A 233,870-nucleotide genomic window follows, 5' to 3' on the forward strand; every position below is an offset into this window, starting at 1 on the left:
TGTTATTATTTTATTTTGTGCATAATGTCACATACCCCATGTTATCTTTCAATAAACAATGTAATTTTGTCAGATTTAATTTTTTTAGCACAGTCAAACCCTGTGAGTTAACATTTTCATGAGGAAGTATTACAACCTTTTTTCAAAAACGCGTTAATATTTCCAAACAAGAATTATAACATGTCCAGTTGGATTTTAGCACTCCATAAATCAAAAAATGTTATCAAAAAAATCTATTTTCCTAATGACTTTGGGAATGAAATGTTCTATAAATCAGACTATGGATGATATATCAACAAACCCTCTGTGCAAACCTTCAGAATATAGACAGGAAAAACTTGGACAGTTTGGGGAATGTAAACTCTGCTCAGGTGGAAATTTCTGGCTCAAAGTATTTGTTTTTTTATGTAAAATTCCATACATTTGATTTATTGGAAACCTCTATTTACTGGTAAAAACTTATAAGTAATTGCTTACATCTGTCTACTGTACAATGTGCACAATTATCCAAGCTTTAGTTTTTTACACTTCAGATTAGTTAGATAGATAGATAGATAGATAGATAGATAGATAGATAGATAGATAGATAGATAGATAGATAGATAGATAGATAGATAGATAGATAGATAGATAGATAGATAGATAGATAGATAGATAGATAGATAGATAGATAGATAGATAGATAGATAGATAGATAGATAGATAGATAGGCAGGCAGGCAGGCAGACAGACAGAGTAAACCTTTACTGATCCCACAGTGGGGAAATCTGTAGTGTCACAGCAGCACAGACAGAAAAAACGGTACAAAAAAGAGCAGCACACAAGGCATGCAGTGCACAGATATAAATAGATACTTTCTCCTTTAAGAGAAGAAATATAAATGTTTATAACATTAAATATAGAAAAAAATTTAAAAAATAAAATTTTATATCACAATATGAGCAAGAAAAGCACTCAGAGAGCGCAGTCCTCCTCCAAGACTGCTCAGTCGTATGAATTCCAATGCATAAGTTCCGATAGGTCCACAGCGGTCGATTTGGAGTAGGATCGCAATCATGTGATCGTCAGCAGGCAGCTGATGTAGTGTTCACTTGTAGTCATAGTTACAGTGATGCTGTGCCACTATGTCACAATGACATAGAAATCTTTAACAAATCTGTGGATCCAGACTATAAGCCACATCACTGTCAAAATCTAATCAGTTGGTCCTTGTGTCATTTCTGACCTTCCCTCAAAATTTAATCAAAATCCGTAAATCTGTTAGTCCATTTTTGAGTAATCTTGCGAACAGACAAACAGATGGACAAACGTACGCCGATCGTGACATAACTTCGCCATGTTCCTTGACAGAGTAAAAAGTGGCCTACATCTGAATGAAACAATGTTACCTTAACAGAACAACAAAGCTTTAGTGTTATGTAGCCTGAAAAGGCCTTGCTACGAGGAAAATATGGTGAAAAACAACCACACAAAATTGGTGATTTGGAAATGGGTTATATTTTAAAACAGCAAAGATATCTGCTGTAAAATATCCAATATCCATATGTTGTGCACAGACAGGTTGTAGTTAAAGTTTGGCTAACTCTCCACTGTAGTGGACGCCATACATGAATGGGTTCATTATGAATAATAATGGCTTACAGTTGCTGAAACTTGCAGCTCCTTTAAATCAATGGTAAAGACTTGTCTTTGTAGTTGCCTTTGATTAATGGCTGTCTTAATACCAGCACTGCACTGAAAATTTTAACGTGATTTTATTTTATGTCCCTTTTTATCTGAGTTTTAATTTGTTTGTTTTTATTTTAATAAAATTTCATGTTGATTTTATTGCTTAAATTATGCTTCATTTCTATGATTTTAATGCATGCTTTTAATGTCTACCTTTTAAATCAACTTTGTAATTAATTTCTTTGCCATTGTAAATCACTTTGAATAAACTTGCCTTGCCTAATAAGAACAGGGCTGGCACGAAATGAGGTCTACCGAGCGCCGTCCAAGGGACGATGGAATTTCCGAGGGGAGTGTGAAGGCGGCATTAATCCTAGTACCTTTTCATCACAGAGGTGCTGCATTTGAGAGCCGCCGCCGCTGGGCTGGCGCTGGCGTCCCTGAGCTCCGAGCGGAGGATAATTCCGGGTTTTTTAGTCTTTCACTTCGAGAAGAGAGTTTCTGTTCATCCCTACACATTTCCCTGCATGGAACACGGTCCAGCTCTAAACATGAGCAGTTTGAGTGAGTGTAAGGAGCCATTCGGTAAGTAAAATATCACTAAACAAGCTAATTGCTCATACGCTCGGATTTATTTAAAACGGTTTAAACAGGCTCGTTACTGTAAAATACGTTTTTGCCTTTTAAAATATTTGTATTATTTTTTCCCAATAAATAGATAAATTTAAGAAACTTGAATTAATTTAAATTGAGCATTGCGTCGTTAGACAGGGGAATAACGGCAAGTGTTTCTTGGTAAACCACAACCGAGGAAGTTTCCCAATTTAAAAACTCCCTCAGTTGAATAATGGAAACCCCGCTGTCCTCTGCTCAACCCGGTGAACTTTCTTATGACACCCCTAGAAGAAACGCTAAATGTTCCGGTCGGACCTTCTGAGCATACTAACCAGGAAATATAAGATCATATGATGTTGTGTTCTGTCATCATCACCTTTTTGTTTGCGCAAAAACTCCCAAACTGGATTTAATCAAACTTGATGGAGAGGTCGAGAGAACATTAAATCATGGCGAGGAGCTGGACCACTTCATTAAAACTGCAACACAAAGCATTTATCTTAGTGGAGGTTGGGCTCTTTAATGATTGATAGACAATTTATTTGTCTGAGACCTGAGACTGGTATTTATAGATCAGCTGGATCCACCACCTCCACCAAGACCAACGCCTTAGCTCACAGTTTTAACAAAAGGGCTTCAGATCCACACCTACACTAATGTTCAAAAGTTTGGGGTCACCCAGGCAATTTCATGTTTTCCATGACAACTCACACTTTTATTCATGTGCTAACATACTTTCACAAGGGTTTTCTAATCATCAATTAGCCTTTCAACACCATTAGCTAACACAATGTAACATTAGAACACAGGAGTGATGGTTGCTGGAAATGTTCCTCTGTACCTCTATGGAGATATTCCATTAAAAATCAGCTGTTTCCAGCTAGAATAGTCATTTACCACATTAACAATGTCTAGAGTGTGTTGCTGATTCATTTCCTGTTGTCTTGATTGAAAAACACTGCTTTTCTTTCAAAAATAAGGACACTTTTAAGTGACCCCAAACTTTTGAACGGTAGTGTAAATTTTATGGGCTGTTTCTTGTCTGTGCTCCACCACATTTCATGAAATTCAGTTTAGTAGTTTTTGCATGATCTTGTTGACAGACAGACAAATGGACAGACAGACAAAGAGGTTGTGTGTGTGTGTGTGTGTGTGTGTGTGTGTGTGTGTGTGTGTGTGTGTGTGTGTGTGTGTGTGTGTGTGTGTGTGTGTGTGTGTTTCCAGCTGCCTGCTTCCACTCCTTGCAGGCATGGTGAGCATGCCAACATATCAAAACTGAATGAAACTAGCAGAAGGAGGAGGAGCATTCAACAAATCTGTTGAAGCTTAAAGACCTACCAGGGTGTTTGCTGTTTCTTTTGGTGAATATGAATGGAACGTGTTTGTTTACATTGAAACCCTGTGGTGCAGCTTTAATTATGCTCACAGGTTATTTTCAGTTCAAGACTGAAACGAAGATACATTAAATAAAGTTATTGCATGGTTCAAACTATCATTTGTTTTTAGATAAACAGTTTGACTCTGCAGATGAAGACGTCAAGTATAAGCCTGCCATTTCCGCCGTGTTTTTCATGGAATTTGTCTCCTCCCCATCCTCTATCTGCATGTTAATCCTGTCTAAAGCTCCTTCACTATGGGAAACAACCACAATAACAACAGTATTTGAGCAGTAAGTGACATGCTGAAAATAGCTGGTTCTGATGAAGATTTGGATCATGCAATAGGGCAGGCCTGCTTGGTTTTTTATTGACACTATTCCACTGAAACAATTCCAATGCTGCAGCCTGAGCTGGAAAAAAGTTTACTTGGGTATTTTACAGAAGATATCTTTGCTGTTTTAAAATGTAACCCATTTCCAAATCACCAGTTTTGCGTGGTTGCTCTTCACCATATTTTCCTTGTAGCAAGGCATTTTCAGACACTGGCTACATAACACTACTCTTTCATTGTTCTGGTAAGGTAACAGCATTCTTTCATTCAGACATAGGCCACTTTTTACTCCGTCAAGGAACGCAGCAGAGTTATGTGACGATCAGCGTATGTTTGTCCGTCTGTTTGTCTGTTGGCAACATTACTCAAAAATAGATTTACGGATTTTGATTAAATTTTCAGGGAAGGTCAGAAATGACACAAGGACCAACTGATTAGATTTTGGCAGTGATGTGGCTTATAGTCTGGATCCACAGATTTGTTAAAGACTTCTGTGTTGTGAGATAGTAGCACGGTGTCACTGTAACTATGACAACAAGTGAACACTACATCGGCTGCCTGCTGACGATCACATGATTGCGATCCTAATACAAACCACCGCATTATCGGGACTTATCCGTCAGAAATGATGCAACGGCTGAGCAGCTGTGGAGGAGGACTGCGCCCTCAGAGTGCTTTTCTTGTTATGTTAATGTAGCTGACAGCTCTATTCAGACAGACCCACCACAGTGGCAGATACTTGGCATTCATGCAAGACTGTACCGTATATCAAATGATGTATAATTGAAATAATTCACTAATGTACAAATAGCTCCTGTTTCAACCTTGAACTTTCCAACACGGGGGTTGGAAACTGTTGAACTCAGCCTAGATATATTTCTAAGGTATTGACTAATATGACCTTTCACAGGCTGGTACTAATCAGTATTGGTCTGGTTCCTCTGCCCTCTGAAACTTGGAGGAGTATTTCAGGAGTATTTAGAGGTTTTTTCACCCAAATTACCCAGAATTCTATTGTCGAATTCTGTCTATTCATAGAGATAGTTTTTTATTCTTAGAGATTTTTTGAAATATGTGTGTGTGAACTTTACACAGCAACAGCAATAAACAGCATTTCATTGCTTCACTGCCATTTTTTTTTTGTTTTTCTAATTTCTGCATCAAGGCTAGCATTGTCTACATATGATTCACCTGAAACAGCACAGATTGGAGCATATCAATATCACTTTCTATTGCATTTATGTTTCAGCTGGTAGCAGCACAGATCCAGCTGTAATGGATAAAAACACTTGAAGATGATCATCTCCTGGACATTTTGATCCTCTTTCATATGCATCAAAGAGTTTTGGCTTTCCAACACCTGCCTTCTGATCTTAGAAACAAGCATGATTTCATGGCATGTGTATCTGTGTGTGCACTCAAACCGTTCACACCCGACTTTATAATTTCCTTTAGGTTCAAGTGTAACCAACTTTGTTTTTCCTGCCTGTAGTTTCCTAAACCACTCTCACACACACCCTGTGTTTGGCACAGGATAATGAACATGTGTTTAGTTACACTGTGGGCCAATGGCTGTTTGTCTGCAATCCTATATGATCCAAATATACACTGTAGTTCCCTTCACCATTACTAAACTGTAATTTACCACAGATCATGAGTAAATCTATAAGCTAAGCTAGGCTATGGAGCTTTAGTTCATTTAAAAGAGCAGCGTTTGAACTGGAGATTTGAGTTGGTTCAGTTGTAACTTCACTGAATGTTTTTTGTAAATGTATTGATTTTTTTTCTTCATTTAAATATCACCTGATTCTAAAGCTAAGCAAAACCACAGCTGCAAAGCTGAGTTTGGCAGCACAAAGTGACGCATTTACATTGAAGGCAGCTGTGGGTGTGCCGCCAGTCAGATGTCACCTCTGTAGGTTTAGATTGTGATCAGTAGAATAAGATCATTTCCCAAACATGGTATGCTTTACCACATCCTTGTCAGCAGGGGGGTCATACGATTGGTTGAAAACCAACACTTCACACTTGGCAAGTCCACCATAGTTGCTGGAAACTGTTGAGCATGACGTAATTACCTGTCTGGCATTTGATGCACTTCTTTTTCACGGCCCTGTACTCATAAAGATATGATTGGTTTAAAGTTGATCTGTCCATTGATACTTGCAAAAAATGTTTGCTGTAGACTTCGTAGGTGTGTTTTTTCAATCATATTTTCTCATTGAGTGTAGCCATGCAGATGCTAGTCTCACTTTACCAGTCTACCCTTTAGTACTGTCATAGGCTACAGGGGGAAAAACACTGACTTGTTTGTGTTTCTTTAAACCAATCACAGACGTGGCTTTGGTGTTCCCTCAGAATAGTGACAGGGGAAATTTGCATGCAGGGGGACGAACACTGTATTTAAAAGGATAATCCACTGAACAAATCGACCAGAGCTGATCGCAGTCCTCGGGAAAACTTTGTCTCAATTTTATGTTGAAGGTGGTAGGTTGCTGCCAGGAGGTTGCAGTTGCAGGCGATAACACACAGATAGTGGAAGAGGTGAGAGGATGCTGCCTAAAATGATCGGCCGATAGCAGGCTCATACCTGCAACCACCAGTGAGTCAGACTATGTAAATAGTTTGGCTGTTGTTTTAATAGTTTTTTAGATCGGTATTTTTGCCTCCACCCCAATACAATGAAGGTAAATAGATTTTCATTTGTGGTGCCAGGATTTGTTAAAATTACATTTTAAGTTGTAAGCAGCAATGTCTGTTTCTCCAGAGCAGAACGGCTGATTTCACCATCACTTCAGTAGAAAGTAGTTCCTGTGAAAGTGGCTGTGCACAGTCACTGCAAACCAGCTACTGTAAATCTGTAATTAATTTTTTTTTCTATTTCTCTTGAAGAAAACCATTTTTAAGCTTTGGGCCCAGTCAGGCTGGTTGATTTTCTTGGCATTTGGTCTTTATGTTAAGCTATGCTAATTCCTGCTTCAAAATGGATGGTGATGATTTGTCATCCAACTCCCAGAGAAGACAGCAAACAAGCATATTTTCCTTTATTACGAACAATTTACCCACTATACCTTTTCAATGAAGATATGAGCTACTACTTAACAAGCACACGTCATGGTTCTGCTGCAAGTTTCCATATGAATTTGCTATAGTGTGAGCATTAATGCACTAATAGTCTCATCCTGTGCAGCTGAGGAGTACATATAATCGGTGAAGAAGACACATTTACCACCCACCACCAGCTATGTTAAACATGTAGCAGAGAGTTTGTACAAGGTGTGTGTATAGCTGCACTCTGTCTAGACTTCGCTGTGGCCTGGGTCAGGTATTGGCATGCCATTTACCTTCATTCATGTGTGGAAAAAAGCTCATGACAAAGCAAAGGCCCACTACGCAGGCTGCTGAGAAGCTACTTTATCCTTTCATAGCAGACATGGGTGGTCAAAATAGAGAAAAGCTGGGTTCACCTGTGTGGAATTATGGCCCCTAAGCAATGTATTATGATGTGGTTTATATTTCATCTCTTGAACTTTATCCAGAGCGTGCAGGTACACGCTCCTGCATTCCCAGAGAGGGAGAAACAATGCTCAACTGATCTGGGGTTTGACTTACACTTGATGACTTGGAGACTGCCTGTAAGTCCTAATACTGAATGTACTATATTTAAAGGGGACTACCACCTAGGGGTGCAATGTTAAGTAAGAGCTACAAGTCAACATTTTACAAGAGACCATAACTTTCTAGGTAGATTGTTTTGTTTTTTTTACCTTCTAGGCAGCCATTACCTAACAATTATTTGACTAGTATGCTTCAAGAATCAGCCTTTTAACTTCAGCTACTGGATGTGCTGTTGTTGAGAGGAGTGTTGTTTGAAGATTTCATCTTAACCTACTATAGCAGGCATATTTTTACATATACTACCATTCAAAAGTTTGGGGTCACCGAGGCAATTTCATGTTTTCCATGAAAACTTACACTTTTATTCATGTGCTAACATAATTGCACAAGGGTTTTCTAATCATCAATTAGCCTTTCAATACCATTAGCTAACACAATGTACCATTAGAACACAGGAGTGATGGTTGCTGGAAATAGGCCTTCCAGCTAGAATAGTCATTTACCACATTAACAATGTCTAGACTGTATTTCTGATTCATTTAATGTTATTCTCATTGGAAAAAAAAAAAGATTTTCTTTCAAAAATAAGGACATTTCTAAGTGACCCCAAACTTTTGAACGGTAGTGTATTATATATCATTTTCAAGAAAGTATGGAAATGAATCCACATCAGACATTTTCAGGCCTCATAATTTAAAATCGTCAAATGCAGCATGCTCTGGTGTTACTATATTCTGACTCTGATATGATACCTGTCTAAATACAATGATACTGAACTGATACCACAGCAAAAGCCATAAATACAAGGTAAAGTATATCAGGTAAAGTAATGGATGGAATAATAGATGAAAGAACATAGCAGGGACATTTTCTTTTAGTCGCCTGTTGTTAATTTACAAAATGAAAATAATTTGATAGTGTCAATGTGCGGCAGTGGAGGATAGCCATTAAACATCAGCAAAGAATTCTTTGCCCAATTGTGTTTTAATTTCTCCTATCCTACTGAAGGACCTCTTAGTTAAGATCAGCTCATCGTGTCAAACTGCTGCTTGTAAAAGGTTCAGTCCTAGCAGAGATGAGTGCAGCAGGACTCCAGTGCACATTTTGATCTCCCACTTTCACTTTTTCTGTAGAATTCATCATTGTAAGTGCTGTTGTTGCATCTGCTTTGTGGACAGTCTGTGGTCAGTCCATAAGCACACTTGTTTTTGCAGTCACCATGGAAGAAGCACTCACACACACACACACACACACACGCACACTGACCTGCTGTCACACATCAACACAACTCACCAGAAATAGAGCTTCTGTTAAGACACTATCATTGTTAAAGCACTGATACTAATAATATATAGAATAGTACCAGTATCGTTTTTAACAGCAGGCCTTTGATGACGCATTAACTCACTGGTATTGGTATACCGTGTGCTCCAGCTGCAGTGGTTAGCATTGTCACCTCACAAGGTCTTAGGTTTGAATCATAGCCTGGGGTCTATCTGTGTGGAGTTTGCATGTTCTCCCTGTGCAGCATGGGTTCTCATCGGGTTCTCCAGCTTCCTCCCACAGTTTAAAAACACGCTGAGGTTAATTGGTGATTCTAAATTCTCCATAGCTGTGACTGCAAGTGTGCTTGTTTGTGTACCTCTCTGTGTAGCCTTGTGATAGACTGGTGACGTGTCTAGGTGAACCCTGCGTTAACCCTAAGTCAGCTGGGATAGACTCCAGCCTCCCATGACCCTACAGAGGATAAAGCAGTATATGGATGAATGAATGAATAAATGGATGGATGGATGGATGGATGGATGGATGGATGGATGGATGGATGGATAGTATATATTATATGTAAACATGTGCCCTCTGTGTAAGGCAGTAGAGGTTGGGATGATGGTGTGTGTAGTGGAGGCCTTTAGTACATGAATCAGTTCTACAATTCCATTTAGCAGACACTATCATCCAAAGGGACTTACATCTGGGAGCAGATACAACACAAGCAAGGATCTAGCCAGGAGAAAACAACCTGGATAAGTGCCATAAAACACTTATGTGTGATCATGAATGAATCTCTGATAATGAATTTTCTAAATGAACTAAAACGCTAAATCACTATTGTCACCAGCAGTCCAAAAAGAACTTAAAACTCAAGTTAAACGTGAAAAGATGTTTTAAAAGGCTTAAAAGAGATCACTGACTCTACCAATATGATTTCCTAGGGCCAATTGTTCCAGATCCTCAAGGTCTCGACTGCTAACTATCCGTCCACTTTAATTTTCAATCAGTCAAAACCTAAAATCTATCCAGAAGCACACTAGGAGCGAGTGTAAAGAGGCTGAAACAGGATTAACGTGATCGCATGGCTACATTACAACCTTGGATATCTGAGTGAAGAGACCATCTCTTCAGCTCTGTACATATGAAATGTTGAAACGATAGTGTTGACATGATGGAGGACACATCTGTTTGGTCTGGTCAAAAGCCTAGCAGCTGAGTTCTGTATACTAATGTGGAGTTTAGTGGCATTTGCACAGCAGTGAAAGCTAATTGATACAGTCCTTGGATGATGAGTAGTAACATGCAAAACCCAAACGTCTCTGGTTCAAATCGCAACTAGCTGACTATTTGCTGCATCTCACTCTTACTTACTCTCTCTTTTCATGGTTTCTGTCTTTCTCTACTACTCTCTATTACTAAAGGCACAAAAATACATGTTTAAAAAGAACCTGCACAATAGTTGACCCAGTAAAGAGTAAACCCATGAAACATTGCACATGGACTGCTCTTTTTTTTTTCTTATAGTTAACCTTTTTGAAGTGAGACAGAGAATCCCAAAGGTATTATTGAAAGTAGCTGAAGGCCTGAGAACCCTACCTATGTTTCCCAATCACTCAAAATACTGAGATGAACAGATTTAGAAGAGCTGAACATACGTTGCATTGCTCTGAAAATAGACCGAATAGTCAATAACAACATCAAGTAAAGGCATTTTGTTGTTGCAGCATGGCTTTGTTTCACATGAATTATTGATTCCATGCTCAAATATGCAACAGTTAGTTACTTTCTAGACATGGAGGAACTGAAAGCATCATGGAAGCACAATATGTCAACATTTCCTAGTAGTGTGGGCTGATCTGCAGAGTCTGTGGTCAGGGGGGTTTACCTGTCTTTCCCTCTAAAGACTATCCGTGGCTGTCACCTCCTGTGTTCTCTGCTGTTTTAAAAATTAAAATTCCAGAATGAGACCTCCACCGTCATAGCTACTCGAAATATGCGTAATAAATCCCATATGAAGGTGCCGTTCCTGGTAGCCTGGAAATGCAATGTCATACACCAAACTATACCACTTTGCCACTATATGTGTTGGACTGACCACGCTCTCCTCTCATTTAATAAATTATAATATGATAATGGAATGCACCAAAGACATTTTGATTACCCGATGACTTGAAGAGGTGCCTTTAGTAATGTACATATTCCTCCATACTGATGACAGAAAATGTAAGAATTCTAAAAGTAATGAGCATCATAGGTTTGTGATTTTTCATGTAATTACTCTGTTTATAGCACTTTGCTAACTGGCTTTTCAAAATAGTGCCCTTTGCGCAGAGGATTTGATCCGTCCTTTGAACTACTGACCTGTGAACATTTCCTCTCTGTGGATGGAATAGGCTGAGGTCAAAGTGGGTGTGGATGAGAATTAGCATTAGGAATTGTCCATCACATTAGATCAAAAATAGTATAACGTACCGGATTGCAGGTATAAGCCTGCCGTTTCCGCTGCTCAATTAATGTGGTTTTCTCTTTCCCTTCCACCATTTGCACATTATTTCCACCTCCTTCACTACAGGGAATAACAAGAACCTCTGAGCAGAAACCTACACGCTAGTAATTTCAGAGATGTGGGTCATGCAGTAAGGAGGCTCTGAATGTTATTTTAGTGAATTAGCCATTTTAATGGCACTGCTCAGTGTCCTTGTATGTCAATGTTCCTAGTATATAGCCAGACCATTCTGACATAGTGCTGTGGACATCCAAGTGTAGTGTTTAAACAAATGTTATTTGATAATATTTTTTTGCAATATATAATTATTCATGTTTAAAACATTGAAATTGCTTTTCCTCTCTTGATAATTCAAAAGGCGTGGCAATGCAGTGCCCTACATTAACCAGCGACACTCAACAATTTAGATTTTTAGTGTCACATATTTACCAAAAAGCATTATTTAGGTCCCCGTATATGTTGTTCATTAGAAGAGATAAAAACACATTAGTATATCCTTGTTTGAAAGAGTCCTTGAGGTGTTCTTAAGAGTTTAAATGAGATAGAATATATATAACTGAATAAATAGCGTTATATATTATTTTTTGCCACATTTCTTATTTCATAGTTGAAGGTACTTTGGTGTCATATTTCCACAAATGTTCTTCTACTCAGTCCACCTTGGCTTTTGTTGTCTCAGAAACATCAGCAGTGTGAATCCAAGTTAAAGGACAAGTGTGTTGTTATTGTTCTCTTTTTTTCAGAGATCCTTGAACAGATGGGTGCCCCTGTAGCTCAACAGGTTGAACGGGCGACCCATAAACAAGGGCTATAGTCCCGACACAGCAGTCATTTGTCTTCTCCCCACATTTCCTATCTCTCTTGACTGTACACTATAATAAAATCCAAAAAAATAGCTTAAACAGCACTATACGTTAGCCTGAGCTAATATTGGGAATACCTGTGCTATCTGATGCAATCCAGCAAACAGCTCTGCCATAAGTTATACTTTCATGAACCTTCTATATTTTCAGTTTTTATTGATGTTGTCAGAAAGGAGATCGTTCTGCTTTAACTATGTTAATTATTGTCTGTAAGTGCACTGGACTGCATTACATAAAAATGTGTTCCTAATAGCTGGCCCACCGCATGTATGCTAATGGGGTGTGCAATACGTTATGTTGTAATGCTCAGTGAGTGTGAATCCTCAGTAACATGTCATAAATTTATACTCTGATTGAACTATTTGAACTATTTCCACTGATGGTTTGGTGTTTTAGTGAGTATTTGGGGCAGCATGTAGGACTGAGTCCAAATACACTATAGTGCGTGTGATCGTAGTAATGAAGGAACATGTCATACTGTGTGTGTCACTGATGTGTTATTTATTAGTTTTTATGTGGGTAAGATGTTTCCGACCTCTCAGATGTAATGCTTTTCCTTTTCACATGTGATAGTAAATGGAGTAAGATTGGACTTTGGACTGTTAATCAGGCAAAACAAGGCATGTGAAGACATTCTGTAGCTCTGCTGGAAATTACAGCAATTTCTGGTATTGGCAGTTTTCAGAATCAGTTTGTACGAAAAAAAAATGCACTACCGATCAAAAGTTTGGGGTCACTTAGAAACGTCCTTATTTTTGAAAGAAAAGTACTTTTTTCAATGAAGATAACATTAAGCTGGAAACTGAAGCTGATTTATAATGGAATATCTCCATAGGGGTACAGAGGAACATTTCCAGAAACCATCACTCCTGTGTTCTAATGCTACATTGTGTTAGCTAATGGTGTTGAAAGGCTAATTGATGATTAGAAAACCTTGTGCAATTATGTTAGCACATGAATTAAAGTGTGAGTTTTCATGGAAAACATGAAATTGTCTGGGTGACCCCAAACTTTTGAACAGTAGTGTATAATCACCAAATTATTAACATGGTTAGTTGCAGCCTTAGTTTGAGTATATGAATGAATGTGATTTAGCAATGCAGTACTCAGTATTTGACTTTACAGTAGGATAATGTTATTATAATATCCAAACTGTAATAATAATAAGATTAATAATAAACTTTATTTTTATAGCACTTTTCTGGGCACTCAAAGACACTTTACAGGTAAATAAAAAAAAAAAAAAAAAAAAAACACAGTAATGTAGTGTCCAATAATAACAATAATAATAATAGACAAATTAGAGGAATAAACTGTAATTGAACTGGTCATAGTATGAAACATAATGTGACAGTATCAACACTGTACAATTTAGATTTAGGCTAAAAAGAGCATTTTACTGAATGTGAAGACACACAGGCTGCTTTTACTCTGACTTACATACAATAGCTGTTCTCTTTATCTCTCTGCACCTTGAAGGCTGCATGTAGGAAACACCTGATCACTTAATCCTAATTCTAGTTTCCCATGCAAATGAAGGTTTCATCGTCATAGAGTGTAACACTAGAAAGGCCAGAGCAGTTCTTTATTTGGAGCCCTTTGGATACAATGGCTTTACAGTGACGTGGAGTGATGAAGGCCCACATAACCCCGTCCAGGTATTTTGTGGAGCTGAAAAGCTGCCTTTGTGCTGCTTCTCAACTCATCCATGAATGTGCTTGTTAAAAATATACCTTTTCAGTGCTGAGGGCATTTGATTTGAGAGTTTTCCATGATGGTGCCGAACAGTATTTTCATTGTTTCTGAGGAGATATCATGCACTGTGATGGATGGGTTTCTTTCTGTTTTTTCTTTTTCCAGTGTAAACACATCTAAAACTCACACTTTACACTTTTTGTCATGAAAAGTCATCCTGTCCTACATCTTACCTAATTTAAACGATCATTATTAAGTTTTACTGCCTACGTTATCAGTCCAGATTACAGGGTAAGCTTATCAGCTGCAGGATGTGGTGTTTCTGTGCATCTCTGCATTTGTTACTATAGTTTTATGTAGGAACTGAATGATATTGAGTAAACATGATAACATCACCATTCATGACATTGAAGCCTCGCTCCTTTTCTGGAACAGACAGAATCTGCTCTGAACCCGTGGAGGACACAGACACCACCAGCTTTGTGGCCGAATTTGTGAGCAACATTTTCTGTATTATTTCCTCCAGTCATGTGTTTTGTTTAACTGCCTCCTGTTTGTTTTGTGCTGATTTCTCATTGTCCTTTCTTAGAAAGCAGACTTACAGTAATCTGCTAAGAAATGTAACATAACTGAACACACTGTACTGTGATTGCTAGCACCCAGGGGCTCATCTAAGAACAAGTTGCAGCAGGCTTTTCCCGGTCTTTGCACACAAGAGAGTAATTTTCTTCCACAGTTACAAACGCAGTCTCATGAACAGACAGAATATCAAGCTACAAAGAGAGTTAACAAAGCAGGCACACTTGTCTTTCTTAGGTTTCTCTCTTCAGCTCTGTTCTCCCTTAATAGTGTTGTCTCTGTTCTTTTCTGTCCCACAGTCTTTGGAGGCCAATTATCCAGTGCAAGTGACAGATCCTCATGGTAACTAAAGAGTCCACTATGGTTCATTTCACAAGAATATGTTATATTTCTGTCAGTGTTCATACATACTGTAAATTATCCAGTGTAAGCTAGTGTATTCATGGCAAAGTGACCAGCACAAGCAAAAAAAAAAGGTGAAAGTATCACACTGGCTCATGTAGCAAATCTGGCATACTGTATTTCTGCAGCACTAATTCCATCAATACATCTCTCTGTCTACTGTTTATAAGTTCAATTATTCATATATATATATAATAACAAATCAGAACGTTGCACTCAGTTTTCTTAAAATTTGTTTGTCAAACTGATGTATCGTTAACATTTGGTATTTAAATCTAAAATGCCTTGGGTTGCTTTAGAGTGCAGCATCAGACAAGAAGTCAGGGCTGTGACTGGAAACATCAGCTGCACCAGGTTATGACAGTGTTCACAAAAACATGTCACATTGACTGTCTATGATCAGCTAATTTGCGTAATTTTCCGGCTAAACTGATGTAAAACATTCAATGGAGCGTCTTCCATCTGTGATTTATCTTGCTCCGCCTGTTCCCATCTGTTTTCATGGGTTACATCTACTGTCCTTAGAGCTGTGGCCACAGTTCCTGCAGATGTTTTTGAAATAAAAAGAATTGTATGCCCCTTGAGTTCTGTTGCTGTGAGAAATCTTCAACCTTATCAGTCATGAATGTATTCTTGCAGTGTTTTTCATCAGAATGTGTCTCCAGCAGATGCTGTGACACTCCACCTGAGCTCCATGCCCTCCAGATACCTGAGCCCCTCCTCAGACAGAATCAGACAGGTCAGTACTACCACCTTTGAAGCATGTGCTCACACGCTACCTGTCACAGAGACGTGGGGCAGAGTTATGAAGAATACAGTGTTGCACAAATGAAACGTGTTCTGAGATTAACACGCTGAGTTTTGACTTTAGAGCCACAGTCTGCATATTCATCATTTACATCAACATAAACATGTGCCTGACAGACAGAAATGACATGATGAGATGATGTAAGAGACAAATCCAAGACCAACCAAATAGAACCGGTGGGACAGAGAGAGCGATAATAAATGGATATGAAGTGGATTTTAATACTGGGGTAAATGCAGGCAAATGTTCACTTACATACAGACAAACAGTGTGATTGTCCTGATTTAAGTTACTGCATTGTTTTTAAGTTTTTTACTGTGAAGCACTTTGGTCACCCTTTGGGCTGCTGTAAAGGGCTATACAAATAAACTTTGAGTGATTGATTAAATATCTTTACAATGTGAAGAAAACTTTAGTTTAACTGCTGTAGTCTTTTACAACACTCACATTAGTCTTTTGCCATAAATGACCCTGCAGCAACATCATTCATTTAAATAGTCACAATTCAGTGTGTCTGGACAACACTGCACAATCCTACAAAACCAATCTAACCAAGCAGCAATCACCGTCATAATATAGGTACCTAGCTGCAGATGCAGTCTGTGAATACTTTCTAATTTAAGCTGTGAACACAGGTTGTGGTTTTGCCCATCTGAACTAGAAGGCGCAGCTGCGAGCATTGCTAATAACAGAGCAGGAACACACAGGGTAGGAAGATGCTTTATCATTCCGTGTTACGCACTGTCTGAAAGGCAACATTGTTGAAAAAGAGCTCAGAGTGTAAGAAAAAAGGAGCAGCTGGAAGTGATGAAGAGAAGAATTTGTCATTTCCAGTCCTGTCCGATCATCAGTGGTGAAAGTACACATCCCTTCAAGGGACGGGCTCTTGATTCTTGCCTTGCCTTGATGTACTGTAGTGCTCGACGTGGCTGATGTTGAGACATGTTTTACCGCAGAAGCCAAGAAAAAGCATCACATCCAAACTCCAAGGTGCATAATTTTGAGACACAAAGTTGAGACGTACACCTGCCACAACCAAACTACCACAGCCAGATACTATGAGTAGTAAAATTAGCACATTGTCAACAAGGAACAAACTGCTAAGTTGTCAAGATGACTGACATGGAATGTTCCTAAAGTGTTTACAGTGTGTCCAATAAACCCCACTGTTTCGTGACATTGTCTAGTGATGTCATCTGGTTTAAACTCTACAGTAGGACATTTTTAGTAGCTGGGTAAATGACACTAACAGACATTACCTCTTCCTTTTCCACCATTCACAGTTCCATTTGGCTGGAAAGCTGCTGTATTGCTGTTGATAAATGTATAGTAGCAGATAGTGAGTGAAAGGTGAAGAGAAAAATTGCATGTATTAATTTGTCATTAAACTCAACAATGTATCTGAATTTGGAGACATCTGAGCTCCAATAATGCTATTTCAGGGATTATTACTACTAGGGCTGGGTGATAATGATACAAGTTTGCCACAGATTTTACTTAATATCTCAATAAAGCGCCGTGAGCCATGTGGTAAATCAGTGAACAATGAGCTCCTGTATGATAATACTGGGCTGTAGTATGATTTTTACATCAATGCGATGAAGTGGAGGATGTCTGTTGGTAAGTAACCCTGCTGCCATAAATCATAATAATCCAACCCATTAAAACTGAACCTAGACACTTTATCAGTTAGTTCTTCTGAACATTAAAAGTTTTAAACTTCTGTTAGTCAGGCCTCACTGACCCGAGGTCATACTACTCATTACTAGGCTGTCAAAATTAACACGTTAATGCGGATTAATCCATCATCATGATTAGTCTGATGAAACACTTTAATGCAATTAACCCATCTGCAGCGCAGAATGACTCAAAGTCCCTGAAACGTCTCTGACAACACATTTAGGGCAGTTTGTCCAAGTAGACTTACTGTTGCGCATGCCGCCGCACATGTACAAATGGGCCAACCAACTCAGAATGGAAGACGCTAAATAGCATGTTGGCTGTCTCAGTAGGAAATGTGATATATATATATATATATATATATATAAATGAAACGCGTTTAATATACATTCAAAATGAATGATATTTATATTTAATCCACAGCAACCCAGTGATTAATCTGATTACAGAAGACATAGGAGTTCTATCTACTACTATCCATGTTTCTGTTGTTTCCATAGAGGTGGAGGAGTTTAAGTTGCAGTGAAAATAAGCTGACAGGGAGGAAAAATATGACAGGACTGAGAAATACCCAGAAAGTGCTTGAAGCTCAATGGGTTAAGTGCAGCTATACAGGGTCACTATTGCTGTATTATCGTAGACTTTTAGTCATGTTAGCTGTTTATTTCACCCAATTAACCAAATAATTATACCATATATTTATGCACATTTTGTGATCTAAACTGAAATGATTTATTGAAACTACTTCTTTTGGTGTACAGTGTGGATTGTAAAAGGTGAATAGTCACTGTCTTCAGTCTTTCTGTTTCAGGATTGTTTACAGTTGTTTGAATTCAGCCAGCTGTGAGGAAATTGCCAGCAGGCTGCACTGGAAGCAGTTGAACAGTAATAACTTGTGTTTCTGTGTTTGTAGCCAGTTGAAGATGTGGAAGAATGCACCTGCCCAACATCTACTTCACCAGGTAAATCAGTTCTTGAATTGACAGTAAAATTGTGAGAGAATCACTCCGCATGAAGACTGCAAACATTTGTGTCTGATTGTTAACGTGAAATGACACATGGGGGAGTTGGTTTGCACATTTGCTCCCAATCTGGCCATACACTCTGACAGCCACCAGGAGGCAGAGGTCTTAGTTAAAAGAATTCTTAAATAATACATCCATCCATTATCTATACACCGCTTAATATTCATAAGGGTCATGGGGGGCTGGAGTCTATCCCAGCTGACTTAGGGTGAAGGCAGGAGACACTCTGAACAGGTCACCAGTCTATCACAGGGCTACACATGAAAACAAACAATCATACTCACATTCACACCTATGGACAACTTAGAGTTACCAATTAACCTCTGCATGTTTTTGGACTATGGGAGGAAGCTGGAGAACCCGGAGAAAACCCACACATGCACAGGGAGAACATGCAAGCTCCATACAGAAAGAGCCCAGGCCAGGCCCATGAACTGGGGATCTTCTAGCTGCAAGGCGGCAGTGCTAACCACCGAGCCACTGTGCAGCTCATCTTAAATAATAATACTAACATTCTGTCATATGTTGTGCACATTCTCTTGAGCTAATGCCATCTTTCTCATCCACCTCTGAGCTCAGACTACCCGAAAGAACTGCAGTTGCTGAACAGCCCCTGTGAAAAGTGCTGCTGTCCAGCGCCTCCTCCGAAGATCAGCGACCTCATGAACGACAAAGACCTGCTGGACTTACTGCGGCTCAAACTGGATCCAAACCACTGCACCATCAAAAACTGGAAGAACTTTGCGAGCCGCTGGGGGATGAGCTATGATGAACTGACCCTGCTGGAGCATCGAACCCAGGGCTCCTTATCCCACAGTCCCACCCAGGAGTTCTTGCTGCGCTACAATCAGAAGACGGTCACTGAGCTCACTGAACTTTGCCGCATCTATCAGCGCATTGATGTGCTGCGACTGCTGCAGAGCTGGATAGAGAAGGACTGGCCGTCACGCTGGCAACAGACTCATTAGCCAGTATGACTGTCTATTTAAACTTTCTCTCTTTTTCTGTCAGGGTGGTTTAGGGTTTCTTCTTCCTAAGTTTGGATACATGCTACCACATTAATAGTAATTTTGGTAAATAGTCTTGTGAAAAAGGTAAATGATAAACTGGAAACTCACACAGCACAGACCTTGCACTGAATGCTGTTTTGTCTTTTACCTTTCTCTTGCTGTCGCTGGCTGTAGTTAAAACAAAGTAAAGTCACATTCCTGACCAGTTCACACAGCCATTGATACAATTCTCAGTTGGGAATTCACAATTTTTTGAGGTGCTTGGTTGACTTGACTAGGGCTGGCCCTAATATCAATTTCTGGGCTCCGAATATTCGGCCCCGATTAATGACGGATATCCAGATATTTGGATTGGTTCATAATGTCTGACGGGTGGGGGTGGTGGGGGGGTTGGAATCTGAATATTCGGATCTCAAAATTCACCTAAAAAAAAGTAAATATTTGGATACTACCGGAACGACCAAATATTCGGATATTCGGGTCCAGCCCTAGACCTGATAGCACCACAGATATTAGTTAGCTTAGTGCGTGTTTCAGCAGCTACACTGAATAAAAATAAAAACGTAGCATGCAAATGATATTCTTTTCTGATTCAGAGAAAAAGTTCACATCTCATTCCCGTGGTTCTGATTAGAAAAGAGTTACATTTAGCCAACCTTTTTGAGCTGTTCAACTGGTGACAAACTGTCAACCACTGAGTTACTCCAGGTGATCAGATAGTGTGACCAGTACAGACTCTCCTTTTACCGCTGACTTTAAAACCCCTGCACAGAATGCAGCTTTATTCAGTGTTCAGGTGGCGAGAGAAAGACGGGAACGGGCTGTTGGCTGCTGTAGACTAATGGTCACACAACTCCACTATTTTCATCTAAGAAATGGTTTCAGACAGCTCTGGATGGATGTGTCTGACAATCCTGTCCTCCAAAATGACTAACAACTCCACCAGGCCCTTCAGGAAGACTGGGACAGCATTTCACAAACAGCATCAACAGCCTCATTAACTCTGTGCAACAGATGTGTGGCTCATTACTGATTGTGACTTCTGGTCTGAGGTATCTCATCCGTCTGATGTCATTTCCTATGTGGGGCACACTGGGTTGTTTCTAACGCCCATCCTGTTGAAGCAATGTCATGTGTTGAAAGAACAAGTAATTATTCTCTTGTGGTAAAAAGAAAGAACAGAATTTAATCAAATATTACATGCTGTATTTATATTTATAGCTGAAGTAGTAGTTTCTATGGGGGGGATGAATATACATTTTTTTCCTCATATATTATTTTTGTTTTTCTTTGCTTTCTTGACAATTACTAAACCAGCTGATTTTCACTCTGTTGGTCTAGACTCAGATTAATCAACGTGGGTTAAAACGTGTTTTTTTTATTTCACCCAAATGTCTAACACTGAATGATACAAAATATATTGATAGTGTGATTAAAAATAATTAGTTTGGTCTCTGTGAAAAGTGTGTAACGGTGTAACTGACCAAATGTGTTCTGGATGAAGAAATGTTGCTTTCTGTTAAGGTATAATATTGTTGTGAACACATCATTAAAAACACAGACAGAAACACACTGACCTGTGCAAGACAACTGATCGAATTGGTGGTCCTGACCAAATAGCAGTCGATGTGTGTTAGACTGCTTTGCCAAAAAATCTCTCATGTTCTTTAAACTCTTCACATTGTTGTAGGTGCAGCCGTGTTAACAGATATTAGAATTTCTATAAATCACTCTGGTTGAAAATCAGGGCACCATCTTCACTGTTCATTATATTCCAAAGCTGGTTACACATTTGCTAAAATACAGCCGCAAAGTGACAAAATTCTCACCACACTGTGCCAATCATTCCCACGCTTGGGAATTTTATACACATTTGTACATGGTGATTGACTCCACTGACTTTTTGATCCTTTGATTTTTCGTCCACCGATTAGTGTAAATTTTCACATTCATGCTTCTCAGACAGTGTATCCAAATGAATGTGATGATCCCCTGCCTTTTCCTCTTGCGTCACCACGAAGTTTTGAGTGAACTATCTTTACAAGAGTTTGGATAGATATTGATGTCCCCCCTCAAGGTGAATTGTATTAAATTTGATGGTCCTAATGTCGGCATCTAATTTGTATTTTGCAAAATACCTTGGTTTATGACTATTATATGCAAAAGACTTGAGATTTCCAGCCGTTCTATGTGTTCAGTGGAAATTAGCAAATATACTGCCCGTCAAAAAAAAAACTGCACACTAATATTTTGATGTACTGCCTTTAGCTTTGAATATGACACATATTCACTGTGGCATTGTTTTGATAAGCTTTTGCAATGTCACAACATTTATTTCTGTCTAGAGCTGCATTAATTTTCTACCAAGATCTTACATGATGGGAGAGTTGGACCACTGCGCAAAGTCTTCTCCAGCACATCCCAAAGATTCTCAATTGGGCTGAGGTCTAGACTCTGTGGAAGCCAATCCATGTATGAAAATGATGTCTCATGCTCCCTGATCCACTCATTCACAATGTGAGCCCCATGAATCCTGGCATCGTCATCTTGGAACATGCCCATGCCATCAGGGAAGAAAAACTCCACTGATGGAAAGATCTGGTCATTCAGTATATTCAGGTAGTCAGCTGACCTCCTCTGGTAACATAACGTTGCTGAACCTGGACTTGACCAACTGTAGCAACCCCAGATCATAACACTGCCCCCTGAGGCTTGTATGGTAGGCACTGTAGATTAGAATAGAATAGAACATCCTTTAATAGTCCCACAAGGGGAAATTTGCAACGTCACAGCAGCAAAGTGACAGAAAAATCAAGAGAACACATCTATTAATTAAAACATAAGATATATACACTATATATACAATTTAAATAAGAAAAACTGAAGAACACAAAGATACTAAGAACACAAATTTAATAATATTTACACAAATGAATTGCTAGCCATGATGAGTGCATCACTTCATCCGCCTCTCTTCTCACCATGATACACCTGTCACTTTAGAACAGAGTAAATCTGGACTCATCAGACCACATGACCTTCTTCCATTGCTCCAGAGTCCAATCTTTATGCTACCTAGCAAATTCAAGCTTTTTTCTGATTAGCCTCACCGATCAGTGGTTTTCTTACAGCTACACAGTTGTTTAGTCCCAGTCGCTGTAGTTTCTTTTTCATTGTGCATGTGTAAATGCTCTTACTTAAACTATTGAACATAGCCTTGAATTCTGCTGTTGATTTCTTATATGATTTCACCAAACGTTTAAGTGATGTTTGATCCCAATTATCCAAGAATTTGTTCCAACCACATTTGTACCTCAAAGATGATGGTTCACTACTATCCTTTCAGGTTTTAATGATGCATTGGATGGTTCATAACCAGATTTTAGTTTCAGAAATCTCCTTAGTTGTTTTCTTTGCTTGATGCAGGCCAATAATTTGACCCTTCTGAGACAGATTAACATCCTTTCTATGACCGCAGGATATGTCTTGCAACATCAGCTAGGGTAAAATAAGTTGTTGCCAGCTGGAACATATTCATGACAGCAGTAATTATGCAATGGAAAGCTCTTATCTATTTGCTAAGTTAAATCCAGATGGAGACTTCTTTTTGGACAGGCTGTGTATTAGCATGCTGGTGACCACTGATGATGTAGTCTCCCAGATCCATCAACATGGCTGTTACTTGATTCTTAGTTTAGTATTAGGCAGGTTGTATGTTGTTTATGAAATGTTTTAACTTTCGAAATACCACTCATACAACCTGTACAAGTAATTAAAACAGGATCTGATACAGCCTTGAGGAATGTAGCTGGAAGCAGCTATGTGTGAAATATCAGAACAAGTTAAAAAACTGATTTGTATTTTTTTATTTCATACATATCTTCTTAAGTTGGATAAACCCAGAAGATGTTTTGCAAAAAGAAATCTCAGTTTTGAAAACCATGGTCATTGTGTCATTCTTTATATTTTAAAAAAACAACTTTTTTGTTGTACTTGTTTTCTTAGTATAAAATAAACATGTCAAACTCCGTTATAGTTTTAAAAGAAATATTTCATAGCAACATTAAAAGCAAAGCATGTGTTCATTTCATAGACAGTTAACGTAGCCGTCTTTATTTTTCTTTATCTTCTCATTTTCACAGCTCTGTAATTTCTGTCTAATTTCCTAAACATTTTTAAGAAGGATTAGATGTAAACAGAAGAACATGATGTTTGGGAAATAATCAAGCATACAATATGGAGCAAAATTTTCCACTAATAAATAAATCTATGTGGGTTTACAATTAGTTGTTAATCAAGGAAATTCCTGCTCTTCTTGAATAAGTATCACATTACATTTTTTTCCCATCGAGCTTGCTAAGAATGTGTCAGAAAACTGCAGATGGGTAAAAAAAAAATTACAATTTTATTTATTTTAACACATCCTTTTATTTTGGATACAAACCAACTTGCCGTCTGTTTTATTATTTGCAATTTTTCATATTAGTAAAGAATCACACAAGCATAATATAGCTGAGCGATTTATTGAACAAAAATAAACAAATACAACTCACTTATCCTTTAAAATATTTAAGGTATAGTAATTCACTTCTCAGAAACTTTAACAGCTCACTGTGATCACATGCAATACTGAGGCAGTCATTTAATAAGAAACATATTTCCAAATCATCAGTGTTTAAGAAAAAACATATAAATAACAGGAATATACACATAGTATATAAAAACAGCTTTCGTCTATAGGCTACGTTATTATAGAAGAAGAATACCGTAGCTAGCATTATCTGCAGTTAAATTCTCTTTTATGGTGACAAACTAAAGAGTGGAACTGGTTTAGTTACATGTATTTACAATGTTTCTGGACTGACAGTTTATCATGTTACCTTAGCAAGAATCAGTCAGCATCTCAATTCTTGATATTAAGGCCAAGCATATTAGAGAGGCTCAAGGACATTTTGTCATTTTCATCTGATGTAGAAATTTCAGGGGCTCCCAGGCCCAACTCAGACTCTGGCTTTTCTACTTTGAAAGTATCTACTCTCACTAAAGAGGGATCTCCTGTTTCTGTAGAGCCCCCAACATCAAGACTGGGGGTGTTGAACTTCAGACCAATATCAGTTTTCTCTTCAGTTGGAGGGACATTAGCTGAGGGAGCTTTTTCCCTTGCCATTTTCAATCTCTCCATAATATCAATCTTTTCTCCTGCTTTTGATGTTGCATTTACTATTGGCAGGCGGATCCCTTTGCTGATGACATAGTCCTTTTCATCTGTGTCAGATTTTGTTAAGCCAAAAGCATCAGCAATTTCTCCAATGCCATCAACACTGTTCCTAGGCAGTCTGTGGAATTTGAATGCCGGAACCTCCATCTCAGTGTCAGTTTCAGAGTCAGCTCCACTTCCCTCTTCAAGATTTACATCAGTTTCATCGTCTGAAGATCTCATCTTAGACCCCAAGTTAAACTTTGGAAACTTGAAATGTGGAAATTTGGGCTTTTCAAGGTTGGTATCTACATTTGGAACTTTCACATCTGCTTTTGGTCCTTCGATGTCCCCTTTTAACTTTGATCCACTCAAATCTACTGGAGCAACAGAGATGTTGGCATCTGCTGTAGGAGTGCCTATGTTGACCCTGGGTGTCTCAATTCCAGCCTCAACTGAAGGAAGAGCAGTGGGAACCTCTACTTCAGGACTTGAAAGATCAAGTTTTGGAAGTTTGAAATGGGGCATTTTAAAGTCACCAAGGTGTGGCTCAAGATCTAGATCAGGTGTTTTTAACTGTGCATTAGGTCCTTTTAAGTCAGCCACATCTGTAGATTTTCCTGTGATATTAGGTACTTCCAGTTCAGCTTTTGGTAACTTAGTGTCTATGTTTGGTACAGAAACATTTCCATCAATTTTGGGTGAAGACAGGCTGAGGTCTGATGCATTCATGTTGAGATTAGGTAGCTGGAGGTCTGCTTTTGGTAGATCAGGGCCTTTGATATCAGCATTTGGTAAATTAATGTCAAGATCTGTTGCATCAAGTCCGCCTTTAATTTTTGGTGCAGACAAGGACAGATCTGGCGCTTCAAGGGCAACATTTTGTCGACCCAGATCAACTTCAGGTAAGTCAAGGCTGGTATCAATGTCTGGTGCTGTAAAATTAGCATCTAATTCAGGACCCTTGGCATTTGGTAATTTGAATTTTGGTAATTTGAATTTTGGTAACTTTATCTTGCCATCAGGTGGATCAAGGTTGAGGTCTGGACTTTTAAGATCCACATCTGGACCTTTGAGATCAGCATTTGGTAAATTAATGTCAAGATCTGTTGCATCAAGTCCGCCTTTAATTTTTGGTGCAGACAAGGACAGATCTGGCGCTTCAAGGGCAACATTTTGTCGATCCAGATCAACTTCAGGTAAGTCAAGGCTGGTATCAATGTCTGGTGCTGTAAAATTAGCATCTAATTCAGGACCCTTGGCGTTTGGCCCTCTGAACTTTGGTAATTTGAATTTTGGTAACTTTATCTTGCCATCAGGTGGATCAAGGTTGAGATCTGGACTTTTAAGATCCACATCTGGACCTTTGACATCAGCATTGGGCATGCTGATATTGAGATCCGGAGAATCAATCCCACCAGCAATTTCTGGTGCAGAAAGATTAACATCTGCTGCTCTCACATCCACATCAGGCCCTTTGAGGTCAAGACCTGGCGCCTTCACATCAGCATCAATGTCAGCTTTTGGACCTTTTAGTGTACCAATTTTGGGTTTTTTAAAGTTGAGCCATTTGAATTTTCCAGTGTGGCCTTCAATGTCAACATCTGGAGAATCGATAGCTCTTCCCAGTTCAGCTTGTGGTAAGTTTATTTCACCATCAATCTTTGGAGCTGAGAGATTCATGTCAGGACCTGAAACATCAGCATCTAAATCAATATCTGTCTCACCAACCTTAGGACCTGAGACTGACCACTTTGGCCTTTTAGCAGAAAACCATTTAAACTTTCCAGATGGAGCTTCAGTGTCCACATTTGGTGTTGTCAGATGAATGCCGGGTGCATCAGGTGATGACACTTTGAGGTCAGGTGCTGCTACATCAGCATCAACATCAACATCTGGGGCTTTTACCTTTGTCCCAGAAAGCAGGAACTTGTTCTTTTTCAGTGTTGGGAATTTGATCTTGCTAGAATGGAGTTCAACGTCAGCATCTGGTGCTTTAACATCAGCACTGGCTTTGGGTAAATTCACATCAATATCAGGTGTCTTAATCCCACCATCAATTTTTGAGGCTGAAAGATCAACATCTGGTGCGCTCAGATCTGCATTCCAGTCTACATCAGCTTTTGGGGTGTGAAGTTTGCTTTTTCTCCACTTCAGATGCGGCCAGTTAAATCTTCCTGAAGGTGCATCAATGTTAACATCTGTAGTATTTACATCAGGACCTCTCAGGTCAGCATTAAGGAGATTCAGCTCAGCGTTTGGTACGTTAATGTCACCCTCAATCTTTGAGGCTGAGAAATCAGGTGTGTCTAAATCTGCATCTACATCTAAGTCTGCCTTAGGCCCCTGAAATTTGGGCTTCTTCCATTTCTTGTGAGGCCAGTTGATTTTGCCAGAACGGGCATCAATGTCAAGATCTGGAGTTTGAACATCTAGATCAGGGCTTGTGATTTCAGTTGTGGGCAAGTTTACATCAAAATCTGGTGTGCTTAGATTCCCATCAATCTTTGGTGTGGAAATGCTGGCATCAGCTGTTGACAGGTCAGCATTCATATCGGCATGAGGTGCTTTAACTTTGGGACCTTTCCATTTTAGATGGGGCCAGTTGATTTTGTGTGAGGTTGTCTCAATCTCAGCGTTTGGTGTGTCTAATTTTACACCAGAACCATTTAGGTCTAATTTTGGCCCATTTAGCTCCAAATCTGGACATTCGAGATCTGCTTTTGGAGCTGACAGGTTAAGATTTGGCGTCTCTATATTTCCACTGACGGAGGGGAGATCTACGTCACCAGACACATCCATATCTGCTTTTGGTGTTTGAAACTGAGGTAAATTAAAATGTGGCATTTTAAACTTGGGGGGCTTGTATTTCAAGTTACCTGTCTTGATTTCTGGTTTGTCAATGTCAAGTGAGGCACTGGGAGTGTTGAGCTGGGGAGCTGAGACATTGACATTAGGTGCTGTGAGGGTTCCACCTAGACCTGTTTTGATATCTGGTCCTGCAGGGGACACTGCAAAGTTGGCCCCAGTATCAGCAGAGTAATTATCTAGACTGAGACTGGGAAGGTCTCCATTGAGAGTGGGACCCTTTATTTTACCTCCCATCCCCTTGGCAGCATTTAAATTTCCACTCAGGCCGTCAAGGGAAACATCTGGTGTCTCAGCTGAAGCATTCAGTGACAGGTCCTTCTCTAGGAGCATCTGATGGTAATAAAGAACATTTTAAAAAGTAAGTCAGCAGAAAACTACTTTTGACATGTAAGTGAAGAATGACTTTGAATGAATTATTATTAGTCTATAGGCATATATTAAACTGTTTTCATTAACAATATGAAAGTGTCGCTTCACTGAAAAAACTAAAGCATATTTTCTAGCTTACCTTCTTTGGCATATAGTCATACACATAATTTTGACTTTATACACTCAGATAATTTTCATTTTTATTCTAACTACTTTTAAAGACATTTTCTTTCAAAAAAATTGAAAGCCATTTTTTAACTAAATTGTGTTCTGTTTGCTCATAAGCACCAACTATTATGCTCCTATCTGGCTGAACTGAGTAGATCCAAGTTGGCTTTGTATGTACGTAACGCTTTCATGGTCTATTTTGTCTAAAAATGCTGAAGAAGGTTGAATCAAATGTGTGGGGATAAAAACTAAACTTAATTCTTTTCCCATTAATTCATTTGCAGTGGAGGGGAGGCAGAACTTTCAAAACTTTTCCCAACACAACTAAAACAGTTTTTATTTCTTATTGTTGTTAACCCCTGCCTTCAATATCAGTTCTCCTATGTCTGAGACTGTGATGTTTACCTCTGGAGAGTCTCTGAGGCCTAGGCCCAAGGAGCCAAGGCCAGCATTGGTAGTCAAGTCCTTCTTCGTCAGAACCTTCACATTGTCTTCATACGGCTCGAGGACCTTCAGAATGTTCAGCACTTCGTTTTTCTTGAGGTGGTCGAGATGTATCGTGGCTGCAACAATCTCATCCCCTGGAACAAGCAGAAAACCTTCTTTAATCCTGTATCAGTAGATACTGGTGATTTTTTTTAAACTGCAGCAAGAATAGCATATTAACTTTAGTATATTAACTTTAGTGACACTTTTTTTTCTTACCAGCTTGCAGTCCACTTTTTGCAGCAATTGTGTCATCTGTGATTCCTGTGATGACAACTCCTTCCCCAGAGTCATCTAAGACGAGACTTTCTGAAAAGCTCGCACTACTGCTGTCCCCAGTCTTTACTTGAAACTGTTTATAATATACAGGAAATTAGACAGGTTTGCACCATTTTCACACATTTGCACCATGTCATTTGTTCTTGTCTACCTTTTAGTCTGGGTTAAGAATGGTTACATTGTTGTATATAATTGTTGTTTTGTGTGCAGGTTTGTCATACTTACCATTATTTCTTAGGTGTATACTTAGACCATAATACAAGAAGTCATTAAACTCCAAACCACAGCAAAGTTCTCTGTAAAACAGCAAAGAAAGGCAACTTTAGTTGTTAACTTACATCAGTGACATACACAAACAGGCACTGCAGAAATTTTACATCTTTGCAATATTTTTTTAAATGCAAAGTGACATTTCTATGTCCTGATCAGATTAGACATTGCTATTGGTTGTGAAAAGCCTCTTCTATTTTGGCATATGTAAATCATCACCAAGCATACAGACAGAAAGTAGCTTTCTAGCTATTAACAGAGGACGAGTTAAGGTTTTTGGTTTGATGTGATTCAGTGCAATTTGATTTTAAGTGTAATTACTGCCAAGAAACAGGTGCCATATATACATACATACATACATGCATACATACATACATGCATACATGTACAGAGTACCTCAAATCTTCAGAACAATTTGAACCCACATTTACATGTTACAGTGCAACATGAAAGTTGGCAGACAGTTTAGCCTCAGCTGGAAAGATGACAACAAAACAAACAGCACTACTGAATATCCTATTAACTCTAATGACCACAGGGCTAACTGATCTTCATCATTCTAGGAATCCTTCCAGGCAGCAGTCTGCACCCTTCACTGGGGGGTAAGTTTACTGCGCCTGTGCTCAGTGCTCTTCACCTGCCTTGAACACTTTAACACCTGTTTGATTTTCTGACCTAGGAAACGACGCCCACACACTGTATCGCATCACACCTCAGGAATCCGAAGCCTCTGCCAGGTTTGTTCAGGGGAATGTGTGCACCTAAACCAGCTGGTTTGGATGCATTCTGACTGACTGCCATTCACACACACACACACACACACGCACGCACGCACGCACGCACGCACGCACGCACGCACGCACGCACGCACGCACGCACGCACGCACGCACGCACGCACGCACGCACGCACACACACACACACACACACACACACACACACACACACACACACACACACCTTGGACCACACCCTAACATCTTCCTATATAGACTTTAAAGTAATACACTTGTAACATAGTCGTACAGATAAAGATGGAGCGGGCTTTGTGTTTATTCATGCTGGGTTGTGAAACAAATCCTCAAAAAGGAAGATGAAAGTTGTCATCTACAAACCTCATGTTAACTGATCAACACCTATCACAGTGTTAATGCAACATTCTTCTCTAAAAGATAATTAGGTCACTAAATACACCAAAAACACAGCCCTCATAATAACTTTCCAACACAATAAGATACCATATGTAACTTCATTGGTAAATGCTGACAGCAGATACACTTCAGGTATTTTTTCAAGGCATATAAACAGTCAGAGCTAAAGATACACATGAGAGCACTTTGATTCTTATAATAACTGCTTTTCAGAAAGGCTGCTGTCACTGTTTTGCACAAGCATCTGGGATATACAAAGAAATATGTGTATTTCCCCAGATCAGAAATTGACAGCAATTCAAAGAAACAGGGCGGGTAAGAAAGTCACAAGAGGTTCTCAAAAATAACAACAGTGTGGTTTATAGGTGTATCCTCTAAAACCGGGTGGCAACATTGACAAAAACAACACATTGCAAAACAGTGGGTGTGTGAATCAGGTGACAACAGTTGGGACAACCGCAAGTAACACTGACAGTAATAAAAGTTAACAATGCTGAATATGAAATCTAATGTACTGTATGTGTTTTATGTACAGTTACGGTATTCTTTTAGTTTCAATCCTACCTTACTGTTACAGGCAAAGGCATGTCTGAAAATCTTGACTCTGCAGTTGCATCAAAAAATATTTTTGATAAACTTGGAGAAACTACAGGTAAAATGTGGCTCAGTAAACAAAGACTATAGCTTTAGCTTTATACAGCTGTAGTATTCATTTAAATGCTTAACAACAATCTGTGAGACAACTGAGGTCAGAAAAAAGCATTGCAAAGAGTGCAAAGAGGTCAACTTCTTCTTGTTCTGTATGACACATTTTACACAACTGGAAATGTTTGATTTCTATTCTTAAACTTAAAAATCACAAACTTTTTATGCAATAAAAAATTTCTTGTATCCAATCATGGAGTCTCATTTTAACTAACAGAAGGCCACACACCAAATACTACATATGTGATGGACTCACCATGTATTGCTGCCAGAGACTCCTCCACTAAGTAAAGCCCAGTGACAGATGTCTCCTCCTCAGTGTATCACTTCTGGTCTGTCATCCAGGATGGGATGGATCAGCCAGTTAAATGCACATCAGCTTCAAGCCAGCCAGGAGAACAGGTTAGGCTGCATCAGGACCGCCTCCCCTAGTGCCCACTTTAACCCTTACAATACACAGATACACACACCTACACACGCCTACACACACACCTTTGCTCAGTGGTTTTTGGAAGCCGAAACCTGACTAGAAAGCGCAAGACAGAAAGACGTAACAGAGAGAAACACACCACTCCTTGTTAACAGGACTAACCAGGTTTGCAAAGGAACAAACACACACAAAACTATCTCACACACAGATATTTCCCTCAAACTCTTCATTTTGCTTTCATTTGGATGGTTCACTTTTTGACAGTCCATTTGTTGGCAATTTTGCTTTACCGAACAGGCCACAAAACTTTGACTGTCTTTTCTTAATTTGAACGTTTTAATAGCAGTACTAGTTTAGTAGTTAGAGAATAATTTGAATGGTGTGATCGTGTACATTCCTAGAAACTGTTTACTAAATTTGAGGCCTCACTGATTTCTATTAATTTTAGTCGCTCACTGACACTCAAATTGCAGAGCTTCAGGTCTACTTTTATTGCTCTTATTGTTGTCTTGTGTGCAGTCATTTGACACACATTACCACACTGAAATTTAACAACAATAAAGGCAGACATGATTGTCATGCTTCATGTATCTAGCTCCTGATTTTCATACCTCAATGATCTGAATGTAAACAATGGCCGCCAGGAAGGCAGGATTTAAGAAAAATACACAGTTGGACGTATTTTGGAACTGTGAATTAAAGATGCTGCATCATTTTAGAAATGAAAGGTTGATGGGGGTCTGCTTCATACATTGTTACTTTTCCAGTGAAAATAAACAAAGCATGAGTTAAGTAAAATGTAGTTTAGCAGAGTCCCCCTGCTTTTAGCTCATATGCTAAACTAAGTTAAGTGACTGCATGTTGTAGCTCTAAGATTCAATCAGTCCTATGGATCATCACCTCCTTCTTGGAAATAAAATAAAACTAACAAGACAGAACAACCTTATGAGGTCCATTCAGTAGCTCTTCTTGTTTAAGAAGTCACCAAAATGAGTACATTTATGCAAATACTTTACTGAGTTTAGTTGAGAGAATGAGAGTGGATAATTTCCATTACTTTATGCCTCACTATATTTTAGAAAGCAACATTGTACTTTTTATTACATCTACATGCATATTATAACTGGGGATATTTTATTTTGCACATTAAAAACATATAATTATCATGCTCATTGTCTATGATGACCTCATGATAATGTACACTATGGTATTGCTGCTTTTAAAAAGAAAGAAGTTTGATCAAATTTCAACAGTGAAAAGGGCAGGGCAAAAAAATCCATACTTAATCTAATGTAAACAATATGATACAGTGGAATTAACACTACTATGATGCAAGTAAGGTTCCATCGATCAACTGCTGGTTTAACCCTGTCGTTAATTTTCAGACCAATTCATCCTGCTGATAAACTGGACTGGCATTCAGTTGGAAGGCATTTCAGTTATGTTGAAGATATTGTTGCTTCAACATCGTACTTACCAAGATGGATACCAAGCTGGTAAGTGAGTCACTACCCAACCCATCAATTCAATCAATACAATGTGATGACTGTGTACAGACTGAGAAGGGTGTTGTCAGTACAGATAGCTTAACAATGAGCAATACAAATCAGAATTCTTAATCGAGAAAAGGAGTGAGGTGTTAAAGTTGTGGTATTATTTCACTTAAATATTAGTGATTCTTAGTGATTTGGAGTTTAAATTTGTAACTTTATAGGGTTGCTATGTTGGCTAAGTCTGTGTTGCAAAAAAGGTTTTAGTCTGTGGAGCTAAAACAGGGACAGTTGTCATTGAAAAAAAAAGAGTTTGTCATTGAAACTATCTGTGCTTTCAGAGACCAATTTTTTTTTTTAAGACAAAGTTTTTTTTCAGAGATGAAGTTTGTTTTTTCGAAGACAACTTTCTGTCTCTCTTTTGGCATGGAGGGGAGGAGTCTGAGGGGAGGGGCAAGGAGCACCTCTTTTACATATCATTTGCGTATCAACAAGTGCCGTCCAGAACCGGCTGGTCAGTGACTGACTTGAAGGCAAGTTCAGGCAACACAGCCCTACCTTGTATTCATATGCAAATAATTCATATATATGTGTTTTGAGGATGTGTTACAAATTCTAATTAGTTTGTAACACATTGTGTTTCTTTCAAAATAGCATCATACTGTTGGACTTGTGTGTGCATGCGTCCTCCAGGGGTAATCTTTAGAAAAGGGTTTTTCATTCTGAAAGGATATCTTTTTCCTTGTATTCCTACAAATTTGGGTTGGGAACTGTGTCTGATGTCTGGTCCAAAAGGCCAACAAGAGACTGTATGTGACTTGAACTCAATAAAATAGGTTTGACCTGAAATGATGGCCAGGTAAATGAGACATTTCTTGGTCTCACTTATTTAGTCTTGGCTTCAGTGCTTCCCATGAACTTTCATGTATATTTTTATCACCTCTCCTCCTTTGTGACAGTTTGCTGTTTTTACACACACACACATATATACATATATATATACATACATATATATATACATATATATATATATATATATATATATATATATATATATATATATATATGGATGTTACTTTGATACGTACCACCTATCCAAGAACTGATGCAGACCATGTACATCCTTTCATGGAAATGGTATTCCCTGATGGCTGTGGCCTCTTTCAGCAGGATAATGCACTGTGCCAGAAAGTAAAAATGGTTCAGGAATGGCTCGAGGAGCACAACAACCAGTCTGAGGTGTTGACTTGGCCTCCAAAGTCCCCAGATCTCAATCCAATCCAGCATCTGTGGGATGTGCTGAAAAAACAAATCTGCTCAATGGAGACCCCAACTCGCAGCTTCCAGGACTTAAAGGATCTGCTAATATCCTGGTGCCAGATACCACAGCACACCTTCAGGGGTCTAGTGGAGTCCATGCCTTGACGGGTCAGTGCTGTTTTGGCAGCAATAAGGGGACCAACACAATATCAGGCAGGCATAATGCTATGTCTGATCGGTGTACACAGAGTTCCTTCTTTGTCATTCAGCTTACAGTTTAAATAGGTAGTGAGAGTCTGGCAGTGGGTCTATCCACTGAACAAAGACAAAGTCATTCTTAAGCAAAATAATCTGTTTTAAGCCTACAAAGATCATCCGCATCCTTGCCCATCCCCAGGCTGTAGCTATGTGGGTATGTAAATACAGTCCTATTCACATTTGTATGAACACAAAACCTTTAAATGGGAAATGAATTTAATCAGTTTGTGGGCTCGGTTTCTGTCCTCCCAGTCCCCCAGGCACATGACTTCAGGTCAGGTGGGAGTAATCTACCATTCCAACCCAACCACTGCTCAGCATGTAGGTTGCTGGGACTGAAAAAAAAATCATAAATTTGTAAGACAAATGACTGATTATGTTACATTCCATTTTAAACCAAGGCAGGTCCCTGTAAGTACAGCCAAACTCTGTAGAAACAACAGCATCAATTACTGGAAGAGGGTCATTTCACCTCAACTCATCACATTTTTGGAGCAATTTCTGCTTAACCTTCTGTGATTTACCTCGAAAATTTCATATCATAAAGCATAGACATTTTTAAGGCTATTTGTGATCATTTAGTTTGATATATAAAATACCTTCTGAGATGACTTTCAGCATGTTTTTCTGCAAATTGAAATTTGAGGATATGTTTGAACGACAATGTCTCAGGAACTTTTCAAGATAAAAATCTCAAAATGTTCATTGTTATTTGTCATAATGTCATTATTCAGAACATTGGACAAGTAGATCAAATAATCAATCAGTTATGGGTGAAATGGCTTGAAATCTGAAAAACAAAAAAATAAAGCTGTCATGAAAAGTCCCAACACTGAGCTCACATTAACAAAATTATTGATAATGCAGACATCAACCGGTGATATTTTCTGAACCACATGTAGTTGGATTCCACAATACTGCAAAATGAAACATTTAGAATAGTGTTTAATATGATATACTTGGTTTACAACATAAGTTATTCTGGTTGGATTTTTACAACAGATTGAGCAGGTATGACAATCTGTACCAAACAAAACAAAAATATTGCTAAGATAGCCTGATTCAAGTAGCATTTTTATTTTATTTTTCAAATAAATATGTCATTATTACTATATACTGAGTAACAGTGAAAATTCCAGGCATTAATTTTGAATAGTTTGTGAGATACTGTCATCCAAACATAGCTTCAAAAAAACATGCTAAAAGTGGGTCCATGGGAATTTTTAAAAATGAATATCTCAGAAAGTATTTGATGCATATTGATCTAAACTTCTATGGACATTAATTGAAATCTCTATAGTTTAAGATAGTAAAAAACTTTCAAGCAAATCTGATGTGGTCAAGCAGAAGGTCCCTGATGATTTGTGATGAAATGACACACATGTAGTCCTCCCAAACTGACAACTATAAATGTCTTCAAGTAACCAAAGCTTTGACTTTGGCTTGGAGGCAGGAAGGAGAGTTCCCTTCACTGACCTGCTGACCAACACCAGGCACTGATGGAATGTAACCAACTCCATTTACTACTCTACTGCATTTCATAGGGAAATCTGGCACCCCTGACTCCACTACATATTTAGCTGATGCATGTCATTACTAACTCCTTTGCAAATGAAAGGCTGTGCACACCCATGGGTGATGTCTGTTCCAGTGACTAATCAGATCTCTACTCAGGTCTGAGGTGTGTGGAGGTTTGGAACACAAAGTGTATGATCTAAATAGATATAATTAGACAATATAAGTGAAAACACCTGTGTGGGTGGAGCGTCATGTAGGAGGGACTTTTCAATTTGCTTGACTCCATTCCACTGATAAAACCAGCCAGCAGTATAATAACTAAAATAAAAGTTGTGTAATGCACATTACATTATTCAGGTAATTATAACAATTTTGAATGCAAGTTGTTACACACTAAATACAACTGTCTGGAGAATAATATAGCAGGGACATTGTTCACCTTTGTTTGGTTAGGTTAAGAAACATTCGGGTTTGGGATAAAATACATGACTGTCTTAGTCATTGCTACAAAAATGTATACATGGTTACAGTTATGGAGCAGTTGATAAGTAAAATGTGCGAATTAAAAACAGGAAAAGCACTCAGAGAGCGCAGTATCATTTTCGACAGCTGAAATCTTGAAAAAAACTGTGGCAGAAATCACGACAACATAGAATGTGGCCATTTAATATAGATGTACCCACAAACAAAATGACCTTGTGTGGATGGATACCAGATCACGTGACCTGAATATGTAGCTGGTGGCGGGAATTGATGGGACTTGGAAACACCCCGACAATTTAATCATTTGTTCCTTGTATCATTTCCAACGGATAAGTCCCGATAAGTCTGCAGCAGTGGATTTATAGTGGGATGGCAATCATGTGATTGTCAGCAGGTAGTTGGCGTAGAGTTCACTTGTTGTCATAGTTACAATGACGCCGTTCTGCTGTCTCGCAATGATACAGAAATATTGAACAAATCCATGGATTCAGACTATAAGCCACATTACTGCCAAAATCTAATCACTTGGTCCTTGTGTCATCTCTGACCTTCCCTGAAAATTTCATCCAAATCCGCTGGTTCGTTTTTGAGTAATGTCTGCAACAGACAGATGAACAAACAGACAAACGTATGCCTATCGTCACATAACTCCACCATTCCTTGGTGGAGTAATGAAAAAAGCAGCACCCTGTGTTTAAGTCCTATGTTTTACTGACCCATCCATCCATCCTGGCCTGCTCCTTGCTCCTGCATTGTTTTTCTATAGCCATGTCACCTGACTTCATCTAATATCTTCATTGAAAACTAATTACTGCTTGTAAGATGGCAATTTTGAACAGAAGGACCATCTCATTTTAGGACTGCAGAATTACTTCTTTTACTTAAGGAAAGCATCTAAACACTTCTGGATATGAGCTGAAACAGAACTGTAGGCAGTGAACATAAAGGTGGTGAGGGAGATCCAGGTGAGGTTGAAAACCAGAGGGGCAGCAATATTGTGGACCAGCTGAGAGGTCTGGTAGCAGATGCAGTGGCTCTTTGGAATTTTGGATGTTCTGATCGTTGTGATGTCCAGGAAGGGTTGTCTACAGGCTGCTGACAAGACACAGGCATCCTTTTACTGAAGTCTGTGTCCATGTAGACAGTGGGTTAAAAAGGTCTGTAGAAATAAAAAAAACAGTGATATGGTCTTCCTGTGTTTACTGTCTAAAGGGTACAGTGTTCTTTTTTATTTAGCTTCTTCATCAGATTTAAAAACGTCAATGACTTTGACTTTCAACTCAGACAATTATTCCACTCATGAAGGAAAACTAACTTTGATTTTGAACAGGCATTATTACCAAACCAAACTTTGATCCATACATTTTTAAAAGGCATTTTCATTTCATTTAATCACAAAGGTGTGCCAAGAAATACACAGGTTCAAATTGGTTCAAAATTAAGATGGAAAATGCATCCATAGCTCCTTATAACTGCTTCACTCGACAGTGTTCTTTAAAATCTTCTTGACTTTACATAGTAAGTCTGTGATTGTTGCCATAAATTTTAGTGCACTGAGATGGATCTGTAAGCCTGAATACAGTTTTACCAAGCTCTGAATGAAGGACCGATACAGACACTGAGATTGCAGCTTGTTTTCCGATATATGGCGAATGTGTAGAGGTAGATAAAGGTGTGATGAAAGCTGCTGAAGTAGTAGGGGCTGTGACTCTTCTTTGTTAAAGACATTAAAGAGATGCAGCGGTTTTGAGAAATGGCAGAAATTCATTTGAGACAGCCTTGAATTTGGCGAAATACAAGACTAGATTTGTTTGGATTTCCAGTCAAACAACCCAAAAAGTGACAGTACATAGAAGCCAAGCAAATGTTCACATTGGGAGTGGGGGGTGGAGGGTGATTCTGTTCATACATGTCTGTTAGCCGAGGGCTGCTTTTTCTAGAAACACAGAGAAAGAGGGGAAAAAATATGGTTCCTTGATTCATGTTTTGTTCATTGACTCCACGTCAGGTCTAAACTTGTGCCTTTTAATGAATACCTGTGGAAGAGAGTCAAGTAGGCTGAGGTCTGTAAAACAAAGCGTCACACATAAACACACACAGACGCACACACCTCCTCTACTGTTACAACAGCATAAATGTTATGTTTGCATCAGTCTTCTTAACTTGTCTATTGTAGGCTTTGCAGCAGAGTATTTTGTTGTCCAGCCGGTTAGCAGCATTCCCCTCATAGCTCGTCCTTCTTTTCACTTCAAAGCAGAATTCTTCATTTATCAGTACTGACCTACAGCCTTGCATGAGGAGGGCTGAGGTGTCGTATACGTGTCTCTGTTATGATAGCTGAGCGTGTAGACATTGTCATTCCGGTTATTGCATAGTTGTGTTATCTGGTAAGTGGTACCCATAGTGAGAAAAGGCATGCAGGGCATTTGGAGGAAAGTGAGCCTTATACAACCTGCTCCACGCTAGCACTGAAACTAACAGTGACACAGCCTCATTCATTCAAGCCCCGAAGTGTGCCAAGAGTTACATTCCTCATGTTTGGTTCATTAGCAGTTAATTCAGAAACAACGTAGAGTCACCCCATTCATCACCTGCAGAATCTGTCCTGTTGTACTTGTCTGGCAGATTGTTCACTTTGTCTGCTTCACTGCAAAGATACAGGAATGTGAGTTTTGTGTCATGTATAAGAAAACCTCAAAGAAAATCTGGCTTAATTTACTAAAAACCAGTACTCTGTTCAACAGTGTGTGTGACTCAGATCTGATGTTTTGAGCGTAACCACACCTAGTCAGGTTTTTAATATTGAATCTGGGCCACCTGTATATATGGTCCTAGCAGAGCCACAAGTGGATGCAGAAAAGACTTCATCAAGGACATGGTGAGGATGCACAGGTGGAGTTTGTGATTAAAAACACACATTTTTGGCAGCAATTGCAAAATCAAGGCTTAATTTTCTAACAATATCAAGCTTATTTTTGAGTTATCAGGAGCAAATATTCTCATCAAATGTACAAATATGCATAAAATTAAGCTTAAAATGATTCATAGTGATGAAAACCTTGATTTATAGTAATTTTTTATTTAACCAATGTGCTTTTTTCTGGTTGGAAATGATATAAATCAGTGACAAAAGTGGTACGATGTAGTTATCCCCATACTGATGCTGATTGTTGGTAATGAAGAGGGAACGATGGCCGATGTTTGGAGCTGATGTGCATTGGATATGACATTTTGACAGCATGTGATAGCAGAGAGCCTGCCATTCGGGACTGGACTTCTTCATTGGTGAACGTGACTGTGGCTGAGTGTGTGGAGTGGAAGCAGGAGTGATTCAATCAGGTCACTCTCCTCCGTTTATGGAAGATTGATCAGTTTGTCTCCAGCAAATTCATCTCCTGTTCTTCTCTGTTTTCTTGATGTTTCACTGTTTTGTCACTTTTGTTTTCGACTAAGGTCCATGTCTTGAAGCATTGACTGTTGATTGTTGTTGCCGGTACATTGAGAAACTATGATTGTCACTTATCGTTTCTCAATATGCTTTTTAGGAACTGACACCTCCTTTGTTATGATGCACCAAGATTGATTTCCAGGTCCCAGAGCAGAGGACCGAGGATTAGAAGATGCCCGGTTTGCATCTTGGTTTGGGCCTGGGATCTTCCTGCATGGAGTTTACATGTTCTCACTATGCATGCGTGGGTTTCCACTGAGTACTCCAGCTTCCTCCCAAAAACATACCGAGGTTAACTGGTAATTCTAAATTGTCCGTAGGTGTGAATGTGAGTGTGATTGTTTGTCGTATATGCAGCCCTGTGATAGACTGGTACCTGTCCAAGGTGTCCCCTGCTCTCACCCTAAGTCAGCTGGGATAGACTTCAGGCCCCTGCGACCCACATGAGGATTAAGTGGTGTATAGATAATGGATGGATGGATGGACGACTACAACAGTCAAAGTGATAGGCATAATATTATGACAAAGTAGTATGTTCCACTTGTATGTATACTGCATGAAACAGTATATACTTATAAAAGAAAAGTTGTGTGATTTGTGACAAAGCCTGTGTTCCTTGTTTAGCTGTTGACTCCCATACTGATGGTGGTCATGCAATGTACTCACTTGCCATCAGGAGCAGCTGATATTCAGTGTGTTGCCCACTGACGTGGAGAAGTTAGGGACTGAGCCACCTGAAGACGACACAGACACAGGAGGGAAAAGTCAGGCACAACCATCACACATACACTACCTCAAAAATGTTCATCAAAAATGTTCTTATTAATGCAATAATTTTGAGTTCTTCTTTTCAGACATAAGGTACATAGATAGATGTTGATTACCTTGGCAGTTTCTGCCAGGTGACATGTCCCATACTGTCAGTGAGACGCTTCTGAAGAAGGCGAGAGCTTTCACTGAAACTGTTAAGGTAATCAACATCTATCTATGTATCGTATGTCTGAAAAGAAGAATTCAAAATTATTGCACATACACTACCATTCAGACATTTGGGGTCACTTAGAAATGTCCTTATTTTTGAATGAAAAGCTTTTTTTCAATGAAAATAACATAAAATTTATCAGGAATACAGTCTAGATATTGTTAATGTGGTAAATGACTATTCTAGCTGGATTTTTAATGGAATATCTACATAGAGGTACAGAGGAACATTTCCAGCAACCATCACTCCTGTTCTAATGCTACATTGTGTTAGCTAATGGTGTTGAAAGGCTAACTGATGATTAGAAAACCCTTGTGCAATTATATTAGTACATGAATAAAAGTGTGACTTTTCATGGAAAACATGAAATTGGCTGGGTGACCCCAAAGTTTTGAACGGTAGTGCATAAGAACAAACATACAGAAGAAGACAGGCAAGAGGAGAGCAGTGGTTTTTGCAGAAATGACATAAAGAAAATATTGTCATTTGTGTGCTTAAAGTTTTTTTTTTTTTTATCTAACATTAATAGATTCACAGGTCAGAGTCAATGCAAACACCCCAGTGAAAATGTCACACCTTGTGAGCTTATTATTATTGCAATACCACATTGTGAGGATGTGGTAAATAGGTGGTAGGAAGGCTTGCTTCCAAACAAGGTGTCATTAGAAGATGGAAAGAATGTTAAATATTTTTCTGTAATGGTAGAAGCATCTGATTCATTCCAAAAGATTTTTTTTTTTTTTTTTTAAATAATGTTTTAATAATGGCCTATGGCCAGTTGTAGCAACTGGAGTAAATCTGTGTGAGATATTGCTCAATCTAAATACAGTAGGTGTGTATTTGCCCCATACAGAAAACTATACAACAATATGATATTTAAGCACATCTTGGATATACAGTATATGTTGCATGTTGGAAAATATGATAGAAACGTGACATTAGTGAGGTGTAGAGCTGCACGTAGCATTATTGGAGGCTTCACCTGTGGGACTCCCACTAGCATGATAGTGATCAAAGTGTAGGTGGGTAGAGCAGCAGGTGTGAAAGGTTCCATGAAGCTAACATGGTATTACATTATATCAGTCCTTGATACAGGAAGAAAGCCTGCAATATGTGGAAGAGGTGTGAATTTAGACATATACTGTTTCGAAATGTCTCTTTTGTACCTTCACTTCTCACATTATGTGATGGCTGGAAATAAACTGTTCAGATTCCATTAACTCTGAGCTTCCTGATTGTCAGTTTTCAGTAAATAATTCCATGATGGTATGGTTAAATGTCACCATATCAACTACTATGCACTGTGTATACAGCCTGTAGTCTAGTTTAGCGAGTAAATGTTATGCAATGATGTACTTAATGCTTGCTGTGTGATTGATTTTAGATTGTTTGCTTGGATATTGTAACCAAAAAAGGCAAAGAGACAAGCCCTGATACAGTCTGTGCTCACGTCATGTGTTTAAAAGGCAATGTGGAGAAACAGCATTCTTATCATACTGTTGTGCACAGGAGAGACACATTAAGCCCACAATTCAGTTGTTGTTGCAAACATACACAAATAGGAGAGGCCGAAAACAGATCATGTCTGCTGTGAAAACGGCTATATTGGATCATTTTAGGGTGAGGGAGCCAATTACATCTGCTCTGCTCAATGTAACTCAGTCGAAAAGACATACCAAACATTTTGCAGGGCACTTACTTCTGTGAGCGTTCCACAAAGTATCTGACAAATACACTACCGTTCAAAAGTCTTGGGTCATGCAGGCAATTTCACGTTTTCCATGAAAACTCACACTTTTATTCATGTGCTAACATAATTGCTCAAGGGTTTTCTAATCATCAATTAGCCTTTCAACACCATTAGCTAACACAATGTAGCATTAGAACACAGGAGTGATGGTTGCTGGAAATGTTCCTCTGTACTCCTATATAGAGCTAGAATAGTCATTTACCAATATCAATATCTTCATTGAAAAACACTGCTTTTCTATCAAAGATAAGGACATTTCTAAGTGACCCCAAACTTTTGAACAGTAGTGTATTCCTGTCAAGTACAGTAGCTGAGTAAATGTTCTTACATGTTGTTTGTTCTTCCATTTTTTATGGGGCCAGATTGCTTTTTTTGGTACAGTTGCTCGATTAAAACCTTCCACATGGTGATGTACAGGAAATGTAAGTAACATAACCCTCACATTAAAACTTCATTTCTGGCTGATTTCTGTTGGGAATAAATGTAAGTTCACTTTTAAATGTTAAATGTCAGCCTATTAGCCACCACACAATTGTGGGTGGACTTCCATCATGCCAAAATAGCCGGACAGTTGTGTCATTAAGTAACAGTTTTTTTCTTTCAACTGGTGCAGGAGGTATCAGTTGTTTTACCAAATCTTCAGAGATTTTCAGAGATACCCTCATAACCAAGAACTGTATGTTTGAGACAGTGGCAACTAATAAAATAATGCTTGAAAGAAAATGACAAAGTAGATAACTGAGATTAACAGAAAACTCATTGCATTTCCTGCCTGTCTTCATCAAGGCTGAAGCAGTCAGAGGCCACTGGTCCTTGAGCAATAAGCCAGGCTGGTTAAGAAGCACCTGAAGCATGTTTGGTATCTGGATCAGCTCAGGCATTCTGCCCTGCAGCAACGCAGTAGAATGACTAATGTAATAAAATTTACTTTGTGCCCATCCATCTTCTTTGACAAACCTGTCACAATTATCACTGACATTAAAGATAAAGCTTGTTTAAGGAGGAAGGTCAACCATCTCTACTCTTCATGGTGGAAGTACTCTAGTCCTTTACGTACTGCACCAATACAACAATATGTCAAAAGTTCTGCATTACTAATTGAAGTTTAATACAGTGGTTCCCAAACTAGAGGTCAGCCTGTTCCAAGAGGTCAGAGGATACAACGAAGGGGTCATGAGAGGACGGATGAGGTGGGGGTATTTTCAGTTATGTTTGTTTTTCATATGAAATACTGAATAGTTTAGCTTCTTTATAGCCTCTTTCAGCTCATTATATTAATAAAACCAGCTGAAAGCTTCGAGTTTAAATGTCCCTTTGGTGGAACTGCAAAGAAATCAGACATCTGAATGCTCCATTTATAAGGTTGGAAAAGAAAATCTCCTTTTTGGGAAACTTGGGGAAGAAGTGATAAAAAAGGCAGATGCCTGGTTGTCTGAGTGGTGAGGGGTGCATTATTAAGCCCTCAGCCTTCCTACAGTACTAGCTACAGCCCTGCTTTGCAAAGATTTCATGTTATTCATGGAATTATGTGTCAGATTTTGATGTTTTTAAACTTTATTTAAACACAAATTTTGGGAAAATCTGCTCCTAACTCACCACTACTTGCAATACACCGAGGAATCGTGAGCCCCTGCTTTATTTTAGGGGTCATGAAGTAAAAAGTTTAGGATGCAGCATCTTGTATCTGCTCATCAGAGTAAACAGTTTGATCTGATATGAAGCTTACATTGCTACTTACTGCTCAGAGGCAGATGCAGGCCGACATAAATCAACACTGTAAACAGCATCACAAAAACACAGCTGAGGACGGATTTACTCTCTCCTTAAGATGTACATAAGAGCACAGTCTTGAGCTGATGTTTAATGTGAAGTAAGAGGATTAATTCTGTTCTAAACGCTTAAAGCCTGTACACAAACCAGCAGGTGAAGTTACTCAACATTGCTAGGGAGACAGAAGAAGCCAGCAGTTTTGCCACTAAATTCTTCAGCTTGCATGCAGGTAACTCATTTTCACTGCGCACTCAAGTATGCTTTGTGCATTTTTACACCACCTTGCTGGGTGAAACATGTTTTGCTCTGTTGAAGTACAATAACAAAATGTGATGCAAGTAAAGTCACACCATTTGTGCACAACTAGAAACTCCAGAGCACATACACAGAATATACTCATGACTTCACTTCACTTCAGAAGATAGTTGCTTTATTTAAAACTACAGTAACAAATAACAGGTCGATGACAGTCAGTGGTGAGATCATTAACATACACGGTATGTTTAAAAGTTGTGCTCCAATAGCAGAGCATTCAGTCTGTCAATTCAGAGCATTTTTGCTGGTTAAGTTCACGTCGGACAAGGTCAGCTGGCCAGGAGGTTGTCTTTGACTGGAGACATTGCCTCTCCTTTCGTACTGGGAGTCATCTTCTGGGTGTTTCTGAAAACACAAAAGTGGAGGTTTCACAGCTGCTATAATGGAAACTGCTTTACCGCTCAGAGTTACACTTATCATAGCCATAACATTCCGTGTGTAGGTTGGAGTGAGTGTGTGACCTAAAATGCTTCCTCTTTCTTTTTGACAGCATCCTCTAACTATGTGAAAAATGTGGTTTCAGTCTGAGTTGGGCTCAGAAATCTTCTACAGTGATCACTGCGTTATCATCTCGCAGGCTTAAATGTGAAAAAACATTCTGTGAGATTCTGGATTATTCCAAGAGAAATGTGACCGGAGTTTTTGAACAAGCAGAAAGCCCACATGTTGCTCAGATCACAGTAGGGTGTACATGCTGCAACTAATGGCTCTATAAAGACCTTAGAAGAACCTGGCTGTATAAATGTGTTCTTTTGTGTGCGGTTTGATTCCCAGCTCACCTAGCCCTTTACTGCCTGTCATTTTCTGCCCATTTTACTCATATTTCCTGTCTCTACACTGTCACTATTCATTAAAGGCAAAATGCCAAAAAACATTAAAAAAATAAATTATTATAAGATATGAATAATCTCATGAATACTCCTCAAACTTTTCAAGAATCATGGATCATATTTTTTGCACTTAAAAAAGTACTGAATTCCTTTGTTGCTGAGTTCAGTTCATAAGCTGACCTCACTTAATTACAATCCAGCAGCATTAAAAAATTAATAATTAATAAAAACGGATTTTGTAAAATCATGTTGCTCCCGGGGCTGCACAGTGGATCGGTGGTAGCACTGTTGCCTTGCATCTACAAGATCGCTGGTTTGTGTCCCGGCCTTCCTAGGATCTTTCTGCATGGAGTTTGCATGTTCTCCCTGTGCAGCGTGGGTTTTCTCTGGGTTCTCCAGCTTCCTCCCACAGTCCAAAAACATGCTGAGGTTAACTGGTAATTCTAAATTGTCCCTAGGTGTGAATGTGAGTGTGATTGTGTCTATCTGTATCCCCTGCCTTCGCCCTAAGTCAGCTGGGACAGACTCCAGCCAGACCCTAAAGAGGATTAAGCGGTGTATATATAGATAATGGATGGATGGATGTTGCTCCCAAGTGTCAATAAATGTTCATTCCACCTGCTCCATATGGCAGCTGATGTCACTGTTTCAGTCCACTTTGTACAACAACTATACTGAAAGCAGCACTGACTTTGACAAATAAGAGAAATTAATTAAACACATTTGCGTACATCAGAGCAGTAAAACCAAAATGTAATAAACTTAGTGAGTATGACTTGATGACAGGTTGAAACACATATATCACTGACGTGTGTAACAAATGTGTTATTCTGTAACATAGTAATGGATGTATTTAAGCAAAACTAGTAAAATTTTTGTTTTTCCACTTTCATGATATTCCATATAGTGACTGAATGAAATAAAAATGACACATTTGATCTGCAAAGTAAGAGTCTTTCTCTCTTACTTTTTAAAGCTGAAGTTCTTCCAAAGGCTACTGATTGTGGCCTGGACACCAGGGTTGTTCTCGTTATTGGGGGCAGAGAGTTTCTTCACAGAACCACCAGACTTCTTCCTCAGTCCGCTGGCCCTGGCTGGGCCCAACGTTTGTACCTTTGCTGCTTGAGCTTGGCTGCTGGTCTTCAGTTTTGACAGACCAGAAACCTTGACAGAGAAAGACAGCATACAGGAGACTAGAATGAATACAGAACAGTATGCACACAATGTTTACAGTTGTGAAAAACATTGCTTACATTCTAATTTTCTTTTATTTTTAATAAACTCTAAGATCAGTGTTAATCTACAGCTGTGAGATGAAATGCCAACTTGATAAACAGAAGCTCATAGAAAGATTGGAAGTCAAAAGAAACAAGTGGCTCTGTCATATTTGTAAAATTAAATCCTCCTAGTAACACTTCTAAAGCCAACTGATAAAAAAATGTTTGCTTAATACACAAACATTACTTTAAAACAAGCATTTGTAGTTTTAGGGAGTTTTGTGCTATGTGTTTTTTTAAACTGCCCATCTAGCCACGCTAGGCATGTTTCTTTGACGCATTGAAATTTGAAGCTATGTTTGAATTGCTACAGCTCAGGAGCTATTAAAGATAAAAGCCTAAAATGTTCTGTTATTTTTCACCAGTGAAGAACCACTTGATTTCAGGACTTCTACTCGATTGTCGAGCAATATTTTTGATTTGGTGATACAACTTGTCATACCTATTGTGGATCAACAGCTTATCAGCCCAACTGATTATTGAGGCCGACCTTTTGGCATTTTTACTGTGATTGGCATTGTTATTTTTATTGACTAATTTTGGCCAAATAAACGAAGCTAGAAGAGTATTCAGAGAGTGCAGTACTCCGCCAAGCTGTTCATTCCCTCATATGTCATTGTGAGAAATTAGGCTTTTTTTGTTTGTTTGTTTATTAGTTATTGATGATCAGAAATCACAGCGACATATAATGGGGCCGTTTACACTACTGCTTTTCTATCATTGTGACATGGAACTACATATGGTCCAGAAAATGTCACTACACATTATCTCATTTATTAATTCTGAAGGTAATGTCTGCTTAAAGATGGGACATTTCATGATTGCTTTGCCATTGTTTTCATAGTTCAGCTCACCCATACTCAGAGAGAGTAGGCTATTTGATCTACTTGTCCTATATTTCAGATTCTGAATCCAACGCATGAGAAAAAACTGACATTTTCAGGCTTTACATATATAATAAATACTATATATTTTGGTTCAAATATAGCCTTGAATTTCACAGTTTGAAAAAACGTGCTGAAAGTGGGTCGACAACAAGTTAAAAATGATCTTGGAAAGTATTTGATGTACCAATATAAAATTTCACAAATATTTTTAGAATCCATCCAAAGTTGTTGGGCTTTTTTCCAAATCGGCAAATCAGAAATGGTCTTCATATAAGTCGTTTATACCTGGTTCTGAACCAGCTGGGTCAATCAAAAAGACTTTACCTCCTCATCCTCAAGGGTATTTTTTATTATCTATTTATGCTTCTAAGCTGCTACCACTAGGTTTGTACTACATACTACAGACAGAATGGATGTATTATTGAGTCACGTACCATCACTCCTCATGAGAATGTGCCGATGCGAGTGTCATCTGCTAAGATTTTGAAATGCAACAGATGCAGAAAAGGACAGAAACATAACAGAAAACTGTTGGGTATATCTATTTTAAGAGTTTACTTTTAAGCGAGTGTGTGAGCATTCTGCTCAACAACACTTCAAAGATTTTGCGCATTTTCAGAGAGCAGGAACCACTTTTGAACTTTTCAGTGGAAAGTTCAGGCAACGGCTGATAACCGCTCTCCCTTTTGAAGCTTTGCTGGTAAAGAAAATAACATTAAGAGTGTATGACTGTGATGTTAATATTTTATAGTTTACTTGTCTATTATGGAGGAAATTCACATTACAAACTCAATCATATGCTGTTAATACTCATGCTAATGAAATTTGCTACTTTTTTCAGCTGCACCAACTCTCCTCCACTATTTAAATGGAAATAAATTTGAGGAATACTTGCTATGCCTGTACTGTAGCTTCAAAAGAAGAATTAAAACATGATTAAACCAAAAATTGCACAACGGTTTTCTAATCATTAATTAGTCTTTCAACATCATTAGCTAAAACAATGTAGCATTAGAACACAGGAGTGATGGTTGCTGGAAATGTTCCTCTGTACCCCTATGGAGATATTCCATTACAAATCAGTGGTTTCCAGATAGAATAGTCATTTACCACATTAACAAGGTTTAAACTGCATTTATGATTCATTTCATGTTATCTCCATTGGAAAAAAATGATTTTCTTTCAAACATAAGGACATTTCTAAGTGACCTCAAACTTTTGAACGGTAGTATATATATATATATATATATATATATATATATATATATATACATATGTAAAATCCCACCTTTGATCTCAGCATGCCAGGTTTCCTGTCTGCTTCTGTTGCGTGAGTGGGACTCTGCTGTGGCTCTGAATCTTTGCTTGAATTAATTTCCTGAGGAAACACATGAAAGATAGACGTCAGAACACAAAGTTATGTTAATAAGATAGGTTTCTGCACACCCACTCATGGGGCATTAAACTCTGATGACGATGTATTTGCAACGGCTGACCCAACCACAATGGATTTATAAATATCTGTAAAGGTGGTGGAGACGTACAGCTAAAACATCTTCCTGGCAGGAGGAAGAGAGGCTGTAGGTGGGGGGTTCCTCTTGGTGGAAGGAAGTGTGGTAAGGCTGGGATTGTGAGAAGTAAGCACTGTCCTGAGAGGGTGGGGAGTCTGAAAGGTCGTCCTTGTCCGTTGATTTTCTGTCGGGGGAGGACCGCTGATCGGGAGACGAGTCTGTAGAGGGTCTGTAAGACTTTGGAGAAGAGGAAAATCCTTCCTTTTTATACTGAAACTGATGCAGTGCAGCCAGGCCTGAGGATGACTTTGGTGTTCCTGATTGCTTGGTTACAGAGGAGCTGCCTGACCAGCTGAACAGCTTGAGGCCCTGGCTGGCTGAAGTGGGGGATGTAGTGCTAAGCGACAGAGGTGGGCTAGGTGTTTCCACAGATGGGACGTCGGGGCCATCGCTGCTTTGGGTCTCATCCAGAGTGGTATCCATAGCTGTGGGCTCCATAGCCTGAGGTAATTTCTCCTGGAGTGGCTCCCTTGTGCTCAGATTGACTGCTGAGTTGGAGCTGCTGAAGAACCTACATGTGGGAATAAACACAGTCATCACAGGATAATACACACACTCCTCTTTCCACATACTAAAGCTGCATGATCATGGAAAAAATTATTATGATAGTCAATAACTGGACTATTGTTTTGGCTTTAGTATCTGTCTTGCCACTATGTCTCTAGATTAATGAGTCTCATAGTGTGATATGACAGAATGAGTGTAATGTGATAGAATCATGGTTACAGGGTCACCTGCTTCGGGTAGGCTGACTGTCCCCCTGAGTTTTCTCATTCCTCTTCTGCAACACCGTGGCGAAGCGATTGCGTGGCCAGGGCTGGACAGTCAATGTCTTCTCATCTGCTTGCTGGTTAGACTTGGATCGCTTCTGACTTGAACAGGAATATTGGTGCAGCACATCCTGGTCTGATAGACTAGAGTCTACAGGAAGGCCAAAATGATGAGCTCAGATAAAAATGTTTCTTGTAAAGTTGTCTTATTTTATTATATCTTTATTTTCATATTCTATTTTAGTACTTTTAACAGTTATATCTGGACTCATTTTATGCTTTCATAAGACAGAGGTCGACGCAACAAAGTTCTCTAGCCGGACTTGGACCAGGAACATTGCAGTTCTTGGTTGATACTACATTAACTTATTTACTTTTCCATTTGTTTTACTTTATTGTTTCCTACTTTTCCCTGTCCGAATCTAAATATTTAGTTTTCTCACCATGTCGACAAATTTGGAAAAATTTTGTTTATTAGAATTCCTAAAGAAGCAAAAATGCTACTTAATTATAGACAATTAGCAATTATCCATAGCCCAAAGTACTACGATCCCAATGTCTGTTTTGTCCGACAAATAGTGCCAAAATTCAATAGTTTCAAATGGAAAGCAGAAATGTCACATTTGAAAAGCTATAAACATGAATATTCTTAACATTTTCCCATTAAACTTTTAGCTAACAGTGTTACCTCTGTAAACTTACTGTTCAAGTAAGTTTAATTTATAACAAAACATATTTTAGAAATATGTAAAGTAACTAATAACTAAAGCTGTAAAATTACTGTACTAATTAATATAATGTAGTATTCAGCATAGTAAAATACATATTGCAATGCAGTACAATAGAAGTATGAATACACCTAAAATCAAAATGCCTAAATAAAGAACAAGTATTTCAAGTGGTCAGAGGAAATGTACATAGTTACATTGGACCAGCGATCAACGTAAGGACAGTAGGATCAGCTCACCCTCTCTGGGCCTCTTCACCTGCAGCTCTCTACAGGACAGCCTCAGTCCATCCAAGCTGACAACTCTCTCCTTCCCCCTGGTGGAGGGAGGTCTGTCTGTGAGAGCAGCAGGCTGGGAAGGGCCAGCAGACGTTGGGGTGAAGCCTTTGCTCCAAATACTGGACCCTGTGGAGACCCGTGAGTCATTCCAGCTGTGACTGCGGGGTTTACGTTGCTGAAAAGACATTTGCAAATCTATAGATTAAATACAAGACTTAATTTTGAGCATCACGACACCTTTAGTTGACTGTGATCTGGCACCTGTTGAATGGGTTGGTCAGGGTTGAAGTCATCTATCCTCTCCATAGTGTTGATGTCAAGGTTTCCCAGGGCCATCTGCAAACCTTTGTCATCCCCTAGATTACTGAATTCAGCACCATCAAGGATAGAATACAGGCAAGTTATGAAAGGAATTTAAAATTGCACACTCCTAAATCAAACATAACCAGAGGTGACACTACATCTGATGTGATTCAAGACAGGAGGATACAGTCCAGCGTAACTGAGGGTGGCAGGGTCAATGTGCTCCGGGTAAGGGTTCAGAGGTACAACCTTCCTCCTGACAGGATCAAACGCCAGCTGGTAAAGGAAGGTGTTATTGGCTCTGATGAATCCCTCGATGTACTGTTCAGGGACGACAATGCTCATCTTCAGGTACTGGCCCATCTTTCTGATCACCTAACAGGAAGATGAGCATTGTTGTAAATAGTGGAGTTCAATAAAAAGACTACTACTGACTTTCTGTGTGCATTTGGTGAGTATTTGAACAAAAATACCAACAGTTTTATATTATAGTTAGTACTAACCGCAGTCATTTGGAACTGGTGTTGTTCATGGCATTAGAAGCATTGGTAAAAACATATTTAATGTGAGTCTGGGGGCGCATCAATAGTCAAATGGCTAAGGAGCAGTGCATCCCCAGTTCGATTCACAGCTAACTGCACCTTTACTGAATACTGCATATAAAGTCAGCAAACTGACTCAGTAATGACAGTCACATAGCATTATCAGACTATATATAAAAACAGACAACCTCACAGCTCCCCAGAAGTGACATCAAAATATCTTGATCAGCGAGCTGGGCTAGGTGCTCATATTTGGGCGGGGCACCTTGTGTCAGCACCTTTGAATAACTGCTACAGTGCAAATGGCATCACTATCACAAGATGGCAGTGCCCATTTCTGCAAAATTTTGGCTTTACTTCTGCACAGGCAGTGGTGAGATGCTGCCCATCACTATATACAATCTACATAAGGACTGCTAACCTTAGGAACAATAGGAACTGGTTACATCAGACTAAAAAAGGTTTTACCTGAATGTAATAAACTGAGCATGGGTGCTAATTGCATGTTTTTAGTTGTTTTAAAAATGACGTTGTCTACCTTTAAATGTGTTGGACTTCTAAGAATGGTGATGGCATGACCTGACCCAAGGATTTCAACATCAAACAACAAAGAACTTTTATGTCCACATTTGGAGCACAGAAGTAGAAATTCATCTTGTTGCACAACCATTATCATCAGGCATATATGAAAAACAATGAGTAGAAACATTCAATGGATGATTTACAAAAATCATAATTAAAAAAAAAAAATAATTAAGGCCAAATTAGGCAGCTAAGTAGCATTACAAAGCAATACTGCTACACCAATTAATTACCAAATAAATAGTTTTATGGCAAAAGGGATGAATATAATATTTTTCTTCAGGAGCAGTTTTAGCATTCACAATAAGTTCCTATCTTAGGCTGTCCTTTAAACTGAGGCTCCTCTAGAGCTCAGTTAGCTGTTACCCTGCTAAATTCATAGTCACACTTCACGGCCTTGCCCTCTGCTCTCACCTTGAGTATATCAGGCTCTTTTGCGAGACGCAACAGTTTGCAAGCCTTCCCTAGACCGATGCCATGCAGGGAGGCCAGATAGTCACAACCAGAGAGGATGCACATGTAGCGGAACTTCTCTTCTGTGAAAATGTTGCCCAGGCTGTGACAGCGGCCCAGGTTACTCTGGTCTATCTCCAGACCATTGCCTTGCTTGTCCATTTTGAGGATTACCTGCAGGATTGCAAAATACAGATCTATGTTAATATAATAAAGCGCTATTGAATGGCAAGCTGGTACTTCAAGTCTACATCCAGTGAGTCAGACCAATGTTCAAACAGTCTATGTTACCCCAGCGTGCAAAAAAATAACCATTGCTTTAAAATGAGTTAATTTTCCAGTTCTTTAAAGGTTTGATTTTTGACTGTCTAAATATGTTTAGCTAAAAATGCAACAAATGCAGATGTGTTTGATGCAATGATTTTTAGCAGTGTGCCATTTGTTGTGTGATTTTACTGTTCTTCAACAATGGCCTTGCAGATTCCTTCCTGAAATTCCATCTTCTAACCACAAATAGCCTTTGTAAACGCTGAAGCTGCATGAGCAACGTGAGACTGATCTTAATGTTCACATCATTCCATACACAAAGGAGTGACAGCTTCCAGGTGGAATTGAGCCTCCTGGGTCTAGTGCTAGATACCTTTTTACAGCCAAATGCCAGCAGGTCAGAGTCCTCAGTGATGACAGCCTGAGCCAAACCACACTTGGTGAGGTAAGCTAACTGAGCATCAGCTTCATATGGGGCAACTACACAGTCCACCCCTCTCGCCCTGGCCGCCTGGTTCAAGAAAGCACACACAAAATTCATTTATATTATCATTTTAACAATCAATTTCCAATAAAATACGTTAATTTAAAAATGTACTACAATGTCTATAGTCACCACCACCAGCATGGTTTTATCCACAGCACTATGTGATTAGTTACACACCACGAGTAATAGCCTGTCAACACTGAAGGATAAATGTTGACAGGTTCTTTTTTTTTTCTTTTTTTAATTAAACATATGGAAAACACACATAAACAAAATCACTTCAATTAAGTCTAGTGTTGGAGTTTGTGTGTCACTACATTTTAACACAAAAATTTTCATTTTTCTGCAAACTGATATTGGTTCAGTTATCAGTCTTCCTTGACTGCTAATAACTAGTATCAACATTGACTTTGGAAAAGCCATGTCAGTTTACCCTCAATGTTGAACTGAATCTTGCTTCTTCTTTTTGTTAAAATTGTTTAAATCTTCCATGATGTTCTCAATAAAAGAATAAACATGCAGAAACCGTGGCATCTGACCAAAGGAGTTGAAAAACGGTATTGTTTAGTCGAGTCTAGCAGGAGCAAACAAGTCCTCACCTTAATAAGGTTATGAGCCATAGCTGGAGTGATGTTAACACAGCGGTTAAAACAGTCTCTGGCCTCAGACAGTTTGCCTTCACGTAGCAGCTGTCTACCTTTTTGAAGGTTAGCTTCTCTGCGCCTGAAAGTTACACAAAATAATGAATAATGGAATTCTCTATACTGAGAGAACATATATATAATGGCGGTTTGAATAAAATCTTAGTCACAATTCTAGACAAAATGAAGACAATGAGGGAAAGAAAATCCCAGTAGAAGTGACGCTCTCTCTATGCTGCTGTATCGAAAATTAAGACAATCCCCGGTATAGCAGATATAACAATGCTTTGGATATCTTTTGCTCCTCGATGGTAAAGTATTTGCTTGTAAAGGGGATGTTGACAGGTCTGTACATTCTTTTCTGTACGTTCATGCAAATAATGTTGCTCTGTTGCTGTTTTGGAATGCAGTTCTTCAAATAAACCAGGCATTGTCTGAGCATATTTGTAACCACACTTAAAAACACTGCATTATTGTGTTTGGCACAGGCCATCGAGTCTTCTCTGAAACTCTGGGTGATAGTAGAGTTCCATTTTCTGTGACTGCTATAATTGTTAATAGCTGCGATATTCTCTAAGGAGTGTGGTTCTGCGGGAATGATGTCATTTTTGATTATTTATTTGTCTGGTCAATATTTGATGCATTACTTTTTAATGAAGTCCAAAACTTGTAAGGTTTGCTCATTAGGATTCCTAGGTTAGGTCTGAAGAGTTTGTTTTTCATCAGTTCAAAAGTTGCAGATATTCAGCTAAAGAAAAGAAATAGAGAAAAGAAGATAATTCTGAGAATGTCTGAATGAATTGCTTAAATGACAAATTGTTTATTAAAGGTTGTCTATTTATCAGCTATTTGATCTCAGGTTTCAGCAACACTGATCCAGTTGCTTGGTTTCCTCTCAGTTTCCTCTGTCCCTGAACACAAAGTCACACTGCAGGCTGAGTTGAGCTCTGTTCTCTTCCTAAGTGTTCCTGCCTTCTTGTGGCAGACACTGTATGACACTATGCAAACTTTACTTCCTTGACTTTGTTGACAAAATAGCAGTATTCCCAGTGTGGTGACACGGTACAGCCATGGTCTGTTGTGTGTGACTAAACTAATACTGCTCCTCATTGGGTGTTATTTCTTTGGGTGAATCTTGGAGACACAGAACAATGCATTCTGGGTAGAGGACATGAATTATCATCTTGTGTAGCTGATAATACAAACCTGTATTGACACAAGCTTTCTGATTCTTTACCCTGCACTGATCCTATATCAGTTTGGTATATTTTAAAGAAAGAGCACTGTGTTCATACATGACAATTCTACAGGGTGTCCGTAGAGTCTAGGCACTTAGGAAATCTCACTAACTATATATTTTTTGCCTCCATATATTAAATATGGCTATTAAATTGAATATATATTTGATTAATTATCAAATATATATACACATATATATATATATATATACATATATATATATATATACATATATATATATATATATATATATATATATATATATATATATATATATATATATGTTGTTAAAAATGTCATTTCTTGAAAATATGTATTTTTGCCTATATGTCCAGACTTTAGGGATACCGTGTATTACAAAAATATTCACAGTAACTATGTCACTGCCCTTGCTATGTGCAGTAGAAATGTAATATACAGTAGGGTCTTAGACTAACTAATCAGAAAGATAGAGGATTTAGAAACATTTAAACAATATAAGAATCTCAAGGCGATCTTAGGAAAAGTATGCATAAATTGTGCATTATCGTGGTACTTTTGCCCAGGTGGAGCAATTTTCAATTACCTATACACACATTAGCAAACACTGAAAGTCCTTCTCGGTCAATGATTTAACCCCTAACATGCCATCTGTTTATCATATATAAATATTTAGAATTTTTTTTCCATGAAAATAATCCCTTTCTGCCTTCTTCCTGGTTCATATGCAATTCTGCAGAGTTACTCTCCTATCTTTAATCAAGAGTGTGGTCTTTCAGTTTATTTCTGCAATTTTTTGTTCAGATTTTGTAATACTTTTTCTCAAAACCCTGTCTTTCCTCGAAAATAGTCTTTGCTCAAGTGTTCTGCTCCTGCTCAAAACGGTTCTCTGCACTCAAAATTACTGTTGCCACACAAAGTTCCTGTTCTTCAGTTTTAGTGTCTCTTTGCACTCAGGTAACAAACACAGTTTCATTGCTGTTGTAATAGGCATTAGGTCTTCCTATCTAGATGTAGCCAAAATGCCCCAAAATATAATTATATATTATTCAGGCTGCCAGTGTCCCAAAGGTGCTCCTCTTACTCAGCAGCTCAGATCATATCACTACAGTCTTCTCTGTTTTCTGGCTTCAAGTCAAATTTTCTCAAATTTAAACACTGACACTAAAACAGAAAACTGACAAACCTGTCAAAACTACAATATGCATTCTGCATTTGTATGGATTTTCCAGGACATACAGGCGTGTGTGTGTGTGAGTGAGAGCGTGCGTGCGTGTCCTGCTTCTTTACACTGCTACACAATTAAGGTAAATACTCACATCCTGCGAGTGTTTTCCACTTCTTGTTTTGAAGGCAGATTGCGGCCATCAAACACCAGAATTGGCTTGACACTGAAGGTAAACAGCATGTCCACTAACTTCATGCAGTACCACACATACCTAGGATGGGACAAAGCAAAGAGGTTACAAAACAAACAATGACATACTCCTGTACATCTCTTTTTCATTCATTGAAAATACTCAAACATCTTACTGATCAGTTGGTTCTCCTTTAGCAAGCTTCTCAGCACATGAAAAGGCTCCTTTATGTAGCCAACAGTAGGTGTCCACAGCAACAGTCTGGCCTTTGTATTTTTTCACATTGATGGGCTCTGCTGCATCTTTGATGAACTGAAGCAGCCCAGAGATTCCCATTTTCAGGTGCTGATTGGCACCACGTTGATTCTGAACCTGAGAAACAAACAGCCACAAAATCCCTAATATGTATAACTGAGGGCTGCACAGTGGTGTAGTGGTTAGCACTTTCGCCTTGCAGCGAGAAGATCCCTGGTTCGCGTCTCGGCTTTCCCGGGATCTTTCTGCATGGAGTTTGCATGTTCTCCCTGTGCATGCGTGGGTTTTCTCCGGGTACTCCGGCTTCCTCCCACAGTCCAAAAATATGCTGAGGTTAATTGATCATTCTAAATTGCCCGTAGGTGTGAATGTGTGAGTGCTTGTTTGTCTCTGTATGTAGCCCTGCGACAGACTGGTGACCTGTCTAGGGTGTCCCCTGCCTTCGCCTGAGTCAGCTGGGATAGGCTCCAGCCCCCCGCCCTCCAGCACTTCCATGCTGCCAATCTCCTGTCCTACCACATACCAAAGGTGCTCTACTACATTCACACCCGCTGACTGCAGAGGCCACTGAAGGAACACACTGCCATGGTAATGAAATCAGTGTATGATGATTTTTGCTCTGTGAAATTATCCTATGGAAATAAGCTACTGAAAGTCAGTCGACTGTGGCTATTAAGAGATACACACGGTCAGAAACAACACTGAGATAGACTGTGGCATTCAAACATTGACTAATTGATACTAAGAGGCTAAAGTGCACAAAGAAAACATTCAACACATCAGCCTGGACTGTTGACACAAATCAGGTTGAGTTATCGCAGGACAGTGTGATGTAGTATGTTGGTTTGTTAAGAGACAAAGTTGTCCTAAGAAGAAAGGGACTTCTATCTCTCTAAGATTCTACTAACAGTGCATGGTCAGAACATGAACAAGCAGCACCCTCTCATGTCTTTCCCTACACTGACTGTAATTTGTTTCAACTGTTTGTATCCAAATGCAACTGAAACCTCACATCACTTTGTCCAATATATTGACATAGTAATAGATGGAACAGCCCAGCAACTACATGCATATTTAGGTTAACAGCTGGTTTATCTGGATGATACAAATTTTTTTTCATGAAATGAACGTTATTAGCTACACTGTACTCAATGCCTGGGACATGTGCACCTCAGTAGCCACAGCTGTTGTATAACCAATAGATTTCATGTCAGAAATCAGGCTTCATAAATAACATTTGATCTCCTGTGTCAGCTGAATAACAGTGACTCATTAGGGCCACTGAAGCAATGAGTTAAATACAGAAATTTGGGCATTTTCATTTGTTATTCATCAGACTATAGCCCTACTCTACTTTATGTGAAATATTTAGATATTAGTTAACAAAGTAGGTAAACTTCATGGAGAATGAATCCAACACATGAAATGACTATTTTCAGGTTTAGTTCTCACTCGTCCACTGACTGTAACTCTGACGTGAATTGTTAACGCTAGCTAACAGCAGATAATCATCATTTCAAGTTTAGATTTCAGTGAATAACCTTCTGGATAACATCTTGTAGACCGTATCACGACATGTTGTCATGTTTGTTTAGATTTGTTAGTACGAAAACAGGACTACATTACAGGCATTTTATACAGTGAGCCATTTTCTCTACATACGGTACACTGAGGACGTCTTGCTCGAGTTTAACACTATTAAGTTTGCCACTATTTCACCATGGTGCACTGCCACGTTGCTCGGTTTTATAACTGAAGACAGCAGTTAAAACAGAACTAGAAAGACGTTTGTCTTACCTGGACGAAAACAGAGTTGGTCACTAATACAACAAAGTGGACAGTTTTTCTGATCAGGACAACCCCTAAAACCAACGAAATGAAAAAGTGAAGTGATGACTAAACCGCAAACTGACCTTTTTAGGTAGTTTTTATAACACAGACAACGATACGACAGTGCAGAACTGGAGCAGGTTTGGTTTTAGCGGCAAAAGAAGTGATTCAGGAAGAACTGCTGCTATTGGTCAGACGGACCGCGAGGGCGGGAGAAAGGGATTCACGGAAGAAGAAAGGGTGTGCTTCAAAATGTCACCGCTGCAGCACTTCAATGTTCATAACGTCATTGTAACCACTGGTTGTAACGACCCATTCTCGTTTATATGGGTACAACTATGGGTACAACCCAGTCTCAGCAAAATGACCGGATCTAAAACAGTAGCTGCGGCCGCCAAAGATTCAGCGATACCCCACTGCACCGTGTGTCACATTCACAGCTCGTGTACCCGCCCCCGCCTCTGTTGCGATTGCGGTCCGCCGGTGTAATTGTGGAGTTGCACCAATCTGCTTGCTGTGGTGGAGTGAGCACAGCCAAGGAAACAACATTTAAGGATTCCTCAGGTGATCGCCACCATAGAATGCATTAGTAATGGTTGATGAGAAACATGACACTCATTAGTCTGATCTTTGTAAGGTTCAACACTCCAACATAGAACATAGTTTAGTAAAATTTCTATTTTTCAATAATGTTTGCTAAATTCAATTGCACAAAGATGTATTAAATATACAGCATAAAGCAAACCAATGCAGCCTAAAGTTTGTCCTGTAACAAGAAGAGACATTAAAAAAATAGAGTTAGAAGGTGGTCACAGTTTAATTTTTATGCATTTACAGTCTCATTCTGCCACATTAAATGTAACATCTAATACCTGTATTTGTAATGGTAGTAATAATATTGATACTGTGACGAGCGTTGATGTGACTGTATGGATGATAGCAGAGTATTCAAGCTATTCAAGTCCAATGAATAGCTTGAAATAGTACAAAAGTAAATAGTGAACTGCCAAAACTGAAAAATAATGTACATTTCAGAATTATACAAAAAGGCTTTTTTCAGGGAACAAGAAATGGGTTAAAATTTAATGCTGTTCTGCAGCAATGGAGGTTGATCAAGCCTTGAAAGTTGGTGTTACCAAATCCTACAGGTGTCCCAACCTTTCTTGATTACAACTAAGGATGTCCAATAATATTATCAGCACGATATTGGCATAACAATGGAATTTCAGGTGCCCGTGTAGCTCAATGGGTTAAGCGGGCAACCCATGTACAGGGGCTGGTCACCGACGGGTTCAATTCCCACTCGTGGCCCTTTGCTGCAGAGAAATAAGTTAGAGTGGTGCAGGTATGCTGTAGGTGTGACAGAGGAGCTCAAGGTGGAGGTGGGACTGCATCAAGGCTCAGCTCTGAGCCCATTCTTGTTTGCTAGGGTGATGGACAGGCTGGCAGATGAGGTTAGACAGGAACCTCTATAGACTATGATGTTTGCAGATGACATTGTAATATGTAGTGAGAGCAGGTGAAGGTATGCCCTGGAAAGAAGAGGAATGACGGTTAGCCACAGAATACATGTGTGTGAATGAGAGGGACCCAATTGGAAGGGTGAGGTTACAGGATGTAGAGGTAATGATGGTGGAGGATTTTAGGCACTAATGGTCAACAGTCCAGAGCAATGGAGAGCGTGGAAAAGAGGTGAAGAAGTGTGTGAAGCAGGTTGGAACAGGTGGAGAAAAGTGTCCCCTGTGATAAAAGAGTATCAGCAAGAATGAAAAGAAATGCGCACAAAACAGTGGTGTCTAGGTTATGTTGAGTAAACTTCTTGTAACTGGTAAACTTCTTGTAATTGTAAAATATTTTTGTTTTATATTTTATGTACTTGAAGGTTGCAAATAATAAACTTAAGAGTTATTTTTTGGATTTGAACAGATAGTGAAAGATAATATAACGACAGTGTCCTATTTGTAATTCAAGCAAAATGACTGTAGATTTTCTCTCTGAAGTAGAATCGAGACTAAATGCAGCATGCCCATGACAGTGTCACCTCATATGACCTCTGCATTTTGATCCCATAAGGTGATTCTTGCTATACTATGTGATTATATGTGACTATATTTACAACTTATCATAGTGTCAAACTTCTATCAGTGTATTGCAGGTGACAGAGAGCTGTGGCACTGTTATGGTGCTCCTGGAGAATATCAGAGCTTCGCTCTGAGATGACATGATGCCCAAGGTGTTTTTTATGATCCTTTGGGCCCGGAGTGTTTGTAGTTTGACACTTGCTGTTCCATTATGAGGGTGGAACCTGTGGGATAAAATGACAGATAGGGGTGGTTGAAATATTCAGATCTTTTACCTTAGTAAAAGAGCAATAACACAGAAACCTCCATTGTGGAAGTTACTGTAACTCAGACAATCATTACTGGTCTTTGGATTAACATTAATAATTTAATGACTAAATTGAATCGAATTATATTGAACGTCCGAGCATCATGAGAGGACCCGAACGCATCATAAGACGTGTCTGATTTCCCAGCTTCCTCTGCACTTCCTGCTTGTTTCCACCGCTGCGGTGACAGACGAAAACAAAATGCGATAGTCTAACTTCACCGATGAGCTGCGATAAATGACAGCCTCATTACCGAGCCCCGGTTCATTTCACTGGCCGATTATTTAAATGCCATTTCTCTGGACGTGAGGCGTGTAACAGAAAACCAAACATGCAGTTCTCTCCAACCAACGGAGATTTCACGTTCGTCTCTTCGACAGAGGCTGAAGGTAGGCTAACGCTAGCATAGCTCTCAGCTAGCAGGCCTTAAAAGAGCACATCACTTGTTTACATTCGGAATTTTAGCTGCTATAAAGAAGATTATGAATACCTTCATATTCAATAAATAATATGCTTGTCCCAATTACGTGTACTTTTAAATACCTACTATACAATAATACGTGTGTAAGCTGTCGATTAGCTTTGCTAAGTAACTTCAGTACTGATACGTGGCTGGAACACAACGAAACGAACAAACACCACAGATTAAACGGAGCCTTTTTTGATGTTGTTTAATGTCCATGTTACAAGAACATTAAACTAGGAATTTAAAGAGAAGCGTTCAAGTCGTTTTAACTTGACCAAAATCCAGCTTAGACTTTTGTTTGCACTGGTCACTCATACTTTCCAGGACCTCCTAACACAGACTGTGGGAATAATGTCAATATGCAGATGTAGCTGTTTAACACAAGAGATGGAGAGTGTTAGTATTCTCCAAGGGGAAATGGGAGTCTAACACCTACCGACCTTAAATCACAAGAGTGTATGTGGTAAGTGAGAAATAAGAAACATTAAACATTAACACAGCAACCATAAGCCACTAAATACAATACATATTGAATGCTTTGAAAAGCCAGACTAAAATAGGACTTCTGTGTGAGAACTGTAACATTTACTTGAACACATACTCAATGTGTGCTGCACACTGATAATAATATACTTTGCAAGATATATACCAGATATTGTACGTCAGTGCAAGTGAAATAGTCACAGGTTAAAATCTGTACAATAAGACAGCATTGAATGCAACTTTATGTTAGGGCTGAGCAATTCATTTCAAATTGAAATTGCAGTTTTAAGCAATGTAATTAACATGTCGTAAAGGCTGCACTTTTGGACATATGTGATGCAGCATATCTGTCTCAGGGTTTAAACTGTTGTTTCTACAAATTCATGCTATCCTACTTGTGTGACAGTCTTGTGTATTCATTCTCCATCACATTTTATTCTATTTCCCAGTGAAAATCTTTTAAAAACTGCATCCAAACAAATCCTGTTAACTGTGACAAAAGTGAAAATTTGATATCGTCGCTAAATTGTTCAGCACAACTTTATATTGTACTAGATGATTATCTTGAGGGTTAAGTGAAAAAGCAGATTGGATTGGAAAGATTTACCAGAGACAGAGGAAACCTATTGGACACGGTGATGGCAGCTGACAGGAATGTCTTCCTGAAGCAATTAAGTTATTATCTTTGTTCGCAAGGACTGTAATAGTGCATATGAACAATTAAGAATAACATGACAAAAAATGTAATTTGATTCAAAAAGGCAAACTTTCCTTCAATCTATATTCATTACACATAAAGTAAATTATTTCCAGTCTTTTTGTTTTAATTTAGATGATTATGGCTTAAAACTCATGAAATTTTAAAATCCAGTATTGCAAATTATTTACCGGTAAATATTTCCCACAGCTGTTGCAGGTAGTTTCGGAGTATGGTCAGCAAACCATACTCCCAAATGCTTTGCTGCCCATGATATTACTAAGCTTGTTTGGCCAGCAGACTCGTCTTCCCCTCCCGGCTGGCTCCATAGAACCCCATATGGTTTATTGTCAGGAGGAAGATGAGAAACATGCAACTCAAAACTACAGATAAGCTGGAGGCTGCTATCAAAGGAACCTGGCCTTCAATAACACATCTGTAGTGCCACAGGCTGATCATCTCCATGCCACACTGCGTTGCTGCAGTAATTTGTGGTAAAGGAGCAAATATTGAGTGTAAAAATTAACATACTTTTCAGGAGTTGGACATTTCTGTCATGTAGATACTTTTTTGATTCAGTGGGCAGGTGCTAAGTCCTGCTGGAAAAGGAAATTTGCATCTCCATAAAACTTGTCAGCAGATAGAAGCATGAAGTTGTCAAAAATCTCCTGGTTAGATGGCTGTATTGACTTTAGACTTGATAAAACACAGTGAGTGAGTGGACCAATGCCAGCAGATGACATGGTAGCCCAAATCATCACAGACATCACGCTGTATACATCAAACTGGACTTCAGACAACTTGGAGTCTGATCCTGTGTTTCACTTTCTTAAATAACTGATAAATATTAAACTTTTTCACAGTATTCTAATTTGTTGAGATGCACGTATACTTGAGAGCGAAACTGAAATTAACTTTCACTTTTGTTGTTGATTAAGAGGAGCATTAGTGAGCTTCCTCATGCTACATTAAGAGTAAGAACTGATTTTTGGATGGTAATATAGAATTACAATTTTTAAGTATTCATGTTGTGTATGTGCAGAATTTTGTCAAACATTCTGCTACTGTGTCTATTTCCTATCCCACACCAGAATATGACCTAATGCTACTCTCTGTAAACAAACATGTCTTCCACAGAGCTCAGCGGCACCATCAGCGCCCCAGATATTAAACTGAGCATGGGCAGTGACAGCGGTAAAGACCCGTACGCCACCACCTTCCTGAGGCAACGAGGCTACGGCTGGCTGCTGGAGGTGGAAGAGGAGGACAGTGAAGAGAGCAAACCTCTTCTGTGAGCGCATGTTATCTTTTCTAAAGCTCTGATTATATCTTTCTCTTTTTCTAATAGTAATGACTGTTGTCAGATGTCGCTGAGGTAATTAAAGCATACCTGGAGAAACAGAAAAATCTGCATCTTGTTTTTCAGTATAAGTGAAACTGCAATGGCTCAGGGGAAGCTCAGCAATCACAGAGATTGATATTTATGTGCTATTTTAACTACAAAAATGAGTGCCATTAGAGCCACCCATTATCGCTGCCTGAGATAAACTTCCCAAACTGGTAATAAACTACATAATTTATCAGACATATTAACCAGAAAGGTAATTTTACTTTGATTATTATTTTGACTAAAGCTGATAACAATCAAGTCTTTCTATGTTAGATTAGTTTCTATTCAAGGCAGCTTAACCACCAAATCACATGATTCACTGGTAAAAAAAAAAAAAAATGAAATGGGAGCCACTTATTCTTTTTAGTCCATCTGTTGCATGTTTCTGTAAAGCCCAATTCATGGTGTCCACATCCCTGTGTGTTCCTCATTGTAGACTTTGAAAGTGGACTACAGTAGGAGTGTGTCAGTCTGTATGCTGGTGGTCAAATTGCCCCTCACATTAAATACAGACCACAGTTTCTGAAAGGCTGGCTGTGACTTTGCAATCATTTTTTTTCTACAGGATATAGCAGCTAGTTGCAGATTGGGACTGAGACTGTCCCGGTGATTATTCCTGAGGTGTGCCATGTGTAGTGAATGTAACACAGGATTTTCAGAAAATTTTGAAATCCTGCTACGCTCGAGCAGCATTGACAGAAAGCATGTTAGTCTAAATAATACTACTTTACCAGGTCCTGCAGCAACTGCTTCAATTTACAGCTCTTGTTATGATGAATCATAAAGGTGTGTGCGATTCTTCCAGGTTGCACGTGGATGTCTGCAGAGGGATCTGCAGGGACCCTCAAGTACTTAGGTGGACGACGAAGTTTCCGTCACCTTATATCCTTGTTAACATGCTGACATGGAAAGCATGAATTCCCTGTTAACTCCATGATAATGTGTTGAAGCACAGTGAACAAAAGTAAACTGCAGATATTTCACAATGGTGCCTGAAATACAATGCTTCAACTACTAGACCAATCAGAAATGTTCAGCACTGCACAGCCCAAGGTTCCCTGGTCGGGGGTAATATGGAGTTCCTCTTAAGGTTCCTCGTCCCTGGAAGAAGTCCCTATAATGTTGTCTTTTCTGTGTGAGCAGGGAGGAGCTGGACATTGACCTGAAGGACATCTATTACAAGATTCGATGTGTGCTGATGCCAATGCCATCGCTGGGTTACAATCGGCAGGTGGTCAGAGACAACCCGGACTTCTGGGGCCCTCTGGCCGTGGTGCTGCTCTTCTCCATGATCTCCATCTACGGACAGTTTAGGGTAAGCAGGACATAATCAACACTACTGGCTCATCTGCACTTCCTGTACACTCACCCTTGTTTTGCCGACCTTGCTGGTATGCTTGGAGATATATATATATATATATATATATATATATATATATATATATATATATATATATATATATATATATATATATATATATATATATATATATATTATATATAAAAATAAAAATAATGAAAAACTACAATACGGGCCAACTAAAACAGGTCAGTTCAACATGCTGCTTGGTAAGTAATAGAAGAACATGGTTGCAGGGCAGACAACAATTAAGGAAGTGATGGTATTGTCATTGATTTGTTCCTTTTCATTTCACACTGAGTCCAGAGCACCACTGGGGCCCATTAAAGGCCTGGAACAGCATCTGACATATCAAACATCAGTACGCTCCACTGCACCCACAAGTGATCAGGTCATAGTGTTTTGTCCAGCAAGTGAAGTCAATTCCTGTTTTTCAGTATTTATTGTCCTGGTCCATTAATATACAGTTCTGAAATGGTTTTTTTTGTGTAATGCAACATAACATCTGCTTGCCCAATTACAACAGACAGCACTACTGCAACTCCATAAAAGTATCCGAAACTTGCATTTCCAGTAGTTTTGCATCCTGAGTGGTAGCTCAAATATAATTTAAGGAGGTCATCCCAAAATCTTGTGGTGAACACTGGAAACAAATCAGAGCCTGTAAAAGTACTATGTAGTGTAAGTATTATGTTGCATTTGTCTTTCATTTATTAATGAACTTGCAAATGACAAAACTGAAAAGTTAAAAAATAAAATTGTGCAAAAATGTACTTGGATTAAAGCATAAAGTATAGTGAGCGTTACATTTCAGAAATGGGATAAAAATATCAACTGGCCTGTGGTATATCATCACACGGATGTTCTAGGGTTAGAACCACACCAAACCCTTCTGCCCAAACCAGCAATATATCTCTTCTCTATAGACATTTTGTTGCCTGTATATACAATTAATTATCAGTAATGAAAGTATACACTGGATAACAGTGTTTGTCAGTGTTGGGATCCTTTTCATCTATGATCACAGGGAGATTTAACCAGTCTGCCATCAACAGGTCCCACTCTGTGCAGCAGCAGTTTTCCTCCCCGGTCAGTAGCAAAGCAGTGAGCGGGTGAACACCTGCAAAACTTGCAGGACCCACACAGCCACAGTAGCTATACTAATGGGAAATACACCAGCGTGACATAAAGTAGCATTTTCTTTTTAAGTCGGTGATTAATTAAAGCTGTAAATTAAGCTGAAGTAATGCTAATCCTAACCATGCCATCCTTACTTGAACTGAGTTGTTGAGAACAGTTATTGTAGTGTTCACAAACCTAAATGTCATGTGTTCCATCTACTTCAGCACTTCTTTCAGTTTTCAGTCTTAACACGAAACCGTGCTGTCCATTCACAGGTTGTGTCTTGGATCGTCACCATCTGGATATTCGGATCTCTAACTATATTCCTGCTGGCTCGTGTTCTCGGTGGTGAGGTATGTGCAGCTCGCACACTGTCAGCCCCTACTGCCTGTTAAAATGCACTGCAAATGGACTCTGACATGTCCAGCACAAGAAACCTTTTCTTCTCTTCTTTTGAGCAGGTTTCTTATGGCCAGGTTCTTGGAGTGATTGGATATTCCCTGCTTCCTCTCATCGTCATAGCTCCTCTGCTCTTAGTGATTGGAGGGTTCGAGGTGGTTTCTACACTAATCAAAGTGAGTCACCGACTACCCAGTAATGAAAGTTTTCAGATGTCATAAACACTATCTATTTTCATGTTGTTTAAAAAAGGCAGAAGTGGATCAGTAATGTGTATGACATTGCTAGGATGGGGACAATATAATAATTTCAAGTTGCTGGGTTTTTTGGGCTCTGATGCAGCGTTTCTCTATTTGCAGTCACGAGCATCTGGTTGGGTACATGTCACAAGTAACTACGTTAAAGCTAATGGATAACAGTTTAAAAAGTTGTTTTAATTAAGCGGATCTGAAACCTAAAGACATTTCGGCCAAGTTTTGTGTTGTGAATTTATGTTATTGTGTTATTAAATTCTGACACTAAGATTATATCTATATTTATTCCAAATACTATACGTATATAATCGGTAACAGACCTGAAAAAAATGTATCATTACGAATTATTGCAACGATGATTATGAGAAATTTTTTCATAATATCCTGTAATGATCTGAATATGTCGGGTGTTTTACCCGTGGATTATATTATATTATATTATGTTATATTTTGATATTTATTTGAATAACATGCAGCTAAATACTTAACTGGAATGAAAAGGATTAGGCTGGTGCAATTCAAGAAAGATTAAGCCTCTTATGTTTATAAGTTTTATTATGGAAACAACATGGAAGCAATTTGTACCTATGCACATGTAATGACAATATATAGACCCTATGCACAGCAGTTTTTTTGGTCCTACAAATACAGCGGTGGAAAAAAGTTTTCAGACACCTTTAAAATTTTACACAATCTCAAATATTATCATGAAATATTTGTGGAAAAATCTTTTTGTGTTTCAGAAGGTGTGGCTGCATTAGACAGACAAACAAATACAAATGATATTTTTTTGTTTATTGTTTACAAGAAAAACTAACAAAACTAAATTCTATCAAAATGACCCAATACTCAAAATTTCTTACTTTTATGGAACCATTCAATTTAAAATTTTTAATGGCTTTGTTTAGTATTATGTCTGTGATTGTACTAATGGAAATTGCACTTGAAAAGTGCACCTAAGAGTGATTCTTAATGCAATATACATGCAAATGTATGGGGTGTCCGAAAACTTTTTTCCACCACTGTGAGTAGACATCGCCATTTTCACGTCTTGGATTGCCATACTGTCACACGTTGAATACTGCCGATAAAGGCCTCAGTTTTGCACCAATGATAAAGAATATTGGCCTCTGTGGAACTTCCAAATCATTTGGATCTGATGGAAGCTATTTTGTCGGCGTCCTAACCAAATTTTGTGGCTATTGGAGTTCTATTTCTAGAGATATGGAACCTTTAAAATGGCTTGCTAGATAAAGTTTTTTGATAAATAAAATTCAAAGATTCCCAGCACTGATAACATATGAGATTCCTAAAATATATATGTTAGTTAGTAAATGTGTTGAATAAAAATTCTCTGCTTTGTTTTCATAAACACAACAACCTCCTTTTTCTCTGATTATAATCTCAGTTGCATGCTGTTTCTAATGAATGAATGTAGTGATAATTTGTTTTTTTCTCATCTTTCAGCTGTTCGGCGTGTTCTGGGCTGCATACAGTGCTGCTTCGCTGCTTGTCGGAGATGAATTTAAAACAAAGAAGCCCCTTCTCATATATCCCATTTTCCTTTTGTATATCTACTTCCTATCACTATATACTGGTGTGTGACTGAAAAAATTGAAACTGTGGACCTTTTCAAGGACCGTGGAGCATGGGGGGAGAATCAAACTACAAAACCAGGATTTTTTTTTTTTTAAAAAGGTGTTTATTTCTTTTTCAGGCTGTGGGAGTGTTGGGAATATATATCAATGTATATAGTTTTGTCCCTTCTGTCTTTGGTCAATAAAATGCATATGCTTTTGCAGCTTAAACTTCAGTATGCAGACTTCTCGTTCACCAGCGCAATACAGTCCCCGTAGCCCTGCATTAGTTGTAGTTCCTGAAGTTGGAAATGGATTGGTTATTTGTGTCATGATTTTAAAAGTCTTACTAATACTGAAGAATGTGGTGCCAAATATGTGTGTATATGTTCATGCTGAAGAGAGAATTTGAGAAAAGAGACAGCACCACAACACAGTAATGTTCCTTGTTATGCACTGTAATGTACTATGAGAAATGTCCATTTATGCTTTTCAGTTTTTACAGACAGTTAACTGGGGCAGTTAGAGTGATATAAAGCATTGTCTACTAAATGTGGTGCCTTGTTCTCCCACCACTGAGTCCTGTTTGTCAGCTTTATAATACAGGAATATAATAATTTGAACAATACTTACAGTAAATTAATAGAGTAATTTGTCACTTAATCATCTGGTGTTTCCTGATTGATCACTGTGTTAAAAACAACAAACACAAGTAGTCACACCAGTCTGTTAGATGGTACTGCATATTAGCACACTGGATTGACCCACAGATCTAATTCAAAATGTGTTAATGTAGAGTTAAGATTAGATAATGATGGTAAAGACAGCATGAAAACAGCTTGTAACTTTGCACTAATAATAACAATATATAGACCCCTATGAAAGAGTCCATACCACCATTCTGGGATGCAAAAAACAGCGGAGCCTTGTCTTGCCGTACTTGCCACATCAAATTCTGCTGATACTAGAAGCCTCAAATGTTGTTCAATTGTCAACCAAAGACTACTTTTAGAAGGAATTATGAATACATCCACAGATATACACAGACAGGACACTATTTTCCATGACAAGGAGTATTGAGTCTTATCAGAAAAAAAGTTGGCATAGGCAGTACTGAAATAATGAAAGTTTTATAATTCTGAAATGGGAAGTGTATTTTGTTGCATTGAGTTAATGTTGTGAGGCCTGTGTTTTTAATATAGTAAATCTAAGCCGTTAAACTTTTTGATTTTGCATAAAAACACAGAACTTTCAACCTGGAAATAATCCAATTACTGTAAAGTGACACAATATTTTATTATTTGAAATTTGACAATGATATTGCACTGGGGTGTACTCACCTCTACTGCAATGCTAATGTTTATCAGGAGCAATATTTACCATTTCAACTGTGTCCAAAACCAATATTACATGATTATTATGCAGTATATCCATCACTATATACAATCCAAAACTAATATGGTTTATTTGATCCTTTTAGTGGCACATCTTATCACCTAAAAACACTGAGTACATTTTAAAGCTGCAAGACTATCTAAAATATTTTCTAAATTAAATGCAACTAAAAAATTAAGTATATCTAAATACCTGTATTTAGTACCATGACATTAGAATTGGGACGGCACATTGTTGTGGTTATCACTGTCACCTCACAGCTAGAGGTCCTGGGATCAAATCTAAGTCAGCTGACTCCAACCCACTGAACAGATCAGAGATTTATTGAATTCAAAAATAGATTGCACAAAAGTTTCATCCAAAGTAAGTCTCTGGGAACAGCTCGAAACTATTTGGAACTCAATAACAAAAGAGACTGTTGAAAAGTACATAAAAACAATGCCAGCAAGGATGCAAGCTGGTATCAGGACCAAAGGAGGTCATAGAAAATATTAAGATTTTTGGTTAACGTGGATAAGGACTATTTATTTGTTCCAGTTTGTTATTTGCCCGATAAATAATAATACAGTTTTTAGTTTGAAACAAATTTCTGACAGATTTCTAAAATATTTGCATTTTCTCCTTATTATGACAGGTGTTTTAGTAAATTTAAACACTGTATGTAACTATGTCCATGCTGTAGAAAGAATGGAGTGAATTGAATCCTATATATTAGCACAAAAGTCTTTCAAACATAGGTCGAACAATGGGTCCTTCAATCGCTTTAACCCAGAGCCACCTACAAAAGATAGCGATATTTAGTCAGTCATCTCCACTACTGTGAATAAGCTACATTGAGATCCATGGACAAGAGATACTTGAAAATGTTTTGCAATACAATCTTTATCCATATCACCAGGCCTGAGTAAGAAAAACTTCCAGCAAAACTTACATTTCACTTGAGCCTGAATTAAGTATCAGCCATCTAACAATAACTGAACGCCGATGTTATTGATCCTATTCCATCACCTGTCAATTGCAACTCAACCAGTAATGCAAGAAAAGCACAAATCTGCGCAGATTGTATTCACGATTGCAGCCGACGGCCTCTTTACTCAAGATGTGACACTTTGCAACCTTTGAAACTTCAAAGCCTGTTGTGTTTTAGTAACAGATACAGCCTGGTTTCTCCAAGGTGAAAAGGGTTTAGTCACCACATAACAGCAAAGACTGTCAACAGTTGCTGTTGACCACTAATGGCTAGCTCATCCTAGGCTGAATAATATTAAAAACTTTAGGCATTTTATCTAGTCTACCTTTAATCCAGATTTATTCTTTCCAATGAGTGTGTACAAGTGTCCATGTTATGAGTGCAACAGGCTGATCTAAACTTTGCATATGGGTAAAATGCAACAAGAGCAGTGACAATTTACATACTAGCCCAAAGCCATTGTTATTATCAAGGAAAATATCAACTCTCATGGAAGCATTGAAACAGCAGGGTCAGTCTGTGTCATTTATTATGTAGCTCCACCATCTGAGATTTCTGACCCTTTGTTTAGTTGGGACCTTAGACTAAGTTCTGGAAAATATGTGGACTGAATTTGGACAATGTCATCACAATTTTGAACTTTGCACATATAATGACAGTATATAGAATCTTAAGCCAACATTTTTTGTGGACCTATGATTGACTCCACATCACCCTACATCGTCATTTTGGCATGTCAAAACAGCAAAAAAGTGGAACCTTGGCTTGCCATGCTTGCCACACATCAAATTCTGCTGATAGGCTTCAAAAGTTAGTGAATTGTCAAAGACTCTACTTTAAGTAGGAATTATAAATATATCCATATAAATACACTTATAGTAACTGTCTGTGACCCCAATACCACCTTGTTTTAAAAATATTGTATTTTTTTCATCTTCAGGGGATAATAATTTAGACCTTGGCCTCTGCTGGGGCCATTCGATCATTTGAATCTACTGGAAACAGTTCTGTCTTTGTACTTTCTAATTGTCATGGCTGTGGAAGTTCTATTTCTGGAGATATTGAACCTTCGTAATGGCTTCCCAGACAAGATGTTTTTTGAGGGTAAAGAAAGATTATTTTTCCCAGGTCTGAAAACATGAAATTCTCAAAATTCAGCCAAAGTACAAACTGGAGAAGCACTCAGAGAGCACAGTACTCCATCAAGGCTGCTCAGTTGTATCGTTTCAGACAGCTGAAATCTTTAAAAAGTTTGTAGATCCAGACTATAAGCCACATCACTGCTGAAATCTAATCAATTCGTCCTTCTGTCATTTCTGACCTTCCCTGAAAATTAAATCCAAATCTGTTAATCCGTTTTGGAGTAATGTTGCTCACAGACAAACCAATGTCGATCATCACATAACTCAGCCGAGGCTCCACCTCTTTGGTGGGGTAATGAGCAAACTCTGTAATAATAACTACAATTTGAGTCAGTGGAGTGACACTACTATCTAAAATGACTAGGGCTGACCTAATACAGATGCTAAATGTTCAAGTAGGTATAACTTGCCAATAAAAAATGTCCATGTTACAGGAACATCTTGTTGAACTCTAGGAGGGAATTACATTCGCGAGTAACTTTTGTGCTCCAAACCTTTGTTGAAAGCTTTCCAGCTTCTAGTTCCAACAATACTTTTTTGGAAAACCTCAAAACTAGATTTGACTTGGAGAGCATTTCAGAGAATTATTAGCATTTCCAACGAATAGATTTGTCCTAACAGATAGCATCAGACTCTGAGGACGGTGATGCTTGCACTCACAATACCAACATCAGTGGGTTCATCAGTTTTGTTCTGTAGCAGGTAAATCTTCATCACCTCTTCTGCCAAATGCTCTTGTACACTGACAGATGCATCAGCAGCATCCTGCAAACATTGTAAATAGAACTGGTTGCATCTAATTTTCTGCCAGTATGTCACTATGCTATGCTTTTCTTTTGCATGTTTGTGATCTTGTCTCACAATCATCTGTGATTACATTAGTTGAAAACTATCACTGTTAAAAATCACGAAAACTATTGTGCTAACCTCAAAGTCCTTGATTAAGGTGCTTCCATCTTCTCCGTGGTGGTCACTCAGACATCAGAGGATGACTTCAAATTCGTTGAATGGCGATTTGATTCTGCAGAATTGAAAGTCTTATCACAACTAATGACTATTTTGATTTTCACTGTGCACATTCAAGCTGAGTTTTGTTTTTGAACTTTAATTTTAGAACTACTCCAATTAACAGTACAGAAATTAAATACTAGCAATGTAGAATAGAATGCGACATTTGTGCAGAGAGGCAAAATTATAATAAAACATGAAAAAAAGTGACATAGAAGAGCAGAAGAAAGCCAATGCAGATGGATATGGTGGTTGGTAGTCTAGAAGATGTGAGAGACTGAAGGACAGAAAACTATGGAAGACAAAGTAATAACTGTTAATGAAGGCAAGAGGACCAGATGGACAATATATGAGAGGTTTGTAAGTGAGCAAGAAATAAACATTATTGAGAGTCAGAAAGATTAAGGAGTCAGTAATTAGAGGTGACAATTAACTTATAGAAGAGTTCCATAGGAGAGTTATGTGAATGAGACAGATGGAATCCTGATTAATGTAAATGAGAAATTAATCAAATGGGTGAGAGTTATAATTTTAATGCTTCAAGCTACAGACTCATTTGTACCCAGCGTTGCTCTCCGGCAGCACCTTTCCTCACCTGGAGCAGCGACAGTGGTGTTGGACAACAGATGTTTCAAATGATATGGATTTGAAAAAGAAAGAAATTGATCGAGAGCAAAAGAGAGAGAGAGAGAAAAGAAACGGCTGGCCATTTGTCCTCGATGTTTGTGATGCTCATCTGTAGGCTGATGACATCACATCTCCTATGTGCAAAAGTTCTGCACATAAAGTCTTTGATGGCTGTACTGTATTTCTTCTTTGATTTGGCAACTTTGGTTACTGTTTCCTGCAGGACAAAGAGGGAGAAACACCACTTCCTCTTAACATGCTTTCTTTGTAGTATTCTGTTATTAGGGTGCTTGTTTGTAAGTGAGTTGCAGGTAATCTCATCAAATCTAGGACTTTTGGCTTTCGACCTGTTATTTTGATTGTCCCCTTGTGCTGAAACAAATTTCAACACAGCCATGTCTTTATTACACTGAAAAGGCAGAGGCATAAGGCAAACCCATTCTGTGAGGGCTCTGGTGTCAACTAGTGGCAGCAGCTTAAGGAAGATCCAGATATAACAAAGGTAATGATTAAATTACAGTGGTAAAGATTCAGAGGAGATTTGCTGTCATGAACTATTTCCCACCATTTTTTTTTTTTACTAATTTTGAACATATTTCTGCCCCTTACAGCCATCTGAGGAGCGGAATCAATAAATAACTAAAAATAACAGGTGTTTATGTTTAATTCTTTGCATACGTGTGTCTCCTGAATTTATTTTGAAGTAAAATGAAAAAATTAAAGTGGAATAGAATGAGTGATCTTGTAACTTATCTTTTAAGTCGTTAAAAGTGATATTTAAAAGACAAGGCGGTAGTACATCATATGTAAGCTTGCATATGTTACAGTCGAATATTGTAGTTGAGTTTCTTTCCCAGTCCAAATCTGATACCTTTTTTCTATTTTATGTAAAAATCGGGAGCTGGAGATCAGATGGCACAGCGGCTCCTCCATTCATGTCTTGGTTGTTTCTATTTTTATCCTCAACATGAAGCCCACTGAGACTCAGGCTAGCACGGCAAAAGAAGAAGCCAGATGAGGTCTGTCAGTTAGATACCTCAGCTGTGTTCTATTGACAGAAAGGAGCAGAAAAGGGTTTCAGTCCTAAATGCAGGCCTGGGAGGACAATTCTATTGCCTGTATTAAATATTCGGTAAATGTCATGACACAGGTAATGATGGAGGAAGGATTTCTTCTCGTGTGTAAGAAAACTAACTTTAAGCCTTGTCTTTTGGTCTGTTTTGGGTGTTTTAAGAGGTGAGGTTAACTTTGGTTAATGCTGATTGTTAACTTAATGTTATCTGACCTCCCCCACCCTGATTTAACATACATAGTACATTAGAGAGGGACAGCAATCCAGTTAGTCAATTTGTCTGATAGTTTTTTCTACCATAATACAATATACAACAAAAGTGAGTCCACCACTGTGAAATATAACTGAGATGTCAAATGACATAGATTTGTATCATCCCTCAATAACTGCATTATTTCTAAGTTGACAAAGCAACATATTTCTTTTTCTGAACAATAATAAAAATATACTTTTGAAACACCATGCTGAAAATAAAGGCCTCAAAAATAGGAACTCAGTGCAACAAAAGTAACTACATCTGTGATCATTGAAACACCAGTTAGTCAAAACCTGTCATCAATAAGCCTAATTGCATGAACACAATTATAAAATGTCCTGTGAACACCAGAACCTTCTCTGGTTTGAACCTATGAGCTGATTCTGTCTTCATGTTGCATCATGATACGTTGGCCAGAGGAACTGAAAAATCTGATTGTGATACAGTAAGATAATAATCTTCTAAAAAGCAGTGATGACACTGTTACAGCGGTTATTACAAAATATAGAATGAGTCATAGTAACACTTGTTACAGCTGCAATGGTTGTCGTCCAAAAATGATGCACAGTACTCTATTTGCACAATCTAGCTCTGAAAAACAGACATGCAGTTGCTTCAAACTTGGCACAGAGGGGGAAGTCAATGAAAATCAGGATTTTTGTGACAGTTCAAAAAGTGTGAAGGACAATGTCAATCTTAATAGATGATGTGTAAAAGAAACACACACACATGCACTAAAAAAACTTGCTTGCTCTTTGACAAAAAAACCTTTTGAAAGCCTTTTGAATACTGGGATCACATTCTTTGGTCGGATGAGGCCAAGGTAAATTTGTCCAGATCAGATGAGATTCAGCCTGCTTGGCCTGAAACTTGGAATATATTTTGAACACAGGCGTTAATTATCCTAATTCTTTGATAATGTCTATATTCTTAAGAGGGCTGTATGGTTCTCTTTTACCATCTTGTTGCAACGGGATAGCTCCGTGACTAACATCCTTGACTCTGACACAGGAAATTGGTGGTTCAAATCCCAGTGAGGACCCTTAGTGCTACCCTGCCTCTCTGTCTTGTATCTACTTTCAGATGACAGACCTTTAAAATGGTGGACATTAGGCTTCATGGCAACACAAGACATCCACTTTGCTGCTGTTTTGTGGCCATAGATGGAATTACACGAGGCTTGGCACCTTCCCTCATCCCACTTTGCATTTTGATCATGATATCATGTAAATGTGAATATTGCTCAAGCATGCCACAAACTTTGTCACAAGCAGTAATTCAAGGTTAACATAAGGTGTTTGGTGACAACACTGCAGCTTTTTTTTTTTTTAAACTTGAGCTTTCTGTTATTATTGATAATACATTTCTTTTCTATACTGTTCTAACTATTCTACTCGAATTACATTTGCTTAAGTTGTTTAATTATGCAATTATTGATATATTCTTTGTTTTCTTTTTCTAACAAAACACTGTGGGTTGTTGAAATGCTACTTTGACAGCTAAATGTCATCTTCTGCTGTCATCTACTTTGGGTGTAAACATTCGAAATAAAAAAGTGACAGAAATCAATGCTGAAAAATCTTGTTAGTTGCAGTCAGATATACTAAACCTAACAATGGACCTATAAAATTTAATTTAAAAATTAAAGTCAGATTCAGTTGTGTGGGAATGCTTGAGGCTGCAATTTGTATTACAACGGCTTAACACACAGCTGTAACCTTTATAGTGGTCTGTTTTTTGCAGAGCTATTATTTTGATGTTTCCATTATTTTGTTCATCCGTTGTTCTCGTTTTCGCTCGTGTTATCGCGAGATTTGGCGGAGAGATACGCTAGCTCCGTTTCTCTATCGTGTAGTGACAGGGAGCCCAGCCTGGAGTTCCTCAGCGCTGATGGTGAATAGCCACTGCTGCGGTAACGGGCGGAGGAAAAGAAGCCGCAGAAGGAGTCAGCAGTGGCAGAGGAGTGGTAGTACGGAGTTTGTCTCTTAGATTTAGCAGTGTTACGTGTATCATCGGATCTTTACAAACCCATAGAGGAAGGGAAAAATAAGGAAGATGGCGGCCGCGGCCTCGCCGGGCTCCGGCTCGTCCACCTCCTCAGACTGGATTGTACTGAGAGACGGTTGCCTGCGTTGCGACGAGGAGGGCCTGCGAAGCCTTTCCTACCACCCGGCCCTCAATGCTATCTTGGCCGTTACCAGCCGCGGCAGCATCAAAGTAATTGACGGCACTTCGGGGGCCATTCTCCAGGCTTCGGCGTTGCACGGTAAGTTCTGTCAATCCCTGACACCAACAGTTTCAGTTTGACAACCAGCCGCTGAGTGTCAACAGACTCTAAACACGACACAGGCTGAGCTGTAACCTCAGCTCGCTAACGTTAGCTCTTCCTAGTAGTTATCTTTGGGCCTAGTAGGGTTATTTGGGAAACATGATGTGCCTAGCTTCTTCTGTATGTGCAAAATCACCCTTACCATCTTCGGAGATTGATGTATGTGTGGTCAAACAGGCAAGTACTTCTTGAAAGCCGGTGTTTACCATAGTCACTACATGACATGTCTACCATGCAAGCTAATTGCTAGCGAGTGGACTAGCACGGTACTAGCTAACCGGGCAACCTTCCGTGCAGGTTTCTTTAATTCTGATGGTCAGTCACAATATGTCGGTAGAAGTCCAGTTCAGATATTGTACCGCAGAAGTAGCTCAATTACTACTGCCTGAAAACTATCGCCTGCCTTAAGCTATTACACTTTTCTAATGCGAATAGCTGTGATAGCCACTAAGCTAGTTAGCTCCCCCTTCCCTGCTTAACTTTCCATATCACCGGGCGCACTGTCAGTCATTTGATGTGATGCTGAAGGTAAAATGACTTGATGCTTTAGAGTTAGTGTAACATAAGGGGCCTGTTTTTGCTTCTTGGGCTAACTTGGTTAATTCTGTCATTTAACCTCATATCACTCATCACTGCATGACTGCATACAATATCGTTTCTCAAAGTATTGACAGGACATTGCATACAAAGTTTCTGCAAGAGTTAGAAATTAATTCTTAAGCTCTTCTCCCCTCTCTTCAGATAACTGAAGAACTGCATAAACATAGTTGGTTTGGGTACCCTATTATTATATGATCATTTTAAAAGGTAGTGTTCTTGTTACCTTTTGTTTACAACTTTAATTTCGTCACTTTGCTCATAAATGTCAGTCTTTCTAAAAGAGCTTTGATTGTGACTGAGCTTAAATAGTCTATGTATCAGCATAGTGCAAAATAGAGGAAACATTTATCATAATAAAAGTTATATTTTGGTTGAAATCATATTATTAACTATTCTTAGTTACTTATTTTTAATATCAAGTAGACAAAACATTTCATTTGAATTTAATTACCTTACTTTGATTGTAACCACTTGAACCTATTTGACAAGGTACACTGGTAATAAAATTAATAGGAACACAACAATGGAAAACACACACAAACAAATTTACACATAAATAAACGCATATAGGGATACAGGAATGATTTCACCTTGATACACATTAAGAACAGAAAGCAAGTAAAACTTAAAGGCACAATCTGACTCGCCAAGGTGAGGTTAAGGGTGCTGGTTTGGCTTGTCAGGACTAATTATCACCGGATGGAAATTCTTCAAGCCTGAAAGCCCTTAGTTGGAGGTGGTGAGGTGTATATGGTTTTGAGCAAGTGCTCCTCAAAGCACGTCTGGCAAGGATAGCCATAGTTCCCTACTGACAGCATCCCTGATTAGGGGTGATCTAAAATTCTATTCTATAAATTGATTGCTATAACTGGTGTTGTTGATCTGCACGCTGCAAATGCATGGCTTTTAACAGCTTGCTAGCTATGACAAAGTTAATGCTACCACTGAGAAGTCTGCATTTGCATATAGAGGTGTTTTCCACATGGTCAGCTAAAAAAGTAAAGATGAGTTTAACAAATATCATTGCCCAAGTCGTTAGGTCTGTTGGAGAGATACTTCAATTATTTGGATGAGTTGGCTACCTCAGTCCACTTAACTTTAAAGCATGTTTTGCCTGTTTGGCTTGGTGGCTTTGTGTTGTCTTTCTCTTCCTGTCTCTTACTAAAGTGAAATATTTCCATGTTTTACTTCATGTATCACTTCATGTATCAATCTTATCCAGAAGCTGTGGATGCTCAGCATTGGCTTTTGGATTTGGAGTCGTGTTTTGGGGCTCAGAAAGCTGCTGGAGGAAAAAAGCAGTTGTCACGCCCACTTTGCCTGCAGGAAAGCAGAGTTCCAAACACTCACTGCTTCACTTTAACATATCGACATTGATGATCTGAAATTCTGGTCATTTAAAGTATCAATAGTAACAAAACAGGATTTGGAATTACTTTTAATGGTGAGGTATCGTGGTACTTTTCTAGTATAGGTGTATATGCAACACTACTTTCACGACATAGATATCTCTTTGTTTGATGAAAGTCACATAGATCTTGCAAACTGTCCTCACCAGCCATGTAGGATGTTGTGTTTTTAGAGGAAACTTTGCTGTAAATAGCCTTTATTCATAACATTGCTCCCATGATGGTTGAGTGTGGTCATAGTGTACAAAAGTGACAATGGAATTTTTGTTGTGTATGTCATAACATAAGTAAATGGGTGATTCAGTCCAGTCAAATCCAGGCATTCCACAATAATTACATTTTTAGTTGATTAAGTGTCATACAAATAATTGCACCGAACATTTACTTTGTTTATTTTTTAATGTTCATTTAATGCCTCTATTAGTTTTAGATTAGTGGTAATAGTGCCTTTAAGTGTCACTTTTTTCTCAGATTTATTGGGCTCTCTTTTTCATTTTGCATACAATCAAAGCATCATGCCTTCAAAGATACTGTGGTATTTGACTTTTTAAATACATTTATGACGGTAAAGTCTATAGCTGCTCACTGAACTACAGTCGGTCAGTTATTAGAAGTTAAGTGCCTCGAGGTTAAAAGTTAGTGCCAGTACACCATAACAGAAGAAGTGAATGCAAGCAATAGAAAACAACGGAGAAATAGTGATAAAAACATGATATACAGTACCAGTCATATTTTGGACACGCCTTCTCATTCAATGGCTTTTATTCATTTTAATAATATTTTTTTACATTGTAGGTTAATACTGAAGACATCAAAACTATGAAAGAACACACATGGAATTATGTTGTAAACAAAAATGTGTTAAACAAACCAGAAAATGTTTTGTATTTTAGATCCTTTAAAGTATGCCCCCTTTTGCTTTGATGGCAGCTTTGCATACTCTTTGCATTCTCTCAAACAACTTCATGAAGTAGTCTCCTGGAATAGTTTTCAACAGTTTTGAAGGACTTCCCAGAGGCATGGAGCACCTAGAGGTGTGTTTGGGGTCATTGTCTTGTTGAAAAACATATGATGGTCTCAGTTAGCGCAACCCAGATGGGATAGCATGTTGCTGCAGGATGCTGTGGTAGCCCTGCTGATTCAGTGTGCCTTCAGTTTGGAATAAATCCCCAACAGTGTCACCAGCAAAGCACCATCACACCTCCTCCTCCATGCTTCACGGTGGGAACCACACATGCAGAAACAATCCACTCATATTCTCTGGTCTCACAATGACAGAGCGGTTGGAACCAAAAATCTCAAATTTGGACTCATCAGACCAAAGCACAGATTTCCACTGGTCTAATGTCCATTCCTTGTGTTTCTTGGCCCAAACAATTCTCTTCTTCTTGTTCAACCTCAGTAGAGGCTTCTTTGGCAGCAATTCCACCAAGGTCTGATTCACGCAGTCTCCTCTGAACAATTGATGTTGAGACGCATCTGCTACTAGAACGCTGTGAAGAATTTATGTGTGCTGTAGTCTGAGGTGCTGTTAATGTACGGTTTCTGAGGCTGGTAGCTCTAATGAACTTGTTTCTCTTTCCTCAGTTAAGTGGTTCTTGTCATACTGTGGATTACAACAGTAGTCAAATAGGTCTATCCACTGTGTACTAACCCTGCCTCTACACAGCACAACTGATAGTCTCAAACACATGGAAAAGGCAAGTATTTCCACATTGACTCTTGACAAGGCACACCTGTTAATTGAAAACTATACCAGGAGACGACCTCATGAAGCTGATTGAGAGAATGCCAAGAGTGTGCAAAGCTGTCATCAAAGCAAAAGGGGGCTATGTTAATCTAAATTATTAAACATATTCTGGTTTGTTTAACACTTTTTTTTTGTTTACAACATAATTCCACACTTGTTCTTTCACAGTTTTGATGTCTTCAGTATTAATCTACAATGTAGAAAATAATTAAAATAAATAAAAATTGTTGAATGAGAAGGTGTGTCCAAACTTTTGACTGGTACTGTATCTCTTAGTTTTATCCAGCTGTTTCTATCCAGATGATTGGAAAGGATTCTAACTATCATGCAAAATAATCGCAGTCTGCTCAATTAACTGCGATCAGACAGGCCTACTTGAACCTTCTCTTATGGACTGTTGCATCATCCACACTTATTTCAGTACTTGTTTCGGGAAAATAGTTGCAAACAGTTGCACATTGCTGTCTATACCGTGCAGTGTTGTGAGCTTCATAAATAGCGGATGAAAGAACAGAAATTGAAAATGTCCTCATTATGTTTGGCAGACTAAATGGTTTCCTTTTTGTTATGTTGAATTTACATTATATACTTTGTTATGTTGAATTTACATTATATACTTTTCTTGCACCCGTGAATAAGCAACATTTTGATCAGAGCCCTCAGGACATGTTTACTTTTCACTGTGTTTCTTTTACATCTACCATGTTCATGTCCATTTCAGAATAACCCAACATATGGAAATCTTTGAAACAGTAAAATTTGGCTGTCTTAAAGGTGTCACTGCTCAAGCTTTTCCCAAGTAATACTAACCATGCCCACAAAGCAGACCAACTATTACAGTGGGAAAAGTAATTAAGATGTAATACATGAGAGAAAATAAACCCTTTTGTATTATGTAAGGGACAGTTTGCCTACGTATTTATATTATAAGCTGCTGTGCATGAGTATTTTTGTATTGTAAGAAACAGAGCGTTGTTTTGCTGTAATTTTGCTTTAGTTTGTGGTCCTGTAAATTTGACCAATAGCTAAATATGGATCTTAAGCTGCTGATTGATTTGACTCCTTTATACGTAATAGTAGAAAAGAATAGAATAGAATAGAAATACTGTATTGATCCCCTCGGGCAAATTCTGTAATCTCACAATGGAAACCTTAAATATTCAGTGTATGTCCTGTAACTCAGACCTTAGTCTACAGATTTCGCATGTGCACTTCAGGACTAGACCCATTTTAGATTTTGGACGATTTTTTTTTTTTTACATATGTTTTATAATGATAGTCTTCACAGCATGTGAATCCATGATGGAGATATCTTTTTTTTTCCCTGACAAACTCCCTGTTTGCTGAAAATTACTTTATAGTCATTCTCATGGTCGTAGAAACCACTCAGTATCCTGAGGTCATACCTGCAGTATTTTTTTTCTGATCATGTGAGGTTTTGATTCCCTTGAAGGACATTTTACCTTCTGTTACTGATGGCTGCATATTATGGCTTTTAAAAAGTTCTGTGAGTTGTTTAATTAGAGTGTTTTGGGTTCAGTAACTTTTAGTTAACTTTCCAAACCCTAACAAAATTATGTATTCAACACATTGACAGATTACTGTAACAACAGAAAAAACAAAGTACAGAACTAAGTATGTTTCGGCTAAAAATATAAACGTACGAAACTCCATGATAACAAAACTAAATTTAACTCTGGCACTGTGGTAGGGGTGTTGGGCATCATCAAGATGTAGTTGGACTCATTACCCCACTATATCTGTCGTCCTTGTTGTTGCCCTGATGCTTACTTGTGAAAGGACAGCTTTCCCTTTATATGAAAAAATTATGCACTTATGCCTTGTTACTGGAAAACCAATAATTTCTTAACACGCTTTACCGTTTCCAAATGTCTCGGAATCATGCGTGAAATTTTGCTCAAAATATTTCAAGTCTAATGTAGAAAACATGCCACATTTATTTTGGCAAAGCAGTGTAAAACAACTGTAGTTGCAAATTTTGGATGACACAATGCTTAAACCATTAAGTGAAGAAAGTCCAAGTCAACGCCGCTATTAATTTTATACTTGAGTTTATACAAAGTGCTTACATCTGGCACATTTGTCTTTCTAAGTCTCTAGTGGGATCTGTCGGATGGAGTTCAGTTTTGACCAGTTGTGTACATGCTTGTTTTATAATCTGCATGTGGCAGTGACAGAAGCTGTAGTCACCTTTATCTGTAGACTAGGTTGGAAAGAGATTTCAAAACATAATTGCCATCTGTGGATGCACAAAAAAGGGAGAATTGTTATACACCAGTGATGCTTTAATTACTGCAAGTAACAAGCTTCTTACAGCATTTTAATAGAACATTGATAAGAGATGATTAACTTTTACATTCTGAAACATGCTTCATTCATTGTTTAAGATTAGTGACAGCTTGTAGTACCACCACAAGAATACAGAGGAGGCATTAGTGGGGGTTTTAAATTAATTTTCTGCTTACATGATTTCTGCTTTCAAACAGTAGCTTATTGTTTCTGTGTTTACATTACGACCCGCCTTTCGTCAATCAAACCCTGTTTAGGTCAACAGACAAACCAAAGAGAGCTGACTTACTGAGTTGTAATCCGAGCAATTAAATGGCTAAACTCAATGTGTACCAACATGTCATTGTTTGAATTAAGGTACTACGTAGACATATTTGGTACTGTATCAAAAAGAAGCCTCTTGTAATCTTATGGGAATGCATAAAAATGGATCAAAAAATGACAGTACATTTTTCTGCATGTGTATTTAATTTTAATATGTTTGTATTCGGCATAGGGTTAGATTTTATGGCCTGTCCAGTTTTCCACACCCTGGAGTAGGTGATGCTATCCCTATTTAAGGTGGCCATTCAGGCTTGTTTGTCAGAACAGATGTTTGGCTTTGATTTGTTTGGCACAAGAGAGCAGACCAAACATGGTGAATAACTGTAATATTATCTGAAATGACGGTCCACGAAATACACAGATACCTGACACAGAGACACCACGTACTGAAACTGAATTGAATTGAGAAGAAGTAATTTTTTATGTTTTCTCCTTCAAACCTCCTCACACTGTGTGCTCTGTTGTTATCTGTTCATGTTCCAGCTAAACCTGGCGGTCGTGTCAGGTGTCAGTACTTTCCTGCAGTGGACAAGGTGCTTTTTGTGGACGACTATGCAGTGGGATGCAGGAAGGACCTGAATGGCATCCTGCTTCTGGACACAGCCCTCCAGCCTCCAGTGGCCAAGCCTGAGGATATGGTTCAGCTGGAGCTGCCGGTCACAGAGGTGAGAGAGGCCCACATTCTTTACTCTTCAGGGACCCCAGGAAGAACCTTACATCATTGTTACCTGTTCTTTTACACCATCTGCTGTGTTTGGGCCAGATGGATTAGTTTGGATCCACAATCATTTACCATGTAAATACACCATTAGATTTGTTTAGAATCAGGCGCATTTTTTAATACTCACCCACACCAATTTGACAACTGCAGGAGTCATAGAAACCTGTGTATGTTTAACCATATACTTTAATGTTTGGTTCCTTAGTATTCAGCTTACAATATGTACTCTCGTACGTCTCATCAGTAAAATGCATTCAGTCTGTTCTATTCAAATTTTAAATGCATTTTCTGTTTTACTTAAATTTGATAGAAATATGATCTAAAATGTAATGCATCAAAGAATAACAAATTAGGAGATTAGAGGAGAAAATAAATAGCCATGTTTAAATCAAACATACTGTTGTAAAGTAGACTATAGAGTTATGATAATAAAAACTGAGTAATATGTTTTATTTTGAGTCGTGTGAAATGCTCCAACTCCGTGTTACATTATGCAGGTTGACATTAGCTGTTTGTGATCACATTTACCTGCAATATATCATTGGAGTGGTTTGATGAAGAACATAGAGGATTAGGACTAGAGGAGATAGCCTCGTGGCTGGGAAGATTACCACAGATGCTCATATAGACTGAGCAGCGAGTACCCAAGTGATTCTGGCTGGGAACTATTTGCTGCATGTCATTCCTTTACTCTCGCTTCCCATATTTCCTGTATCTTTCCTTTGGCAGTGTTCAATAAAGGGAAAAAAAAAAACTAATTCATATCACTCTTTTCAAACATAGAAGAACGCACAGGGCTTGCAGGATATAGCAGCTACTTACAAATTGGGCTGTAGTGTCTGTTATTCCTGGGTGGACATTACACAGGATTTCTAGAGAATTTAAAAGGTCCCACTGTGTTCTGTTGATGGAAAGCATGTATCTAAAAAAAAAAAAAAAAAAAAAAATCGGAAACACCTTTAAAATTTGGCAGCACTACTTCAGTTAGAAGTCTTTTAGTGATGAATTATAAAGGTGTTGATGGCTGACAATCTCCTCGCAAAATCTCCCCTCATAACAAGCATTTGTTCTGAGTTGTTTCTCTGACACATGTAGTCCGCATACTTGCTGTTTGGACATTAAACGTGGTCACCGAGGTGTCTGTCTGGACCATCAGGTTCTTTAACGCTATCACACTGTCATTCCCCGGTGCTACAGCTGCAGACATCGCTGTTAAAATTCCTTCCGTTCTCCGCTCACTCCCCTCCTCTGTACACCGCATTATCCTTCACGTCGGCTGCAACGACACAGCGCGCCCCCAGTCTGAGCAGACAAAACGTGATTTTCTAAATCTGACGGACTTACTGAAAGACTGCGGAAAGTCTATTTTTATTAGCGGGCCCCTACCAACGGTAAACAACAACTCTGAGCGCCTCAGCAGACTGCTCAGCCTGAACACCTGGATTAGCTCGTTCTGCCGTGCCAGCAGAATTAACTTTATTGACAATTTTAACTGTTTCTGGAACAGGCCAGAATATTTTAACAGTGATGGCATCCATCCAAACAGGTCCGGCAGATCACTTTTAATCTCAAATATCCAATACACCGTCCACACTTCAGACTGACTAGTGCCAGTGTTTACATCCATCTCTTCTTCACGCTCCACTGAACCGCCTCCCAGCTACAGCGCCCCCCTCTGTCCCCACCTGGAACTCCCCCCATTTTCCCCTCCAGCACACCCACTGCCTCCCCCCTCTGGCTCCCCTTGCCCGTCACCCCCGCAGTACCAGAATTCAACAAGCTGCCAAATCCCCACCATCATCAGCTTCAGACAACCTCGGCAGCCCTCCCTCAGAAACTGCCATTTTGCTAACCTTCGCCCACTTCCACGGACCTCACAGCCTTGTCCCCAGAAGCCCTCCCCTAATCACACATCCACACTTCACCTGAACTTTGCCCTCTTCAACACCCGCTCCGTCACCAGCAAAGGCCCCATTCTACAATTATTCATCCTGGACAATAAACTGGACTTCCTCTGTCTAACCGAAACATGGCACAAACCACTGGACTTCTACCCACTCAACCAAGCCACCCCCTCCGGATACACGTACCTCAACTCACCCCGCCCAGAAGGTCGAGGAGGCGGCATCGCAGTCATCCACAAACAGGTCTTCACAACCATCCCACTTTCCATCCCTGCCTCCCCCTCCTTTGAACACCTTGTTTTTAAATCACCCGGTCCCACCCCAATGGTCACTGCTATCATTTACCGCCCACCTAAACCAAACCCCTCATTTCTCCCTGACTTTTCCCACTTTGCCACCCAGCTATTAGCTACATCTCCGTCAGTCCTCATCCTTGGTGACTTCAACTTTCACATGGACAACCTTCACAGTAAATCTGCCTCTGACTTCCTAGATCTCCTACAATCACTCAACCTCACCCAGCATGTCAATTTCCCCACCCACAACCATGGACACATCCTCGATCTGGTTTGCTCCTCTGGTCTTACAGTCCTAAATATCTCCAGCTGTCATCTCTCCATCTCTGACCACCTAGCAATAACTATGGACATCAGCCTCCCCACCCCCCTGCCCAAGGAAAAACGGACAATCTTTTTTAGAAACACCAGATCACTCTCCCCCTCTGTATTCTCCGCCTCACTGACCACTGCATTGTCCGTCTCCCCTCCCCCGTCAATCAATAACCCCACTGACCTCATCAACCACTACAATCATACTCTCTCTTCCTGTCTTGATCAGCTTGCTCCCCTCAAATCCAAATTAGTTACTTTCTCCCACTCTGCTCCATGGTACACCCCTGAACTCCACCTCATGAAAGCCCATAAACGACAGCTAGAACGTCTTGTCAAGAAAACAAACCTGACAGTTCACCGCCAAGCCTACTCCGACTTCCTCCAACAATACAAAGACGCCCTGAAATCTGCACGGTCCACTTTCTACTCTGACCTGATCAATACCAGCTCCAACAACCCCAAATCCCTCTTCTCAACTGTCAATAAACTCCTTGCCCCCCCGGACACAGTCTCAAACTCGTTCACCACTGACAAATGCAACCTATTCCTCTCTTTTTTTCATAACAAAATCATCTCCATCCACAGCAGCCTTGTCACCTCTCCCACTTCACTTGATCCCCCCTCTCCTCCACCAAACCCTCTGAACTTTCCCCCCCTGGCCCACTTCTCGCCCGTTTCCCCCCTGGACCTGCCCAAATTCATCACTGGAACTAAAAACTCCACATCCTGCCTGGACCCCATCCCCACTGCCCTCCTCAAAAACTGCCTCCCTGTTATCGCCCCCCTCATCTCTAACATCATCAACACTTCCCTCAGTACTGGCTGTGTCCCCTCACCCCTCAAGCTCGCCTCTGTCTCCCCCATCCTCAAAAAACCTGGTTTGGATCCAACCTCCCCTCACAACTTCCGGCCCATCTCCAATCTCCCCTTCATATCCAAAACATTAGAACGTGTCGTCGCTGCCCAGTTGAAAACTCACCTCACCTCCAACAACCTGTATGAAACCTTTCAATCCGGATTCCGCTCTCATCACAGCACTGAAACTGCTCTCCTCAAGGTCACCAATGATCTCCTCCTCTCCTCAGACTCTGGACAAGTCACCATCCTCATTCTTCTCGACCTCTCTGCAGCATTTGACACAATCAATCACTCCATCCTCCTGTCCCGCCTTCAATCCTCCATTAACATCACCGGCACCGCCCTCACCTGGTTCACATCATATCTCACTAATCGACAACAATTCATCAAGGTCAACAACTGCACATCACCCACCGCCCCCCTGTCCCATGGTGTCCCTCAAGGATCAGTACTTGGCCCCCTCCTCTTTATCCTGTACCTCCTCCCCCTCGGCAACATCATCCGCCGCCACAACCTACACTTCCATTGCTACGCCGACGATATCCAACTCTACATCTCCACCAACACCACCGCCACCACCACCCTCCCCTCTCTCTCCAGCTGCCTGGCCGACATTAAATCCTGGATGAGGAAAAATTTTCTCCTGCTAAACTGTGACAAGACTGATCTCATCCTTATCGGACCTAAATCACTCACACCATTTCCCCACCCCCCCATTACCATTGATAACACCACCCTATCTCCTTCTGCTCACATCCGCAACCTCGGTGTGATATTTGACAGCAACCTCACTTTTGAACCCCACATTAATCAGATCACCAAAACTGCCTATTTCCATCTCCGCAACGTCGCCCGTCTCCGCCCCTTCCTCTCCTTCTCAGCCGCTGAAACCCTCATTCATGCCTTCGTCACTTCCCGCCTTGACTACTGCAATAGCGTTCTCTTCGGCTCCACCTCCAAAGTTCTCAATAAACTTCAACTCATTCAAAACTCTGCTGCCCGACTCCTCACCCGAACCTGTTCTCACGACCATATCACACCCGTCCTGCGGAACCTCCATTGGCTCCCCATTTCACACCGCATCCAGTTCAAACTGCTTCTCCTCACCTTCAAGTCCATCCATAATCTAGCCCCCTCTTACCTTACCGATTTGCTCCTCCCCTACACCCCCCCCAGGAATCTCCGTTCCTCCCACACAAACCTCCTTTCCATCCCGCACAGGACCAGCCGGCGACATTGGGGGGACAGAGCCTTCGCCATTGCCGCCCCCACACTCTGGAACTCACTCCCCCATGCCCTCCGTGACTGCACCAACCTCACCACATTTAAATCCCTTTTAAAGACTCACCTTTTTAGATCTGCTTTCCTTAAGTGATTCTGTATTTTATCTTGAACTTGTTTACTATCTACTGATTTTAATTATCTGTTTTGTTCTATCTTATTGTATTTTATGTACAGCGTCTTTGAGCTTTTGGAAAAGCGCTTTATAAATAAAATTTATTATTATTATTATTATTATTGTGGACTTTAATGGATGACAGAATTAATGTCACACATAGTCTTGCAAACATACAAACATACAGAAGCGTGAATTCACTTTGAGCAGCCAATGTGAGAACTTGTTCAAGGCGGATGGAAAAGCTCCACTTGAGGACATCACAGAGTTTTGTTTACTGCGTTATTTAATAGTTTTTATGTCTTCAGTGTTTTTCTACACTAGACAATAGTGAAAATATCAGAAAAGTACCTAATGCAGAGTGTAGCTTTGCAGCAAACATGAAAAAGCTCAGAGTTTTTATTTCCAATTTACATCTTCATTTGTTTAATTAAATGACATGTACAAGAAATATGAACGAAAAAATCACAACTCCATTCATTTCATAAAACAACAGGCTTCTTGAACTTGTGTGAGGAACGCTGTTAATATTTAGAATTTCTGCAGACAGAAAACAGGAGCCTTTGTTGAAAAGCCATCAAGTTGGGCTTAACATTTTGTCAATGAGTAGTTGTATGCAAAAATTTTGGAGGATTCCAATTTTGTAAGTGAAAACAATTGATTCCAGGTCTTGTAAATTTTCTGACGCCCTGAAACTTTGGGTGGTTACAACCTTCTGCATGTACGAGGTGGTGAAGTGGTTTGGGGAGCGCACTGTTGGAGAGAAGTTGCAGCAGTTATTGTTCAGGGTTGATCGTATATTCATCCTAAAAGTGCTTATGTACTTTCGACAAAGCAACAGCAAAGTCAGGGTCACGAAGAGGACACATTAATCATCCTGCCAGTTGTTCACTATATAAAGGAACTCAACCTTGGTTGTCGCTAATAATCAGTTTGAAGCAATACGTCTGCTTGACTGTTTCACCTTACTGAATTTTAGCATAGTTCAATTTTATGAGATCAATAATAAACAACATATTTTCTTTTAAATGCACTATTACTGGTCTCTTTGGTGCAGTTCTAGTGTGTGCCCTTACATTCTCACAGACATTAACACATGCTCCTGATAAGTCCAGAATGGATCAGGAAATGTCCAACTGTGAAATCTGCAAATGTCTGAAAGCTGTCTGGTTGACTTTTTATGCAATCTTTACATTAATATGCTCTTCTGTGAACTTTGCTCAAGGGGCGAGGACAGTTTTCTTGTTAAAAGAACTTTAAAAATGCTTGTCGGTAGTGTGTGTGTTTGGTTTCTCATGGTGTAAAGATGACTTCTAGACATGTTGATTTCCAACAGTAGGGTTGAACAGTAAGGCTGAGCCTGAATATCCGAATATTCGGTCATGACGGTGGTATCCGAATATTTATTTTGAGAGCCGAATATTCGGCTCGTTCCTCCGTTTGCCCACCGCGTCGGACATTACGGACCGAACCGAATATTCGGATATTCGTCATTAATCGGGCCAAATATCCGGAGCCCAGAAACTGCTATTCGGGCCAGCCCTATTGAACAGTAGTCTTCTTTAATATATATAAAATCAGGGGTCGACCAATTATCTGCCTTGCGTAGGGATAGGTATAGTGTGGATTTTATCAATACCAATACTGCTTGTTGATACTGATCCTTATCGATACTCTTATTGACACTACTCTGTATACTTCAGTGAATAAAATAAATACATGACAAAAGAAAGCTATAAAAGAATTCATTTTATTTTTGCCGCAAACTAGGCAACTCAACATCTTGTATGAGTTTTCAGTGACACTGGCAATTCAGATTTTCTTTGACAAACTATTTCCACACACTGAAAGAACATGCAAGGTTTTTCTCCTTCTGTGTGACTTGTCATGTCGCTACTCCTTAGACTGACCTGGCTTTCATAAATAGTGAATTGTATAGTTGGGTTACAAAAGTCCTTGTCCTTGAGCTTCTTTGAAGCTAACGGAAATGTTTAACAAAGAAAATGTAACCACAACAATAAAGAGGAGAACTTCACACTTTCTCTCCTGTATTAATATTTATTTAACCCACCCATCAACAATTTTTGTTCAAGAAGTGTTCCTTTGCTGTAGAAATCAGTCTTTCTGATGGTTTTGAGAAGGCTTAAACACAACTTCTTAATTCACTTAGCATTACCTAAAGATTATGCAGTTATGTGGCATACCTAAACCATTTTAACAAACAAACAAACTACTTAAACATTAAGTAGTCTTGTTATCTGAACTTTCAGTTTTATTACTCCCTGTAGCATCTCCATCAGAGCCAGTGGGGCTCAGACGCTCCACTACTGTGCTAGCATCACCTGCTCTGCTAAAGCTATCAAATACACGGTGCTGTTTAATATTTATGGAGTGTTGCACCTGTGAGGGTTTCATGAGGTTGTTGGTGTTACCTGTAGCTGCATTGCTGATAAATCTAGAAAAATGAGCCCAAACTTTTGATCGCTTTGCCCTGTTCGTCATTAGGCTACTGCAGAGGACAGTCAGCAGCGGCACAACGGTGCAATGTCATATTGTCGTCAGACCTCAGCAGCTAGGCTATGGTCACAGTCTATATTAGCTTAAAATGATGTTGCATGATTTATGTCATACATACCGATAATAACACAGTTTATCAAGGAGCTTAACGATACTGAATTGCTGACCAAATCGCGTACCAATACCAATCAATACCGGTGCTTGGTACCCATCTCTAGCCTTGCTGATATTCAGCATTTAATATTATCGGTTTCACAATTTTTTCAACCAGTCACTGATGGAATACAATTACTTAATATTGTAATATGTGACTCTGATGCAGCCACCTCTCTCATTTGTTGTAAGGATTCACTGATTATCGGCCCAACTGATTATTGAGGCCAAGTTTTGGCATTGTTGGATGATTTGTGTAATTTTTCTCACAAAATACATTAAATGCGTTACTTTCGCTCTGATATAGCCGTCTCTCTGTCTCTTCCGTCACTCTGGTCTGAAGCACTGTCCTACCACAGCTCTATTGGTTTATCTGTTCAATGTCATGACTAACAGCCAATCAATACTGAAAGCTGTTGTTTACACAGAGAGCGCATTTGCAGAGTGGCTACGGCGAGTTAGTGGGGCTGTGTTTGAAAGGTGAGGTAGCAGATACTGCTGAAGGTTTAATAAACGTTGCACTCTTCCACAAGCATTCATATTGTTACACAGAAAAAAAACAGTAATTTGTCAGTGTTAACAAGTAGTGTAGCTGGAAACTACTTTGTTGTAAATGGTAGGCTAATGGTAGTAAGAAATCATGCTTTAATATCTGGACCTTAGTGGGCAAGAAATGTGACAGAACAGAGAAGAATTAGGAAAACAGAAGAAAAGCATATGGAACTGCAGGAGACAAACTGAAGAGCACTGTAGCGTAACGTGACACTCAAACCTCATCAATCCTATTTCTATTGTAAACATTCAGTTAGAGTAGTCACTTTTGGTTACAGAACAATAAAATAATAAATACAATATAAATATAAAATAGTGTTCATAAGTATTGTTGCAACTAGGGTCAAAGGCTGCAACAAATGAATGAGACAACACTGGTTTAATGCAAACAAAAATGACATTTAATGCCTAAGCACAAAACAGTATGTAGGAACAAAAAAAAAAGTGAGGTGCATGTGCACAAGCCACAACCCTCATGAGTTGAAGTAATGTCAGCCACTAACATTGAAGCATTCAGTCATATAACAACCTTTATAGCCAGCTGTACAAATGGTAACAGTGATTCATTTTAGTTTTGCAAAACAAAGCACAGGCACAGATTCAGACTTATTAAACTGCACAAAATACCGTACAACTGTGTCACAGCTTTCTATGTATATGTCTTTGTGTTAAAACTAATTTATAATGCTGTGTATTTAGGCCCAGCAGATGCTATCAGCCTGTCAGGAAAAGATCGACGTGTCCAACACAGAGGGCTATGAACTCTTCATTACCCAGCTCAAAGAAGGCCTGAAGAATACCTCACACGAGACAGCAGCCAATCACAAAGTGGCCAAGGTGAGTCACACAGCCTTTTATAAAAAAAGAAGGGCTTTTGTTTTTATTGTTATATCCTGAACAAAGAAAGCACCACTGTGTGTGGTCATAGGCGTTGTGCAATAGTGGCATGTTAAGGATTTTTAATTTGGCTTTCAGTGACACCTCAAAGTCAGCAACAGTGCTTCAGCAAGTGTCCTGTCATGTATGAAGAACATGTAAGAGAAAATCAAAATATGCTTTGCCAAGCCGGTGTTATTCAGAATAAGTCATTGTACTTGTTTCTGTGCACATCCGGGGCGAAAATAAAAGATTGTTTGATCATAATCAACATTATTACCTTGATCATTGATTATCACTATGATGATCAGAAATGTGAACAGCGTGTCACAAATCTGAAAAGAAACCTTCAGCATGGTATGAGCTGCAGTTGAACTGGGAAGATGAACTAATGAGCAAGACCAGAGAGGCAGCCTGACTCATTGTACATGTGGCTTCTGTGACTTTGGATTAAATTGAAGGTTGCATATCGTCTGTGCATTCCTGAACACATTATTAGGAATAAAATTGTACACCTGCTTAGAATGCAATCATCCAATCAACAGTCCAGGCTGCTACTGGTACTGTAATGGCTTGTGGAATATTTTTATGGCACACTTTGGGCCCCTTAACTTCAAACATTTACAGTTTGAATACCACAAGCCTGTCTGAGTTTTTTTCTGACTCCGTGCATCCCTTTATTCCTTTATGGTCACAGTTTATAATCTTCTGATGGCTCCTTCCAACAGGATAATGCACCATGTCACAAAGCAGAAGTCATCTCAAACTGGTTTAATGAACATGACATGAATCTGGTAGACTTCAGTGGCCTCAGCTGTCAGCAGAACTGCTTTGGGATGTGGTAAAACTGCAGAAGTTATGTCATGTCATGTCAAGTCAACATGAAGCAGAATCTCAGATGAAGGTTTTCAACATTTTGTAGAACTGAGGTTGATTTAGAGTAAAGGGAAGCCTAACCTGGCATATAGTAGATTTTTTTTCAAAAAAGCATTTGTATGTATTCTGTGTTGTATATGTATATTTTAGTTCAGTCCAGAGGTACATGACAAAATCTGTGTTGATTTCACTGGAAGCGTAATAAAATGTTTAGCCTAGCTAAGCACAAACAGTGGAATTAGTAGAGACGTTGGGGGGGAGGGAGTGGTACACCTATCAGAAACTCATATTTTTTGAATAGAGAACATCTGAAAACTGTGATTTTAAGGAGTAGTTGGTGTATATTTTGAAACTGTCTGCCGACCAGCAGCTGACTCAGGGAGCACTCTTGTCCCTGCCTTCCTGCTAGTATTGTTAGCTACAACCATTACTGCAACAGATCGTCTTCTTTACCACTCAGCTTGCCAAACTGCCAGTCTTACTGTCTGCAGGGGTCAATATTGAGTTGCGAGCCAAACACAGGCTTCATTTGATGTGCAAAACAACCTTGCTGACCTCCCTGTGAGCACAGTACCCTGTAATTACCAACTTAACATCCTTGTCATAAAAACTCAACATCTTTCCCTTGGCAAGTTTAAAAAGTCTTTTTTGCTCTTTTTTTTTGTTCCAAAACCCGAGTTTCATTACCAAGCAATCATCTCCTTTCTGATAGACACACATCTAGTTTTCCTTTTGTAAACTTGCAGTGATTCCAAATAGTCTGACATGAAGTGTAATGAATTAATGAAGCTAGTACAAAATAGGTAAATTGAAAATATTTGGTTTAATGTTCTTCTTATTAAGTGTTATTTATATCTGAACCAATTCAGTCGAAGAAGATACCTTAAATAGTCATGTTTACACCATGTAGTGCATAGTCAACTCCCACTATGTTGACGTGTATACACAATGTACCACTGTAGTCCTGGGATTCTGAGCCAGTGCAGCTAATGTAAGTGCTCCGCTGGCTGATGGGAAAGGCCAGTCAATCAGCTAGGGAGGACACTCACACACTTTATTTAGCCTGTTCCTTTATGCGTTCAATTTTAGACCAATAAGACGTACTGAAAGGCAGTATCAGCTGTTCATTTTAACCGCCCTCCATGTAATTTGTGCTAAAATGCTAGTAGCAGTTCACTGCAGAGGATAGCTAGTGCGACTGTCCCACTGAGCAGGCCTGCGTCCTCTAATACTACTTTCACAGCAGTGTGTGTATAATGTGCGTTGAGCCTGTGCTGGACTCTTTAATGAAGTAGGGCTGGACCCGAATATTTGGTCGTTATGGTGGTATCCGAATATTATTTTTGAGGTCCTAATAGTTGGGTGTCTCTCCCCCCCCCCCCGTTTGTTTGTCTTCCCCGATGGACAATGTCGGACAATCCAAATATTCAGCTTGTCCCTTCACCAGAGTAGGTGCGTTAATACCACAGTTGAGATTGTTGACAGGCTAAAATGCAACAAGTGTTTGTCATTTGATCAGTTCTGGTGTGTCAGCACAGTAGATGTTTCAGCATTGTTTTTTAGATGTCTGTGAGCATCCAGTTGACCAGCTATACTTCTATTTTAAACAGTCTGACTTTCTAAACTGGCCACATGAGAAGTTGTATTTTGCTACATACATATCAATAAAACCAATATGCATTTACACTCCAAGCAATTTTTCTGCCAGCATGCTTGCACTCCTTATCTCTCGTGTCAATTTTGATTTTTCTCCATCACACAATTCTCACCATCAGTGAGGAATCTGATCATCCCAAATTCATCCTTCATCATAAAAACAACCCGAACCATACAGTCATAAAAAAATACCTTAAGGCACAAGACAAACAAGGAGGGCTGCAATGGATAATCTGACCCCCACAGACTCTGATGTACACAACGTGGAGTCTGTCTGGGTTTACATGAAGAAACACTGATCCTGACTGAATCCATGGAAGAACCTTGCCTGTAGTGTAACTTGATTTAGTACTGATGGAATGGCTCACTCCGAAATTGATTTGAGATATTTCTGTCCTTACTGCATTTTGTATGAAGTTTATTGATCAGTAAAAATGTTTCCCTGCATGATTTTTGGAGATGTTTTCACTTCAGCTTCAGTGTGTAAAACTCTTACACAGTACTAAGACCTTACTTCCTACTTAGGTCATTGTCTGCTTTGTTTTTGTTTTAGAACAATTATTGTTTTTCTTTACTTAAAAATATTTATTAACTGCAAATCATTGATTGTTTCAAAATATATGGAGCAAATTATCACCCATGATTAGCAATTTATTTTTTTGTCCAAGAAATCCAAGGACATTACAATTTACCAGGCTTCCAAGGATAATAATAATAGTTGATTTTTTGGTTGTTAATTGAGGCTATTTACAAAAAGGGATTCTTCATTACAGGCACAGTAAAGGACAGTAAAGGAGAATGTGACTTTTTGATATCTTCATAAACATTTTACAGTGAAAAATTGCCAAATGTATGTTGTTAATTCTTTTCATTTTGTCTTGACTGCACTATCTATCAATGCAAGACTGCAGTCGTCTAATGTGTGACTGCCACCACGGAAACTTTTGATCATGGTTTCTTTTCCATTCTTTTCCCTTTTCTCAGTGGGCAACTGTGACCTTCCATCTTCCTCACCATGTGCTGAAGCTGGTGGCCGGTGCCATTGTAAACGAGCTGAAAAAGATCAACCAGAATGTAGCTGCCTTGTCTGTAGCCTCATCCATTATGGACAGGCTCTCCTACCTCTTGTCAAGCGCCAGGCCTGAGCTCGGGGTGGGCCCTGGGCGCTCTGTAGATAGGTCAGAACAAGCACTTTTTTCGCTATGCAACTCTTTCTTATTACAGTGCAAAATAAAAATAAGCATTTTCACCGTCTTGTACAGTTTAACCATCTGTGATTAAGATTTAATAAACATGTTGTTCCCTGCAGATCCCTGATGTACAGCGAGGCCAACAGGAGGGAGACATTTACATCGTGGCCACATGCTGGGTACAGGTGGGCTCAACCTGATCCAATGGCTCAAGCAGGATTTTACCACCAGGTGGGTTCTGAGAACAGTCTGGGTCTAATATTTGCATTGTATTCCATAGTCGAGGATATTGGTGTTACAGGTCACTGCTACACTATTCAGTTCCAGGTACAAACATGGCACCATGGACAGAGCTATTGTTAAAACCCGTTGGCTCTGGTGTCATGCCAACAACTTTAAAGTTCTAGTAAGCTTTGCATGTAGACAGAAACGGCTCTTATTGCTGAATATTAATGTTGCCATGTGCAATTCCTATTGTTGTCAGCAATGTTTTAATATTAGTGCTGGTATGTTTTTCTGTGTTTTTACACCTGCTGTACAAACTTAAGATACTCTTGGTATCTTAAGTTTGTATGGCTAGACAAGGAGAATAACCTTAATGTTTATGAGCTCCGCTGACCCCATCCTCTCTCCGACTGTCTCCTTACAGCCTGCCTCCACAGGGGATGACAGAGCCATGTGTTTCACATGCAGCGTGTGTCTGGTCTGTTGGGAACCTACAGATGAACCCTGGTGAGTGGAGATCATTAGTTTAACATTGAAGTAGCTTCAAAGCTTCAGCTTGGTATTTAAATGTGTCTTATTCACAACATCCGGCATGTATAATGGCCTACATTTCCCTATTACTACCCAGGTCGGAACACGAGCGGCATTCTCCCAATTGTCCATTTGTAAAGGGTGAGCACACACAGAATGTCCCACTGTCAGTGACGCTGGCAACCAGCCCCGCCCAGTTTCCCAACAGCCCTGATAGTTTGGACAAGATTGCCTGCTATGGCTTTGGAAGCTGCCCGCAGTTCCTGGCTGCTGCCACCAAGAGGGGCAAGATATGCATCTGGGATGTCTCCAAAATGATGAAGGTCTGAGCACTTAACCATGACTGCTTGTCATCTGTCTTATATTTTGCTGTCAAAGATGATAGTGTTATGACACTAGATTGAAAAGTGTGTGATTGTGTGCTGAACAGGTGCACTTGAAGTTTGACATCAACCCGTATGACCCGGCCATCCTGAGGCAACTGATTCTGTGCAGTGGTGAGCAGGGGCAGCAGACACTGACTGAGTCTCGGAGACCAACTCTAGCCTGGTTAGAAGAGTCATCATCGTGCTCTGACCTACCCAAGCTAGAGGGAGACAGGTAAAACCCATACAATCATTTAAAGTGTCTGTTTGTGTGTTATCAAAATTGGCAAGAGAATCACTTTAAATTTAGAGTATTTCATCCTCTTTTAAAAACAACAAAACATAAAAAGCAGGTGAATTGAACAACACCATTAAAAACCAGTAAAATGAAGCTAAAGAAACTCAGGAAAAGCTATTTAAGTGACTGATCAAATTTCTTAAAAAAAACATTACATTACACAAAATTATTTCTAACTTCTCTGTAGTCTTAAAAATGACCTTCATAACCTGATAATGATACAGAATGATTTTCAAAGAAAACACAACAAAAATAGCAAAACAAGACGGTGCCCACATACCGTGCCACAGACACTAAGTACTCCTTACTCTGTGGGAACCTTGTGAGTGTCAGTGAGTCAGTCACAGACCTGTTTGTGTTTTATCATGTTACTTGTGTTTTTATAACTACTTCTTCTCTTACAGTGATGATCAGTTAGAGGATTCAGACAGTGATGAGCATTCCCGATCAGAGTCAGTAACGGGTATGAAGTTTTGAATTTTGCCATTTGTGAGGACTGCTGGTGCCCTTTTTTGTTAAGAGCCTCCCAGCCCCATTAAAATAGTGCTTGCATCATTTGTGTCATGTTGAAGTGTAGACATGAAGAACCTTAGACCTATTCTTGCTTTTGTTTCAGGCCACCCATCCCAATGGGAGAGCATGGATGTGAGTCTAGGGGTGACAGCGTTGAGTGTGCTCCAGCAGCCAGAGAAGCTCCAGTGGGAGGTAGTGGCCAGTGTGCTGGAGGATACAGTGAAGGACCTGGAGGAGCTGGGTGCCAACCCGTCACTAAACCAAACCAAGGCCCACAGCCAGGCCAAAACAAAAGACAAGGTCCCTGACCACCACAACATTCCCTTTCCCTGCCTGCTGGCTGGTGGCCTGCTCAGCTACCGTTCGGCATCCAGCACCCCCATGGCTGGACCCCCACCCACGGCCCCAATTACAACACGCAGGACCACAGATGGTCCACTTAGGACTCAGGGCACTGAGCCTTTCCACCCTGGGTCCCTGCAGGAGCAAGGCCCCATGGAGATAGAGACCTGCAACCCTCAGACTACAGCACAGGAGCAGGGCTTCTCTAATCTAGCAGGTTCCCAACCTGCAAGCCCCTCTTCTCTGCCAGCTGTTCGCAGGACTATACCCGTGCTGCTGCTGTACAGTATCAGAGAAGTAGATGACAAGTCCTCAGGACAGGTCTTTGCTCAGATGAACAACCTAATGAGCAAGGGCCTTCATGAGGAGGGCTTCACTGTGCCACAGATCATTGAAATGGAGTTTGACACACATGAACAGCTACTTCTTCAGGATCCTCCTATCACCTACATTCAACAGTTTGCTGATGCAGCAACTAATCTTGCAGGGTTGGATGGTCACGTGGACAAATGGAATACGCTGGCTGCAGCGACTGTCTCCACCCCACCTCGACCTGGAGCACTGGTGCAATGCTTGAGACTTCCCAAACAGCTGGAAGAGGAGAATCTTTATGTGGACTCCATCACGCCCTGCTGGGACGGTGTGCACCTTCTGGTCGGCCTGCAACCATGTGGCTCTGAGTCTCTGAGTGCTACAAACCAAGTGGAGGCTCTCAACAATCTGAACCGCCTGCACTCTGCCCTGTGCAGCCAGCGCAAAGGAGAACCCCTACACCCAGTGGCCAATGGGGTGGAAGGCCATCACCCAGGTGGGTCACCACCTCAGACACCCCTCATCCTACCTCCAGGAGACCAGCAGAAGCAGCAGCAGAGGTCTCCAAGTGGTGGAAGTGGAGGAGGGTATCTTGCACTCTACAAGCTCAATTACTCCACCCGCATCGTCACATTGGACGAGGAACCCATCAAGTTGCAGCAGATTTGGGACCCTTGTGATGCCATCACTTCTCTTATATTGCTTCCTCCAGATGTACTTGACAGTAGGGAGGATGAGAGTGAAGAGGCTCCTGAGGAGGCTCTGCCTTCAGCTCCAAAAAATGGCTCATCTGGGTTTGGAATGGGCCAGGCAGGCTCTGCTGGCTCTGGAACTGGGACTGCATGTGCAGCAACCACAACCAGCAGCAGTGCTACTGTCACCAGTCCCTCCACCTCTGCCTCCACCCACAAAGAGTGCAAACGGTTAGAGGTGGCAGGCCTGGGCCACCTTGTGGTCACCACACGAGCCGGGTATATTATGATACTGGACCTATCCACTTTGGAGATTCTGACCAAGGTGGAACCGCCTAGAAAGGAGGGGTCAGCAGAGGATACAGACCCCTTTGTCTCAGTTACCTATTGCTCTGGGACCGACCGCCTTTGCGCCTGCACCAAAGGTACGTGTTTTGTATCGGCACATTTACCTGCAGACAGCATTGCTGACAAGTTGTCTTTAACTTGACCTTAAAGAAACATTGTTTTTTGAGTTGGTGTGTGCATTTGTTTTAGATTACAAGGAGTCAGATATAAGAATGTCCTTTCGTTGTCAAATTTTTGAGTATTTTGTTTAAAAAAAAAAAAAAAAAAACACACAAAACTGCTATTATTCATATCTATGATAACTGATCAAAAAAAAGAATGATACCATGTCTTCATCCATCTCTCCCTATCCTGTGACTCTTGGCCACAAGCCCATTGTTTCTTTAATGACATAAATTTAATTATTTTTTTTTTTGAAGGCTAAAGAATTCCCTTAAACAGCTGGGAAATGTCATTTTTATCATGTCAGTGATACAGAAAGAAAATATGCAATTCACATTTGGTGCTGGTGTATTTTTTGTAACAGAATGGTGTATGAGTGATTGAAACTAAATGAACTACATTGTATATGTTAATAACAGTGAAGGAACATGTCATTCAGTGCAGCTCACTCGTATTTTAACTAATGGAGCCCTATGGCAAAGAGGAATAAGATATGTCAGGCTCTGCTGCAGATACAATACTTGTTAGCAAGATCAATGTTTTTTTTAAAAATGTGATTTGTAGACAAACAAAAATTGAAATAGTGACCACCATTATCCTTAAAAAAATAATACAAATTATTTTTTTAGGCGCTTCCTGTTTCTGAATATTGTAGATCTCAGAAGTTTTTCCAATGGACAAAAATTAATAAATCAAGTTTATAGTTTTTGCTGTAACATTAGAATGTTTTTGTGTGGCTTAAAAGGTGATACAACCCAAAACAGGGCTCCACACTAACTTTTACACTGGTTGTACTGGTTCGACCGACTTTCTCATTTGGTTGGCACCGAGGCACAAGTGAAACACCTCACTTGGTGAACATCTGCTTATCCATAGACTCTTCATTTATCCAAGTTCTCTAAATGCCTCACATTACATTCTGTGGTGGATGCTGCTAGATGGCTGCAGTGCTCTCAGACAGATGTGTGAACAAATATGAGTGAAGAGTGAAACGTTGCATTCTAATGTCAGATTTGTCCAAGATGAAATAGTGATTTTATCTACATGTGCTTTTTTTTGTATGAGCAGAGAAAACACAACACATGTAGGTACACTCTGCTTTTTATGAGCAAAGCATATTGTTAAATTTAAATATTGCAGTCGATCATGTTCATGTTTATATAATGATGGAAAACCAAAAATCACGATTGAGAGTAATATTTAATTATGCATTCCTACTATTGTGTTAGCCATTGTAATTGAATGTAATGCATTTTTTTGTGAATTGCTGCCTGCACTTGTAATCTCATCATCAGGCGTGTCTCCCTCCTACAGACTGCTTTGTTTTTGGGACACAAAACAGCTAAATAGCTTGTTTTGCAAGAAACAAAAGTACTACCTTTGACCACTATGGCTGATGCAGTAGCTGCCTGCACCAGTTAGAGCCACACCAAAACAGTTTAATGATCATGATGTATGTTCATGAAAACACGCACTTGAAATTTCAACTTGTGCACTTTCATAAAAATGTTGCCTATGTGACCATTTTGGTCACAGTCTGGATCTCTGAACCTAAAATGCATCTGCTTACCTAGAGCGACTTTTGTTTAGACCTAAGTCAGTAAATGCATTCTCGTAACCTATCAAATTGCTACCATTATTTAACATATTTACTGGTATTTTGTATATTGAATGTTGTCATAGATGTATTTTTTGTTTTGTTTTCAGTCATTTGGCTTTTAGGATTTACACTTTGGAAAAAGTGTAAAAAATTATTTGATAAAGTTTAATGTTAAGTCCTGCTGTAGAATAATTCTGTTGCTCAGCATGTTTTTTTGTAAATTTTGTCTCTGCTCTCCTCTGAAGGTGGAGAACTTCATTTCCTTCAAATTGGAGGTGTGTGCGATGATATAGATGATGGAGACATGTTTATTGATGGCCCCCTTTCTAAAGGGGCTGAACTGCTGCTGGAGGGGGCCAAGCCCTCCTCTAACCCTTCCAGTCCTGGGATCACAGGTAAAACTGACATAAGACACACTCAAGGCAGATTTGTGCTTTCCAGGTATGTGTCTGTAAGGGTGTGCACACACATATTGTCATCCACCCAAGTCTATCTGGACCTCTCTGTAGAAGTGGTGCTCAAAATAATTGCTTGTTTAGAGGACAGACTGTGAGGAGATTCTGTCATCCACTCTTCTTTTAGAGAGTTGTAATTGAAGTAGTCACTGCTGGATCTCTGGTTTGTAGATGCTTTCAGTCGAAGATGCCAAACACAGTGGGATATTCAAAATTTTCCAGCAATCTGTGCTATGTTCATCCACTGTGCTTGACACACCTCAAGAATAATCATTGACCCGTTTATATAGTCCAGTGTGTAAGTGACTGATATACCCTGTAAAAACTGCCCTGTGTACGTTTCTTTGTTTGATGTGAGGGGCAATGTGACTGTCTGCGCAGGCTGGTGCAGATCTATTGTAGTATGAGCAGAACCACTTGCATGTCTGCAGTCTGCTTTCAAAGCTGGCCTGTGCACACAGACAGGGAAAGCACGAATTGGCTTTCAATCAGTAATTTCCCACATTAGGTTTTAGCATATCAGACCATGCTGTCTAAGTTGTCAGCTGATATGTACAATGATTTCTCAACTGGCTTTTGTGTAGGAGTGGATCTCCTGGTGGACCAACCGCTGACTACAGAGAGTCTAATGTCTCTGGTGGAGCTGACCCGCTTCGAGACGTTGACCCCACGCTTCTCCGCCACGGTGCCGCCTTGCTGGGTGGAGGTGCAGCAAGAGCAGCAGCAGCGGCGTCACCCACAGCACCTTCACCAGCAGCACCACGGAGATGCAGCCCAGCACACGCGCACTTGGAAGCTTCAGAGTGACAGGTAGATTTTTAAGCAACTTTATTGACGTTTTCAGCCAAAAAGAATGGGTTTGCATGGGCAACTGAGTAACTCATACATTCATTGTCACATCTAATGGATCAATGAAAACCTTAGGATTTTTCAGTGTTTAACATATTGATCACAGTATAGTTTCTAGGTAAATATTCCCACTTGTTTGCCCCTATTGTAGGTAACTGTAGGGTTTTATATCTAGGGCAGTAAGGATCAACTGTCAGATTCAAGGTTAACTGACTTATAAACTACAGCAATGGTACTTTCATCCATATTTGAAGTATTTTGTTGATCCGAACGCCACAATATTGAACAGAGAAGGAGTTCTTTTAAAAATGAAATCTCCTTTGCAAGTCATTTTGGAGGCTTTGTATGTGTAGCTGTAAAGACTTGTGCAAAGATATGGAAGGGTTCCTCTTATTATGACCTATGTTCTGTTTGCAGCTCCAGCTGGGATGAGCATGTATTTGAGCTGGTGCTGCCCAAAGCCTGCATGGTGGGCCATGTGGACTTCAAGTTTGTCCTGAATGCCAACATCATCAACATTCCTCAGATCCAGGTCACTTTACTGAAGAACAAAGCACCCGGGCTGGGCAAAGTCAGCGGTGAGCGCACTATTTTAAGATCATTGCTTTTTCTGAAAGGTAAATTGTTTGCTGCAACAGCAGTTTTTCAAAAAGGGACAACTTGGTTGTTTTGGTAGTCAGAAGATGTTCTTTCCTCCCATACTTATGTATTTTAAGTTGTATTTTTTCTGTGTCTGAATGTTGCTTCTACTCTCTTCATCAGAGACAGCAGTGGACAGACAGATCTCCTTCCCTCTTTCCAGTGTCCTCCATGCCAATGGAGAGAGGAACGGTCAGCCTCTTTTGCATGACTTCACAGAGGACATCCAGTTCATGGATATAGAGGAGACATCAGGTAAAAAATGTAAGCAGTTTAGTCTGAGATTAGTTTTGCATTTTTAAAAAAAAAAATTTGTTTTGCTTCTAGCCGTCATCAGTATTTGTCCCTTCATGTTTTGGATACTTTATTGTGTTGTGGATTCAGTGTTGAATGGATAAAATTGTTGAGTCAGATCCAGCATGTTAAGGGGATGACACCTGCATGACAAACAGCCAAGTGTTCAGTGGGTCGCTTAATTAAAAGTTCTGGCCTGACATGTTGAAAGGATGTGTTTGAATGAAGTTGTTTAATGTTCATATAGTCACATAAGATTAGCCGTACATTTTCTTTGCTTTAGAGGACCTAATGCTTCCTAAGAATAAATTTCATGTTTTTCTGTCTTATTTTTCATCTCAGATGTTCTACTACCTGTGTTAAATTAGAAGCTCCACTTTGATTCTTACTAATCTTTAACGTGGTGTTGAGCTTTTCTGAAATAGTTAAATACTGAATGTTTATTGCCCAACATGTGAAAAATAGTGATTTAATTTGTTTGTTGTAGGCTCCATGTTGTGTCCATTCCTGGAGGACCACAAGGAGGACATCCTTTGTGGTCCAGTGTGGCTGGCCAGTGGGCTGGACCTCTCTGGCCACGCGGGCATGCTCAGCCTAACCAGCCCCAAGTTGGTCAAAGGTAACGCTTATATATGCTGTTACGTTTTCATGGTCCCCTATCAGCTTCTCCACAGATAGAAATGTGGAATGGTAGTACATGATTCAGTCACAGTTCCCTGAGTTTCAAAAGTGTAAAATAAGATTTTCTAATGCCAGATACTAGTGTCAAACTGAAATGATTGTATTTACATGTGCTGTTTTCTATAGGCAGAGTTTTCTATGAGCAAAGCATTTTAGATGTTAGTATTGCCACCATGTTAAATTAATAATGGGAAGCCAAAGTTATTTATATTGTGTACTTTTATTCCACTAGAAATGCATACTCTCAAAAATGGTCAGAGCCTAAAACCCTGCCTTTAGCCTAATCTATGACATTAGACCAGTCTAAATGTTGGTCTTACTCAACATTAGTGTTAGCCAGTTTTGCATCTTATTTTAGGCTTAATGACAGCCACCCTATCCCCAGTTTTCCACTTGTGATAGTGACACAACATGAGCTTTTTTCCAGTGTTTAATCATCATCTTAAAAGTGGCTTCTGCTTGATATTCGCAGTGTTCTAATGTTGGCTGTCACTGGCCTTTATTTCTCCCTGTTTATTCCCTGTTCACACTTTACTGCTGCTTCTTTTTTTCTAAATCACTTCATATTCTAGATATCCTCCTCAAAATTTTCCCAGTAAAATATCCCTAGAACCAAAAATTCCTCCAGATGGCCAAAGTTGAAATGAGAAGATGGTCAACCATGTTTTTTTATTTTGAAAGTCTTAGATTCCATAGATTTCAGTGGAAATGACTCTTGTTTAAGACAGCCAACAGTTCAACATATTTGTGCAATGTATAAATTCAGACTGTTGATTTACGCTCAGTGAAATTACATCCTGGTCACACTTCACACTGGCAACTTGAGGTTTTTGTGCTCAGAAAGGATCCATGAAGCTTTATGTGTGTCACTGTTTCTCAGCTGTCCTATTCCTGTCTCTGCTGCAGGCATGGCAGGAGGGAAGTACCGTTCCTTCCTGGTTCACATCAAAGCCGTGAGTGACAAGAGCATGGAAGACAGTCCCCGTCCTGTGGTGAGGATGCCCAGTACCAAGCCGCAGGGCACCAAAGCCCACTCACTATCCACACTGCTGCAACGTGCTCAGGCCTCCAAGGTACAAATTCACTGTTTGTAGACTTTTTCAAGGTTCATCCATTCCTCCTGCCCCTACTGGCCATTGAGAGATTCCTTCCAAGTCTTCTTCCAGTCAAGAGTAATGAGGGAAGAAATCCAGTACTCATCTGGTCCAAGAATATTTTCCAAACTTAATGCTAAGTTAGTATGATGCCTCAACTATCTGACTTATATAAATCAAGTAGTATTTTCTAAAATTACAATCTTCTATGTGCAAAATGTTCTCTTTGTGTTGGCCTAGACTGTTTCCTAGTAGGGCTGCATTGGAGGATTTGGAAAGTATAGAAGACTTTGTTCTAAACAGACTAACTATGGAGATAGTCACGATTTAACCAAAGCGTGGAACATACAGTACAATAAGCCTAGCTGAAACCTAGACTGGATAATACCACACATAGAGACTGGTCCTACCAACTTGAAATACTAAATAGAACAAAACATGTAAGTAGGGTGGAAAGGTTTTCTGCTATGAAAAGGTTACAAAATTCTAATTAAATTCTTAAACATGTCCTAAGTCATAATAGTCATTATTCACTGTGAACTGTGTCCCACACACTGTACGGATAATAAATCTGAAATAAGCTTTTGTTTTGTTTTCAAATGCATGCCTTTAGGTAAAGCCATGACCAAAAAAAAATTGACTCTTTGATACACTGACACAACCCAACAACAAATGCATAGTCACAGTCATTTATTTGCTGCTTTTTAATGTATGTTTGTGTAGGAGAAGGTCTCCGCAGTGAAAACGGAGACATCAGCACCTTCGAAGAAAGTAGAGAACCTGCGTGGCTGTGATCTGCTGCAGGAGGTTTCAGTCACAATCAGAAGGTTCAAGAAGACTTCAGTACCCAAAGAAAGGTCAGATCATGACTGAGATGCACTGACACTGTTGGCACAGCTTTATCATAACGAACATTTAAATAGTAAGAGTACACATGCTGAACTGGTGTTATTATTAACATGCTATTAAAGATATATGCTAAGATTACTAACTTTACATGGGACTATCTTTTCTGTTTCGTGCTTTTCAGGGTTCAGCGCTGTGCTATGCTACAGTTTCCAGACTTCCACGAGAAGCTGTTGGATGCACTTTGTCGACGGACAGAGGGCAGCCCAGCCACTGAGCACGCTCAAAGCCTCATCCTTGACATATTGTGCTGGCTGGCTGGGGTTTTCTCCAATGGACCCTGCAGGTAGGACTGACCTGCAGAACACAGCAAATACGGCAGTATCACTTTGGACATCTCAGTTGTGTGTAATTTCTACTTTGACATTTTACAAAGCTAAGTGCTACATCCTATGCTTTTTTTTTTTTTTTTTTTTTAAGCTTAAGAGAAGGAAAGGAGGGCCTGCTCACAAAAACCCGGACGAGGCTAACAGATATTGTGCGGGTGTGTTTCTTTGAGGCTGGCCGGAGCATAGCGCACAAATGTGCTCGCTTTCTTGCACTTTGTATTAGGTAAGAAACCTGGTTGTTTTCAGCAAAAATATTATACTTCTTCTCCACTATGGGATCTTTACAACTCTGGCAATTTGACATAATATCCAGGTACTGTTTTGTTTTTTTCGCTGCATTTTAGAACCCAGACTATTGAAGTATATAGTTCCATGCAAAGATTTGATCTTTCCTGGGTACATTAAATATTAATTTGGTTTTTGAAGTGAGTTGTGAAAAGCTGTTATTAGCCAGAGAGGGACTGGGGTTGTTTATGCAACTGAACTTTATGTTTTTTTACTTTTCCTTTTTTGCTGTGTTATTTGTGCTTTCATGGCAGTTTAACCAGATGGATTTCAGAGAACTGTTTAAAATTCTATCAAATGTTTTTCTTATTGCCATTCATGAAGTGTCACTAGTCCACACCCGATCATACACCAGCCCAGCCAGTAGAGGAAATAAAATACTGGAATGTAGTGTTTCATCAAACTGCTTTATGTCTTAATGGAAAAATAGCCCACTGATGAAATTTTGTATGATTTTTAAAATTCCTGTGCTCTCTAAACATTTTCGGGACATGTAATTAGAACAGTAACATACTTTTCCAACTGTTCACTCAGTCAACAGCTTAGAAATGCATAAGTTAGCAAAACACACGTCGGACATTCTGAATGAAAATATTTCTTCTATATTAAAAACACTCTTTTTGCAGTGCTTCCCTAAACACATGCCCTGTTATATTTATCACTCCGCCAAGGAATCCGTCTGTCTGTTAGTCTGTTAACAACACTACTCAAAAACGGACCAACGGATTTGAATGAAATTTTTAGGAAAGGTCAGAAATTACACAAGGACCATCTGATTAGATTTTGGCAGTGATCCGGCTTATAATCTGGATCCACGGATTTCTTAAAGGTTTCTTTATCATTACGAAATAGCGTCATGGCATCACTGTAACTATGACAACGTCAGGTGCCTGCTGACAATCACATGATTGCAATCCAGCTACAAATTGGCCACTGCGGACTTATTGGAACTTATCTGTCAGAAATGATACTAGGAATAACTGATTAAATTGTGGGGGTGTTTCCGAGTCCCACCAGTTCTCGCCACCTGCTTCATATTTACATCATGCAATTCGGTATCTGTACAGATTGTACACATGCATAACACATGCCTGTGCTCAACACAAGGCAATTTCTTATTAAAGATTTCAGCTGTCGGAAATGATACAGCGACTGAGCAGCCTTGATGGAGTACTGCGCTCTCTGAGTGCTTTTATTGTTTCCATATTTGCTCTTTGCGAAAAGTTGCAAGTAACCCCAGTTTATACCTTGTCTTTAATATTGTAATGTTTATCCTTGAGTGCAGTAGAAAGAGACATATAACCTTAGGTTCTAGGCAATGAAGTTCCTTTAAAAAGGATATTCTGCTCATGATTGCGTGTGCATTTTGGGTTTATATGGAAATCAAAACAAACTGGTTGTTTTTTTTCATGTTCTAGCAATGGGAAAGGAGACACAAGTCAACAGGGTTTTGGCGTAAGCCTTCTGAAGGCTTTGCTCGACAATATGCCTTACTTACCTGCAGCAGCAACAGGTGGTGAGTAACTGAGCAGCAGTACAGGACAGCATATATACAGCAACTTTCCCTTGTTTTCCTGTAGTACTCCAAAGTATTAATTATCTAAGCCTCTCTCTCTTTAATACTTGCAGGCTCAGTGTTCTGGTACTTTGTGTTGCTGAATTATGTGAAGGAGGAGGACCTGGCGGGCTGCAGCACTGCCTGTGCTTCCCTGCTTACCGCCATCTCTCGACAGCTGCAGGACCGCCTCACCCCACTGGAGGCCCTGCTGCAGACCAGGTACCTCTCTAATTATTGAGTTAGAGAGTGGTTTACAGCCTTTGTCTATCCATCCATTATCTATACACTGCTTAATTCTCTGTAGGGTTGTGGGGGGGCTGGAGTCTATCCCACCTGACGTAGGGTGAAGGCAGGATACGTCTGTTACAGGTCGCCAGCCTATCACAGGGCTACATAGAAAGACAGACTATCAAGCACGCTCACATTCGCATTTAGGACAAGTTAGAGTTACCAGTTAAACTCAGCATGTCTTTGGACTGTTGGAGGAGTCTGTAGTACCCAATGAGAATCCACGCTGCACAGGGAGAACATGCAAACTTCACATAGAAAGACCCCAGGCTTGGATTTGAACCAGGGATCTTCTAGCTTTACAACCTTTGGACCCAAGTTATTCTTAGTAGTTGCAACTAACCCCAATTCATGCCATGTCCTTATTCATTAGATGTTTATCCCTGAACATAAGCATTTCTTCTTCCCTCCCCGATCCTGTCCACCTCCCTCCAGGTATGGCCTGTACAGCTCCCCCTTTGACCCAGTGCTCTTTGACCTGGAGGTCAGTGGTTCCTCCTGTAAGAATGCCTTCAACAGCAGCATTGGAGTCCAGTCAGATGAGATCGACCTCTCTGACATCCTCTCAGGTATGAGCACTGACTCATATACTGCTACAGTCATATAATTCTTCTAACTTAAAAATCCTTTCTTCAATAAACTCTGCTGTGTTTTATCCACCTCGACTTGCTTGTCTTGCATTTCACTGCATATGGAAAGGAAAATTAGTCACTCCATATCCTTATGGAATGAGCTTACTAGCGCAATTTAATGTGATTTACTTTTAATGCATAATATCATAGTATAAGCAAAATATCAACCATGCTTGTGCTGTTTGGCAGATTTGTGACATATTGATAACATGCTGAGATTGCAGTAAAAAGCCATAGTCTGTTGGGCATGAGTTCTTTATTTATTTCTACACTGTATTTGTAAAATGTTGAAAAGCTGGAGAGAGTTGAATATTTAGAGAAGTTCAGATATTTTCTTGAATCTTGCTTCTCTGTTTGGTTTGGGTGTTGTGTGTCTTGCAGGGAATGGAAAAGTGAGCAGCTGTGCAGCAGCAGAGGGCAGCTTCACAGCCTTAACAGGACTCTTGGAGGTGGAACCTTTGCACTTTACTTGTATCTCCACCAGTGACGGCACACGGGTGGAACGAGATGATGCTAGCATGTTCACTGGTGAACCATACAGAATTTTACTTGGCTTTGTCTCAAGTTTTCCCTGTGTTACTGGTGAAACTGAACTGGTCATTCACTGAACTTGTGCTCTTTTACTCCAGTGAGTACATTTGGTGTGACACCAGCGGTGGGGGGACTGTCAACAGGAACAGTCGGTGAAGCCTCTACAGCTCTAAGCTCTGCGGCTCAGGTGGCGCTCCAGTCGCTGTCTCACGCCATGGTGTCGGCGGAGCAGCAGCTGCAGGTCCTGCAGGAGAAACAGCAGCAGTTGTTGAAGCTACAGCAGCAGGTGAATCTCCAAGTCACTGTCGTTGTATCCTCTTCTCTTTGTCTTTTTATTTTCCCACCGTGATAACATAGTGTAAATAATGCAAATTTCATTTTTAAGATGTTGTCAATGTTAGTGTCTGACTTTGAAGTCAGTATTGCTCTTTGCACTTGTATTTATTATCAATTGAAGAAAATATGAAAAATTTTCCAACTGAATCTGTGTGTCCAGGTACAATTGTTTTCTTAAACTTACTAAGCTGTTCTAATGCCAGTCTGGTGTTTATTTTGTGGCTAATAACATCTCTTTGTCTGTGATTGGAACAGAAGGCTAAGCTGGAGGCTAAGCTGCATCAGACCACCTCTGCAGCAGCTGCCGCTGCCTCCGGTGTAGGACCCATCCACAATTCTGTGCCTTCAAATGCTTCATCTGCTCCAGGCTTCTTCATTCACCCCTCTGACGTCATCCCACCAACACCTAAAACTACACCTCTTTTCATGACTCCTCCTCTAACGCCGCCCAATGAGGCGGTGTCTGCGGCCTTCAGTGCTGAGCTGGCTCACCTGTTCCCCGGCTCCATGATGGACCCCGGGCCTGTCAACCTGGCTGCACCCAAGAACACACAGAAAGCCAAGCCGGTTAGTAACATGCAGCTTCACGGTTGGTAGTTGCTACCTACCTCAGAATTAATGACAGCTAGCTCTTCTTTTATAGAGAACTGGGTGTCCACCCTAAGTTTAGCCAAAAGTTGGCCCCAATGTCTGGTCAGATTCATATTCTTCATTTTACATTCATAAACTTTGGCTTTTTTTATACAATGACAGAAGGAGATATTAAAACCTGATGATATAAAACTTGATACACAAATGAAATATAAATATTATCCTCTATAAGAAAGTGAGACAGGCTTTCTATCAATGGATAATTACAGTTTTGACACAGATACAGTCACATTCCTGAAACAAACATTTAGCACACCAAAACATTTCACACTGGGATTTATCTGCAATGACAAAACTGAAAAAAATGTTGTAACTATTTATCTATGTAAACAAATATGTATTAATGAAAAACATCAAATTCTATATATATATAAATTATTGCAATGGAGTGCAGCAACTCTGACAGATGTTTGGCTGAAAATTACATTGGATTGAAATGAGGTATTTTAATGTCAAATTTACCAAAGCAGAGTAATTTTTTTCTACCTGGGTAGGTCAAGCAATGATACACACAGACAGACCTGTTAAATGCAGATTTTTGGTTGCATGCTGGAGGGCTGTCATCACTACTGATTTTCAATGTTGCCTTGACTGCCATGATGGTAAAGCAGTTTTTAAATTTCATTTTACATTATACTAAAAGGTTTCTAAAAAACTTAGGGAACTTTGCTAATGAACACCATTAATAAGGTTTTTAAAGTGGTTATTTGCTAGACTGCCAAACTAGATAGAGCCAGCGTGTAGCTATCTACAGCACACTGCTGTATATATCAGCTCAAAGTAAGGATTACAGACCTCTCTTTGAAGTAAAACACGTTTTTTATTCATTTGTTTCTTGTTTTTCCCCAGAGCCCTATGGGCAGTGGTCTAGCTTTGGCCATTTCCCAGGCATCTCACTTCCTGCAGCCTCCTCCACACCAGTCCATCATCATAGAGCGGATGCACTCTGGTATGTAGCTATACTCCATATTTACCAGCTAAGTTGCACTTGAAAATGTCTATGCATATAGACTTTTACATTTAACAATTAGAAAAAAACAAGCTAGCATGTTTAGAAAGTAAACTTCATACTTCATTTGTGTTTTCTCCCCAGGAGCTCGTCGCTTCGTAACGCTGGACTTCGGCCGTCCTGTTCTGCTGACTGATGCTCTGATCCCGACCTGTGGTGACCTGGCCTCTCTGTCCATAGACATCTGGACACTGGGTGAGGAGGTGGATGGCCGCAGGCTGGTGGTAGCTACTGACATCAGCACCCACTCCCTCATTCTGCACGACCTGCTGCCACCACCTGTCTGCAGGTTCATGAAGGTCTGTTTGTATTTTTCTTGGGAGAGTTGCAAACCTGTTTCACATTTATTTTGGTGCTCTTACAGCCCACCAGCAATATATTCAAAGCTTCTTTCCTTCTTTGTACACTGTACTCTCTAAGATCACTGTGATTGGGCGCTACGGCAGCACCAATGCGCGTGCAAAGATCCCACTGGGCTTCTACTATGGCCACACATACATCCTGCCATGGGAGAGTGAACTGAAACTGATGCATGACCCCCTGCGAGGAGAGAGCGAGGCAGCCAGTCAGCCAGATGTGGATCAGCACTTGACCATGATGGTGGCCCTGCAGGAGGACATTCAGTGCAGGTGAGGCATTACTTAAAGAAACTATGGCATTGTCATCTGATTAATTTTGACCAATCGTTCCCTAAATAGCCTCTAAATCTGTTCACTAGATTAGTTCTTTTCTAAGGAATTGCTGATAAAACAAAGGTCATCATTTGGAGAAGCTTCGAGATTTTATTTTGTTGGAGTTTTGAATTATGTTTAAAGACTTCATAGCTTTGCGTCCCAATATTTCTCTAATAAACCCACTGTACACTGCACTTAGTTGAAAATTGAAAAAATAACCCTAATTCAAATCAGAGAGCTGATGCTTATTCTGCATTTTAATCACCACACCGTCACGTTATTGTTCTCCAGGTACAATCTAGCTTGCCATCGGCTGGAGACCCTTCTACAGAACATTGATCTGCCGCCTCTCAACAGTGCCAACAATGCCCAATACTTCTTACGTAAACCAGACAAGGTGGTGGAGGAGGACCAGCGTGTTTTCTCGGCCTACCAGGACTGCATCCAGCTGCAGCTACAACTCAATCTGGCTCACCATGCCGTCCAGCGGCTGCGCGTATCACTAGGCGCCAACCGCAAGTCGCTCCCCACAGCTGGTGCTCCGGAGGCCCAGGAGCTGGTTCACAACTCCTCCACAGAGCAGCTGAGGACTATCATTCGCTACCTGCTGGACACACTGCTTAGCCTGCTGCACTCTAACAATGGTGAGCACAGAGCCACATGTGGCTAGATCAAGTCGGCCCATCTAGTATTATAGTTTGGAGATGACATTGAAAATGTTGAAATTTTGTGCCTCTGCACTGGTGACAGCCAACGCCAAAGGCATTATTTTTGAGGATTGTCCGTCTGTTCATATGACAGTTTAACTTAACATATTTGATAAGCTCTTCAGTCATTCAGCTGTACATTTTCAGGCCACTCTGTGCCCTCAGTGCTCCAGAGTACCTTCCATGCCCAGGCCTGTGAGGAGCTCTTCAAACACCTGTGCATCAGTGGGACACCAAAGATCCGTCTTCACGCTGGCCTGCTGTTGGTGCAGCTCTGTGGAGGCGAGCGCTGGTGGGGCCAGTTCCTCTCCAATGTGCTGCAGGAACTCTACAACTCTGAACAGTTGCTCATCTTTCCCCAGGACAGGTAGGGGCCATTAGATACCATACAATTACCACACATTCTATGTAGATTTTACCCAGAGAGCCTAACACAAGAGAGGCACAGAAAACAATACAGGCATGCACTGGATGTGATGAGACAGTTATTGTCATTTTAAGTCTTCTGACTCATGAATCATTTCAGTCCACAGTTTACCTGCACTAAAAAGTGATAGACCAGTTTTTCTGCCCCTGTAGCTTTTCAAACAGTAGCTCGCTTTGTTTTCACTGGCAGTCATTCATACTGTGATCAGTTGGTTATGAATTGTAGAACCTGTATTGTCAAACCCCATTTGCTGTTACCACAAGTAACCACAGGTGTTTACAAATTAACCACTGAGCTCTTTAGGAATGTCTTTTCAAAGAGGGGTGCAAATATTCAGTAACAAATATAATTAAGTTAAAAAGTGATACCTTTTCCCTAGTGGTACCATTTGTCCACTTTCAGTCATTTTTAGAGCTTGAAAAAAACATTTTAATCAAGCTGAAGCAGTAGTTTGAATCATACCAAATGTCATATTTTTTTTCCCCAATACTACTTTATTGTTGTTATTGTGCTTTAAATGACAAGGATGGATCTTAATGTTTTTTCATAAGGAAAGGGTGATGATGTTTGTTCTGTTTTTCTGTGAGTTGGGGTGACAACCTGCTTCACAAATTTTTCACTCACAGCACTGCCAGATTCCTTAGCTCAGCACAAAAAGCAGTTTGCCGCGAAGATTCGTAAGTCCAAGAACTGCCCAAGTGTTTTATTGCACCACAGTACAGCGCTCTGTGAGTGTTTGGGACAGTTTGAGTCATCCACTCATGCATTTGGGAGCTGGAGCTGAAAAGATTCTGTATCCTGTTGTACCTCTCTGATGTCTCTGACACAGCTGGGGTTCAAGTTCATGTCATGGCAGGGGTGGACAGTGCAAACATTAACTGCAGTATTCTCCATCTTTGTTTAACTCAGGGTGTTCATGCTCCTGTCCTGCATTGGTCAAAGATCCCTGAGTAACAGTGGTGTGTTGGAAGGCCTCCTAAACCTGCTTGACAGCCTGCTGTCTCCACTGCAACAGCCACAAGCTGCCGCACAGCGCAGGACTGAAGGTAAAGCAGCCTTCAGTGTGACAGGTGTACAGATGCTCAGGCAACAGTTTCTGACTTGTGCCGTGTTGGATGCCTAACAATGTTAACTTGATGGGATATTCCCAAGCAGATGATAGCGATTGTGACATATCCTTGTGAGTCTGATCATTTACATTTATTCATTTCACTTTTATCGGAAATGACAGGAGAATGTGTGTGTTTCTGTGTTTTGTAGGTGTTTTGGATATTCCTATGATCAGCTGGGTAGTAATGCTGGTTTCCAGACTGTTAGACTATGTTGCCAGTATTGAAGATGAGGCCTCTGGTGGAAAGAAGCACCTAGGAGGGAAAGAACGAGAGAGACCTTTAACAGGTATGTAAACTGCACAATTCCTTCAAAATTAGATGATTTTACCTTTTCTGACAAACCTTTTAATGTACAACTATTATTTTACAGCAGGATCTTGAAATTGTGAGTGGAAAATTGCAGATTCTTTAATAGCTTATGTTATTGACCAGCTATCGATGGCCATTTTACACTGTTCACTTGCAGTTGAGATTGAAGGTACAAGTTTTGAACATTCAGCACCGTTTTCAAATTCATGGGGCCCAAAGCTTAGTGGTTTGAGTTTATGTCACATGGATGCAAATGTTGTCAAGCAGCGAGTCCCCAGTCAGATTTCCGAGTGGCCTAAACCGAAGTAAAAATCACTGAATAACTCTGTTTTAATGTGACAATAGTGAGGTTGAAAACTTGCTTTACAGCACTAATGTTTATGTAGTTCATACTTGCTCTGTTGCCTCCAGTAATGTGCAGTGTTTCCATCCCTCAGGTATTCAGTGGAGCTTCATCAATAACAGCCTTCAGTCTCAGAATTCCAGCAGGTCAGCTAAAGGCAGCAGCAGCCTGGACCGCCTCTATTCCCGCAAGATTCGCAAGCAGCTCGTCCATCACAAACAGGTAAATGTGTGTCATTCCAACACCAATACATCTGCACATTTGTTTTTTAAAAAGTAAAGTACAGCTCAATATTGTCTGGTCAGTCTACAGAGGGGTTAGTTTTAATGTGGTATCCATATAGATATTTGGGTATAGAAATAAGTTTTGTCTAGAGTGAATACTTTTGCAGTGCTTATATTTATCATACCCCTTTCATTGCAGCAGTTAAATCTATTGAAAGCAAAACAGAAAGCTCTGGTGGAGCAGATCGAGAAGGAGAAGATACAAAGCAACAAAGGTTCCTCCTATAAACTGCTGGTAGAACAGGCCAAGCTCAAACAAGCCACATCCAAGGTGAGAAGCTCTTAGAGTTAGAGCTCACAGTAAGTTTCATTACCTAGCACTCAGTCCAAGTATTGAGATAGTCATTCAAATCAGGCTGCGAAGGATTGTACTTTGGGGTTTTGCTCTTTCTGCCAGGATTGCCACATTTGTCAGAAAATAATGGTTCATAGTTTCCTCCTGAAAGTGCAAGTAGCGATGTTACAACATTTATCTTAGAAGTAAAATGTCACAGCCGACTCGTGCGATGTCTGACTTGTATGTTCATTGTTCTCAGCAGTCCCTTCAGAGCCTCTGCTGCTTATAGCAGAAATGGACAAGCAGCAGGTTTTCCTTCTTAATCTACATGGGCACCTGTAGTGTGACAAAACACAGAGCTGAGTCAAAACATTATGACTGCTGACAGTGCATGTTAAAGGCTGTGGATATATTAGACAGTAAGTAAACAGCTGGTGCTTGTAGAGTACATGTTAGATGTGGAAGAAATGTGCAGGTGCAAAGTCCCAAGCAACTTTGACCAGAGCCATATCGTTGTGGGCAGATGCCTCGATTGGAGCATTTCCATAACAGTAAGACTTGTGACCTAAACCAGCTCAGCAGTGGTTTGTACCTACCAGCAGTGACTGGTGACGATGTCCACAGCTCATCGATGCATGTGGGAAGGAAAAGACCATAATTTCTGGTCCAAATCAACAGCAGGCTTACTATGGCACAGCATTTATTGATGTTATGGGAGGATTTGTAAGAACACTCAACGCAATACACCCCCCCTTCATATGGGAATGTAAACTTTGGACTGGTCAGAGTGCCCATGCTAGCCTCTGTGGACTGTTGAAAATACAGGCACTGAAGTGTTGGTGCAGAACGCTGGAGCAATAAAAAAAACACAATCCTGGTTCTATGAATGCTGAGCGCACCATTTACCTTCAGAGAGGATTTCACCAAGGAACATGACAAGCCAGTGGGCTAGGCATTTACGTGGATGTCAAGTTGACACATGCCCACTACTGAGACATTGTGGCTGTTCACGTAAACCCCATCATTTCAGTGGTACTCCCCATTAGAAGTGATGTCTTGCCACACTGTAAACATTGTCTGGGAATTATTAAAGGAACATCTCGAAGAGTGCAAGGCGTTTACTAGGCTTCCAAATTCCCCAGATCCCAGTCTGATTGAACATTTGTGGGATCTGCTTAAAAGACATGTCTGATCCACGGAGGCCCCACCTTGCAACTTCTAGGACTCTAAGTCTCTGCTGCTAATGTATTGGTGCCTGATACCATGAGACGCCTTCTGAGGTCTTTGGAGTCTACACTTCAGTGTATCAGAACTAGTTTTGAGCATACCAATGAATAACAGCACATAAGGGAGGATTGGCCATAATGTTCTGGCTCTGTCACATTACTGTGACTACTAGCACAGTTTTGCTTTTTTGTCACACAAGAACAAATCTGCAGTATTTGTTGTTGCACTGATTTCGGTGTTGTTCAGTGTTGCCCCACAATTTTTCTTTAGGTACTCACTTTGTGAAATAAATTTGACCCAGTTTAAGCACTTTATGTGGAGCAGCATTTACCGTAGAAATGCAACAGCAAAAATGTTAACTTTGTGGTTGATATTAAATTACCAGTCCCTGATTTAATCACATGAATAAGCAATGTATATCATATGCGTGTTTCTGTAACTTCTGAGTAGTGTGCTTAGTTGGCTTTATGTTCAGTGGCACATACATTGAAATAGGGTCTGAAAAAAATCAGTTTTTAATCTCCTCTAATATATATAGAGTAAATTTATCTCTGACAATTTTTAAAAAAATCTTACTTCCTCTTCTAGCACTTTAAAGACCTGATCCGTCTGCGACGAACAGCCGAATGGCCCCGCTCCACATTGGACACAGAGTCCACAACAGCCAAAGAAACCCCAGAAGTAGAACCTCTCCCCTTCACACTGTCCCACGAACGCTGCATCTCTGTGGTGCAGAAGCTGGCCCTCTTCCTCCTCTCCATGGACTTCACCTGCCACGCTGACCTGCTGCTCTTTGTCTGCAAGGTATTCATCTCAAACCCTTGTATATGTTTGTCAAATTCAGGAAGTTGTATAGAACTGTAAATGCATACTTCTGTTCATCCTTTTAGGTTCTTGCTAGGATAGCCAACGCCACAAGACCCACCATTCATCTGTGTGAGGTGGTGTCTGAGCAGCAGCTGGAACGCCTGCTGCTCTTGCTTGTGGGGACGGACTTCAACCGAGGAGACATCTCCTGGGGGGGCGCCTGGGCACAGTATTCCCTCACGTGTATGCTACAGGACATCCTGGCAGGTGTGTTTGGTTTACTTGCTTGTGTGTAGTATCACATCTGTTTGGACCTGATAAACAGTTAGTGTGTTTGTGTAGCCTTGTGCTGGAGAGTTTTGACTGATAGTGTTTGATCAGCTCCAAAAAATATTTAGTCTGATGTAAATTGTTGTTTGAGTTTAGGTGTGGCTTTTGAGCAGCATATTCTACTGAGACTTGTCTTCTTCATCTTTTTGAATGTTAGGGAATTATTTAGGTCTGCCCTCAGTCTCCTGAAACGTTGAATAATCTCTGCTGTTGTAAGAGTTATGGTTTATTTTGCTGTAAAATAGATGTTATTTACTTATTTTACAGGAACTCACAATGTATTTAACATTGAGGAGCTAAAAAGATGAGTTAGAGTATTTGACAGAAAATTAACTGTCTTGATGGAATAATCATGTTAAGAATTTTTCCTAGCAAAAAAAATAGTACTAATTTAATAATTATTTGACGTCACCCAAGCCCTTTACTATTTTCTGGTGGGTTTTTTTGCATCTTACATGGCAGGTAAAGTCAAATACAATACACTTTTTTGGCAGATTCTGTGAGTATCTCCTTGTGGTCCACAAACCATCCACTTTGTTTGAGCTGAAAACAAATCTAATGGTTTTGGAAACAAAGTGGTCCACACAACACTACTCCTGCATGTTCTCAGCGTATTTGAACTTGCACACATTTGCGCTCATTCACACTGACTCTTTTTTTTTTTTTTTTTTTTTACTAGTTTCTGCTCTTCTTGATGAAATTTTGTCTGTGACTGGATCGATTGTCATAAAATCTATACAGACATGCAGGGCCTTTTGAGGCTAAATTTCAGATTTTGGCGATCCCCAGACTTTTGTTCTTGCTCCACCATGTGGTTTAAAAAGTATCATGGCAACTAGTGACTGACTGGCTTTGAAATGTAAAAAATGTAGAACATTATCAGATGTATTGAACAAGGCTATAAAAAATGTAAGTGCAGTTGCAGTACAATGCAAGACATGAATACAGTGCCCTATTTTGTGTATCTAATGTTGTGTTACAGTACCCTGGGATCATGTTGTTCCTGAAGGTGGTGCATTTGCTTGCACTTAAGCATAAACTAACTGTTTTTGTAGGTGAACTGCTGTCTCCGGGCTCTCTGGACGTCATGGATGAGGTGGTGGTAGGTGAGGAGGCTGGGGCATTGTCCTCTTCAGCAGGGGCAGATTCAGATGACTCCCTGCCCCAGCCCGCACCTATACCATTGGTAGAAAGCATTGACGAGGCTCTGGTGCCTGATATCATCGCAGGTACTACCGGGACCTCCTCAGTATTCCAAAGTGCGTGGGTAGCCCCGACCATTCTCCACACTTCCCACAACAGCACAACACAAACACTGTCATGAACCCACTTTTGACCATTACAATATAAAGTATTTGTGTGGTTGTTTCCCCCCTTTTTTTCATGGCTGCATGTTTACAAGTTTTCTCCACAGTATGTTTGCTATTGTTAGAATTTTTATTGCTGTTATTGTTATTATTGCTGCTTTTTGGAGTGGGAATTCAGACATATAAAACTAGAGTCTCTTTGGCCTATTTGACATTTCATTGTTTCAGTTTTTAGTTAGATTTCCGTTGGAGAAACCTAAATTGTTGTTTACCACATTCTTTTACTACGGACATAATTAAAGGGGGGAAAAAAGTGATTTAAATCATCCCTTTTGTCTGGATTCTCCCTCCTGTAGCAGTATAGGAGCTGTAGTACTGGCTGGATCGGCGTTAAAATTGCCTAGTAACGTGCTACAGAAAGAGTTTCTCTTGCTTGTATGTTTTTCTAGTGTGCTTGCTTGGCAATATTAAAGCTGTTTTCATTATCCAAAGGTGCTCCACCTCTGTCATCTTTGGAAAAAGATAAAGACATAGACTTTGACTTGCTACAAGACCTGATGGATGTTGATATTGATCCTTTAGATATTGATTTGGAAAAAGATCCACTCGCTGCCAAAGTGTTTAAGGTATGTTAATTACCACACCCAGTTCTTTGTCATTGCCTCTGCCAGTATTCAGCTACTAAAACAAAGCCATGTAGCTTCCCCCAATGGTCCAACATAAAGCAGTAACACCACTCTTAACATGTTGTACAAACTGTATAGTAATTACATTATGGTTTATTAAAGACAAAGCCAGTGAGTGCTTACAGGACAAAAGTTACAGCACTAATCAAATGAGACTAATTTTGTGGAATATATTGAGAATATGACAAAATGCCATAGCATTTCAACAATGTAGCTGAACAAAGTTAGAATTTCATATATATAAGTTGCAGTATTTTCAAGATTAATTTTATTATCATGAAATTTGAGATAAAGTCATAATTTTATAATGAAAAACTAATTTTAATGATCGTTTGTGGTAAACAAAAACCAGCAATCTGTAAAGTTTGTGTTAAATGGAAAATGTGAATATTGTCAGTATTTATATACAATTATAGCATCATTTTTGAATAAAAAAGACAACATAATTTTTATTATAATATGATTTGTTCTTGTACATGTACAACTTTATCTCATAACATCATACTATCTTTATTTTAAAACTAAAACTAGATAATTAACTGAAAGTATCAAACATTTGACTATAGATCCTTAATCATTCTGTAATTGGATTGTTTTATCCATTTAATGTTAAATGCAATAGGTCTACTTAGAGTCTGTCTTTGGCTGCTAAAGATGCAGTTTTTATATTTGCATTTTTAATCTGAAAATATATGGACTAGTTGTAAATCATAGATATGTCAGTTTTAGTGTATCAAGTTCTACCAGCCTCTTCTTGCAGATGAATTAGATACTGAGATTATTCCACCGGTTTTGATGTTTCGATAAAATAACTCCCTGAAACCCTTCTTAAATGCAACTTAGCACAGGTTCTTTAACATGTCTCACATTAGCTGTTAGAATTACATGTCTGTTTCAGTTTTTAAATGTTTTTTTTTGCATGCTCATGTGAATTTTAATATTGGGTTTTGCTTAATAAAACAGTTTTTCTCTTGCTTAAGCTTTAGTTCCGTTGTGAACTAATGTTGGCGTCAGATGTAGAAATGAATACAATGATGCTAAAATGTCAGTTCATTGTTGCCCTCATGTTTGTCATCCCTCCTTCTCATGTTCATCCTCAGCCTATAAGCAGCACTTGGTATGACTACTGGGGTGCTGACTATGGCACATATGGGTACAACCCATACATCGGAGGGGTTGGTATCCCAGTATCCAAACCTCCTGTTGCTGCAGAAAAGCCTGGGTCACAAGGTCTGTCAGTCTCCGTGTCGCAGGGTGAGCAGAGTCCCAGTTTTGTTTAAATATATTTTTCTTTTCTGTCCTGACTTCTGTGAATTTTTACCTTTTTCCATGTAACCTTTAAGCTTCTGTATCTGTGTTGAACAGCACTGGATGCCCGGCTAGAAGTAGGCCTGGAGCAGCAGGCAGAGCTTATGCTCAAAATGATGGCGACTCTTCAGGCTGACTCAATTCTTCAGGCCCTCACTTCAAGTTCATCCACAGGTACCCTCACAGCACAAAAAAGCTGGGAAATTTTCACTCTTGTAACAGATGCTCGTCACTAAGAGAATCCCAAGTGTTCAGCAACAAAGAGAAACTATTTTAGCCATTGATTCATTGGATATAATGTCATTCAGTGTATATCGTTGCCACAAGATTTGCTCTCTGTTTGGCTTCCAGTGAGCCAGGCCTCGAATGGGACTGATGACTCCCTGTTACGAGCTCTCCATGGCGGAGGTTCTCCTCCAGGCAGCAGTCTGACGGTCCAACCCTCATCCATCCCCATTCTGAGTGCCTGCTTCAACAAGCTCTTCTCCATGCTGCAGGTCCACCATGTACAGGTCAGCACCCACTCTTTGGGGGCCCAATACAATCTAATTAAAATTTGCTGTGTTATCATTTCAGTATTGTTCGTCTTTTAAACCAACTAAGTAAATAATCATGGGCCTTGTTGTTTACTTTCTGTTGTTCTGTGGCACTTATGACCATGTAAAAGGCACACAATTGTATTCTGTGTGACACTAAAAGGTTTAAAGATATGTTAAATATAATTTAAACAATACAGAAGCCCTGATCTATGAATGAATTTAAAAATGAAAACAAAGTGAACAATGATTTCTTCACTCTCAGCTGGAGTCCTTGCTGCAGCTGTGGTTAACGCTCAGTCTCAACACATGTTCTGGAGGCAGTGAAGAGAGTGGATCAGACATCTTTCTGTTCAACGCCAGCCGAGTGCCCACCATCCCACTTAACCAGGGTCAGGACTCCACAACTCCTTGTCTGTAATTCAAACTGAAGAAGCTTACTTTTTTTAAGATAGTTTTATAATGTATTTTTTCTGTGTGGCTGTGTGTTCAGCATCCATCAGCAGTTTCCTGACGGTGCTGGCATGGTACCCCAACACTTCTTTAAGAACATGGTGTCTGGTGCTGCACTCTCTCACCCTGATGACTAACATGCAAGCCTGTGGTCAGTACTCCTTTCTTCCATGGTTTCTTTCTCTGTGCTGTGGGCCACTGTGTAATTCACTCAGAACTCAGATATTCACACTTTTAGTCATCATCTTAAAGACAGAATCTTTCTTTGTGTGTGTTTCAGAAAACAGGTGGTCATTTGGGGACAAGAGATTGGAATGTGTCTGTGACTGTGAACAAAATGTTTCTAAATATGGTTTCCAGGGGTGGAAGGTGCAGATAAAAACCTTGGATCAAATTACTCAGTTATGACAGTAAAAGTGCAAGTCCTAATTGTTCAACTTCAAATGTGGCAGGGAGAAGCTACCTTTAGCCTTCACATGTCAGTATTTATGTCAGATTTACATTTTCTTCCAATATATTGTAATTCATTGTGTATATTTTCAATATACACACCAAATTACAAATGCAATGTTGTTCGCATACACTGCTAGAATTTTGGAGTTCTGTTAATCCCTGAATGACCAGTTGATGAGCATGCTACTCAAAAATGTATTACTACAGGACCATTATGTACAATAACTTTGGATTACCTTTATCAGACAGATTTTAAGTCACTGCAAGGTGATCCTCATTGTATACTGAAATAGTTGAAAGCCAAATGCTATATGGATGATAGATGTTCAATCTACAAACCTAGCCTACCCATCTACAACACAACAAAGTGGGGGAAGTGAAATTAAAATGGCCTGAATGCTCTTTCTATGTGTTTATACTGTACCTCAGCACTGTATTCACTAACAGCAAAGCCCTGATCATTTTGTAGATGTCTTTTGTTCTCTGGAGTTGAACGATTCATGTGAAACTTATTTTTAAACTTCTAGCCTCCAGCAACGGGATGAGCTCTCAGGAAAGCACAGCTCAACAGATGGTGTCTGATCCCACCTTGGTTCATGTCCTGGTGCGCTTCCTGTCTGGCACCAGCACTAACGGGACAAGCCAGCACAGTTCTCAGGTGGGACCCACTGCCACCCAGGCCATGCATGAGTTTTTAAGCCGCCTGCAGGTCCACCTGTCCTCCACGTGTCCCCAGATGTTCAGCGAGTTCCTGCTCAAACTTATGCACATCCTGTCTACTGAGAGGTATGCCTTCACCTATCAGATAATTTAATTTCAATTTGTCTTGTTTTCCCATTCCACGTACAATCAGTCATTTTGACACCAGTAACAATGAGTGGTATTCTGAGTCATATTTGGGAACTTATGGTTCATTTTCTCCCTTCAGGGGTCCCTTCCAGTCAGGTCAAGGTCCACTGGATGCGCAGGTGAAGCTGCTGGAGTTTACTCTTGAGCAAAACTTTGAGGTGGTGTCAGTGGCCACTATCTCCTCTGTCATTGAGTCCATCACATTCTTGGTTCACCACTACATCACCTGCTCAGACAAAGTGGTTTCCCGGAGTGGCTCAGACAGCTCAGTAGGTGCCCGGGCTTGTTTTGGGGGTTTGTTTGCCAACATCATCCGGCCAGGAGACGCAAAGGCTGTCTGTGGAGAGACCACACGTGACCAGCTGATGTTCGACCTCCTCAAGTTGGTCAACGTGCTGGTGCAGCTGCCTCTGTCTGGGGACAGAGAGTTTAGTGGACGGCTGCTGCCAACCGGCAGCGGAGCAGCTGATAGCAGCGTGTCAGATGAGGAGAAGGTCTGTGGCACCAAAGAAAGCGTGGCTGGTGGATCTTCATCTAGTCAGGGTCCTCCTGCAGGTGTGGCCGACCTGGTGCTAGCCAATCAGCAGATAATGAGCCAGATCTTGTCAGCACTTGGACAGTGCAACAGCAGCGCCATGGCCATGATCATAGGTAAGACACATTCACAGAAAATTATTAGCTGGTTACACCGTTCCTGTTAGTTCTTCCAAGCTTTTCAGCTTCTCTCAGCTCATAGCTTTAGTTTTATGCCCTGTATCTGCGGTTGTGGTTTATATGCATCACTGTCATCTACCTTAGTTTTCAGCAGCTGGCACGTTTTTTTTCGGTTACATAGACCTATTTAACCACCGACCCAGTTGATTGCTTGTTCAGTGGACTGTACTACGAAGCGAGATGAGTGGGTTAGCCAGGTATGTTTAGCCAAAAGCCAGAGTTTTTAGTATCACGAAGGTGGCTGTCTTTCTACCCTGCTAGTTTACCATGGTAACTGATGCCGTGGAGCTGACCTACTCGGCAGCAGGTTATGTTTATAGGTTAGGATTTAAATTGGCTGTAAGAAGCGTCTCCCTTTAAACAACTCTTTTCCTGACAATTATTTATGAGCGAAACAGACTCTCAGCTGAGGGAATGTGTTGTATCTGTAACCCTGTTGATCTGTACGTTACTAAATCCACTGAATGAAGCTGTGCACTTCCACACACTATATGCATCGTGTTGCCATAGGAACCTGACGTGTATTTAACTGGTGATGCACAGATCATATAAATCTGATTTACTGCTCAGTCCATTTACTCTGCTAGTACTGTAGGTAATAGAACACTGATTAGAAAATGGATTATTCTACTGGTACTTATTACAGAGAATATTCAAACTGTAACATTTCATTTTGATTTGGCCAAAAATTAAGGTGATATCCTGCAGTATGGGACAGTGTCAGACCTAAATGCACTTAAATACAATATTGTCTAGAAATATATTAAGTTTAAAGCTTATTAGCTTGATTGTGCAGCTGTCTGTTATCAATAATCAGCTGTATTGATTAGTGAAATAAATACATTGCGCATGTTTAACAGTTTTCTACCAGCATCCATGTCCTGCATCATTTCCAGCAACAGCACTTTTTACCATCATGCATTTTTAATTTCCTCTTTGTTCTCCATTAAAACAACCTGTTCACTGAAGCAGCTGCACATGATTGTTTCATTTTGGATGGAAGAAGAGTCACATGACCTGGCCACTTTTATGTGAAGTTTGAAGCAAAAAGCCTGGGCTAATAAAGGAAGTTGATTATTACCTTCATGATACCCATTAACTCTGACTGGGGTTTTAGTTTTGCCAACTTGCGCAAAGAAAGCCTGGCTGTGTCTAACTGGCTTCGTAGTACAGCTTTCAGTGCTGGTGCCTAATCTCAAACCAAACCATCAGGAAGACTGGTTCCAGAGTGGTACCAACACTTTGTTGGTCTAGAACAGTGGCTCTCAAATTTTTTCTGCCAGGCCCCACTTTGGAGGACAAAAAACTTCCGCGCTCCCCCCAATAATTTTGTGTGAACTGTTTTTACATTAAAACGTGAATATGCAGGACTGTGTTATACCTCATTTCAGTCCAGGGGCCACATTCAGCCCAGTTTGATCTCCAGTGGACCGGACCAGTGAAATAAGAGCAATAACAACCTATAAATAACCACAACTCCAACTTTTTTCCCTTCTTTTTAGTTAAAAAACTAAATTATAAAAATATTCACATTTAATGAACTATTTTTTTACAAGACATTTTGAACACCTTGAAATTTCTTTACAAAAGCAAGTTCAGTTTCAACAATATTATGCCTCAGTTGATCATTTCAGTTTATCTACAAAGGAACACACCATTTAGTCACAGGTATCTGGAACTGAAAAGTGTAGTATTTTACTTTATGATCAAAACAACTTGTCAAGGTCTAGAAATTATTTAAAATTTACAGTTTTACAAATTTACAATTTACAGTTAATGTCTTCTCTGTAATTTTTACCCTTTGTAAAGTCGTCCCGCGGGCCAAAATGGACCATCTGGCTGGCCGGTTTTGGACCGCGGGCCGCACGTTTGACACCCCTGGTAGAAATAATGGGAGCAGATGAGACGAGGAGATGACGTGACCAAGTACGCCGGTGTTGTAATTGCATATTGACGATGCGTTCTCCCGTTCTTGTGAGTCCGTATTTGCCAAGTAAGCAAGTACGGACTTGCACAACAGCCAGCGCAGTTTGTGCGCCGTGAAAAACAGGCCGACGTTAAAACAATTGTTCACCTAATTAGTTCTGCGTAGACGGACCTTTTCCTCCCAGTCGCCCGCGCCCCCCTATTTGAGAAGTACTGGTCTAGAACCACTCTTAGAGGCTGGGTTTGGGATTGTCATGATTAAAAAAAAACAAAACAAAAAAAAACAGCTAAAGCTTGGTGGCCGCCATTTTTTAAATCCCAAGAAGAAAAATAGTCAAAGCTTCAGCGTTGCCTTGAAATCAAAGAAACAGTGTGTGGAAGGCCGATGAGGTATTTGCCAAATTTTCCCTGCCGTTGTACATTTTAAAATTAGCAACTGGCAGTTTTAAGTGCTCTTGCAAATGTTTGACACCAATAATGACCTCACTTTCTTTCCATCAGGGGTCCTTGGGAGGTATAAATTGTCTCTTTGCATTGTGGTCCTAGACAGAGGTTCAGAATATACTACAGTGTTTCCTCTAGGATTTTTTCCTGCAGCGGCGGCAGGCTCCCCGCTCCATCCGTTCCACTCTGCCCCGCACCCCCTGCGGTGGTGTATTAGCGATGATTTAAAAAAAAAAAAAAAAGTAATTTAAAGGAGCAGTACTGGGACTTTAGCAGCGGCGGGCCGCTGCTGCAGAATGACTGTAGCGGAAACCCTGTACTAAATGATGTGGATTTGTGGTTGGTCTTTGGCTTGTGGACAAGCAAACTGCTTCTTAGAATGTCACAAGGTGAACCAACTCTGAAGCTACATGAACCAAGAAGTACATTGCATAGGTGTAAAGGGTGCGATGGACACTCCCAACATCCAACAGCAGACAATTGTAGTAAATGGCTGGTGAACATGTCAGTGCATTTAGTTGCCAATGGAAGCTTAAAAAAGCAGACTTCTTTTGGCTAACATTTTCACCTGTAGTGTGTTTTCAGCTGCCCCTACAAGGCTACAAAATCTGAAGCTGCTGCTTCAAATATCGGGTTGTAAGAAGTTAAATCTCTAGTGTCTGTGTAATAGCAGGCAATGTGGCCATAAGGAGCATTTATGGGATAGCGATAATGATGAAAATGTAGTTTAGTAGAGTGTAACGCAAGTATCTAAGAATCAGTTAAGCGACTCATAACATTACTTAAAATTTACCACTAATACAAGTTTACTGGTCATACCACACCAACAATGTGTTTTATTGTCTTTGAATTCAACCTTTGGCCCAAAGAGGAAGAATATGTTGATAAATAAAGACATTTTACTAATGGATGAATCGTTCCTTTGACAGACCAAAGGAAAGCAATTCAAATATCAGGAGGAGGAAAAAAAATCCATATACCGTGATGCTGACAGTTGTCTCTGTTCTCCAGGAGCCAGCGGTCTCCACCTGACCAAACACGAGAACTTTCATGGCGGTCTGGATGCCATCTCAGTGGGTGATGGTCTCTTCACCATCCTTACCACTCTCAGCAAGAGGGCCACTTCAGTCCAGGTCATGTTGCAGCCCATCCTCACATACATGGCCTGTGGTTACATGGGCAGACAGGTGAGCATCAGTCTGCTGGCATTTGTGGACTTTCACAATATGATGTCAAAATACCTCTTAAACAAATGCAGAGCTTTGTCAAAACCTAACTGTGTGTTTTTTAGGGATCTCTTTCTACGTGTCAGCTGTCTGAGCCTCTTCTATGGTTCATCCTCCGAGTGCTGGACACCAGCGAGGCTCTGAAGGCCTTCCATGACATGGGTGGGTGTATAAACCACAATTTATTTTGCGTTCTTGTTGTACTTACCCGAACATAACATTAAGATCAAATATGCCTTTAGACTGAGCAACAAAAACAGTAGTATTTTTATTTATTACGTCAAGCTGTAACTATTTATAAAGTAAACAAAATACAGCAGTTTCTATCCATGTTCTGTCACTGTTTGCATTCAAAGTGCTACTAGAAATATTTTAATGCCACAGGGAACCTTTAGGTAACAAAAGTTTTACTTGCTTAATAATGCACTCAAATTTATCTGGCATCACTTCTTCCCCACTGGTTTCACAAGATTGAGAACAGGCAAAATTTTAACATTCCTTAGTTAAATTGTTATAGAAACAGAAACGCAGGTTGACAGGCATACAGAATTCTAGTGGTTTTTGCAGTATTTCATATATAAGAAACCATAACTTTGTTGTCCCTAACTAGGTGGTGTGCAGTTGATCTGTAACAACATGGTGACAAGTACCAGAGCCATTGTGAATACAGCACGCAGCATGGTGTCCACCATTATGAAGTTCTTGGATTCAGGTCCTGGAAAGGCAGCAGATGGAAACCTCAAAGCCAGAGTGATGACATCAGAGCCAGACAATGCTGAGGGACTCCACAACTTTGCTCCTTTAGGTGCTTTCAGTCATGTTGTATTCTATATGTTACATGCATACTTTTTTTTTCACTTCATATCTACAATGATCTCTTTGTCCCTTCTCAGGTACCATCACATCCAGCAGCCCCACAGCCCAGCCAGCAGAGGTCCTCCTCCAGGCCACGCCACCCCACCGCCGGGCCCGCTCAGCCGCATGGTCCTACATCTTCCTGCCAGAAGAAGCCTGGTGTGACCTCACGATCCACCTTCCTGCTGCTGTGCTGCTGAAGGAGCTCCACATCCAACCACACCTCGCCTCACTTGCCAGTGAGTAGCACCCAGTTTAGTATTAGTAATAGAAAGTACATTAGGAACTTATAAGTGTTTTTCCGTCACTTTGCAACCAACAAAGCTTTCCATCGCATTTACATAAAAACTTCTGACTGTTTCTTTATGTTTTCTGTGTCCCCTTCTCCTACCAAACAGCTTGCCCATCCTCAGTCTCAGTGGAGATCAGTGCTGATGGAGTCAACATGTTACCCCTCTCTACGCCGGTCATCACCAGCGGCTTGACATATATAAAGATCCAGCTGGTGAAGGCAGAAGTTGCCTCGGCTGTTTGTCTGAGACTGCACCGGCCTCGTGATGCTAGCACCTTGGGTCTGTCTCAGATTAAACTCTTGGGTCTGACAGCATTCGGTAACACTTCTTCTGCAACTGTCAACAACCCCTTTCTGCCTTCTGAGGACCAGGTCTCTAAAACCAGGTACCAATAAAGGATCCTGGAACAAGACCTTGTCCATTTTATGTAAGATGTGGATGCTGTTGTGACCTTGTCTTTGTCCCCTTACAGCATTGGATGGCTGCGTCTTCTCCACCATTGCCTGACCCACGTCAGTGACTTAGAGGCCATGATGGCCAGTGCGGCAGCACCCACCGCCAACCTTCTGCAGACCTGTGCTGCACTGCTTATGTCACCGTACTGTGGCATGCATTCCCCTAACATTGAAGCCGTGCTGGTCAAGATCGGTCTGCAGTCCACTCGCATTGGACTGAAACTCATTGACATTCTACTGAGAAACTGTGCCGCCTCTGGCACCGACCCTGCTAGTGAGTGACACACTGGCACTGTGCTTCTGATTTTAATTGTAGACAGAACATCCACAGCTTCTTAAAAAGCTTCCAAAAGTCTTTAAATATTCTATTTCATTGCCTTAAGGGGTGCGTTATTGTAACATGTTGAAAGACAAGGTCGTATTTCAGATAGTGTTTTGCCCAACTAGGTAATAAAGGTGTTATTGTAGCCTTTGCTCACCAGGCTAGAATTTAGAGTGGCAACACTCCATCACTTTTTCCTCTGTCCTAGCCTTATGTTTCTAGTTGCAATACATATTTGGATGAAGATGATTGGTATAGTCGAAAAAGACAAAAAGTCTTTGCTGTCAGATTCATAGAACTCAAGGTTGCTAATTTGAACCTTAGAAAGGATCTGTTTTTACTGATTTTTAGGATGTTATTATTAGGAGAGACTTCGTTTTATAAATAGTCTGGGGCCTAAGGGACAAACTATAATAGCAGGCATACTTGTCAACACCTAAACCATGACCCATTACCAAAGCAACACACTGTTGATGAAATGAGGTTCACATTAGGGGGTATATTGCATTCCTTTTTACATCTCCAGAAAAATGTAACAAATAAAAAAGCTATGCCATATGTGTTAAAGATAAATAAAAAAAATAATGTAGACTGTAAGATAACCAGCTTAATAGCCACCCTTATGCTAATGTGTGTTTCTGTCCTTAAAGACTTGAACAGTCCTCTGCTCTTTGGGCGGCTAAACGGCCTCTCCTCAGACTCCACCATTGACATTCTGTACCAGCTGGGCACCACACAGGACTCTGGAACCAAAGACAGGTACTTAAAGCATCCATTCTTTAACTTGGCTCCAAGTGTCCGTTTATCTTCCCTAAAAGCCTAACAATCAATGACACAGTGTCTCATTGGTTGTTAGGCTTTTACGCAACCAATGACAACCTATGAGCCTTTGTTAATGGTTGTCTTCTTTCAAGGTGATATTCCAGACAGACTCATAAGCTGGTAGTAAAAAGTGTCCTTATACACGCCTTCTCATTTTTTACTGTCAACTGGTCGTGCTTGGTGCATATAAATTCTGCTGTGAGGCAGCTCACACACAGGGACTGAAGAGATTTTCCAAACTTTGTGTTGACTTACTTATTAAAGCCCTGAATTTGAACCTTTTAGGATCCAGGCTCTTCTCCAGTGGGTCCATGACTCCTCTCGAGTGGCGGCCCATAAGATGAGTGGGCCGATGGGATACACTGGGGCTGGTGTTGGCTCTTCCTCTGCTTCATCAAGGGAATATGGCCTCCTTATGCCGTCACCATCCCACCTCCACTGTGTGGCGGCCATCCTGTGGCACAGCTATGAGCTGCCGGTTGACTATGACCTCCCTGCTCTGCTCAACAGAGAACTCTTTGAGTTAGTCACAGTCTTGTCTCATATTGAGATTGTACAAGATGCTTTGTTTCCTTTTGCAAACTTAACACAATATTTGTCTTAAAAAATTATATTGACCAAACAGCTTCAGCTATGGACATTGTTACCATAACCAACGACATTGGAAATGATTCTCATTATGGTTATCGTTATTATTATTGATTCCATTTCTTGTTCATTCCTTCAGGCTGCTGTATAACTGGTCTATGTCACTACCATGCAACATTGTGCTGAAGAAGGCCGTGGACAGCCTGCTGTGTTCCATGTGTCACATCCACCCTAGTTACTTCTCCCTGCTCATGTCCTGGATGGGGATTGTCTCAGTGCCCAGCGCCAGTCACTCTCAAGCCCAGCACCGCCACCTCTCTATGACCGACGATGGCAAAAAGCAGCATGATGCCAACACCAATGCCACAGGACTAACAGATGACTCCAAACATGCAAGACCACCCATTAATCTGTCGGAGTCCCAACTAACCACACTGGCAGCTGCCTCTCAGTCTCCAGGAGCAATAGAGCAGCTGTTGGACTCAGGCCTACCCTCACTGCTGGTTCGCAGTCTGGCTCAGTTTTGTGTCGGCCTCCTGACCATTGCCGACCTCCCTCTACCCTCTGGTCATGCTGAGAGACGACACCACCATTACCACTACCACTCACCCTCTTCATCCTCACACAGTCGGCCGCCACTGGCTGCAGAGCTGGCCGCTCCGGTGCTGCGCTTTCTCACAGAAGTAGGCAACAGTCACGCCATGAAAGACTGGCTAGGAGGACCAGAAGTGAATCCATTGTGGACGGCTCTGCTTTTCCTGCTGTGCCACTCCAGTGCCAGTGCTAGTGCTGGTGCCAACTCAGGCTGTCAACCTCTGAGCTCTGGATCTGCAGCTGGTCCCTCACCATCTCAGCCTCAGCCCTCAGGGTCACGCTTCTCCCTGGCCTCCTCTGGGCAGACAGGAGGGCTTACCACCCAGCAGAGAACAGCTCTGGAGAATGCCACAGTGGCCTTCTTTCTTCAGTGCATCTCCTGCCACCCAAACAACCAGCGACTTATGGCACAGGTCTGCTCTTAAATTCCACCGAGTGAATGGCTTTTGCTTTGTTTGAATCACAAGGGATTGAGCTTTGACATCTCAAAGTTTAACAAAAAAGGCAATAGATCATAAATGTTTCAAATGTCACCGCTAATCATATTTGAAAATGTGTAAATCAGTTTCTTCAGAAAGTAGGAACCCCTTGTGGTATCCGTGACATTTTTTCATGAATTTATTTATCATTTTCTGTTTCTGTATTGATTTTAAGACTAAGTTTTTTCTGGTTGCAGGTTCTCTGTGAACTCTTCCAGTCTGCTCCTCAGCGAGGCAACGTGCCGATTTCTGGAAACATCTCAGGCTTCATTCGAAGGCTTTTTCTGCAACTTATGCTGGAGGATGAGAAGGTCACTGTCTTCCTACAGTCTCCCTGTCCGGTGGGTAACTTTTTCTGTTGTTAAATTATCTGCTCGGTCTCATTTCCGACTCAGACAATTCTGGCTATGAAGAACCCTACAGAACAGTTAGAAATACCAACCAGTTTCCCAAAAATATTTGCAATCTGTCAATTTGCTTAGTGTTCAAATGAGCACAGCTTGTTATTGTGAGTATCTTTGTGGGTGTCTGCAGACATGTTTTACACATTATCTTTAGTTCACTGCTTTTTCAGTGGTAATACAGAAGAAAAACTTGCTTTCTATATCATTCGTCATGTGTTAATCTGTCATCATGACGACATCAGTTAATGAGGAATTCCTTTGTTTTTCTGCACTTGTATTTTGGACACAACTCATGTTCCAGTGCAAGTTCCACACTGTGTACAAACCAGACTACATTTCAACTTTGACATCTACAGTAGCCAGAAGCCTGCAAGAGGCAAAAAACAACCCTTTCAGAATGTTAAAGTACGTAGCCCTCTTTGAGCAGCTTCACCTTCTCCACCAGACATGGGTGCACCTAAAATGTGCAAAGATAATCAAACCAAAAGTCAATACTTTTCATGGCTTTACACTCAACTAAATACAGTCCATTTTAGACATTCACTCCATTCTGTTAATCCAAAGGCAAATTAATGTGTCAGCTTCCTGTCTGAATGCTCACCTTGGTCACATTTCCTGAAGAGTTCTGCTGACATTGTTACTAGGTCGGACCTAGTAACATTTCTGTATCACTGTCAGTACGGCACAAGTTTGAACTGAACCTTCATATTAACGGATAGACCTGCACAAGCAGTGGTACGTGGAGTGATAGAAAGTAATTTAGGGAAGGATTTTTTTCACATTCCAGTATAAATATATGTCTGAAAACATCACAGAGTGCCTTAACTAGTTTGTGTGCCAAAATCACAACACACTTTGTTCTACAAATTTGGACAGACACAAGCAGCTTAAAGATTAATAATACTCACCAAAAATAAATGTAATCTGAGTGTTTGCCCCCACAAGATGTGTGTATTGCCTATGAGTTTGTTTAATACCTGCAGCAGCAGATCGCAACAAGATCTGTATGTGTGTCTTCAATGGGAGAGAGTTGCACACATTTGCACACGGAACAGAGGCAGCAACTTAATTAAATTCTCATAATTATAAGTTATCACCGAGAGCATGAAGAGCACATCAGTCCAGGCCAGGATCCAACATCTAATCACACTGTGTCAGCCTACATGTCTTCACATCAGACAGTGTGAACTGTCACACACAGAATAGCAGTTTAATGTCCAGCTTTAGAACTATTTCTTCATAGCTTCTTACACACTTGTAGCATCAGACAGCAGTAGGATCCATGACCGTTTCCAAAGAGTGAGAGAGATGTGCAAATTTACACACAGAGTAACAGTAGTAACTTAATGAATTGGCTTTAACTAATAAGTATCCACACACAGAGACAGGATCGAATCAGGATCCAACAGCAGCTGTGAACTTTTGTTCCCTCAGATAGGTGAGCGGTCACAGTTTATTAGCTGCAATTTTGTTACATTGCCAGCTGTCCTCAGGTTGAGTCCTGAACTTTCAGTTTCTTTGTTCATGAAATCAGAAGTAAACTAGACTGTTATTTGGACACTTACATCACCTGCTATTAGTTTACTTTTAGTCTGTCAGTGTGATCTTATGTATTATACATCATTTGGCGTATTGACGAGACTCGTGTGAATGACAAGTATCACATGCATGCAGCTGTGCTCTCCAGCACTGTGGTGTCTATGTCTGAATGCAGCTGTGAGCAACATTATCAGAAGTGTGACCTATATCTAAATGACTACATTGCCATCACTTCTAATGAAGCCAGCAATGTTCCATGTCTCATGCCTGAAAGAGGCCTCTGTTTAACTCATGACACCGTCACATTTAACTGGAGAGTTTGTCACGATTTCTACTGCAGTGTATCCTCTACATTCATTCAGGAGCAGCGGCCCGCCATTCCTAAATCCTAGCTGCTGCTCCTTCAAATTTCTTTTTTTTTTTTTTTTTTTTTTTTTTTTTTAATGTCACAAATACACCACCGCCACGTGTCTCCACCTTCATAGCAGAATGCTGCACCGTGTCAGGTACTATATATGCTCGCGAGTACCAAGGTACACTACAGATAACTGTCTTGCTCAGTATCTACTCTTTGATACATCAGGTTAATATGACGTTAATTATTTGCGAGAGTGCGGCCTTGAAAGTGACGTCACGTCCATCCAGCACTCATAGACTGTATGCCAGCACCGAGGCACCAGGTCAGAGAGTCAGAGGAGTGTCGTCTTGGAAAATAGGGCAGCGATTTACCGAAGAAAAGTTATTAGCTTAAGATAACTCATAATAGATTTTACAAGTTAAACAGACATTAGCAAAATATTGATGTCCAGCTAACGTTACGTAACATATCGGTAGCTTCAGTTTATTGGTCCCGGTGCCAACTCAGTGTCACTAACGTGCGTAAACTAACTGATAGCGTTAAGCTAATATCTGCGCCATGATGTAACTGCTGACTGCATTTTCAAATGAGCTTGTTTAAATATTTTTTTAGTTTTTTTTTTTTTTTTTTTAAACATTAAGCCTTTAAAAAGCTATTTTCAACTGGCCATTCAGTAAATCGGATGTACAAGTAAAATCTGCAGTCAAGTGTCATTTGTTTACGCCACCACTGCTGAAAAAAAATCCTAGCAGAAACACTGTACTGTCTCAACAGTTCTGGGAGAAAAGCCCTGTGATTGGCTAAAATCTCAGCTTAAAGCGTAGATATTCTAAATCCTGAAAATGGGGGTACAAAAAGGTGCAGAACTCCATTACTTTTCTGATTGAATTATCATAGGCTAAAAGGTTAGTATGGAAGGTTTACCAAGTTAAATATTATTAGGTACTGCACATTGTTACGTCACGTCACTTCACATTATGCTACTTACCCTTATAATTCTACCCTGCTACAGTTCAGAAGCAGACGTTGTATATTTTTATTCCATTACATTTAATTGACAGCTATAAATACCAAAAACAAAACAAACGAGCAGGTTATCAAATATTATGTTAGCGTTATGTTATTTTGTTATAGTTTAGGCTCACAAACATTCTGTAACGCTGATAAAGTAGCTCAGAATCAAGCTTCTCACTAATAATAATCAAATGCTAAAATATGTTTAATATTACACAAGTGGGCATTTTTTTCCAGCAGAATGAGTATTTTTTGTGCTTTACGCACTGTACTTTCACTGAAGATGATTAATTTCACAACACTTGCTTATAATAGAGTATTTTTACTTTGCATCTTTTACTCTAGGAAAGCTAAATAGAAAGCAAGCAGATGTCCAAGCAGACGATATTCTCTGCAGGTGACAGCATACATGGCTGTCATGATAATATTAATGAAAAACAATCCTCGTCATGCTGTTAAAACTGAAATGAGCTCACAATGCCATGCATAAATGATTAATGTAGTATTTAGCTATGACCACAAGAGAGCAGTGCAGCAATATGAAGGAGAAGCCTCCTTTTCCGATCTCCTGAGACTGATTCATGCCTGGTATTATATGTCCTCAGTGACATTTTTATGCTCTATATTTTACACAGCTCAATGATTGGTTATTAGAAAAGCTATTTTAAGAGTGTGCATCTGCGTAGGTGTGTCTAGGGGCAAGGTGTAGAGAAATTGGTTTTAATAACCCAAACCAAGCTATTTCAGCATTCTAGTGGTTTCATTGTTCTCAGTATTATAGGCTCTCCTTTCTTGCAAAGGGAACTGCAGGGGACAAGGTTGTTTAGTTGGTCCAGACAACATATTTCAGCTGCTATGACATCATATATAGATATTTACTGTGCTGTTGAAAGGATGGCTCCTTTTAATTCTGGCTACTTGCAAGTTATAAGTTTGCACTGAAGCTCAAACATATCAAACTCTCACCTCATTGCTTTACTAAGTATGCTCATGTTCACCAGAGGACAAACCTTTAGAGAATATTTTTGAACTGTTCTCCAGAACCAAGCTCTGTACAGTGTACACAACAGTACAGGTGTTTGGTGTGTGCTAAAAACTCCAGATAGTGAAAGAAATACAGTTTGTTTACTTTACTGAAGACTCCTTGACCCAGATGGCTAACTGCCTCTGGAAATATATGATGCTGGTGTCTGTTTGTTGTAATACTCAAGTATGTTTTGACTTCTCATGTGCATTGGTTCAGAGAAAAGTCTGAAAATAACCTTCTGAGCCCTATAAAAGTCATGTTATATTTTTAAAAATCTGCAAAATTACAGCATATATCGTAACCAGAAACTGTGCCTTTAGTCTACATGTCTTTCCTAGAAATTCAGTGAAATGATTAATCAACCAGATCCTTTAAAAAAGAAAAAAATTCTGCAACTGTGTGCGGAACTGAGAAGCCATGAGGGACTCACCTGCAACCATCAGTCACATGACAAAAATTCAGGAACTATCTGAACCTCTAAAAAAATCATGGATATTTGACTGTTGCCTTATCTAGAAGCCTCATAGAAACAATATGCGGGCCCCATATACTTTTCAGTTACTGAAATTTACTGTAGTTAAGCTAATCATCACTTTTTTTTGTAACATGCTAACACAAAGCTTTATGTTTTTCTTTTACCTCTCAGTTATACAAAGGACGCATCAATGCCACCAGCCACATGATCCAGCATCCCATGTATGGAGCAGGCCACAAGTTCCGCACCCTCCATCTGCCAATCTCCACCACACTGGCTGAAGTCTTGGACCGGGTGTCTGGTATGTTTCACGTCAAAAAAACTAAACTTCCAAATACAATCTGCTAATATATGCAACATTAGTCATTATCTGTGTACAGAGGGTCCTTACCTTGCGTCGGAGTTCTGTTCCTACTGATGTACGTAAGTCGGTTTTCGCCATAAGTCAGAATTCCGACGAAAATATAAACAAAGCCGTTATGTGCATCACTATATTGATCGCTTCTTAGGAAAAGTCATGAACACCAATGACTTTCATGCATGTATGAGTCATTTTACAAGAAGATAACAGAATATTGGAACAGACCGAAATCGTTGTTGAGGTTTCAGTGTTTATTGTTCAGGTCGAGATTTACGTAATGTCAGTGAACGTGACATGTTTAGTTAGCTCACCTCTGATTGGCTGAGGGTCAGCAGTAGTGTGTGTTTGCGTTGCTCCGTGCTGTGCCTGTTTGTATGTGTCAATGTCAGTGTGTGTATTTGTGTTGTTCTGTGCCGGTGTGTGTGTTGAGCGAGAGAGAGCTGGGAACAGTGGCTAATTCTGGAGCTAAGTTATAGATTATTTTTAGTTATTTGGCATTGGCTACAGCCCATAGTAGCCTGTGTGAAGGTTCAATAAACAACCAGAGAATGAGATGAAGTCTCACTCATTTATCACAGAGTCGCTACAATATGTTGCACAGTTTTTACAACTTGGCCGATGTTCGTCGGTGTGTCACCCTGTTCTGAGGGTTTTATTGTATCTAATTTCATTTGCATGGAGAAGGCTTTCCTTTTTTTCAAAGCACTGTCATCAGAAGAGTCTGACTTATGCTTGGGAGCGATAATGAAGGGCTAAAAGTTAGCAAATGTAGCACAATCCAAGGTGGCGTACAACCAGCGAATGTATGCAAAGCCATCTTATGCGTGACGAGGCATTCGTCCGCGCCGTTCGTCAACTAGTTTCACGCAACTAGTTCCAAATTAACGACAAAACGCCATATGCTAAACTGAGGACTGTCCTGTAACCAGTTCCAACGTAATGACAAAACACTGTAGGTCGATGACGTCGTAAACCGAGGACCCCCTGTACTGAGCAGGGTTATGTGCAGATGTGAACCTTTTATTAGATAGAGAAAGAAGCGTATCAGTGCACAGATTACAGCGTTCTAATATGCTTACAGTCACTCAAGTGATAACTATGTCTTTCTTGAAAAGAGGTGTATACTGTAATTGAGACAGCCCTTTCCCTTTCTAATTTCCTGGTTGTAAGTAAATCTGATCAAAAGCCTGCCTGGTTTTATCTGCTCCTGATGGGATTGTCAGTTAACGCAAACTTCCTTTCCCCAGTATTCATTCCATGCCTGCTGTAATGTTCTCCCTACTGTGCTTTGGTACTCTGAATTTTAGCCATTAGTTACATCCACAATTACATTCTTTTTGAACTGTGAAGTTAAAGCAGTCAAAAAGCATCAGCGTTTGCACAGATGTTACTGTAACTGATGCAGATGGTAATGATCATCATCTCTCCATTAATGTGGCTCTTTACAAAATCGGTCTGCGTCCTCTTTATCTGATCATTCTTAAGAAATATAAATCAGCAGACTGAGTTGTTCTGTAGACTCTGGGTTCCAGGGAATGTTCATTTGCATAGTTAGCTCGTGAACTGTAAATTGCATGAGGTGTAGTAACTATTAGATACGTACAGTTGCTCAAGAGCCATTGAGATTTTCAGTTGTACGTGGAGAGCAGTAAGGTTTCTGGCCATGAAAGCCTTGCTTGTACTTTCAGTAGTCTGGACTGATACTTAGGTTCCAGTTTTTCTGCTGGTCTTTGGCTGGGATACAGTTTTTTTTGCTAAGCTGTATTCAAAACGTGTCACTCACCTTGGCGAAATGTTGCGCTTTCTTCCATCCTCACGAAGATTTGCTGCTATTTCAGTAGTTTTGCAGTTGCATATGATGCTGTCAGCCATGTCACTTTAAATTTGAAGTGTCTTACTCATTTTTCTTTCCGCTCTTTTTGGTGGTTCTTGTCATAGCTTTTGAGCCGACTTCTTTATCAGCAATTCTACAAAGCAATGGTTTTCACCATACACAAAGCAACACCTCCCTGATGTTTTTAGCTTTACACGTTCTGGAGGCGGTTTTGCTAAAGCTCAGTTTTCAGAAGGGAAATGATGGCTGGCTTGGTGTGGAAATGGTGTAAATGTACGCAAGTGACATATTAAATAAACTGGTGCACTAGAAAAATATTCACAGGTTGTATCAGGGGAATGTCTAAATCTTTCTGTGCAGGCTGTAAAAATGTGTGCGACCGCAGCGGTAGTCACAGTCAATTACTGTCGAACATCGTTTTTGAAGCCTCACCTCGAAATTCATCAGTATTGCGTTGCCACACAGCTGGTGAGTGTGTAGTTCAGTCTCCTGCACAAAGTCACACAGTGTTAAACAGAGGAAAACTGCTTCTTGTATTCATCTCACCATTCAAGCTTTTTATCCCCTTTGGTTGTGTCTTTAAATTTTAAACACCAGTCTGAAGTTAATGTCTTGTGACACGATTTCTGCACAGCAAACATCAAGCCACTCACATGTCCCAGCCCATCACTGAGCACAGTTCTACTAGTGCTTGATGATTTACTTTGGTTCTCAGTCTGCCTTTGAGCTCAATCGTTTATTTGAAGGTTCAGTTTATTTGATTATTTTTTCAAAAAACAAAACAACTTGAAATCAACATGTACAATGTTTTTCCACCAGAGTTGCATTTACTTGACTGATGATGACTATACATACTATAGATATCAAGCAGTTTTCACAATGATTATTAGAAGAAATTTATTGCTAATGTGGTGTTCACATAAGCACATCAGATTACTTTCTCCATATGGTGAATTTTTGTTAAATTATATTAAAAAAAATGACCACAGTGTCTATTTAATGAGTAATATGTTTGACTATATTAACTTTATCTGTAGGCCCTGCTTCAAAGACACACAAAGACATTTTCCCGCAATTTCATGCAAATCCTTATTTTTTCACATGACATTGCCCGCTTTATGTACCAAACTCTCCCTGACAAACAACTTTTCAAATTTCACTTGTTTTGTAAAAAGATAAAGGACACAGGGTCACCCTAACCTAATTCTAGTCATGGAGTGATTGATTAAGAACTGGAAAGGTTTTTTCAACCATAAGAGCTGCAGTTTTAATTACAGTCTAAATATTAACAGGATGTATCTCAGCACTCAGCTCTGTGTAGTTCAGCTATGCGCCCTTGTGGTATAATTCGCTGGGCATTTTCTTGCTATCAAGGTCAGCAGTGCAGCGCTGACACTGTGAGCTGCAGTGTTACCTGTTAGCTTTTAGCCAGCTATGTGCATGATGAATGGCTCACCTCTTGGGACCTTGAACGGCTGATAGTAAGCCTGATACGCTCTTGCTGTTATGGGGCTGTGTCTGTCAGACATATCATCTACTGCCTGTACTTGTGCTGCTGTGCAGATTTTTAATGAAAAATATCTGCTTTTTAAAACTTGTCAATACTAACTTTTACCAATTTAAAATAAATGTTCCAAAAAGTGTGACTAAAAGACCATATTAGTCATTTGATTTCATATTTTCTTCCATTTGTCCATACAGACACACCCAGCATTACAGCCAAGCTGATCAATGAGCAGAAGGAGGACAAAGAGAAGAAGAATCATGAGGAGAAGGAGAAGATGAAAGCAGACAGCGGATTTCAGGACAACTACAGTGTTGTTGTGGCCTCGGGTATTTGGATCTGTTCCATACACAGCTCTTATCCAGTGACACATCGACTAATTAGCCAACTTCTGTTGGCCACTGCCCCCTTTTTACTCCCACAATCATACTTTGTGTCAATCGTTTACTAACACACAAGAGGCGCTAGTATTGTAGTGAGTAAGCTGTGACTAAATTCGAGTAAAAAAGTCACTACTTTGATGAAAACCAAATATGAACCTGTATTTCTGTAGATGAAATGAACTGGATCTTGACAGTTCCATGTTGTACATTTCTGCCATCAGGCTTAAAGTCCCAATCCAAGCGGGCTCTTTCAACTCCTCCCCGGCCTCCCTCAAGGAGGGGTCGTGTCATGAGCGACAAGTTGACTGCTTCATCTGGTGTGGACCCCTCAGCCAAAACCATCAGTGTGCCTGTCTTCCACCTCTACCACAAGTTGCTTCCAGGTACCAGATGTACACGTGACTCACTTAGTTAGAGGCTTAGTTTGTTGTGTGAATGCAGTGGCCAACCAGCCTCCCTCAGATTCATTGGTATCAGTTTGGTAGCAGCTGTGAGGTTAGCTGGCATGATTGCTGAGGAAGGAGAGAAGAGCCAGAAACATGTTGAAATATGTTTTGTTGAGTTGATAAGAAAAAAAAATATAAGGAGCAGCAGAGAAATTGGATTTTATTTATCTTTTATTTATAATATTATAAATAAGTGCTCTGTTTAATTGATTGGGTATTTGTGTTAGTTCAGTTCAGGCATCATCAAAATAATACACTTAGTTGGTGCACTTGGAAGTTGCTATTCAGTGTTTGGGGTATGTGTTAGCAGTGTATGGATTAAAGCAGAAAGACAAAATAACTGCAGTTTTCACCACAATTTTGAACAATGTTATTGCATGTTGCAGATGTTTAGATTTTTGTTGCATTTGCCCTGTCACCCTTCTAGGTCAGCCCCTCCCGTCTGAGATGACCCTTGCCCAGCTACTGACGCTTCTGTACGACCGCAAGCTGCCACAGGGCTACCAGTCCATCAACCTAACAGTTAAACTGGGGTCTAAGGTCATCTCTGACCCCGGCCTTTCAAAGACAGATTCCTTTAAGAGACTACGCACGGAGAAAGGTAATAAAATACACAGCACAACAATTCCTGAGTCCTCTATGATTTTGTGAACAAAAAAATTGGTTAAACTCTGGAAAATGTAGAAAATCTGGTCCATTCACACTGATTTTGTAGAAGTGAACCAAGAGGCGTCTGTATGAACTCATATTCACTGACAGGTAACTCATTGACTGGACATCATCAGTGTTATTCCAGTTATCGTTATGAAGTTGTAGCTGTGCTGACGCAAAGATCTGACAGAAATAGAGGATTATAACTACTGTCTTATCAAGACCACACCTGGGCCTCATATGTCACAATTATAAACAAACTAATGAAACAGAATGGAACTGAGGTGCTTTTTATTGTGACATTATAGAGCGTTATGCAATTGGTAGCTGCAACATTTCATGCGTTTTGGTGAGGAACCACCTACTTGCAGGCAGTCAGAATCACACATATGTTGTAAGACCATTTTAGTTCTAAAAAATCTTCAACTTGTTTGTAATAGCTAAACTCATAATCCACCTATTATGGGGTACTGATATGTTTTAAAGCCCCAGAAAAAATAATCCAAAGTTAATCTGGAGTTTCAGCCTATCCTCTAACTGGACCTTGACTTAGCATTGGTTTGTCAGATTACAAGGAGATGGCCTCATAATGTACATAAATTCCACATTCATCTCATTTTTTGTGTAAATCTAAGAGTCTGTTCTTGAATTTCATCACGTCATGTGTTAGTCCCACTTTGCATTCACATCACACCACGAACTGACGAACGACAAACTAAAAACTTCTCATGTTCTCAGTAGTTCTGAAACAAAAAGGCCTACAGACTGATGTTTGTTTGAGCCTATGTTGAGCCAATGTTACTCCTGTGTCTAACAATAGTGGTCGCAAACAAAATAAATGTACTGAGTATCTCTTCTCTTTGTCCCATGTAAAACCGTCTGACTAGAAGGTAATGAATGATGTTGATTTTTAGGCCCTGTTTTACTGAAGATCGTGTGGAGGGTGGAGGTCAAGTGGTTATTGCTGTCCTCCTGGGCCAAGATTTAATGGAGTTGGACTTTGGTTAGGGCTCAGCTTACATCACCTGGGCTGCTTCTTGAGCTGCATTGCATTGGGATTTTGAGGGTTTAGTGCAGCATGATAGAAGCATAATTTTAAAGCTGGGACACTGCTGAATTTTGTGCTTTATTTTGGCTCAAGAAAGTACATTTCTAGTTTAATTATTTTCAGTTTGCTGTGACTTTCTTGAATCAGATAATAAAATGAACAGTGTTACTGAAGGACAGTTAGTCAGGACAGCTGTGATAAAACTGCTGACATCCCCAAGCCATAAGACAACACTGCTGGTCCATGAAGTGGTGACTGTAGGACTGGTTATATTTAGCTATTTGATTCTGCAGACTCAAGGGTCAGGACTAGGTCAAATTAATTTTCTAGTTTGATGTCCTGTTTTGATTATGTACTGTTGAATGGGCAGAAATGCTCAGGTACATTTTGTCCTTTCGCCATGTCCTATTCAAAATCCATATTTTCCATTTTAAAACTCAAGTCTCACTGGCTTCGATGACTGTTCTGATAAATGGTTGGGTAATGCACTAACCCAAAAATGAATTCATTATCGCCACATTTTAGTTTGTATAATTTATTTAGCTTTTTTTATTCAAAAATTTTGTACTTTATCTCAGTGGACCTATTGCTGGTATGTACAACATAAATTGCCTTGCGATAGCAGAAGAGCTAACAGTAATGACTGTACTACTGTACATTTATTTTAATGTCCCTGTAAAAAATTACCAGCGAGTCTGTACCAGAATGAGAAACCCTTGCAGTGCCTTCAATGTCTGTTGCTGTGTTGTCTCATTCTGATCGTACTAGTGTAAGACGTAATTTTAAGAGCAGACCAGAGAGTGTGTGCTCTGAATATTGAGCCATCTTTGGTAACAAAATGTTTTTGATATCACTACTTTTGCTAGAACACTAATGCCAGACTACACAGTACTTCTGTCTAATGTGATGGTCATTTAGATAAGGCTATTATAGAGTCATAAAATATTCTGTCCTGACTTTGTCCAGAAACAGACCATACATTGGTCCCCAGTCAATCATAATTTGCTGCTTGTATACTATGATATTTACTGTCTTGTGTTAGGGAAAGCCTAAGAAAAGATAAATACCCGTGGACTCGCACATTGAGTCAAACCACTAGGATAGTGTGGGCATGCTATCCTTTAGGCTATCTTTTATTTTGACACATTTACAGTGGTGTATGGAAAAATGCTCTGTGCTGCTTATTTTTGCTATGGTATATGTGATGGATGCAAAATTAAGGTATAAAAACATCTAACTGAAAAGTCTTTTTCTCTTGCCATCATAAATTCCACCAGTCTCTGGTGAGCTGATAGACATTGTCTGACAATGTTCTTCCCACAAGGCAAGCATGTTTTTCAACAAATAAAGCAGCAGGGAGCCCAGCAAGTCTCAATCCTTGCCATACAAATAACCCCAATGAGTCTAAATAGAGTTCCAGTTTTAAAATTCTTTTTGCCTCCCATTTTTTCACTGTGTTTCAACTTTCTGACCAGCACAGTTTACATGCAGATACTTCCTCACCTTATTTTACATAAATGCAACATTTTTGTTATCATATTCTCGTAAAAAGGAACACAATGACTGACAATGACTTGTTATTTAGCCATAGTGTCCAGCATTTGAATCCACTTTATAATCAGTTTTTTAGTTTGCCTCACTGTGCTGCATGATTAATCTTTATTCTACCATACTCTTGAACTTGAATCTTTTTTGACCAGATGCTGAGAAATCTTCTGTTGGTTTGACCATTCATAATCCTCGAGGAAAGTGTCTTATTACTCCGCCAAGGAATGCGCCAGAGTTATGTGACAATCGGCTTATGTTTGTCCTTCCGTCTGTTAGTCTGTCTGTGCGCAGTATTACTCAAAATCAGAACAACGGTTTTGAAGGAAATTATCAGGCCAAGTCAGAAATTACGTAAGGACTACCTAATTAGATTTTGGCTGTGATGCGGTTTATAGTCTGGATCCATGGATTTGTTAAAGATTTCTATCATTGCCAGATAATGGCATGGCATCACTGTAACTATGACAACAAGTGAACGCTACGTCAGCTGCCTGCTGACGATCACATGATTGCGATCCTACTACATATCCACCGCTGCGGACTTACCGGGACTTATCCATCGGAAATGATACAGCGACTGAGCAGCCTTGGCAGAGTACTGCACTCTCTGAGTGCTTTTCTTGTTTTTCTTGTTTTTTGATGAGTAAAAGAAGCCCACTGTAAACACTCAACAGTAGGGCTCAATTATTTTCATAGGTACAGGGCGTCTCAACTTCCCCTGCTGTACTTATTGCTGTTTAGGAAAGAAGATGACATTTAGGCTTAGTTTTATAGATACTTTATGTAGCTTGCTTCTTTCCAGGCTGCAGGGAACCAGCTTTGCAGCGTCTTGGTATTTTTCAGCCTTGACATTCCTAAAATGAGCAGGAATTGACCCGCCACTTCCCATCCAATGAACATGAATAAACTCCCCCGTTCTTAAATGTGCCCACTGCCCAGGCACTAACCACTTGATGGGGTCTGTCATTATCTTTATTTAACCAATATATCCTTCCTCTCTGTGGCTGCAGAAGTCAGATAGCCTCATTATTTGAGCTGTAGAGATTAGACACCCAGCAGCACGGGAAGACTAACAAAAAACATAGATTAGTTACCCAGTGGAATCTCACCCATATCCAGGCTTTTCATCAGAGATTTATTTTGGTAGTGGATACCCCATATGCTGAATATGTTTTGTGAAACTGTTGCAGTTGTTTTAGAAAGGACTCTAACACTTATGTCATGTCTGGCATATGCTACGTATAACTACACTGTCATTCCCTGAGAAATGGCCTCAAAACTTGTTCAGATTCATCTCTCTGTCCCTGAAAACCTTTCTCTGGCTGATAAATGAAGGGTAATAGTGTTGACCCCTAATGATGAGACATTTACTTTAAATTCACTGCTCAGGCTTTCAGTAAGTGGAAAGACAGATTGCATTTACATTTCTCCTGTGTACCCACATGGGCTCACATACCAGTGTGTAACTCTGATAGGACTATTGCCATTCTGTTAAAATTTGTGCTGCTTTTAAATGCAAACATAGCTGTTAGCATCTGTTAATTTTTATAGCTTTCTGACACAGAAAACCCATCAACCATGCTGACCCAATGTAGGGATTTTTCTTGTGCGAAGGAAACGCACAACTTCTTTCATGTTTCCATTTGGAAAATTCTTGCGCTCTAATTACATACTTTTCCCTTCAACTTCCAGTGTGGCGTTTCAAGACAGGTACAAACTCATATATACGTGTTTATGTCATATATTGTAGTTTTTCAGAAGCACACTGAACTCTTAAATAAGTCAAGGAATGTCAGAAGGAAGTCACTGTTGTCTGTGCAGAAATCCTTCTAAAGAAAAGCTGAAGTATTCAGTAAGTAACCTCTGTGGTTTTCCTTGCATTTGAAAGAAGAAGACCTTACAGTGGAAGTGCTGCTTAATTATTCCTCAGGGAAATTGTTGAATGACCTTCTTGTCCTCACCTAACTGAAAAAGGTGCATTCTCAAATCCTGTTTTTGAAGTTCAGACACGTTAATCTAGAAACCCTTTTATTAAGAGTCCCAGTGACTTTTTAATTCATCACCAAGAAGAGTGTGTGATGTAGAAAAAAAAAATCCCCTGATAGACATGCAAAGAGCAGTGAATCATCGGTAATTTTCTCCTTTGAGATGATGAGTGGCTTTTTGGAAGATGACCTATCAATCAACCAGAGCTTTATGTAATCATAAATTGGCCGTTTAACAGTATGGTGTCTGTGCTGTAGGGCGGATGTGTGTTTTTTGCCTTTCACCTTTTGTGTCATTTCTCTCATCTTACTTTGTCTTCAGCGCCGTCATGTTCCAAATGTAAACAAGGGCATTAGCACAGTGCATTATCATCTGAGGATTGGGCACCCTCAGCTGCAAACATTACAATCTGTTGACAAATGAAGGGCCAGTGATGCAGTCTGTGGTGATTGGAAGCTGTTGACTTCTTCGTCTCCCTCTCTTTTCTTGTTTAGTTGTATGAAAAATGAACAAGAAATACAGGGGAAGCTCAAAATAGGACAGAACAGTTTAGGGGAAATGTGTAATTGCACTTTTATTCTGACAGATATTGCGAATGTGATTTGATGTGTGATATGTTTTTTAAAATCAAGCTTCAGTTCAGTATTAAACATGTAATAAATGTAAAACATGATTAAGAATTGCCATTAAAAGAGATGCTGCCACAGAAGGAGGGCAACTTTGTAAAACCATTGACATGACAGTTAAAATTCTGGGACAGTCGTGGTATGAAATGTCCGAGGTGTGGGTATTAAATACTGAGAGTGCAGCCTGCACCACATATACATTAACCAATGTGTGACATAAACGACCCCTGAAAATTTCAGATTAGAAAATTAGATTAAATAAAATCTAATTCAGTTAAAATACAGCATTACTGTCATTTAATAGCTACACCTATTTAAATACAGACATTTACTCATATGATGTGCATGAAGAAAATGCAGTGAAATGTTCACATGAAAGGGAGGTATTTGATGCATCATGGGACTCCACTTCTGCACAAAATGCACCAAAGGTGTCTGACTTGCAGGAATATCAAAAAATATGATGGTACAAAGCACTGCTACTGCAAATGATGCAAGACAGGAATGCTGGTCGAAAACTGGTAAACGTGTGTTAATATGCAGCACATTACTGCAGCTGCTTATTTCTGTCAGCGGCACATTAGAGCTGTTAAACTTCAAACTTTATCCTACTGGTTTCCATCATGCTTTAATACTTTGAGCACTATGTTGTATTAAAAGACCCTTAAAGGCTTAAATTTACCTTGAGGAACCCTGCAGTAACCCAAAAATGGGAATGAAAACTGCATGGTCAAACTACAGAACATATTATTTTACATATTAGATGTTAGTACTTACCCTATTCATCATAGATAGAAATAAAAGAAATTACCTTAGGTGACAATACAGTGTATACATGGCAAACGTACTTACAGTAGAAGGTGAATGCTGACAAATATGACAAACAATTATGCTTACAATTGTTCCAGATGCCAGACAGTGCATGAACATACAATAGGTCCTCTCTTTGCTATTCTTGCAGTGGATCACTGTGATATGCTGAACAGCTGTTCCGAGGACGAACCAATGACTCCCAGTGAAGAATGTCTAGATGCTGCCACTGATGAGTCCCTGCTGGAGACCAGTCCCATCCAGTCACCGCTACAGGTCTTTGCCGGCATGGGTGGCCTGGCGCTTATTGCTGAGAGGCTGCCCATGCTCTACCCTGATGTCATTCAGCAGGTGAGTATCAGCCAATCATAGACATGAATGTGCAGTCAATGTAACCAAAGGTATGTCAACATGCGTTTGGCAGAGGTTCTTATAAGTCTTACAGGAATGCACAAATCAGTTTGTCAAACAGCGGACCCTTCAACCTGTCAGAAACAAAACAACATTGGGTGTAGCTAGTAGAACGTTTTCTCATTAGTTCAATTTGTTCTTTATTGAAGAATCATTTGTAAATCAATAGAAAGAAATGCTTGTATTATGCCATATATTTTCTCTATTAGTTTTAATAGTTTGGCCCATCCAATGTTTTTATGACTTAATATGTTCTTGTTTTTATTTTGTCTGCTCCAAATTAGCATTTCATAAATAACAGGAAATGGACACTGTTATTTAAAGTGCAGCTCACACACTTATTTTTTCAAATGTGTTCAAACTGACACGAAATTTAAAGAGTGCTTTTTTTAAGGTTGATCATGAAATACTTACGTTTTTTGCTTTTTTCAGCTTTTCTGCACTTTGTTCAGTTGTCATGGAGATAGATGAGCAGATCCATTAGTATCTTTTCCTTCTTTATCGATATTGTACAAGCCAAATGAACAATTAGTTTAACAAGAAAATATTTGACAGAATAATGGCTAATGGAAGCATTGTTGGCTACATTCCCATTTTCAGCTGTATCATCTTTTTTTAAACCTACACAGAGTGAAAAGAGTGTCATGGATAAAATGTTAACTGCTAACTCGATCAGAGCAGTCTCCTTAATTACTGATCAACTCCATGTGTCATTGAAGACCGTGTAGTATGGTTAAAAACTTCACACAATTTAATTATAGTCCTTGATTTTGCTCATTACAGTGTCAAGAATGAAATTTGTTGTTTTGCTCTCATATTGTATGCTAAAATGTCTCGAAAGGTTGCCAAATGGCTTTCTCTTTGATTAAATGAAGAGTTTTTACTAGTTCTATGAATAGTTTTGTGTATTTCATTTACTGTGTGTATAGAAGCCAGCAGTGTCCCCGAGCCTTTAGGCTGAACTTTGCCACATCGTGACTCTGCAGAATTCCTGCACTTTTAATTTCACCTGTCAGCATTGTCTTGTACTTCACATCTCTCACCTTTGCTGAACCTCTGTTCTCCCGTATGGTCATTGACAGGTCAGCGCCCCAGTGGTGCCCTCTGCCACACAAGAGAAGCCCAAGGACAGCGACCAGTTTGAGTGGGTGACCATTGAGCAGTCGGGTGAGCTTGTATACGAGGCGCCGGAGTCCATCGCTGCTGAGCCACCACCCATCAACAAGCAGCAGTCACAGTCATCCTCGTCCTCATCATCCTCAGTGCAGACCATGTCGCCCATCCCTGCCCACTCGCTGGCGGCTTTTGGACTGTTCTTGCGACTGCCAGGGTATGCTGAGGTGCTGCTGAAGGAGAGGAAGCACGCCCAGTGTCTGCTGCGCCTGGTGCTGGGTGTCACAGACGATGGAGAGGGCAGTAAGTGTGGAAGCACTTTATGTCTAATGTTCACTAAGCTCACTACAGAAGTATGAAGCCTCCATTTTTGAGTAACATGCATGTTCACACAGTTCTTCACCCTGTTTTTTTTGTTTTTTTGTTTCAGACTTTCAGTTACATTTTAACTGTGCAAAAGCCCCTGTTTCTGCTCATTATCTGAAGCTTTGACTGAGATACTGAGTTTGCTTTTCAGTTTCTAGCAATTCCAGATGGGTGCTAATGTATCTTTGCCATGTTTCCTTAAAGTTATGTACAAATAGCATCGCTTTTTAATGATCTAAGATTTATTCAATTCATTAAGTAGGCATACACACTTACTGATTTTCTTTTTCATGACTTACCTAATGCTGTGAACCATCGTCCGAAAGTTGTCATTTGTAATTGTCAATTACGCCCTCTGAAGCCATTTGTAGAATAATGTTGTTTGTTAGTGCTGAAAAAGTTGTATAAATTTACATTTTATTATATTTTTTTCAATAATTTTTTTAGCTTAATGCAATGGCAGAGTGGCATTTTGTCTCTTTTATTTAGTCCCGTACTTTTACACCAGTCATTTTTCAAAAGAAAATCAAACAAATGCCTCTTAAACCCGAAACTGTGCAAAATGCTTGTGGTTTCGTGATTTAAATGTCTGCTTTGACATTCTCGTAGGTCATATTCTGCAGTCTCCATCAGCCAACGTGTTGCCCACGCTGCCATTCCATGTCCTGCGAGCGTTGTTCAGCAGCACTCCTCTGACCACTGATGACGGCGTACTGCTACGCCGCATGGCTCTGGAGATCGGCGCTATCCACCTCATCCTGGCCTGTTTGTCAGCTCTTAGCCACCATGCGCCTCGCAACCCCAACGCCAGCACCAGTGTCTCAGAGGTAACACACACACACACACACACACACACACACACACACACACACACACACACAAACACACACACACATGCACAAACCCACTCTGTGATACTTTTGGAACCCTCAGCTATCCCTTTAAAGTTAAAATATTTCCGTAGAGATGCAGACCTGTACGACCTGTATTTCTGAGATGTTTAGATATTCCACGCTACGTTTTGAATACTTTTGATGTGTTGCCCAGCTTATTTTACTAAACAACTATAGCAGACCTTTAATAGCATCATAGAGCTTTAACCCTCTGAACCCCAAGCACTTTCATTTTTTGCTTCTGTCACATTTTTCCTCCCTGTAGAGTCAATTTTCACCAAACTATAAAGCCCTGCATCTCTGTGGAAACAGCACAACCAACAACAAAGTGACAGTACGATAAATCATTACAATGGACGATAATTTCACATACTAATAATTTCAATTTCCTGCTCATTTTTTTCATTTGTTTGCATCCCTGTCCCCTCTGTTAGAAGGGCCAAGAATTTTTGTTGCATTACTGTTTGTGGCAGCTGAGGGAGTAATGGCCTCTTGGTTTTAAAGGAGTCACGGAGAATAAATGATTTGGATGAAATATCCTGATAAAGTGAGAGTTGAATGTTTTTTCCAATGAAACTTCAAGCTACACACGAGTAGTTCAAGGACCATCATTATAAATTATACATTTCTGCTTATTTTTACAGTTTCCATCCATCCATTATCTATACACCGCTTAATCCTCACTAGGGTCGCGGGGGGGGGGCTGGAGTCTATCCCAGCTGACTCGGGCGAAGGCAGGGGACACCCTAGACAGGTCGCCAGTCTGTCACAGGGCTACATATATAGACAAACAAGCACTCACACATTCACACCTACGGGCAATTTAGAATAATCAATTAACCTCAGCATATTTTTGGACTGTGGGAGGAAGCCGGAGTACCCGGAGAAAACCCACACATGCACAGGGAGAACATGCAAACTTTTACAGTTTCCTTCAATGAAAAAAGTTATTGTTTTTTCAATAGAAAATAAATTGTCTTTCAAACAGCTTTGGGGTTTAGAGCATTAATGAGTTAGATATATTTAGTTTGGGAGTGATCACAGGTTCATGTCTAATATTGATGTCCTACATCATGCCTTACACCTTTTTACAAGCCTCCGACTTGATAAAGAAAATGAAAACACAGATCATGGGGCCGATTACTAGAATGTGAGTCAAAGACTTGTCACTCTGACGGTGGCTGTCCGTGAGCCCCTTCCATCTATGTGCTGAGATGTGAAAACAGGTGCGAGATAAGATAGACACCCACTATATTGAATATGAAAAAGAGACATGTGCATCTCAGAAAATATCCACTCTTACCTTTGGTGTTATTGTTGATTTTCATATATATTGACTCATAAGATTCCATGTTTTTACTCCCTGTGCTTATTCAGAGCATGCTTTGACCTTTTAAGGACAATATTGGTAATTTATACACTTAATGCAGTGTTTCTCAAATAGTGGGGCGCGCCCTCCTGGGGGGGCGCGGGTGACTGGGAGGAACAGGTCCGTCAACACGGAACCAATTAGCTGAACTATTGTTTTAACATCGACCTGTTTTTGGCAGCGTACAACAATACTGAAATCGCGCTGGCCCATAGACTGTATATGCGCTGGCCGTTTGGACTCGGAAGTACAGACTCCCGAGAACGGGAGAACGCATCGTCAATGTGCAGTCAGAACACCAGCGTACTTGATCACGTCACGTACTCGGCTCATCTACTCCGATTATTTTTACCAGCGATGTCAAACATACGGCCCACGGACCAAAACCGGCCCACCAGATGGTCCATTTCGGCCCGCGGGACGACTCTACAAAGGATACAAATTACAACAACATTAACTGCAAAATGTAAATTTGTAAAACTTTAAATTTAAAATAATTTCTAGACCATGACAAGTTGTTTTGATCATGACGTAAAATACTAGACTGTTCAGTTCCAGATACCTGTGACTGAATGTTTTGTGTTTTTGTAGATAAACTGTGATCTGGCAGTTACAATTGATGTGTAAATGATGAACTGAGGAATAATAGGCTACTGTTGAAATTGAACTTGTTTTCCTTAAGAAATTTCAGGTTCATAATGTTTTGTAAAAAGATACTTCATTAAATGTGAACATTTTCAGAATGTGCTTTTTTTTTCAACTAAAACAAAGGGGGAAAGTTGGAATTGTGGTTATTTATAGGTTATTATGCTGTGATTTTACTGGTGGGGCCCACTGGAGATGATATTGGGCTTTATGTGGCACTTGGACCAAAATGAGTTTGACATCCCTGATCTTTACTGTGAAAAACAACAAAATGGAATCAGATAAAATAACACAGCCTCGCATATTCATGTTTTCACAGAACCACTGACTTAATGCCATGATAAAACAGAGATAATGTTCAGTGCCGAATTTCAGCTATCATTATTCAAGGGAAAAAATGTGCAGTTAACATCCGTGCATCCATCCATCTATTATCTATACACTGCTTAATCCTCATTAGGGTCGCTGGGGGGCTGGAGTCTGTCCCAGCTGACTTACGGCTTACAGCTACGTGTCCACAGGGCCGATTTTTTTTTCGTATTGAAACACACCGCATCTGAATATCGCCCGCTTGGTGGGCGTGCTCTAGTGGGTCACTAGGTGGTCACATGACAACCCATCGGATCTTCAGTTCAATAGATGGTAGATACATTGGACCAACATAGTGGCTCGGTCGCAAACTTTCTCTTTTTATGTTTTATGAAAACAGTTCTGCAAAAAGTATTTCTGAAAGCATTTGAAGTGAGAAAAAGGCTGTGCAGTTATTGAATCTGTCATTGTTTTAGTTCACGTTTAACGAAAGTTTCGCGATGCATCAGACCTCTGCTCCCTGCACCTCAATTGCATAAAGTAGAAATGAAACTGCTTTATGCAAATAACCTTTGAGGCAACGTGTCGCAGCGCAGCTCGAACTGCACCGCAACGCAACCGACATGCAATGTGGTGCGTTTCACAGAGACGTAATGAATGGAATGTGAGAAATTGACGGATTGTGTGGACTCATAACTTTAGGGTGAAGGCAGGGGACACAACAATCAACAGTCTATCACAGGGCTACATATAGAGACAAAGATTCACACTCACATTCACACCCATGAACAATTTAGAATTATCAGTTGACCTCATTAACCTGGGAGGAAGCCGGAGAAATCCCACAAATGCTCAGGGAGAACATGCAAACTCCATGCAGAAAGATCCCACCAGGGATCTTCTGACTGCAAGGCGAAGGTGCTAACCACTGACCACTGTGCAGCCCAGCAGTTAACATGGAAATATCATTTGTATAAATGATATAACTTGCATGTATTGAAGGTAATTGTGTATGTGTTGGCAGCCACAGATTTCCAGTTGTCATGGCGGCGGGACCAGTGAAGAGCAGCAGCTGTACTGGGCTAAAGGAACTGGTTTTGGTACTGGATCTACAGCGTCAGGCTGGGACGTAGAGCAAGCTCTCACCAAACAACGGCTGGAAGAGGAGCATGTCACATGTCTCCTTCAGGTGACTTACCCTAATCAACATCTCATCATTTCTAACCCAACGTTTTAGAAATACGCTGGCATTAGAAAGTCTGCCTCCGTTAAACACATATCAGCATGGTCTCATGTTTTTGAGAGCAGCTGGGATTGACTAGGACAGCATTCCTGTGGCATTTGTAAGAGGCCTGCTTTTGCAGTTCATTCAACTGTTAATAGATAATGCAGCAGATTATAAAGAAAATTGCCCAGTTTTTGCATCCCTAGCATACTTCTGCAAATTATGCTCTCCTTTTACGACACCAGTTTGACAGCGGATGTAAACAAAAAACGTGGCTTTGGTTCATGCCATTACGAATCAGTTAAGATTCGTAATGGCATGTATCTTCATATGTATCTTCGTATCTTCATTAGCCTCGATCCCAATTTTTGGAATCAGCTTCGGACATCCCTAACAGAATAATATACATTAAAAATCATATGCCAGATATTTGGTTTTGTCCTGTTTTGTATGTATAGAACATTTTAGTGCCCTGCTATATGCTTCTCTGCCATACATAAAGAAGTTTTGAGTATTTTGCAGAAGACGGGCAGCTTAAGCAAACTTATTAACTTATGTTGCTTTTCTTATGACTTTGACCATGATCCAAGCCCTGAGCAACATTGATTTTCCATACAACAGGAACCGTGATGATGTGCTGGAGGTTTAAGGTTCACCCAAGTGATAATTCCGGCAGCTAATATTGGTTTTGTTTAGTCTTTTAACAAAAATGTGTTTTATTTTTTGTTGAATTTGAACCCTTTTGTTGTTGCTTCAGTCACATTTTCTTAGTGACATTTTGTTCTATATTTGCATTTTTAATGTGACTACAGCTGTTGCCATAGTTGTATATATTCACACAATTAGATTAAAGGAATCACAAAAAACAATCATACATTTTGTTTCTTTCATATACTTACTATAGGTCTTCTGTATATACACACAGCAGCTCAAGTTTTCCCAGTGCCATATCCTCTTACCTTCTTATGAGTGACTACACTTGACTGCAGCTGCTGACTTCTGTGAGACAATTTAAATAGGGCCCATTTTGAAACACTACAGTTGAAAAATCTGAGGGGCTCAGAAAAGATCTGAAAAAGTAAATCATTGATTTGAACAAGTCAACAAAGTCACTTGGAGCCATTTCAGAGATGCGTCAGTTCTCAAAATCATCTGTGCAGAAATGTAAATATAAAGTGCATGGCACAGTTGTGTCACTGTCAGTCAGGAAGAAAATGTAAGCTATCACCTGCTGCTGAGACAATTGGTCAGGATGGTCAAGAGTCAACTAAGACTGGCTTTTCCAAAATTCAGACTCAAACAACATTAAGAATCAGTGTTCATAGATGCACCAAGAAGCTTTCCAGGAGCTTGTGGACGGCTACCAAAAGCACTTCATTGAGGTGAAAATGGCCAAGGGGCATTCAACCAAAATTTACAATTGTATGTATTTTTTTTTTTTTTAAACCACAAGACACGTAATAAATCACTGAAAGAACCAAAGTGCATTATTGTTTTTGTGCATTTGTTCAAATCACTCCATCATAAAAAAACTAATGGTAGTAGAGTTATTGGAAACTCCACACTGCCACGATATACATGGTCTTTACAAGTGTATGTTTGTTTACGACTGTACTTGAAGACATCATGTGGTCAAGGGACAGGATCATTCAGTTTGGCCCTCCTCCAGAGCAGTTCGCACGGAGCATGTACTTGTGTCTTTTTAAGAGAAGTGGACAAGTTTTATTAGTACATCCTCTGATGTCTACATCTTTTTTTTGGTCTCCAGGTCTTGGCAAGCTACATTAACCCAGGGGGCTCCAGCAGCTGTCACAGTGGTGACGCCTCTTCCACAGACAGCAGAACCCACAACAGCTCAGCATTGCCAGCAGTGCTGCAGGAGCTACTAAGCCAGTCCTGCCTCATCCCCGCCATGTCCTCCTACCTTCGCAATGACTCAGGTAGGCCCCATGTCTTTATCAATGAAGAATATGACACACGAAGGAAATGATGTAGCCTTGTGACATATAGCAAGGCAGAGAAAGGGAAAGTAGCGTGTACATACCAGTGTTTGTAAATCATTTCCTGTGGTTCGTCCTTTGTTCAGATGACTTGATCCGCTGCTGTTTGTCAGATTTTCTTCTTTTTGTCGGTGGATTCTGACTCATGATGTGAAGTGCAGCCCAGTGGTGGCCTTTGTTGCCTAGATAGTGGGTTTGGATGACTGCAGTCTTTCATCTCAGCTAACTGCAGGCTAAAGTTATTGCAGTGTAACTACCATCTAGTTCTGAAGGGGAGGTTGTCTGTGTGTGTGTTCCTGTGTGTTGTGAATATGGGTGTGGGCTGGTGATGGTGTACTTGTGCTAAATGAAACAGCAGATGGAGCTGCAGATACTTGGATTGAAACTGAGCTGGTGTTATGTCTTACCATTAAATCTCACAGAAGTCCCAGTGGTATAAGTTTAATGAGTCCAGGCTTGTCAGAGGCACCATCCACTCAAAATGTTGTTTTCATACTCAAGAATGAAAGGCCTGGTTCTTTTGCCTTGATTAGTTCTTCTCATGTCTTAGTATTCTTGTAATTAATGTTCAGCAAATTGGATCAAAGTGGATTAAAATGTTTCTTCAGAGGGATATAGGGGTTTCTCCTTGTGGGTTTGATAAGAGCCCGTCTCCTTTGGTGCAGTATAATATAACACTGGTATAGTGTAATGCTGCATTAAATGCTGTGTAGGTGTAATAGGTTTGGTGCAGCTGAAACCCGTTATATTGTGCACACTCTCAGGTAATCCCTGTCACTTCAGTCTGCTTTTCAGTCAGACTTCTGGGTGAGCAATGAGCCTTCAGCAGAACTGTTCATACGTGGCAGGCTGCAGCACCGTTCAGGTCAGGTCAGTCCATTGCTTATATCCTGTCTGGGTTCCTCGAGGGACTTGCTGGTTATTAGTGCTGGACTGACCCTTTGTAGCCTGGCTGCAGTCAGGCTTCAAGCAGTTTTCTTCACTTGTGCCACGCTTGATGACCATTTTTACACTTAAACCACAGAGTGAGAAAAGTAACAAATGGAAAACAGTTCTTTAGTGTATTTGTAGGAAGACTGAGCCATATGGCCAAGCCAATACAATCTAACATGATACTGGGAATAAATATTTTTATTTTTTCTAAAAAGCAGACCTTGAGTCTTGTGTTGAATCTAAATGGCTGAAACTTCTATCTTTTTTAGAAAAAAAACATTTGTAGGGTCACTTTCTGTCTGTTTCTCTTCCATATAGTAACCAACCAATTACAGTAGTCATATAAATTTACATACAAACATGCTAACTCATTAACACACAACCTGTAACAGTTATGTCTATAACTAACTCTGAATAATGTCCAAATAAATAATTTGCACAGGAACTTAATTATTTGTTTTCATTGCAACAGCAGCTATGAGTTTCTCGCCAAGAAAATGTAGTGCTGCCCTTGAATGTACAAAATATCCTGTAATGTGTACACAATCCAATGCAGCTGTCCTATCAAGTTTCTAAAGGGTGATTAGCAGTAGTTTTGATGTTATAGCATTAGACTGTATAATACTTTGAAGTGCTATTCACTTAGTTTAGATTATTATTATTATTATTATTATTATTATTATTATTATTAATAATAATAATAATAATAATAATAATAATAATAATAATAATAATAATAATAATAATAATAAATGAAAGTTTCCTTCATAAAAAAAGAAGCCTCAAACATAGAGATTTCCTGGCTTTCACCACAGAGCAGCGACGGCTGTGATGAATCAGCAATGAAATCCCAGTGCAGCCATTACCCAGAGAACCAGACACGGTTCCAGCTGCTTACATTTTGTTTGATCAGGCCTGTTTTCGTGTTGAGTTTGGATAGAGCAGATCTCATGCAGTGAGAAACATAAAGATTGTATCATCAGTGGTTCTGCATCCCTGTTTGCATTGTGTGCCGTAGCTTATCAGCTCAGAGCCAGTTTTAGCTGTGTGTGTGCCACCTCTTTGTGCCTAATGCTGCTGGGTGTTTTTCTTTGCAGGAGTATCTCTATGCATGTATGTGGCGTGTGTTAATGCGCCTCTAGACTCATAATTTAATAACAGCTGATAAAAAGCATTGCGAGTGTTGTAATTGCTCCTGATGATCTGTTAAATACCCCTGACACTTACATGCATATGTGGGTGTGTGAAATTTTATGAGTTGACTGCTCATTGTTTGATTAGGTTTCACCATATGTTCTGTTGAAGTATAATGTTTACAATGGCACATTTGCCTTTTAAAATCTATGTATTTATTACCAGTATAATAACAATGTACTGTGCTAACTAGCCATTGCACATTACTAATTGAAGCAGCGGTGCATCAAGTCAAATGGGAGCTAGGGGCCCTGAGACCCTTCTATATGAGAGCTAGCTGCACAGGAGGTCTAAGCGGTCTAAATGTCAACAAGAGATACCTGTAATGAACAGCTAGGACACTCAAGAGACCTCCTGTTCTCTCAAGATATTGTCTCTGCTCTGTTTATTGCATAGCAAGACAGAAGATGAACAACTTTCAGGAAAGTCTCACCTAACTGAGCTTGTGCTTCTTCAAATCTGTCTGCGTGGCATCATCTTCACTTGTTTCAGTATGTACAGTATGTCAGTCTTTACCATCATGTTGTCCTTGCTTTAAGCACAAGCCCCTCTCAGATATGGGACATTGCTGGCTTCATCAGTCCATTAAAGTAATGGTTTTCTGTCGATCAGACGTTGGTCACTTTTCTGATAATGTTCCTCGTGCCTACATTCAGACATACCCCCCATGCAGTATTTGTAATTCAGTCTAGTCAATACAGCAAGTGATGTATAATACATAATAATGCACTAACAGACTAAAACTAAACTAAAAATCACTGATTAAAGTGTCCATAAAACAACATCATAGTTTATCTCTGATTTTTAACAGCAAGTATACACTTTGTGAGTTCCAACTGTAGGTTAACATAATTTATCATATTGTTCAAGTAGTACTGATTAGTCAGTGAATAGAAAATTAAATACACTGATTTTTTTTATTGATTCATTGTTCAGATTTTTTTTCTAACAAAATTTCCAAATAGTCATTGTCTCACAAAGTATTCACAAATCAAATTTTGCTGTCCTTTCTCTGTTTTGTATAATTTTCCGTCAAGTAGTTACTGAAGCTTTGTCCAAGCTTGTGGAGTCAGTACTACGTTGTGGAAGATGACATGCAATTTCTTCAATCCATAGACCAGACCGTATTTATACATAATACCTGTGCTATGAGGCAACACGTTGGCAGTGTTGGCATTTTGTTTTGAGCAAACCTGCTCTTGGAATTAGGTTAGGACTGACCACTATGTCCTGTTCATTATTCAGAGTAAACATTGTGAAAAAGCCTTTCTTGAATACCAATTGATGTTTGTTCTGCAAAGTAAAGCATCTATGTTTGTTTAGAGTTCCACTAATCACTATTTTATATTAAGAATGAATCTGATCACTGATGCATTGTTTTTTTGATTACTAATCTGATTCACTGTTAAAACTGACTTGATGAACTACTAAGGCCACAGACATACAGGATGCTTTACTCTCACATATATCGTTAATTAGTGTGAGAGATGGAGCACTTACTTCATCTTAAAATATTCAGCTTTTGTCTCATGATAGTCCAAAACACAAAGCACACTGTGTATTGTAGAGATTAAACATATACTGACTAAACAGTTCAGAAAATCAATTTAGCATGTTTGCACAGAAATACACTTTATGTCACTGGGTTTGTGTCTTCAGTACTTCAGAAGATACTCCACAGCACAGTTTCCTGTAAGCAGAAAAATTATATAACACATCAGCCACAGTTCAAGAAAACAAAAATGAAGATCAGGATTTTAAACAGACAGTTAATTATTACATTTTCAGATTTTTTTTTTTGTCTATTAGAACCAGAAATAATGAGCCCTAAATATGAACTATTATTCTCACATCCTTGGTGTTCCAGATGGTGTTTTAGCTGGGGCTAATTTACAGGAAGCGCTTATAAATAATGCATTGCTAGTTTACCATACATACATTTAGGATTGGAGCCTCCACAGACGCCTTGATAGAAACCTAAATGTAGTTGACATTGTAACAGGCAATTTGATCACCCTATGTCTCCCCTAGTGTCTTTGGTACTGGACTTCCAAGTAAAATGTGCATTTGTGTTAATAGGTACGTAAAATAGAATGTATGCTTATTGTCTGTAGTCCATATTGATCGAGTTTGCAAAACCTCTTGAAATAGTTTAATTCCTCTCAAATAGCACAAAGATCTGGTAAAAGTCGGCATCAGTAAGCAGAGCTTTTTGCACAAAAATATTCCAAACTATAATTAACATTGGCGTAGGGGTGTGTGTGTGTGTGTGTGTGTGTGAGAGACTTTAAGCCCATCTAGAAAGCGCCTGGTTAGGTTTAAATACACGGCAACATCAAAATCACCCAACCTCCCTTAGAGAGATAAATCCCTTTGAAATGGAGTTTTATTTCTCCTACCTACCCCAAAAACATTTTATTTGCCCCCTTAGTTTTTCCTTGCCCACCAGCAAGCACTCCTTTATGTCTCTCTGTTACCCCCACACCTACTGGCCCAGAGCTCCTCAGTCTCGTCAGCCCAGTGCATTGCTCTTCATTAATCATAGGTGTCTTGGCAAAGCCTTTTGGGATACATTACTGTTTCCCGCTGTCGTCTGGCTCTCCATCACAGGAAGCTGAGCTATTAGTCAACGGTAATACCTTTGAATGTCACCGCAATACTAATCTATCTTAATTAAAGACAGAATTTCTGATGTGCCATTTTTTTGCTTATGTTTAGTATTGCGTCCCCTCCGTCGAACACCTTCATTCCCCTTTAGACTTGTTTAAGACAGATAACATTTAGAGATACAATAGGGTGCAGCAGGTGGCACCATTAAGATAATGGCTATTTGGTCCATTATTCATGTTGAATGGGTATAAGCATGATGTTACAGTGTAATCTGAACATGACTAGCCTGTTGAAGGGTGGCTGGTAATGATTTATCATTCCAGATGTAGTGGAGACCATGTTTAATAGAAGACAATCCTTTAGAGGTGGGAAGCCTCCACCTTTGATCATCTTTGTAAATGGAGCAGCTATAGTGCACTAATCTTTTCCCTGGCTGAAGATTAAAATGATTGAAGATAGTTGCCACTCTGTTCGCACCTGTAACTTCCACATCCACTTGTGCTTTCACACGACAAGAGTAGTCAATAGCCTGTAAAACTCAAGCTAGCGAGAAGTGAAATCCCCTCCATACCACTGATTTTGGCTCTCATTTGAACTTTCAGTTTTCTACTAGTAACGAACATGCACCCATAGCAATGTTTAATGAGTCTTAAATGGTTTCTCAGTACTGTTTTCATTCCATTCACGTGAAATCATGTATCCTATCATAGAAATGTAATTAAATAGCCACTTGATTGTTTCTCACTCTCTCTCTCATAAATATCCTTTCACACACACTCATCTGTGTTTTTCACAGATACAGTTCGAGGCTCTTATCAGTATGATCTGTTTATTTTTGAAATGTATCCTGTTGCACAGTACATCTAGATTTTATTCAAATATTTATAAAAACATTTTAATTACAGGAAAAGGGTCACTAACACTATCCTGAAATTAACATGGCCAAATAAATGAAGAGCATCTTTCACCCCCTACCCACTCCCAGACATCAAAAAGTGGACAGAGGTGCAGAAAAAGAAAGTACAGGATAGGGCCAGTTTCATCTCACAAGTCAGCAAGCTACATTATTTAATTACAAGTTGGTCTACTTCTTTCATTTCTAGCCACTATAACAGACCTGTTTCTATAAAAATATTTCACATTTTTAAGGTTTCTTGAAGAAGCATTTCTAGAAATCCATTCTCAGCATAATGTTAAGTTGAAGCATGTATTTTCTTAAAATAAAAAATGTTAATGGTTGTGTGATGAGGGCATTTATGAAACAGGCAGTCTCTTAGGAAAAGACAGAACAGCACAGCCACATTGTTGGGAAGGGTACTGTTTGACAAGGGTCCTGAAGACTGATTGGTGGCCAACAGTATCTCCAAAGCAGTTTACTCACATACTTTTTAGAGGCTCTACTTTTAATCATGTTACTTAAAAGCCCTCCAAGGCAAGTAGAAATTAGTCACACCATTTTTTTTTTTAAAAAGTAAATAGAAATAAATGAAAAAAACATCAGTGTTGGCCATCTTTCCAATTAGTCCAGTAGTCCCAGAAAATCAGATCATAAGAGAAAGTTTGTGTTTCCTATCAGGCCACAGGGAAGTCAGTCACTGGAGACTTTCTAGTGTCCATCTGGCTCTGCTCACCCTGGTTCCAGCATAGTCTTTTTGCTGCCATGTCTTCCAGCCCTTCGTTATCTCCCCGGCTCATGGCTGTGACTTGGCCATATGGCTTCTTTATCTTCATCCTTAGCCAGTCGGTCCAGTTTTCTCCTCTCTCTTAAGAAGATGTCCATGTCAAACCTCTTACCCCAACACGTGTTGCTCTCTAGTTAACGCCCTCTTCCCTGCTGCTCACTTCAGCCTTTCTTGCAGAAGTATTAACTGATGACAGGCTTTTAGAAATGCTGTATCTTCTGCTTTGGCACTTCACAGTGTTGTGTATATGTAAACAAAAACAATCACAAAAAGGTTAAGAAATGTGCCAATAATGCCTAACATAGCCAAGATGGACTCTTCCTGCTCCTCCTTGACCTCCAGTGCCCGCACATCATCAAGGGTGATGACTGTGGTGCCCATGATCCTGATGCTCACCTAACTGGGCAAGGGGACACTTATCTGAAATAAAAGGAAATTACAGAGACCGTGTCAGGCAAACATAGAAAGCAACAAAGGGGTATTTCTATTCAAAACAGTTGTGGGTTCAGGCAGCCTCTCCAACATGATCCCCTAAGCTGAAGAAAATCAATTATGAATCAAACAAAACAATGGCCACGCAGACCGGAGTGCAGAGTAGTTGGGGAACACCAATGTTTTTCACCAACCACAGCTCGAAGTTGAGCTTCTCAACAACTGTAAGCTTGTCACCAGCACTCGTTTAGCCTCATACTTGGATTATCTGCAACAGAACCGTTCATTGTCAGCAACAATGGCATACCCCCATGTCAAAATAAGCATGATTTAATGTTACCATTTAGAGGCCTCTACACCCGCCCACCTCTTTTTATATGCCATTAATGATTAACCTCCCCCACTCCCATGTCCTCCTAAGTACTTGTTCTGAGCATAATTTACACCTTCCCTGTGGAGAAATCTTATAACGTGAGGGCAATGAGCTGGAGATGGTGTCATCTCTCTGAGAAATTTGGGAGCGAAAAGGTAAACAGGATGAGTCTATCCTTGAACTGAACCACAATCATCTCCATCCCCAGTAAATCTTTTGTCAACATAACGGTGTGTAATTGTGGTAATGAAATTCAGACAAACAAAAAACAATGGGGTATAAAGAGAAAGTGGCTTACCCTAAGGCGTCTAAGGTGTAAAACATCATCCGGCATGTTTTTTTTGGTCCTCACAAAAACAACCCATGGCTTTGAGGGCATTCTACATGTTGAGACCCAGAGTAAAAGAGGGAGAGGCTGAGTATGTAGCCACAGTCCCAGTGACTGTGAGCGACAGACAAAGTGACGAAGAGAGGAATAGAAGGCAGTGGTTCCACGGCAGCTTTGCGGTGCTCAGCAATGCTTCCAGTGAAAACCTCCTTGTATCACTTCTTCAATCTTTAAGTCTATAGCGCCACCTTTCAGTTTAACAACCTCCCACCCACCCCCCCAACTTCCTTTTTGATTAAGTTAGTCCTCTCAAGTCTTTGCAGTCAGTTTTTTTTATCGGCAGGTTTGCATTGCTGCTGCTAAAGCACTAGCAGCCTCTCTTGAGGGGGCGAAGAGAAACCCTCTCCTTATTTGCTCCCTCCTGCCTCCCTACCATTCCTCTCATCCTATATGTCTGTTGCCTCACTTGAGTTCCCTGTCACCGCTTTGCTTAAACTCCTTCACACAGCTTCATCTTTCTCCACAGCTTATCCTTAAGTAAGCACACCCCCTCTTGCTTTGTTTACTCCTTTAGGAAACAGTGCAATTTGTGGCTCTCAAAAAAGCTTCTTGTCCCTCACTGAAGCCCCTATAACACTGTGCATGATTATGTCTGCAGAAAGCGCTGATAGTGTCTCGGTGATACCCAGCCTCCACTGAGCTACGCAGAAACAGGCAGGTCCCCGAATTAGCATAGTCTGGCAGGTGATATTCCAGAAGAGCAGGAAAAGCTGTTAAATCCCATAGAGCTGGCGTCTGTCGAGAGGCAAAGGCTGCCGGAGCGCTAGACAGTCGCTATGACAGTATGGATCTGCACCGACCACCAGTGACAGCAGTGTTACGGTAGGTCTCCAACACCAGTTAGTCACTGTAGGAGGACTGTGCATTGCATAACCAAGCAGAATGATGGCGAGAGAGGGAGGACAGGTCCTGATGGCTGTGGCAATGAAGGAGAAGGAGCATGAGAACGAGAGAGAGAGCAAAAGGGAGAAGGAAAGGAGGAGGAAGGGAGGGGGAAACAACATCGCTCCCATTTACAGTTGTCTCCTCCTCTCCCATTGCTGTGGGGGCTGGTGGAGCGCACATACATGCACACACCCACACAGCCACCACCTAAACAACACACAAAAGCAAAAAAAGACCAAAAAAAACAAAATCAAGAAAAGAGGTGAATTCAGCCCCGCTGTGTAGCGCTCTGCTCTGAGTTCAGTCGAGCTCATCATCAGCTGCTGTTATTCTGGCAGACCTGCGGAGAGGGGAGGAGTGGAGGAGGAGGAGAGGGCAACAATACGGGGCGGCGGGGAAATACAGGATGGATGTGGTTGGGTCGAGGACAAAGAGGGAGGCAGTGAAAAGATGTGGGGGTCTGTGCACACAGATATTTATCTGTAATGAGTGGCTTTTGAAACAAAGACGCGACTCCTGCAGGGCTGTCTACCCTTCTTTTCCTTTCTAACTTCCCCCTACACTTCCTTGTCTCTTTATTCTCAATTGTACCTCACTGAAATGTACCATATACCTCACCCTCTGCTGCTCTGCTTTGTGAAATTTACATCCCAAACTATGTCAGAATGAGATTTGAGTTCTCATTGTTCCTAGCTCTATAGCACTATTGTGAATTCTTCAGGTTAATAAGCAAGGAAAATGCAATTCTTTCCAGTTTCTTCATTAAATATTGGTCAGCGTAGTTGGATTGCAGTTCTAAATGTATGTCAACAGGCTTCTAATCCAGTCAGCTCATTTCTCCCAGCATTATGACTCACTGTTACCCTTCCTCTCTCCTTCTCTCTCCCTCATATCATCTTAATCCTGCTGTTTTTATTTCTGTTCAGGTGGGCTGTCTCACCCAAAAGCACCAAATAATCCCTTTATGAACAAGACACATTTTGGTTTGAAGTTAACAGGGTGACCCCTGCTGGACAGGTATCACATTTATTGTTTTGATGTTGACTTCATAAGCTTTTAGTAAACAGGCCTTAAAATATATAATAACTTAAACGTCTGTAAGAATTGATTTACTGAGACTGTAAAACCATCTGTGCCATTGTTCATGCTTGATTTGACAGAGCCTGTAATGCCCTCTATGTCTCCCTGTCTATTCTGCAGTCTTTGTCACAGCCATGAATTGCTCACAAACACCACGACAGGATTAGACTAGAGTTACAGGTACATTGCTAAATAATCATAGATCTGAGCTAAATTTTATATCATTTTTATAATAGATACAAAAACTTTTGTCACAACTTGGTCTTATGCACGTTTTGAGAAACTCTCACTGTTCTCCACTGTGTTTATCCACTTCTCTCCTGCAAATCCCCTGTTAAATACCATCTCTACTATCTACAAGAAAGGGATTTCCTAAAACTCAAATAGCCAAGCTGTCATGGCTACGTAATTAAAAACAAGAAAAGCACTCAGAGAGCGCAGTACTCCGCCAAGGCTGCTCAGTTGACCTATCATTTCCGACGGATGAAATCTTTAATTAAAAAAGATCTTGTGCTGAGCACAGGCATGTGTTATGCATGTGCATGTTATGTATGAATAACAAATCGTGTGTAAATTACTCTTTAAAGGTCTGTTGACCGGTTCATCACTTTTGGCAAGCCTTTGTTTTGCTAGTGTTAAAATAACTGTTCCCTCCAGGCTTTTATTTTAAAGGCTTATTTTTAATGCTACAGGCTTTTATTTTGTAACCATTCCAGCCACACAGGAAATGTTTAACTGAGAAGCGGTTTCTTGACATGACAAAGACGCTGCTGAAAAGTCTGAAAATTCACATGAAGTGAAGGATGTGTCTAAACTTCTAAGCACCTAGCTGCAATGGGGACAAGCACTTACAGTGTTTCCTGAAGAAAGGAGTGAAGGACAGAAAGGTGAATTTGTGTAAATAAGGCTGACGGCTGAACGTAAATAAAGGCTTTGTGAAACATCAGGGGCTCCACCATTGTCTGTCTTGGGTTTTCTGCATTGTGTGACCTAAAATGTAGCGGGCGGCAGGAATTGGTGGGACTCAGAAACACCCCACAGTTTAATCATTTGTTCCTTGTATGATTTCCAACTGATAAATCAGTCAATTTGTAGTAGGATTGCAGTCATGTGATGGTCAGCAGGTAACTGACACAGTGTTCACGTCATGGTTACAGCGACGCCGTGCCAGCAGCTGTATCTCGCGATGGGAAATCCTAAACAAATTCGCAGATCCAGACTATAACCTGCATCACTTCTAATCACTTGGTCCTTGTGTCATTTCTGACTTTCCCTGAAAATTTCATCCAAATCCGTTAGTTCGTTTTTGAGTAATGTTTCATGCGGACAGACAGACAGATTCACAGACTAACGTACGCATTTAATATTCAGAGCCATCAAAACATCAGACATTGCCATCAAAAATAAAAGTAATCCACTGGGTCTTCAGTTCCTCAGATGCTGGGAGTGGATAAAGAATCTGTTTACTCAGCAGACCAACAACAGACCATCTGGTGCGCTTTGCTGAAACTTTGGAGTCTGCACGTTAGCTGATCTGATTAGCGAGATAGCAAATTGGTAGACTGTGAAACAGCTACTCGTTCTAAATGGCACACCTTTCAAAAAGCAACAGTGCGCAAACTTTTAGGTCAGTGACTATTATCTTATCTCCTGCTTACCAACTGAGCAAAATTCTGAATGGCTTGTAAAGCTGGGGGGCCTCTACCTAAGGAGGTCTACTAGAATGGCAGTAGCCAGCTGCTTTATATTCTCACAGCTTTTATTTTACACCTCCAAGTTTATAAGAAAAATACAAAACACAATAAAAACGTATTTTCGCTCTTTGACACCTTTAAAAGATGGCATAGGGAACTGGGGAAGGTAACGGAAGTTAACATATTTTACATGTCTATGAGTCTGTCAGTTATTTTCTTGATGAATTAGTTCGACATTTGATGCTTAAAATGTCATTTTTCCAGAAGCAGAAGAAAAACTGAAAATATTCCCATTTCAATGGCTGGCACCAGATAATTTTTTAACTTATTTTTCAGCAACTTAATACAGTTTGTCAAAATAGTTGCAGTTAATTTTACGTGTTGATAAACCAGTGACTACCTGGCTTTAAGCATGCCTTTCATGCACCCTTCATAAAATTGGCACCATGGACATTCATATCAGTGAACTTGTATAAGCCATACTTGTTTATAGCAGTTTTCATTGGCATAACTAACAGGCGACTTAACAGGCATGAATGAACAAACAAAAAAGATGCATATTGGATAACTTTAAACTTAAATATATTTGAACCCTCACTTGCATCAGTTTTGATCTCAATACTCCATATCAAATACTTGTATCTCTGGTGGTCTGTTCATCTGAGTGGACCACCTTAACACCGTCAACCTTTCCTCCATTACACTTGGAATATCTCTCGGCAGATCAATAATTTACAGTTTCAGTTTTGCAATTATGTTGACCTCAGGGATAGTGGAGCACTGCCACTGAATTGTCGGAGGTCAGTAAAACAACGATGTTGCAACAATCTTCATGAACCCCCTTCCCCGACCCTTCCTTGTAATCACGGCCTGCTAGCTATGGGTCTTTCAGCAATGACATTTTTAATACATACATTAACACATAACCTCCCTGCAACTAGTCACCACCATGATCACATTTTGTAGGAGGGAGGGAGGGAGGTAAGGACCCTTGAAAATAGAGTAAAACTATGACTTCAAAAATGTATTCTTTATACTCATCTAAAAAATTGTGAATTGTCTGTTTGGGCTTGATTCAGATAAGGCTGACAAATACAAAGTTAAAGTTTTTCTTTTAAACAAGAACTATTTTGTGTAGATACATGTAAACTAAAATGAAAGAAGTCTATTTTTTTCTGGGTCACAGTAACCATTTACAAATAGAAGTGAGCTAGATTTGTTTTGTTTCTTAGAACTCGAGTTTTCCTACTTATTCTAGCCCAGTTAATATGTCCACACAGTGCATGTCATCCTAAAACTAAGTAACTTGAGTAGCTTGGTCTGTAAAGAGATTCTTTGTGCAGAAAAATGGAGCCACTGTTCCTTCTGTGCTATGAAATGGCACAGAGCTCCAGGCTACTTTTTTCTGGTTGTTCCACATAGCCTTGATTTGATGCACATTATGTACAGTGTCCACTGAGGCAGACTGTGTGTTGGCGGAGACATGTCACAGTCCTACTATTTCAGCTACTCTGTCCTCTGTTCTATTGCCCTAGAGGGGTCAGGAAGACCGGACACTGTCCAGCCATGAGCTTGAGTCACAGTATTAGCCACCCACACGGTGTGACCCGCATGCTCAATGCCTTCTTCCCCTTGGGAAATCAACACACACCCATCCCTTGTAGCAGCAACCAGCCCACGCACCCACACTGCTGTTTACCCATGAGTGCAGACTTAGTGACAGCCAGTTTAACGTTGCCTAGGTTTGCTTTTATTGATTGTTATAGTAAACTAGTGGGTGTGTGGAGCATGTGGGGGTTTATGAAGCCCAATGATAAGTTTTGTTGTCCTAATGCTATACCAGCAATGCTGTACCACCATTATAAATTGGGTTTTTTTTTTTTTTATGAAGACATGAACAAACTACTCGTGTTGTCATAACTATATCCACTAGTAGTTGGCCACATTGGGCAAATGAACAGCTGACAACCACCACATTATCTTATCACTTACATTACAAAACAGTTGTCTGTTTTTACATTCAGCCCTCGCTTAGCCTCATGTTTTTACACTTGTAAATAATGTGGGTGTAGTATTTGTTCTCCTTGTTGCTGTGTTTTGGTATTCCCAGCCAGTGTATAAAATACTTGGTTTCTGGATGCATGGCTTCTTCACCAGCTAGTCACTTACTGAGTCTATGTGCCAAATGGTGCTGGGTAGAATTTGTTTTGTTGGTTCATCAGCACTTGTTTGCTTACAACTACAATTCAGTCAATACCATTTTAAAATGTTGAAACCGATGTTCATATTTTAAAGTTTTAAAAAATGTTTTGTGATGTATTGGTCAATATTACTTAACATCAACAAATTTTAAAAAATGTGATTAGAGCTGTCGCAGTGAGTCAGCATAATCGATGATATTGATACTCAAAGCAAGCCAGCGTTATTATTTTTAACTGTTGCATGTTTTTATTAACTACAGTTCATTTTAACGGATGTTTTTCTTCAGTATCACTGTAATAGCTGCGTCATGATGTCATTTTTGGCTCCAATTATTAGTCAACTGCTCTTAGCACTAGTTTTAGACAATGATATTGGCAGTAAAGTCCGTATCAGTTCATTGTTAGTTTCCAAAATGTGGAAGTACTTGAATTATAACAGAACAAAAAGGTGTTTTTTTCCATGGCAGACCACAGCAGCCAACTGCTTTTGAGATACTTAAGCAGTACACTCATCACATACACTCTATTTAATACAGCCAAATTCCTATTAAGCCTGTTCTCATTTACATATTTTTATGTTTCAGACAAAGAAGTATCAAATGGTGACTGAACCAGTCTCTTTAAGACTACATGTTAACCAGCAATCACTTTCAAGCTGCTGTTCTGCACCACAAAAATCCCGATTTTTATAACATGATAGTTTAAGTAGTAGAAAAATAGTCGCTAGTGGTAGCTCTAAATGTGATCTAATTGAAAACGTTGACATTTGATTTTTAACAGTCATGCATGGGAAATTTCACAGATGAACCAGATGGAGAGTCAACAGCTGTGCAGTCAAATTATTGTCTGGAAACCATCAATGTCTGTGCATGAGTTCATGGTAATCTGTCCTGTAGCTGCTGATATATTTCCATCTGGTGGTGCCTCACCACCAATCTCTCTCAGATTAGGACACTTTGTAATGATAACACTGTTTTTAAATCACCATTTACATATTCAGCCATTGGATTCAGTGCTACTATTAGTGTTTTGATTATATCTATAATTGTTATTATTGAACAAACTGTGAATTTAGCATTTTCTTATGATTGTTGAGGTTCCTGCAGCAATGCATTAAGAAATACTGAGGTGCCTTGAGAACAAATTTAGCTCAGTCATGATTGTTGGATGGTGTTTTTCCTGATCATCCACCCACACACAATTGCAACACTAGCCAATTAAGAGCAATTATCAAGTGTGTTCATTCTACACTGCAAGCCTCTTTGCATCTCAGCCAGCTTCATAAATGGACAATGTTTCCAGGAACTGATTTCAGAGCTGTTCTGAAATGATTAGTGTTGTTCCACTTTCAGAAAAAAAAGCTTTATTTAAATATAGGTATTGTATGTTGTACCCATTTAGCTGAAAAAAATACATGTGGAATTTATGGAAAACTGGAGATTTTGACAGCAGGGATTCTGCTCATTTGAATGGACAATCTGCTGCCTATACTTGGTTTTGAATGCCACTCAAATATGGATATGGATAGTCTGTTCCCTTACCACGCATTAATTCTCTTCATAGCACTGCTTTAGCATGATCAGCAGAGGGGTGCCGGTTTTCTAAACAATTTCCCTTTTTAAACCCCTCTCTGTTCTGTTAATGCCTCCTCCCCATTCATACACCCCCACTGAAATACCAAACATCAGTCTGTCAGCTGTAATTACAGGAATCTTTCTATCTACACAAGGGACTGTGGGGCAGAATAGGCACTAAATTGGATGAAAAGTACAGCAGGAGTCACAAGTGAACAGTGGGGTTAATTAGAATTTCTTTGTTTGGCATTTGATAGCAGTGCAGAATATGTCTTTGGTTTATTATCAGCGCTATTTTTAATTTTAAACTGTTTCACCATGCACTATCCAAGATGAGATGTTGTTTTCAGATGTTGCTGTGCAGTTGAGAAAGAAAGTCTGAAAGGATAGAATCTACATATGTCTTTGCAGTTTATTAGACAGTACACAGTACATGGAGACATAGCACGTGTTTTAACATGTTATGTCATGGACTAGATCAGAGCCATGAACTACATTACAAGCTTGTTTGATTGCACACAATTTACTCAAAATTCATTGAGCTACCAACTATGTATCCTAATTATTACTGATATATATTCTTACCCTAATAAGACTTTCTTATTTTCACCTACAACTCCCTCATGTATTTATTCATGCTGTACTGTTCATGATGTATTGGTAATACTTCATGCTGGTTTGGTTCTTGTCTTATTTGCTGTGCGACCCAAGAGGTCCGTTGCTTGGACTATGGGCAGTTCCATGTTGACATACACAAGGAACGATGGGGATGTTAATGTTCACATCCATTGATTTGACATTAGGTGAGGCTACATGGGTGAACAGGGACACGTTAGGATCCAACAGTAGTGCCTCTATTTCAAGCAGCCCTTACACATGCCATGCTAACTCATCGCAGCCACTCTTGTTCACGTCTACAGGCCTGTGTTAACTATTAATCATCCTGAACATACTACATAGCTACACGGAGCGCCCATCTCTGTATGGCACTCAGAAGGCCCTAAATCACAGCTGGTGGAGGCTCGATGTTCGTAGCACTGTGATGACTACAGGTCAGCACTACCAGGATAGTCATAGCTGTGATGGATGTCCAGCCTCTTTGGGTTGCTGTTTGTCACTTGAGTGAAAACGCTCAGATTTTTGTTGCTATTTGCTCTGCATCACTGTTCAAGCTTTCTACAGTCTTGTATATTTTTATTTACAAGTCAGGGAAAGTTTTTGCATGTGAGTTGTTGAAGTTACATGAGTTTATGTAGCTTTGCCAACTTAGCAGAGGTTTTCTAATGTCTAAATGTAGGAAATATGGAAAAATGTAAACATTTGACAATAAAGTGTTTGTGGTCATCAAGACATTCAAATTAGTGGTGGGACGTGATTAAAGAAAGTAGTCTAATTAATTGCAGGCTTTGTAAGTAATTCATTGTGATTAATCACGTTTGTCAAAGAGCAATATCTGACACAATAGGCAAAGTTTTTAAATTCAAATAAATTTTGGTTGACGACTGGATCAATGAATAGACATATGTGTGAACTTAATCAACAAAAATATTTGTCATTTCTATTTATCTGTGCATTTTTCATCTGTCTGCTACATTCACAGATTACTGTAAATTCATGTCCAATTATAGCGATTATATTCAACTTTTAAGACTTTCCTTTTTTTACCTCAAGCACTTTCAATGTCTTGAAAAGTGGTCTATTATGGGATGGCTACACCATTTGCCTGTACTAGGACTGTCATTGCTAACATTAGCTCTGGTGCTAACAGCAACGTATTTTGCATTGAGGTGATACTGTCGGCTTGAAGTGCTGCGTTTCATAAGTAAACTCTTTGTTGCACAATTTGCGCACAACCACGCTTTTATCCAAGGTGCCATAAGGAAGTTTTTTAAAAGAAAACTTTCCGCCCATCAAGCTCAATGTGGTCTCGTCTTCCATCACTATTCACCAAACTTTCTTATGTGTATGCACTGACATCACTCAGTGCACTGTCACCTACTGGGCTGGAGTGTGCATCAGTGTGCCAGGGAGCTGAGAAAGGTGCGATTAAATGCATAATTATTCTTAACGCGTTATTTTTTCCGAAATTAATTCATCAAAACGAACGCCCTAAAATCCCAGCCCTAATTCAAATACATTCTATTGTCAGTTGCAGGTAACAGTGTTGTTTTCGATCTACTCTTGTTTGTTGCCCTTTTTCTTAAGAATATGCATACACGTGGTGTGTAGGTCAGTGTTTGTAGATGTCCTGCCTCCTCCCTGTCATTCCTTTCTTTTTCAGGAGAGCCTTCTTGGCAGTTATTATCCAGAGTGCAAGGAAAAACAAGTCTGACATTGACACTGAGCAAGAGGAGGAATTCTGATGAGTTACACACAATTGCTTAGAGTAATCACATAGATAGAAGAGATTGGGATTCCATGCTAGGTGCTATCAAGAGACACTGGTTAAAGGATTTGAAAGCAGATTAAAGCCCTGGGAGGTCAGTGTTGTGCAGATACTGAGAAGAGGACAGTAGGGAGGTAGGGATTTCAATATAAATGTAAAACAGTCTGGGAGCCACAAACAAAAGCTGTTCTATTTATTTTAAGGCTGACACTTCAAGGCAAGCACATAGATACACAAGTATCTCCACTCCCCTCTTGGGAAATGATATGCCTTACATGGTTAGCCTGTTCATGCTTATTTCACTGTCTCAACAGACCCTAGTTATTTGATTGGCTTCTGTACAAGTGCTCCTTGAGGCAACTGACAAAATGTGACTGAAAATTAACCCCACACTGAGTCATAAATCACAGTTGCAAATCAATTTTTTTGTAGTATTGTTGTAGAACAATCCCGTTTCTGAACTCCTCTCTCCTAGTCATGGTAACTTGTCATCAAGGTTTGCTTAGATTACTCTAAATGTATTTTTTTTAGCTCTGCTAGAGAAAAGGGCTCTAAGGAAAACAATGTCAAATAGTGAAGGGAAATCTTGTATTAATCCTTTGACCAAAGCGTCAAACCTTTATTTAGTAAACGTTTCCAGCTGACGCAGGCTGCAGGGCCATCCTTGTCCTGTTATTTCAGGTCTCAGTTGTGGGTTCCAAGAAGGAGCTGTCACGTTTGGTTTGTGAATTAGGAAAGGACTGAGATAAACCGTTGACTGTCAGACTCACACACTTGTCCAGATACACACAGTACACATATCTTCAGTACCAAACTGTCCTTTTCTTCCTCCCATATGCACCTTCATCTTTTTTTGTCTCCTCATATTTTGCCATTAATGGTAAATGGTCTGTATTTATATAGCGCTTTACTATACCTGAAATGATACCCAAAGTGCTTTACATTATACATCACATTCACCCATTAACACACACATTCACACACTAATGGCGGAAGCTGCCATGCAAGGTGCTAACCACGACCCATCAGGAGCTGTTACATAATTCATAATAGTCCAGAATTCCTTGTTAATTTCACCTCTTTTCTCAAAAACAGCTCTTCTGGGCTTTTGTTCTTTATGGTTAAGTAATATATTAGAATAAAATGCCTTCCAATCTTTAAGTTTTATTTTAGTGTATATTTACTTATGGTTTCCTTCCCACCAACTGACAGTATTGCTCTGTTCCATTTTGAGTCCAACTTGGGCTCCTGAAAGGCTTTTGCCACTAAGCTGCTCGTAACTATATAACATGCTGAAAATATTTTCATTTTCAATGTCTTTCACAAAGTTACAACTTAAAAATCCATTCAATCAAAATTTTATCTCTATGTCATGTTTCCGTGTTACACGCAGGCTCCAGAGTCATGTAATCACAAACCAATCTTGAGTTTTGTTCCCTCATCTTTCCCTGATCAGATGTACACTCTGCGTACAGCATTGCTGTAGGATCAGACATAAATGCTTTAGTAATGTTATTTTTCATGAGCTTGAGAATGGAATGCTTTCTTTAATAGTAAAAAGATTAGACTGAACAACATATAGAGTTAGTTTTAGTAGTTCATTTAGAACAAGGTAAATGTAGAGTTGCTTTTCAGTTTTGTTTAGTCTTTTTTGACAGTCTATTTAGCGTATGTATGGTTTTCTGTGTTTTTCACATGGACTGAAAAATTAATGTCAATGTGGACGTGACTTAAAGCTGTATTCTTTCTAACAACAACCAGGTGGTGACACCTTTGGTTTCAAATTGAGGTCTGATTGTATAGAAGTCTATGAGAAGCTTAAACATTTTCCTATGAGTTCCCTTGCTCGTTTCAAGACTTTGACTACAAAATGATGTTCATTTTATAAATTATGGTTGCGTATTAAGCATAATAGGCAATAAAACAGGAGATGTTTAAGGGTGTGGCTATGTTGTGGCTGATTGGAGTGCAGCTCATCAGCAGTGTGCTGGGTGCTCCCACTGCTGCCTGGAAGCTCCATGTTATTCAGTAATGCTGATGTGATTCTGGCTACCAGTGGCATCACTGAGCATACAAAAGTGACTTTTCTTGCTCCAAGTTAATTGTTTCTCTTTCATAGCACTTGTTTTGTGTCTCACTATGGGAACACTTCCTGCCTGATCTCATCAGAAGCTCAGATACCAGTACATCAGCCCTAATTTGCTGGCAAAAGTGACACTCCTTGGTAGTAGGTTGAAATAGCATAAACTGTTATTCAGACTAAGGAGATTGCCTAACCCCGTCTGTTTACGTTGTCAGTATTTTCTTCATAATTGTATATGCTACTCTGTGACTCGAATGTTGAAGTTATGGTGTTGCTGGACCGTGATGTGTAGAATGGCTATCTTGGATCAGGGCTATTTGAAATCCACTGAACATCTAACACTGTATCTTTCCTGTCTCTGCAGTTCTGGATATGGCACGCCATGTACCCCTGTATAGGGCACTACTAGAGCTGCTGAGGGCCATTTCCACCTGCACAGCCCTGGTTCCTCTGCTGCTGCCTCTTTCGGGAGACCCGGGGCAAGATGAGGAAGAGGAGGATGAAGACCACTCTGAGGGACAGACCTCTGTTGGGATGCTACTAGCGAAGATGAAAACATGTGTGGACACATACACCAATCGTCTCAGGTAACATGAAGAAAATCAGTAGTGCTGAACTGGGAATCTTTTCATTTCTAGTTGTGTCCATGCTTGGAAATGAAATGTGGCCCAAGAGGCATGGAGAACACACTGAGATTCAGTCACAGAGCTGCTGCTGCTGGAGATGGTCAGGGACACACATCCATGTTGTGTTATATTATAGTGGTCAAAAGCTTAAATCTCATTACTGAGATGAAACACTGCTGCCTTTGCTCTGAATAAAGTACCTGACACACACACACACACACACACACACACACACACACACGTAAAAGCCCATGTCCATCCAAGCGATGTGACCACACCAGCTCCAGATGAGTGAGCCCGATTCCCTTACTCACAGCTGCTTTAAACTTCTTAACATGCTGTACTCCAGTTTACATACCAAAACATAACAAAGCATACATACATGTCAGCGTGCCTTATTATGAATGATGTATCTGATCGTATTTTTGGAAGATGTCTGTCATGAATGTTGCAGCAGCCGTCCTGCTGCCAATATGGTTCATTTATGGTACTGTGGGAAGTAGGGCTGGCCCGAATAGCAATTTCTGGGCTACGATTAATGACGAACGTCCGAATATTCGGATATTCACTGGCATATTGTTCAGGAATGTTTTGAGGAACGAGACAAAGAGTTCAAGTTGTTGACTTGGTCTCCAAATTCTTCTGATCTCAATCCAATTGAGCATGTATGTGATACGCTGGAAAACAAGTCAGATCCATGGAGGGCTCACCTCATAACTTCCAGCGCTTAAAAGATATGCCGCTGACACTAGCCTGATATTCCAGGACACGTTTAGAGGTGCAGGCCTCAATGTGCCAGAGCTGTTTTGGAGCTGCAAAGGGGACTTAAACAATATTAGGCAGGTGATTTTAACATTGAGGCCAGTGTTTGTTACAGGTATATTAACAGGAGTGTCTGCAAGGAATGAACATCTCTTAAAATTAAGAGCCAATCGATGCATGTTGTGTATATTGATGCATTGTCTTTAATTGACTAGGACACCTACAGTTATTACATTCTGGGCTTGCACACATATACACTATTATCTACACTGTCTATAACATGAAACAAACATCCAAGCTAATAAGCTTTGTCATACAAAACTGATTTTCTAATGTCCAAGTAGTCAAGCACCGACCAGCATAACAACATGGCTGACTTTTTTTTTTTTTTTTTTTGTTCCAGGTCAAAGAAAGATAAAAGTAAAGGTGTCGTAAAGTCTGATAGCTCAGACCCAGAACCTGAGGGTTTGACTCTGCTGGTGCCTGACATCCAAAGGACAGCTGAGATAGTCTACGCTGCTACGACCAGCCTACGGCAGGCTAACCAGGGTATGTATACATGCACAAACATAGGTTTTTATTGCCCAAAGCTGTAGCAGCTGATTCTTTGCACAGTTTGATTTAAATCACAGCTGAATGCTTTCAGGGTACGGCGTTCAGTGCCTGTAACTGATACTTAACACAAACCCATGTTCTCGTGAAAATTTTTTGTGGCCAGAATTTAGGCAGAAATGTGAAGCCCTAACTTGCATACCAAAACAAACAAAATAAACATGTATGTTTGTGCTCTGCCTGACTTAAAATCTGTGCTGGATAACATCAAGTTCTTTCATTTCCTGTTTTTCAATTTGAACTGAGTAATTTCAGGAGGTCCCAGCTCTCCCATCTTTCTTCATCCATTTTTCTCTCACACCCTCATCTATTGTCTCTGTCCTGCCCTCTTGGTGCAAAGACAAGAAAATGGGTCTCTAAGTTTAGCTTACCAAAAGGCTGAATTCCCTCAGCTGTGATTGACTGCATCTTCGCAGGTTAATTTCAATCAAGGACAACATTGCCCTGTTTTTGGAAGTTAAATTTACAAAAACAGGTCACTTTCACCCTTAGGTATTGCCTAAATCTCCTCTTACATCTGTAGCTGTTGAGGTCATTGGAAGACTGTGGAGGTCTAGTGTCTAAAAATGCTCCACAATCCTTGGCATATTTTTTTTCCAAGGCTCTGAAATCCCTCCCGAGACATGTGGAGAAGATAAACAGTCTGTTCAAGCTGTGTCACAACGTTCAGACTTTGAAAAATTGTAAAAGCACACATGTCGTATCTTGTTTCGACATGGGGAAATAAAGAAAGAAAGACAATTCTTCGAGCTAGTCATTACTCGCCTTAAGAAAGCAGTGCCATCAATAAAATGTTCAACGCATGATGAAACATTATACCTCCTCCATTACCTTGTTGCTGCACAGTACACAATATTAATTATTCCCCACCCACCTATTTCTTCCAGCTCCCTCCAGTGAATTTTTATGCTCGATCCACATAAACGGCCATCTAACTTATCAGTTAGATGTGGGTTTGGCCATTAGATGGGATGGAAGTGTGCATGTGAGGTTGTGGGTAGGAATAAAGATCAATACCATGTCACTTTGTGTAAAGAAATCCATATAATAAAGGCCTCTAGAATCACATCATGCAGAGATGTACAGATAGAACTTCCAGCATGTGACTCTTAACAGATGTATAATCATTGTATTGGAACAGAGGCTTTAACGAAAATCTGTGAGAGACGCCATAGTCAAACCACTGGAGGACAATATTAAACCAGAATGGAAGTATTACTCTGAAGCATCATACTTACTGAACAGATCAACAACCCATGTGCTCTTCTGAGCATTTTTTATTGTTGTGAGTTTGGATCGTAGTTCTGGTCTTTATATATGCCTTTATGGTAGTTATGTGAAAGTTGACCCACAGTTGAAAGCTTGACAAAAACCCAGTTCATCAAGTTTTCGTTAAGTTTTTCAGATAATACTAAATACTGAAGAAAATAAAACTCATAATCAGTAGAGACACACAGTCAAGCCCCACATTACTCATAAACATGCCAGATTTAGATTTATTGTAATTTTTATTTGCCCAGCAGTTTCCTTCTGGCTGAAACTGACAAAGTGACAAGTAAAGAAAGGCAGTAAGACATTGTGTCAGAAATGTTATTGATACAGTTCAACTACTAGTGCATCTCAAAAAAAAAATATAGAACATGACGAAAAAATGTTATATTTTCCATCATTTATTTTGGAAAGACAAAATTATATCTATGTTCTAGTCTCATTATGCGTAAAGTGAACTATTTTCTTCTTTTGATTAATTTTGATGAATATGGCTTACAGCTCATAAAACTCAGAAATCCAGTATCTCTGAGTATTAGAACATTTCATTTTGAGTTTGACTTAAGTATTATTTAAGCAGTATAATTACAGTGTATCTCTTGGTCTGGTCCAGTACATGCAACCACAATCATGGAGAAGACTTCTGACTTGAAAATTGTCCAGAAGATGATCATTAACACCTTCTACAAGGAGGACAGACCACACCAGGTCATTTCTGAAAAGACTGGCTATTGACAGAGTGCTGTATCAAAGCATATTAATGAATAGTTTCATGGAAGGAAAAACTTTGCTAGGAAAAGGTGCACAAGCAACTGGGATGATTGCAGCCTTGAGAAGAAAAATTGATTCAAGATTTGGAAGAGCTTCATTGGGACTGAAGCTGGTGTCAGTGCATCAAGAGCCACCAAGCAAAGATGTCTTCAGGAAAGAAGCTACAACTGTTGGATTCCTATTAACAAGCTACTCCTGAACCTGAAACTGTCAGAAGATGTTACCTGAGTGAAAGAAAAAAAGAACTGGACTGTTGCTCACTGGTCCAAAGTCCTCTGTTTTCAAATTAAACAAAATTTGTCATTTCAATTGGAAATCAATCAAAATTTTTATAAAACGGATTTGTGATTTTCATAATCATAAAATTAAAGCAGCAAAGTCTTGAAATATTTAGCTTTTTATGTAATCAGTATAAATGATATGAAAATTAACCTTTTGAATTAGAAGACAAAAACATTAACGTTATCACAGTGATCATATTTTTTGAGATGCACTAGTGTTTTGTTGGAGCTTTTTTTGTGTTTTGCTAAAAATGTCATGTTTACGTTGTTCAAACTTTGCCAGCTTCTATCAAATTTCAAATATCTTGGTCATTTCAACCATGTTTTGGAGCATCTATAACATTATATATTGAGAACAGCTCATGTAGTAGGTCTCTAGTCAGTTACTAGTCAAATCTAAAGCCAAAGAGCTCAGTTGAGCTGCTGTTTGGATCCATCACTGAGACAGAGGCGTTGTGGCTGCACTCAAGATGAGGAAAGATATTAAAGTCAAATGCAATTATTTTAACGAGGCAGTGGCCACAGTGCAGAGCATCAGTGGTAGGAAGCTAAAAGTGAGTCCTGTGCTGGCCAGAATGGTAGAGGCCAACAAGAATCTATAGATCAGCACTAAGACAATCGTGATGAACCTGAGCAGCTCTGGTAACAACATCTCAATCCGACACTCCAGCAGACACTAGACAAGGCTGGTCTCCATGGATGCTGCCCAAGGAGGACCACTTCTACAAAACATCAACATAAAGCTTACCTAGACAACAAAAGAAACTTTCTAGTCAAGACAAAAATATAATTGTTTGGACACAGGGATAAGACTTTTGTTTGGTGAAAGAAAAGGGAAGCATCCTAATAGTCCGTCATGGTGATGTGTGTGAAGAACTGTTTGATTGATTTGTCAAAAAATAACGGCTTTGTCATTGATTAATGAGAAAGAATATGAATCATCATCATGGCATATTTTGTTGGAAAGACAAAATTTATCAATGAAATCTCAAACACAATGTATTGCTGACTTTTGTTACACGCTTCTCAATTCTGAGCAAGGAGAAACCTATTGGTCACATAAAAATTCACTATGAATCCAAACCTGACATGGACAGGAATCATTTTGAGCTTAACTATAAGATCCATTTGTATGTTTGTATATAACAGTGAATGCATGAAATGATCTTTCAACTTTCCCATCAATCGATTGCACAGGATAATTCTGTAGCCCAGACAAAATTTGTAAGTCACAAAACATATCAAAACATAAAAAGGTACAGATGCACTCATGTTGTTTAAAAAAATGAGTTCTATAGAAACTTTTGCAGGTTTTGAATTGTTATAGTATTTTTCACTCAGCTGTCTTTATGTGCATGCCTGTGTCCATGGAGGTGTGTTTGACAAAGATAAATGCTAAGATTTCAGCAGGTGTCTTTGTAAGATAATTTTATTATATATAAATAGCCCCATGGCAGGTTGGGCTTGCAGCATTTTCACAAGGAACGATGTTTTGTAGCTGATGTTTCTTTTCCACAGTTAAACACTGAATACCACCATCCACACCCTGCTCTTTTTTTCACTCCGGCCTTTGTGATTTTTCATCCCAACCTTCTTAACAGAGAGAAAGCTAGTGGAGTCCTCAAGGAAGGTGTCAAGCCGACCCAAGCCCCTGTCCATACTCCGCTCTCTAGAGGAAAAATATGTGGCTGCTATGAAAAAACTACAGTTTGGTGAGTTTATGTCTTTACTTGTGTGGTTATATATATATTTTCACACGGATAGACACGCATACACACACAAACACAGACAACCATTCAGAAGTTTGCGATCACCCAGAAAGTTTCATGTTTTCTCGCACTTTTATTCATGTGCTAACACAAGGGTGCACAACGGTTTTCTAATCATCAGTTGGCCTTTCAACACAATTAGCTAACACAATGTGCGGATGGATGGATGGATGGATTGATGGATATTTTATTAATCTTGAGGGAAATTCAAGTTGCTGGAAAATGGGTCTCTGTACCCCTATGTAGATATTCCATTAAAAATCAGTCGTTTCCAGGTAGAATAGTAATTGACCACATTAACGATGTCTAGACTGTATTTCTGATTAATTTAATGTTGTCTTCATTGAAAAAAAAAAATACATTTTTTCTTTCAAAAATAGGGGCATTTGTAAGTGACCCAAACTTTTGAATGCTAGTGCATATGTGTGTGTGTGTGTGTGTGTGTGTGTGTATGTATGTGTATGTGTATGTATATATATATATATATATATATATATATATATATATATATATGTATACGTATATGTATATGTATATGTGTGTATATATGTATATATATATATATATATATATATATATATATATATATATATATATATATATATAGATATATATATATATATATATATAGATATTACAAATGGCCACACACAATACAGAGCATCAGTGCCTGTTGTTTGTGCACGTACAGTACATTAGCAAAACTAACACCTACATACAACATTTATAAATAGACTTCCCCCTCATACTTACACACTCTATTCTGTCTCCCTCTTCTGACTGATATGCTCTATAATGCCTGCGTACCCAAACTCAGGAAGGGAGTCAGAATCAGGCTACTTCCCCATCCTGCTCATCCCTTTTGTCTTGTCCATCACTCTCCATCAACCATGTCACAATTAATTACACTGGTTGCACTGTGTTGCAATTGATTTTGTAAGCAGCTTGAGATGTTTAAAGTAATTATAACTGACGTGACTGTAAACAGTCTTGCTTCAGTGTGCAGACAATGTAGAAACAGGAATCTCAAGACAGATGAAGGGCTTCATTTGGATGCAACTGAGGAGTTGGCTCCTCACTTTATCATTGAAACTGTGTGAGGTTAAAGTGGTGATTATTTTAAGCTCTTTAATAGCCCTTTTTAGCCAAGAGCAGAGATAACTTACACTTGTAGTGTGATTTTTACTTATTTGTTTATGAGATGATTGAAAGTAAGTAAGTCCAGGGATTAAGCTTCCAATGTTTATTACAGAAACATACTTTTTGTTAACCCAAACTAACAGACTAAGTTGCAGGCACTAGTTAACAGTAAGTGTATGCTTATTTTAGCTCTTTGCCCAAAAAAATCTTTCTACATACCTGAAAACATTTTAAATTTTTTTCTTTATTAATCATAAATGTATTATTGCAATGTTTTGGTGCTAGGACCTCTCCAGTATCAAAACTTTGCATGAATAAATTGAAGGTTAGACAGTATGCAGGAGTCTGTTTTTGTACCGGCTGGATGTGCCCTTCCCTCTCTTACGTACCTTCCTAATGAAATAGATGCATTATATTATATAATTGATATATTAATTAAAGCTAACAGGTGGAATATATTTTTTTTTGTTTTTTTTTTTTTGCTTTAAGCATACAGCAGAAAAAAATAGCATGTTTTTATTTTTAACAAGAACTGACTGACAACTTAGTGCCAACATGCATGTCTGTTGCATGTTCTATTGTCCCTCCCTAATAGCAGAATGATAATGAGGTGCAGCCAGACTATTGTCTAGCACTGACACAGCACTGTGGCAATAACACGATTAATCCCTTGATCATACTCTGGTGCAGTTGTGCACAGGATAAGCTATGGACACATATGGATGTGTAGCTGTTGTTAGTGTACTACATTGCTTGTCCACAAATGCCCCTTTTAAACACTCTGTTCCATACATGCACTGGCCCATACATGCAGTAGTTGGTAGCACAGTAAGTGCACATCCACACTGCTGCCAAGCAGGTGCACTATTGCCCTTGTGCTGTCGGTCACACACAGACAGATATGGGCTACATGCAGATGTGTGCGGAGGGACTTGGGGAGTTGTCAAGACTTACGCCATGCAGATCCTCATGTCCTCAGAAAGTATAACGTCAGCCTAATTGAGAGATGATCCTAAATTTTGAAGCAACATTGCATTTTGCAATAACTGACGCACTAACACACTTTGAGCTTCGCTTTTAAAGCTATAGTTTTAAGAAAAAGTGTGCTAGACAGCATACTATAACTGCTCAATGTCCCTTCTGGCTTTTATCAATACTTTTATTGAATTGTCATTATGTTGCAGTAAAGATGGGTTTAAATGTATGATTGGATGTTGGAATTCTCCCCTCATACTCTGAATTTCCTTGCTCTTGTTTCCTCTCCATGCAGACACTTTTGAAATGGTCTCAGAGGATGAGGATGGCAAGCTGATGTTCAAGGTTAACTACCACTACATGTCTCAGGTTAAGAATGCCAGCGATACAAACAGCGCAGCCAGATCTCGCCGCCTCGCCCAGGAGGCTGTCACCCTGTCCACATCTCTGCCTCTGTCATCTTCCTCCAGCGTCTTTGTCCGTTGTGATGAGGAGAGACTGGACATCATGAAGGTAATGTACCGCTTCAAGTCCTCATCAACTATATTAGGTCCAGTACTGCTGTTTACTTTTGAGTTGATAATAACACTTAGGCATTCAGAGTTGGTTCTGATGTCTGTTTTGCCTTTTGTTGTGAACTGTAAGAGTGATATTGTGTTTGGTTAAACTGCTTGGTTTGTATGGGATGTTCCGTGTGACACGCCGAATCCACTACTTTGAAAATAAGCCAACACTGCACTTCCATCAGGAAATCTGTGTTTCTGTGTCTGATGTTTCGACCATATGACTGGTCATCGACAGCTCTTACTCATTTCCCCTGTGACATTTTAAAAATGGCGCTCAACCCACAAGTTGATTAATGGTAAAGTCTCTTTTGCTAAATGTCAAAATCCTCATCTGTTGAACTGGATTTTGGCCGAAGAACATTCTAAATTAAGAAAGCAACATACCAACAACACAGTTGGTATGAAAGTAGAAACCATTAGCACACTGCTACATGCCAACATCCATGTAACTGCATTGCTATAACACCTACAAAAAGTGGAAATACATGAGCACGAAAGACAACAACAAACCTAATATATACTGTCATATATTTTGAAATCACTGTGGTCACAAACTAATAGTCTTGTCACAACAACTGAAATTAACTTTGAAAATAGACTTGCAATGAAATGTGCAAATGAAAGTCAGTGCCCTCCAAAACAACTGACAACACTGTTTATGACCAATGTGGTGGTTTTTACGAAGGACAGAATGTTGTCATTTTTCTGAAAGAAAATCACAGTCACACTGTATCCTGGAATGTGTCCTATGTAGCTCGAGTAATCCCTCTATGCTTACCGCTAATATCAGCTGTGCAGATGTGCTAGACTGTGTTCAGTAGGAATGTTTTTAAGTTCTCATTTCAAGTCTGATCCAGGTCACTTGTTGATGTTGAGACTACTTGCAGGACTGGTTGGTGATCTGCTGTTGCTTGTGAGCTAGCTGTTATCTCATTAGCCCGCAAACCGCTACTGCTGGATTTTTTTGGAATTTGCAAGTCAGTGTTGGAAATGGAGTTGCATAGTGAGCTACCTTGGAAATTTCTATTCAAGGCATGACGCTAGGAAATCTGCATTAGATACACAATATCCATGTTTGCTTACTGTTCATCCTTCAGGTTTGATTTCCCAATGCATGTGAACAAAGTGCTTTACTGCAGCTAGTTCTTCAATCGTATATCCTCGAAACCTGTCCTGTAAATGGAAACTCACTGGTATTAGAGGCATTACTGCTGATTTATGTTATTTGTTTATAAACACAAACTAATCTCATTTAGTGAGAAAATAAATTGGAATTTGCCACAAATGCCACGGGTGCTATAGATGGAACTGGTCTCTTCTCTGTGCTCATTTCACACTTAGCTCGTTTTTTAATTACATTATTGGGGTTGTAGAAGAGCCTGAAAGAGGGTCCACACCATTTCTCCATTAATATTTTTGCCATTTGGCCTTTGTTTGTACCAAATTTACTGTTATCAGTGCATCCACCTTTCCTTAATTAACCCTCTGTCAGTGTATGATTAATCGCTACCTTTTCTTGGGTTGTTTGTGTTCAAGCATTTCTCTGTATGTGTTTATAGGTTCTCATCACAGGTCCAGCTGACACCCCGTACGCCAACGGCTGCTTCGAGTTTGATGTTTATTTTCCCCAAGATTATCCCAACTCACCTCCACTGGTCAACCTGGAGACCACCGGTGGACACAGTGTGCGCTTTAACCCTAACCTCTACAACGATGGCAAAGTGAGTTGAAAAATGTATAGTCTGTGACTGTAAGTCATTTAGTAAAGTTAATCTAAATGTAATTGAGGATTTATTATTTTTACCGTTTTAAATCTGAAACAGTATGATACATATATGCTACATACTGCTGAAATCAGCATGACTTTGATGGTATATCTATCTGGAAGTCTGCGTCTGCCAGTATGAGGATGATTTCATTTTGACAGCATTTTGATATTCCTTGAATATGCATTTTAAATCTTCGGCATCAAACTCGGTTTTCTCTTTTCATGTCCATGTGCATTGCATATGCCAGTATGTCAATCTGTTTTTAATTTTCATATTTAAAAATGTTTATTTATTTACCACTAAAATTAAAACTACTAATTAACTGACAAAATCGCCATAACCTAACATCGTATAACCTTGCAGTCATTACAGTGAAATTCAATAATCAACCTCTAAAGTCACTCTCCAAACATTTTTTTGGAATTCAAAGTTTTTCTGGAATTTAGCTTTAATCAAATAAAACATTTTAATTATGGCACTTTTCCCAAAGGCTCCCAAGGGCCTCTTTCTGAAATCTGCCAATCTATTGAAAATTGCATGGGAAAGAATCTGATTGGCTGAAATGTGCCAGTTGAAGGACTGCAATCTGTTTCTTTGGTTTCTGGCTAAAGTTGCTTTGTCTGTTTGTATTAGCAAGCTTAGGCTTTATTTTATTGTTTCCATGTGTTGTATTCACACAAATAGAAAATGGAATGTTAATTTGAAGTTTTTTATTATTATTATTAACAACTTTAATCATTTGTATGTTTGCCTTACATCTGATATAGGCGTCCATAAATCATCTGGTGTCATAGAAAGTTGATCCTAACAACTTTCAGTCTTTCTCCCATAATCATTTCCTCACTACCAAAGGGTGATTGTTTCCTTTCCATTCATGGGTACACTTCATACAGTAATAGCTAATGTAGATGGACTTTTCAGATTTTCCAAGTACCTCTTGCTTGATAGTACTAAGGCCGAGAATGTCTCATCAACATGGTTCTTTGATCCCTGGACACAGACAGTATTACCTGTCTATTCATGTAAACCTATTTGTGGTAAAAACGCAGACAATTTCAAATCAATTAAAATTTCTAAAATTAGCACTACTGTCGAGTGTAGCGTTCTGACAATCACAGTATGACATGCCAGGTTAAGTCATGTATTTTCTACAAAGAGAGTGAGAATCTGTAAAATGAAGCCTAGGGTTGAGAGCGTTGACTTGCAATGCGGCTCTTACATCTCCACTAACTGCATAGTGAGTAGGGTTGAAAAATAACTGGCAGTCTGTCCAGCACCTGATATAGGATTTATAGTGTCAAATTAACCCAGTATGTCTGAAGAGTTTCTTCTCCAGTTTTTATTTAAACTTGACATTTGGAAGTGGGCATCCCTCAAGGCTTCCACTAGACATGCTAGAATATGTAGAGCTCTTCCACTGTTGGCCTGGCTTCATTCCATTGAATAGTTGGGTTCAAGGTGTTAAAGTTCACCCCATCAGCTGCACCTCATTAGGCAGCTGCTGACAGTCCACAAGTATTTCTATAATGGGCCCAGACAGCTGCTATAAGAAATTCCTGGGGCTTCATACATCAGAAGTACAGCCAAAGAGAAGAAAGCCACCATTCAGCACACTAATGAGTGATGGAAGGATGGTTAAATGGAAGAAAGTGAAGGTTGATTGATTTTAAAAACAGACAAATATATACTTTTTTTTTAGGTTTTTAGATGCATATCGTGGAACTCTTTAAAATATCAATGAACTACAATCAAATTCTTAACCACTTTGTACATGCCATTGGATGCATGGCAAATGTTTTTCAAATACTTGAATTGTAGGCAACATTTACTGAGTTGCTCATTTCTTGGACAAATTAATTATTCTCCTGACTAAATAATCTTGCTGACAGACTACACATTTTGCTGTTCCCTCATTCAAGAATAGTGTCAGTATTAAAAAATAGTTAAATATATACACTACCTGTCAAACGCTTGGATGCACCTTCTCATTCAATGTTTTTTATTTAATTATTTTATATATTGTAGATTAATACTTAAGACATTAAATCTATGAAAGAATACCTATGGAAGTATCTTGTTAGCAAAAAAGTTAATCTTCAGTAATAATCTACAATGTAGAACATAATACAATTAAATAAAAATATTGATTGAGAAGGTGTGTCCAAACTTTTGACTGGTAGTGTACGTATGTAGGAATTTTTGTTTATTGACATTCTCTTGTAGAATTAGATGAAAACATGCCACTACCATATCAGGAGGCTAATTTCAGTTTAGTGAAAAGACACAAATAAGGAAATGTACCAAAAAAAAACTTTAAAACTCAACATATTTACATAATATATTTAATTTGGTCCATCCTACACAGAATTTGTGCTTTGTACAAGAAGTTACATGCAGGAAATATTTCATGTGAATATAACAGCACAGTATGCTGACTTCATGGATCCTTGTGCTAGATAAGCTGCTGTAAATAGTTAGTTAATGCTTCCAATTCATGGAATTGTGAAGTGTGATTGTACATCAAAACATAAGTTGCACAAAGATATTTTTCCTGCATGATCTCAACCTGTGTCTGGCACCAATTTAATGACTATGAAAGGCTGAAAAGTGGCTGTTTGTGGTGTACACTGATCAGACATAGCATTATGACCACCTGCCTGATATTGTGTTGGTCCCCCTATTGCTGCCAAAACAGCCCTGACCCATCAAGGTATGGACTCCACTAGACCCCTGAAGATGTGTTGTGGTATCTGTTAGCAGCAGATCCTTTAAGTCCTGGAAGCTATGTGGTGGGGCTTCCATGGATCGGACTTGTTTGTACAGCACATCCCACAGATGCTAGATTGGATTGAGATCTGGCGAATTTGGAGGCCAAGTCAACACCTCAAACTCTTTGTTGTGCTCCTCAAACCATTCCTGAACCATTTTTGCTTTGTGGCACAGTGTATTGTCCTGCTGAAAGAGGCTACAGCTATCAGGGAATATCATTTCCATGAAAGGGCGCACATGGTCTGCAACAATACTTAAGTAGGTGGTACGTGTCAAAGTAACATCCACATGGATGGCACAGCCCAAGGATTCCCAGCAGAATATTGCCCAAAGCATCACACTGCCTCCACCGGCTTGCCTTCTTTCCATAGTGCATCCTGGTGCCGTGTGTTCACCAGGTAAGCGACGCACACTCACCTGGCCATCCACGTGATGTAAAAGAAAACGTGATTTATCAAACTAGGCCACCTTCTTCCATTGCTCTGTAGTTCAGTTTTGATGCTCATGTGCCCATTGTTGGCACTTTCGGTGGTGCACAGGGGTCAGCATGGACACCCTGACTTGTCTATGGCTATGCACTCCCATACGCAACAAACTGGGATGCACTGTGCATTCTGACACCTTTCTGTCAGAACCAGCACTAACTTCTTCAGCAATTTGAGCAACAGTAGCTCGTTTGTTGGATCTGACCACAAGGGCCAGCCTTCACTCCCCACGTCCATCAATGAACCTTGGCCACCGCTGACCATGTTGCCAGTTCACCACTGTTCCTTCCTTTGACCACTTCTGATAGATGCTGACCACTGCAGACCAGGAACTCCCCACAAGAGCTGCAGTTCTAGAGATACTCTGACCCAGTCATCTAGCCATCACAATTTGGCCCTTGTCAAACTGGCTCATATCCTTACGCTTGACCATTTTTCCTGCTTCTAACACATCAAGTTTGAGGAATGTTCACTTGCTGCCTAATATATCCAACCCACTAACAGGTGCCATGATGAAGAGATAATCAGTGTTATTCACTTTATCTGTCAGTGGCCATAATGGTATGCCTGATCGGTGTATATTCCATTCTACTGATATTGATTCATGAATGTTTTTTCTTCTGTGTGTGTCTTTGTGCATGTGTTTTGTTAATCAGGTTTGTTTAAGTATCCTCAACACATGGCATGGGAGACCAGAAGAGAAATGGAACCCACAGACCTCAAGCTTTTTACAGGTGAGATGGAGATCCATCAAAACAGAGTCATCTGTCTGAATGGATCAGCAGGACAGTTATTGTGAGTCTTTGTGTCGCAGACTGCAGTTTATCACTGCCCTGTCATTACACTACCAGGAGCTCTGTATTAATAGGCTCAGTGTCTCGACAGCTGACATGAAGGATTCTTTTTAAAGTAGTTATTTTTATTTATTTTTTATGTGTTGGTGACAGTGTGTGGGTGCTAATCAAACCAAACACAAGCCACTATCATTTGAACCTCTAGGTTATGCCTGCTTACACACATCACTCATCTTGAAGTCAGAATCACTTGGCTTCAATTGCACGTTTAGCCCCCAAACCATCTGTTTTTAGACTTGATCTAGTACTGTATCACATTCTATGCTGGCAGTCCACTTGTAGTGTTATACCAGATGAAATCTGTTGAATTCTCATTTATTTTTATTTTCATTTTCTTCTTGCCCAATGCACTTAACTTGTATTTAATTTTTATTTGTGCTAGGCTAAACAGGTAAAGATGCCTCATTGAGATTCAATCGCACTAAACCATCATGCTCTGAAATGAAGCTGAGAATTTTTTGTGTGTGTGTGATACAGCCACTCAGTTGTGGAAAAAAAACACATAGTGACAAATCTTGAGTTGCTTTTGTCCAAGAAATTAGACATCCATGGCTCAAAATTATTAAAATATTCAGCTAATATTTGCTTTCTTACTTTTGTAGATACCTATGCCATTTTAAGGCCGTAGGCGGTTTCATGTAGCTGAAAATGTGTTAAAATGCTTCAGAATGAAAACAAATTTAAAAAGTGGGCTGCTCAGCACAGAAACATCTTAATGATTTCTATAAAGAATCTTATGTGAATAGTGTAATGCTGACAATGTTTGAAGATTACTTTTTCAATTTCTTCAAATAAAGTCATTAAATTCCTTATGCTGTATTTTGTCGTGGTGAAGTTAAGCTGCTTATTAAAGACTGAATTCTATTCCAATCGCCATTATAGTCCTAAAACTCTACCTTTTTAACTGTATCAAAGTTGTAATTGTTTATGTAAGGACTTAGGATTTTTATTTAAAATTGACTGTAAAGGAACACCTGAAATACCTAGAACTTAAAATATGGTCTTTTTATTTATGGTTTCTTGCAAAAACCAAATGCAAGGTAATGGACATGTTGATGAACAAATCATTGTGCTTCCTGATTTAAATGCAAAACAAAGTGGAAAAGTACAGCAGATTTAAGCTGTGTCAGCTGGTGTAATGCAGGTTGCACTGCAAACACTTATTTACTTGCACAACCCTTATTTCACCTGAAGTCACCCATATCCAAATGTCTGCTTCTGTACAAAACAACACATATTCAAATAACCTATATTCCCATAATGAAAGGTAACATATTCATGAAACAGATCATTTATATCCGTATGACCATTAAGAAGACATATATTATTGGAATATCTTTAATACTTTAAAAATAAATAAATTAAACATCTAAGGTGACAAAATAGAAAAACTTTTGAATTGAATTGAATTGGAATAGCCCTATAGCATTAAGAGACTACTGAATATCCAAAATGCCATACAGCCTTGTGAATATATACACAAGTTTGTTAAAAACAGCATGTTGCCACACACCCGCATCATTATTTGGTTGTTTTCCATGCACACTCTTGCATTAATTTTTCATATGTATTGATCCAACAACAAGCAAGCTAGAGCCCTTGAAAAAGGATCTCTGCTCTTTTTTATATAATTCCCTCATTTGCAGGGTTGAAGAGTGCATAGAGATGTCTCCATTGATTATCATTCCAGTTACCGTGCTGCAGATCAATAATGGAAAATAAGGAGGTTGGTGAATAGAAGAAAGGGAAGTGGGCTAGAATCAAGTGGTCATCAACCAGGGTAGAAATCAGCTGTAAAATCAGGCAACCCAGTTTAAGACATGCATACAGTGTCAGTTGAAGGTCATTGGTATCCACTTGATCAAGCTTTTCAAGTTCATCCAGCTCCAGTGTGACTGGGGCCAGCAGGCAGGCCTCCAAATTCAACATTGTCATTGTTGGTAATGTAGTGACTTGGAACAGACAGAGCGACGCAGGAGGACGTTCTTAGTCTCCTTGAGACAGGCCAAAGCATTAATCGAACTGTTAACAAAGATATATTGAGGATGTATCTTTATGAGGCCAAAATATTCCTTGCTTTTGTCAGACTCTCTTCTAAGTGTCCACTGCCAAGATAATTTTAGAGGCTGTAGATGTTGAGGGCATTGAGGGGATGTCAAGCTATGAATAGATCAGGATTGTACATAACTAGTAGAAAACTTAAATTGCATATGAATGTTGTTGTCCCAGCTCTTCTAAAAAGTACACAATGCTACCTTTTTGTCATTAAGAATCCACTGGAATGTTCTGTTTGATCTGCAGTGGGAATCCTGGATATATTAATCACATCATTTCATTTCTCCCTGCTTCTCCTTTCATTTGCTATAGGTGCTAGTGTCGGTGCAGTCCCTCATCCTGGTGGCTGAACCTTACTTCAATGAGCCTGGGTATGAGCGCTCACGGGGCACTCCTAGTGGCACCCAGAGTTCCCGGGAGTATGATGGAAACATCCGGCAGGCCACTGTCAAGTGGGCCATGCTGGAACAGATGCGTAACCCGTCACCATGCTTCAAAGAGGTAGGAATCACTGTTTCACAAATATTCATCTGAACAGTGTTTGTTATAACTTAAACCTAGTTCTACCATCACTCACTGTTTTTAAATCTTTGTATGTTTGTGAAACACTACCAAAACTGGCAAGTCACTCTGCTCCATTATGACCACTTAACTACAAGTATGGACATATTTACACTGACGGTTAACATTTTTACACCTGTGCCGAAGATGCCTACTCTCGTGTCTGATGTTAACCTGAAATTGATTGTGTTCTAGACTGATGTCCTCTGAGACTGTGTCATAAATAGGACACATATGTGTATATAACTTTTAAATAGTCATAATAGCTCATAGTCACCACTCACCTGTAGTTTCTGGATCAACTCAGCACAGGCTGTCTTACTTTGGACACTACTCTTTGAATGTGGACAAAAATAATAATCATACAAAATTGTCAGTATGTATGTGATTTGTTACTGAAATGCACGCTTAATGATAACATTTAATATTCTAATGAATTGGCATGACACCCAGTCTAAACCTGCAGTACACATACTGATTTGGCCACATCCAGCCCGTTAGTCTTTAAGGGTTTGGGTTACGTTTCAGAGCCCAAGCATGAACTGACACCTTCACTACAGACAAACGGCATTAATCCAGATTTTGTTCAGTTTCCCACTTTTGGTGCTTTGCAGACGCATCATTTTATATATCTTAAAGTTTGTATCGGTTTTTCTTTTTATCTCTACCTTCAATACAAAGTCCAAATGGAATACAGAATTATCCTCATAGTATATTAGCTACATACCTCTGCCCTTCTTGACATTTACCCCAGTATTTAAGAATCAAACCATTAAGCAAAAGCCTCCCTGAGGGCTGTTTAAAATACACTCCGCACCTACTTATTCCTTGCTGGATGACATTATGTGGAGGTTAACTTGGCCCTCTCCTCCTCACAGTTTTTGATTTCTTTTGATCCTTTAAATGGCCCATGGTGAGACGGATAGTGTCAAGGAAGATAACAATCATTCAGTCTGCTCATCCAGAGCAGACTCACTCAGAAATGTCAGAAAAGAGGTACTGAGAAAGGAGCACTTTGGAGAAGAAAATGAGGCTGAGAGAAGAGGTGAACAGACGGAAAGCAAAGTGATCCAGTCACCTTGATGGGACAAAATGAGGAAGGCATGGACTGTAGCATAACATGAAAACAGTGAGATGTCATGCAAAGGGATCGTTTGAAGCTTGGTTTGGGGGTTTACAGCTCACTTTCGAAAGCCATCAAATTCTAAGTTTAGTCTTAGGCTGAACTATTGTGGGAAAAATATTATAGTTATTAATAATAATAATAATAATAATAATAATAATAATAATAATAATAATAATAATAATAATAATAATAATAATAATAATAATAATAATAATAACATAATAAAAACTTTTTTTAACCCATAATAAAAATCCAATCAAATAATCCAGTTTCTTGTCATTCAGTTCCTCCTAGGTGGCTTTTTAAAGTTGTTTTAGGTAACTTGATATCAAACAAGTTTAGTGGTAGTTGCTATTAAAAATTGCACTTTCTATAAAAATAATAATAATACTAAGACTGATCATTCAGCCTTCATGTGGGCTACATTACCTTAGTGTTCAGCTGCCACAACTATACATCCGAGAGCATTTACAAGTGTCTGTAATACACTGCATATTGTTCAGTCCCTGAGCTATAAATCCCATGCAAGTCTTCTATCTGAAAGCATGTTGCAGTGGGCTACATTTTTCGGTTTGTTCTTCTCACCTTTTAGCGTTTTGTACCATTTTAATGTATCCACGCTCACCCTGGAAAGACTGAAACTTGATTGTGCTTGGTAGGCCATCAAGATGAGCATTATGTCTCTAAATGTATTTTTACGAGCTTGGTCTTAGAAATCTGCACTGCAAAACCACACAGCAGTGAAATCTCTTTGACAAAAATAAAAGCCGACATGATTTTCACAGCCACAGGTTATCAGAAATGTTGCAGATTTTCAGATTTGTTCAGGGTATGTGTAAAATCATCTGAGTTGAATTATTTGTATGAGCCACAGTAACGTCTGCGTGCATCCATAGCTGCATGTATTCCTGTGGGATCTGAAGGTGAAATATTGTATGTCTCTTTGGCCTTTGCACAGCAGGCAATGCTTGGATTAAAGAAAACTGGGTCCATGACATCACCCAGCTAGTCAGTGAAATGGACCATTGAACCGAAAGATATTAAGAGGACATAGCAGGACTTGGCAATGCCACCCGGCTGAGCAATCTCACACATACACACATAGAAATTCAATTAAGCTTGGTGAGATACTCCCATGTGCTTTTCTCACCACTGGCCTTTTAGCACCTTTAAGTCCTCGGCTGAGACAAACATCGACACAGAGAGGAAAACAGCGAGCCATGAACAATGTGGATTTAGTAGTCATACTTCTCTTGCTGAAAACCATAAGAAAACTTCATTTAATCGTTTTTGTTTTTTTTTTTTCTTTTTTCCCTACATTTTCTGAAATGCTTTGGTCTGAGTGAAACTGGACAAGCAATATGAGAAGAACATCTCAAACTATATGTTCTAATATGTTCACGCTGAAGCCTTTTGGTATAGTGATCACATTTTGTTCAGGCTTGATCTAGGTGTAATTTTTACAGACAATTAAATATGGTGGTGATGTAAAACTATTTACAGAGTGAAGTTTATATTGGCAAAGGGCACAGTTTGCCTCGTTGGCACCAGTTCTCAAGCTAGCACTTTAATATTTGCTTAGACTGATAATGTGTTAGATTCACACTGGTCATGAAACGGATGGATTCCACAGAGACAGTGCTAAGTGGTATGATAAAAGGAATGTCATGTCGTGCAAGTTCGCTAATGGCTTAGCATGATGATCTGACTCATTTGCCACTGCATTTTACTTGATGAACTCAGTCTGACATTGTGTGTTGTTTCATTTAGTTTTGCCATCACCAGTCAGTAGAGAGCCATTAGGTGAATGTAGGAGTCATTTTCATCGACAAATGAGCTGCAGTAGTGATTACCCAGAACAGCTACTGTTTTTTGTGACAGTAGATATGGAAATATGAGTCGACATTATTTCTGTAAATCGACTTATAGCCCAAATAGCTGCAATGAGCCCATCCATGCCTGTCCCTATATTCACATTTCTGTTATTTTTCCATGAATGGAGCAGGTTAGCAGGCTTTCTATGGAGTAAGATGGTGCTTGATTGATAGTTTCTCCAAGATGAGGACACAGTTTTCAATGAGAGCATCACCAGACCTGTTTGGAGAATTTAGGAACCAGGCTGCAAAAATGTAAATGCTCCAGCAGTCATTCACCACAAAATACAAACTAGTGTTGTCACATTATCAAAATTATGATTTCAGTACAATACCTTCCTCAATATATTTTAATGTTGAAATGCATAGGCAGTTCATCAACAAAAACCTAAATCATCACATAGCATGAAAAAAGGTTTGTTGTGGGATTTTTTTTTAACCAATGAAAGTAATACAACAGTCAGGTCTTTCTTTCTCTTGATTCCCAAAGGAATAAAACCACCCATCCATTCAGAATTCCAGTTAGGAAAATTGGGATATGATGCTTGGAATATAGGGACGCTATTCCAAACACTGTGTGGTTGGAACAGATCAGCTTACACTCTGGAAAAGGAGAATATATTCTGACATTTTGTTTCCTTGTAGAGATAAGTGCAGCTATACTTTAATATACAATTTAGCCTCATCCTTTCTTCAGGAATGCATTTATTACAGCTTGTGTTGATCTCCATACTTGTGAACTCCTGATTTTTAGCAGCATTACTGGTGTGAATGCTAAATTTGCTCACTGACCACATTGGTAAGTTAGCTAAAAAGATTAAGCAAATCGTTAATGTCTGCCCTTAATTTTCCTGTCAAACTCGAATAGTGATAAAAGTCTATTTCATAATGTAAAGCACACTTGTTTCACTTGTGTTTGAGGACATGGACCTAAGTGTGTCTACTTTGTCGACAATCGGTGGCCAGCCAGCAATTTGGTACAGTGCTGCAGTGTTTTTATGAGAGAAGAAAAAAGCAGTTGATTTCCTCACTTACTGCCCCACTGTCCCACATCAACGCAGCTCAGAGGAAATACAGTGTCTATTAAAGCACTGCCATTCTTTAAGTACTCAGACTAAGAAAATGTGGCAGAATGTAGTTTTTAATGGCAGAGTATTGCAACACTTTTCCAGTATTGGTACATTATGCAACACTCCTACAGACAGGTAAACCCGACTGACTGAAAAAACACATCTGAGCCTGCTCAGCATTTTAATAAATCCCACAGAGCATGATAAGATGTTAATCACCTAATTGTACATATTAGTCTCATCCTGTGGGAGATTTTGGATTTTTATATGTTAGACAGTGCCTCTACCACAATCACCAAAACACCAAATGATGGAATATCTTATGAAAGGAAGGTAGTCTTTCCCTCCAGCAGAGTCCCAGAAACTAAGAGAAGCAATGCCAAGATGCACTGCAACTGCTCTGACAGCATGTGGAGGCCCAGCATTGTATGCATTGTATTAAGAGACATCATGTAGATTTTTCCTTTGTCATCCATTTGCTTAGACTCTACTCTAATGTCCACCCACAGCACCCAAGTGCTAAAGGACTCACACACAGTACAGTGGTGACCCGTCAAACAGAAGGTATGCATTGCTTGTTGAACATACAGCGTTTTGACTTACATCTGCTGTTCTTGGTGCTGAAGATGCAGCAATGTCAGCTGACGCTGTGCTTCCTGCTGCAGCTCAGCTGATGCATCTTGAGACAGATTCTGTCACGTCTCTTATTTGGCTAAGCACACTGTGTCACTCCTCATGAGTCTGTAGCACTTTGAATCCTGACAGAAATGTGGCACTTTTATGAGTGGGAGTGAGAGTCATCCTCACAATGACCCATCTTTGTGGTTGAGCACAGATATGCACCACATCTGTCACATCTCTGTTCCTTGACTCATAGCGCTGCTTTTGTTTTAAATCCCAACGCATTTTTTATGTATGTTTTCCGAACACTGTCCCTGTAGGTCTTTGGTGTCTGTCTTCCAGAATGACTGAAAATCAATTGAGTAGCTCAGCTTGTTCTAGCAGATGCCCTCCATGTGAACTAGTTGGCCTCTGTCTTCTTGCAGCTGTCTGATTTTGCTGTTCAGCTTCATCAGAAGCCTTCGTATCAACCTTTGCTGTTCCAGCAGGGTTCTCTTGATGAGTAGCAGACTCTTACCTGGCAACAGCTCCACTGTTCTAATCCCATACTTTAGAAAGGTCAGTGTTTTTATTTTAGGTATTAAAATAATAGCTTTGTTTTTCATTTATAGAGTATGTTTGTACTACGTGATTGCTTGATTTGGTAACCAGAGAAAAAAAGTACCTGAGCCATACTGTGAAATTTTCTTGCAAAGTGACCTGATTGATAGCCGTCTATGGCCAGCAGCTTGTGTTCCTGACTGACTGAGTCAACTTCTTACATTTATCATTCATTTTGACCACCTCATTTTCAGCACTGCTGCTTCCTTATCACAGAAAGACGTTGATGACCATATGAGCTCAGCATGGGATTCAGTAGTAGTGCAGCCAGGGCCCCTGTAAAAAAAAAAAAATTCTACTAGGATTACATTTTCTGCTACCACCTGATTTGGTTGGTTGTGAAAATTTCCTCTAATCTGCTGTACATTTCCACTGTGACATTAATGCAGTTCCACAGCCAGCAGTTTTAAGTGTAAATGTCCAGACATTATACTCATCTTACCATATGAACATTGTTTTTGTCACTCAGCCAGGACCAGGATCTTACTATTTATAATGTACCCCAGGCAATAAACTCATATTTCAATGACCTCATGTCCTTTCTTCTAGAACCTCTTAGAACTTAGAACTTTACATTAGCCTCTCTCCCTGTAAGGACCTCAGAAAAGCTCATGTTCTTGTCCTTGGAAACAGCAGTTGACTGAGCAATTTCAACTAAAGATCCACTCACTGCCTTCCACCAGAGCTTCAACTTTCAATTTTTCCATTGTTTTTTTTTCTTCATTTCCAATTTCCAAAGGTCATCCTCATTCAGCCTCATTCCCTCTGATCTGAAATGAAAACATGCTGCCTGTTGGTTCTGCATGACACAATGTTGACCACCTTGTCTCTCACTTCACCGTAATTTGAGTACAGCTCTGTTTCCTGTGCACAAAACGTGATATATTGTATTGAGCTGTTTGACTGAACAATCTTGACTCAGTGTCCACTTACTACTTTGCTCTGGATTGTTCAACCAATGTGCAGTTGTCATAAAGATATTGAAACTTTTTTTCTTGGCACTTCTGCTTTTACAAGATCACAAGTGAACACCTTAAGCTCCATTTGATGCTCTTAAAAGATGCCAGTAAGTGGACATTCAATTGTGAGAAGTACTGAAAAATGTAGACTTTTAGTTGAGTTTTTTTCTGGTTTTTCTAGCAACACTAAAATCCACATTTTTTATTTTTTCCTCACACTTTGGACCTCACAGATTCCTGCACTCATTGCCTTACACATAGACAAATAGCAAAATTCTGTATGTTTTCAAAATTCTTTTTTGGGATTTGGTCTTTATTTGTCAGTTAGTAGAGAGAAAGGTGGATGTAGAGAGGGGTATGATAGTAAGACTCCCATGCACTCATGCACAGTTCCATAGGTTCTTGCTGATTATGGCTCTGTTGTTATTCTGATCATGTGAGCGAAGGATTAGTGGGATATAATGGCACAGACAGCATTTATTTTTGGTACGAGTGTGTTGAGAGACCAATGTTACAACATACCATTTTTGGAGGCAGAGCTAGAGAATAGAGCACAGGCTTGAATTATGCAGCAGCAGATTGTCAGGTGGAATTAAGAACAATGGGTCGCATGTTAAAATATGGATCATTGTGTGAGTTTGTGTGAGACAGAAAGAACGAACAAGAGTAAATATGCATGTTTAAAGGAAAGGATTCACAAAAGCAACAGGCAAATTTGAAAAAGGTGAAACTCAACTTTAAGGGAACATTGTGAAATGGTAGTGAGGTATTTTGTGTACACTTTGCACATCATCAATAGCAGACAAACATTGGTGGAGCACTGAAGTCCAGCATTAACAAATGACACTTGCTTACTTTATTTTCATACTAAAATAACACTGTAAGATGCTTTTGGTGCCTTAAAGTAAATGCAGTTAATGACACAAATACAAATGCAATATGCTCTCTCACACACCTTTCTTTACTTTTTGTGTTAGTCAGACAATAACCTAATCATAACCAGTTAGCTCCTCTGTCACTTATGTTTCATTAGCAGCTCTGCAGGCAGAGGACAGGAGTCAGTGGTTTTGCACACAGTGGACTAGAGTAAGAGCCAAAATATTGTGCCCTTCTTTCTTCATTGGATCAGCTATTCTTTTGAATCAAACGGCAGCTATCAGGACCTAACGTAATTGTGACATCGGAGGAGAGTCCCACCCGCAGGTTTTACGTATGTTTGAGTGAGAGCAATGGCAGCGTCATCATATTCACATCTACACTGAATTGTGAAAAGGCCTCCAGAGCCGCTGACAGGTGACATCCTTAACTAGCTCCACATCATCTCAGGCAAAAATCCCCAGCACTGTCCCTCCTTTCAGCCTCACAGCATGAGGTTCCGTGCCGTGAGCTCGACGATTGGATTCATAGTGGTTAAGAATAGCGGGGTGTATGACAGATCGTGCTGCACGAGTAGCATTGGAGGTTGAATCCCCTTCTATATATTCTTGTGCTGACATCTGGAGGCCGTGCTCGTGTGGATTGAGAGCTACACTCCGTGAACCTTCCACAGCTGCAGAATTGCTGAGTAGTAAACACTTTGAGTCACACACAAGCCTTTCATTCATTACATACAGTGTCACATTGCAACTCTGACACACACGCAGCAAAATGTGACGGTGAGGTTAATTGGTAATTTTAATTGTCTGTGGGTGTGAGTGTGATTGTTTGTCTCTATATGTAGCTCTGTGATAGACTGGTTGCCTGTCCAGGATGTCCCCTGCCTTTACCCTAAGTCAGCTGGGATAGAATACAGCCCCCATATGACCCTAATGAGGATTAAGCGGTGCATAGATAATGGATGGGTGGATACCATCGGCAAATTGTGGTATCTGTCATTAAGCTGATGTTCAGTATGCTACCTATCGACCTTGCTCAATTTGTTGTGCTAAACAGAAAACTTTCTCTAAAGCCCTGAGATAGCGAGCTTTTTACATGAAACTGCTGGACATGTACTGTTGGTAGTGAGCTAATTGTGTGGCTTAAGAGAATGATAGGTTACTTATAGTTCCAATATAGGAATCAGTTTTTTTAGCCATGCTATGGCAAGATTGGTCAGTTTTTGGTGTATGACCAAACACAGATAATACTACTGACATTTCAGCCTGAGCAGTGTTTTCTATCAATATGCTAACTTTTTAAAATAAGATGCAGACTAAGGTAAACATCACCATGCTAACATTGTAGTAATGAGCATTGTAGTTAGCATGCAGAACAATTGCGGTCTCAAAAAGATACTAGCTTGACTGGAAACTTACAGTCTTGTCACCAATATAGAACCGTTCATCACTTAAGAGGCCCTTGTTTCTTGATGCTGATGAAACTATGCTGTACATCACTACTGGGTGGTAGTTCATTTTTTTGAAACTCCACAGTACTGAGGTATATCAGTCTGTACCATGAAAATAATACACTTTGATTGTCAACGTGAGAATGTTATGGTATCATTATATAATAGTTCCTGCTGGACTATTTTGGCTTTAAATTTAGATTTAGATTTCACCTCATCATAATTGCACCTGGTCTTTGAAACTAAGCTGTTTCAAAGATGCAACATATTACGGTACCAGGTAAACAACAAGTGTCTGAAAATGAGTCATGGTTGAATTAGCAGTGTAAGCCTGTTTTACTTTGCTGGTGTTCTACCTTTGGGTTGTGAAAGCTTGTGTGGATGGTGAGCATTGGAAATATTTATGCTGCAGTCTGGGAGTGGTTCAGGGCCGCGGTCAGAGTTAGTAGGGCATGTACCAGAGGCCTTGGAATATTACTGACGGAATACAGAGAACCAAGAATAAGGAACTTTTGATTGGCTGCATGATTCACTCTCGCCCTTGACCCTTCACGTGTCGAGCATTTCCACACATCTATTCTTCTGCTCTTCTTCCTCCCGTGGTTGCCCTGTGGAATAATGAGTGGACAGCATTACCTCAAAGGTCACTGAGTAGCTGGCTTTCTATCAGAGGAACTTGTCTCTGATTGCACATATGAGCTGAATGTGCTCCTGTTTGCATTTCACCAGGAACCTGTGTATGTGCATGTCTAAAGACATGCATTTCCTGAAAGGTCATTTGTCAAGACGCTGTAGTCCCTCGTATGTTTCATTATCACCGGTGGTTTGCATATAGAGTTTCCTTCCACGCTGTGATCAATGGCTATGTCCAGATACCAAAAATCAAACGTTTGCTAGCCCAAGCCACATGCAGCCCCAGGGAAAATGCCCTCTTTAAAAAAACAACACATATGAGATCATATCCATGCATTATTTCAATCATGTGCTTCTGTCATAATGTTTCACATCATGGCTTATATATGGGCGAAGTCGTCAAGTAGCAGACGCTTTCTTCATGCTTACCACACATGTGACCTTGAAACATTCCCTCTTTGCTGGGTACCGTTGCCCCACTTCACTGGATGTAACTGAAGCAGCTGGGGGAGTGGGTTCGGGGGGTTGGGTAGGAGGAACAATTGAGTGGAGGAGGAGATGGAATGAAGATTGGGAGAGCAGAGGGAGATACAGAAAGAAGAGAGCGATCAAAGTAGTCCCCAAACCCTCTCAGCTGCCTCTTTACCTCTCTTCTCCTGGTAAACAGCAAGTCAGCAGACACCATAATAACAAATTCCCTCCCTCCACCCTCAGAGCAGCAGCTACAGACACATCCACCACGGTGCTCGCTGCATACTGATGGCCTGGCCCTGGCGACTGTTGCTAGGAAGTCGACTGGAGGGGCAGGGAAGTGGGGGACTTGGGTGGAGATGATTGACATCATCCATTGGGCAGAGTGTTGCACAAATGATGTCAGAGATTGACTTAAGCATCCTTGAGAATAAACAGCCCCTCAGTGATGTAGAGATGAAGAGAGAAGTTGTTCTCATTGGCATGTTCTTTATTACAGTGGTTTCCTACTATTTCTGTCATATTTAGTCAAGTAACTGTTTTTCAACACCACCCATCATATTCCATTTGATTTCAAACTGCAGGTTAGTGTGATGGTTAAGTCACTCTGGTTGAGATGGAATTCATGATACCACCTGACAAAAACTGGACATTTCCACTGTTATATATTTCTACTTTTTCTCATGACTTTGTTTGAAAAATGTTTGAAAAATGTGTCTGTCACTTTCAGCTGTTTCAAATGTTAATACATAACAAATGGCCTTTCCCATCATTTCCATCACTTGCAGTTATCTATTGTAACTTTATTATTTTAACATGATTATTTTTTTATGCAGTGTCAAAAACACACTCTGAACCTTAAAGACAAAGATGTCCTCGCCAGCCAAAAAAAAGGAATTTAATGACATTATTTACCAACATTACCAAATAATAATCTATTTTCAGGATTTTAACCCTCTAAATGCCAGTTTGTTTCCATGATGCAACCGCTGACTGCTGCAGTTATAACATCTCAGGACAAGCAGAATGATTTGACTAAATTAAAAAAATGTTGTTATTGCGTTGGGTCAGACTGTAGCCTCTGTTTATAGGTCGCCCACTCAACCAGTTGAGCTACCGGGGAACCCATTGTTAGCGTTTAAGTATGATTCACTCATACACTTTTTCTTTTCTTTTTTTTTTTTTTTTTTGCTGATTAAAGACTTGTTTTTGTGAACCGTAGTCTTTTACTATGCACAGGATTTATTCTGTTGTGGCTGAAACTCGTGATGATGTCTGTTTACAGGTGATCCACAAACACTTCTACCTGAAGAGAACAGAGATCATGTCTCAGTGTGAGGAGTGGATCGCCGACATCCAGCAGTACAGCAGCGACAAGAGGGTCGGCCGCACCATGTCCCATCATGCTGCTGCACTAAAGGTAATGTCATCTCACCTGCTGAATGGAGGGAGACTGCACAGCCAGTCAGTTGAGTCAGCAAGAGTTCAGATAACCAGCTCTGATTTGGATCTAGTTTCAAGTTGGAAAAATACCCTGGTTTGTTCAGCACTGCAGACAAATTAGGAAATTTTAAGACATTATTGATGGATCTTGTGAATGTAACCAACAACTGGTTAAGAAAATAGTTTAAAATTTTCATCCCAAATCAGATTTTAATCATAGCTACAATCTACACAGCACTGTTCATGTCTACAGGCATTACTGTGGTTTGAGTTACTCATAAACTTGCTATTGCATATATGTCTTACTGTCTAGATAGGTGGATATGTATGCAGTGCAATCATCACATAGATAAACATCTTTATCTCTGCAGTGATATGTTAATGTAATCACATTCCTAGTTTGCCTTCTCTCGAAATAGACGATTGTTTGTGAATACTCGAGTGAAACACAATGGCAGTTATTTCAGTCATATAGTATCTCACCATCATGGTTCTGATGTTGCCAGATTCCAGTAAACTCCCCTGTATAATTAAAGGTATCTCTACTGCCAGCATGTTATGGTGATATATACATAAAAGCAATTATTTTACAATACCATTTTTCACTCAACCTAACAACCTCAGTCACATTCAGTGATCACACAAAGCTGGTTGTCAGGTTTCTAAATCTACTATCAGCACATTCACATTAAAGGTCGATGTTGGCACCAAAAAAACAGTCACAAACATGGTTCAGTGTAGAGCTACGTATTTCTCACAAAAACAACAAAATATAATCCTGCCCCAGTGTGAGGAATTTAAAGATATATGAGAAGCTAAAAGCAGTCAGAAAGAACTGGCAAAAACGGCAGACTGTAAATGTGTGATTTAATCAGCTTATCAATATCAGTTCTCCATCATTGAGGCATGAGTAGACCTGACTGAAATTACAACTGTAGATTCCAATAAATTAATTTCTATGATGTAGCCTGTTTTTATTGGTGCTTTAGTGTTTTTTATTTTTATGCCACTACAAAACGTATATATATTGTTTTAAAATGTAGTCAATAGGAAGACAAAAAAAGGAGGACTGCAGTTCCCCATGCTTAGAATCTTCTAACCTTTAACTCACAGGGAAAGAAAGGAGTTTAGTTTGTGTCTGCCTCAGAGATCCTCTCACTATCTGTACAGCTGCATGGAGTCATCCATGGTGATTCTTTTTTCCAAGACAACAGATTGACCAGACGGTATCGTTTTTAATCACATTGATGTTTTATCTTGAAGCAGGTTAGAAGCAGGTTAGAAGTTACCATAGCTGTAAGAAGCAAACTACCATCACAGCTCTGAAAACCCAAACTTAAACCTGAAGTTACCTCAACAACCGCAAACTCACACATTGTAGTGGAGAGGGCTGTACTATGAAGCCAGTTTGGCATATCCAGGCTTTCTTTGTGTCAGTCTGCTCAGCGTAAACTAAACCTCAGTCAGAGTTACCGTGAAGGTGGTTCTCAACTGTCTTTGTTTACTCAGACTTTTTGCTTCAAACTCTATGCGCTTTCACATAAAATAGGATGTATAATGCATCATGTAACTCTTCATCTTCATCATGTGCAGCTGCTTCAGCCAACAGGTTGTTTTCATGGAGAACAAAGAGGAACATAAAATGAATGACGGTAAAAAAAATGCTGTTATTGGAAATGATGCAGGACAGCAATGCTGGTAGAAAACTGTTAAACGTGTCAATATATTTATTTCACTGATCCACGCAGCTGATGGTTGATACCAGACAACTGCACAATAAAGCTTTTACAGTTTAAGCTTCATATATTTGAACATGATGTTGTACTGAAGTACATTTAGATCTGACACTGTCCCATAATACAGGATGTAACATTTTTCACCAAATCAAAGTCAATTTAATGTTACTAAAATCGGTAATAAAAACCAATAGAATTGAAGCAGATAGAAGCAGAGTAAAAGGACTGAGCAGCAAATCAGGACAAACATAACATATTTTTCTGATTTTGACATCACCAAGTAAATACACGTAGGTTCACATGGCAACACGATCCATACAGTGTGTGATACTGTAACTACACGGCTTCATTCAGTGGTTTTAGTAACGTAGAAATCAACAGGGTTGCAGGTAGAACATATTCCCTCTGCTGAGAATCTGTATCACTCATAAAGAATATTTAGGAAGCGATTTATTTAAAGGGAGATGCTTCTTGTATCTGATTTAAATCCTAGACTCTGAACATAACCTGCTCCGAACCAGGTTAGCTCCACAGCATCAGTTACCATGGAGATGTAGCAGGGTAAAAGAGACACCTACATGATACAGAAAACTCTTAGAGGCTCAGCATACCTCATCTCTCTTCGTAGTACAGCCCTCTGGCCTCAGACTGTTTTACCAAACACATCATGTTAATACTTGGATTTTGATTTGTCTTAATTTATTGGTGATTTGTTTCCATCTTTCATTCTTTCATTGTCAGTTTTTGCCTAGTTCATCTTGGCAGTTTCTCCTTCTTCTGTGTGGGGATCATGCTGCTGTGCTTTCTATAATATGGTCCACAATATGGTGCTGGAAATTTCAAATTCTATAAACTGGAAGTTGCAAACACAAAATGAGGCTTCACAGAGAGGGCCGACAGGCAGCAGGTTACTTCAGTGCACGTAAACAGTGTATGACCCACTAATAAACAGTGAATTGGCTGCAGGGGACAGCGGCCCTTGACAGGCCACCTTAATTTCTGTCCCCAGCCAACTCCCCTCACACTCGAGCTCCAAACACACACACACATTGAAACACACTAACCCCCCCACACAACCTCAGAGAGTTTCATCTCTTCCCTCTCTGCCAGTAAATAAACACAATGGATCCTGTCTGTAAATAACAACAAGCAGCCTAGTTTATCTCTTGAGTTCTTAAGCAGTGTAGCGAAAATGTTTAAATTGTATAGCAGAGATGTAGCTTACATGGGAGCAGATTCAAATTGTTTATCAGGGGCTTCAATCAGACATATAAATAGGCCATCTAAGCGACCTTGATCAAGAATATTTCAGGTTGAATAGTCACAAATTTATCACATCATCTTATATTGATCAGTCTCATAATCAAAATTCGTAAACTCTGATTTCATTGACCTTTCTGGAATTGGAAAATCAATTGTAATTTGTAAATTCATCCATTTAGCAGAAGGAAAATGATAAAAATGATAAGTGCGTAACTTTTGTAATAGTGAGAGGGAGACTGCTGCAGGATGTGAGGCTGTGATGATCTGCTGGATGAGTTGGTTCAAGAATGCAGAGACAAGGAGGAACTTTGGTATAATTATGCTGAAAAAGTGCCAGAGTAAAACTGCTAAGAGTCAAAGCTCATAGCTACAAAGAAAATATTTGCGCTGTTGTAATATTAAAGTTAACTTAAGGAGTCCAACTTCAAGTAAAATAAAGTCCAACTTAAACTGTCCAAAAGAATCCTTAACCAGCCCAAAATAAGTAGTCAGAAAAAGAATCCCTGTATGAAAATAAGTACAAAGAATTCAGTTTTAAGCCATATTTTTTTTTAGCCATAGTTTAAGCTCACCTAACTGTTAGCCCAAGTTGCATTCCAGTGACTTTATTTTATACAGAAAGTTTTGGAGCCAAATTCAAATCAGCATCTAACCAGTCATGGATGTGTTCCGTCCAAGGGGTGGTCTGGTGCTTCACTGTTCATGAGAGGTCAGAGACCAGATACCTTTAGAACTTACTTTTAGATCATTTCTAAAACACATAAATCCAATTGGTAAATATCTACTATGATCAAATATCTAAAATCTCACTAAACATGTGATTAAAATGATATCAAACTTGATGTGTTTATTCAATACAGTTCCTGAGATAATAATAAAAGGAAATATGAAAGTAAGCTTCTAGTATAACTAGGGATACAAGCATATACATTCAACAATAATGAAATAAGACTTTGATATAAGAAATAAATATACTTGGGAGAAGAAATCTCTATGTCTTTTACTGCAGCGACAGAGAGGAGGGGGTGTTTGTCTATCATGTGTGCTTCTCCACAAACACTTCAGATTTAATGTGTTCTTCTTTGATACTGGTCCTGATCCACCTGGACCCCTAACTCTAACCCTATGGGTCGCCCGCTCAGCCATTTGAACTAGGGGGCACCATATCAGTTTAGGTCTTTGCATGGGATTTCTACCAGCTGTACTGGAAAATTCTGAAACCTGTCTGCGTGTGTGTCGTCCCTGCAGAGACACACGGCTCAGCTCAGAGAGGAGCTCCTGAAGCTGCCCTGTCCTGACGGACTGGAGCCCGACGGAGACGAGTTCTCGGAGAAGAGCGCCACCCTCATCCTCAAAGAGCTGCCCAGTCAGGACGCAGAGAAGCCCGGCGGCAGTCAGGACAGCCACTGCAGCGAGGGCCAGCTATGAGCCTCCTCCCCTCCTCCTCTCCTCTCCTCCTCCTCCAGCATCTCCGGGCTGCTCCCATCCCTCCTCCCCCCTCCTCCCCCTCCTCTTTGTGATTATTACTCATTCAAAGACTCGAAGGCTTCAGAGCACGAGCCACCACTTTGTCAATATTTGTATGTAAAGATCTAATAGCAGAATAACAGAGAACGAGGGGACGGACAAGATGAACACTGAACTATGCTACGCCCTTATTGAAAAGAGTTCAAGAAGAACTTTTATTTACCTGTAAAAGAGTGTAAACATTTTGTGCTTTTTTCCAATTGTGAAATAACCACTGATTGGTATGTTATTAAACTTGGTTATGTATACATAATGGCAGAGGAAAATTACAGATTATATAAGGGAAGCTACCTTTAGAGAAGAATGTTTACTGAATGTTAATTTCTTCTCTTTTTTTTTCTTTTGGACTGTTAGAGCGAGAACAGTTGTAACCAAGGATATACTGGTCATTCTTTAAGAATACTATTTAAAAAAAAAAAAGACAACACAAAGGTAACAGAATCTGAGATAAAAGCCCCTCTGGTCATCCGTTGCTTCGTCTGATTTCTCTCAGATCATATCCACTTTAATAAAGGCTGAGATGGACGTTCTTCAGTGCTATGTTATCCCTTTTACAGGTTCCAAATTAAAAAGCACCATGTTCTGGATAAACATTTGTCGACTCTCAGAGCTTCTCCATGTCCGCTTCCCATCGACATCACTGTAGATCACAAGACTGTGTGTCAGAGAAATGTACTTTGAAGGCTTGTGCATGTGTATGTGTGTTTTCTGTGCGTGTGCAACAATCCCCAGTGAGATGCAAAGCTGTGATGTGCCTTTGATCTACACCATACCACCAAATACTCCAACAGAGTACCTTTACTGATTTCTTTGCTATTTCTACAAAATTAAGAATTCTGCTCCGTCTGACAGAAAAGAAACTGCTTTAATCTTTTTTTATTATGTTGAACTCCCGTGATCAAAAGAATGCACTTTCTATTTTACTCACTCCTTAGAACAGTCATATACTCCTTTTACTAGGACATTAAATGGAGCTTGAAAGTATGGATTTTCTGTGCGAATGCTTCTTTCTGCATTTCGAGTCTTGAAGCAGCAGCAACACTGATGGTCAGATTTCACTTTGGAAAGCTGTTGCAACAATCATGCCAACTGTGCACTTCGATTCATTTAGGAAACTATTGTGGGTGTGGGTGTGTATATATCTGCTATTTTCTGCTGTTTCATTTGGGAAATAAGATTTTATTTTCAGAATTCCTTTTGACAACTTCAGAAATCATACTTGGACTTTAAAAATTCTCTTTTAAACTCTTCAGTGAAAAATGTTGGTCTTCATTAAATATTCATGACTACATAAGAGTAAATGAAAAGACATGTTGGCAGCTCTGTGAGGCAGCATGCTGACAAGTTATCTAAAGCTACACTACCGTTCAAAAGATTGGGGTCACTCTGAAATGTCCTTATTTTTGAAAGAAAAGCAGTTTCTTTTCAATGAAGATAACATTAAATGAATCAGAAATCTAGTCTAGTCTAGACATTGTTAATGTGGTAAATGACTATTCTAGCTGGAAACGGCTGATTTTTAATGAATATACTATAATGAATTTACTGAATATCTCCATAGGGGTACAGAGGAACATTTCCAGCAACCATCACTCCTGTGTTCTAATGCTACATTGTGTTAGCTAATGGTGTTGAAAGGCTAATTGATGATTAGAAAACCCTTGTGCAATTATGTTAGCACATGAATAAAAGTGTGAGTTTTCATGGAAAACATGAAATTGCCTGGATGACCCCAAACTTTTGAACAGTAGTGTATATATGGTAGTTTTTTATATTATAAAATTGAAATAAATACATTATATTTTGCCTTTATTGTACAGCCAACAGAAGAGAGACAGGAAGTATGACAACACACACAAGACGTCCTGAGCTGGAGTCAGAACATCGTTTACTATAACCATTCATTCACAAGATTACTTCCACAAAGAAGTTTATACTTTGAATCTATAGTGAATTTGCATTTGATCAATAAATTTCTTCAGACAGGCAATGACAAAAGTTACAAAAGGCATAAATCTTCATAATTACTATGTATATTTTTACTAGAAGTTTCATGTTCAAAATTATTCAGACCACTTGAATTTGTCCCAGATTTTTTGAGAAAATGCAGCTTCTGTACCATTCTCAATGGTCCTGGTCATTTCTACCATGTTCTAGAGCATTCTAATACACCGAGCTGATGTAGTAGTTCTCTAGTCAAATACAAATAATGATCAAAACCAAAGAGATCGGTAAAAGAGAGCTGCACATTGCGGCTGCCGACAAGATGAAACAAGACTATAATGAAATATCCAAGTGTTTTCAATTGTCAGTGGTCACAGTGCCAACAAGAAAAGCAGTCAGAGAACGCAGTACTCCACCAAGGCTGCTCAGTCGTATCATTTCTGATGGATGAAATTGTTTAAAAATTTGTGGTCTGCAACGGTGGATTTGTAGTAAGAAGCAATCATGTGATTGTCAGCAGGCAGCTGATGTAGTGTTCACTTGTGGTGATAGTTACAGTGATGCTGTCCCACTATTTCACAATGATACAGAAATCTTTAACAAATCCGTGGATCCAGACTGTAAGCCGCATCACTGCCAAAATCTAATCATTTGGTCCTTGTGTCATTTCTGACCTTCCCTGAAAATTTCATCCAAATGTTTCTGAGTAATGTTGCACACAGACAAACAGACAAACCAGCGCCAGTCATCACATAACTCCCACCATGGTCCTTGGTAGAGCAATAATCATCAAAAAGTGGAAGGAGTTCCACACTGACACTCCAGTAAACACTGAACAAGATCTGATTGATTGATTGATTGATTGATTGATTGATTGATTGATTGATTGATTGATTGATTGATTGATCGATCGATCGATCGATCGATCGATCGATCGATTGATTGATTGAGTGATTGATCGTGGCAAATAAACACTTTGTCATTGATTACTGATGAACCACTTCTCCAAGAAGAACACACAGGAACAGAAAAGCTCACCTAGACAAAGAAAAAAGCTTTTGGTCATCAGTTCTGTAGTCAGTTGTCTGGACACAGGGACGTGACTTTTGTCTGGGTAAAGAAAGGAGAAGCATTGAACCCCATGAACATGGTCCCAACTGTCAAACATGATGGAATGTGATGCTTTGGGGGATTTTCCAGCCAGTGGGCATCATGAAGCAAGATGACCACATTAGGTTTCTGGAGGAAAACATCACAGAGTTTGCAGGGAAACCTTGGCCCTCTAAGCCAGACCATTATCTTAAAACACACACCTAAAATGAAGAAATGGAGCCGCACAGCCAGAATCCAGACTTGACGAATCTGTGGAGGAACAAAAGACGAGAGTGTTGGAAAGGAAGAATTCAACACATAGACATAAGAAAGATGGATGTAGCTAGCATGACGTCACCCATTGGTTTCTGGACTGAGAAAGTGAAGGAAGGAGTTTGCTACTTCCTGGTTCCCAAAAAGTGAAGTGTGAGTCAGTGAGTAAAGTCAGTAAAACAACTTGTGGCATTGCAAAAAAGAAAAAATCTGACTGAAAAATAAAACATAGATATTTGTAGAATATTACTGAATGAGAAAGGAAGAAATTTCTCTGACGTGCAGAAATCTGCTATTAAAAATGGTGCATTAAAACACATCACATCCAGACAGACGGGACTGTCTGAATCTATAAAATTCATGTTCTTTTTGGCTAATATTGTGCATTCAACTACGATGGGATATGTATGTGGGTAGACAAAATGGAGTTGTTGTGAATGGGAAGTGAGCTCTCCGTGCAGTGTAGCATCCCTATCTTATTATATCAGTGATCATCACAGTGCACCAATGTAGCCTTAATTACACTTTCAATAAGATTACTTATGTGTTTACATTATATCTACGTGTTGCCGCTTGAAAATGCCATCAGCAATCATGGCACCAGTTTCTATCGTTATGCTGACGACACACAGCTGTACAGCACCATGTCTCCTGATAATCCAGGGTCAGTTGAGACCCTCTTTACCTGTATTTTAGACACTGAGTCATTAGTAGGGAGGTTAAGTGACTTTTGACTTAAAGTCATGATGCAAAAGTCGCCTTTGGCATGGAAGTACCTTAGGGCCATAGAAATAAATTTATCCTAAGACACAAGTGAGACCACATTTTGGCAGCCATTTTTAAAATGGCCGCCAACCATACTTGAGACCCCATATCTTTGCTACTGTTATAGCTATAATGACAAACTTTGTGTCAAAGTGTACATTTTTGAGGTCAAGGAATCCAATAAAATAGGTTCCAAGACTAAAAAAGAATAATATTCTCCTTCTCATGACAACTGAAGGTAAAATATGCTATTTATTTAAAAAAAAGAAAACGCATGCCAAAAATACAGTCAGTTCACAACTCAATAATAATTTAATAAAAAACAACTTCAAGTGTTAAATATGTGTAGTATGGATGCAGAATCTGAGTAGTGAGACAAGAAGTTCATAACTACAGTCATGGGAAAAACGATTAGACCACCCTTGTTTTCTTCAATTTCTTGTTCATTTTAATACCTGGTACCACTAAAGGTATATTACCTGAAGTATACAATGAACACAACAAAAAAATGCAGCTGACTACATAATACTTTATGTCATATTTGTACATGTTTAAGCTTAATTGTATTCTACTATACTAACTTTATTTTCGTAATCAAGGTGGCAAAAGGCCTTTCCTGTTATGGATTCCTGCTGTTAGTTGAACAAACTGGAAACTAACTGATAAAGAAAAAACTAATGAGCCTCAGTGAGGTAGTACTTATTGTATGGATATTATATTGACTCTACAGGTGGTCACTATACTGTGTTATCTCCTGAATGTAACCCTTCTAGTCTTTTGTCAGCATGCCTCAGATTTCTCTGGACTTTGATTTGACTGACCACCGTGGCATCAAGTTCATTTGAGTGGGTCTAACAGTTGTGGAGAACTTTGAATGTGATGCCACAGTTCACAGTTTGTCTCAGAGGCAAAATCTTCCTCATGAATACTAAAGAACTCCATACTGACCTGAAAGAGACAGAAATTTAATGAGACGTACAAATAGGGAATGATTTATGATAAAAGCTTGGGGGATCACAGTGAGCTCCATGAAAGATTTTTAAGGCACCATGAATTTTCTTAGAGGAAAAATTTTGCAGATCTGCAGCGTTCACCTTATATTATACAGAATCCTTTATGCACAGTTTGAATTCAATATTACAAGACTTACATGTTAGCTCATTGTTCAACACTACTGACCTGTCGACTGTCTTCATAAATCATCAAGGTAGCAAGCATGTCCCAGCCATGTTTATCACCTTTTATTGCCCCCTGGAAATATTTCTGTTGTAGTCTCTGCTACTTGCAGTGTTTCAGTATTTAGTAGGGTTTTCTGTATTTGCCGTGTTTTGTGTTTCCGTGCTGCACCTGTGCTGTCAAACTGGTGTTATTACTCCGCCAAGGAACACAGCGGAGATATGTGATGATCGGTGTACATTTGTCTGTCTGTGCGCAACATCACTCAAAGACAGACGGATTTGGATGAAATTTCCAGGGAAGGTCAGAAATGACACAAAAAACAAGTGATTAGATTTTGGCAGTGATGCAGCTTATAGTCTGGATCCACGGATTTGTTAAAGATTTCTGTATCATTGCCAGATAGCGGCACGGCATCACTGTAACTATGACAACAAGTGAGCGCTACATCAGCTACCTGCTGACGATCACATGATTGCGATCCTACTGCAAATCCACCACTGAGGACTTCTTGGGACTTTTCCATTGCAAACGATACAATTAACAATCAATTAAATTGTGAGGGTGTTTCAGAGTCCCATCAATTCCTGCCGCCCGCTACATATTTAGGTCACGCGATTCAGAATCCATACATAACGGACACATGCATAGCACACACCTGTGCTCAGTGCAAGGTCAATTTGGTTGTTGGTAAATCTATATTAAATGGCCACATTCTATGTTGCTGTGATTTCTGATCATCAACAACTAATAAACAAATGCTGCATTTCTACAAAAATATGCTGCATTTCTGACAATGCCATATAGGGGAATGAACAGCCTTGGCGGAGTACTGCGCTCTCTGACTGCTTTTCTTGTTTTTAATTTGTGACATCATCATTTTAGGGGGTGTCGGTACCATGAGCTGTGTAATATCCCCACACTGGTCGTCTTTAAACTACTCGTCTTTCAAAAATTTGGCTCCTATACAACAAAACTGTGTTCTTGTTTACATTTTGAGGGAATACATTTTTTTCTTCTTTTTTTTGTCAAATCATATTTGTTTGTGACATGTCAAAACATTTTTCTAATCAACATATGTTTGCTGTTCATTTTATTGTTGAAGTCTCATTCCTTTTCAGCCAACCAATTGTGTGTTAGATGGGGTGGGACTCATGAACCTGGAGGAAAATCTTCAAACATGTTTTACGAGGGTCTTATTTGAAGCTAAATCATTTTTTAAAAACCTAACAAAGAACTTTTGGTGCCTAAACCTAACCAAATAATGAGTGAAAAGAATAATTCTAAGACTAAAGATCACATACTAGACAGAGCCCTTTGTCTTAAAAGTTCTGCTTTATCCTGATTTATGCCTGCGTCATCTCACTCCTCTTTGAGTTGGAAAGTAGGAATGTCATTTTTTTGCCATGATAGGATTATTCATGGCACACAGCAGTTCAGTGAAATAAGCTGTTTATGCAGAAAACTTCAGTTGTTTGCAATATTTTGGGAAAAGCATCTATTCAAATACAATCTCTGCAGAAAACAAATGAAAAATGAGCCTTTCATTAACTATAATGTATCTCAAACTGTTGGATGCTGTTTATCATGGAGCACTTAGATTTATAACAGGCTGCAAACCTCTCACACATCACTACACTTTGTACTCCTTGGTTAGCTGGTCATCACTGTCCAAGCGCAGACTTCTCCACTGGTATCATTTCATTTACAAATCCATCCTTGATCTGCTGCCCACATAATTAGCCTCCTTCATGTCACATAAACAGTTTAGCCATAGTCTATGTTCCCAGGACTTCATTACTTTCACCTTCCCTCAGTCCACACAGAGCTAGACAAAATAGCTTTTTCTTACTGGAACCTAACCTGGAACTCACTACAGCAGAGTCTGAAGCTGTCCAACTTGATTCCCCAGATGGACTTCAAATGTCTCCTAAATACTATGGAAATATCATCTCTTATGACTTGGTCTTAGTGTTTTAACTATTTAACTTTATTAGTAGTACTCCAAGTGCTTATTAGTAGCTTTTCATTTTGTAAACAATGACATTGGAAGACAAATCCTGTGGTCATGGAAAGGATATTAATCTATGTGGGTCCTTGATGCAGGGTCAAATTATTGACCTGCATCAAGCAAAGAAAACAATGAAGGAGATTTCTGAAACTACTAAAATCGGGTTAAGAACTGCCCAAAGCATTATTAAAACCTGAAGAATAGTGCTGAACCATCATCGTCGAGGAACAAATGTGGTCAGAACAAACTCTTAGATGATTGTAAGAATTCAGAAGGTGAATTCACGGTTATGTTTAACAGTGAAAGTAAGAACATTTCCACACGGCAATGCGAAGGGAACTCAAGGGATTGGGACTAAACAGCTGTGTAGCTGTAATAAAACCACTGATCAGTGAGGCTAATCAGAAAAAAAATGGCTTCAATTTGCTAGGTAGCATAAAGATTGGACTCTGGAGCAATGGAAGAAGGTCATGTGGTCTGATTAGTCCAGATTCACCCTGTTCCAAACTGACAGGTGTATCATGGTAAGAAGAGAGGCGGATGAAGTGATGCACTCATCATGTCTAGTGTCTACAAGCCTATGGAGGTTAGGGTTATGATCTGGGGTTGGTCAAGTTCAGCAACGTTATGTTCCCAAAGAATGAGGTCAGCTGACTACCTGAATATACTGAATGACCAGGTCTTTCCATCAATGGAGTTTTTCTTCCCTGATGGCATGGGCATGTTCCAAGATGACGATGCCAGGATTCATTGGGTTGAAATTGTGAATGAGTGGATCAGAGAGCATGAGGCATCATTTTCATACATGGGTTGGCCTCCACAGAGTTCTGACCTCAGCATCACTGAGAATCTTTTGGATGTGCTGGAGAAGACTTTACACAGATGTCCAACTCTCCCATCATCAATATAAGATCTTGATCAAAAATTAATGCAACTCTGGACAGAAATAAATATTGTGACATTGCAGAAACTTATTGAAACAATGCTACAGCGAGTGAGTGCCATACTAAACTCTATAGGCAATCCAACAAAATATTAGAGTGTGCGACGATTTTTTTTTGGACAGGCAGTGTATATAAATACTCTTCAGGTTTAAGCTACTTTGCAGATAGGTTGTTTAGCATCTTCGAGAACTTGCTACAGTTCACCAGTGGATTCAGTCAGTCCCATTGTCTTCTGTCTCTTCATGTAATTGCAGACTGACTCCATATTGTTGATATAAGGGCTCTGTAGGTGTCAGACTACAGGCTGCAGGGTTCCTTGTTTTTCTTGTTGCTGAAAATAGTTCTTTATGACTCATGTTTGCACAAGTTGACCTGATGTAGAATTAATTTGGGACAACCCGATGGCTCCCTGATGGTTTTGGTGAAGGAGAAGAATCTGAAACCTTTGGTGCCTAAAATTCATGCACACTAACTAATGCATGACACACGGCTGATTAAATGCGTGACTTCATGCAGTATGTTTCACAGATTCCTGCTCATCATTAATAAATGATCAAGTCACTATGAGTATATGTGATTTGTTAACCCTTAAGAGATGATCATTGAATGAAAGCTAATTTACAGTTACTTCATTTATGCAAGCATTAGTCTGCCCTATCCCTCTGATATTTTTAAATTTGGATTAAAAAGATGTTTGAACCTAAATTAAAGATGAGACACTTTTTAGTTCATTTCTTTATTCACTGATGCCACATGAAACTGTCTACCATCCAAAACAAGCTGCTTGTTAAACCCATGACTGCATCTGATCATAACAGTGACCTCTAGTAGTAATAGTAATTATGATGGGAGCAAAGCAGGATGTAAGGTAACCATGCAGTAACCTACGGGTCCGAACAATGAAACCAAAATCAAGTGGCCTTTAATGTCTAATAGAGGTTGGATCCAAAAGTGAGTCAATCCCCATAGAACCCCATGTGCAAACTGTCACAGGATAGTTTATGGCCCAGAGACCTTTGCATGACCGGCCTCAGCTTCACTCACACTCCACCTCGTTGTTGGTTTTTGGATTAGAGTTGGGAGGAGTCAGGCACTGCTACGATGGTAAGGGACGAAGCCACCACACTGAGCTTCAAAACCACCGTTGGGAAACCTGTGGGTTCTTACATCTTGATATACAGTCCATAAAGTCGTAGAACCACATAGTTGATGTGTTGAGGAGGTGAGGGTGGGCTGATGTGAAAACAAAACATTCAACTTTAACAAGAGAGACTACTTTGTATATCCTGTTTATAACTGTTAGTCACCATTTGTTTTGACCATGAGTTCTCTCAAACCTTAATCACATTCACTATTCCAACCATGATAACAAAGGGTCCTCTATTTTCTCCCCAGATCAGATCATTTATTAAATTTAACCAAGTTCTTTTTGTGTCTAAACGTGTCACGGCCCCTGATGACCGCAGATGGCAGAGCAGCTGCGGAGATCCACACCTGCAGCTCATCACTCATGGACTGCAATAAATTCCAGTGCAGCACAGCACTGGGTGTGGGTTTGTACTGCCTCAGTCACTAAACGACGCTGGAATGTGCCAGACCCTGCGGACCGCCGGAGCAGCTATTCCCTACCACCCTCTAGAGTAAGGATGTGGACCTCCTCTTTGTGATCTCACTTTGGGTTTGAACTCCCCCCGTTCTGTAACAAAACCCAACTCAAGAGAGATAACAAAGTCTGTGTCAAGAAGCAGTCATATTAGTTGTATTCAGAGCATCAGAGGGACCAACAGCATTATGGTGTTCAAGTTGGAGGGCTTGTTTAACAACAACTTAGCATGAATCAGTTGTCTGCATTTGTGCACCTTTCTTGTCTGATCTATTACATTATCTATTAGATCCCATCTTTTTTTCTGTCTGCTGAGTGAAAATCAGTTAATTTAACTTAGAGAATGTCTTTCGGGGGCTGCACACTAGCTCAGTGGTCAATACTGTTGCCTCCCAGCTAGAAGATCCCCAGTTCATGTCTCAGCCTAGACCTGGGATCTTTCTGTGAGGAGTTTATATGTTCTCCCTGTGCAAATGACCTGCACGAAATAACAATACCATGGTTTGGTCCCAGTCTGGTAGGTTTGATGTCCCCCTCCTGCCCAGATTGCTCATTTGAACCTTCAAGTCTTCTACCTCATCTTCTCCCCATATACTAGTTCAAACTACTCTTTGCTCTCATCAGCACTCCTTTCACTTGTAAGCTTTGATTGATTCAGATGCTGTTGACAGTGTCTTGGATATGAAGTCAGCACTTCAGTCAGGGATTCCCCTTGAGGCCTGTCACTCACCCAACTGTTCCCCTGACAGTTATTCTGTCCGGTAATTATTGTGAAAAGATCAGGTTCAATATCATCTCCTCCAAAATATTTATGAAGGAGCTAGTTATCTCTCTGCCCAGTCACCATAGGTATGACTGATCATGAATTGCTCACTGGAGTACCTTTTCCCTTCAGCAGACTTTACTTCCTGTCACTACCAGAAATACAACAAAGGCTGACTTGCAGCAGGTATAATCAGGCTCTTCTTTGTCTTTAAGAAGAATAGCACGTCATGCCTGTGCATTGACTACTGGGGCCTGAACATCAGCCTTTGATAATCTGTAGTTTTGAGGCCCTTTAAGGTGGCACCATCTTCACTAAGCTTGATCTCTGGAATGTACCCCACCTTGTCAGAATCAACCAATTGCAGACAGATGGCTGGCAGGTTGTGGCAAAAATAAACTTTAACCAAAGACTAACTTAATGGAAGTGAACAGGGAGAACAAACAAAAGCCGGCTCAAAGTCCAGGAAATATTCAAACTAAAAGTACAATTGATTTTGAAAAACATAATTTAAAAAAAGAAAAATCCAAAAGTAGCAAAACTCAAACCAGATGGGTACAAGGAACACAAAGAAGAAGTCAGGCGGGAACACAGGACATAAATGAACAGGTGGTGAACAGACAAATGAACCAGGACAAAAAATAGGCTGAACAAACAATGAACAAGGAAAAATGCAGGACAATATATACACAGTGAACTAAAGAGGAAATGAAACACAAGTGAAACTAATAGGGGAACTCAGAAAAGAAGGGAAAACATACAAGGGGAGGAATTAAAACAACTAGAAACATGAGTGGATAGACACTTTATGAGTAAACCCAGAAACAAACCAGGCAAAGACTAGGACAGTGCCAAGTTAAAAACAGAATGCAACACATTGGTCATGCCTTTTAAATTTACTGACAGTTCTGCGGTATTCCAGGTGCTCGTCAATAATGCACTCTGAGATTACCTGAACTTAACTGTCTTTGTGTATCTTAATGACATTTCTTCTTATTTTCTCCCAGATCCAATCTGACCATGTTAACCATGTCTTTTCAGCCATTTGTCAAAGAGGAAAAGTATGAGTTTCATTTTGTTTCTGGTGTTTTCTTTGGGTACATTATTATGGGTGGCCAGGTCAGAGTCGATCCAGAGAAGATAAAAGTAGTAAGCGAGTGACCCTGACCAAGAGGCAAGTAGTTTCAGCACTTACCAGGTTTCGCCAGCCTCTACCACCGCTTCATCAAAGACTACAGCACAGTGGTAGTTCCCCTCATCCTGATTATTTTGTCTTCTGTGAAGTATACTGGGTCTCCTAAGACAGAGCAGACATTTAATCAGCTTAAGAGACTCTTGTGTCAGCCCCTGTTCTGCATCAAACCCACCCTTTTTTGTCATTCAGACTCAGATCAAAAGTTTCATTGATGTGACTGTCAGGGCCCCCTCTCTAGTCCATGCCTCAGCTCCTGCCTGACCTCCTCTCCTTCTTTACTTTTTTCTTTCTCTTCTACACTCTCTTAGTTCTTTCCCTCTCTCTGTTCCCCCCACCTTCACTCTCTGCAGCAGCTGTCTGCAATCTTCTGTCAGCTTCATCAGCTCCATCAGCAGAACTCCAGGCAGCTGCGGTGCAGCACACCTGTCCTCCATCCTCTACAAGAAAAACTGGCTCCACACTCCACACCCTGCCAGATAGTTGCTTCAGCTCTAGCTGTTAGTTTTGGCTCTCGCATATTTTTGCTCTTGTTCTTCTGCAATTGTTTTTGACCTTTGTTCTGCTGAGACTGCTCCAGTTGTCTCAGGTTTGAAGGGTTCCTTCTCCAGACGGCATGTTTCAGCTCCTTCCACAGATGTTCAATAGGATTTAGATCAGGGCTCATAGAAGGCCACTTCAGAATAGTCCAATGTTTTCCTCTTAGCCATTCTTGGCTGTTTTTAGCTGTGTCTTTTGGCTCATTATCCTGTTGCAAGACTCATGACCTGCGACTGAGACCAAGCTTTCTGACACTGAGCAGCACATTTCTCTCTAGAATACCTTGATAGTCATGAGATTTCATTGTACCCTGCACAGATTCAAGACACCCTGTGCCAGATGCAGCAAAGCAGCCCCAGAACATAACAGAACCTCCTCCATGTTTCACAGTAGGGACAGTGTTCTTTTCTTGATATGCTTCATTTTTGTGTCTGTGAACATAGAGCTGATGTGCCTTGCCAAAAAGTTCCAGTTTTGTCTCATCTGTCCATAGGACATTCTCCCAGAAGCTTTGTGGCTTGTCAACATGCAGTTTGGCAAATTCCAGTCTGGCTTTTTTATGATTTGTTTTCAACAGTGGTGTCCTCCTTGGTCGTCTCCCATGAAGTCCACTTTGGCTCAAACAACGACGGATGGTGCGATCTGACACTGATGTACCTTGACCTTGGAGTTCAACTTTAATGTCTTTAGAGGTTGTTCTGGGCTCTTTTGTTACCATTCGTATTATCTGTCTCTTCCATTTATCATCAATTTTCCTCCTGAGGCCACATCCAGGGAGGTTGGCTACAGTCCCATGGATCTTATATTTCTGAATAATATGTGCAACTGTAGTCACAGGAACATCAAGCTGCTTGGAGATGGTCTTATAGCCTTTACCTTTAACATGCTTGTCTATAATTTTCTTTCTAATCTCCTGAGACAACTCTCTCCTTGGCTTCCTCTGGTCCATGTTTAGTGTGGTACACATCATGTCACCAAACAGCACAGTGACTACTTGTAACCCTATAAATAGGCCGACTGATTGATTACAAGTTTGTAGACACCTGTGATGCTAATTAGAGAACACACCTTGATTGAACATGTCCCTATGGTCACATTATTTTCAGTCTTTTCTAGGGGTACCATCATTTTTGTCCAGGTCTGTTTCATGAGTTTATTTTTTAAAATAATTCTGTTAAACCATGGTCCAAAAGCAGTGTCTGATTTTCATTGGTTCATTTTCATAGAATTTTTATTCATTATTACTTTTGTCAGATTCAAATTATTTCTGTGACCATTGTGGGTTTTTCTTTCATTAACCGAGGGGTACCAACAACTTTGTCCACGTGTGTAATACAGTATATTTCTGTATATCGAAGCAATGGACTTTACGGTGACCATCAAAAATTTTTTTTCATGATCTCTGGTTCAATAAATATGTGTGAGAGTAGCAGCTTATGTTTTTACCTTTTCTTTCATGCAATGCAGTAAATTGTCATCTGTGACTGACTGTGACTGTATGAAGCTGTTTTGAAACTATTTTAAACAGGATTGCAACAATGATTATTTTCTCATGAATCAATCTTCTGATTATCTTTTTATCAACTACTGGATAACTGAATGACTGTTTAGTTTCGTAAAAATTGGTATAAATACCATTTGAGACAATCAAAGCACAAAGTGACATCACCCATATGTCAAATGTCAGAATCATGACAGCAAATTGTCCCATTTTAAAAGTTGCAACTAAAAAACATGGGGTATTTTTGCATCAAATTGCAAAATAGCGGCTTACTAATTTTCTGTCTATAAAGTAAATCATTTATTGACTAAGCTATTTTGTGCTCCTGCTATTTGCCATTTAATTTATAGCAAGGGTGTCAAACAAAAGGCCTGTGCCCCAAAACCGGCTCACCAGACGGTCCAATCCGGCCTGCGGGATGACTTTCCAAAGTGTGAAAATGACAGAGATGATAATAAATACTTATGTGAAAATATTTAAAGACATTGAACTTTGTGCAATATCATGTCAGTAGGCAGCTTCAGTACAAAAGAGTTTGGTTTAGTGGAACTTTATTGTTCATGCACTGAGACAACTTTTATATATTTTTTATGTATAAATTTTCTACATTTACAAGGCAGGGGACAACTGAACCTTCTTCCTTAATAGTTTCAGTACAGGATTACTACACAGATGTGGAAATGAATGCAAATTTAAAATAATTTCTACATCTTGACAAGTTGTTTCGATCATAAAGTAAAATACTACATTTTTCAGCTCCAGATACCTGTGACTAAATGTTCTGTGCCTTTTGTAGGTACACTGTGATCTGTACGTTGTAATGCACAAATGATAAACTGAGGCATAATATTGTTGAAATTTAACTTATGTTTCTTGAGAAATTTCAGGTATAAGAAGAGTTCATTAAATGTGAACATTTTCAGAACTTTTTTGCACTAAACGAAAGAGAAAAAAAATGGTATTGTGGTTATTTATAGGTTAATATGCACTGATTTTACTGGTGGCCCACTTGAGATCAAATTGGGCTGTATGTGGCCCCTGAGGTAAAATGAGTTTGACACCCCTGATTTATAGCAACCCAACCTCATATTATAAAAACATTTACGTTACTGTAAAGTTACTATAAGCTGTCAGATAAAAGCAGTAAATTAAAAAGTATTGTTTTCCCCTGATATTGAGCAATGGAGAGGAAGTGTAAAGTGGTGTGACATTCTAATACTCAAGTAAAGTACAAATGTCTTGAAATTGTAAGTACAGTAGTTGAGGAAATGCACTTAGTTTAACAGCACTTACTTTGCTTAGCTACATTCTACTACTGCCCTGTAATAAGGCTGAAATGCAACGTTCTCATCAGAGGAGCTGACCTTAGGAAACCCCACCACTGCTGTTGTAAGCATGTGCATCTGCAGCAGCCAGCAGCTCCATCACCTTTGGAAGCAGAAATTATAGGGAGCAAGAAAAATTGCATGCGAGTGTCACACGGATATAGATGAGTCAGTGACCAGAGATGAACCTCTACCCCTGCTGGAGTGAGCTCTCTATTTCCATTTGTGTGCCACCTTATAAACAGGTGAATGCAACAACTCCATTTCTACATTTGCTTTGCATGTGGACAGAGAAAAAAGGAAGGAGTTTAAAGCGTGATCTAAACCAACATGTGATGTGATCATGCATGCTGGGATGCTGCTTTAAGCATCCTCAAGGCTGTAGAGCTGCTAGGCTCTGAAAAACTGCAGTTTCACCTCTGAGCACAGTGACAAGAAACGATATGTGAATTCTTTGGAATGACCTGGTTTTCTGCATTGCTCATAAAATGTGTTCTGATCCTTATCTGAGTCACAAGTGTCGACAAACACCTTGAGCCTTAGCTAATATTAAACATAATAGTAACTTTGCACTGTACAGTTCAGAGTGCACCTCAAATTGCTTTACTTCAAAAAAGAGAATACAATAGAAATGACAAATTAAAAGCTATAAAACAGGACAATAAAATACAATAGCAAGGAAAGATGTCATGAAAGAAATGACTGGATCTGATTATTAGATGAAACTACATAAACGCTAAATAAAGGGAAATCTAAAAAGAAAAGTTTAGAGGGTTTGTTTAAAGCCATTTAATAAACCAGATGATCTGAGCTGAGGCTGCACAGAGGCTTGGTGGTTAGTACCGTCGCCTTGCAGCTAGAAGATCCCCGGGTTGTGTCCCGGTCTTGGCCTAGGATCCCTGTGTGGAGTTTGCATGTTCTCCATGTACATACGTGGGTTTTCTCCACGTTCTCCGCCTTCCTCCCACAGTCCAAAAACATGCTGAGGTTAATTGGTGACTCTAAATTGGCTGTAGGTGTGAGGGAACTGGAAAGGATCCCCCTCACTAAGGTGAAAGTACACGTGTATATTGACAGACTGATACAACAAGTTTATATATTATTTTGTTTTGTGGTGGGGAAAAACCTGTGCTAACCACTTTCTCTTTGGGTGTGTTCCGTAGATTGCACACGTGAGGATGCAGCCACAGGATGCCAGCAGTTGTCACTTACCTATTAGGCTGAACTGGGAGATCAGAGAGGAGAGAGAAGGGAGGGGTTACATGGGGATCTTTGCTGAGTTTGATCTTTGTTTAGTGTTTCTTTAGTTTATTATATGTCTTCTTCCATTTGTATCAAACTATAGCTTTTTGCATTGTGTATTTTAAGTATAAATGAGGTTAAATGATATAAATGTGTGCTTCAAATAGAAGTGTGGGCAGGTCAAAGTCGTGTCACTGTGGTGGGAGGAGATTGTGTAAAGGTCAGGTAAGTGATCAGTGCAGGGTGTGAGAAGGAGGGGGTCAGGCTGAAGCTCTCGCTCTGCTGCTGAAATCTGCCACCATCCACTGCACCTGGGCGACTCCTTTGTCCTGCTATTTGCTTGGTGAGCTGTGTATTTTTGTAGGTGAAAACTAGTAAAACCTGGAGCTCTGGAACAAAACTATTTGCTGGTCAGCTGCTCTTTATTGTGCCACCATGCTTTGCCCTTTGATGCCGTTTGGTTCATCCAGTTTGTAGAGGTTTATCACTACCAAAACCCTACAATGTGAATGTGAGTGTTATTGTTCATTTCTATGTGTAGCCCTGTGATAGACTGGTGACCTGTCCAGGGTGTCCCCTGCCTTCACCCTAAGTTGTGTATAGATAATGGATGGATGAATGGATGATCTGAGCTCCTTTGAACAGCAGGTCCAGAGATGAGGGCTGATGATACAGAGTGCAGCATCTTTGTATACCTTAGTTCTATTCTAGGGTAACATTTAAGAGACCACTTTTTGGCCTCACCTGCAAACAAGGGGTCTAACTCCCATTTGGGGCTTAACTGTATAGTCCAAAGCCTTATATAACTCTTCACAAAAAATTAGTAGGTGAGAGGGAAACAAAAAAATGTAGTGCTGTTGCTCTAGGACAATGTATCTGTGCACACAGCACAAGTCACAGCGTCAGAAGCAGTCAAATGTGGCTTTGAACTGTTGCCCCATACACCTTACTCATCCAACTTGGCACTGTCTGACTCTGATCACTTACCCAATTTTCCCAAAGTTTGCCGTTTGTATCTATATGTGTGTGTTTGAGTGTGTGTGTTTGTTCATGTTTCTGTCCGTCTGCCTGTCTGTAGGCAGATTTGTCAATATGATAGGGTCACAACCATGCAGGATACAGTTACAAAACGTTGCAGTTGAAATCAAAATGAAAGCCAGGTTTCAGAATGTGTGTGGTCAAAGTCAAAATGTCAACACATTGATAGGCCCTGTGAAGCCATTAAGCATTCCCAGTACTAGTGGAAAAAATAAATGGAAACTCAGATTTAAGTATTAGAACCTCTTTTGTCAGCAAAAGTATCAAAACCAGTGTGTTTTGTAGCTGAAATCAGACCGGCACAACATTCTCAAAGTCATTTCACAGCATCTCTATTGTGATCAGGTCACAGCTCTGACTCCCTAAAGGGGGATTTTAGTTCCTTGAAGTCCTTCTGTAGTAGATTCACTTGGATGTTTTATTGTCCTGCTGCATCACTTAGCTTCTACTGAATTTCACCTGGACACCATCCTGACATTACCCCAGAAAACACCTTGATAAACTTTTTAATTCGTTCTCCCCTCAGTGACAGAGCTGTACAGATCCAGAAGCAAGCAGCCCCAGATCATGCATAACTTCATGATGTTCTGCTGATGGTGTGCAGGCTCTTTTTATGCCTTTACTTTCATCAGTCTACAGTAGCAGAGTGGTCCACAGTGATGTTTATTCTGTGGTGTCGTGCTGCAGACATCAAGCCTGTTCATACGGTATTCACAAACAGAAATGTAAACCAATGATTCCTTTAAGCACTAAACTGGTACTCTGGGCTTCTTTTTGACCTATCTGTGTGTTATGTGGTCAATTCAGAGTACTCCAGAGTGAGCTGGCTAAGCGAGACTACTAACAACTAGTCTGTGTGTGTAAAAGTGTGTATGGGTCTTCAGTATCAGCCTTATTTGAAGGAGATTTCATCACAGTAAAAATAACTGACCGCGTATAATGTCAGTTCACTCTGAAACAGCGTTACACAAATAGGAAGTCACAGATTTGTCAACAAATGTGTCCTGCTGCCTTCAGATGACTGCAGGATCACTTTCCTCATGTGTCCATGATTGTTTTACTTTCTGTTTTTGTATTTTTCCCATCAGTTATTTGTGTCACCCGTGTCTCATTTGTCAGACCTTTGTGTATTTATAGTCCAGCTTCTTCTCCTTTATGCTGTCAGATTTGCTGTGTTAATCATCTGTGTTCTTTGTGCCTTTCATTCCATCACAGTCAGTTTATGTCTTGTTTAGTCCTTTGAAACTTATTATTGTGCTTGGGATTCTGGCTTAGCCTGTTCTTTGTAATCTTGCATACGCTTGAGTGTTTCGTTGTCTTTCCAACCTGCCCAGGGTGATCTGTCGGGGTCCCCTCTGAACTGTGGCACTGTTGACAGCGAGTCCTGGAAGAATCATTTGTATTATCTTACTGATCAGTAATGACAGATTTACCAGAGTTTAGGATGAGTCTACATTCAACATTATTATTATTGCTATTTGGCTGTATTAGACAGTTTAGTAGAGAGGCAGACAGGAAAGTAAGGAGAAGACCTGCAGTAAAGGGCCATGAGCTGGAATTGAACCCAGGCCACTGCGTCGGGAACTATAGCCCCAGTTTATGGGTTGCCTGCTCAACCAGTGGAGCAATCTGGGTGTCATAGCATACTTTATTGATTTAAACACATCCTCTGGTTGGAGAAGGTTTAACTAAAAGTTTCTTGTAATTTTTTTGAAAAATAATTGCGGCACATTTGCAACAGTTATTTTGTTTTCTTTCACAATATGATTTTATCTCAGTTCAGTTTTATTTATCTAGCACAAGTTCACAACATAAATCATTTTACGGCACTTTGCATAGTAAGGTGAATACCTTAAAAATGGTATTATAGAGAGAAACCGAATAAATGTAAACGAGGCAACAGTAACAGATCAGAAACAGGTAGATCCAGAGACACCTGCAGAGAGAACAAAACACAACCTACAGGAGAGAAAAGACCCAAAGTTAGTGACATGCAATAGTGGCAAATAAATGTATGGACAGTGAAGAAGAGGGGAGTAAAGGAGAGGTGCTCAGTGCATCATGGGAAGTCCCCAAGCAGTCAAGGCCTATGTCAGCATAGCTAAGAGATGTTTCAGGATCACCTGAGCAGCCCAAACTATAAGCTTTATCAAAGAGGAACATTTTAAGCCTGATCTAAAAAGTATAGAGGGTGTCTGCCTCCTGAACCCAAACTAGGAGTTGTTTCCACAACAGAGGAGCTGATAACTGAAGGCTCCGCCTCCCATTCTGCTTCTAGAAGGGGAATAATATGATACAATAAGATCTTCATGATCAAACAGAGCTTGGTCATTAAGAGTGCTGTATGTGATGAGGAAGGATTTTAAATTCAATTCTGGATGTTACAGGAAGCCACTACTCTGGCTGCAGCACATGGAATCATCCATCCATCATCTATACACTGCTTAATCCTCATTAGGGTCGTGGGGGGGCTGGAGTCTATCCCAGCTAAGGCAGGGGACACCCTGGACTAGTCACCAGTCTATCACAGGGCTACACATACAATCACACTCACATTCACACCTATGGACAATTTAGAATCACCAATTAACCTCAGCATGTCTTTGGACTGGTGGAGGAAGCCAGAGTACCTGGAGAACACCTATGCATGCACAGGGAGAACAGGCAAACTCCATGCAGAAAGATCCCAGGAAGGGATGCGGACCAGGAATCTTCTAGATGCAAGCCAGCGAGCCATTCTGCTGCCCGCATGAAATCAAATGGCAGTTTATCACGTTGTTGGGCAATCCTGAAAATAGGAAATCACAATAGTCCAGCCTAGAAATAACATATGCATGGACTAGTTTTTCAGCATCACTCCAAGACAAGATGTTCCAAATTGTGCCAGACTATACCAATTCAGAGTAACTTCTACAACATGGTTAGATGTGTTAATGTGAATCTGAGGTGTTTAGTTCCAAATGCAATATCAAATTGAAAAACAAATGAGTCAAATCAACAATGAGCCAATACATACCTCCAGACCTTGTAAAGACTGTATGACCCAGAAGCAGGGTGATGGATAACTCCTTCAAGACTGTTGGAAAAGTTCCAGATGATGACTTCATGAAGCTGGTTGGAGAACAAAGACTTTGCAAAGATGTTATCAAAGCAAAAGACGGTTTCTTTTTTTTCTGATTTCATTATTTATGAAAATCGTAAATAATAAAGAAAACCAATTGAATGAGTAGCTGTGACCAAACTTCTGCACTACTACATAAAACATATTTACGTCTTCCAGCTGTTAATGTCATTTAAAGTGCATTATCATCACATAACCCATATAATATACTAAAACATCTCAATTAATGTAGTACGTTCCGTGAAGTTAGAAGCTGTGAGAGGCTGCAGTTGACAAAGCTGAACACTGTTTTGCTCAAAACACACCTGCATTAATAAGATGCCTTTGCTTTCATTGATGTGACATAATTAGGCTTTTAGATCAAAATATCAGTCAGAACAGAATTTATTTATATCCTTGTGCCCCAAGTATTTCCAAATCTATTTTGTCACTTTACAGCTCTTAAAACACGAGGCTCCTATTAGTCCATACAGTGAGCATCTTGAAAAAAATAAATATATAAAAGGTTATAGATGGTAGCTTTAGTTCCCTTTCAACACGCTCTGTGGGACCTCAAAGACCTTTTTTTTTTTTTTTAAATGTCAGTGCAGCTTTTCTTAGGTTGTAAATCTGTGATATAGAAAAATGTATTTATAATCTCATAAAATAAACATTACATGCTTGAAGATGAAAGAATCTTTGAGAATTAAATCAACAGCACAGCAGATTATCTGTGGTATGGTCTTCACTCCATTGCTGACCTCTGCAATACTGCAGTAGTTTGTCTTAAAGGGGAATTCTGTGTTAACTTGTTGAAATGACTGAAAAACAGCTCAGAGCAGTCAGTTGTATTGAGGTATAAGAACTTCAGTAAACTAAAGGCAATCCAGTCTGTGAAGCAAATGTGTTTTCACCTGGTTCTTTGTTTGTTCACAGAGACATGAGTCAAAGCACTAGTCCTTAAGGACAAATACAGAGGCTCAAGAGTAAACTCAACAGGGACGGGAAGACTAAGGATGTTAAATCCAAACCTTTAGCGAAGAAGTTCCTGTGACATTACAATTTCATAGAATTGTACGTAAATTTGACCTTAACCTGGATCAATACACTGATTGTAGAAAGCATAAATGTGGTTCAGTGGTTGGACAAATGTTGTCCACAAATCAAAGTCAGTATCTGTGGGGTGCATGGTTATCAACCAGACATAGTATCATGAACTGGGTTTAATTGTAGAGCCTCACAATCAGATTTTTTCAATTCCTCTGGCAAATCTTTTCCATGTGGAGCCATGATGCAGACATGCAGATTCACACACTCGTTAGGTTCAAATCTAAATTCTGATGTTTGCAGCTCATTTTATAACCATGTTCATTTTCACAGATGCTCACAGTTTAGTTTCAGTGATCATAGGTCTTCTAACTTATATTTTAGTGATCACAGGTGGATTCACTTTTGTTGCATTGAGGTTTTACTTTCTGGCCTGTTTTTACAATATAGCCTTTGTTTTAGTAGCATTTATTTTGATTGCTTATAAGCACAAATACTTGATGTAATGTTTAATCATTTGACATTTTAGTGATATTACACAGGGCTGTAATTACTTCTACTGTACACTGTACCTCAGAACAACACCTTTCTCTTTTGTTTCATAGAAAACAGGCTAACTGTGTGATCTGCATGTATGCCAATGTTTTAGGGATATAAACAGGGGCTAAGGTTACATTGCTGTTTAAATAGAATTAAATAATGAAGAATGTCTTCCAAAAACATTCCATTACTACGCTGATGACACACAAATACATCTTCCTCTGAGTCCATCCATCTGAAGTGCTGGATGGCCACAAACTATCTTTATCTAAATGACAGAAGGTCAGAAGTGATTTGGTCCCCAACAAAACAATGACCATCAATAGCCACTTTGGGCTATTAGCAGCCAAACTATGCCAGAAATCTGGGTGTCATCTTTGATTCAGCACTAAAATTGGACAAACACATTTAACTCTGTGGTAATAGAGTGCTACTTGTAACTGAAGAACACTGATAAAAATCCATCCTGTCTGAAAGACATGAAGACTGTGACCACTGCATTAATTTCCACAAGACTGGATCACTGTAACTCAGTACCTGGGTATTGGCAAGTCCTCATGAGTGTGGAAACAGTTCATGACTCTTAAACTGACACCAAAAAAAAAAAAAAAAAACAACCCCCCCCCCAAAAAAAAACCCAAACAAACCAAAAAACAGGAAAAATTTACACCTGTGTTAGCATCACTACAGTGCCTAGCTGTTAAGC

General features: G+C 39.7%; 5 protein-coding genes across 16 annotated transcripts; 3 read left to right on the top strand and 2 right to left on the bottom strand.

Moving 5' to 3' along the window:
- The first annotated feature begins 2,060 nt into the window (after positions 1-2,060).
- edaradd (EDAR-associated death domain) lies at positions 2,061-21,020 on the top strand. Of its 2 annotated transcripts, none has more exons than XM_023296652.3 (6): positions 2,061-2,253; positions 14,380-14,438; positions 14,823-14,865; positions 15,591-15,664; positions 18,327-18,375; positions 19,018-21,020. In XM_023296652.3, the coding sequence occupies exons 1-6, from the start codon at positions 2,196-2,198 to the stop codon at positions 19,404-19,406; spliced, it is 672 nt and encodes a 223-aa protein (XP_023152420.1). In that variant the 5' UTR covers positions 2,061-2,195; the 3' UTR covers positions 19,407-21,020. The 2 variants fall into 2 exon arrangements, with proteins under 2 accessions (XP_023152420.1, XP_023152425.1); XM_023296657.3 differs by having other exon boundaries at positions 2,062-2,253; positions 15,594-15,664.
- Positions 21,021-23,955: 2,935 nt separating this feature from the next.
- si:ch211-125o16.4 (neuroblast differentiation-associated protein AHNAK) lies at positions 23,956-31,287 on the bottom strand. Its single transcript, XM_023296744.3, has 5 exons — positions 31,200-31,287; positions 29,044-29,114; positions 28,759-28,891; positions 28,459-28,634; positions 23,956-27,846 (listed from the first exon to the last, which is right to left on the bottom strand). Exons 2-5 carry the CDS (start codon positions 29,044-29,046, stop codon positions 24,352-24,354), a joined length of 3,807 nt encoding a protein of 1,268 aa, XP_023152512.2. The 5' UTR covers positions 29,047-29,114; positions 31,200-31,287; the 3' UTR covers positions 23,956-24,351.
- Positions 31,288-44,735: 13,448 nt separating this feature from the next.
- exo1 (exonuclease 1) lies at positions 44,736-59,088 on the bottom strand. 2 transcript variants are annotated; one of them, XM_023296477.3, is made up of 14 exons: positions 59,008-59,088; positions 57,015-57,211; positions 56,801-56,920; positions 54,222-54,345; positions 53,509-53,646; positions 52,830-53,042; positions 51,479-51,666; positions 51,250-51,352; positions 50,950-51,163; positions 49,947-50,133; positions 49,186-49,723; positions 48,930-49,019; positions 46,445-46,641; positions 44,736-44,992 (listed from the first exon to the last, which is right to left on the bottom strand). In XM_023296477.3, exons 2-14 carry the CDS (start codon positions 57,173-57,175, stop codon positions 44,917-44,919), a joined length of 2,349 nt encoding a protein of 782 aa, XP_023152245.2. In that variant the 5' UTR covers positions 57,176-57,211; positions 59,008-59,088; the 3' UTR covers positions 44,736-44,916. The 2 variants fall into 2 exon arrangements, with proteins under 2 accessions (XP_023152245.2, XP_023152239.2); XM_023296471.3 differs by having other exon boundaries at positions 58,892-59,081.
- A 2,384-nt stretch (positions 59,089-61,472) lies between these two features.
- yipf4 (Yip1 domain family, member 4) lies at positions 61,473-69,297 on the top strand. The gene is made up of 6 exons (XM_023296382.3): positions 61,473-61,702; positions 64,097-64,250; positions 65,493-65,664; positions 67,107-67,184; positions 67,293-67,406; positions 68,952-69,297. Exons 1-6 carry the CDS (start codon positions 61,645-61,647, stop codon positions 69,087-69,089), a joined length of 714 nt encoding a protein of 237 aa, XP_023152150.2. The 5' UTR covers positions 61,473-61,644; the 3' UTR covers positions 69,090-69,297.
- An 8,078-nt stretch (positions 69,298-77,375) lies between these two features.
- Positions 77,376-212,052, top strand: birc6 (baculoviral IAP repeat containing 6). Of its 10 annotated transcripts, none has more exons than XM_023296605.3 (73): positions 77,376-77,797; positions 84,737-84,918; positions 93,665-93,802; positions 97,358-97,551; positions 97,683-97,794; positions 98,213-98,295; positions 98,417-98,642; positions 98,750-98,919; positions 99,387-99,445; positions 99,599-101,266; positions 103,197-103,346; positions 103,991-104,216; positions 104,673-104,833; positions 105,018-105,158; positions 105,676-105,807; positions 106,776-106,942; positions 107,687-107,820; positions 107,994-108,155; positions 108,290-108,421; positions 109,902-109,999; positions 110,113-110,260; positions 110,765-110,898; positions 111,343-111,489; positions 111,591-111,778; positions 112,084-112,395; positions 113,329-113,428; positions 113,573-113,787; positions 113,909-114,117; positions 114,454-114,806; positions 115,017-115,236; positions 116,206-116,342; positions 116,557-116,694; positions 117,155-117,282; positions 117,484-117,615; positions 119,437-119,652; positions 119,739-119,922; positions 121,041-121,244; positions 121,785-121,918; positions 123,079-123,232; positions 123,344-123,460; positions 123,638-123,798; positions 124,088-124,214; positions 124,316-124,426; positions 125,256-125,514; positions 125,657-126,228; positions 129,673-129,848; positions 129,953-130,049; positions 130,498-130,692; positions 130,781-130,981; positions 131,141-131,420; positions 131,508-131,764; positions 132,463-132,571; positions 132,920-133,156; positions 133,362-134,229; positions 134,493-134,636; positions 139,284-139,413; positions 143,009-143,140; positions 143,416-143,577; positions 144,068-144,241; positions 150,437-150,660; positions 151,803-152,136; positions 152,809-153,026; positions 156,440-156,604; positions 158,409-158,580; positions 178,520-178,742; positions 179,947-180,092; positions 184,078-184,188; positions 186,656-186,873; positions 188,486-188,647; positions 192,606-192,683; positions 195,171-195,359; positions 206,385-206,519; positions 210,790-212,052. In XM_023296605.3, exons 1-73 carry the CDS (start codon positions 77,587-77,589, stop codon positions 210,967-210,969), a joined length of 15,063 nt encoding a protein of 5,020 aa, XP_023152373.2. In that variant the 5' UTR covers positions 77,376-77,586; the 3' UTR covers positions 210,970-212,052. The 10 variants fall into 10 exon arrangements, with proteins under 10 accessions (XP_023152373.2, XP_023152388.2, XP_035798044.2 ...); XM_023296620.3 differs by having other exon boundaries at positions 150,461-150,660; XM_035942151.2 differs by having other exon boundaries at positions 121,875-121,918.
- Positions 212,053-233,870: the final 21,818 nt, after the last annotated feature.

Source organism: Amphiprion ocellaris, chromosome 16 (assembly GCF_022539595.1).
Source record: "Amphiprion ocellaris isolate individual 3 ecotype Okinawa chromosome 16, ASM2253959v1, whole genome shotgun sequence".
In the NCBI taxonomy this organism is placed as follows: domain Eukaryota; kingdom Metazoa; phylum Chordata; class Actinopteri; family Pomacentridae; genus Amphiprion; species Amphiprion ocellaris.

Bases quoted from the DNA above. Each gene is read 5' to 3' on its own strand.
- exo1 (XM_023296477.3), bottom strand. From the start codon at position 57,175: ATGGGAATCTCTGGGCTGCTTCAGTTCATCAAAGATGCAGCAGAGCCC. The intron at 51,667-52,829 runs GTGAGAGCAGAG...TCTTCCTGTTAG, and splicing joins AAGAGCCTGATATACTCAAG to GTGATCAGAAAGATGGGCCA. The intron at 46,642-48,929 runs GTGGGATTTTAC...TTCTCTGTCAAG, and splicing joins CTGGCATGCTGAGATCAAAG to GTTTCTGGTCTGTCAAAACT.
- si:ch211-125o16.4 (XM_023296744.3), bottom strand. The intron at 28,635-28,758 runs GTAAGAAAAAAA...TGCTTGTTCCAG, and splicing joins AAAAAGTGGACTGCAAGCTG to GGGATGAGATTGTTGCAGCC. The intron at 27,847-28,458 runs GTAAACATCACA...TATTACCATCAG, and splicing joins GCCTCAGAGACTCTCCAGAG to ATGCTCCTAGAGAAGGACCT.
- yipf4 (XM_023296382.3), top strand. From the start codon at position 61,645: ATGCAGTTCTCTCCAACCAACGGAGATTTCACGTTCGTCTCTTCGACA. The intron at 65,665-67,106 runs GTAAGCAGGACA...GTCCATTCACAG, and splicing joins CCATCTACGGACAGTTTAGG to GTTGTGTCTTGGATCGTCAC. The intron at 67,185-67,292 runs GTATGTGCAGCT...TCTTTTGAGCAG, and splicing joins CTCGTGTTCTCGGTGGTGAG to GTTTCTTATGGCCAGGTTCT.
- birc6 (XM_023296605.3), top strand. From the start codon at position 77,587: ATGGCGGCCGCGGCCTCGCCGGGCTCCGGCTCGTCCACCTCCTCAGAC. The intron at 111,490-111,590 runs GTGAACCATACA...CTTTTACTCCAG, and splicing joins TGATGCTAGCATGTTCACTG to TGAGTACATTTGGTGTGACA. The intron at 186,874-188,485 runs GTAATGTACCGC...ATGTGTTTATAG, and splicing joins AGAGACTGGACATCATGAAG to GTTCTCATCACAGGTCCAGC.
- edaradd (XM_023296652.3), top strand. From the start codon at position 2,196: ATGGAACACGGTCCAGCTCTAAACATGAGCAGTTTGAGTGAGTGTAAG. The intron at 14,439-14,822 runs GTGAGCAACATT...TCTGTCCCACAG, and splicing joins CCAGCTTTGTGGCCGAATTT to TCTTTGGAGGCCAATTATCC. The intron at 15,665-18,326 runs GTCAGTACTACC...CTGTGTTTGTAG, and splicing joins CCTCAGACAGAATCAGACAG to CCAGTTGAAGATGTGGAAGA.